Genomic DNA, 282,758 nt, shown 5'->3' with positions numbered 1-282,758 from the left:
GACTTAATTTTAGATGGAGACATGAAAATAGGTGGGGTTTTAGAACTCAGTTTTGAGGGGCTCAATTTCAGTATTATAAAAAGGCAGCTCAGGCCGGCGCCGCGGCTCACTAGGCTAATCCTCCGCCTAGCGGCGCTGGCACACCGGGTTCTAGTCCCGGTCGGGTGCCGGATTCTGTCCCGGTTGCCCCTCTTCCAGGCCAGCTCTCTGCTGTGGCCAGGGAGTGCAGTGGAGGATGGCCCAGGTGCTTGGGCCCTGCACCCCATGGGAGACCAGGAAAAGCCCCTGGCTCCTGGCTCCTGCCATCGGATCAGCGCGGTGCGCTGGCCGCAGCGCGCCGGCCGCGGTGGTCATTGGAGGGTGAACCAACGGCAAAGGAAGACCTTTCTCTCTGTCTCTCTCTCTCACTGTCCACTCTGCCTGTTAAAAAATAAATAAAAAAATAAAAAGGCAGCTCAGAGACAGAGAAGGATGGCAAGGAGAAGAGCAAGCTGGGGAATAGTCAAGGGAACAAGAGCGAGCAGAAGGCACCGAGAAACAACTCAAAATCTTCCAATTTGGAAACTGAGACAGTTGTGAATTTGTCTGCCTAAGAGAGGCAATAGTAGATTCATTATTAGTGGTCTCCCAATTTAAATATATTTCCCTTTCAAATTATTGAGTTTTTAAAGCTTTTACTAGTTGAGCCTGCAAATAAACTAATTCTGAGGTCTCAAAAAGAGCCCCAAGTGAATCCAGAAAGTTTCAAGTCACCATAACTAATTTTAATCCATCCTGCCTGATAGAAATCTACAAGAGGGCCTATAAGTTTTAACCATAAAAGGGCATGCATCCCACCCAGAGCACAGGTCTTCACCTGATACAAGGGCAAGTGTAGAGATTCCATCCACAGCTGCTTGCCTAGGAATGAATGCCATTAGAAAATGCTCACAATTGGGCTTTATCAACTGAGTGCTGAGTCTCAAGACACAGTCTTTTTTTAAAAGATTTATTTATTTATTTGAAAGTCAGAGTTACACAGAGAAAGAACAAGAGGCAGAGAGAGGGAGAGAAGTCTTCCATCAGCTGGATCACTCTCCACTTGGCCGCAATGGCCAGAGCTGCGCCAATCCAAAGCCAAGAGCCAAGAGCTTCTTCCATATCTCCCACGAAGGTGCAGGGGTCCAAGGACTTGGGCCATCTTCCACTGCTTTCCCAGGTCATTGCAGAGAGCTGGATCGGAAGTGGAGCAGCCAGGACTCGAACCAGTGTCCATACAGGGTGCCGGCACTGCAGGCGGCGGCTTTACCTGCTATGCCACAGCACTGGCCCCAAGACACAGTCGTGGTCCTTGCTGTCTGCGCCAGTTTGGAGGAGGGATGATAAAGGTAGCCGTTTTTGGCCACTCAGACTAGGACTAGGCTGGGTTATACCGAACTCTCATAAATAACAGGGTGATACAAATTCTCAGGGTGCCACTTTGAGACAGGCAAAATACACACTGAAATCTGTCCATTGCAGTACAGTTATCTGGCCAATGAAGGTGCAAGTCTAGAGATTTTATCTGTGACCACTGGGCTGAGATAAAGGCTTTTGGGCTTTATCCGGTGCTGGGTCACACAGAAGAGAACCTGTCCCTGAGTTCCCTAAGATCTCTCTTCTAACCCCCTCCTCAGTGACTGAAGTATTGCTTTGCTTTCCGCTGGATGTTGAGAGAGGTATAGCTCTCTACTATGGAGGATCCAAATACTCAGCCTGCGTAGACCTGTGGCAGAGTTGGCCCCATCCAACTCTGGATTATATCACTGGGGGTCTGGCACTGGGATTCAAGCCCAAGGACTAGACTTAATTCCTCCTCACTCCTCCATGCTGCACTACTGAAATCTGAAAGAGGGCTCACATGGGCCATTCTTTCTTTTCTGTTTTTTTTTTTCTTTTTCTGTTTTTGAAAATTTTGCCCATCTATTTTCCTTTTTTTTATTTTGCAAAAAAAGAAATCTATTTGAAAGGTAGGGAAATGGAGATCTATCTGCTGGTTCACTCCCCAAATGGCTGCACGGCCAGGCCTAGGCCAGGCTGAAGCTGGGAGCTAGGGACTCAATCCAGGTCTGTCATATGAGTGGCAGGGACCCAACTACTTCAACCATCATCTGCTCCCCACCTCCCCCCAGAGTGCACCTCAGCAGGAAGCTAGAATCAAAAGTGGAGCCAAGACCTGAACCCAGGCACTCTCATGTGGTATGTGGGTATCCTAACTACAAGGCCAAACAGCCACTCTTACTTTTTAGTTTCACATAGCCCCATTTGTCAGCTTTTTAAATTTTGTTGTCTGTGCTTTTGGGGTGTCTGTCAGTATCCAAAGACTACATGGGTAACTTCCGGTGGCGTCTGTGGCCAACCTTCTCCAAGAGGTCATCCTAGCTTTTCCCAGGGCCAAGAGTCGGGGTGGGGGGACAGAGCAGAGCGTCTGCTTCTCAGGGTCTCAGTGGGCTGAGCATCAAGGAACAAGTGCTCAACTGCTTCTTGGGTTCACAGGAGGGTAGAACGACCACCAGCTGTCTGCCGGGGGCTCAGCGGGCAGAGCCACTCTAGGAAGGCTGGTTGGCTGCTTCCTAGTGCTCTGAGGGGGTAGCTGGGGCTCCTTACCTGCTTCCCTAAGTCTCTCCCCCCCCTTCTCCATCTCTCTCAAATATGTAAAAAGAACTAGAGTAAAAACAATATTGATGGTCACAGGATGTAGTGCTGGCAGCGACTGATGAGTAACTTTTGCTGGCTTGGGTGCAACAGGGAGTAGGGGACGGCGGTCAGCTGATACGGAAGGAAGTTTTGGTGAATCACATATAAATGGTAGCGAAGCCTAAATTCTGGGGTGAGTGTGCGCTGTGCTTTCATGGGTCTCTTTATGAGGCAAAGTATGTGAAGATTTCCATAAAGGCCGAACAAGTAACGTACTTTATACATTACGGATGTCGGGATTCAGAACTGGGATGAATGAATTCCAGAAAGTAGATTACCCAGATATGTGGAAACCAGGATTGAGAAACAGAACCTCGAAAAGCTAATTAGCAGCAAAATTCAGAGGGAAACATGAGAGAGACTGCCTCAGGAGAGACCTCTGATCTGAAAGAGCAAACAGGTAAAGCCACGAGACAGCCGTCTTCACTTCAGAAGATCCCGAGTAGATTACGTTCACACACAGCACTGAAGTTAAAGATTCCTGAGGAACTAAAACCTCGGCGTGTTGATGACCACGATATAACCACCAGGAAAAAAGAGTGAGTGTTTTATCTTTTATCTTCCTGCCGAGAATAATGTACATTCCAATACAGACGATTATGCAAATTGCAAAAAAAAAAAAAAAAAAAAAAACAAACTTGAGGAAACACAGAAAATAAGGAGAATGTGATTAGCAAGTTGTGACTGGCAGGAATAAAATAGTCCTGGAATGGAAGGTGCGGCACTCAGCTGCTCTATAAAACTGAAAGACCAGAATGGGGCTGGCACTGTGGCATAGCAGGTAAAGCCACTGCCTGTGGTGCCAGCATCCTGTATGGGTACCAGTTTGAGTCCTCGCTGCTCCACTTCCAATCCAGCTCCCTGCTCATGTGCCTGGGAAGGCCACAGAGGATGGCCCAAGTGCTTAGGCCATTTAGGGAGTAAACCACCAGATAAAAGATCCCTCTGTGTGTGTGTGTGTGTGTGTGTGTAAACTTTTCCATTCAAGTAAATAATCTTAAAAAAAAAAAGAAAAAGACCGCAGTGTGCTGATCTCAGAGTACATATCCTGGGATGATTTGTGTGACTCAGAGCTGAGGAGGATTCCTTTATGACTGAACCATCTTCATTATGATTTCCTGGCAAAAAAATTCTATAACTTGTTTAGTGCCAGCAATTATGTGGTGGGTTCTCTTCAGCAGAACATAAAAGCATAGATATAAGTAATACAGTGCATTGAGTACGGCAAATGCATTCACCCATGTAACCAACAAGCCCAATCAAGAAGAAAACATTTGCCTCACATCTGCATGTTTCTTCAGCTTTCCTCCCAGTCTGGTAAGTTTTCAAACCCCATCCGTCATTCCAAAGGCAGCCTATATTATCATTTTTAGTCGCCAAAGATTGTTTTCCCCGTTCTAGAACTTCACATAAATGGTCATACTATCTGGACTTTGTTAACTGGCTGGTTTTTGCTTAACAAATTGAGAAACATTTACATTATTACATGTATCACAGATTGTTTCTTTTTTATTGCAGTAGTATTACACTATATGAACATACGACAATATTTTTATTATCTTGATATATACTTGAATTGTTTCTATTTTTTGTTATTATAGCTAAAGCTATTATGAAAAATTTTTTAAAAATTTTAAAATTAGTCATAGTTTCACACAGAGAGAAGGAAAGGCAGAGAGAAAGAGAGGTCTTCCATCTGCTGGTTCACTCCCCAATTGGCCACAATGGCTGGAGCTGCGCCAATCTGCAGCCAGGAGCCAGGAGCTTCCTCGGGGTCTCCCATGTGGGTGCAGGGGCCCAAGGACTTGGGCCATCTTCCACTGCTTTCCCAGGCCATAGCAGAGAGCTGGATAAGAAGTGGAATAGCTGGACTCCAACCAGTGCCCAAATGGGATGCTGGCACTGCAGGCGGCGGCCTTACCTGCTATGCCACAGCGCCAGCCCATAAAAATTTGTCTAAGAGACTTTGTGCTTATACGTTTTCATTTCCTTTGTGGAAATGCCCAGGAATGAAATTACTAGGAAATTAACTTTCAAATAAATGATCAAAGATATTTTTTTTAAAGATTCATTTATTTTATTTGAAAGTCAGAGTTACACATTGAGAGGAGAGGCAGAGAGAGAGAGAGGTCTCCCATCCGCTGGTTCACTACCCAGTTGGCCGCAGTAGCTGGAGCTGTGCTGATCCGAAGCCAGGAGCCAGGAGCTTCTTCCTGGTCTCCCACGAGGGTGCAGGAGCCCAAGGACTTGGGCCATCTTCTATTGCTTTCTCAGGCCATAGCTGAGAGCTCGATCAGAAGTGAAATAGCTGGGACTTGAACCGGTGGCCACATGGAATGCCGGCACTGCAGGTGGTGGCTTTATCTCCTATGCCACAGCGCTGGCCCCCAAAGATTTTTCCAAAATGAATATGCCAACTTATATTCTTATTATAAAAACATACATACTCCAATGCCTCCATATATTCACAATATTTAGTATTGTTGATCTTCAGTTTAGCCATTCTAATGGTTGTACAATTATTTCTTCATTGTCAATTTAATTTCCTAACTGTCTTTTCACCATCAGGTAAATGACATTAAACAACTTTTCTTATTATTATTGGCCATTGGTTATATATATTATGAACATTTTTCCTAATTATGGATTACATTTTTATTTTTCACTTTTAATGGGCAAAAGCTTGTAATTTTAAAATTCATTTCTTTTTTTTATGATCAACTTTTTTGTATACTAAGATCTTTTTCAACCCCAAAGTCAAAGATGTTCTACATTTTGTTTTAAGAGATTTAAAATTTTAGCATTTGCATTTATAATATAAAGTAGGGGTCAAGGTTAATTTTTGTCTTACAGCCTGATACAGTTGTGCCAACACCATTGTTTGTAAATGATATCTTTTCTCCAATAGATTCCTATCAAGTCATTTTCTAAAATTTAAAATTCAGGTCCTCAGCTTCATCTACCACCCGATGCCTCACTCCTTTATTGCATAGACATTTCAAGTACTCAAGAGCTATAGGTAGCTTCTGACTGCCACAAAAGCACAGATATCAAACATTTTCAACATCACAGAAAATTCTGTGGACAGTACTTCTGTATGTCTTATGGACTAATATTTTTGATTCTGTAAAAAATAATGTGGCCAGTGCCGCGGCTCAATAGGCTAATCCTCCACCTGCAGCGCTGGCACACCAGGTTCTAGTCCCGGTCAGGGCACCAGATTCTGTCCCGGTTGCTCCTCTTCCAGTCCAGCTCTCTGCTGTGGCCAGGGAGTGCAGTGAGGGATGGCCCAAGTGCTGGCTTCAGATCAGTGCGGTGCGCCGGCCGCAGTGGCCATTGGAGGGGGAACCAACAGCAAAAGGAAGACCTTTCTCTCTGTCTCTCTCTCTCACTGTCCACTCTGCCTGTCAAAAATAAAAATAAAAATAAATAATGTAAACCAAATGACCATTAAGAACAGATATGTTTAAAAAAATCAACCATTGAGTTTATTAGTCTGTTTTCTATTACTATAAAAAATACTCATATGAGGCAGGCTACTTTATAAAGGAGAGAGGTTTATTTTGACTCACAATTCTATAGATATAAGGTCCAGGGGCCTTTTTGCTAAACTGGCACATGGCATCATCACATGGCAGGAGATATGAGCACTGTGCTTGTGTGGTTTCTCTCCCTCTAATTATAAACTCACAAGCAGTCAATTATGCTGCCTCCACCCTAATGGCCTTTTCTAATGTAATCACTTCCCAAAGACCACACCTCTAAATACGTAGTCAGATTAGATTTTTAACCCTCTCAATACCTCATAACAGGGACTAAATGTGAATACAAGAGGCTTGGGGGACACTCCAGCTGTTTTTATCCCTGGCGAATAAGAGGTTATCCTTTAATAGAGTTTCAGTTTTGATAGAGTTCTGGAGATGGGTGGTGGTAATGGTTACAATACAGTGTGATTCTTCGAATCCTATGTAATTTATATCATTCAATTCTCAACGTTATGAAATGTTACCCTCAATTTACAAAGAATGGAACATTTTCAGAAAGAGTTCGTAATGGTAAATCGGGGCCTCTCCTCTGGACTTCAAAGCTCTTGCTCTTAACCATCAAATCCAGGGGAATTAAAGCTTTCTAGTTGTTAGAAAAAGCAGCCGACGACGGAAAGCTCGCGATATTACATAAACTACTACTCCCAACATGCAAAGCGGCTTCCGCCAGTCACTCTCTTCACTGGGGACTGGAAGGCCCCAGCATGCCTCGAGGCGCGAAAAGGAACCTGGGACCGGTAGTTCGCCTGACGACTACTGGTTTCGCCAGCGCGGCAGTGGCGGCTCTGGGCTCCAGCCAGCAGGTCCGGTGAGGGCAAGCTGAGTCAGAGAAAGGGCGCGGAAGTTGAAGAGGGTGAGTCAGGCACTGTCTACGCGATAAAGGGACGAGGCGCCGGGCGGTAGGGCTGACTTAGAGCGGCCCGTGCGGCCGTCTGTTCCGGGACGCTGCTGTCCTAGCGTCAGCGAGGGAAGGGTGAGGAGGAGCCTGAGCCGCGTCCCTGCAGCCGTTCTCGCCCTCACGCTCCGCCGCCATCTCCACCATGCAGTCCCGGGAAGACGCTCCGCGTTCTCGCCGCCTCGCCAGTCCCCGCGGCGGGAGGCGGCCCAAGAGGATTTCCAAACCCTCGGTTTCAGCCTTTTACACAGGTCCAGAGGAGTTAAAGGACTCGGCCCATTCTGCAGCCATGCTGGCACAGCTCAAGTCGTTCTATGACGCGCGGCTGCTGTGTGATGTGACCATCGAGGTGGTGACGCCTGGCAGCGGGCCTGGCACGGGCCGCCTGTTCCCCTGCAACCGCAACGTGCTGGCCGCCGCGTGCCCCTACTTCAAGAGCATGTTCACGGGCGGCATGTACGAGAGCCAGCAGGCCAGTGTGACCATGCACGACGTGGACGCCGAGTCCTTCGAGGTCCTGGTGGATTACTGCTACACGGGCCGTGTGTCCCTGAGCGAGGCCAACGTGCAGCGCCTGTACGCCGCCTCTGACATGCTGCAGCTCGAGTACGTGCGGGAAGCCTGCGCCTCCTTCTTAGCCCGCCGCCTTGATCTGGCCAACTGCACGGCCATCCTCAAGTTCGCCGATGCTTTTGGCCACCGCAAGCTGCGATCTCAGGCCCAGTCCTATATAGCTCACAACTTCAAGCAGCTCAGTCGGATGAGTTCGGTTCGGGAGGAGTCTCTGGCCGACCTGACGCTGGCCCAGCTGCTGGCCATCCTGCGCCTGGATAGCCTGGACATAGAGAGTGAGCTGACGGTGTGCCACGTGGCCCTGCAGTGGTTGGAAGCTGCGCCCAAAGAGCGGGGCCCCAGTGCTGCAGAAGTCTTCAAGTGTGTCCGCTGGACGCTCTTCACTGAAGACGACCAGGACTACCTGGAAGGGCTGCTGGCCAAGCCCATTGTGAGGAAGTACTGCCTGGACGTTATTGAAGGGGCCCTGCAGATGCGCTACGGAGACATGTTGTACAAGTCGCTGGTGCCGGTGCCAAACAGCAGCACCAGCAGCAGTAGCAGCAGCAGCTCTGTTGTCTCTGCAGGAGAAAATCCACCCCAGAGGCTGGGTATGTGTGCCAAGGAGATGGTGATCTTCTTTGGACATCCCAGAGATCCCTTTCTTTGCTACGATCCGTACTCAGGGGACATTTACACAATGCCTTCACCTTTAACCACCTTGGCTCACACTAAGACTATAACCTCCTCTGCTGTCTGTGTCTCTCCAGACCATGACATCTATCTAGCTGCCCAGCCCAGGAAGGACCTCTGGGTGTACAAACCAGCCCAAAATAGTTGGCAGCAACTTGCAGACCGCTTGCTGTGTCGTGAAGGCATGGATGTGGCATATCTCAATGGCTACATTTACATTTTGGGTGGGCGAGACCCTGTCACTGGAGTCAAGTTGAAGGAAGTGGAATGCTACAGTGTTCAGAGGAACCAGTGGGCCCTGGTAGCTCCCGTGCCCCATTCCTTCTATTCCTTTGAACTAATAGTGGTTCAGAACTATCTTTATGCTGTCAACAGTAAGCGCATGCTCTGCTATGATCCTAGCCACAATATGTGGCTGAACTGTGCTTCTCTTAAGCGCAGTGACTTTCAGGAAGCATGTGTCTTCAACGATGAGATCTATTGTATCTGTGACATACCAGTTATGAAGGTCTACAACCCAGCCAGGGGAGAATGGAGGCGGATCAGTAATATCCCCTTGGACTCAGAGACCCACAACTACCAGATTGTCAATCATGACCAAAAGCTGCTGCTCATTACTTCTACCACCCCTCAGTGGAAGAAGAACCGGGTGACTGTGTATGAATATGATACAAGGGAAGACCAGTGGATTAATATAGGTACTATGTTAGGTCTTTTGCAGTTTGACTCTGGCTTTATTTGCCTCTGTGCTCGTGTTTACCCTTCCTGCCTTGAACCTGGTCAGAGTTTCATCACTGAGGAAGATGATGCCCGAAGTGAGTCTAGCACTGAATGGGACTTAGATGGATTCAGTGAGCTGGACTCTGAGTCAGGAAGTTCAAGTTCTTTTTCTGATGATGAAGTGTGGGTGCAGGTAGCACCTCAGCGAAGTGCACAGGATCAGCAGGGTTCCTTGTAAATATTTTGAAGTGCTAAGATGTTTCTCCTGCTTTGTGGAATGTATCTTAACAAGATCCTTTCCTAAAAAAAAAAATTGACTAGAACCACAAATTTGATTTAGAAAGGGTAATATTTTGAAATACTAATGTAATATTTTAAAATGTAAACAGTCCATAAATCAGCCTGCTTAATAATTTACTCTGCTAAAAGTCCAGATTAAAATATGCAAAAAGATCTAATTGATTAGTACCCTTTGTGACTTTTGTTCATTATTCAAATATACATTGTGCAAATGAGTTTTTTTGATTAGTATATTTTCAGTATCAGTTTACTCAATTTTTAAATTGTTTATTGTTACAAGAAATTTAGTTTTTTAATTTATTTAATAGTAAATCAGACTAGGAGTTACTGGTAGGGTTTTGAAGGTATATACATTCCTTCAGAATAATGAAAGCAGATTTCCAAAAGTTTATTCTAGTCAATTTCTTGTAAGTTAAAGGTAGTTTGTTAAAATTTTGATTGGGTTTCTTCCCTTCTGCAAGGAAAAAAAAAATGAATATGTAAAGTTTTACCGAATAGTGGTTTCATTTTGGTTATATGTAGAATGGCTTTACAAGTTCATAGAAAGCTTTAAAAATCAGGATTTCACTGTTTTAAAAGATTTGCTTTTTTATTTTGGAATTTAAAATGCTTATTTGCTAAATGTGACCATATCTAATTAAAAAATGCATTCTAGTGTCACCAAAATACTCTTCTAAACTGGCCCCCTACCCCTGAAAAGAAAATTTTGTTTTGTAAATTCCTACTGTTGATCTGTACCTGATACATGCCTCATTGAGTCGGAGGAACAGTCCTTTTTCACTGGAAATACAATTGGGTAATGTAAATTTTTATCTGTTGGTCATGCCTTGTCTTAAAAAAGTTTATTTGCTTTCTTTATATAGTTTTGATGTTTCTCTTCAGTAGGAAACAATTTATTCTTTACTGTTTTGTGAGGTAATATTGGTTTTGAAAATATGTATAAGCTAAAAACAGTATTTTATTGATATTAGTGGTCATTGTGTCTATCATCTTTAAAATTAAGTGCCAGCAAAGACCTTCAAACTTTAAGATGTATATAGAACTGTTTTCTGTAGTATTGAAATATTGTCAGTTTTGTAAGTCATGTATATGTTCTTGATTATCAGCTTGAAGGTATTTTTGTATTAAAAGTTGACAGTTAAAGAACTTAAGTGGATGTGGCATTTGGGGCCAATAGTGAAAGTATGTTTCCTCTCAAATATTTCCCTAAGCTGTAGTATACATGGTTATTTTATTATGGCATTTGTATGTGTTTTGTGTTTCTCTGTGAACTATACTCTAGTCTTTGATTCTGTCACCATATGATAGGGGAAGTCCAGAAATAGAGACTAAGTCGCACAAAACTGACACTGTTAAATATGAGAAAATATAGGTGCTTACCTTTTGAAGCTTTATTAATACACGTTTATCAGAATACATGTACACACTAAATGGTGTACATATGCTATACAGATGTTTATGATGTATAAATTTTTCTATAACTGCTTAAAATTATCTTCCTGAATCTTTGTTAAATAACATGCTAATTCTTCATCTGTGTTTATTCTCTATAGACAGAATTTTGATACCCTGTCAGAGGGCTGAGGAGTGTGACTGGGATGGGGAACTGAATTTTGGAATAAAAAACAGGCAGAAAGAAAAGGATAAGACAGATACACACACATACACAGACACCCAAACACAGAATGCTTGCTTAGCCATTTTGATTGGCCATTTTAAGAATCTACAAGACATTCCTGTTTAACATTTCTACCAAAATAAGACCTTCCCTAGCATTTCATGTTCCTTCAAAAAGGTTAACATGCTTTTAGTGGCCTATGGCTAAAGTTTGTTCCATTTGATATCAGGGACGTTGTGAGTACTGCTCTTAACATAGAAAACTATTTGTCAATAATGTTACTTTTCGGCCAGCTTTTTCTTCATCAACATCTTGTTAATAGCTTTTTGTTCTGTAAGGTTGAACCATAGCAATGCTTATTTCAATGAGATTATCCCTCTGAAGAATTAAGGTGTGCAACTCATGTAAAAAACGCAAATTCTCCAATTTGTCATTCTTAATCTTTCAGTTAAAGCCTAGGCTAAATAATAGTAATATCTTGCTTTATAATAAGGTTTTCTTGGAAAGAATTTTGGTTCTGTAATTATATTTGTGAAATAGGGAGTAGATGTGAACCATTATTTTCTAAAATGATTTGTACATGGTTAGTTACAAATAAAATTGATAACTAGAACCCAGGCTTCCTGACTTTCTAATTCTGTGGTTTTGCTAAATGTGTAAAACCCTTGCTTCATAATGAATGACACAAGTAGCAGTGTTGAAATCCCTTCATGACAAGCAGATACCTGCATCTCAGGTTTCAGTTAATCTGTGTGCCTCTGTGTGCCTTTTATCAAATGCTCAATATAATGTTTTTTAAGATTTATTTATTTGAAAGGCAGAGGTAGAAGGAGAGAGCGAGCGAGCCAGCGAGCTTTGATCTGCTGGGTCACTCCTCCAGTGGCTGCAAAGGCTAGGGGTAGACTAAGCTGAAGCCAGGAGCCAGGAGCTTCATCTGTGTCTCCCACATGCACGCAGGGGCCCAAGTACTTGGGCCATCATCCACTGCTCTTCCAGGTGCATTAGCAGGGAGCTAGATCAGAAATGGAGCAGCCAGGACTTGAATGGGCACCCATATGGGATGCCAGCACTGTAGGCGGAGGCTTAACCTTCTACACCACAGCACTGGCCCCTATCAAATGCCCAGTATAATTTAATTTGCAGGAATACCATTTGTAACAGTTAAAATCACCTCCATTGTCTTTTACACTTGATCTTAGCCAAAAGGCTAAGCAATCCCCTTATCTTATATCTGTGTGGCAGTAGTCTGAAAAGCTGAAAACCTAAGTTATTTCAAACACTTCAAATGACAACGTAGCATAGGATTTTCCAATGGATAAAACAGAAGGCAGTGTTAAAAGGGAAGACTATGCTAAACAACTTGTGTAAATTTGGCTTTAGGATTAAAGTTATAATAGTTCCCTTCTATTGCCTCTAGTTAAGCAGTTTTTTTTTTCTTTTTTCTGTTTTGGTATCTGGATGTTAATTGAAAATATGAAAGTTTGTAACCCATTCCCCAGGAGAATGCACATACTAATATTTTCATAATTGAAGGGTATAGTGATACTTCTGAAGTTCATCCACAGAACACCTCTACAAATAGGAGTCCATTTTTTTTCAAGAGACACATATTTCAGATGTTGTAGGAGGAAGGGGCAATATTATGTCATTCGTAAAACAGAGCTAAAAATATACATTGGCTGAATGAGATGTGAAAATTAATGAATACTTCAGAACACAGGCAAAGTTAACATTTCTGATAATCAAATTCACTCATGATGATTAATATTTAACAAAATGTAAGTGGCTTAAAGGAAGTACTCAAATGAACTAATGTATATGAAAGCTTGAACGTCATACAATGTAAGTGGTGTGATTATTGTCCAAGTAGGCTGTGTATATGTTAGGCCTTAAAACAAAATGTAGGGCTGCTCTAGCATAGTAGGTCACTGCTTGCAGTGCCGGCATCCCATATGGACTCTGGTTTGAGTCCTGGATGCTCCACTTCTGATCCTGCTCCCTGCTGATGGCCTGGGAGATGGCTCAAGTGCTTGGGCCCCTGCACCTACTTGAGAGACCTGAAGAAGTTATTGGCTCCAGCCAGTTGCCGCCATTTGGGGAGTGAAATAGCAAATAGAAGTCCTGTCTGTCTCTCATTTTCTTTCTCTGTAACTAAGCTTCTCAAGTAAATGGATAAATTAAAAAAAAAAAAAAAAAAAAAAGAGGGAAATTTATGATTCAGATGTCTCAAACTGCTGACATCACTGCTGTTTATTAGAAATGTCTAAATAGGCCGGCGCCGCAGCTCACTAGGCTAATCCTCCGCCTTACAGCGCCGGCACACCGGGTTCTAGTTCCGGTCGGGGCGCCAGATTCTGTCCCGGTTGCCCCTCTTCCAGGCCAGCTCTCTGCTGTGGCCCAGGAGTGCAGTGGAGGATGGCCCAAGTGCTTGGGCCCTGCACCCCATGGGAGACCAGGAGAAGCACCTGACTCCTGCCATCGGATCAGCGCGGTGCACCGGCTGCAGCGCGCCGGCGGCAGCGGCCATTGGAGGTGAACCAACGGCAAAGGGAAGACCTTTCTCTCTGTCTCTCTCTCTCACTGTTCACTCTGCCTGTCAAAAAAAAAAAAAAAAAAAAGTCTAAGTAGCAAAAAAGCCAGGAGCCAGTAGCCTCTTCTGGTCTCCCACGTGGGTGCAGGGACCCAAGGACTTGGGCCATGTTCTGCTTTCCCAAGCCATAGCAAAGAGCTGGATTAGAAGAGGGGCAGCGGGGACTCGAACCGGCACCCATATGGGAGGCCAGGGCATTAACCCGCTGTGCCACAGCACAGGCCCCCAAATGGTTCTTTTCAAGTCTTGACTTAAAATCTGTGTTTACCGTTGCTGCTAGGAATATCTCTTGAGGCTTGTTATCTGCCTTTTTATGTTTCTTAACCTAGAAATCATCCTAAAATTTCTTAGATGTTTTTGTATCATTGTGGCCATGACTATTAGCACTGCTATTTTTTTCTTGGTCATTTGGTATTGAATATTAAGATGTGATGCTACATGTTACTTGATTTGCATTTAAGGAAAACCAGCAACTTTATGACATAATAATCTTTTCATTTTTAAAACAAAAGCCAAGATTGTTATATATGAGTTGCTTGTCTTATTGGTGGGAAGAATTCGGTACTCAAATAGAACATTAAAACTTTTTTAGGTATAAGTATAAACTAATGTAAATTATCCATTTTTTTTTATTTCTTGCCCTCCACATTGTGTACTTTTATTCTTAAAATTCTTAAAGTCTAGAGATTTAATGTTCTGTGTATAGTGTGTTTGTAATTACCATGATGGCTAAAACTGTCAAATGACCATGGATAATTACTGATGTGTCCTGTGTGTGATGCCCAGGACCGGAAGTGCAAGAAAAACTTACCTCTGCTGATAGGTGGAGTCATTAGTGTTTGGGCCCCTGCCACCACAAGGTGGTTAAGTTCTTGTCTTCAGGCCTGGCCTAGCCCTGTTTGTTGTGGCCATCTGGGGAGTGAACCAGCACATGGAAAGATCTCTTTCTCTCTGACTTTCAAATAAGTAAATCTTTATAAAAAAACAAAAAAAACTATTTTGTTGGGAGTAAGGCATTGATGTTCTTCTTTCCATGTAAAATACCCAATCTCTCCCTGTATACCTGTTTAAAAACCTCAACAACACCTTTTTCATCTTTATAATTAGCTTTAAAAATATTTGTTATAGCAAATATGATCAAATAATATATTATGAGGCAAAATTATTTATGGAATATGCAACTAAAAATCTCAAGAGAACTGATAAGTTATTTTTAGAACCATTGAAAGGGTTAATTGTACACATAACTGGAGTGGACATTTGACCTAGCAGTTAAGACACTGGTTAGGATGGCCACATCTCACACTGGGTTCAAGTCTCAGTTGATTTCAGTTTCTTGGTAGTGCAGATCCTGGGAGTCAGCAGTAGTAAGGGTTCCTGTCATCCAAGTGGGAGACCTGGATTGAATTCTCAGTCCCCAGTTTGTGAGCATTTGAAGAGTGAACCAGTGTGACAGTATTCTCTCTCCCCACCACCTTTTTTTATTTAAAGATTTTATTTATTTATTTGACAGGCAGTGTTAGAGTGAGAAAGAGAGAGACAAAAAGAAAGGTCTTCCTTCTGTTGGTTCACTCCCCAAATGGCCAAAACGGCCAGAGCTGTGCCAATCCGAAGCCAGGAACCAGGTGCCCCCTCCTGGTCTACTACGTGGGTGCAGGGGCCCAAGCACTTGGGCCATCCTCCACTGCACTCCTGGGCCACAGCAGAGAGCTGGACTGGAAGAGGAGCAACCGGGACTAGAACTGGTACCCATATGGGATGCCGGTGCTGCAGGCGGAGGATTAACCCTCTGCACCACGGTGCCAGCCCCTCTCCCTCTCTTAAATGATTTTTAATTAAAAATATATACAGATCATTTAGAAAAATTAACAATAAAAAAGATATGTTCACAGAAATTACCAAATATTAGAGTGTCAGATAGTCAAGAAGTTTTATGCCCTCTCCTTGACAGTGGACTATTTTGTCACCAGGTTTATTTCATCAGCATCCTTTTCTCATTTTAATTCTGTGAAGTCAACATGGCCCAAGGTTCAGAGCAGGTGCATATCATTCCCTCTCTATCTGAGAACTGGGGAGGATGTCATCTCTTTCCAGTGGAACCTACTTACTATTTCTACTGCTGCCTGCAAAGAATTTAAGCTGCTTTGGAAGCACCATCCATTAATCAGGAATATGTTTTTAGGGATGAACGATTTGCTAATTCTGGGGAAAACTAGCAAATAGAACTGGCTCCCTTCAAGGCATCCTGATCCAGTCTCAATGTCTTCAGGGTATTTTTTGTGCAAAGAAGATATCATGGGACAATGCTTTCCCTAATTTTATCCATCAGCTAGATCAACCTCTAATCTGTAATCCATCTCTAAAGTTTTATCATTTAAATAATATTATATAAATGAATCATACAGTATTTAATCTTTTGAGATCACTTTTTCACTTAACATAGTTCTCTTGAGATTTATCCAAGTTATTCTCTCAGTAGACATCTGAATGGTGCAGTAACAATCTCCCCCAAAAACCTACTCCCTTGTGAAAGCAATGAGGATACTAGGAAAAACTATCAAAATAAACTTATTAAAAGTATGGAGATTTGGAGTTAGAACTGTGGCACAGTGGGTTAAAGCCCTGGCCTCAGCTCTCTGCTGTGGCCAGGGAGTGCAGTGGAGAATGGCCCAAGTACTTGGGCCCTGCACCCCATGGGAGATAAGGATAAGTACCTGGCTCCTGCCATTGGATCAGCGCGGTGCGCCGACCGCAGCGCGCCGGCCGCGGCGGCCATTGGAGGGTGAACCAACGACAAAAGGAAGACCTTTCTCTCTGTCTCTCTGACTGTCCACTCTGCATGTCAATAAATAAATAAATAAATAAATAAATAAAGCCCTGGCCTGCAGTGCCGGCATCCCATATGGGTGCCTGGCTTTAAGTCCCGGCTGTTCTACTTCTGATCCAGCTCCCTGCTAATGTGCCTGGGAAAGCAGCAGAGGATGGCCCAAGAAGACCCAGAAGCTGCTGCTGGCTTTGGATCAGCCCAGCTCCAGCAGTTGCAGGTATTTGGGGAGTGAACTAGTGGGTGGAAGACCTCTCTCTCTCTCTCTCTCTCTATCTGAATGTGTGTGTTTGTGTGTCTATAAAGTATGAAGGTTAAATAAAGGCAACATTCCAAAGAGAGTTTAAGAAAAAAACTAAATAGAAAAATTCATGGTGTTTGAGAAGCAGAAACACACAAAGAGAGATACAATTCAGGGCTCTTATCCACTGGTTCGCTCCTCAGATGTCCACAACTTGTGGGGGAGGGGAGAATGTGGAGGGAAGGTGAAGTCAGGAGAGGGAAGTCCATCCAGATCTCCCATGTGGGTAGCATGAACCCAATTACTTAAGCCATTACTATTGCCTCTCAGTGTCTGCAATAGCAGGAACCTGGATGATAAACTCAGGTATTGCAGTATGACATGTGCACAACTTTTTTTTTTTTTTTTTTTTTTTTTTTTTTGACAGGCAGAGTGGACAATGAGAAAGAGTCAGAGAGAGGTCTTCTTTTTCCGTTGGTTCATCCCCCAATGGCCGCTGCGGCCAGTGCACCACACTGATCCGAAGCCAGAAGCCAGGTGCTTCTCCTGGTTTCCCATGCGGGTGCAGGGCCCAAGGACTTGGGCCATCCTCCACTGCACTCCTGGGCCACAGCAGAGAGCTGGCCTGGAAGAGGGGCAACCGGGACAGAATCCGGCGCCCCGACCAGGACTAGAACCCGGTGTGTCTGCGCCACAGAGTGAGCCACTGCGCCGGCCAGACATGTGCACATCTTAACTGGCATCTTAACTTCTTGGCCAAACACCCAGGCCTGCCTTATGGTGTTTTAACTTGTTCTAATCGAATACACCATTCCTCACAGCTGTTGTGAAACTCAATATATGTGAAACTCAACAACTTCACATATATTCTAACTGTAATAAGCAGCAGTGTAGCAGGCACTACAGTAAATAGTGGATTTGGAGCTCCTTAAATGCCCCATCCTCAGAAAACTGTAACTAGTTGACTTGACAGTTTATTGAAAATCTCCATTATCAAGATTTTTCTCTTTTGGAATATATCTGTGCAATTTGATAGACATGACATTTATTTTAAAATATTTAGAGAAAATAAATTAGACAATACAAATTTAACTCTTTTTTTTCAGCTCCTAAACTTTATTTTAAAAACATTAACCTTCAACTTTTTGAGTCTTTGGGGTCAAATCCCAGCTCTGCTTCTGATTCAGCTTCCTACTAATATGCACCTTGGGAAGCAGCAGATGATAGCTCAAGTGCTAACCTTCCACATTTTGAAAGGGAGAAAACTAGGCCCTTGTCACCCATCTAATATAGTTAGCTGATTCAATTTCTGTCTTAATTTATTTCTTTCAAGTATGTTTTTATTTCAAATTGACACATAAAACAACGTATTTATGGGGTACAGGTAGCATTTCCATATATACATATGTATTATGCAATGATCATAAATGGTAACTGAATATCATATCAGATATTTATTGCTTTTGTGTGCAGAACATTCACAATCTTCTCTACTAGTTAGTTTGAAATATCCAATTAATTGTTGCTATAGCTATGCTACTGCATTATAGAAAATTAGAAGTTATTCCTCCTAACTGCATCCCTGTACTCATTAAGCATCTTCTGTCAATCCCTCCCCACACCCTTCACAGACTCTAGTAACCAATATTCTATTCCACCTCTTTGAAATCAACTTTTTTAGCTTCCACATAATAAGTGAAAGCATGCAATATTTGTCTTTCTTTGCCTGACTTATTTCACTTAACATAATGTCCTCCAGTTCTATCATTGTTGCCGAAAATGGCAGAATTTCATTCTTTTAATGGCTGAATAACATTCCATTGCAAAATTAAAGTTTTGTGCTTCAAATAATATCACTAACAAACTAAAAGGACAATCCACACAATGGAAGAAAACACTTACAAATCATATTTCTTATAAGAGACTTGAACCTAAAATATGTTAAGAACTAATATAATTCAGGCCGGCGCCATGGCTCACTTGGCTAATCCTCCTCCTGCGGCGCCGGCACCCCGGGTTCTAGTCCTGGTTGGGGCACCGGATTCTGTCCCGTTCACTCCTCTTCCAGTCCAGCTCTCCGCTGTGGCCCGGGAGTGCAGTGGAGGATGGCCCAAGTGCTTGGGCCCTGCACCCGCATGGGAGACCAGGAGAGGCACCTGGCTCCTTGCTACAGATTGGCACAGTGCACCAGCCGTAGCGGCCATTTGGGGGGGTGAACCAACAGAAAAGGAAGACCTTTCTCTCTGTCTTTCTCACTGTCCACTCTGCCTGTCCAAAAAAAAAAAAAAAAAAAAAAAAAGAACTAATATAATCCAACAATAAAAGATAATCCAACTGAAAAATGGAGAAAGGATCAGAACAGACCCTTCTTCAAGATGCACAAATGGCCACCAAAGTACATGAAAATATGCTCAATATACTAGAGAAATACAAATCAAAACTACATCAAGTTGGATGGCTTTAATAAAAAAAGCAATCAAACAAAAAAGAGGAAGTAAGAAGCGTTGGCAAAGTTGTGGGAAATCTGAAATCTTCATATCTGCTGGTATAATTAAAGTCAAATGGCTCAACTGCTGTGGAAAATGGTTTGCAGTCCTTCTAGAAGTTAAAGTTGCCATATAACTCAGCAATTCCATTCCTGGGTATATACCCCCCAAAATTGAAAACATATGTCCAGAGAAAACTGGTACACAAATGAATCACCATGATTCATCCTAACAAAACATTTTAAAAAAGGAGGCTGGTGCATGGGCCCCTGCCATCCAAGAGGGGGACCTAGAAGAAGTTCCTGGCTCCTGGCATCCACCTGGACAAGTTCTAGCTGTTGCAGCCATTTGGGTAATGAACCAGTGAATGGAAGATCTCTCTCACTCTCTCTCTAACTCTGCCTTCCAAATAAATAAATCCATCTTAAAAAAAATTAAAACAAAGCCAAATTCTGAGAGAATGCATTGCAGTGCAGCAGATTAAATGGCCACTTGGGATACCTGGGAGGCAGCAGATGATGACCCAGGTACTTGGGTCCTGCCACCCATGTGAGACCCAGACTGAATTCCTGGTTCCTGATTTTGGCCTGACCTAGTCCTAGCTATTGCAGGCACTTGGGAAGTGAATCACCAAAGGGAAGATCTCTCTTCCTCTGTCTCTCTTTCTCTCTCAATCACTGTGAGTGAAATTTTTAATAAAATTAATATACATACAATCTACTATATAAAAAGAGCCAAATGCCATCAATGGTAAACAGATGAACAAAAGGTCAGTATCAATGAAATGGAATTTTATTTGGTTATAAAAAGGAATAGAGTTCTGATAAATATTATAACATGGATGAAATTACCCAGCACAGGCAAATCCATAGAGACAATGAGTAGATCCGTGGTGATCTAGGGCTGTGTTATTGGGGGTGGGTAGGGAGGCAAATGTATGGAGAATTAAATGAAAATGAGGAATGATGGCTATCAGGTGTGGGGTTTCTTTTGGAGGTGATGAAAATATTTTGAAATTTGTAGGGGTGAGCAGTTGGCCTGGTGGTTAGGAAGCTGGTTGAGACACCTCGTATCCCATACTGGTGTACTTGAGTTAATGTCCTAGGTCTGGCTCCCAATTTCAGCTTCCTGTTGATGCAGAGTAGTTTGATGCTTGAGTAATTTGGCACCTGCCACCTACATGGGAGACCTGGGGACTGGGTTCCCAGGTCCTGGCTTTGGCCAGGAGATAAATTTGTCTGACTGTCTCTGTCTTTCTCTCTCTCTTTCTGCCTTTCAAATAAAATAATTCTAAGGGGGAAGTCCTAGGATTTAAATATATTAAACTTGCCCAGCAAAAAATAATTTTTCACATAGAAGTTATTTTTTCCTCTAAATTATTTATATTAATAAAGACTGTAAGGCCTACTCTTCATTCCTTTAGTTTCCTAAGCTCACATAGCCTTAAAGGCATGAGTGCTTCTCTGAGTCCTGTATTGAAGCAGTCCTCCTCTGCTATTCCAGCTTCGGCGCTCATTGCCTTCTCCCCTGTACAGCCTCCCTCGCATGTTGAAACTTGCCACTTATCAAGATACTTTATTCTTTATGGTCTGTTTGCTCCACTACAAGGCATGCATGGGAGGACCATGTCTACAATTTTCACCAGTTTCTAGCATACTGCCAGTATCTTTAGAAGAAATACATGGACATATTTAGTGCTTGTTTTAATTTATGCAACAAATCCAACTGGAGTAACTAATGGTTTAGTGAGTGCTTCAGCTTTGAGGGAAAGCCATTATTACACTTTGTTGTTGTTGTTATGACAACCTACCAGGCTCCAAGAGCTACAAGTTAATTCTAGGAGCTTATTTTCCCAGAAGACCAGATAGCATTTTCCATTAAGATTCCATTATGATGCCATTGCAAATCACATTTCTCATACTGTAGAGAGCATTGAGAGATTTTTCCCTTTACCTTTTATGAAGATGGCAGCAAATTATAATGGCAACAAATCTTTCCAAACCAGAAAAGGCCAGGAAAAATAAAACTGAACAAGCATATGTGCCACACGTCTCTACTCCCAACACATTCATATTTCCTCAAATTTTCCACTTTTCACAAGCAACAGTGAAATCAATTGGGTTGGCTGTCCAAGTTGTTGGGGATGTTTTGCTACAAAACAAAGAGCTGTGAAGAGCTCTATTATAGTCTAAATGTTTCTTCTTTTTCTCCTCATTGCCTGGTACTTAAGCTTTATGTTAAATTAGCAAATGCTAACGGTCTTACAAAAACTGAGACTTGCTGAAAAGGTCCAGTATGAGGAAATTCCCCACCCCTCCCCACTTCTTACCCCCTTGAGTCATTATAGAAAACTTATTATTGGCCGGCGCTGCGGCTCACTAGGCTAATCCTCCGCCTGTGGCGCCAGCACACCGGGTTCTAGTCCAGTCGGGGCGCCGGATTCTGTCCCGGTTGCCCCTCTTCCAGGCCAGCTCTCTGCTGTGGCCCGGGAGTGCAGTGGAGGATGGCCCAAGTGCTTGGACCTGCACCCCATGGGAGACCAGGAGAAGCACCTGGCTCCTGCCTTCGGATCAGCGCGGTGCACCGGCTGCAGCTCGCTGGCCGCGGCGGCCATTGAAGGGTGAACCAACGGCAAAGGAAGACCTTTCTCTCTGTCTCTCTCTCTCACTGTCCACTCTGCCTGTCAAAAAAATAAAAAAAATATATATTTGGAGTCTTTTGGTGCCTTTCTTCTAGTTATTCATAAAATATATATTGGCTTGTTGTGAACTATAGTCATCCGGCTGTGCTGCAGAACACAGAATTTATTCCTTGTATTTAACAGTATTCTGCTACCCATTATTCAGTCTCCCTCTACTCCTACCACCCTTCCCAACTTCTAGTTATAACTAGTCTACATCTGAATTTACCTTTTTTCTAGCTTTTACATATGAAAGAGAACTGGTATTCATCTACTTCACTTAACATAATGTCCTCCAGATCTATCTATTTAACTAAAAATTATGCTATTTCATTCTGTTTCTCATGGCTTATTAGTCTTTTAAGTAAGCACTGAATGCTATACCACACTAAGTCAGATATTGAAACTTTGACACACCTAAACCTAGTTATCTGCCGTTGTTACAAATTGAAGCTGGCCAGTGAAATGAAAGGTTTGCTGTGGGAAGATCAGGTGTCCAGTCACATAGATCTTACGATTGCTTAGTAGAGTTACCAAATTACAGATGAAGTTCTTTGCTTTAGAAGTTTAGATATTCAGTTATTCCTGAGCCTTGATGTGGTTGGGTCTGGGTACTTAATCAGATTGATCAACCATAATCAAATGTTCCCAATACCATAGTACTGATACATTAACTTACAGTTCAAAAATATAACTTTCAAGAAGTGGACACTTAGCTTAGCTATTAAGACATCCACCCTACATCACAGTAAAAAGGTTCAATTCTGGGCTGTGGCTCCTGACTCCAACTTCTTGTTAATGCAGACCCTGGAAGGCAGCAGTGATGGTTTAAGTAGCTGAACTCTTGCCACCTACGTGGGAGAACTGGATTGAGTACCCAGCTCCTGGCTTTGGCCCCCCCTAACCGTTGCAGGTGTTTAGGGAGTGAACCAGCAGATGGGAGCTTGTGCTCTGTCTGCCTCTCTGCCTCTAAAATAGTTAAAATTTTAAGAAAGAAAGGAAAGAAAGAACTTTCACATAGATTAGAGAGGTGCTATTTTTCCCTGGCCAGCATATATTCCTATGAACCAATATTGATGAGAGATAAATTACTGTCAGAAGGTTGCTGGTGGACATGGACTCAGAGGTCGTAGAACAAGTTGAATGAACTTAATAACCGCTGTTAAAGTGGTGTGAAAGGCAAGTGCATTTGTCTTTTATTTTAAGGTTAGATCCAAATGGACAATTTCTCTGGATAGTGCTGGATCTAAATGCCCATGACAGCATGGCCAAGTCTTTCCTATGCTTCTGTGCTGAACCTCCTCCTCCTCACCTCTAGATGCTAAAACTTTCTTTTACCGTTTTTTTTTTTTTCCAATGCATTATTTCTGTGGCTGCTTCAGTTATTCAATCAGGTTAATCATGAGGTTGTGGAGTGGGACTGATTGTGTCACTTTCAGGTTACATATCTGCTCCATTTATATTTAGTTGCTTTATAATTTAATTCCTTGAAGATCATCACATATATCCCAATTTCCAATTTTATATATGTATGGGAAAGGGGGCAACGTGTGTCTCTGAACTTCACGTACCAGCTTTGGCAGGCTCGTCTTGGTTCCTTTTTTGTTGATTTCCTTTGGGTCACAGAGACAAAAGTAGAAATAGTAAAGCAAATGTTCCAAGTATGTTCCAAGTGAGGAAATGGGCTACTGGGAAGAGCACGTGGGCTCCTGTAAGGGCAGAACATCTAAGTATCCTTTAAGGAAGGAGCCAGTCAGTCAAGAGAGAGTACTTGCAACCTTTCTTCCCGGCTTTGGGCTTTTATTCCTGAAGTATGAGGGGCATTAATGGGTGATGTGATGGACATGCTCACTTATGACTGGCATTTGTGATTGACATCTGGGAGTTGCATACCTTTGGGCTAGAATTTTCTAGTTTGCTTAAGCTCCCTTTAAAAAAAAAACACATATTTATTTTTATTTGAAAGTCAGAGTTACAGAGAGAGAAGAGTGAGAGAGAAGAGAAATACAGCCAGAGCTGTGGCGTAGAGGGTAAAGCCTCCAACTGCAGTGCAGCATCCCATATGGGCACTGGTTCTAATCCCGGCTGCTCCACTTCTGATCCAGCTCTCTGCTGTGGCCTAGGAAAGCAGTAGAAGATGGCCCAAGTCCTTGGGCCCCTGTACCCACTTGGGAGACCTGGAAGAAGCTCCTGGCTCCAGATCGGCATGGCTCCAGCCGTTGTGGTCATCTGGGGAGTGAACCAGTGGGTGGAAGACCTCTCTCTCTGCCTCTGCCTCTCTGTAACTCTGCCTTTCAAATAAATAAATAAATCTTTAAAACAGGCAGAGAGAGAGAGAGAGAGAGAGAGAGAATCTTCCATGTTCTGGTTCACTCACCAGATAGCTGCAACAGCTAAGGCTGGGCCAAGCCTAAACCAGCAGCCAGGAGCTTCATCCAAGTCTCCCATGTATGTGGCTTTTCCCAGGCCATTATAAGGGATCTGAATCAGAAGTGGAGCAGCCGGGACACAAACCAGTGCCGCAGGTGGCAGCTTTACCTTCTACACCACAACACTGGCCCTTGTGCTCCCATTTTATTAGGATACTTTAACCACAAGTTTAACTGCAAAGTGGGTAGTCTGGTAGGTTCAGCAGATAGCAGGGTCCCTGGTCCCTTCCCCTGGATGAGGGTTTTGTGGGCCCTCCCCAGTCACTCATGCCTAACTATCTACCTGACAGTAGTACTATATTTTAACCTGTCATTAGACTATCATTAACTTCTATCTGAGATGTGGTTGCTTAAGAATTTTTCATTTTAGGGGCTGGCGCTTTGGCATAGTGGGTAAAGCCATCACCTGCAGTGCCAGCATCCCATATGGGTGCTGGGCCAAGTCCCAGCTGCTCCACTTCTGATCCAGCTCTCTGCTGTGGTCTGGGAAACCAGTGGAAGATGGCCCAAATCCTTGGGCCCCTGTACTCGCATGGAAGACCTGGAAGAAGCTCCTGGCTCCTGGCTTCAGATCGGCACAGCTCCAGCTGTTGCAGCCAGTTGGGGAGTGAACCAGCAGATGGAAGACCTTGCTCTCTCTCTCTCTGCCTCTCCTTCTCTCTCTGTGTAACTCTGACTTTCAAATAAATAAATAAAATCTTTTAAAAAAAGACTAAGAATTTTTCATTTAAAAAATGGCAACATGAGAGGGCAAAGGTAAATATATCTTTTATACATTGAACATAACCTCTATATGATATTACATATTGCTTTCCAGATTTCAGTTCAGTGTTGCCCAAATCTCTTAAGTTTCAAATGATGATTTTTCATTTTTGAAAAAAAAAAAGCTCAAAGTGATAGATAAGGTGATTTGCATAAAGTAAATAATTCAGTAGAGAATTCTGTCCTGTTAATCTCATTGGAATTTATAAGTACTGAAAGATTCATTATTCTGTTACTTTTAATTTAAAGAAGAAATTCTAATACACACTGTTGGTGAAAAGTGTAATGCAAAATTGTTCTTTGTGTAGAAATGGAATAACTGGAAAAACTGAAACAAATGTATCTTCAGATATCTTTTCATTTCTCAAATGAAATAATGCTAGCACATAATACAATGTTTGCCATGAATTAGATGATTGATAAATATGTCTTTTTTTTTTTTTTTTTGACAGGCAGAGTGGACAGTGAGAGAGAGAGACAGAGAGAAAGGTCTTCCTTTACTGTTGGTTCACCCTCCAATGGCTGCTGCGGCCGGCACATCACACTGATCCAAAGGCAGGAGCCAGGTGCTTCTCCTGGTCTCCCATGGGGTGCAGGGCCCAAGGTCTTGGGCCATCCTCCACTGCACTCCCGGGCCACAGCAGAGAGCTGGACTAGAAGAGAGGCAACGGGGACAGAATTCAGCGTCCCGACTGAGACTAGAACCTTGTATGCCGGCGCCGCAGGCGGAGGATTAGCCTATTAAGCCGCGGCGCCGGCCAGATAAATATGTCTTTTAATATTATAGATAAAATGTCCAACAACCATACAAATTATCAGTCACACTAAGAAGGTCACCACTTGCATGAAAAAGACAATTGACTGATTCCAACAAAGATGGATGTTGAAATTAATCTCAAAAGGACTTTAAAACAGCCATCATAAAAATATTTCAAAGCCTATAATAAATACCTTTAAACAACTGTGGGGAGCAATTCGGACTAGACTGAGTTACTGGAATTAAGACTTATTCTATGCATCTGCTCTCCCACAATATGGCGCTGGGAGAGAAGAAAACAGCTTTTACACAGCTGCCTCCAGTTCAACCAATAAACTGTAGGACTTGCTCCTGATTGGAGAGCAGCGTACTCGGCGTGTGGGCAGCCGAGTTAGGATTGGCGGAGGAGGACTATAAAGGAGGAGAGAGACGGCATGCACCAGGAACATCTAAGGGGAACATCTAAGGGGAACACCTGTGCAGCCCCCGAGAGAGCCGGCCGGCGGTGTGCCGCTCCCCCGCGGAAGTGGGGAATGTGGCAGGGGGAACCACCCTTCCACGGAGGTGGAAGGGACAGTAGCCAACCCGGGAAGAACCAGCAGCAAACCCGGGGAGGGCCGAGCAGACGAAAGAACAGCGCAGGGTCCTGTGTCGTTCCTCCACGAAGAGGGGGAGCGACATAATGGTGCCGTGACTCGGATAGGAAACCTAGGACGGATAGGAAACTTAGGAGGGAAGAAACGGGAAGAAGTGGGAAAATACCGGAGAGAGAGACTAGCAAAGAGCCTAGGTGCCGAAAGAAGCTATTGAAAGCCTAGGCATAGACTTGGATATGGACTGTGGGAAAGAAGTTAGGATTGAAAGCGAAAGTGAAAGCTTTCATAGACTCGGATGCGGACTATGGCGGGGAAGCTAGGAGATTGAAAGCGAAAGTGAAACCTGGAGGAGGCTTGGACTCGGATACGGACTGTGGGGAGAAGCCAGGAGAAATGAGAGGAATATTGTTGGAAGAAAACTTAAGGAAACATACCGGGTAGAGAAAAATGTTAGGGAGGATGAAGCCGCGAGTGCAGGCCGAGGCGGAGACATAAGCCACCTTGGAATTCTTCAAGTCACCCTGGGGAGCAAGAGGCAAAGATCTGGAACCAGAGGCAGAGATGTGGGCCGCCAGGATTAGCCAGGTTAGTCCGGGGAACTTGGACTGAATGCCGGTGGTGGCGGAAACATTCGCGGAAGCCGCCTTGTGCAGAGAGAGCACGGGGCGTGAATAGATAGGGAACGCGGGGCTGGCGCGAGGCCGTGGTGCGGGCGCGAAGTGCGTGGAGACCGCGGAGCGTGCGCGCAGAGCCGGGAACCCGCCGGCGGGGCGAGGCGCCGGGAAGCCGCGCAGAGCCGTGAAGCTGCCGCGGGGCGAGGTGCCGAGAAGCAGCCTTGGGGCGAGCGCCGCCGGGAAGCCGCAGGGATAAGAGAAACAGAAGTTTAGAAGTAAAATGAGAGAAATAGGAATGCTGGAAGATAGAAGTAAAATGGGAGAAATAGGAATGCTGGAAGATAGAAGTAAAATGGGAGAAATAGGAATGCCCGGAGATAGAGAAATAGAGACATAGAAAGGCCTCCCCACAACATGGCAATGAGAGAGCTTGGATTCGGTCTGCCTGATTAGTGAGGCGATGAGCACCTGCGGGCGGCTAGCAGCTTATGCGCCGCAGGTCACCGAAAACAGGCACGTTATCAACACCAATAAGTTTCCCCACAATATGGCGCTGAGAAGGCTTGGATTCGGTTTGCCTGATTGTTAGGGCTTGTAAGCCCCTGCAGGCAGAGCAGAGCATGCGCTGCAGGGCACCGAACACAGGCACGCATCAGCGCCTAAAAACCTCCTCACAACATGGTGAAGAGAGGACCCGGATTCGGTTTGCCTGATTGATAGGACTTGTAAGAACCTGTGGCAACTCTAGCAAGCAGAGCAGAGTGTGTGCCGCGGGACACCGAAGACAGGCACGTATCAATGCCAAAAAATAAAAAGAAAGGGGGATCTGTGGGGAGCAACTCGGACTAAGACTGTTACTGGAATTAAGACTTATTCTATGCATCTGCTCTCCCACAATATGGCGCTGAGAAGGGAGTAACAGCTTCTACGCAGCTGCCTCCAGTTCAACCAATAAACTGTAGGACCTGCTCCTGATTGGAGGAGAGCAGCGTACTCGGCGTGTGGGTAGCAGAGTTGGGATTGGTGGAAGAGGACTATAAAGGAGGAGAGAGACGGCATGCACCAGGAACATCTAAGGGAAACATCTAGCTGAAGGAACACCTGTGCAGCCCCCGAGAAGAGCCGGCCGGCGGTGTGCGCTCCCCTGCGGAAGTGGGGAATGTGGCCAGGGGGAACTGCCCTTCCACGGAGGTGGAAGGGATAGTAGCCAACCCGGGAAGAACCAGCAGCAAACCTGGGGAGGGCCGAGCAGACGAAAGAACAGCGCAGGGTCCTGTGTCGTTCCTCCACGAAGAGGGGGAGCGACAACAACTGAAAAAATAGAAAAGCTCAGCACAGAAATTAAATTTATTAAAAAGAACTAATTGAAAATTATAAAACTGAAAAATAAAAAAAAAAAATAAAGCAACTTGCATAGTAGAGCGGACATAACACAGGATAGTGTCAGTGTCCATTAGGAAATATTAGTAGCATTCACCCAGTCACAACAATAGATGGGAAAATACACTGAGGAAAAATGAACAGAATCTCAGGGATCTGTGGGAAAATAACAAAATAGACAACATTTGTAGCATCCAAATCTCACACGAATGGAGTTAAGAGTGCAACACTGAAAGAGTATTCACAAAAATAATTGTTGAAAACTTCCCAAATTTGTTGAAAGATGCAAACCTACAGATGCAAGAATCTGAGAAAATCTTAAAACAGGTTAAAAACAAAGAAATCTACTCAAACACATATCAAAATTAAATTTCTGAAAAACTAAGTGCAAATTTCATAAATTAAACTTCTTAAAACAAAGAAAGAATGTTGAAAGCAGCCAGACAAAAATTGACAAAGTAGCTCACAGTGGTAGGGTGGACAATACCACTGTGCGTGACAATAGATTTCTAATCAGAAACTGCAGAGACCAAAAGGAAATGAGAAAGAATTTTTAAATGCTGAAAGAAAAGGACTCTTAACTGCAAAGTCCACATCTAGCAGAACTATTTTCTAGTGGAATAAAGCAGATTCTCAGATGAATGAAAAATAAAAGAATATGTTGTGAGCAAACCGATCTTTAAATATGGGTTAAAGTAGTTCCTGAAACAGAAAGCAAATTATAAAATATCTTGGAGGATCAGGAAGATAATTAGGCATGAGTGACTGGAGAGAGCCCACAAAACCCTTATCCTCGGGAGGGACCTGGGACCCATCCAAGACTATCAATGGGTATGGTTAGGTATTTAAGCAAGGATATCAGAATGCTTACATACTGAAAATTAGTAGTCTCTTTTTAAGCACTCTTTTAACTGCTATAAGATTTTTATTAGATGTCAGAGTTGATTGTCAGTTTTTTCCAATAAAAAAGTTGAAACAGTGGGAATGGGAAGAACTAATTCTTGGGTCTTCCTACCCTAACATTTCCATAATGTTACTCTTGAAATTTTATTTTTAAAATTCATGAATGGATATTGGAATTTGTCAAAAGCTTTTTCTGCATCAGTTGATACTGAACTTTAACACATACCCTCAAGACCAGCTGTTTGCTCAAGAAAGACATGACACAACCCTAGGCTTGTACCTCTGGCTGATCTTTGAGCTCCATATAAGCAGGAGGTAAAGGAAAAGGCACAGCCGGAGGCTGTTTGGCTTGGTGTTGAAGTGGGCTAGCTAATCCTCAACTTACAATGGTTCAGGTCTTTTTTTTTTTTTTACTTTATGATGATATGAGAATATACCCATATAACCATTCAGTTTGTTCACTTTCAGTACTTCAGTATTCAACAAATCATATAAGTTATTTAATACTTCATTATAAAATAGGCTTTGTGTTAGATAATTTTGTCTAAAATAGGCTAGTGTTCCAAGAGCTTTTAAGGTAGACTAGGACAACCTATGAAGTTCAGTAAATTAAATGCATTAAACACATTTTTAACATGATATTTTAAACTACAATGGAGTTCTTGTAAATCAAGGAGCATCTATATTCACCCCCTCAGAGTCCATCTGCAAGACAGGTTTTTGTGTTTTGTTTTTTCATTTCTTTGGTTCCAGGCATTAAAGAAGTCTGTCAGGCTACACGGTTGACATGATAAAAGAGAGACTCAAGTAAGCATGCATGACAAGGAATGCAGTCCTTGAGAAAAATAGTTCAGAAAGCTCACTAAAGAAGATACCTATAGGCTTCAATAAATAACAAGAAACAGCCGGCGCCGCGGCTCACTAGGCTAATCCTCCGCCTAGCGGCGCCAGCACACCGGGTTCTAGTCCCGGTTGAGGCACCGGATTCTGTCCCGGTTGCCCCTCTTCCAGGCCAGCTCTCTGCTGTGGCCAGGGAGTGCAGTGGAGGATGGCCCAGGTGCTTGGGCCCTGCACCCCATGGGAGACCAGGAAAAGCACCTGGCTCCTGGCTCCTGCCATTGGATCAGCGCGGTGCGCCAGCCGCAGCGCGCCGGCCGCGGCGGCCATTGGAGGGTGAACCAACAGCAAAGGAAGACCTTTCTCTCTGTCTCTCTCTCTCTCTCTCACTGTCCACTCTGCCTGTCAGAAAAAATAAATAAAAAAAAAAATAACAAGAAACAAATCATAGGTTGGGGGAAGTCAGTTTTCCAGAGTTATGACGTTATAATATCCAAAATGTTAAATTTTCAAGAAAAAATGATGACATACAAAGAAATAAGTATGGTCAATCATTAAAAGTACTGTCATAGGTCATCCCTGAGGATTTTAAATCAACAGTCTTAAATATTCTGAAAGAATTAAAGGAAACCAGCTATGACACTGGAGTCCCATGTGGGCACCAGCTAGAGTCCTGGCTGCCTTACTTCAGATCTAGTTCCCTGCTGGTGTGCCTGGGAGGACAATGGAAGATGGCCCAAGTCCATGGGCTCCTGCACACATGTGGGAGACCCAGATGGTGCTCCTGACTCTGGCCTGGCTCAGCCCTGGCTGTTGCAGCCATTTGTGAAATGAACCAGTGAATGGAAGATCTCCCTCCCTCTCCCTCTCTGTCTCCCTCTTTCTCTCTCTCTCTAACTCTGCCTTTCAAATAAATAAAACAAATCTTTAATAAAAATGAAACTATAAGGCCGGCGCCGTGGCTCACTAGGCTAATCCTCCACCTAGCGGCGCCGGCACACCGGGTTCTAGTCCCGGTCGGGGCGCCGGATTCTGTCCCGGTTGCCCCTCTTCCAGGCCAGCCCTCTGCTGTGGCCAGGGAGTGCAGTGGAGGATGGCCCAGGTGCTTGGGCCCTGCACCCCATGGGAGACCAGGAAAAGCACCTGGCTCCTGGCTCCTGCCATCGGATCAGCGTGGTGCGCCGGCCGCAGCGCGCCGGCCACGGCGGCCATTGGAGGGTGAACCAACGGCAAAGGAAGACCTTTCTCTCTGTCTCTCTCTCTCACTATCCACTCTGCCTGTCAAAAAAAAAAAAAAAAAAATGAAACTATAGGCCGGCGCCGCGGCTCACTAGGCTAATCCTCCACCTAGCGGCGCCGGCACACCGGGTTCTAGTCCCGGTCGGGGCACCGGATTCTGTCCCGGTTGCCCCTCTTCCAGGCCAGCCCTCTGCTGTGGCCAGGGAGTGCAGTGGAGGATGGCCCAGGTGCTTGGGCCCTGCACCCCATGGGAGACCAGGAAAAGCACCTGGCTCCTGGCTCCTGCCATCGGATCAGCGCGGTGCGCCGGCCGCAACGTGCCGGCCGCGGCGGCCATTGGAGGGTGAACCAACGGCAAAAAAGGAAGACCTTTCTCTCTGTCTCTCTCTCTCACTGTCCTCTCTGCCTGTCAAAAAAAAAAAAATGAAACTATAGATAAAAGTTCAAAGGAAATCAGGAAAATAATATATAACTAAATTAGAATATCAATAAATATTACATTATAAAATGGAATGAAATAAAAATTCTCCAGCTGAAAAGCACAATGAGAGGCTTTCGATAGCAGGTTTGAGAAGGCAGAAGAAAAAATTCAGCAAACTTAAAGATGAGAATTTTGAAATTATCCATTCTGAGGAACAGAAAGAAAAAATAATAAGGAAAAAAATTAATGAGCCTAAGAGACCTCAGGGATACGATAAATCATACTAACATTCTTTTTGTAGTCCAAGAAGGAGACAAAAAAAAGAGAAAAGGGCAGAAAGAATATTTGAAATAATAATGGCCAGAAATTTCTCAATATTGATGAAGTATATGAATCTATAAGAATTTCAGGACAAACTTGAAAAGACTCACACTGAGACAAAGAATCAAACTATTGAAAACTAGACAAAATGAATCTTCAAAGTAACAAGACAGAAGAAACTCATCACCTAAAAGGAATACTCAATATTAACTAACAGTCCATTTGTAACTAGGAGCATTAACAGAGACATTAGGATAAATGCCTTCAAAGAGAAAAAAACCCTGTCAACTAAGAATTCCATGTCTTCATTTGAAAAATTCTTCTGTCGAAAATCAAAGAGAAATTAAGACATTCCAAGATAAACAAAAAGTGAAGGAGTTTGTCACTCTTCAACAAGAAATGTTAATGACAGTACTTCAGTGTGAAATGACGAGATAGTAAACAACTTGAAGCTACATGATGAAAGCAAGAACTCTGGTATAGGTAGTTACAGAGGCAAATAGAAAAGTCAATATTATTTGAACTTTTATTATTATTATTTGGTGTTCTGTGTATAAAGTTAATTGAAAATGGATCTTAGTGGAGAATAGGACTGGGAATGGGAGAGATAGGAGGAGGGGTGGGAAGGCGGGTATGATGGGAAAAATCACTATATTCCTAAAGTTGTACTCATGAAATGCACGAAGTTTGCATTCCTTAAATAAAGGTTTCTTTTGGAGGAAAAAAAGAACAATCACCATTAGTATACTTTTGTTTTGTAAATTCTCATATTGTCTCCTGTGTTATTTAAAACAATATAAATTATGTTAAAGGACACACAATGTATAAAGATGTGATTTGTGACAATAATGACATAAAGGGGGAACAGAGACATAAAGGAACAGATTTTCTGTATGCTTCTAAAATTAAGTTTATACCAATTCAAACTGGATTGATATACATTTAAATTATTAGTTGTAATAACCTAGATAACAACAAAAACTTTTAAAATACAGAAAAGAAAATGAGGGAATCAGAAGGTACACTGACAAACAAACAAGCACACACAAAATAAAGTTGTGAGGAACTAAAAGAATATGAAACTTGTAGAAAACAAAAGCAAAATAACAGAAGTGTGTCGCTCCCCCTCTTCGTGGAGGAACGACACAGGACCCTGCGCTGTTCTTTTGTCTGCTCGGCCCTCCCCGGGTTTGCTGCTGGTCCTTCCCGGGTTGGCTGCCGATCCTTCCACCTCCGTGGAAGAGCGGCTCCCCCTGCCACTTTCCCCACTTCCGCGGGGGAGTGGCACACCGCCGGCCGGCTCTCTCGGGGGCTGCTCAGATGTTATCTGGATGTTCCCCTTAGATGTTCCTGGTGCATGTTGTCTCTCTCCTCCTTTATAGTCCTCTTCCACCAATCCCAACTCTGCTACCCACACGCCGAGTACGCTGCTCTCCTCCAATCAGGAGCAGGATCAGCTCCTGCAGGTTATTGGTCGAACTGGAGGCAGCTGTGTAGAAGCTGTTTCCTCCTCTCCCAGCGCCATATTGTGGGAGAGCAGATGCATAGAATAAGTCTTAATTCCAGTAACTTAGTCTAGTCCGAGTTGCTCCCCACAAAGTGCTTCTTTACCAGCAATACTTTTAAATATAAATGGGTTAAACTCACCATTGAAAGGTAAGTATTGGCAGGGGCCTGCACTGTGGTACAGTGGGTTAAGCCTCTGCCTGTGATGGTGGCATCCCAAATGGACACAGGCTCAAGTCCTGGATGCTCTGCATCCTATCCAGTTCCCTGCTGATAGGTCTGTGAAGGCAGTAGAAAATGGCACAAGTACTCGGACCCCTGCCCATGCACATGGACAATCTGGATGGAGTTTCAGGCTCCTAGCTTCAGCTTGGTCCAGCCTTGGTCCAGCCTAGCCCCAGCTGTTGTGGTCATTTGGGGAATGAACCAGCTGGTGGAAGATTTCCCTTGTTCCCTCTCTCTGTCTCTCCCTCTCTCTTTCCCTGTAATTCTACCTTTCAAATAAATACATAAATCTTGTTTTAAAAAAAGAATAAGGGGCCAGCGCTGTGGCTCAATAGGCTAATCCTCCGCCTTGCGGCGCCAGCACACCGGGTTCTAGTCTTAATTTCTCTTTGATTTTCGACAGAAGAATTTTTCAAATGAAGACATGGAATTCTTAGTTGACAGGGTTTTTTTCTCTTTTTTATAGTGGATTTATAGTGGATTTATAGTGGATTCTGTCCCGGTTGCCCCTCTTCCAGGCCAGCTCTCTGCTATGGCCTGGGAGTGCAGTGGAGGATGGCTCAAGTGCTTGGGCCCTGCACCCCATGGGAGACCAGGAGAAGCACCTGGCTACTGCCTTCGGATCAGCGCGGTGCGCCGGCCACGGCGGCCATTGGAGGGTGAACCAACGGCAAAAGGAAGACCTTTCTCTCTGTCTCTCTCTCTCTCACTATCCACTCTGCCTGTCAAAAAAAAAAAAAAAAAAAAAAAGAATAAGGATTGAATGTATTAAAAAAAAAAACATCAACTACATACTATATATGAGACTTGTTTTGTGTCCAGATATAAATATATTTTTTGTTTTCAAAGTAAGTGAAATGCTGGGAAAAGATACTATATGCAAACAGCAACAAAAGAAGAGCTGGGTTGGCTGTGCTTTTAGACATAATGAACTTTAAATAAAAAATGACTGAAGGAGAAAATGAAGAAATTATAGTATACTGATAAAAGGATCAATTCAATGAAAGATACAGTAATTAGCAAAATACATGTACCAAATAGCAAAAGTCCATGACATATGAAGAAAACCTTCATAGAAGTAAAGGGAGAAATTGTTCCAGTAACCATCAGAAACTTCAACAACCCAATTCCAATAATAAATATCTAAATAAATCAATATGTGAATGTAGGACTTGAATAACACCATAAATCAATTAAACCTAGCAGGCATATATAGAACGCTTCATCATCAGAGAGTATGTATTGTTCTGAAGTACACATGGAACACATCACAAAATGACTATCTATCTATCTATCTATATATATATTTAAAGACTTATTTATTCGAAAGTCGGAGATACACAGAGAGAGGAGAAGCAGAGAGAGAGAGAGAAGTTTTCCACCCACAGGTTCACTCCCCAATTGGCTGCAATGGCTAGAGCTGCACCCATCCAAAGCCAGGAGCCAGGATCTTCCTCTGGGACTCCCACGTGGGTGAAGGGACCCAAGAACTTGGGCCATCTTCTACTGCTTTCCCAGGCCATAGCAGAGAGCTGGATCAGAAGTGGAGCAGTTGGGACTTGAACCAGTGCCCATATGGGTTGCCGGCACTGCAGGCGGTGGCTTTAGCCACTATGTCACAGTGACGGCCCCTATCAATATATTTTAAAATACTGAAATCATAGAAAGTATCTTCTCTAACTGCAATTTTAAAAAGGCTAGAAATCAATGAATGGAAACTGGTAAATTCATAAGTATGTGGAAATCAACACCCTCTTGAACAACCAATAGGTCAAATAAAAGACCAACAAAGGAAATTTGAAAGTACTTTATCACAAATTAAAAGTAAAACATTAACATAGCAAAGAGTTAGGGGATGTAGCAAAAGCAATAGTCAGAGAGAAATTTATAGTTGCCTATATTTAAAAAGGAGAAATACTATATATCAATAACATTACTTTCTTTACGGAACTAGGTGATAAAAGTAAACTAATCCAAAACTAGAAGAAAATAATAAAAGTTAGAGTGACAATAAAATAAAATGGGGAGTAGAAAAAAGTAGAATTTCAAAAATCAAAAGTTGGTTCTTCAAAAGATCAAGAAAAATGATAAACCTTTAGCTACACTGTGTAAGTCAGGATTCTCTAGAGAAATGGAATCAATAGGATTTCTGTGTGTGTGTGTGTGTGAGTGTGTGTGTGTGTATACACACATAGGATTTTTATTATGGGAATTGGCTCTTGAGATTAGGAAGGACAAGAAGTCCCATGATACGCTGTCTGCAGGATGGAGGTCCAGCAAAGTCAGTGACGTAATTCAGTCTGATTCCAGAAGTCTGAGAACTAGTGGAGCCAAGAGTGTAACTTTCAGTCTGAACCCTTGAGAACCCAGAGTTCTGATGTCTACGTGCAGGAAAAGAAGGAAATCACAACTCTAGAAAACAGAAAAAAATCACTCTTCCTTTGTGCTGTATTCAGGCTCTCCTTGGATTGGATAATGCCTGCCCACGATGATGAAGGTAGATCTTCTTTATTCAGTCTACTAGTCTTAGTACAGTTGCTAATCTCTTGAGGAAACTGTACCTTAGACACACCCAGAGATAAGGTATTACCAACTATCTGGGAATTCCTTAACACAGTTAAGTTGACACACAATATTAACCATCACAAATAAGAAGACATAATAATTCAACAGGAAATGAAAGTGGAGAAATTACTACTGGTTTTATGGAAATAAAAAGAATTAAGACAATAATATTGGGGCCTGTGCTGTTGCATAGCTGGTAAAGCCACCGCCTTCAGTGCCAGCATCCCATATAGCCACCAGTTCGAGTCCCGGCTGCTCTACTTACGATCAGGCTCTCTGCTATGGCCTGGGAAAGCAGTGGAAGATGGCCCAAGTTTTGGGCCCCCTGCACCCATGTGGAAAGAGCTGGAGGAGGCTCCTGGTTCCTGGCTTCAGATCAGTGCAGCTCTAGCCATTGCGGCCAATTGGGGAGTGAATTAGCAGATGGAAGACCTTGCTCTCTCTCTCTCTGCCTCTCCTTCTTTCTCTGTGTAACTCTGCCTTTCAAATAAATAAATAAATATTTTTTAAAAAAGTATGAACTAAACAAGTGAAAAACTGCCATGAGAAAATCATACTGAACTCAATAAAATTAACTTTTTAAAAAAGACAATAATGTTAACTATTATACACCAGTCCATTAGAACCTAAATGTGATGGACAAATTCCTAAAAACACAGAAGTTACCTCTCTAACTAAAGAAGAAATAGATGAGCAGAACAGACCTATATCAAGTAATCAGATTAAATTTATAATTTAAAAAACTGACAATGAAAACTCTAGGACTACATGGTTTCAATGGTGAATTATATGAAATATTTACAGAATTGGGCCAGTGCTGTGGCTCATGAGTTATGCCACTGCCTGCAATGCCAGGATCCCATTTTAGAGCACCAGTTTGAATTCTGCTGTCCCACTCCTGGTCAAGCTCCCTGCTAATGTGCCTGGGAAAGCAGCAGAAGATATAAGAGCACTTGGGCCCGGCCACTGACATGGAAGGCCTGGATGGAGTTGCTTCTCCTCTCTCTGTGTACCTCCGACTTTCAAATAAATACGTCTTTAAAAAATATATATATAGATAGATAGATAGATAGTCATTTTGTGATGTGTCCCATGTGTACTTCAGAACAATACATACTCTCTGATGATGAAGTGTTCTGTATATGCCTGTTAGCATATATATAAGTTGTTAGCTTAGCCCTGGCTGTTGTGGCCATATGGGAAGTTGAAGCAGTGTATGACAGACAGCACCCCCTTCTGTCTCTATCACTCTTTCAAATAAATAAAATCAACCTTAAAAAAAAAGAATTAACAATCATCTTAAACTCTTCCAAGCAATGTAAAAGGAAAGAATACTTCCTGAGAGAATACTTCCTAACTGATTCTATGAAGCCACCATTACCCTGAAATCATGGCTCAAGTCACTATAAAAAAAACTACCACTCAATTCCCTTAAGAATATAGATGGAAGAATCCTCTACAATATACTAGCAAACTGAATCAAACAGCATATTATATATTATGCCCATGTGGATGTATCCTAGAATTCTAAGAGTGACTCATCATTTGAGAATCAACGTAATACACCACATTAATAGAACAAAGAAGGACAAAATTTAAGATCATCTCAATTGTTGCAAAAAAAAAATTGACAGAAGGTATTTGGCCCAGTGATTACGATGCCAGCTAAGATACCCATGTCCCACACTGAAGTGCTTGAGTTCAGTTTTTCACTCTAGTTCCAATTCCAGTTTCCCACCAATGCAGACCCTGGAAGGCAGCAGTGATGGCTCAAGTAATTGGACTCCTGTGACCCACATGCAAGACCTGGATTACGTTCCCAGATCCTGACTGGGTACTTGGCCCAAGTCCTTTGTTCTTGGTGGGCATTTGGGGAGTGAACTAGCAGACAGGAGGGCTTTCTCTATATGCATGTGTATCTATCTATGTCTGTCTGTCTCTCAAATTTTTACAATTTGTCAAAATCCAATGCCTTTTTATGATTAAAAAACTTAATAAACTAGTAGTAAAATGTCTTCAATATGACTAAATACATTTATGAAAATATAATAGCTAACATTATAATGTATTTTGAAAGACAGAAAACCTTCCTCATAAGATCAGGGAAAAGATAAAGATGCCCTCTAATATTGACCATTACTATTCAAGATTGTACTAGAAGTTCTGGCCTAGAGAAAATAGGTAAGAAAAAAAAATCCACATTGGAAAAGAAAAATTAAAATATTTCTATTTACAGGTTAAGTGATCATACATTTAGAATCCCTAAGAATTTACAAAAACTACTATAACAAATAAATTGAGAAGAGTTGCAGGGTACAAGACTGGCATACAAAAAAGTGTTTCTAAACACTTCAGAATGAAGAATCCAAAAAGAAAATTAAGATTTCATTGGCAGAAATAAATTTAACCAAAGAATTGAAAGAACTATACAATGAAAACCATGAAACTTTACTAAAAGAAATTAAAGAGTACTTACTTAAATGAAAAGACATCCCACGTTTATGGCAAGCAAATTTTAAATTATTAAAATGGCAGTACTACCCTAAATTCTCTCTAGACTCAATGCAATCCCTATAAAAATTTTCATTTGCCACTTACTTTAGAAGTAGAAAATCCAAAATTTTAAATAAATATGGAATTATATGGAGGCTGAATGGCCAATCTTGAAAAAGAAAAACAAAGGTGGAAGACCGATACTTCCCAATTTCAAAAATTTTTTTAAAGGTTTATTTATTTATTTGAAAGTCAGAGTTACACAGAGAGAGAAGCAGAGAGAGAGAGAGGTCTTCCATCTGATGGTTCACTCCCCAGTTGGCTGCAACGGCTGTAGCTGTGCCAATCCGAAGCCAGGAGCTTCTTCTGGATCTTCCACGTGGGTGCAAGGACCTAAGGACTTGGGCCATCTTCTACTGCTTTCCCAGGCCATAGCAGAGAGCTGGATCAGAAGTGGAGCAGCCAGGTCTCGAACCAGCCCCTATGGGATGCTGGCGCTTCAGGCCAGGGCGTTAACCCACTGCGCCACAGTGCTGGCCCGTCAATTTCAAAATTTAATACAAAGCTATAGTAGTCAAAGCAGTGTGAAATGACATAAAGACAGATATATTGACCGGCTGAAAAGAATTGAGAATCATGAAGCAAATCTATATATCAGTTGGAAACTGACTTTCAAAAGGATGCAAAGACCTTCCAATGATGAAAGAAAAATCTCTTTAGTAAAAGATGCAACAACAAATTGGATATACAAGAAATAGAATGGAGGTAGAGCCCTTTTTCACATCACATACAAACATTAAGTTGTAATTGGCCAGTGATCTAAATATATCAATTCAAATTATAAAATTCTTAAAGGAAAACAAGAGTGAATCTGCATAACTTTGAATTTGGCAATGGGTTCTTAGACAAGCTATCAAAAGCACAGCAAAAAAATAGATAAATTGAATTTTATAAAATTAAAAAAATTTGTTTACAAAGGGACATTCTCAAGAAAGGGAAAAGACAACAGAATTGTAGAAAATATTTGCAAATCTGGCGTTGCTGTGGCTCACTTGGCTAACCTCCACCTGCAGCACCGGCATCCCATATGGGTGCCAGGTTCTAGTTCGGGTTGCTCCTCTTCCAGTCCAGCTCTCTGCTGTGGCCCAGAAGGGCAGTGGAGGATGGCCCAAGTCCTTGGGCCCCTGCACTCGCATGGGAGACCAGGAGGAAGCACCTGGCTCCTGGCTTCGGACCAGTGCAGCGCCGGCCGTAGTGGTCATTTGGGGAATGAACCAACGGAAGGAAGACCTTTCTCTCTGTCTCTCTCTCTCACTGTCTATAACTCTACCTGTCAAATAAATTAAAAAAAAAAAAAAAGAAAATATTTGCAAATCAGGTATTTTATCAAGACCCAGTACCCAGAATATAAAAATCATTCTTGGGGCCGTAGTTGTAGCAAAGCAGGTAAAGCTGCTAACTGCGACAGATTTGTGTCCCAGTTGCTCCACTTCTGATCCAGCTCTCTGCTAATAACCTGGGAAAGCGGCAGAAGATGGCTCTAGTGTTTGGGCCCCTGCCAACCAAATGAGAGACCCTGATGAAGCTCCTGGCTCCTGGCTTTAGAAAACTGGCCATTGCAGCCATTTGGAGAGTTTACCAGTGGATGGAAGATATCTCTCTCTCTCTTTCTGTAACTCTTTCAAATAAATCTTTTTAAAAAACAGTTCTTACAACTCAACAACAAAAAAGACAAACAGCCCAATTTCTTTCTTTTTTTTTTTTGACAGGCAGAGTGGACAGTGAGAGAGAGACAGAGAGAAAGGAGACAGCCCAATTTCAAAGTGGGCACAGGACTTGGACAGACATTTTTCCAAAGATTATAGACAGATGGACAATAAGAAGCACATGAATAGATGGTGAATATCATTAGTCACTGGGGAGATGCAAATTGAAACCACACTGAGATACTGCTTCCCATTCACTGGTGTTGGAAATGGCTTGAGTATGTCCCCTAAGTGTTCATGTATTAGAAACTTGGTCTCCAGTGTGGTGATGCCAGAGGTGGAGTTTTATGTGTGTTCTTCTGGGGAACTGATTTAATATTTGCAAGATCACATTGTTATTAAAGAGCGCTTCCCCTTTCCCCAGCTTCCAGCAGTATATGTTATCTCTTTCAAGACGCCATCCACCATGATGTGATACGACGTATGGGCATGATGATGGGGAAAAGGGTCTTGGCAGAGCTGTTACTAGTCCATCTGGACTTCCAACCTTCAAAACTATGGGCTACATAAACCTCTTTGCTGTATAAGTTCCTCAGGTATTTCATAACAGAAATAGAAAAAAATAATAAACCTACAAAGAATGAGTGTAACTGGCTACTTTTTTTTTTTAAAGTACAATACAGGAATAACAAGTGTTGGTGAGGATACAGAAAAATTCCCACATTGCCAGTAGGAATATGAGATGGTTTAGCCTCTAAGAGAAAACAGTTTGTTTATTCCTCTATAAATTACATATATAATTACCATAAGACTCAGCCACTTCACTCCTGGGTATATAAGAGGCTCATTCAAAAATTGGAATTAAAAGATTAGTTGGCATTACTGCAAAAGAATCCAAATCTCTCCATGAGGGGCTTTCAAAAAGTTAATGGAAAATGAGTACTATGAAAAAACTATACAGATTTCAAAATTTTTTTGTACCAAAATTAACTTGTCTTTTAATTCCATTTTCCACAAACCTTTTGAAGTACCCATGTATCCCAAAAATGCTTGTACATGAGTGTTCATGGAAGCCCTGTTTGTAAGAGTACCAAAGTCAAAACATTCCAAATGTCCATCAATGGATGAGTGGATAAACAATATGTGTCTATGTGTCTTATGTATTTACTGGAATAACATGTGTTATTTTATGTTTTGTGAAATTCACCCCAAGTTTTTTAAAATGAAAAGAAAAAAATGAAAGAAATTATCAGCAAACTAGGAATTTTGTCAATTGGATCAATTTGATACCACACATTTACCTAAAAATCCTATAGCTAGCTTCAGGCCTAATGATGACTTAATATTTATACCTGCTGATCATAAACAAAGCAGGGATAGTCTCTTTACCATCTTATGCAACATAGAATTCTTTTTTTTTTTTTTTTTTTGACAGGCAGAGTGGACAGTGAGAGACAGAGAGACAGAGAGAAAGGTCTTCCTTTGCCGTTGGTTCACCCTCCAATGGCCGCCACGGCTGGCGCACTGCAGCCGGTGCACCACGCTGATCCGAAGGCAGGAGTCAGGTGCTTCTCCTGGTCTTCCATGGGGTGCAGGGCCCAAGCACTTGGGCCATCCTCCACTGCCTTCCCAGGCCACAGCAGAGAGCTGGCCTGGAAGAGGGGCAACCGGGACAGAATCCGGTGCCCCGACCGGGACTAGAACCTGGTGTGCCGGAGCTGTTAAGTGGAGGATTAGCCTATTGAGCTGCGGCGCCGGCCCTTCAACATAGAATTCTAACCACTACTAACAAATTTTTTTTTGACAGGCAGAGTGGACAGTGAGAGAGAGAGAGAGACAGAGAGAAAGGTCTTCCTTTGCCGTTGGTTCACCCTCCAATGGCCACTGTGGCCAGTGCGCTGCGGCCGGTGCACCGCGCTGATCCGAAACCAGGAGCCAGGTGCTTCTCCTGGTCTCCCATGGGGTGCAGGGCCCAAGCACTTGGGCCATCCTCCACTGCACTCCCGGGCCACAGCAGAGAGCTGGCCTGGAAGAGGGGCAACCGGGACAGAATCTGGCGCCCTGACCAGGACTAGAACCCGGTGTGCCGGTGCCGCAAGATGGAGGATTAGCCTAGTGAGCTGCGGCGCTGGCCACTAACAAATTTTTTTAAAGATTTATTTATTTATTTGAAAGGCAAAGTTACAGAGAGGCAGAGACAGAGACAGAGAGACCTTCTATCGTTTCACTCCCCAAATGGCTGCAATGGCTGGAGCTGGGCTGATCTGAAGCCAGGAGCCAGGAGCTTCTTCCAGGTCTCCCATGTGGGTGCAGGGGCCAAAGAACTTGGACCATCTTCTGCTGCTTTCCCAGGCCATAGCAGAGAGTTGGATAACTGGAGCGGCCAGGACTTGAACTGGTCTCTATGTGGGATGCTGGCACATATATATTTATTTATTTATTTTTCTTATTTATTTGAAATGCAGTGTTAGAGAGAGAGAGAGAGAGAGAGAGAGAGGATCTTCCATCTAGTGGTTCACTCCCGAAATGGCCACAGTAGCCAGGCTGGGCCAGGCCAAAGCCAGGAGGCAGGAGCTTCATCTGGGTCTCACATGTGGGTGTAGTGGTCCAAGGACCTGCGCTATTCTCTGCTGCATCAGCAGGGAGGTGGGTTGAAAGTGGAGTAGCCAGTACATAAACCAGCACTCACATGGGGTTCAGGCATCCCAGACAGCAGCTTAACCCATTATACCACAATGCTGGCCCCCAGTGTATTAACAATGGACATAGAGAATGAAAATGAAAACCACAACACAGTTCACAATCACCCCAAAGAAAATGCAATACTTACGTAAACAACAAAACATTTAAAGTTTGTATGCTAGAAATTACAAAATAATGGTGAAAGGAATTTAAAAAGGCCAAAATAAATGCACATTATTCAGAGATATAATAGTCAACAAATAATGATGTCAATTGTCCCTAAAATGATCTATAATTTTAATGTAATTTCTATCAAAATCTCAGCAAGATATCTTTGTAGGCAGAAACAAGTTTATAATAAAATTTATATGAATAACCACATGCATTAAAATAGCAAAAACATCTTTTTTTCTTTAAGATTTGTCTTATTTATTTGAAAGACAGAGTCAGAGAGAGGTAGAGAGAAAAAGAAGTCTTCCATTTGCTGGTTCACTCCCCAAATGGCTGCAGTGGCTGGAGCTGACCCAATCTGAATCCAGGAGCCAGAAGCTTCCTCCGGGTCTCCTACATGGGTGCAGGGACCCAAGGACTTAGGTCATCTCCAGCTGCCTTCCCAGGAACACTAGCAGGAAGCTGGATCGGAAGTGGAGCAGCCGGCTTCCAACCGGCGCCCACACAGGATGCTGGCACTGTAGGCTGGGGCTTCAACCCTCTGTGCCACAGTGCTGGCCCCATGAAAACAATCTTAATAAAGAAGAATAAAGTGGGAGGGATTGCTCTGTCTCACTTTGAGGCCTATTACATTGCTATAGTAATCAAGAGAATGATATTGGCAAATAGAAAGACAGATAGTCACATGCACCAGACTATCTAAAAGATCATTATAAATAAAAATAAAGTAGGAGGAATTGCTCTGATTTTGAGGTCTATTACATTGCTGTGGTAATAAAGAGTGTGGTATTGGCCAAAAGATAGACACATCCATAAGTGGAACAGAACAGAGACCCACAGAATAGAAATACATCCACAGGCAACATGTGCCACTGGTTTTTGATAAAATGCTGAAGGCTACTGAATGGAAGAGCAATGATATTTTCATCAACTTGTACTGGAAGAAGCAGATATCTGTAGAGAATAAAATGAACCTTGATGTAACCCTCATGTGATATATAAGAACTAATTTTCAAAATTCATGGACTTAAATATAAAATGTAAAACTATAATAACTTTAGAAAAATGGGTGAAAATCTTCAGAATCCAGAGCTAGGGAAATGATTCTTGGACTTTGGGCCAAAAGCACAAGCCAAAAACCAAAAAATTTGATAAATTTGACCTCATCAAAATTAAAATCTTTATTCTGTGAAAGTTCAGATTAAGAGTAAAAAGAGAAGCTATAGAAAGGGTAAATAATTTGGAAGTTAAATATCTGACAAAGCACTAATATCTAGAGTCTGAGGACAGTTCAAAAGCTTTGTGAAGGGCTGGCGCTGTGGAGTAGCGGGTAAAGCCACCGCTTACAGTACCGGCATCCCATATGGGCGCCAGTTCGAGTCCCCGCAGCTCCACTTCTGATCCAGCCCCTGGCTTTTTCATAATACATTTTTTCACGTTCTTTTTGAGGAACTCTTTTTGCATTTAATTATATCATGTGGTAAAATCTTGGCTATCACAGAAATGTATATAATAAGGTAATGTCCTTAATCACTGATAGGCACAGATTCTTGTTTAAAATCTTTGCAAGTTGATTTTTTAAAAATATTTTATTTATTTCACAGAGTTACAGTGAGAGAGAGACAGAGAGAAAGGTCTTCCTTCCATTGGTTCACTCTCCAAATGGCCACAATGGCCAGAGCTACACCAATCCGAAGCCAGGAGCCAGGTGCTTCTTCCTGGTCTCCCAAGTGGATACAGGGCCCAAGCACTTGGGCCATCTTCTACTGCTTTCCCGGGCCACAGTAGAGAGCTGGACTGGAAGAGGAGCAACCGGGACTAGAACTGGCGCCCATATGGGATGCTGGGGCCGCAGGCGGAGGATTAACCTAGTGCGCCATGGCACCGGCCTGGCAAGTTGATTTTATGTTTAAACACATTGTTATTTTTGATTCTGCTTTGTAGGAAATGGTGTGACAATGACACATTTCTCCTTTCCAGACAGTTGATAAGTTCGGCTTCAGCTTTGGTGGTTTTGTTTCTGTTTCTAAAAGATTTATTTATGTATTTTTATTTGAAAAGCAGAGTGACAGAGATCTTCCATCCACTGGTTCACTCCCCAAATACCCACAACAGCCAGGATTTGGCCAGGCCAAAACTAGGAGCCAGGACCTCCATCCAGGTCTCTCATGTGGTTGGCAAGGGACTCAAGTACCTGCTGCCATTCCACGGAGCACATTAACAGGAAACTGGATTGGAAGCTGAGATGCACTGAAACGTAGGTACCCCAATAAGGGGTGCAGGTGTTCCAAGGTGCAACTTAATCTCCTGGGCCACAACACTGTCCCCTTGGTGTTTTCAAGTCAAAAAGCAAGTTTTCCGCACGGCAATCAATTCATACTGAAGTACCAGATATTCTACTCAAAGCCAAGGACATTCCTGAACTTCACTTTTGTAAGTACAGTTAAATACACACAAGAAGACTTCAAAATATTTCATGGAAAAATGGAATTTTAAAAAGTAAGTTTAGGGGTCAGTGCTGTGGCATAGCAGGTAAAGCCGCCACCTGTAGTGCCGGCATCCCATGTGGGCACCGGTTTGAGTCCCGTCTGCTCCACTTCCGATCCAGCTCTCTTCTGTGGCCTGGGAAGGCAGCAGATGGCTCAAGTCCTTGGGCCCCTGACGCCATGTGGGAGACCCAGAGGAAGTTCCTAGCTCCTGGCTTCGGATCTGCACAGTTCTAGCCATTGTGGAGGATTAGCCAAATGAGCAAATCTCTGGGGACCAGCACCGTGGCGCACTAGGTTAATCTTCTGCCTGCGGTGCCAGCATCCCATATGGGCACCGGTTTCTAGTCCCGGTTGCTCCTCTTCCAGTCCAGCTCTCTGCTGTAGCCGGGGAAGGCAGTAGAGGATGGCCCGAGTGCTTGGGCACCTGCACCCGCATGGGAGACCAGGAAGAAGCACCTGGCTCCTGGCTTCAGATCGGCGTTGCTCCAGCCATAGAGGACATTTGGGGGGTAAACCAACGGAAGGATGACCTTTCTCTCTGTCTTTCTCCCTCACTTTCTAACTCTAGCTGTCAAAAAAAAAAAAAAAATTAAGTTTATTTTGGTGCACATTCACAGTTTTTTCATAAAGTTCATTTTCCATGAACTTTTCAAAGACCCCTTGTCTAAAAAGAATTTTCCAAACTGAAATTTAAAAAAAAATCCAGTTAGAATTGGGCAAAGCACATGAAGAGACATTCACCAATGTTGATATATAGGTGGCATAAAAAAACATGAAACATTAAATATCATAAGACATTAGGGGAATGTAAATAGATACCACTATGCATCTATTGGAATGGCTAAAATATAGTGATCATAATGTCGTTTGTCCAGGAAGTGTAGAAACTGGACCACTCATACACTGCTGGTGGGGAATTTAAAGTGGCGCAGTAACTCTGAAAAAAATTGTTTGGCGTTTTCTTATAAAGCTAAATGTGCAATTACCATGATTCAACAATTATACTTTTGACAATTTATTCAAAAGAAATTAAAATTTATGTTCACATAAATATGAACTTTTTGTCCATAATTGCTGAGAACTGGAACTTTTCCAGATGCCTTTAACAGTTGGTACTCATTCCTTGTTGGTCTCTGGTCTTTATAAACAAAATTATTTTAAGAGTATTGCTCAATCCATTTCTCACCCCGTGTGCTGGACTGCAACCATCCCTCCACCTAACTCTTTTTCCTGCCTCACCAAATGGGAATGAAGCTGCAGCTTCTTGTGAAAAGGACACCAGGCAGGAGGAACTTTGGCAGAGAAGGGCTTGTTGATGGAAATGTTCTTGGGGAGATTGCTATATTTCAACCACACAGCCATGATCTGATACTTTTCTGGTGTTCTGTTGACACCATGCAGCACACAAAGGTCTCTTCTATTTAAAGCAACAGTCCCAGGGAGATTATCTGTACTCCATGCAGTATTCTTGGAAGACACAAAGAGCTAGGCTGATACTACAGCTGAAAGTTAAGTGGCCACATAAACAATGTATTCATGTGATAGTCACATTGTAATGAAACACTGAATGACATATATGACTATTATATATGTATATGTACCTAATTACAGGGCACCTGACTATTTAAAAAAATGTTAATGGAATTAAAGGGAAACATAGACTCCACTACAGTAGTAATGGGGACTTCAATAATCAACTTTCAGCAATGGACAGATCAACCAGACAGAAAATCAGCAAGGAAACAACAGAGTTAATTGCCACTGTAGACCAAATGGACCTATTGGATAGCTACAGGACTTTTTATCATACAAATGCACAATACACATTATTCTCACCAGTGCATGGGAACTTTCTCTAGGATAGACCACATGCTAGGCCATTAAGCAAGCCTCAGCAAATAGAAAAAAACTGAAATGATCCCATGCATCTTCTCTGGCCACAATGGGATGATGCCAGAAATCAACATCTCAGGAATCTCTAGGACATATGTAAACACATGGAGACTGAACAGCATGCTCCTGAATGAACAGCGAGTCACTGAAAAAATCAAGAGAAATCAAAACATTTGTGGAAATGAATGAAGATGACAACGTATCAAGGGATATAGCAAAAGCAGTGTTAAGAGGAAAGTTTATAGCAATTGGAGCCTACATCAAGAAATTGGAAAGGTACCATATAAATGAGCTATCAATGGATCTCAAGGACATAGAAAAACAACAGCAAACCAAACCTGAAACTAGTAGGAGAAAGGAAATAATTAAAATTAGAGGATAAACAAAGTTGAAACCAAAAAAACTATACAAAAGATCAGCAGGTTTTATGAAAAAAAAAATAAACAAAATAGAAACACCATTGGCCCAACTGACCAAAAAAAAAAAGGAGAGAGAAGATTCAAATTGATAAATTTAGAGATGAAAAAGAAAATGTAACAGACACCATAGAAATAAAGAAATCATCAGAAATTACAACAAAGAGCTGTATGCCAACAAACCAGCAAACTTAGAAGAAATGGATAGATTCCTAGACACACACAACCCACCTAAATTGAGCCATGAAGACATAGAAAATCTAAGCAGATCCATAACCAAGATGGAAATTCAATCAGTAATAAAGACCTTCCCAACAAAGAAAAACCCAGGACTTGATGGCTTGACTGCCAAATTCTATCAGACATTTAAAGAAGAACTAACTCCAATTCTTCTCAAACTATTTAAAACAATTGAAAGGCAGGAAATCCTTCCAAGTACTTTCTCTGAAGCTGGCATCACCTTAATTCCTCAACCTAAAAAAGATACAACAGAGAAGGAGGACTACAGACCAATTTCCCTGATGAACATAGATGTAAAAATCATCAACAAAATACTATCCAATTGATTCCAACAACCCTCAGAAAGGTCATTCACCTGGACCAAGGCGGGATTTATCCCAGGTAAGCAGAGATGATTCAACATTTGCAAATCAATCAATGCGATACATCAACAGACTGAAGAACAAAAACCATATGATTATCTCAATAGATGCAGAGAAAGCATTTGATAAAATACAACACCCTTTAATGATGAAAACTTCAAGCAAATTTAGTATAGAAGGAACATTCCTCAACACAATCAAGGCAATTTATGACAAACACACGGCCAGTGTCCTACTGAATGAAGAAAAGCTGGAAGCATTCCCATCGAGATCCGAAACCATAAAAGGATGCCCACCCTCACCACTGCTATTCAATATAGTCCTGGAAGTTTTAGCCAGAGCCATTAGGCAAGAAAAAATAAATCAAAGGGATGCAAATTAGGAAGGAGGAAGTCAAGCTATCCCTATTTGCAGATGACTTGATTCTATATAAAGAGGATCCAAAAGACTCCACTAAGAGACTATTTGAACTGATAGAAGAGTTTGGTAAAATGGCAGGATATAAAATCAATGCTCAAAATCAATAGCCTTTGTATACACAGACAATGCCATGGTTGAGAAAGAACTTCTAAGATCAACCTCATTCACAATAGCTACAAAAAAATAAAATACCTTGGAATAAATGTAACCAAGGATGTCAATGATCTCCATGATGAGAATTATAAAACATTAAAGAAATAGAAGAAGACATAAAAAATGGAAAAATCTTCCATGTTCGTGGATTGGAAGAATCAGTATAATAAAAATGTCCATACTACCAAAAGCAATTCACAGATTCAATGCAATACCAATCAAAATACCAAGGACATTCTTCTCAGATACAGTAAAAATAGTACTGAAATTCATATGGAAACACAGGAGACCCTGAATGGTAAAGCAATCTTACACAACAAAAATAAAGCTAGAGACATCACAATACCAGATTTCAAGACATACTGTAGGGCAATTATAATCAGAACAGCCTAGTACTGGTACAAAAGCAGATGAATAGATCAATGGAGCAGAATAGAAACACCAGAAATCAACCCACACATCTACAACAAACTTATCTTTGATAAAGTAGCTAAAATAGATCCCTGGAGCAAGGACAGGCTCTTCAACAAATGGTGCAGTGAAAACTCCACATGCAGAAGTATGAAGCAAGACTTACAGCTTACATAAAAATCTACTCAAAATGGATTACAAACCTAAATCTACAACCTAATACTATCAAATTATTAGAGAACATTGAGGAAACCCTGGAAGATATTGGCATAGGCAAAGAGTTCTTGGAAAAGACCCCATAGGCACAGGCAATCAAAGCCAAAATTCACAAATGGGATTACATCAAATTAAGAAGCTTCTGTACTGCAAAAGAAACACTCAACAAAGTTAAGAGGCTATTGACAGAATGAGAGAAATTATTTGCAAACTATGCAACTGATAAAGGATTAAAAACAGAATACATAAAAAATCAAGAAAGTTATAATTATGAATTGTATGAGGTTTGTATTCCTTAAATAAAAGGTTTTGGGGGGGAAAGAATTGTATCTACAAATCACAGTTAATCTGTTAAAAACTATTTTTTAAAAAGTTTCTTAAATAGAATTTTTATCTTTAGAGTAGGAAAGCAAAAGGAATTCTGCATGTTGTTGAGGAAGTGTTTTCCTGAGAAGCAGATATGTTGGCATTTCATGAGCCATTTGGTTTCTTTTAGTTGTGGCGCTATGGCCATTGGTATGAACTTGGATTCTGAGAATAGTTAATTCCTTGGATAGCTATAAAGCCTTAAATAGGTTAGTAACTTGGGTTACATTCTTAAAGTTATCTCTGTAGCTGTCATGAATTCTGTTTGCTTTCACAGCATATCAAAATCACATACAACTCCAAAAGTAAACTGACTGTTTTTGTAAATATTAGCACTCTTATTCTGCGCTCCATTAAAAGCTTAGATGAGAGCTAACGTTCAGTCACTTCAGCTGACTTAAGTGCAGATAGAGAAGTCAATTTACCATGTTATTAAAAATCTACAACTCCCCATATACACCCCTGAGGTGTATATGTTTCTATATATAGAAAAGGTAATACCAGGGCTAGAGCTGTGGCACACTGGGCTAAGCCTCCGCCTGTGGTGCTGGCATCCCATATGGGTGCCAGTTCTATTTGCGGCTGCTCCTCTTCCAATCCAGCTCCCTATTATGGCCTGGGAAAGCAGTAGAAGATGGCCCAAGTCCTTGGGCCCCTGCACCCACATGGGAGACCTGGAAGAAGCTCCTGGCTCCTGGCTTCAGATTGGCACAGCTCGACTGTTGTGGCCAATTGGGGAATGAACCAGTAGATAGAAGCTCTCTCTCTCTCCTTCTCTCTCTCTCTCTCTCTCTCTCTCTCCCTCTCCTCTCCTTCTCTCTCTGTGTAACTCTGACTTTCAAATAAAATAAATAAGTCTTTTTTTAAAAAAAAAAAAAGCTATTGCTTCACTTCTAGAAACAGCCATCCTCTCCTAGTAAGACTCAGATTTCTCTTTTGGTCTCAGGGAAAGAGAAACTGGTGATGTCATTAATGTATTTTAGGCATAAGGTCTTTTCTTCAAGAGAGCTATGTCCTAGATAATGCACAAAAGTATATGTAAAAACATAGAAAAGATCAGTAGTTACCACTGGTTGAGGAAGGGAAAGAGTGAGGCAGAAATGGGTGCAGAATAGGGCACTTTTAGGGCAGTGCAACTATTCTGCATGGCATAACACACAACACATAATACACCAAAACCTAGACCTGTACACACAGAATGAACTCTTATGTGAACTAGAGACTTTAATATTAATGTATCTGTATTTTCACCACTTTAAAACAAATGCCTATCTGAGATGTCAATAACTGGGGAAAACTGTCAGGACAACTCCTATACTTTTGATTAATTTTGCTCACAACTAAAATTGATCTAAAAATAAAAATCTATTAATTAAAAAACAAAACAAAAACCAGATTGGGCGTTGTGGCCTGTGGGTAAAGCTGCCGCCTGCAGTGCCAGCATGTGGAAGACCAGGATGAATCTCCTGGCTCCCCTGCACCCATTTGGGGAGTGAACCAGAAGATGGCAGATTTCTCCCTCTCAGTAATTCTTACTTTCAAATTAGTCAGAATTTGAAAGACAGAGTTATGGAGAGAGGTAGAGACAGATGAAGAGAGAGGTCTTTCATCCACTGGTTCACTCCCCAAATGACTGCAACAGCTGGAGCTGAGCCAGTCCTAAGCCAGGAGCCAAGAGCTTCTCCCATGTGGGTGCAGGGGGCCAAGGCCTTGGGCCATCTTCTGCTGCTTTCCCAGCCATAGCAGAGAGCTGGATGGAAGTGGAGCAGCCAAGACTCCAGCAGGTGCTCATTTGTGATGCTGGTGCTGCCGGTCAGAGCTTTAATCTGCTGCGCTGCAGCACAGGCCCCAAACAAATAAATCTTGAAACACACACACACACACACACACACACACAGAAAAGGCTCTCTAAAGAAACCTTTTTTTCCCCCATTACAGGCTCATGATTTCAAATTGGCTGCGGTTCATCTTCCATAAACGCTAGAAGGCTAACATTTAGTACGTACAGTATTATTTTGCAGCCCAACAAATATTTATTAAAAGCGTCCTATAGCCAAAGCAATGCAACTGAATTAGTATTCACACAATCCTATCAAATAATGTTATTCATAATTCCAAAAGAAAACACAGTTTGAAGAAAGAAATCAAAGACATACTAGTATCAGCCGACTAATCTGCATTCCATACTCAACTTTTGAAACCATATCAAACCGAAGAGAATTGGTGCTTTCTCCCAATCGGGCGCTTTCTTCCATCATCTGGCAAAGCAAGCAACAGAGGAGAATGCTCGCCGTCCATCGCTCCCTACATGCAGAGCGCCTTCTGTCAGTCTCAGCACAGGAGAGTGGGAGGGGCGCCCGGCATGCCTCGAGGCGCGAAAGGCAACCTGGGAGCGGTAGTTGCCCTGGACGCCTGCCAGTAGCACACGCAGTCGCAGCTCCGGACTCCGGTCAGCCAGTCTTGTGAGGGTTAGCTGAGGCAGGGCGGGGAGGAAAGGGCGCGAAAGTTAGAGGGTACAGTGGGGCGGGGTAAAGGGCGCCAAAGTTAGAGGGCGAGTCAGGCGGTGGTACGCGATAAGGCACAAGGCAGCGCGGCCCGGAGCTGACTTGGTAGGTGGACCCCTACCTCAGTCTCTTCGGAGACGCAGTTGTCCTAGCGTCTGTGAAGGAAGGGTGAGGAGGAGCCTGAGCCGCGTCCCTGCAGCCTCTTTTTCTTCAGATCTCCGCCTCCATCTCCGCTATGGAGTCCCGGGAAGACGCTCCACGTTCTCGCCGCCTCGCCAGCTCCCGTAGTGAGAGTCAGCCCAAAACATTTCACGAGCGCACAATTTCAGCCTTTTACACGGGTCCAGAGGAGTTAAAGGACTCGGCCCATTCTGCAGCCATGCTGGCACAGCTCAAGTCGTTCTATGACGCGCGGCTGCTGTGTGATGTGACCATCGAGGTGGTGACGCCTGGCAGCGGGCCTGGCACGGGCCGCCTGTTCCCCTGCAACCGCAACGTGCTGGCCGCCGCGTGCCCCTACTTCAAGAGCATGTTCACGGGCGGCATGTACGAGAGCCAGCAGGCCAGTGTGACCATGCACGGCGTGGACGCCGAGTCCTTCGAGGTCCTGGTGGATTACTGCTACACGGGCCGTGTGTCCCTGAGCGAGGCCAACGTGCAGCGCCTGTACGCCGCCTCTGACATGCTGCAGCTCGAGTACGTGCGGGAAGCCTGCGCCTCCTTCTTAGCCCGCCGCCTTGATCTGGCCAACTGCACGGCCATCCTCAAGTTCGCCGATGCTTTTGGCCACCGCAAGCTGCGATCTCAGGCCCAGTCCTATATAGCTCACAACTTCAAGCAGCTCAGTCGGATGAGTTCGGTTCGGGAGGAGTCTCTGGCCGACCTGACGCTGGCCCAGCTGCTGGCCATCCTGCGCCTGGATAGCCTGGACATAGAGAGTGAGCTGACGGTGTGCCACGTGGCCCTGCAGTGGTTGGAAGCTGCGCCCAAAGAGCGGGGCCCCAGTGCTGCAGAAGTCTTCAAGTGTGTCCGCTGGACGCTCTTCACTGAAGACGACCAGGACTACCTGGAAGGGCTGCTGGCCAAGCCCATTGTGAGGAAGTACTGCCTGGACGTTATTGAAGGGGCCCTGCAGATGCGCTACGGAGACATGTTGTACAAGTCACTGGTGCCAGTGCCAAACAGCAGCACCAGCAGTAGCAGCAGCAGCAGCTCTGTTGTCTCTGCAGGAGAAAATCCACCCCAGAGGCTGGGTATGTGTGCCAAGGAGATGGTGATCTTCTTTGGACATCCCAGAGATCCCTTTATCTGTTGTGATCCGTATACTGGGGATATTTACAAAGTGCCTTCGCCTTTGACCTCCCTTGCTGTTACTGGAGTTGTCATCACTTTCGCTGTCTGTGTCTCTCCAGACCATGATATCTATCTAGCTGCCCAGCCCACTAAAGAATTCTGGGTGTACAAACCAGCCCAAAATAGTTGGCAGCAACTTGCAGACCCCTTGCTGTGTCGTGAGAGCATGAAGATAGCATATCTTGATGACTATGTTTACATTTTGGGTGGGCGAGACCCTGCTACTGGAGTGAAATGGAAGAAAGTGGAATGCTACAGTGTTCAGAGGGACCGGTGGGTGTTTGTGGCTTCACTGCCTCATTTTATGTCCTTTAACCTACTGGTAATTCAGAACTATCTCTATGTCCTCAACAGTAAGCACATGTACTATTATGACCCTAGCCACAATATGTGGCTGAAGTGTCTTTTTCTTAAGCACGGTAGCTTACGTGGAGCATGCGTCTTCAATGATGAGATCTGTTGTATCTGTGATCTACCCAACATGAAGGTCTACAACCCTGTCAGAGCGCAGTGGAGACAGATTAATAATATTCCCTTGGTGGTTGAGACCAACAACTACAAGATTATCAACTATGCCAAAAATTGTTGCTTATCACCTCACACGCCCCAAAATGGGAAATAAACCGAGTGACTGTGTATGAGTATGATAGTACAGAAGACTGATGGATAAATATAGGCACTCCGTTAGGCCTCTTGCAGTTCGACTCTTACTTTTTGTGCCTCTCAGCTCGTGTTTATCCTTGTTGCCTTGAATTAGGTCAGAGCTTCCTCACTGAAGAGGATATACCAAGTGACTATAGTACTGATTAGAACTTAGGTGAATTCAGTGAGGTGAGCTCTGAATCCAGTAGTTTAAGTTCAATGTCTAATGATAATTATTGGGTTCCAGTAACACTTGATTGCAATATGCAAGATTAGCAGGATTTGTTGTAATGAAATTGAAGCACCAGGTGTTTTTACTGCTGTGCAGAGTATCCTAAAGAGAAAGCCTTTTCACTGGGGAAGGGAGGAGTTATATTACCTGAAGGTTTAGTTTAGAAAAGGGTTATGCTTGAAATAGTATAATTTAACGTTTGAAAATTTTAGCACTCATAGGAATCATACTGTTTAGTAATGTACTCTGCCAAGAATCCAGTGTTGTTTTCATTGTTTATTAATGGTTGTATTTCATTACAGTAATTTATTGTAATAAACTTTACACTGTTTTGTGCCATAAGGACTGTAACTTTTAAATTTTAGTTTTTATAATAGAAACATGATTGGATAGAAATTGCTAAGACTGTTTTGAAAAGAGTACATTTTCCTTTAGTACAATGTATAGATTTCCAAAATGTTAAACTATATAGTAGGTGTTTACAAAATGTGTTCTAACTGAAATACATTTGGCTTGGTTTTAGTTTTCTCCTCAACTATGACTAGGAAGGTGGATTTTATATATTAGAATTACTGATTTCATTTGATAATTTACATAATGACTGAAAGTCAAACAGTAACAAAAACAACTGTTTCAAAAGATTTTTCACTTTTAGATTATAAAATGTAAAAGAATTTGCAAAGTGACCAATTTTCATCTAAAGAAATTCTAGTACTGTCACAAATCTACAAACTTTACAAGCAAAAATAACTTGCTTATAGTTTTATCTTTTTATGCGAACCTGATACATGTATCATTCCATCAGGAATAATTCTTTTTTTTTACGGTACATGATTGTATACAAAATTTATATCTGCTTTCTTAAGAAGTTTGTTATTCCTAAAATATTTTAGCTGTACAATTTTGGTGTTCATCATAGAGGATTCTTCAGCAGGATGTGATAATTCTTTACTGTTTTATGAAGTTATAGTGGTTTTGAAAATATGTATAAGCTAAATAGTATTTTATTGAGATCAGTAGTTACTCTTTCAACTGTGAAATCAAGTGTCAAAGACCTTTAAAACTTTAAGCTGGCCAGCACCGCTGCTCACTAGGCTAATCTTCCACCTTGCGGCACCGGCACACCAGGTTCTAGTCCCAGTCGGGGGCGCCGGATTCTGTCCCGGTTGCCCCTCTTCCAGGCCAGCTCTCTGCTGTGGCCCGGGAAGGCAGTGGAGGATGGCCCAAGTGCTTGGGCCCTGCACCCCATGGGAGACCAGGATAAGCACCTGGCTCCTGGCTTCAGATCAGTGTGGTACACCAGCTGCAGCGGCCATTGGAAGGTGAACCAACGGCAAAGGAAGACCTTTCTCTCTGTCTCTCTCTCACTGTCCACTCTGCCTGTCAAAAAAAAAAAAAAAAAAAAAAAAAAAACACACACACACACACACACACAAAACACAAAACACAAAAAACCGAACACTTTAAGCTGTATATAGAACTTTTTTGTAGAGCTCTGAAATTTTGTCAATTTTTTTAAGTGACCAAATGTTCTTGATTATCAGTTTGAAGGTATTTTTGTATTAAAAATTAACAGTTGAGAGTTGAAGGATATTAAGTGGAAAATGGCATTAGGGCCAATAGTTTATTTCTTGTAAAATGTTTCCCTAGTAGTGGTACACATGGCTATTTTGTTGTGGCATTTGGACATGGTTTGTGTTTCTCTGTGAACCATGCTCCACTGTTTGTTTTTCTGTCACCATAATATAAGGAAATATCTAGAAATAGAGACTAAATTCCACAAAAGTGACATTTTGAAATATAGGTGTTTTCTTTTTGAGCATTGGATACTTATGTAATGGTTTTCGTGTTATATATAAACGACAAATAACCAGATGCATATGATGTATACATTTTTTTCTATACCTACTGAGAATCATCTTCGTGTACGTTCAATAACATGCTAATTTGTATCAATGTTTATTCTCTAGTTAATGAATATTAGCCATTCACAATAAAGCACAGGAATATGGGGAATATGAAGATGGAAAAGAGGAGACACAAAAGGATTAAAACCAAAAAATAATGTTTTCTTTGTCATTTCAATTGGCCTTTCGAAAAGTCTACAAGACAGGCCTGTTTAGCATTATTTTTAGTGAAGTAAAATTCCTGCCTTGTCACTGTGTGTCCCTCTATAATAACAAATGTGCTGTATCCACCTAAAGCTGCATTTTGTTCCATTTGACTGCAGTGCAATTACAAAGCTATTCTCAATATTGTTCATTTTTGGCCAAGTTTTTCTTCACCATTAACTTGTTGCTGAAAGCTTTTTGTTCTGTAAGGTTGAAACTTGAACAATGCTTATCTCAACCAGGTTATCCATTTACAGAATAAAATTACACAGTTGATGTGTAAAAGACAAATGCTGCAGTGTGTCATTCTTAACCTTTGAGTTGAAGTCTAGGCTAAATAGAAGTGTCTTAGTTTACAATGAGATTTTTCTTGGGAAGAAATTTTTCTTATGTCTTTTTAAATTTGAAAGAGCTACAAAGAGAAGGGAAGAAGCAGAGCTTCCATCTGCTGTTTCATTCCTCAAATAGTTGCAGGTCTGGGCCAGGCCAAAGCCAGGAGCCAGGAACTCCATCTGCATCTCCCCTGTGGGTAGCAGGGTCCCAAGTGCTTGGTCAGTCTTCTGCCTTCCTAGGCTCATCAGCAGGAAGCTAGATTGGAAGCAGACTCAAACTGGCAATATGATTTGGGATGCCAGCATTACAATTAGTGGCCCTAATATTTTGGTTTTGTCATCTAAGGTAGTAGTTATTAACCTTAATTTTGTACATATGTGATTTGTACAGGTTGGTTATTAATAAAACTGATAAACCTCAGGCTTCCTTTTTTTTTTTTTTAAACCCCAAGAGACAGAGAGCTCTGATCCATTTGCACTCACTGTCTGAATATGTGCCAGGACTCAAACAGGCTGAAACTGGCCAAGGTCAGCATTGGCAAGAAGCTGACTCTGGGATCCAGAGTCAGGCACTTCAATATGGGACAGAGACATACTAAATGACATCCTAACCACTAGGCCAAATGCTCACCCCTGCTTCCTGATTTTTAAATTCAGTGGTTCTGCTAAATGTATGTAACCCTTGCTTATGCAATGAGTCACACAACTAGTAATGTTGAAATATCTCCTTGATAAGAATTCTCTGAATTTTCCAATTAATTAGCACATCTTTATAAAAATGTTTGATACAATGTCATTTGCAGTACTCCCATTTGAAAAATTTGGATCACCTTCATTCCTTCATTATCTTTTTTTTTTTTTAAGATTTTATTTATCTGAGAGGTAGAGTTACAGACAGTGAGAGGGAGACAGAAAATTCTACCCACTGGTTCACTCCCTAAATGGCTGCAACGGCTGTAGCTGAGCCAATCTGAAGCCAGGAGCTGGGAGCTTTCTCCTTGTCCCCAATGTGGCGCCTGGGCCATCCTCCACTGCTTTCCCTGGCCATAGCAGAGAGCTGGATTGGAAGAGGAGCAGCCGTAATGAGAACTTATGCCCACATGGGATGCCGACGCCACAGGTGGAGGGTTAACCTACTGTTCCACAGTGCCATCCCTCATTATTATTTTTTAAAAAGATTTATTTTATTTATTTGAAAGAGTGACAGAGAGGTAGAGACAGAGAGAGAGATCTTCCATCTGTTGGTTCACTCCCCAGATGGCCGTAATGGCCGGAGCTGCGCCGATCCGAAGGCAGGAGCCAGGAACTTCCTCCAGGTCTGCCATGTGGGTGCAGGGGCCCAAGGACTTGGGCCATCTTCTACTGCTTTCCCAGGCCATAGTAGAGAGCTGGATCCGAAGTGGAGTAGCCGGGACTTGAACCAGCGCCCGTATGGGATGTTGGTGCTTCAGGCCAGGGTGTTAACCCACTGTGCCACAGCGCCGGCCCCCCTCATTATCTTTTTAATATAGATTTCTGTAGTCTGAAATTCTCTAAAAGCCTATATTGAAATAAAAAAAAAATGACATTACTGTTTCCAGAAGGATACAATAGTAAAATAATGTACCTAGCAACTTGTCTGAATATGTGGATTAAAGATGGAAATTAAGTCATAAAGCTCTTTTCCATTATTTTTAATTAAACAAGGATTTTAGATTTTTTGTTCCTGTATCTTATTTTTTAAAAGGATTTATTTATTTGAAAGGCAAGGTGGGCCGGTGCCACGGCTCAATAGGCTAATCCTCCGCCTTGCGGCACTGGCACACCGGGTTCTAGTCCTGGTCGGGGCGCCGGATTCTGTCCCGGTTGCCCCCTTCCAGGCCAGCTCTCTGCTGTAGCCCGGGAGTGCAGTGGAGGATGGCCCAAGTGCTTGGGCCCTGTACCCCATGGGAGACCAGGAGAAGCACCTGGCTCCTGGCTTCGGATCAGTGTGGTGACAGAGATCTTCCCATCTGCTGGTTCACTCCCTAAATGGCCACAAGGGCCAGGGCAGAGCCAGGCTGAAGTCAGGAGCCTGGAACTGCATCTGGGTCTCCCATATGGGTGACAGGGGCCCAGGTAGTTGGGCCATTATTCGCTGCTTTCCCAGACTTATTAGTAGGACATTGAATCAGAAGCAGAGCAGCTAGGGCCCAAACTGGCACTCTGATATGATATGTGGGCACCCCAAGTGGTGGCTTACCTCACTGCATCATAACACCCACCTCTTCATTGGTTTTGATTGAATAAAGCTACAGGCTAAATGTCCACCACATGTCTACTGTCTCTTTATATATCATGAGCCAGAGTCTTCTCTTGGAATGTTCCAACTCCGTGAGTGAAAGAAAAGAGCCCTAAGAAATGGCTGTGTAACAGGACATTCAATGGCAGTTATCGCTTAGACAACAAATATGTGGCAGGTATGTGGCACTACTTGGGATGCTCACATCCCATATGGGAGTACCTAGTTCCTCCCCCAGTCCAACTTTCTGCTGATGTGCACCCTGGAGAACAACAGATAATGGCTCAAGTACTTGGGTCCCTGCTGTCCTCATGGGAAACCTGGATTGAGTCATGAGCTCCTGGCTTCAGTCTATCCCAGCCATGCTTTGCCTTTCAAGTAAAATGAGAATAAAGTGTTTCTGTTAAAAAGAGATACCAAAATTACAGGTTAATGGTGAAACTAGAAGTTTCTCAGGACAAAGTAGGCTATTTGACAACACTCTAGTATTTTTGTTCCAGATTTTTTTAAAAGACTTTTTAAATTTATTTTTAAATTTATTTTATTTGAAAGGCAGAAAGAGAGAGCTTCCATCCGCTGGGTCACTCTCCAAAGCCTGCAATATCCACGGCTGGGCCTGGCTGAAACCAAGTTCTTGGAACTCCTTTTAGACCTTCCACATGGATGACAGCAATGCAAGTACTTGAACCATCATCCATTGCCTCCCAGAATCTGTGTTAGTAGGAAGCTGGATCAAAGAGCAGAGAAGCCAGGACCCCAGTCAGGCACTCTGACATGGGATGCAGGAATTCCTAGCAGTGACTTAAATGATATGCCAAATTCCCACTCTCTGAAATATCTTTAGAGTCCTGTATGGATATAATATACTTAACATCCCCATGTTGAAACTCAGACCGTTAGCTCTATTAACCTGTTTTCTTGCCTATTTCTTATACCAGCTTCAGCTTATTCAGTTTTGTTGATATATACATATAGTATCATTTTCTTGTGCTTCTGAAAATTTGAAAACACCTGTAAGAGAATACTTTGAATTATTTCTTCCATCACCTATGTGATAAAACCTTTACCATTATAATTTTCATCATAAATATCCATCCTCATTTAAAAACACAATCCTTATTTTCATATAGAAACCTAACTGCTACAAACAAGTAGAAAGCAATACTTTAGTTAGTAGTTGTTTTCCTTACCTACAATAAGACTCTTTTCTCTATTTCATTTCTCATAAACCCTCCATAAGCTTTTAGACAAGACTTTTGATGGATGCTGTAACCAATTTTTCTCTCTATTTTTTTTTTTTTTACAGGCAGAGTGGACAGTGAGAGAGAGAGAGACAGAGAGAAAGGTCTTCCTTTGCCGTTGGTTCACCCTCCAATGGCCGCCGCGGTGGAGGATTAGCCTATTGAGCCGTGGCGCCGGCTCACTCTCTATATGTTTTATACATACTGCTTATTCAGTATCATGATCCCATTGCTTTATATCTGGCAGGGCCCTTCTCACATGCTGGAAGGACTCAGTTTGTTGATTGATTTTCTCCTTCTTATGCTTTAGCTGCACTAAAAGCTACACTCTGTCATTGCAGGGACCTTATCTTTCTTTTTGAAAGCTCTTAACATAGCACCAAATCCAGCATCTGTGCTTAATGAATATTTGTTCAAATGAAGAAATTTGTTTGGTGGGGCCAGTGCTGTGGTGTAGTAGGTTAAGCATCTGCCTGCAGCACCGGCATCTCATCTGAATCCTGGCTGCTCCACTTCCAATCCAACTCCTTGCTGATGGCCTGGGAACACAGTAGAAGATGGCCCAAGTGCTTGGGCCCCTGCACCCACGTGGGAGACCTGTAAGAGGCTCCTGGCTCCTAACTTTGGATTGGTTCAGCTCTGGCCATTGTGGCCATTCCATTCCAGCAGATGAAAGGCCTCTCTCTTTCCCTGTGTAACTCTGCCTCTCAAATAAATAAATCTTAAAAAACAAACAAACAAAACCCAGAAATGTGTTTGGTGTTTGTTTACCTTAATAAGACAAACACCTTCACTTAAACCTCTCATCATTTTTGTCAATTTTCCAGATTTGAGGAGGAGCTATTATTAAATGGTTTGGTCTGTTTGTTACAGCAACCCACTGGCCTCCAGGACAGTTCTTTCCTCTGTACATGTCATATCACACAGCCAAATACACACAGGTCTTCAATTGTGGAGTAATGATGTTTCTAAATTTTGTAAACATAGTGGAGAACTACAAAGGGAGGCCGGTGCCGTGGCTCAATAGGCTAATCCTCCACCTTGCAGCGCCGGCACACCGGGTTCTAATCCCAGTCGGGGCGCCGGATTCTGTCCCGGTTGCTCCTCTTCCAGGCCAGCTTTCTGCTGTGGCCAGGGAGTGCAGTGGAGGATGGCCCAAGTGCTTGGGCCCTGCACCCCATGGGAGACCAGGAGAAGTACCTGGCTCCTGCCATCAGATCAGTGCGGTGCGCCGGCAGCAGCGCGCTGGCCGCGGCGGCCATTGGAGGGTGAACCAACGGCAAAAGGAAGACCTTTCTCTCTGTCTCTCTCACTGTCCACTCTGCCTGTCAAAAATAAATAAATAAATAAATAGGGAGTTTTTAAAGGTAACCACTGCAAAACATATTTTGAAGAGCCCTGGTACAGCCCAAATATTCCCTTTTTTTTCTCCCCTTTGCTTGTCGCTTAAATTTGCAAATAATAATATGCTCATAAAAACCGACATTTGCTCTAAGACAAATGCAAAGTGAGTTCCATTTATATTTTAGGGGTAAGAACTCAAAGGGTTTTATTAAACTGGGTTAGGTCTTCATAGAGCAGTCACTGTGAAACAGGATTCAGCCATTTAATCAGCCATGAACGTAGTTTTGTAATGCTAGATTCCCTAAGAGGAATTAGGTATATGATGCTGCTATTTTCTCTTCTGTAGGTTTTGGTCATACATACTAAGGAAATTCGGGCTTCATCCATATTCAATACTCCCTTGTAAATGTTCCCATAATCTTATGTGAAATAAGTCATATTGTAATTAGCTTACCTCTTGGGCTTTTTTGGCATTATAAAAGCAGCACTCTACAAACACATTTAGCCCTCTGTAATAATACACATTGGGGTGCTCTCTGGTAGCTTTGGGATCCTCAGGAGAGAAGGCCCAAACTTCTGGAATGGAGAGTCCCTACCCCCACTTCAGAGAATGAAAAGCCTTTGTCAAGGTCCCCGCGGGTGCCTAAAGGTCAACCAATGAGGATCAGACCTGCCTCCACCTTTAACCCCCACGCTCTGTATCTACAAAAGGAGCCCTCCCAACCTCTGACACACGACTTCCCGGGCCCCTGCTCTGCTGGGACCAGTAAACCTCGCTGGACACCTTGCACTCTCAAGGGGACAAAGTGAAAGATAAAAAGTTTGTATACCTTAAAGAAAAGGTTTCCGGGTTAAAAAAAAAATAAAGGGGGCAGCATACAACATGATGGTGAGATTGCAAATCTTAGTATCAGTACCCCTGGGATATTTTTATTTCTGTAATTCTAAGAACTTCATTTTAGTCTTCTAGAAAAGTCCATTTTTATAATTCCTTTAAATAAGCACTGAATATCAAACTGGGTTGATATCAAATCTTTGAGACAGCCAGACCTATATTACTGCTCATTATTTAAAAATCAAGATGCCCAATGAAATGGAAGGTTTACCAGGTAAGACCAGTTGCCCAGACACACAGATCTTGCAAAGACTACTTGTCAGAGAGTCACCATATTCAAGGTCTAGCTCTCTTCTTCAGAAGTCTGGATCTTCAATGATTACTATATCCCTTAATGTGAATGGGTTTGAGGACTGAATCATATTAACTAAACCACCAAGAGTCAAGTATATAAAAGCCATATTATTAATGCATTGACAATTACAATTATTTTCCGACTAAGGGGATATACGTATTCTCTGATCATCATGTATTCTTGTCCAATCTTCATGAGAGATAAAATTTCACATTTTCTATTTTAAAACTGATTACAAAGATGCAATAATGAAGACATTGTGGTGTTGGCATAAGGAGACATATATAGAACTGAAAATCCAGAAATAAACTCAGATCCACAGATAATTGATTTTACAAGAGTGCCATTTCTCTCTATGAGATGGAATAGTCTCCTCATAGTTGGTGCTGGATCACTTCTTGGCTTTTTGGCCAGGATCAAGTGTAGATGGTGCTGGGATAACTGGCGTTCACATGCTAACGAAGAAAGTTGGACACTAATTTTTTAAAAAGGGGAAAAAGCTTAATTAGATGTTTCTTCCAAGAAATAAAAATGACCAACAAGCATATGAGAAGCCCAATATCATTAGTCAACAGGGACATGCAAATCAAAACCACAATGAAGTATCACTTCAAACCTTCTAGGATGGCAACAATTAAAAAAGTGGATGTAATGATGAGGAACTGGAACTCTCATATGCTTGTTGATGGGAATGTAAATTGTGCAGCCAAGCCAATGTGGGAGTTTGGCAGTTCCTCTAAATGCTAAATATAAAATTACTACAACAACAGTAATTCCAAATAAGTATATATGCATAAGAAAAAACAGGAAGTCACTTACTTTCAATCCAATGTCCAGTGATGCAAATCATAATCAACAAAAGGTAGAAATGACTCACTGCCCATTGATGGGTGAATTACTCAAGAAAATGTGTTATTTACGTACAAGGAAATGTAGGTATTGCTAGAAGAAATTGTAGGTTTGGTTCCAGACCACCACAATATGACAAATACTCTAAGAGAACAAGTGACACATTTTTTATTTCCCAGGGCATGTAAAAGTCATGTTTATACTCTGTTGTAGTCTATTAAGGGTGCAATAACATGTCTAAAAAAATATGCCTTTATTGAAAAGTACATTATTTGGCCGGTGCTATGGTGCAGCGAGTTAACACCCTGGCATGAAGTGCTGGCATCCCATATGGGTGTCGGTTCGAGTCCCGGCTGCTCCACTTCCAATCCAGCTCTCTGCTGTGGCCCGGGAAAGCAGTCTTTTGGCCCCTGCTACCACGTGGGAGACCCAGAGGAAGCTCCTGCTCCTGATCGGCGCAGCTCCAGCTGTTGTAGCCAACTGGGGAGTGAACCATTGGACGGAAGAGCTCTCTCTCTCTCTCTCTGCCTCTCCTCTCTCTGTGTAACTCTGACTTTCAAATAAATAAATAAATCTTTAAAAAATACATTGTCACTAAAAAATGCTTAATGATACTCACTTTGCAAGTGGCAGGTCTTGCCTTGATGATGATGGCTGACTGACCAAGATAGTGATTGCTGGGACCAGTGTTGTGGTATAGTAGGTAAAGCTGCCATCTATGATGCTGACATCCCATATGGGCACCAGTTTGAATTTCAACTGCTCCACTTCCAATCCGGCTCCTTGCTAATGAACCTGAGAAAGCAGTGGAAGATGGTCCAAATCCTTAGGTCCCTGCACCCACATGGGAGACATGGAAGAAACTCCTGGTTGCTGGCTTTGGTCTAGCCTCAGACCTGGCCATAATAGCAATCTGAGGAACAAACCAGTGGATGGAAGATCTCTCTGCCTCTCTTCCTTCCACTTTCAAATAAATAAATCTTTTTTTTTTTTTTTTTTTGTCAGGCAGAGTTAGACAGTGAGAGAGAGACAGAGAGAAAGGTCTTCCTTTGCCGTTGGTTCACCTCCCAAATGGCCGCTGCAGCAGGCGTGCTGTGCTGATCTGAAGCCAGGAGCCAGGTTCTTCCTCCTGGTCTCCTGTGGGGTGCAGGGCCCAAGCACTTGGGCCATCCTCCACTGCCTTCCCCGGCCACAGCAGAGAGCTGGCCTGGAAGAGGGGCAACCGGGACAGAATCCAGCACCCCGACCGGGGCTAGAACCTGGGGTGCTGGCGCCTCAGGCGGAGGATTAGCCAAGTGAGCCGAGGCACCGGCCTCAAATAAATAAATCTTAAAAATAAACAAGGCCGGTGCCGCGGCTCAACAGGCTAATCCTCCGCCTGAGGCGCCAGCACCCCAGGTTCTAGCCCCGGTCGGGGTGCTGGATTCTGTCCCGGTTGCCCCTCTTCCAGGCCAGCTCTCTGCTGTGGCCAGGGAGTGCAGTGGAGGATGGCCCAAGTGCTTTGGCCCTGCACCCCACGGGAGACCATGAGGAAGCACCTGGCTCCTGCCTTCGGATCAGCGTGGTGTGCCGGCCACAGCGCACCGGCCGCGGCGCCCATTGGAGGGTGAACCCTCGGCAAAGGAAGACCTTTCTCTCTGTCTCTCTCTCTCACTGTCCACTCTGTAAAAAAACAAAACAAAAAAACCAAAAAAAAAAAACAAAAACAAAAAAAAAGGTTGGCCCTAGGAGAGACTCTCTCTTTTTGGTCTCCAAGCTTAACATGTCAAAACTAAAAAGCGAAACAAACAAACAAACAAAAAAACAAAGAAATATACTGGCCGGCGCCGCAGCTCAACAGGCTAATCCTCCACCTTGCGGCGCTGGCACACCGGGTTCTAGCCCCGGTTGGGGCGCCGGATTCTGTCCCGGTTGCTCCTCTTCCAGGCCAGCCCTCTGCTGTGGCCGGGGAAAGCAGTGGAGGATGGCCCAAGTGCTTGGGCCCTGCACCCCATGGGAGACCAGGAGAAGCACCTGGCTCCTGCCTTTGGATCAGTGCGGTGTGCCGGCTGCGGCGGCCATTGGAGGGTGAACCAACGGCAAAAGGAAGACCTTTCTCTCTGTCTCTCTCTCACTGTCCACTCTGCCTGTCAAAAATTAAAAAAATATATATATACTTTCACTAGCCATAAATAAGAGTACCAATTATTGTACATCTTCACCAGTGTTATCAAATTATTTAACCTTTGTTAACCTGATAAGTGAAAGATGACATCTGTACGACAAATAACACGTGCTTGTGGTGTGTTGGGTGCTGTTCTGTAGGCTGGGACACAACAGAGCTCTTGCCTTCAGGGAGTTTACATTGCAAGGACTGTGTGGGGCCATGTGGAGAAAAAGGAAGACCTTCCTCTCTGTCTCTCTCTCTCACTGTCCACTCTGCCCGTCAAATAAATAAATAAATAAATAAAAATTAAAAAAAGAAAAGAAAGACATAAAAGAACTGAGTCAAGGAAAAGAGATACAGAGAGCTGCAAAGAATTAATGTCAGAAAGATAGCAATTATTACCAACTCAATAGCTGTAGGACAAAACAAAGTGTTTTGGGGACACAGCAGAGAGAACCTAGAAAAATGTTATTTAAAATAATGAATATATGAACTATGAACATATTGAAAAAGAAAAGTACTTTGAGGATATTTGCTCTACAGAAGCCAGAATGATGAAAACACAATTAAATCAGTGTGGTACCTGCATACTAATAGACACCCAGAAACAAGCTCTACTTCATACGATGTGCCTACATGTGAGCAAGTATGATACTATTTAACTAGTATGGTTTTAAAATACTATCTGGTAGGGTTGTTTCCCCAAGTATACTTCTCTAACATGATAAAATCTGCATTAAAAAACAAACCCTACTTTGGCCACTGGATTATACTTCTTTGAATAGGACTTTATCCAGAGAGTGTACTTCATGAAACCAGGAGTCATAAAGGTTAGCTACATACACCCACAGAGTTAAGAAATGAAGGGAAAAAACCCATAGCAGTCATGGCAGGGAAGGGGAAGGTTCAGAGATTACTGGAACTAAAGAAAACTTTTCTCCATTATTTGGATTTTTATATTTTTAGGAATAATACTTTTGTAATGTTCTCATACATACACACACACACAGATAAAAAATTAAGAGTGAGTCATGGGGCCGGTGCTGTGGCACAGCAGGTTAATGCCCTGGCCTGAAGCACTGGCATCCTATATGGGTGTCGGTTCTAGTCCCAGCTGCTCCTCTTCCGATCCAGTTCTCTGCTATGGCCTGGGATAGCAGTGGAGGATGGCCCAAGTCCTTGGGCCCCTGCACCTGCATGGGAGACCTGGAGGAAGCTCCTGGCTTCGGATCGGTGCAGCTCTGGCCATGTGGACATCTGGGGAGTGAACTAGTGGATGGAAGACCTCTCTCTCTGTCTCTACCTCTCTGTAACTCTTTGAAATAAAAATAAAAAATAATAAAAAAAATTAGAATGAGTCTTAAGCCTAGTGCTTAAGCTGCCAGTTGTGATTCCTCTATCTTGTATTGGACTGTTTGGGTTTCAGTTCTGGCTTTGCTCCTGATTCATTTTCTGCTAATGCGCATCCTGGGAGGTAGCAGGTGATGCTCAAGTAAGTGGGTACCTGCCATCCATGTGGGAGACCAGGATTGATTTCTTGGCTCTTGGCTTCAGCCTGGCTCAGCCCTAGCTGTTGTGGGCACTTCAGGAATGAATCAGTGGGTAAGTGAAATCTCTCAAATAACACAGAATTTTTTAAAATGATAAAATGGAAAGGTTGGATTGGTGCTTAAAGAGCGCCTTTCAAATAAAATAAATCCTGACTATTTTGGTGTGAAAAATTTTGCATGCATTTTCTTTCACAATATACATTTTCAATTAACTTTTTGAAGACGCATTGTATGCGAACAAATTTCAAATTTTTTCACCAAGTTTTAATTCCACTTACATAAATGTTTTGAAAATTCCCTTCTAATAGTGGAAAAGAGCTTATTAAATACTTCTGAAAAAATCCAGGTAATTTAAAAATCTGTTACGTACTTTTTTTTTTGGAAGATTTATTTGAAGTCAGAGTTGGCGGGGGGGAGGTGGGGTGGAGAATCTTCCATCCACTTCACTCCCCAGATTTATTTACTTATTTGAAAGGCAGAGTTACAGAGAGACAGAATCACAGAGCGAGCGAGCAAGAGAGGTTTTCCATCTGCTGGCTCACCCTCCAGATGGCTGCAAAAGCTACAGCTGCAGCTATCTGAAGCCAGGAGCCAGGGGCTTCTTCTGGTCTCCCACACGGGTGCAGGGGTCCAAGGACTTGGGCCATCTTCTTCTTCTTTTTTTTTTTTTTTTAAGGTTTTTATTTATTTGAAAGTCAGAGTTACATAGAGAGGAGAAGTAGAGAGAGAGAGAGGTCTTCCATCTTGTCGCTCCCCGTCTTCGTGGGGGAACGACACAGGACCCTGCGCTGTTCTTTCGTCTGCTCGGCCCTCCCTGGGTTTGCTGCTGGTTCTTCCTGGGTTGGCTGCCATCCCTTCCACCTCTGTGGAAGGGCGGTTCCCCCTGGCCACTTTCCCCACTTCCGCAGGGGAGCGGCACACCGCCGGCCGGCTCTCTCGGGGGCTGCTCAGGTGTTCCTTCAGATGTTCCCCTTAGATGTTCCTGGTGCATGTTGTCTCTCTCCTCCTTTATAGTCCTCCTCCGCCAATCCCAACTCGGCTGCCCACACGCCGAGTACGCTGCTCTCCTCCAATCAGGAGCAGGATCAGCTCCTGGAGGTCATCACTCAAGTTAGCAAGAGGCAGCTGCGTAGAAGCTGTTTTCTCCTCTCCCAGCGCCATATTGTGGGAGAGCAGATGCATAGAATAAGTCTTAATTCCAGTAACTCAGTCCAGTCCGAGTTGCTCCCCACACATCTGATGGTTCACTCCCCAATTGACCGCAATGGCCAGAGCTGTACTGATCTGAAGCCAGGAGCTTCTTCCAGGTCTCACACGTGGGTGCAGGGGCCCAAGGACTTGGGCCATCTTCTAATGCTTTCCCAGGCCATAGCAGAGAGCTGGATCGGAAGTGGAGCAGCTGGGACTAGAACCGGCGCCCATATAGGATGCCGCGCTCCAGGCCAGGGCATTAACCCACTGCACCACAGCGCTGGCCGCTGAGCCATCTTCTTCTGCTTTCCCAGGCCGTAGTAGACAGCTGGATCAGATGTGGAGGAGCAGGGACTCAAATTGGCACACATATGGGATGCCGGCGCTGCGGACAGCTTTACCGGCTACACCACAGCACTGGCCCCATGAATAAACCTTAAAAACAAAAAGTCTTCAGGGGTTGGTGCTGTGACACAGTGAGTTAAGGCTCCACTTGGGCTAGTGGCACCCCATTCCAGTGGGCCAGTTAGGATCCTGGCCACCCATGTGGGAATCCAGGATGGAGTTTCTAGCTCCTGGCTTTGACCTGGCCCAGATCTGTTAGAGTCATTAATATTACTCTTCTCTGCCTTTCAAATAAATCTTTCAAAGAAGTCTTCAGTTGTATATTTTATAGTAGCTAGATGCAAGTATAGAATTATTCCATTTATAGTCTGTGCTGATTTGGTTATGGTTTGCGTGTGGTCCCCAAAGACTTATATGCTGGTAATTTGGTTCCCAGTGTGTTAGCTCTGGTGGAAATCTTCAAGAGGTGGGAGTCACAGCCCTTAGAAGGCATTCATGCTGGCCTTGTGGTTAGTTCTCACAAAAATGCATTTTCACAAAGTGAGACCACCCCAAGTGCCTGGCATCTTCTGTACACAGCTAGTTCCCTTTCAATTTTTCTGCCATATTATGATATAGCCAGGGGATCCTTGCTATGTTCTTGAACTAAGGTATTTTTTATAGCAACACAAAATAGAGTAAGGCAGTCTATTATCATCTTTTCCAACAGAGGAAAGTCAAGCACCAAAATGCATAGAAAGATGACAAAGGCAAAATCAAGAATTATGATACTTCAGGGGTGCAGCGGGTTGGTATCCCACATGGGCGCCGTTCAAATCCTGGCTGCTCCCCCTCCAATCCAGCTCTCTGCTATGGCCTGGGGAAAGCAGAAGATGGTCCAAGTCCTTAGGCCCCTTACCACGTAGGATACCCCAAAGAAGCTCCTGGCTCCTGGCTTTGGATCGGCTCAGCCCCGGATGTTATGGCCATTTGGGAAGTGAAACAGTGGAAGGAAGACCTGCCTCTCTCTCTGCCTCTCAAATAAATAAATAAATCTAAAAAAAAAAAAAAAACACACAAAAAACAAAAAACGAATTATAAAGCTATTTCAGGGACCAGCACTGTGGTATAGGGGGTTAAGTCACCACTTGCAACACTGGGGACACATATAAGAGTGCCTGTGCCTCATTCTAGATCAGCTCCCTACTAATGTGCTTGAGCCCCTGCACTCATGTGGAAGGCCCAGACAGAATTCTGGGCTTCTGGCTTCAGCCTGGATGAACCCTGGCTCCTGCAGCCATTTGGAGAGTGAACCAGCTGATAGAAGATCTGTCAGTCTACCTTTCAAATAAATAAATCTTTAAAAATATATTGTGAAATACTTCTTCATGATAGAGGAGAAAGTCTAGACTTCAACATTCATGAAATACTCAGATAAACAGACTGAATAAATACAAAGACAACTCGGCCGGCACCGTGGCTCAATAGGCTAATCCTCCGCCTTGTGGCGCCGGCTCCCGGGGTTCTAGTCCCGGTCGGGGCGCCGGATTCTGTCCCGGTTGCCTCTCTTCCAGGCCAGCTCTCTGCTGTGGCCCGGGAAGGCAGTGGAGGATGGCCTAAGTGCTTGGGCCCTGCACCCCATGGGAGACCAGGAGAAGCACCTGGCTCCTGCCTTTGGATCAGTGTGCTGTGCCGGCTGCAGCGCGCCGGCCGCGCCGGCCATTGGAGGGTGAACCAACGGCAAAGGAAGACCTTTCTCTCTGTCTCTCTATCCACTCTGCCTGTCAAAAACAAACAAACAAACAAACAAAAGACAACTCTCTAAATACTAGCTTACCAATGCTAAACTAAGTTGAATGTGATTGGTATTAGAAAGAAGAAAAACAGAACTTACTCTTTAATGAAGTGTTTAATAAGCTACCATTTTCTTACATGTACACTAGTATCTTATAAAGACAAATATTCACTGCCAAAAGTTAAATACTGTACAATTTATGAAAAATATAATTTTAAGAACTTGCAAATGGATTAAATAAGTCCATTTTTAAAGAAATTTAACCAGAAAATGGAAAAATTCCTAATCTAAGTGAACTCTATTTTCTAGGACACATACTCTTGAAGAAGAGGGACATGTTTCTTTAATCTTTATAGCTCCAGGTTCCTAAGATAATGGTTGGCCCAAAGCAAAAATGCTTAAGCAACATTTATTGTTTTGAACTGAATTGGGGCTAATTTTCATTCCTACTTTTGGTGCAGGTTTCACCAAATATTAAGAATTGATTTGGAGTACCTGAGCTGCTCCTACTTACCGGCCTTTTTTACCTTAAATTGAGTAAGGTAAGATGATATGCAAATACTTTCCACATTAGTCTTCTGACAGGATCCTCAGAATCAGCCACTGTCTGAATTTTCTTTTATGTGGTCTGATTCTTGTTTCTTGGATAACAGTTAATATTAGTATGCAAAGTAATGCATTTTCAATGAAAGGTAAATATGTGCATATGAGTAAGAATGAAATAAAGCCTTGCTTCCATGTTTTAAATAAGATACATAGCATCTTAAATTATGATATAATTATCAATTTTTAGACACTGAACATAATACACTGTATTACAATACAATGTGGTAGGCTCCATTTTAGGAACAAAGATAAGTTTCTCTTAAAAAAAAGATTTATTTTAATTCACATAAAATACATTTAGAATAAATCTAAATTTTTAGCATCAAAATAGTCAGAAACACATACAGAGAATCTCTAAGATGTATTGTCTCCATTCTGTCCAAAAAGTGTACGTAAGAAGTTCTTTTACAATTACTGATCATCACCTCGTTGCCTTAAATTTCTAGATTTTCCATTTTCAATTCTTCTCTTTTTGAAAACGGGGGCGACACCGTCTGCAACAACTCCAAGAGAAGTGACGGTTTTTTCTTTAAATACCACTTTTGATTCCCCACCATCACCTTCTGAAGTTGATATATACTCATTTTCAGTGCTTGGAAGTTCCAAATCTACCTCCTCACTGGAAGAGAAAGTTAAAATTAAACCATTATTTGACAGATTATGTTTTCATATAACCTATGAATCCACCAAAGCCCCAAGTTCACTTTTCTAATGATAATAATAGTGAGAAGTTAGAAGTTGGTCATTTTGGAGCACAAAACTATCCTGAAACGCTGATTTTACACAGTATTTAACATAATAAGGAATTACCAAAGTGGACATGTGTCATGAAAAGTGTCATCTACTCCTATTTCTGTGGCACAAAAGATGATGCATCATCTTTGAAAATGCTGTGCTTGACACTCATATATGATAAGCAGCACAAGGATAATGAAATAGATCCCTTTCTCACATTCTGTTAATATTCTAAGTATTTATCTGGAGAAAGAACAAAAACGGAGAACTTTAAGAAAAGTTAGAAGAAAATTACAAAAATAAAAGTAGAAATGAAGAAACAAACTTAAAAAATGAAAGTAAATTTAAAAAGTAATTTAAAAAAGACAAATTCAAGCATTGGTTCATGAGAAAAAAATCCATTAGAAAATATCATTAAAAAGAAAAAAGTGAGATTTCACCAAAACTTGTGGAAAGTGTAAATTTACAAAAGTTTACTTATGATACTAATAGTTATACTGAATGTCTAACTATGTGCCAGATACTGCAGTAGGTACTTAGAGCAGAAATATTCTCTTTTTAATTTTGGTTCTAATGTTTCATTAGCCTTGAACTCCACTGAGGTCTCCTAAGTGGGTAGCAGGGGCCCAAGCACTCCGGCCATCTTCTGCTCCTTTCCTAGATGTATTAGCAGGGAACTGTATTGGAAGTGGAGTAGCAGGTACTCAAACCAGTACCCATATGGGGTGTCAGCATTGCAGGAGGAGGTTTAATCCACTTTGCTACAACCAGACCCTCATTCCCCTTCTAGCCCTAGAACTCCCGCTGGTATTTTTTTCCTTTGGGTAATACTTTTCCTCTCTTTGTAGTCCCGAGTTTTTTAAAAATTTTATTTAATTGAAAGACGGAGTTACAGAGAGAGGTAGAGACAGACAGAGGTCTTACATCCACTGGTTCACTATCCAAATGGTTGCAACAGCCAGAGCTGAGCCAATCAGAAGCCAAGAATCAGGAGACTCCTCCAGGTCTCTCACATGAGTGCAAGGGTACAAGGACTTGGGCCATCCTCTGCTGCTTTTCCAGGTGCATCATATGATATGGCACCCGTATGAGATGCTGGTGCTGCAAGCTGGGGCTTTAACCTGCTGTGCCACAGAGCCAGTCCCTGCAGTCCTGAGTTTTTTTTTTTTTTTTAAAGATGCATTTATTTATTTGAAAGTCAGAGTTATACAGAGAGAGGAGAGGCAGAGAGAGGGAGAGGGGGAGGGGGAGAGAGGGAGGGGGAGAGGGGGAGAGAGGGAGAGAGGGAGGGGGGAGAGGGAGAGAGGGAGGGGGGAAAGGGAGAGAGGGAGAGAGGGAGGGGGGAGAGGGAGAGAGGGAGGGGGGAAAGGGAGAGAGGGAGGGGAGAGGGGGGGAGAGGGAGAGAGGGAGGGGGGAGAGGGAGAGAGGGAGGGGGGAAAGGGAGAGAGGGAGGGGAGAGGGGGAGAGAGGCAGAGGGGGAGAGGGGGAGAGGGGGAGAGGGAGGGGGAGAGGGGGAGAGGGAGGGGGAGAGGGGGAGAGAGGGAGGGGGGAGAGGGAGAGAGGGAGGGGGAGAGGGGGAGAGAGAGGTCTTCCATCTGCTGGTTCACTCCCCAATTGGCTGTAACAGGCGAAGCTGTGCCAATCCAAAGCCAGGAGCTTCTTCTGGGTCTCCCATGCGGGTGTAGGGGCCTAAGGACTTTGCCAAATTAGGATATAATTAAAAGCTCATAATTAACACTGGGGAAGTCCAACAGGATGGAGACTTTCAGATACTGCAGATGGAGTATATAAATTGTTATGCTCTTTCTACAAAATCACTGGGCTCTGTGCATCAAGATTTAAAAATGCTCATAACCTTTAGACAGGCATTTTATTTGCAGAAATAGTCAGAAATGTACACAGAGAAACATATCCATATAATAAAGTTTGTTAAGAAAAAATGATGTAAATATCCAATAAAAAAGGGATGGCTGAGTATAATCAAGTACATCTGAATGATGAAATATAAATCAATGAAAATGTTTATAAATTTATCTTAATTTTCAAGAATTTACTAAGTAATGCTTATTTTTTTAGGGCTGGCATTGTGGTATAGCAGGTAAAGCCACTATCTTCAGTGCCAGCATCCCATATGGGTGCCGGTTCGTGTCCAAGCTGCTCCACTTCTGATCCAGCTCTCTGCTATGGCCTGGGAAAGCAGTGGAAGATGGCCAAGTCCTTGGGCCCTTGCACCCGTGTGGGAGACCAAGAAGAAGAAGCTCCTGGCTCCTGGCTGGGGATGGGCGCAGCTCTGGCCATTGTGGCCAATTAGGGAGTGAACTAGTGGACAGAAGACCTCTCTCTCTCCCTCTCTCTGCCTCTGCCTCTCTGTAACTCTTTTTTTTTTTTTTTTTTTGACAGGCAGAGTGGACAGTGAGAGAGAGAGAGAGAGACAGAGAGAAAGGTCCTCCTTTGCCGTTGGTTCACCCTCCAATGGCCGCCGCGGCCAGCGCGCTGCAGCTGGCGTGTAACTCTGTCTTATAAATAAATAAGTAAATCTAAAAAAAAAGTAATGCTTATTTTTAAGTGAGGAGGCTCTAGTAAGAAATTAGGCTACTCTACTTATGAAGTTAGACGTAATATTACATATTAAACTGACTGATTAGGTTAAAAGTGAACAGGAATGACTTTACAGTACATTCATTAAAAGATAACAAATTACTATTGATAAGTTTAGTGCAGGAGATGTTGGCATAGAACAATCATATTCCTATCTTAAGTCATTTAAGAAATCACTTAGATGTCAGTGCTGCGACACAGCAAGTTAAGTCACTACCTAAAATGCTGGTATCCCATATGAGTGCCAGTTTGACCTGTGTCTGCTCTGCTTCTGATCCAGTGGGTTGCTAATGTGCCTGGGAAGACAGCAGAAGATGGCCCAAGTGTCTGGGCCCCTCTTATACATGTGGGAGGCTGGCTTTGGCTTGGTCCAGCCCCAGTTGTTGTGGCCATTTGGGGATTCAACTAATGGATGGAAGGTCTCTCTCCTTTTCTCTGTCTCTCCCACTAATTCAGTCTTTCAAATGAAAATAAATCTTTAAAAAAAAAATCACTTCAGGGCTGATGTAGGGGGCAGTTTATTTTTGTAACCTCAATATACAATCAATATGGTTGTAATAATATCTGACATTCTGTGGTTATATATTTCCTAGTATTTCATTAAGAAATATACCAAGCTAGTCTCACGGAACCATAGGTTAAGCCCTCCACTGTGATACCAGCAGCCTATAATGGTAAGCCTGTTCAAGCCCTGGCTGCCCCACTTCCAATCCAGCATTCTGCTGGTGCACCTGGGCAGGCCGCAGGAGATGGCCCAAGTGCTTGGGTTCCTGCTACCCATGTAGGAAACCCAAATGGAGTTCCTGGCTTCCAGCTGCAGCCTGGACCAGTCGGGGCCATTGTGGCTATTTGGAGAGTAAACCAGAGGCTGGAAGGGGCTCCCAACCCCAGTCTCAACCTCTGTCACTCTGCCTTTCAAATAAATAACATAAATCTAAAAAAAACCCACAAAACAATAAAAAAAAAAAAAAAAAAAAAACCTGGGGAGGGGGTACAGTGTTGTGGTATAGCACCTATAAAGCTGCTGCCTAAGATGTGGGCATCCCATATGGGTGCCAGTTCGAGTCTTGGCTGCTCCACTTCTGATCCAGCTCCATGCTAATGTGCTTGAGAAAGCAGTGAAAGATGGCCCAAGTGCTTGGGCCCCAGCACCCACATGGGAGACCTGGAAGAAGCTCCTGGCTTCAGCCTGGCCCAGCCTCAACCCCAGCCCCTGTAGCCATCTGGGAAGTGAACAGCAGATGGAAGACCTCTGTCTCTCCTTCTCTCTCTCTGTAACTCTACCATTCTCTTACATTTAAAACTATTTAATTAGGAAAAATAAAAAACACTCCTGAAATGAAAGAAATGAGAAAAATAGTATGGAAGTTCTTCAAATAATTAAAAATAGAATTATATAATTCAGCAACCCTACTATTGGTATATTTGAAGGAAATGAAATCAATATGTCATAGAGACCTCTACACTCCCAGATCTGTTGCTAGTTAAGACATGAAAATGTGGGGGGCTGTCGCTCCCCCTCTTCGTGGAGGAGCAACACAGGACCCTGCGCTGTTCTTTCGTCTGCTCGGCCCTCCCCGGGTTTGCTGCTGGTTCTTCCCGGGTTGGCTACTATCCCTTCCACCTCCGTGGAAGGGCAGTTCCCCCTGGCCGCATTCCCCACTTCCGCAGGGGAGCGGCACACCGCCGGCCGGCTCTTCTCGGGGGCTGCACGGGTTCCCTTAGATGTTCCCCATAGACGTTCCTGGTGCATGCCGTCTCTCTCCTCCTTTATAGTCCTCCTCTGCCAATCCCAACTCGGCTGCCCACACGCCGAGTACGCTGCTCTCCTCCAATCAGGAGCAGGTCCTGCTGTTTATTGGTTGAACTGGAGGCAGCTGGGTAGAAGCTGTTTTCTCCTCTCCCAGCGCCATATTGTGGGAGAGCAGATGCATAGAATAAGTCTTAATTCCAGTAACTCAGTCTAGTCCGGGCTGCTCCCCACAGAGGAGAGCAGATGCATAGAATAAGTCTTAATTCCAGTAACTTAGTCTAGTCCGAGCTGCTCCCCACAGGGGGCCGGCGCTGTGGTGCAGCAGGTTAAAGCACTGGCCTGAGGTGCCGGCTCCTCTTCCAATCCAGCTCTCTGCTATGGCCTGGGAAAGCAGTAGAGGATGGCCCAAGTCCTTGGGCCCCTGCACCCATGTGGGAGAACTGGAGGAAGCTCCTGGCTCCTGGATTCGGTTTGGTGCAGCTCCAGCCTTTGTGGCCATATGGGGAGTGGGTCAGCAGATGGAAGACCTCTCTCTCTCTCTCTACCTCTCTCTGTAACTCTTTCAAATAAATAAAATAAATCTTTAAAAAAATAGATATGAAAATGTGGCATAAATACACAACAGAATACTGTACACTGAATGATAAAATCCTGTCATTTGTGACAACAAGGAGGACCTTTAGATTTAAGAGAAATAAGCCAGGCATAGAAAGACAAGTACCACACAATCTCACTCACATGTAGAATCTAAAAAAGTTGATCATTAACAGTTGAAACTAGTTGAAAACAGTTGAAAAAAGGTTACCAGAGGCTGGGAAGAGTAGGGAAAAGGGGAGATGGGTAGAGGTTTGTCAGCTGGTACAACATTATAGTTAGGAAATTAAGTTATGATGTTCTATCATATATTAGCATAACCTAGTTAATAATGCATTATGTATTTTAAAATAGCTAGAAGAGAGGTTTTTGAATGTTTTCCCTAGAAATGAAAAATATTTAAAGCAATGGGTATGCTAAATAGCCAGATTTGATCACTACACAGTATTTGAGGGTGCTTCAAAAGATTCATGGGAAAATAGAACTAAAAGGTAAGTTTGGGTGCAAAAGTTTTAAAATTCATACCAAGTTGTTTTTTTTTTTTTTTTTAATTTGACTGGTAGAGTTATAGACAGTGAAAGAGAGACAGAGAGAAAAGTCTTCCTTCTGTTGGTTCACTCCCCAATTGGCTGCTACTGCCTGCACTGCGCCGATCCGAAGCCAGGAGCCGGGTGCTTCCTCTTGGTCTCCCATGTGGGTCTGGGGACCCAAGGACTTGGGCCATCCTCCGCTGCCCTCCCAGGCCACAGCAGAGAGCTGGACTGGAAGAGGAGCAACCGGGACTAGAACCCGGGGTGCCAGCGCTGCAGGTGGAGGATTAGCCAAGTGAGCCATGGCGCCGGCCCCATACCTAGTTTTTAAATAATCTGCATTTTATGAGCTTTTTGAAGACCCCATGTTTGTATGAATTCAAACACTGCACCAGGAGCCAATGCAATGGCGCAGCAGATTAAGTCCCCACCTGGAGCACCAGTATCCTCAACAGGATGCCAGTTTGAGTCCTGGATGCTCCATTTCCTGATCCATTCACTCTCTGGTAATGGTCTGGGAAAGCAGTACAAGATGGCCCAAGTGCTTGGACCCCTGCATCCATGTGGGAGACTTGGAAGCAGCTCCTGGCTTCAGATTGGCCCCAATCTGGCTGTTGTGGCCATTTGGTGAGTATACCAGCTGAGGGAAGCTCTCTTTCTGTCTCTCCCTCTCTGCCTGTAACTCTGCCCCTCAAATAAATAAACAGATCATTTTTTTAAAAAAAGATTTATTCTATTTATTTGAAAGGCAGAGTTACAGAGAGAGAGAGGTCTTCCATCTGCTGGTTCACTCCCCAGATGGCCGCAACGGCCAGAGCTGCGCCAATCCGAAGCCAGGAGGCAGGAGCTTCCTCCAGGTCTCCCACATGAGTGCAGGGGCCCAAGGACTTGGGCCATCTTCTACTGCTTTCCCAGGCCATAGCAGAGAGCTGGATCAGAAGAGGAGCAGCCAGGACTAGAACCGGCGCCCATATGGGATGCCGGCACTTCAGGCCAGGGTGTTAACCCACTGCGGCACAGCGCTGGCCCCATAAACAGATCTTTAAAAAAAACTGCACCTCATAAATATGTACATTATACATCAATCAAAAATAATAGTAAAAAGTAAAGAAATGAGCTATACTTTTAATGAACACAACATCTTTGAAATTTATAGAAATGCTGGGATGTCAAATACTTGTTGTAATAATGATGGGATTAAAATTTAGGTACTTACTTAGACTTGACTTCTTGTTTAATTTCTTGCCATTCTCCATAAGGATTTGGTTTTTTATGTACTTTGGGTTTTTCTTCATTTGGAACTGATGAATTTTGTTTTGGTATGTTTTTTTCTTTCTGTGTTTCTGGTTTAGTTCCTTCATTCTTTTTATTTTTTTCCTGAGGTGTAAAAGTCTTTTTATTTTTTTCCTGAGATATAAAAGATGTAAAGCAAAATTAGCAGGAAAAAAAAAAACAAAATTTCTTTAGGTTTTTAAAAAGTCTTCTTATAGATTTATAAATAATAATATATGAACTCAATAATTTAATTTGCACCTAACACAATAAACTGACAGAAGAACTTTAATGCTTGACTAGTTTATTGTTGTGTAAAATGTTTAATGCACCATTATGTAACTGATCTCATGAATGTCATGAGTTCTACGATTAAGGACTTATCAATAGGCTGTTTTTATTCTTCCCTTTCTTCTGCTTTCTTACCTTAGAGATCCAATAGTGACCACCCTTTTTACTATATCCTCTCTGAATTAATACCATGTTAGAGCAACTCATTCTTAGAAAATAATTTTGATTTAATTTGAATGAGAAAACTGAAGGTAAAAAGTATGACTCTTTTAATTTCCTCCCTCATACCAACTCATTTATAATCACATCTTTTTATAGAAAACAAAACATTTATCTTCTTATGTGAGTTTATTTCTTGTTCAAAACCAACCTGTTTATTTTTTGTTGGTATTTCCTATCTCCTCTGAAGTTCTTCTCAATGACTACCAGCAAAATCTCTCATGATTAAGTCAGTATCAAACCACCATCCTATCATCCCTTTCATCTCAGTTCTACCACTGAGAACTGTACAGAAACTTCTAGTAGGGCATCAAGGAATTCTGAAGTGCCAAATCCAATGGACTTAATTTGTTTTTTCCTTTTCTATACCTAATTAATCCATGATGCTCTCCATTCATTTGGCTTCTGGGACATTAGATTCTTCTCTCTGCATACTTTTCTTTTTAAAACAGATTTATTTATTTATTTGAAAGGCAGAGTGACAGAGGGAGAGGGAGAGATCCTCCTTTGTCTGGTTCACTCCTCAAACGGCCACAACTGCTAGGGATGGGCCAGGCCAAAGTCAGGAGCCCAAACCCCATCTAGATATCCCATAAATAAAGAAACAGCATTCAAGAAATAATTTTTAAAGTACCCACTATGTGCTAGGTACTATGTGCAGGGGCCCAAGTACTTGGGCAATCTTCCATTGGTTTTCCAGGTACATTAGCAGGGAGCTGGATCAGAAGCAGAGAAGCTGGGACTCAGGCTCTCTGAGCACTTCAATATGGGATGCAGATGTTGCGAGCTGCAGCTTAACCCACTGTGCCCCAACATCAGTCCCTCTCTGCATAGTCTTCTAACCATTCTTCCTCATTCTGCCTTGTGAGGGCTTCTTTGTCTGACTGCTACTTAGGTGTTTAATGTTTCTCAGGGCTTTTCAAAGTCATTTTCCAAAGTTATATCACCTTTTCAAAATTTAAACTTTTATCAGTATACTGATGATACTAAATTACTATTTCTAGCCTAGACATGCAGATTGGCCTGTTCAGACAGCTCTTTGAATGTTACAAAGGCCTCTCAAACTGAGGTCCAATATAAACTCAGCATCTTGTGCCCAAATGGATATAAGTAAGTGGTACATCTGTTTTGCAATTGCCAAAATACAATAGTCCCCCTTTATCCTAGGGAGGTAACATTCCAAGACTCCCAACAGATGCTTGAAACTGCAGATAGTACTGAACCCAAATGTTTACTCACAGATACATACCTATAGAAAAGTTTAATTTATAAATTAGGCACAATTAGAGATTAACAACTAATATTATAATAGAACAATTATAATGATATGCTGTTAAAAAGAGTTTCCATCACATTATCCATAAAGTGACACACAATTTAAAACAAATTATATACTTCTGGAATTTTCTATTTAATATTTTAGGACTGTGGTTGACTGCAGGTAACTGAAGTTGCAGAGTGAAACTGCAGATATAAGGAAATTATTGTGTATGTCTTGGCTGTATTTCTGTCTCATACCAGATGTATGAAGAGGTTTGCAGATCTTTTTATAAATAAACTTTTGTGAAGAATAAATAAGTCAAGAGCTTACCTTAAACTTTATTTTTAGCTTTGGTCTTTCTGTAGAGATGACTTCTTTTGCTTCCTGTTCCCCTTCAGAACCACTATGCGAATCTAATGATTTTGATTCTTCTAGGGCACCAAGTGACTTTTCATTGACTTTATCAGAAAGCACATTACCAGTGTGTGGAATGAAATCATCAGGTTTCTCCCATTTAGATTCTGCTCAATACATTTTAATAGTCATGTTGTTTAGTCACCAAATCTATTCAAAAACCATTCCAATATAACACTTCCCATCTCTTAAAACTGGCAATACTGCATCTACTTCACACTACCATCTAATCAAGAAGACATGTGGGGAGCAATCCGGACTAGACTAAGTTACTCGAATTAAGACTTATTCTATGCATCTGCTCTCCCACAATATGGCGCTGGGAGAGAAGTAAACAGCTTCCGCACAGCTGCCTCCAGTTCAACCAATTAACTGTAGGACTTGCTCCTGATTGGAGAGCAGCGTACTCGGCGTGTGGGCAGCCGAGTTGGGATTGGCGGAGGAGGACTATAAAGGAGGAGAGAGACGGCATGCATCGGGAACATCTAAGGGAACCCGTGCAGCCCCCGAGAGAACCGGCCGGCGGTGTGCCGCTCCCCTGCGGAAGTGGGGAATGTGGCCAGGGGGAACTGCCCTTCCACGGAGGTGGAAGGGATAGTAGCCAACCCGGGAAGAACCAGCAGCAAACCCGGGGAGGGCCGAGCAGACGAAAGAACAGCGCAGGGTCCTGTGTTGCTCCTCCACGAAGAAGGGGAGCGACATAATGGTGCCGTGACTCGGATAGGAAACTTAGGACGAATATGAAACTTAGGAGGGAAGAAATGACTCGGATAGGAAACCTAGGACGGATAGGAAACTTAGGAGGGAAGAAACGGGAAGAAGCAGGAAAATACCAGAGAGAGAGACTAGCAAACAGCCTAGGGAAAAGCCGGACGAAAAGGGTGCCGGAAGAAGCTGTTGAAAGCCTAGGCATAGACTCGGATACGGACTACGGGGGGAAGCTGGGAGAAATCTCTAAGGTCGAAAGCGAAAGTGAAAGCTAGAACAAACAGGCTTGGACGCGGACTGTGGGGAGAGGCCAGGAGAAATGAGGGAGGAACATCGTTGGAGGAAAGCTTGGGGAAACATACCAGGTAGAGAAAAATGTTAGGGAAATTGAAGCCGCGGGGGGCAGGCCAAGGCGGAAACGAAAGCCACTTTGGGGTTCCCAAGTTAGCCCGGGAATAGGGGGCGAAAAGTTGAAACCAGAAGCTGAGACGTAAGCCAGATTGGGATCCGTCTGATTAGCCCGGGGAGCAAAGGACGGGAAGCCAAATCGTGGGGCGGAGACGTACGCTGGGTTGAATTCGCCAGGCTAGCCCGGGGAACTTGGATTGAATGCTAGTGGTGGAGACGCAAGCTACGCTGTGTTACTCGCGGAAGCCGCCGCGTGCAGAGAGAGCACGGGGCGTGAATAGATAGGGAACGCTGGCGTAGGCCGTGGTTCAGACGCGAAAGGGTTAAGCGTGGAGACCGCCGAGCGCGCGAAGCCGAGCCGCGCAAAGCCGGGAAGCTGCGCAGATGAGAGAGGCGCGCAGGCTGAAGCGGCGAGGTGCCGGGAAGCTGCGGGGATAAGAGAAACAGAAGTTTGGAAGTGAAGTAAAAGAGAAATGGGAATGCTGGAAGACAGAAGTGAAATGGGAGAGGTAGGAATGCCCGGAGATAGAGAAATAGAGAAAAATAAGGCCTCCCCTCAACATGCCAATTAGAAGGCTTGGATTCGGTCTGCCCGATTAGTGAGGCGATGAGCACCTGGGCGGCTAGCCGCAGGTCACCGAAGACAGGCACGAATTAACATCAGTAAAGCTTCCCCACAATGCAACAATTAGGAGGCTTGGATTCGGTCTGCCTGATTTAAGGCGGTAAGCGCCAGCAAAGCTCGACCAGAGTATGAGCTGCAGGTCACCGAAGATAGGCACGAACCAACACTAATAAGTCTCCCCCACAATAAGGCAATGAGAAGGCTTGGATTCGGTTTGCCTGATAGGTCTTGTAAGTCCCCTGCAGGCAGAGCAGAGCATGCGCTGCAGGGCACCGAACACAGGCACGCATCAGCGCCTAAAAACCTCCTCACAACATGGCGAAGAGAGGACCCGGATTCGGTTTTCCTGATTGATAGGACTTGTAAGAGCCTGTGGCAACTCTAGCAAGTAGAGCAGAGTGTGTGCCGCGGGACACCGAAGACAGGCGCGTATCAACGCTAAAAAATAAAAAGAAAGGGGGATCTGTGGGGAGCAATCCGGACTAGACTAAGTTACTCGAATTAAGACTTATTCTATGCATCTGCTCTCCCACAATATGGCGCTGGGAGAGAAGTAAACAGCTTCCGCACAGCTGCCTCCAGTTCAACCAATTAACTGTAGGACTTGCTCCTGATTGGAGAGCAGCGTACTCGGCGTGTGGGCAGCCGAGTTGGGATTGGCGGAGGAGGACTATAAAGGAGGAGAGAGACGGCATGCATCGGGAACATCTATGGGGAACATCTAAGGGAACCCGTGCAGCCCCCGAGAGAACCGGCCGGCGGTGTGCCGCTCCCCTGCGGAAGTGGGGAATGTGGCCAGGGGGAACTGCCCTTCCACGGAGGTGGAAGGGATAGTAGCCAACCCGGGAAGAACCAGCAGCAAACCCGGGGAGGGCCGAGCAGACGAAAGAACAGCGCAGGGTCCTGTGTTGCTCCTCCACGAAGAAGGGGAGCGACAAAGACACAATAAAATTCCCAATCCTCTTGCTTCTTAAATCTTTCAGAAACTTATTTCCCACAACCTAGATTTATCATATGCATAAATTACAACTCCAGAGATCTAAGAACTTGGTGATACTTACATCAGCTTGACACCAATTTCAGGAAATATAACGAGAGTGAACATACTTGATAGTTCTTAAAATTTACTTACAAAAAAGATTTACTGGAATTTTCACAAAATAAAATTAGATTGTGAAAATCTGAATGAGTACAATTTGTCGTTTTTATAGTTGAAAAAAAAAAACCACATCCAACTGATTGAATTGTACTGCCATCTAGTGGTTCATTATACTTTTAGTAAAATAACCGCATATCTAATTATCTTTCAGTTATTCTCTATTTTTAGTTTAATAAAAGGGAGATAGGCTATATAATTTACTGTCCAGCTAGAACAGTTTTAACAGTGAAAGCTGTTGCTACTAATTACACTGGCCCAGTTATAAACTGAAATTATTCAGGGAAAATCAGTATGTATAGCCCTTTATTAATATATAGGATATGTTCTAACATAAATGAAAAACATTACCTTTCCATGTCTATATTTCCCGCAAATAATAAAACTTTCCCATAAATAATGAAACAGCATTCAAGAAATAATTTTTAAAGCACCCACTATGTGCTAGGTACTGTTCTGGGAGCTTTATAAAGACACCTGACCCTCATGACCCCAGAGAGAATACACATGATCTATTTTTTGGCTGAACAGCTATTAGGCTGTTATTAGTTCACGATCATGCACCAGAAAAGGGAAAAGTTGTGTATTGAGCTTAGATTTTCCTAACTACAAAGCTGTATTATATAACACTATGTTATTTATCTCTATAAATATTTAAAATTTTAATTTTACTAGGATAGAAACACTATAATTGGGCAGACTAGGCATCAACTTGGAGGTTAAAAGAGCCTTTTCCTCCTAAGAGATTTAATGCAGGCAGGAACTAGATGCAGCAGATAAAATGCTACTTGGGATGCCTGCAACCCATGCCATGGTGCCTAGATTTGAGTCCCAGTTCTGCTTTGGATTCCAGCTTCCTGCTCATGTGTACACTGGGAGGCAGCAGGTAACGGCCCAGATATACTTGGACCCCTGCCACCCTTATGGGAGACAGAACTGAGTTCTGAGCTCTTGGCTTCAACCTGGCACAGCACCAGCAACTGCTGGCATCTGGGAAGTGATCAGTGGATAAAAAAAATCTCTCTCCAGCCGGCGCCGTGGCTCAATAGGCTAATCCTCCACCTTGCGGCGCCGGCACACCGGGTTCTAGTCCCGGTTGGGGCGCCGGATTCTGTCCCGGTTGCCCCTCTTCCAGGCCAGCTCTCTGCTATGGCCAGGGAGTGCAGTGGAGGATGGCCCAGGTGCTTGGGCCCTGCACCCCATGGGAGACCAGGAAAAGCACCTGGCTCCTGGCTCCTGCCAGGATCAGCGCGGTGCGCCGGCTGCAGAGGTGGCCATTGGAGGGTGAACCAGCGGCAAAGGAAGACCTTTCTCTCTCTGTCTCTCTCTCTCACTGTCCACTCTGCCTGTCCAAAAAAAAAAAAAAAAAAAAAAAAAAAAAAAAAAAAAATCTCTCTCTTTCCCTCTGCCTTTCAAATAGAATGAAAAACATTTAAAAAAAAAAAAAAAAAGCCTCTCCCAAAGTTACATTATTATATAGCCATTCTGGTAAATTTGCCTATAGTAGAAACCGGTTTTATGAAATTACATACAATATTAACTTGTACACTTTAGGTAATCATTAATTACACACACTTTATGAAGATTTTTCTAAGTGAAATATTAAATTAGTAAAATTGAAATTTGATAATTTCAGCCACTGCTAACAGCTACAGGCTCTTTTTTTTTTTTTTTTTTTTTTTTTTTTTAAGAGTTATTTATTTGAAAGGCAAAGTTACAGAGAGGCCTCCATCTGAATCCAGGTGCTTCTTGCAAGTCTCCCACGGGGGTACAGGGGCCCAAGTTCTTGGGCCATCTTCTACTCCTTTCCCAGACCACAGCAGAGAGCTGGATCGGAAGTAGAACGGCCAGGACTTGAAACAGCTTTACCTGCTATGCCCTGCAGGCTTTTTTTCAAAAAGGAAGAGTCAAGTTGAACTAGGTGATTGTAAGATACCTTCCAAGGAAATAATCACTAAAATAATCATGATAAAAACCAGTAATGTTAAAGTCAAAATGATTAAAGTTAAATGACTTTTTAATTTGTGAAAACAACACCAACTATAAATAACATTAATGTGTAGCATAATTTATTATAGAAATCGTTTTGCTTTTCCACTGTATTAATGTATGTAAACTATGAAAACTAATACACGTTTGCTACAGAACTGTTAATCATATCTGAAATTTCCATGTTCAGATGATTCATTAGTAAGCTAATCAGTTTCAGCTAAAATTTTAGATAGTTAAGATAATCAAAGGTAACACTTACCTCCTGTTTCTGTATTATAATAATAGTTATAACCATCTTCACTTAAACCTTCTACCCAAATGGTCTTCCCTCCTGTCTAATGAGAAGAAAAAAAAAACCAGCATAAACTGAAGATAACAAGCATAACTGAGTAACTAAGCAGAGTCAGCTACCCTTCCCTTTCCACTTGACACCTGGGAATTAGGGGTGATGATATGGCTAGGAAGCTTGGTTTCTTCTAATCATGCACCAAGTTTCAAGGAGAGAATTTCTCACCTCTGAAAGCCAGGAAAAATTCTTTCCACATGAACAAGGACATGCGAATGGGAGTTTTTGGATAGATATCACCTTTCCACCTCCACCCTGCCTTCTAATGAAAGGATTACAGAAAGAAAGGGACAAAGTTGGCAGGGAAGACGATTATTTGGAAGTAACTTTGTTTAAAAAACTCTAAAACCATCCCAGAAGCCAATCAATTTAAATAAAGCAAAACAAAACAAAACACTACAAATATGCTTCAGTTACCTTTTTTATGTTTCCTTGAAATCCTTCAGGTTTCTCCCACTGAGATGCTTAAAGCAAAATATATTGCATTTGTAAAATCTTTTTGATTAAAAAAATTTTTTCAAAGACAGTCATTGTGTACAAAATACTATATCGTTTAAAACACAACTGAAAAATAACAAAGAAACAATATACATCTCAATAGTACTCTGCAGAGAATACATGTGAGTGCCCTAAGTATCAGATATCAGTAGAACTTCCAAAGGAATTATTAGAGGTAAGTAAGACTGGCTGCCCTTAAAAGACTTCCCAGACTTTAGGCTGGTGAGTTCTGAAGGAAGGAGATGGCTTTTAGACATTCCTGTCCAAGAGACAGTGAGATATGGAACAGATAATGACTCAGAAAAGAAACAAGATGAAGTATGGAGGAATTAAAAACAAGTATTGCTGGGGCTGGTGCTGTGGTGCAGTGGGTTAATTGCCCTGGCCTGAAGCGCCGGCATCCCATATGGGCGCCAGTGCTAGTGCCGGCTGCTCCTCTTCCAATCATAGCTCTCTGCTATGGCCTGGGATAGCAGAAGATGGTCCAAGTCCTTGGGCCCCTGCACCTGCATGGGAGACCCGGAAGAAGCTCCTGGCTTTGGATCGGCACAGTCGTTGCCAACTGGGGAGTGAACCAGCAGATGAAGACCTCTCTCTCTATCTCTACTTCTCTCTAACTCTGTCTTCCAAGTAAATAAAATAAATCTTTAAAAAAAATATTACTGACACAAAGATGGTGAAGAAAGCAAACAATAAGCCCCAGATGGGAGAAAATAAATTAATAGTTTCTAAATAAATTTGAGGAAGATTTCTAATCCCTAGGATATAACCACTGATCTTCACTGCCAGCTACAATATGCACTTCAGTTAATGGCTGAGTGGAAACTCTGATACTATTTTTTTTTCTTTTTTTAAAATTTATTTATTTATTTGAAAAATAGAGCTACACAGAGACAAGGAGAGGCAGAGAAGTCTTCCATCCACTAGTTTACTCCCCAGTTGGCAACAGCTGGAGCTGTGCCGATCCGAAGCCAGAAGCCAGGAGCTTCCTCTGGGTCTCCCAGGCGGGTGCTGGGACCCAAGCACTTGGGCCACCTTCTTCTGCTTTCCCAGGCCATAGAAGAGGGCCAGATCGGAAGTGGAGCAGCCAGGACTTGAATCGGTGCCCATGTGGGATGCCAATACCGCAGGCAGCGGCTTTACCTGCTACACCACAGCACCGGCCAGAACTCTGATACTATTTCTAAAGATCTTAATTACAATAATTACAATGTTGTCAGTCCAAAGTTTTCTTCATGATTAACTCTGACTCTCCTACCTTCCCAATTATTCTTAACTTTTTTCTAGCTTTTCATTTTCTTTCATTTTTATTTTTTAAAAAATATTTACTGGGGCCATCATCGTGGCATAAAAGATGCCTGCAGTGCCAGCATCCCATATGGGTGCTGGTTCCAGTCCTGGCTGCTCCACTGCTGATCCAGCTCCCTGCTAATGGCCTAGGAAAGCAGTAGAGGACAGCCCAAGTGTTTGGGCATCTGCTACCTAGGTGGGAGACCTGTGGATATAATAATTTCAAGGATTCTCTACCATTTGTGAAGTACATTTGAAAAACCTTTAATGTTTTATTTTCATATAGTTCATATAGTATATGACAATAAGCTATACCTTATTTGTAATGAATTATTAAGACTTTGACTAAGCATAATAATGAATCACTATGAGAAGGCTATCTTTTTATAGGACACATAATTTTTATGACAAAAATGAAAGTTATCGTCTTTAATTGTTTAAATGTTGCAACATTTAAAAAAAAATCTTAACACAAAATAAACTTCTATTCTGTTAGTAGAATTATTCCCTACTATTTATAAGCCTCAATGACTTACCCCCTGTGATAAGATTGTAATAATAATGGTAACCCTCAGATGTTACACCTTCTACCCATCTTCCCTTTGAAGGATCTTTTTTCTTCTTCTTTTTTTCTTTCTGTTGATTTGATGCAGGGGCGGGTGGGGCAGTGCTCGTTACCGGGGATACACTTGGCTCTGAAATTTCTAGAGAAGAAAAGAGACAAGGGTGAAGCAGCAAAGGTAACTTTATTATTACTATTATTTCTGCTGGCATAAAATATTAATAATGTTGGGGGCGGGCACCGTGGCATAGCAGGTAAAGCCGTTGCCTGGAGCACCAGCAACCCATATGGGCACCGGTTTGAGTCCCAGCTGCTCCAGTTCTGATCCAGTTCTCTGCTATGGCATGGGAAAGTAGCAGAAGATGGCCCAAGTGCTTGGGCTCCTGCACTCCCATGAGAGACCCGAAAGAAGCTCCTGGCTCCTGGCTTCTGATTGGCCCAGCTCTGAGGTTTACAGCCATTTGGGGAGTGAACCAGCAGCTGGAAGACTTTCTCTCTCTCTTTCTCTCTGCCTCTGCCTCTAACTCTGCCTTTCAAATAAAGAAAGAAATCTTTAAAAAAATTAATAACGTTATTCTCATCAAAAGCCTGACAAATTCTTTGGGGAAGCTGACACATTATTATTATTTGCAAAAATAAGCATGGAAGAATAAACAGAAAAATTTAAAAAAGGTGATAAGGGGAACTTAGTTCTACCAAGGATTAAAAGTTAATATAAAATTACGGTTAAAACACTGAGCTGGGTAGAACTGATGCAGGAATAACAAACACATGCCTAAGTCCAGATACACAGCCTACTGCAGAATCCCCGTGTTTTTTTCTTTTTTTAATTTTTGTTTTTTAAGATTTATTTATTTGAAAGGCAGAGTTACAGAGAGCCAGAGGCAGAGAGAGGGAGGAGTCTTCCATCTGCTGGTTCACTCACCAAATGGCTGCAATGGCCAGAGCTGCGCTGATGCGAGGCTGAGAGCCTAGAGCTTCTTCCGTTTCTGCCACAAGGTACAGGGGCCCAAGGACTTGGGCCATCTGCCACTGCTTTCCCAGCTCACAGCAGAGAGCCAGGACTTGAACTGGTGCCCATCTGGGATGCTGGTACTGCATGCAGTGGTTTTACGTACTACACCACAGCACCGGCCCCCTGAGTGTTTTTTTTTTAGAGGGAAAAAGATCCTTGAACAAAAGGGATTATAACTGGTTAATTATTCAGAAAAAAGGTAATTAAATATCATTCCCTGCTTCTTCCCCATTTCTTTTCTTTCTTGTTTTTTTTTTTTTTTTTTTAATTTTGACAGGCAGAGTTAGACAGTGAGAAGGAGAGACAGAGAAAAAGGAAAGGTCTTCCTTCTGTTGGTTCACCCCCCAAAATGGCTGCTACAGCCAGGCGCTGCACCGATCTGAAGCCAGGAGCCAGGTGCCTCTTCCTGGTCTCCCATGCAAGTGCAGGGCCCAAGCACTTGGGCCATCCTTCACTGCCCTCCCGGGCCACAGCAGAGAGCTGGACCAGAAGAGGAGCAACCAGGACTAGAACCCGGCACCCAGATGGGATGCCGGTGCCGCAGGCGGAGGATTAGCCATGTGAGCCATGGCATCGGCCCCTTCCCCATTTCTTTACACAAATATAAATACAAGATCAAAAACAGCTATAAAAAGGACAAAGTGAAACAATGTTTAATTTAAGTACATAAGAATTTAAATCTTCTGTATAGAAAAAAAAAATACCAGCTCCTGCAGTATTCTTTTTAGTAGTAGAAAAGCTCTAAGCAATTCACTTTAATGAGGAAGAGGTTAAATTGAGTTATGCTTTATAGACAAAATAATGATGGTTCCCCATTCCTAGACACTTGTTATGGGTGGTCACTGTAACAAGCAAATTATTCCAGCATGTTACCTAATTTTAGCAAAAATCTGAAGTTATTGGTGCCAGCTTTGTGGCATAGCAGGTTATGCCGCTGCCTTAATGCCAGCATCCCTTATGGGTACTGTTTGTGTCCAGGCTGCTCCATTTCCAATCCAGCTCCTTGCTAATGTGCCTGGGAAAGCAGATTGATGGCCCAAGTGCCTGAGCCCCTGTACCCATGTGGGAGGCCTAGAAGAAGCTCCTGGCTCCTGGCTTTGGCCTGCTGAGATCACCCGGGGAATGAACTTGCAGTTGGAGGTATCGCTTTCTCTCTAACTCTGCCTTTCAAATAAATAAATAAATATATTTTTAAAAAAACTAAGATCATAAAACCAGTGAGAGGCAATTCTATTTGACCTCAGAGTCTGTGTTCCTAACCACTCTGAAGCCACTAAAAATAATGTATATTCTTAATTATTTAAAAGAAAAGATTTAGCTGACGTATCACTGAGGGGGGGGAAAAAACTATCCCTGGATAGACGATAGCACAAAAAATAAAATAAAAAAAAAAATCATGAATTCTAGGGGCCGGCGCTATGACATAGTGGATAAAGCTGCCACCTGCAGTGCCGGCATCCATATGGATGCCAGTTTGAGCACCCCCGCCTTCTCTCTGACTCTACCTCTGCCTCTAACTTTGCCTTTCAAATACATAAATAAATCTTTAAAAAAAAGTTCTAAAGATTTCTGAAAAAACTTAATGGTATTGAGGTTTTTTTTTGTTTTTTGTTTTTTAAGATTTATTTATTTGAGAGGCAGAGTTACAACAGAGGGAGAGACAGAGAGAGAAGTCTTCTATCCCTGGTTTACTCCCCAAATGGTTACAATGTCCAGAGCTGGGCTGATCTGAAGTCAGGAGCCAGAAACTTTTTCTGAGTCTTCCACAAGGGTGCAGGTGCCCAAACACTTGGCTCATTTCCTGGGCCATTTAGCAGAGAGCTAGATTGGAAAATGAGCAGCCAGGACAGGAACCGGTGCACATATGAGATGCTGGCGCTATAGGGGGATGGTTAACCTTACTACACCACTGGCCCAGTTATTGAGTTTTTAAAAGGTCTATTCTTTGTACTGCATTGCTTCACTTTTAAAGAAATACATATTCTGGGGACTAGGGGCTGGCTCTGTGGCACAGCAGGTTAAAGCCCTGGTCTGAAGCACCAGCATACCATATGGGTGCCGGTTCTAGTCCTGGCTGCTCCTCTTCCAATCCAGCTTTCTGCTACGGCCCAAGTCCTTGGCCTCTGCATCCATGTGGGAGACCTGGAAGAAGCTCTTGGCTTCAGATTGGTGCAGCTCCAGCCACTGCGCCCATCTGGGGAGTGAACCAGTGGATGGAAGACCTCTCTCTGTCTCGACCTCTCTCTGTAACTCTGTCTTTCAAATAAAAAAAAAAAATATATATATATATATATATTATATACACATTCTGTTCTGGAGAACAATGCTATGAAAAATATTCAACATTAAAATTCATTTATATATAAAATGCTAATATTTATTTGCTCAAAGGGTAATAAAATGGAATTTCTTAATCCATATAATTGATGAGATGAATTTTGAACCATTCTTTAATTCTCCAGAGTATTTGTATTTTTTTCTTCTCAAAATGAACAATATGGCTTCAACTTCATGGAACCAAACATCTTTCTTTCCCCCTTTTGACTACCACTGTCTAAAATACTATTTTAAAAGTCTGGCTATAACTATACTTTTTTCGTAAAGGCAATGTCAATTATCCTGCTATTCTGTTCTAAAACTTTAACTGAAAGCTTCTAGGGCATTTAGCTTAGTGGTTAAGATGCCTACATCCAAAATCGGAATGTCTGGATTCCTTATCTGCCTCTGCTCCAGACTCCAGCCTCCTGCTAATTCACACCTTGGGAGGTGGGTAGTGGTGATGACTCAAGTGACTGGGTCCCTGCTACCCCTGTGGGGATACCTGGATTGAGTTCCCAGATCCCAGCTTTGGCCCCAGTCAGATGCCACTGCAGGCATTCAGGCAGTGAACCAATGGATGGCAGCTTGCTCTATCTGTACAGCTCTCTTCCTCTTTCATTAAGATAATAATAATACCACTCCATCTTTACTTTTGCAAATGCTATGCAACATCACCAACTGAGATCTGCTAACTGCCCGGATTAAGGAGAACGGATGTGACATGGAAGAAATGTTCACAGAAGCTTCCTATTTTAAAGTCCAAATTCGGGCCGGCGCTGCGGCTTACTGGGCTAATCCTCCGCCTTGCAGCGCTGGCACATCGGGTTCTAGTCCCGGTCGGGGCACCGGATTCTGTCCCAGTTGCCCCTCTTCCAGGCCAGCTCTCTGCTGTGGCCCGGGAGTGCAGTGGAGGATGGCCCAAGTGCTTGGGCCCTGCACCCTCATGGGAGACCAGGAGAAGCACCTGGCTTCTGCCTTCGGATCAGCGTGGTGCGCTAGCCCCAGTGTGCCAGCCATGGCGGCCATTGGCGAGTGAACCAACGGCAAAGGAAGACCTTTCTCTCTGTCTCTCTCTCTATCCACTCTGCCTGTCAAAAAAAAAAAAAAAAAAAAAAAGTCCAAATTCAATTACAAGATACATTCAAGTTAAATAATGCCTTTTATCTAGAACTTTGTTATCTTCAGATCTTCAAAATATCTGCCTTCCAGATATAAAATCAGTTTACTTGTCCACAAAAGTTCACTTCACTATATATTCAACCATGTAAATAAACATGATTCATGCAATATTTACTTCCTCACAAATAGTGTCTTTTAGCCACATAACTGGAATACCTAAAAAACTTAAGGTATCTTTGAAATTAACCACTCAGGTAGGACAGAGCTAGGAGGACTAGATAACCAAAAAGGTAATATGGTGGCTGCGAATGAGGATAGTAACACAAAAGTGTGTGAGCAAAATCCGATACTCTAAATAGGGCTATAACGCATAATCAAAGCGCTGAGAGTATACTCTGAGTGTAAAACTTTATGGAAACAATAAAAGGTCACTTAGCATGATCTTTGATGTTACTTTTAAAACATACAGTTGGCTTTTTTACCTGACTCCAAGCCAAGTCTTTTCAAATCCTCCTGGTATGCTTTCAGAGCAGCTGCCTCCATCGCAGCAAACTCTTTTGATGCCTTTTCTTCTTCTTTTGCCTTATCCAGGCTTTTCTGTTTAATCTATGTAAGATACACACAAAATTGAAAGTGAGATAAAGGACTGCTTTTCCATAGAAAAATTGGCAAAGAAAAATCTAAATTACCTCACTGATCCTCTTTGCCACATTTTCCTTATGATTCTTCCCTCTTTCATGAAATTCAACACTCTTGGAAATAAAAAAAGAGAAAATGAACAAATAAAGTTTATAGTAATACAGTAAATATAGGAATAAAATATAAGAACGCAGAAATGAAAATTCTTGGCAGAAGAGATAAAAAGTGATTAATATTAATGCAAACTGATCCTTTTTCTCAAATGATGCTAGAGAACTGAACCACATTATTTGTTATCATGTCCTTTGACTATGTTTCCTTTGGTTCTTAAAATAAACTATGATGGCCACACCAATGGAGAAAAATACAAGGTACCCTTGATGACTAATGTAGTGGATATGATTGTAATGAAGACTCAAAGAAGACATGAGGCCAAAAGTGGAGTGGAAAAAAAATCTTAACACCTCTACTGAAACCAGTAAGTCCCTAGAATTTCAGTTCATCATATTAAGTTAGAAACAGAGAAAACAATGGTCTTAGAGCCTTCTTCCTCAGAACTGGAAAAAAGTAAGCATTTAAAAATTCCTCATAAATTCTAAACAAACACGTGTACACAAGGTGGTAATGGTGTGAAATGTACAACTCCTGTAGAGGACAATTTGGTGATATCTATTACAAATTTACAAAAGTACAAAATTACACATACACTGACCCTCTGACCCAACATTTCTGAGAAATTATTCCATAGATAAACCTGCATGTGTAGTAGAAAATGATGTTATATACAGGTAATTCATTGCAGTACTGTTTGAGCTAACAATCCAAGTGTCCTACAGAGGACTAGATAAACAAACTATGGTACATTCCCATATGCTGCTGTAATAGGAGCAAAGAAGCTCCCTCTAAGATGGAAAGAGTTTCATGAAACACAATTCAACTTTTAAAAATCAAGATATAGAACAGCATGTATAGTTTGTTACCTTTAACATGTGCTGGACTAAAGAACCTATGCATGCAAACAGAAAAAAAATGGAAGGCTTGAAAGAAAATGAAAAGAATGCTAACCTAGGGAGAGTAATGGTAACTGGATGGATGGACAAGGATAGATAAGTGAACAATATTGTCTATTTAGACAACCAGAAGTGTTTCCTAAATTACAAGTGTCTAGTTGCATGCAGTAAGAAATTTCTGGTAAGCACTGCAAAATAAGTTCTGTCAATCAAAACTTATATGATGCATTAACTGGGCTGTTCTAAAATAGTGCTATGAATTCCTCTTTAAAGTATAACTTTCCAAAGCAAATAATCATCTTCTATCTTTCATATACTGGGTTTCCCAAAGTTGATTATACCACACAAAGAATGCTAAAGGAGCATTCAAAATTAAACTTTCCTTCTAATTAAAGGTTTAACCAACAAGTATTAGCAATTCAAGGGGATAAAAACAGACTACAGTGGAAGGGATTATTTGCTCTAGGTAATCATAAAATTCATTTTACTGCCTGGATACCTCAAAGGAAGGCACTGTGAGCAATGTGTGTGATTTTAAAAATTTACGACATTTATTTACAAGGATGGTCTAAGTTAAACAAGATAGTTAAGAACTTCAGCAACATTCAAAAACGCCAAAACAAATCTCATAAACAATAATAAATAAAAATCTATTATGAAATACAGCATTGCTAAAGCTGTGACTACTATTCTTTCATATTTCTAACTCTGCAAATAAGAATATGAATATGTATTTCACAGATATCCTAGTGTTTATGTAGTATGTATAAAATACTATGACAAGCATGAGATGGAAAAAAAATCAATGATGTGCTTTTGCTTTGTGTTAAATGTTGGATCTAGATCCATATTTAGACGGTAACAGTAATAATGTATTTAACAGAAACGTTATTTTTAATTTCACAACAGTTGAGATTTCAAATTTAAGTTGTGCATCAAATATTTTTAGAGTGGGAAACATACAAGAAAAACTAACATTATGTTGTTTTTATGTTTTAAAGGTTTCCCACTTTTATTTTTCTTCGTATATGACAATATTACAAACATCATCATCATGTGTTTCATAAAGATGGATAAGATTATCTGCTTCAAACAGAAATAATTTGGCTTTACAATCAAGTTTAGATTAATGAAAAGAATGCTCATAACTTTCACACGGGATGATAAGACAACAAAAATCTTTTGATATCTTTAGGAATCAAGAACAATGAATAGGAAAGTGCTTCGTAAACTCTAAACTTTGATCAAAAGCAACATTTCACATATATACAATATTACTCAAATCTCTTGAGGGTGAAATTATCATACAGGCCTATTGTCTGCTATCCAGCACTTGCAGTAATCACAGAACTTCTTTGGTTGTGACTTCCAGTAGTCTGCCCTGCAAAAGGAAAAACAAGTCGTAGCTGATTTGAAATTTAAAAAGGTCAAATTCTGCAAGCTTTATGTCTCTTTAGAGTATCCTATATAAGCCCTGCAACTGAATCTTGTGATACAATTTTCCGTTTTATTATTTATCTAGATGAAGTAGTCAACTGAAATTCTGTTCACAGTACACTAGAAAATGCATGCACTGGATTTAAAACTCCTTCAATAATAAAAAAGCTTTAAAACTTAAATTCCAGGTTTGTTACTATCATCGGTATGAGTAAACAGGAACATCTTGGAGAAAAAAAATATTTATCCTAAAACTACTAGTCGAACAGTACTCTCTATTTTGTGCGGTTGTGTGGGTGCAGTCTGTTAATGTTTGCTTAGTATATGCTAAGTTGATCTTCTGTATATAAAGGTAAGTGAAATGAAACTTGATGAAGAGTGGGATGGGAGAGGGAGTGGGAGATGGGAGGGCTGCCGGTGGGAGGGAGGTTGGGGGGGAAGCCACAACAATGCAAAAGTTGCACTTTGTAAATTCACATTTATTAAGTAAAAAAAATATTTATCCTTTCTGTTCCTCTCTTTTTTTTGGGGGGAGGGGGTGGGTCGCTGTAAGGGAGGCCTGCAGAAACTCTCTATATAGAGTCTGCCTCAAATCCAGTTGTTTCCATCTTAAGGACTAAGCATGAAACTACCCTGGAGAAGGCTCCGACACTGCCAGTTAATACATTTTGTTCTCGCGCCTCAGGGCCAGAGAGCTGGAAAAGCCAAGGTCCCTAAGGAGGCAGACAAGAAGTCCTGACGCTAGGAAGGCCGGCCGCTTCCAGAGGGCGGCGGAGGCAAAGCTTCACGACATGCTAGGGTTCAAGTGCCCCCCAAAGGGCGGCCGCGACCCCCGCCGCCGCAGCCGGACGCCCCAAGGCGTCGCACCCCCAGCGGCCTCGCGGCCCACAGTCCGGGCCGCACGCCCCCTGGGCAGCACGGCTACCCCGCCCCGAGCAGCAGCCCCGCAGGTCTGGGGCCGGTCCCGAGCGAGTTAAGAGCGCGCTGTCACGCCCCCGGCCGAAGGGCGGGAGAGGGCGGCGGCGGCGGGGCGGGGGAGCCCCGCGGGAGACAGGGCCTCCCAGAGAAACAACGCCCCGTTGTTCAGGGCCTGAGAGCCAACTCACATGACTGCGCCCGCCGCTCCGCGCGTCGCCCCAGCTCCGACTCACACTCGCGCTCTTCCAGGCGGGGGCGAGTCGGGCCCCGGCCCGCCGCGAGGCCCACCCGAGCTTCCCTCCCGGCTAGGACACCTCCCTTCTCTCCCGGGACCGGCGTTCCACGGTTCCCAACTACGGGTGCCCGCACGACTCAATCCGCGATCGAAGTCGCCTGCTCTTCCCCTCCCCCTACAGGGGCGGTACTCCCGGCTCCGGAGAGGTGGGGTCTGTATAAAGGGGCTGAGGTCACCCAGAAGGGGCGAAAGCGCGACGGGACCTGAGCCGAAGGACAGGCCTCTCAAGCCTCAGGTCCCCGAGCCACCCCGCTTTCTTTCGCTCCTCCTCTGAGACCCAGACTCTCCACCCTCCTTCTAGGCTCGCTGGCTCGTGGCCAAGGAGCTCGCGCCTCGCCTCCGCCCCGCACGCAAACAGCTGTTCCCAGAGACGTCGCCGCCCTCAACTTGGCCAACTAGCCCGCACGCACTTTGACCAGCGGAGCAACCCGGACTTGCGGGCTAGGGGCTGTTGGCAGAGTTAGGAAAGAAAGGTGAAACCGCTGGTAGTGGGACCGCGAGTGGCTTGGGCTTCGTTCGCCTTAGAACTTTCCCGTGGCGGCAGAAAGCCCCGCCCCTCCCCCGCGACGCCCGCGCGCTCCGGGCGGCTCGTTCCTGCGCGTGGGCAGCGGCTGCCGCGGCGCGAGTGGCGCAGAGGCGGCGGCGGCGGCGGCGGCGGCAGCGACGGCGGCCGTGAGCGTAGAGGCAGCGGCGGCGCTTACGCTTGTCAGGTGGGTTACGGTGGTTCCCTCATCAGCACTTCCCATATGGTCTAGCGGTTAGGATTCCTGGTTTTCACCCAGGCGGCCCGGGTTCGACTCCCGGTATGGGAATGTAGAATTTTTTTTTTTCCCTTTGGTTTTTCTTTTGAGAAGCTGTTTGGGAAACTGACTTATTTTACTTTGAATGGCTGTTTTCCTGTCCCGTGTGTAGATGAATTTGTGTTAGTTGCGCCGGGAGCTGAGCTACTACTCTGGGGGGCAGCGCGGGTCCTTGGAGGAACGAGTGCACTTGGGGTCCCTCTCCCGCCTCGGGCTCTTGAGGCTGCTAGATCCGAAGGGAGTTTCGCTTTCTCCGGGGCTGCTCCGCCGGCCCCGGGTCGCCGTATTTTTCCAGACGCCCGGGAGGTGATGATTAACCTCGGCCCCGCGTTATCTCCTCCCGGCGCCCCCTCGGCCCACACCCTGCTCGGCCGCCCCCTTCCGATCGGTCCCGGGACGCGCGGGGCGTGTTCGTCCCCTACCCCGGGAGTCCCCGAGCAGCCCGCGCCCTCGCTGGGAGCGCTCGGTGTCATCCGTGGGCTCCGTGTGGACGAGAGCCCCTCCCGACCACGGTGCGCCTCCCGCGGCTCCCGCGCACCGGGCACCCCCGCCGGCCGCGTGCGTGCCCGCGGCACCCCGTGCCGGGCCTGCCGAGTCCCTGGACTTGACACCGGGCGCTGGGCACAGGCTCAGAAGTGCCCCCGCCCCTAGAGAAGGCCTTGGGGGAAGGGAGGCTGTTCAATGTTTTTCCCTCTCCCCTTGAGAAACACTCGATGAGCTGCGGGGAAGGCAAATACCTCTGTGATGAGACGTCTTTAAGGAAGAAAATGGACTTTCCAAAGGGGCCAACGTTTTGAGCGCCGCTAATTAAAAAATCCTGGTGTGGAGGTGGGGCTTGCAAGAGAAAATTGGCCGGAGACTGGGGAGGGGATGTTACAACAAAGTTGCACTGTGTTTTTAAATATAGAAGCCCTGTGTTTATTACAAAGACTGGGCAGCTGTGTCAGCAGCGTGAGCCGTAAATGAAACAAAAGCGTTATCTTAAATGCAGTTGAAATTAGAAAAATAGGGTCAGCTATAATGTTTAGTCTGTCGGGCCCCTGGGGACAAATGAAGAAGGAAAAAGTGACTCTTGCGGATGGGCTTCTGAGCGGTGCCATTATTAAGAGCAGAAGTTTCAGTGGTTAGTATGTGTTCCGACTGTTTTGTAGATTTAACTGCGTAATAGGTTTGAAGATCGTCCGTGAATGCGATTTGTGTAATGAGAAATTAATTACTATTTTAAATGCTGTTGATGCAAACATTCGAGCCCTTAACACGCCAGGCACTGCCATCTGCTTTTGAAGTTAACTGATGTTGGGTTCTTCACGTTAGTGGGTAGTGCATAGAATACTGGAAGGAATCATATCTTGAGACTGGTGATTAGCTGTGTGACCTTGTGCAGATCTTTCACCTTCTCTGCCCTCTGGCTTTAGGAAGAGCTACAATTCTTGATAAGGTATTACAGACCTCAGAGTGGCTAGAATCGTTGGGCAAATCATGGAAAGTAATGAAAGTGTAAAAGTTTCATTTCAATAAGGAGCAGCACTATGTTACTAGGAAGAACAAGTTACTGAAGTATTAGATTGAAAGGGAAGACGTCTCTGCCTTTATTGTCTCCACAGAGGTCTTAACTTTTGACCTTGTGTTTTGTAATCACCTAGTATTATACTGTCCCAAATGGTGCTAAAATGGGTGCTATATTAAACTCTGCATCCAGTAATTACAAATGGTGGTAGGGTATGGGTAAACTGATCATCTAATCGTTTACCAAGTAGAATATGGTAGGACAGTGTCTGCTAGTGGTTAGCGCTCCTGGAGTACAGAGATGATGGTTTTGCTCTGGACCTTGAAGAACTGGTTGGATTTCTCTTGTTGGGGAATGTGAATCACAAATCTGAAGTGGGGGGGGGGTACAAGTGCGGGAGGCTGGTGAGCATTCTGGTTTGGCAGGAGCACTGGGCGCCTGGAGGATCAGCTGGGGAAAGTAGGAAGGACTTTTAACTTGGTAAGTTTTGACTAGGTAACAGGGACCTTTTATATTACTAGGGTTTTAAAAACACTTTTTTCCCTGTTTGAAAAACCCAAGTATAGAAGATGTGAAAAAATGTTGTTTTAAAAGACTCAAACAATGTAGAAATATATTCTGTGCCCATAGATTTTATGTTTAGGAGTTAAATGTTCACTTTTAATGAATAGAATGGAGAAAAACAGTTAGTTAATTGGAATTCAGTTTATAAGAATGAGGTCTAGGTTTAAATTATGAGAATGATCTGTAACTGTATTCTTACTGGCTTCTTTTACTGAAAATTTTGTTATATTGTAATACAGTGCTGCTCATTACTCTCAGTAAGATATACTTGTGTTCCTAACATGGGGGAAGACTAGGTCATAAATTTGTGAGGATTCAAACACACACACACACACACACACTTTCGCCTTGTCACCAAAACAACATTGGAAGTCATGTTTTTGGTGCTTTCTTGGACCACGGAGTAGTGATTAGTCGAATTAAATATATTTACCTTTTTAATATTTGCTAGGTGTAATCAGAGATATGTGAAAACTCAGTAAATGTTAGTAGAGATGAACACCTGTGTTAATTTAAATGATTGTGGTATTTTGAGCTAAAATCTATACTTTACCAAGGTCCTTGAGGCTCAATGTTATGTGGGCCTCTTCTTGCTTCATCTCCTACCCATTCTGTTTATTATACTTTAGGGACACTGGCTTCCTTTTGTGCACTTTGAATATGCCAGGCTTACTCCTGTTTTAGAGTTTTATTCCTTGCTGTTTCATCTACCTGTTCTATTCCCCTTCCAACTTTTAACATCTCGAGTCTTTACTGACCACCCAAGCTGAAAACTCTGTCTTTGGTTACTTTCTGGTTATTTTACCCAATTTTTTCATTTCCTTACTCTCTGAAATTACCCTGTTTGTTTTTATTTCTTGTCATGTTATATTAGAATGTAAGTTCCATGAAGATAAGGATATTCTACAAGGATACCTCAAAAGAGTTTGTAGAAAAATGGAATTTTAATGGAAATGTAAGTTTATTTTGGTACAGAAATTTTGGAATTCATACATAATGTGCATTTTCTGTGAACTTTTTAGTGACTCCTTCCTGTAATGGGATTGTTCTTGTTGTATGGGGTTCAAACAATAGTGAAGAAATTGGACCCTTATATGTAGCTGGTAGAAATGTTGAATGGTACAGTTGCTTTTGGAAAACAGTTTGGAAGTTCCTACCATATGACCAACATTTCCATTGCTAAGTATATACCTAGGAGAAATGAAAATATGGACCTGCACCAAAATTTGTATACAAATTTTTATAGCAGCGTTGTTCATAGGCAAAATCTGGAAACAACCAAATTTCTATCGATTCGTAACTGAATAAATAAAATGTGGTTTTTCTGTTAATGGACTATTATTTGGCAATAAAAATAAATGAAATACTGAAATACACTACAATGTGGATGAAACTCAGGAACATTACCTTAAGTGAAAGAAGCTGAGCATAAAAGACCACGTTTATATGAGATGTCCAAAACAGGTAAATCTTTGCATTTTGGGTTAAGCTAAGTAACTTAGAAAAAGGGCTTTCTGGTAATGATTGTTTGATGAAGTTAATTTGGTGGTAGTGTGCAATATGAGGATGGTAAAGATGATATCTGTAGTGTCCATTCCCACCTTTCCAGTCCTATTCCAGCTCTCTATTCTCCCTATGTTAGACTTTGACCATGGTCAAGTGTCTTTTGCAGTATATTAAAAGCTTGATAGCTTTCCTTGTGTTTAGTGTCTGCCTAAATAGGGTGATGGCAGCAGAACAAAAAGGAACGGTCAGGTGTAAGAAGTTCATTGAAGTAAAAATTTTAGATGTCAGCAAGTAAACCTAAAAAAACAAAATAGAGAAATCTGAATTTTTTTGAGAGAACAGGTAATTTTTGGTTTTCAGTTTGGTCAGACAGTAAGTTTGTTGCCACATGTATGTGTAAGTGTGTATAGTTTTTGGAACACTGTAATTGTGCATTGAATCCAGGAACAAAATTAAGACTGTGAGACTGCCACCCTGTGGACAATATAATTAAAATCCTCCAGAATTAGAGTAATGCTTTATTCTTTTGCAATTTATTATTTTAGAACTGGCTATAGTTCTTCTTGTAGGTGTATGTGGTTGTGTTCATTAAATAAAAAGCTTGGAATTAGTTTGTTCTCTGAGCTCTTAGGCTTTTAAATAGAATCTAACGTACAATCAGTAGCTTAAAAATGTTATGTAGAAACTTAGGAGTGCATTTTAAATGGTATCTTTCTTTGCTCCAGAAATATTATATAAAAGCGTTTGTTTTTTAAAAAATATTGTAGCATGTAAGCCTATTGTGAAATATTTTTTCCCATTGTACTGATCTTTTCATCTTGTTTTATGATAAGTATGGTATTGTCCTTGAGAGTTAAATTTCTTGAAGTATGTGAAAACTGCCTCTTTTTTGGCTAAGCAAAAAAATTTTTAAAAAAGATTTATTTATTTACCTGAAAGAGGGAAAGAGATCAATCTTCCATCTCTGGTTTACTCCCCAAATGGCTGCAACACCCAAGGTGGAGCCAGGCCAAAGCCAAGAGCCAGGGGCTTCTTGTGGGTCTCTCACATGGGTATAGAGGCCCAAGCACCTGGGCCATCATCTGCTGCTTTCCCAGGCCACCACAGGAAGCTGTGTTGGACGTAGAGCAGCCGGCGTCACAGGCTGAAGTGTCACCCATAAAACACGGTGGTAGCCCCTGAATATGGATTATTATCCTCATTTTTTGTCTGTGTGTGGAATTGGTTGTAGTTATTAAAAATTCTCCCAGGAGCCAGCGCTGTGGTGTAGCGGCTGCCTGTAGTACTGGCATCCCACATGGGTGCCGGTTCAAGTTCAAGTCCCGGCTGTTCTGCTTTTTTTTTTTTTTCAAGATTTATTTATTTATTTGAAAGTCAGAATTACAGAGAGAGAGAGAGAGAAAGAGAAAGAGAGTGGTCTTCCATCCGCTGGTTCACTCCACAATTGTCTACAGTTGCCCGAGCTGTGCTGATCCAAAGCCAGGAGCCAGGAGCCTCCTCTGTGTCTTCCCATGCAGGTGCAGGGGCCCAAGGACTTGGGCCTTCTTCCACTGCTTTCTCAGGCCATTAGCAGAGAGCTGGATTGGAAATGGAGGAGCTGGGTCTTGAACCGCAGCCCATTTGAGATGCAGGTTGCGGCTTAACCTGCTACCTCACAGCACCGGCCCTTGCTTCACTTCTGATGGAGCTCTCTGCTATGACCTGGAAAAGCAGTAGAAGATGAAGCAAGTCCTTGGGTCCCTGCACTTATGTGGGAAACCCAGAAGAAGCTCCTGGCTCCTGGCTTTGGATCAGCCCAGCTCGGGCAACTGTAGACAATTGTGGAGTGAACCAGCGGATGGAAGACCACTCTCTTTCTCTTTCTCTCCATTTGGGGAGTGAACCAGTGGGTGGAAGACTGTCTCTCTCTCTCTGCCTCTGCCCCTGCCCCTGCCTCTGCCTCTCTGTAACTCTGCATTTCAAATAAATACATAAATCTTTAAAAAAATTCTCCATGCTTTGATGAATTGTGTTCATGTAAAATATGTTTGGATTATGCTATGTGTTACTTATATATAGCACATTCTGCTCATGAATTAAACAGTGGTAAAATAACCTAAATCAAAATGATTCTGAAAGACTTATTTACTGTCTGCAACTCAGGAAATGGTTCAGTCTTGGCTTCTACAAAATAAAATTTTCCAAGTAGATGAGCTGTTTACAGCCTATAGTGTCATAAATGGAGTACATACTTGAATTTCCTGAGGTGTCAGGAGGGGTGGGGCTGCTACTATTTAGTGCTTAAAATTTCTGTCACCAATAAAGCAGAAGTGGGTGAAAGTGTCAGTTGTGCGTTCTTTAAGAACTGTGATATCCAAGCAGAGGAGGGCGATGGAATTGAATCCCTAGCCTCTACGCTACCTGATATTTTAGGGACCTCACCTTTTGATGATAGAGTAATTGTCAAATATAATGTCAGTTATTTAAAATATTTAAGTATTTCTCTGAGTTTTTCTAAAAACTATACTATGATACATACATAATAATAAACTGTATGTGCTTGATTTTATCTAACTTTTTCAGAGTAAATATATGAGACTATGGGTGACTTTCCAGAAATATATTTTGCTATGGGTATATTTTATATTCTGCGTCAACATATAGTGTGTAATTATAACAGGTACACAGATGAAAATACAAATGTTTATACAGATTCACAAGGTTCACTGTCAGATAACTTGAGAAAAATAACTTTCAAAATGCTTGATGGGCCGGTGCCGCGGCTCAATAGGCTAATCCTCCAACTGCAGCACCGGCATACCGGGTTCTAGTCCCGGTCAGGGCGCCGGATTCTGTCCCAGTTGCCCCTCTTTCAAGCCAGCTCTCTGCTGTGGCCCGGGAGTACAGTGGAGGATGGCCCAAGTGCTTGGGCCCTGCACCCCATGGGAGACCAGGAGAAGCACCTTGCTCCTGCCTTCGGATCGTGGCCATTGGAGGGTGAACCAACGGCAAAAGGAAGACCTTTCTTTCTCTCTCTCTCTCTCTCTCTCTCTCTCTCTCTCTCTCTCACTATCTACTCTGCCTGTCAAAATAAAATAAAATAAAAATTAAAAAAAATGCTTGATGATCTGTTCTTTCCTAGGTGTTGTACATGAAGAGCAAATAAGGTTAGAGGTATATTTGTGCTTTGTAAAATCGTTGACTGGTTTTGCTATCCTTTTTTTTTTTTTAAGATTTATTTATTTATTTGAAAGTCAGAGTTACACAGAGAGAGGAGAGGCAGAGAGAGAGAGAGAGGTCTTCCATCCGATGGTTCACTCCCCAATTGGCCGCAATGGCTGGAGCTGCGCCAATCCGAAGCCAGGAGCCTGGAGCTTCTTCACCGTCTTCCACGTGGGTGCAGGGGCCTGAGGACTTGGGCCATCTTCCACTGCTATCCTGGGCCATAGCAGAGAGCTGGACAGGAAGTGGAGCAGCCAGGTCTCGAACTGGCACCCATATGGGATGCCAGCGCTTTAAGCCAGGGTGTTAACCCACTGCGCCACAGCACTGGGCCACAGTGCCGGCCCGCTATCAATCCTTTCTAAAACTAAATAACATTGGATTCATACAAAGAAAATTTTTAGTTTAACATTTAACCTATACTTAAGAAACTATTATCACACAGTATCTATGTTTTCATGCTACAATGGTGACAATTTTACGATTAATGATAATGTTCCCTTTTACTTTTCCCACCTGGACTCATTTTCACAAATGTAAATTATAAGGTATTTTGTTATTTGAGAAGTAATTCTCTCTCTCTCTCTTTCTCTAAGATTATTTGAAAGGCACAGAGAGTAGCAAAGAGAGAGAGAGAGAGGTCTTCCATTTGCTGGTTCACTCTCCAAATGGCTGTAACAACCAGAGCTGGGCTGATGGGAATCCAGGAGCCTGGAGCTTCTTCCAAGTCTTGCACATGGGTGCAGGGAATCTCTGCTGCTTTCCCAGGCACAATAGCAGGGAGCTGGATCAGAAGTAGAGCAGCTGGGACTCGAACTGGAGCCCATATGGGATGCTGGCGCTGTAGATGGAGGCTGTACCACAGCACCAGCCCCTGAAGAGTAATTATTTTTTTAAACAGAAAGCTTTTATTAATAAATACAAATTGCATAAGTTCAACTTTTGGATTATAGAGGTTCTTCCCCCCCATACCCGCCCTCCCACTCCTAAACTGTCCCACCTCCTGCTCCCTCTCCCATCCCATTATTCAAGATTCATTTTAATTATCTTTATATACTCTAACATTATTTAGACAGGGCCATAATCAAAGTGGAAATTCTCTCCTCCCTTCAAAGAAAGATACCTCCTTCTTTGATGGCCCTGAAGAGTAATTCTAACATAGACTATTTGAACTTTGATAAAACAGTAACAACTGTTTGATAAGTTGTGTGACTGTGAATTTTAATAGACCTTTTAATTTTTGAATGCAAACTATTCACTGCTAAAATCCCTTGATTTAAAACTTTATTATTTTATTTTATATCCCACTTATCCTAGTGACTTCTAGATCCAGAGAGTCCTTTTAAATTATCCTAAATTATTTTTAGTTTAACCTTTCAATTTAGTTACAATCTCTTCTGGATTCAGGATTTGGAGACCAGGATACAATTTTGATTTAGCATCTGTTGATACATTGCTTCCTGTGAAGCCTTGTATCTGTTTCCAGGTTTAATCAGATGTTTGCTTCAACCTTCCAACTTTGTGATGACATTTGTTTGACCCCAGCTCTTCTAACGTACATTTTTTTTTTTTTAATTTGACAGGTAGAGTTATAGACAATGAGAGAGAGAGACAGAGAGAAAGGTTTTCCTTCCGTTGGTTCACTCCCCAAATGGCCACTAAGGCCGGCGCTGCGCCAATCCAAAGCCAGGAGCCAGGTGATTCTTCCTGGTCTCCCGTGCAGGTGCAGGGGGCCCAACACTTGGGCCATCCTCCACTGCCCTCCTGGGCCACAGCAGAGAGCTGGACTGTAAGAGGAGCAACCAGGACTAGAACCCGGCGCCCATAAAGGATGCCAGCGCCGCAGGCGGAGGATTAACCAAGTGAGGCTCAGCACCGGCCCCCTAACACATGTTTGTCACAAATAGCGACCATGACAAAGGACACAGAAGACCCTGTTAGCTAGGAAGGGGGAGCTCTGCCAATGAATCATCCACTGAATAGGGCAGGTACTGACCAACTTTGGAAAGCTGAAGCAGAAAGAAAGGATGTGACAGGAAAGGTACCATCACAGGAAAGTTGATAGAGGAAAGTGTTCAGCAAGTAGGTGCCGGGTGGGAGTGAAGGGGAGTATCCTGATGGGAGACAAAAAGTAGGCTTCAGGATTTAGAACTCTTAAGCAGGCAGGAGGCCTCAGCACATTTCAGACTTGAGTGGCCATGCCTTTTTCTTTATTCTCCCTTGTATTTATGCCATTTCACATGAACTCCAATTTTGCTGTCCCTTAACATTCTGTTTTGGAAGACCGGTCCTTTTTTTTTTTTTTTTTTTTTGCATTGTCAATTCTCGAATGGCTTTTGTTAGTTCTGGAGCATATTTATAGAGGCTTTTTACCGTGAGTTTATAGGAAAAAGTATGTAAAATTTCTATAAAAGCAAATTTATCACTTCACACTCTTTTTTCCTTAAATATTTATTTATTTATTTATTTATTTGAAAGGCAGAGAGGGAGAGGCAGATGCATCCTGTGAACCATCCTGTGGTTCACTCCCCAAATGGCTGCACAGCCAAGGCTGGGCCATGCTGAAGCTAGGAGCCAGGAACTTCATCTGGATCCCCTGTGTGGGTGCAGGGGACCAAGTACATAGGCCTTTGCCACTTTCCCAACTGTATTAACAGGGAGCTGGATTGGAAAAAGAGCAGCCTGGACTCGAACTGTTGCCCATATGGAATGCCAGTATATACAGTCCCCTCACCTCACTCTTCTAAGATGGCTACTCTTAGGAAAAAAAAAAAAAAACAGAAAATAACAAGTGTTGGTGAGGATGTGGAGATGTTGAAACCCTCATGCACAGTTGGAAGGATGTAAAAATGGTACAGCTGCTATGGAAGACTGTTAGTTTCCCAAAAAATTAGAAATAGAGCTACCATATATGAGGATTCTTCATAAAGTTCTTAGACAGGAGCTAGCATTTATTTTGGCACAGAACAGTTTTGAAGTCCACACATAATCCTTTCAGAATGGTCATTTTCCAACAACTTTTTGAAGATCTCTCATAATCTAGTAGTTCCACTTATGAGTGCATACTCAAAGGAATTGAAAGTGGGGTCTCAAATAGATTTGTGCACTCACTCACACTCATAGATTATTGTGGCGAAAAAATGGAAGCAACCCAAGTGTTTCCATCAATGGACAGATTGATTAATAAAACAGTCTATGTACATAACAGTGGAATATTATTTAACTTTAAGGAAAGAAATTCAGACAAATTTAACAACATAGATGAACCTTAAGGGTATCAAGTCAAGTGAAATGAACCAGTCACAAAAAGATAGATTCAGCTTATATGAGGTCCCTAGAAAAGTTAGATTCAAAGAGACAGAAAGTAAAATTAATGTTGCCAGGACCTTGGGGATAGGTGACAGCGAGTAGTTGTTTAATGGATACAGTTTCAGTTTGGGGATAGGTGAGAAGGAGTAGTTGTATAATGGATACAATTTCAGTTCTGCAGATTTGTTGCATAAAAATGTGTACTTAATGTTATGGAATTACACACTTAAGATCGTACATTTTATGTATATTTTAACTCAAAAAAATTGAAAAGCAAATTTGAAGTTGTGTCTGCACAGAAATTATTTCTGAATGCAAATCCCTCTGTAACGAGATGAAGTTACTACTTTTGCCAGTATTTGAGTATTAGGTATTGAAGATCTGACAGTGAAAAAAATATACAAGATCTTCATGAAGTTCACAGTTTAGCTGGGAGATAGACATTGATTGAACTATTAGAAATTATGCCGAAGTGTTTTATGTACAGTGGGTGCATTCCTAACCAGAAGATGGGAAGGACAGGATTGAGAAGCTTTCCCTGGGGAAATGACATTTAAATAGAGACCTGAATAAGTAAGCCTTGAGAGATGAAAGGGGTGGGCAGATGGGAAGGGAGAGGAAGAGGAAGGGGGGAGAGGAAGAGGAAGGGAGAGGAAGCCTCCGGGGGAGGCTCCTGGCTTCCTATCGGTACAGCTCTACAGCTCTGGCCGTTGTGGCCATTTGGGGAGTGAACCATCGGATGGAAGACCTCTCTCTCTCTCTCTCTGCCTCTGCCTCTGCCTCTGCCTCTGCCTCTCTCTGCGCCTCTCCTCTCTCTGTGTAACTCTGACTTTCAAATAAATTGTAAAATCCTTTTAAAATCAAATAAATTTTTAAATCCCTTTCCTGTGCAGCAGGAAAGGGATACTTGGAAAGTGGAAACTTTGGAGGGCTGTAATGTAGAAAGTAAGATGTGATGGGAGATGAGACTGCCAGGTATCATCATATAAAGGTATGATAAGGATTTTAATTTTTGTTTTTAAGCAGAGTGGGCATATATTCATGGGTTTAAAACTAGGGAGTATGGAGTTATAGAGAGAGAAGAGAAAACAAGAGACAGAGAAATCTTCCATCCGCTGGTTCACTCCCCAAATGGCCACAGTGGCTGGAGCTGGACTGGTTGGAAGCCAGGAACCAGGAGCTTCCTCTGTGTCTCCTTTGTGGGTGCAGGGGCCCAAGGACTTGGGCCATCCTTCCCTGCTTTCCCAGGTGCACTAGAAGGAACTGGATTAGAAGTACCTGGATTTGAGCCCTGGCTCCACTCCTGATTCTAGTTTCCTGCTAAAGTGCTTTCTGCTAATATTTACCCTGGGAGGCAGCAGGTGATGGCCGTGCCACCTAAATTGGAGACTTGGATTGAGGTCTTAGCTCTGGCCTTTGGCGAGTGGATCAGTGGATGGGACTCTCTTTACCTCTCTACCTCCCTTCCTTCCCCTACTCCCCTTTCTCCCTCCATTCCTTTCAAATAATGTAAACCATAAAAATCTTAGTAAGTAAAGTGCTGATAATTTTTAGTTCATTATTTCTGATATTGGAATGTAGATCATGAAAGTGTAAGTTGATTGTGCACTTACATGTACTTTTTTTTGTAACTTGGATATTTCACATATGTTTTGGATATTTTTCCCTTATTTATACCATTTTGTTTAGCTAATTATTTTTGGCAACTGAATAATAGTGCATTCCCTACAATGGAACATAGTTTCTGTAACATCTTACTTATATAATAGTGTTTCCTTATTTATGTAATAGTTTTTTTACTGTTTTAAAGGGTGTTGCACTGAATATCTATCTACATCTTTGCTATGTTTTTATGTTGTTAGAATAAATTCCTAGGACTGAAACTGCTGAGTTAAAGATAAATATACTTTAAGGCCTTTTGATTATGAAAGATAACTTTTAAGTCTTGTGAGCTAAATTTGAGAACATTGTTTCCCCTACAACCTCTTTAATCATTAGAATCTTTGCTAATTTCATAGATGAAAATGGTATTGTTTTTCTGTTCTGAAATTTTAGGAATAAACTTTTTTTGTGTTTAGCTGCATTTGGCTACATTTCTTTTGTGAACTGCCTATTCATTACCTGTGCCTGTATTTCTTTTGGAGTAGTTGGTTCAATTAATAGTGGTTTTCTCCCCCCCCGCCAATTCTGTGTTTTGTTCTGAAAGTTTTTATGTGCACAGCAGAGGTGAAATTTTATGATGAGCATGCATATATACACCACTTAGCTTTTGCCACTAATATTTTATGATACTTTATCATCTTTTTTATTCTAGTTAAATTGTAGATGTTAGTATTTCAGCCTAAATATTTGAGCATATCTTTGACTAGTGATTCAGTATTTCAGTTTTTTTTTTTTCAAGATAAAATTTATTTGAAACTAAATACATGAATCTTTTTTACCTTACACATTTTATTTTGGGGCCGGCGCCGTGGCTCACTTGGCTAATCCTCCGCCTGCAGCGCCAGCATCCCATATGGGCACCTGGTTCTAGTCCTGGCTGCTCCTCTTCTAGTCCAGCTCTCTGCTGTGGCCCAGTGGGCAGTGGAAGATGGCCCAAGTGCTTGGGCGCCTGCACCAGAATGGGAGACCAGGAGGGAGTACCTGGCTCCTGGCTTCGGATGGGCGTAACTCCACCCGTAGTGGCCATTTGCAGGGTGAACCAACGGAAGGAAGACCTTTCTCTCTGTCTCTCTATCTCACTGTCTAACTCTATCTGTCAAATAAATTTTTTAAAAAATATTTTATTTTAAAACATAGAATTGGATGTTTATTGGCCAATCTTTTGATGAAAGCTCAAAGGACATTTTCTTTGAGAATGTACCAATTGTTGCAGTTCTGTATGTGTTTTCTTTCTTACATATCTACAAAAGATTGCCTGTGATTTTTGGTTTTCATTTTAAGTGGATTAAAAACTTTATTTAATATAAAGAATTTGAGTTTTGACAAATGTGTTTGCTGCACCAGTTTTCTACAGTTAAGTAAAGGAGTTAGCCATGTGGCTATTTAACAGAAAAGCTTCCAGAGCAGTGAGAACAACCTGTGCAAAGACCTAAGGCAGAAGACTGCTTGATGTGTTCGTGGAACAGCAGTGACAGGTCAGAGTGACTAGAAGAGAGGGGACAAACAGGAATTAGTAAGAGATAACAATCACAGAGGTGAGGACCAGGGTAAGATCTTGCAGTTCTGTTAAGCAATTATAAAGACATTTATTTTGCATGTAAAAGAGCTGTGGGAGTTTTGAAGCACAGGAGTTGCTGATTTAAATAGGTTACCTCTGGATGCTATTTTGAAATCTAGTTAAAGGAGGAGAGAGGGATAGAACCAGGAAGGCTGTTTAAAGTAATGCAGTGGTACAAGTAGGTAAGAGATGACTGTGGTTTAGAGCACACTACTAGCAATGAAGATGATTGGTTACGGGGTTCTGTATATGACTTGACAATTGAATCAATATATTTTAAAGATTTATTTTGAAAAATCATGTATTTATGGTGTGCAACATGATGTTTTAAAATATATATACATATTGTGTATTTACTTAAATCTAGCTAATTAATAAGACATTACCTCACATTGTTAATATTTTTAAAAATATTTATTTATTTTGAAAGTTATAAATGTGTGGTATGTGTGTGGAGAGAGAGAGAGAGAGAGAGAGAGAGAGAGAGAGAGAAACAGATGGAGATCTTCTATTCACTGGTTCACTCCCTAGATAGCTGTAGTGGCCAACACTGGGCCAGACCAAAGCCAGGAGCTTTATCCTGGTCTCTCACGTTGGTGGCAGGGGCTCAAACATTTGGGCCATCTTCTGCTGCTTTCCCAGAACATTAGCAGAGAGCTGGATCAGAAATGGAGTAGCTGGAAAGCGAACCGGCATTCATGTGGGATGGTGGTGTTGTAGGCTGTGGCTTTACCAGCTCTGCCACAACACTGACCCCTAATTACCATTTTAAAGGATTTTTTAGAAGATTATTTATTTGAAAGGCAGAGAATGAGAGAGAAGAGGTCTCTTCCATCCGTAGGTTTGCTTCCCTAATGGCTGTAATAGCCAGGGCTGGACCAGGTTGGAACAGGGAGCCAGGAACTCTATCTGGATCTCCTACATGGATGGCAGCAACTCACGTACTGGAGCCATCAACTGCTGCCTTCCCAGGCACATTAACAGGAACTGAATCAGAAGTGGACTAGGCCGGCGCCGCGGCTCACTAGGCTAATCCTCCACCTTGCGGTGCTGGCACAGCGGGTTCTAGTCCCGGTCAGGGCACCGGATTCTGTCCCGGTTGCCCCTCTTCCAGGCCAGCTCTCTGCTGTGGCCAGTGGAGGATGGCCCAAGTGCTTGGGCCCTGCACCCCATGGGAGACCAGGAGAAGCACCTGGCTCCTGCCATCGGATCAGCACAGTGCATCGGCCACGGCAGCCATTGGAGGGTAAACCAACGGCAAAGGAAGACCTTTCTGTCTCTCTCTCTCACTGTCCACTCTGCCTGTCAAAAAAAAAAAAAAAAAAAAAAAAAAAGAAGAAGTGAACTAGGCAGGACTCCAACCAGCACCAGCACTCTGATATGAGATGCAAGTATCCAAGTGGCAAACTAATTCACTGTGCTACAATACCTGCTCCAATAGTTAGTGTTATTTGGTGAGACTATAAACCGGGGCTGATGATAGCGGGTAAAGCTACCGCCTGCGATGCTGGCATCCCATATGGGCACCGGTTCAAGTCCCAGCTGCTACACTTCCAATCCAGTTCTCTGCTATGGCCTGGGAGAACAGTAGAGGATGATTCAAGTCTTTGGGCCCTTTCACCCGCATAGGAGACCTGGATAAAGCTCCTGGCTCCTGGCTTTGGATCGGCCCAACTTCAGCCTTCCATCCATTTATGGAGTGAACCAGTGGATGGAAGACTTCTCTGTCTCTCTCTGCCTCTGCCTCTCTGTAACTCTGCCTTTCAAATAAATAAATCTTTTTTTAAAAAAACAAATAATATTTACCATCCATCCTTTTTTCGCTTTTCAAAAATAGAACATTCCTCTCTCTCTCTTATTCCCACTCTTATTTTTAACAGGAATCAATTTTCAATTGGGATTTAAACACCTAAGAATACTTGTGTTAAGTAAAGAGTTCAACCAATGGTATTAAGTAGAAAAAGAAAATACTAAAAAGGGGGGCCATTGCTATGGTGCAGAGGGTTAACACCCTGGCCTGAAGCACCAGCATCCTATATGCATGCCAGTTCAAGTCCCAGCTGCTCCACTTCCGATCCAGCTCTCTGCTATGGCCTGGGAAAGCAATAGAATATGGCCCAAGTCCTTGGGCCCCTGCACCTGTGTGGGAGACCCGGAGGAAGCTCCTGGCTCCTGGCTTCAGATGGGCAAAGCTCCGACCGTTGCGGCCAGTTGGGGAGTGAACCAGCACCTGGAAGACCTCTCTCTCCGCCTCTCTTCTCTCTGTGTAACTCTGACTTTCAAATCTTTTTTTTTTTTTTTTTTTTTTTTTGCAGGCGGAATTAGACAGTGAGAGAGAGACAGAGAGAGAAAGGTTGTCCTTCCGTTGGTTCACACCCCAAATGACTGCTAGATCTCTGTGAGTGAGATCCCGGTGGAAAGAAGGGGCCATCAAAGAAGGAGGTATCTTTCTCTGAAGGGAGGAGAGAACTTCCACTTTGATTATGGCTTTGTCTAAATAATGTCAGAGTTGGTAGACTCAAGAGGCTTCCATAGTCTTGGCAGCTCATGACAAGAGCCTTGAGTGATCACTGACATCAATTGTTAAATCAACAACAGGAGTCACTGTACACTTGCTCCCCATATAGGACCTCTGTCCTTAATGTGTTGTCTACTATGAGAATTAACGGTAAAACTAGTCTTCAAACAGTACTTTATATGTTGTGTGTGTGGGGGGGGGTTCAAACTTTTGAAATCTTTACTTAGTATAGAGTTGATCTTCTGTATATAAAGATAATTAAAACAAATCTTAATGAGAATGGGATGGGAGAGGAAGTAGGAGGTGGAATGGGAGGGCAGGAATGGAGAGAAGAACCGCTGTAATCCAAAAGTTGTTCTTATGAAATTTATATTAAATAAAAGTTTTCTATAAAAAATAAAAATATAACATTAACTATAGTCACCATATGGGTATATGACAGAAAACCATCAGTCAAGGCTTTTGGTCCACGATTAATGGCAAAGGCTGTGGGCAGAGTAGGTTTTGTTTTGGAGGGAAGATCAGAAATTAAGGTTTGGATATGTTAAATTTGAGAAGACAGCTGGACATTTGATAAAACATGGAGTTCAGGAGCAAGACATGGAGATAGAAATTAAATTAAAATACTTAGCATATTATATGTCCATAAGAAATACTTCTTGCAATTTCTGCTGCCTCTGCTACTGTCTCTGCAGCCTCAGAACCTGCTTTCTTTGCAGGTCTCCACCACCTCTGCCTCTGTTTCCTTCACTTCTGCCACGTCTGCCACACCTTTGTTGCATATTTAGCATCCCCCACAGGTCTTGGGTGCAAGCGTGGAGGCGGTGGGGGGGGAATGGGTGTTTTATGGGTGGCGGCAGAGCAGGCCTGGGCCTCTGCTGGGGCAGCAAGTGATTTTGGGGAGGAAGGGAAGATGGGGAGTGGCGAGAGCATCGGCCTTTCACCCCATCCTTGCTGCTTCCTGGAGACCCGCAGCTCATCGCTCTCATCGTGGACCAGCTCAAGAGCTGGGGTCTGTGGCCCACGTGGTCACCAAGTCAGCCTCCCAAAACCTGAGTGCATAATTTTGTGTCAAGCCACCTGGGTAAGAGTGGAATCCTACGATGAACGAGAACCAGTTGTGAAAGCCGACTGTGGTATTTGGTCAGGGATGTTGGAAGCTGGAGTAGACAGTATTATTTCTCAGCTAGTGGGTCCAAAACTGAGCCACATCTTCAGACCCCAGACTGAATGGACAATTCAGGAGTTCCTGGCGGCCCAGAAGAAAGAAGCCGAGCCAGCACCCCCTGCAGAGCCTGAAAGCCAGGAGCCTGCAGCTCTATCCCAGGATGCCTCCCGAGAATGTGCCTGACACCTTTGGAAAGCTCCATTTAGTTACGGTGAAGGAGTAGATTCAGTTGTATAAGAGAACAACTTCAAAATGAAGATGGGCCACAGTCATCACTGGTCTCAGTATTTCAGCCTTGGCTATGGAGCAGTGTCTGGAATTGAACAGGGAGTTGTTTGGCAGTGGGGAAGTTGACTGTGTGTTCCCCTGCATTGTGCTGCCATTGACCAGGCTTTATAAGGGCCTGACATTGGTAGACAACCCAGAGATAAAAACAAACAAACAAAAAAACACACTGCAACAACATCGGTCGCCCTGAAGCAAACTCCTACTTGAATGTGGAGACTGCAGATGGCTTTTAGGGTACATGCCCTGGGATGTAAGCTGTAGTGAATAAAGATCACCAGTCCCAAAGATGATTTCAAAGCATAATGGCAGTAGCTGGGAGTAGGTATTTGGCAGTGCTTTCTTGGTATGGTTTGAGTTGCAGAGTTGCAGACTAGAATACACAAGCCATTAGCATCAGATGGCTTTAAAGTTATTGTGACTTTCTTGTATGTGAATCTTCTAACCAGTTTCCTTTGCCTTGTACAAGATGACAACATGGAACCCTAGAATGTGGAAGCTCAGCTGTAGATGAGAAAACAGTTGCAAGCTCCCTGCCCAGGGCATCTTCCTGTCCTGCAAGGGCTAGTGAGTCTCATATGGCTCTATCTTATTCTTGTATTTGTGTTTTTTAGAAAACTGAATGATCAATTAGTGGCACAAGTTTTATAATGAAATCATTTACTGCTTTTTAAAAAAGAAAATGTTTTCTAAAATGGTTGTAAATCTAAAACACTTTCAGGTTTTGGCCGGCGCCGTGGCTCACTAGGCTAATCCTCTGCCTGTGGCGCCGGCACACCGGGTTCTAGTCCCGGTCGGGGCGCCGAATTCTGTCCTGGTTGCTCCTCTTCCAGGCCAGCTCTCTGCTGTGGCCCTGGAGTGCAGTGGAGAATGGCCCAAGTCCTTGGGCCCTGCACCTGCATGGGAGACCAAGAGAAGCACCTGGCTCCTGGCGTCCTGCGCACCAGCTGCAGGGGCCACTGTGGGGTGAACCAATGGAAAAGTAAGACCTTTCTCTCTGTCTCTCTCTCTCTCACTGTCCACTCTGCTGTCAAAAATAAGTAAATAAATAAATAAATAAATAAATAAAACACTTTCAGGTTTTAAAGTTCATTTGGCCAGTGATATGACTTCAAGTATAGAAGAGCAACAGAGTTCAGTTGTAGCTAGAACGTTTACTTTTTCCTTATAGTCCATCATGCACTCAGAAAAGGCATTGAATGTTCATCTATATGGCGTTAAGAAAGTTGAATAAATAAAGCCTATAGACTAAATCTCTTAAGTTAAATATTCCTTTTAATTGGAACTTTTACCAGCTTCTTCCTAATTAGGAAAAGAGGCTGTGTAAGTAAAGGCCTGAAAAGGATAGAAGACCAAAGCATAAAGGAAAGGGCTGCTTTTGAATAATCAGTTCTAATCTATTGGGAATATTTGGGTTTTTTTGTTTGTTTATTTGCTTTTTTGTTCTCCCACTCTGTGTCAATGTCTCTTTCTAATTTTAAAGTGTGTCTTATAGTCCATTAATTTAATGGGATGTTGAGATGTAAACACTGGATAAAATCCATAAACTCCTCTTATCAAGTGCAGAGTTTTAGTGCTGTGGTCTTGATCCCCAAACAGGACCAGCATGACTAATCTGTTCATAGAATTGGTCTAAGTCAGAAAAGTGACAAAGGACATTGGCTTTTTGTGTCATTTGGACCTATATAGAAACAACCTGAGAATAGTTTGGATTGTGTAGAAGAGAAAATTTTAAAAAAAGGTTTATCATTGAGCCAATATTTAGTTCAGCTTCCAAATGTTTCATTCAGCAGATATTTATTAAACAACTATTATGAGTCAGGAGTGCCGTCAGGCTGAAATAACCAACGAGGCATGTAAACACATGATACAGAATATAATGTTCTGCCCCTATTTCAGTAGAGGAGGCAGGGAGAAGTGTGCTTTGCACATTGAAGCAGTGCATACATGTATTTGTGAAGGAGCAAACAATGTGATTCATGCATTAGATCATTTACAAAATACTGTGGAGAGTACAAGGGAGGAAATGACTAGTTCTTCCATTTAATGACATACTGAGGAGAGAAAGACTGGCAGGAGATTCATTGGGTGGGGAAGGCCTGAAAAGGTAGAGTGAAAATAACCTGGCCTGCTCTGAACTGGCTACAAGTTCAGCAGAGCTGTATTGCAGTACAGCTGATGACGTGGATACCCAAAGGTGAGGCTCTAATTAGGTGGACCAAAGTGAGGATGAAAACGTATTTTGTATTGGAATTTATTCGTGGGTACTGGTAAGCCAGTGATGGGTTTTGTTTTTGTTCATTTTAGTTGAAATATTAAGGAAAAATTAGTGGGATTTTTTTTAAATACATTATTCTCAGTGCCAGCATTGTAGTGCAGCAGATTAAGCTGCTGCCCGGGATGCCCACATCCCATATCTGAGTGTTGGTTCAGGTTGAGTCCCAGATGCTCTGCTTCTCATCCAGCTCCCTGCTAGCGTGCCTGGAAAGGTGGCAGAAGATGACCCAAGTATCTGGGCCCCTGCCACCCACGTGGGAGACCAAGATGGAGTTTCTGGCTCCTGGCTTTGGCCTGCCTAATCCTAGCTGTAGGAGCCATTTGAGGAGTAAACCAGTGGATTGAAGAACTCTGTCTCCCTGTCCCCCTCTCTCTGTTACTCTGCCTTTCAAATAAGTTTAACAAATTTTTTAAAATAAATGAATCTTGAATTGAATTTTTTTTTCAAAATTGAAAGCTTTTGAGCCGGCGCCGTGGCTCAATAGGCTAATCCTCCACCTTGCGGCGCCGGCACACCGGGTTCTAGTCCCGGTTGGGGCGCCGGATTCTGTCCCGGTTGCCCCTCTTCCAGGCCAGCTCTCTGCTATGGCCAGGGAGTGCAGTGGAGGATGGCCCAGGTGCTTGGGCCCTGCACCCCATGGGAGACCAGGAAAAAGCACCTGGCTCCTGGCTCCTGCCAGGATCAGCGCTGTGCGCCGGCTGCAGCGGCGGCCATTGGAGGGTGAACCAACGGCAAAGGAAGACCTTTCTCTCTCTGTCTCTCTCTCTCACTGTCCACTCTGCCTGTCAAAAAAAAAAAAAAAAAAAAAAAAAAAAAAAAAAAATTGAAAGCTTTTTATTGAACATTTTCACATCATCATGAAGGCAAACCATTCTGAGTCAGACAGTCTGTACACTGACTTGAGATAGACATACCACCTTAAATCCCTAAAGGTTGTGTGTGCCTTGAGATGAGAAGCAGAAACAGTCATCGGGCTCTTTAGTTTGAAGCCTTCTGTACTTCCCAGAGGATTCTGCTTTACCAAACCAGCTCCTAAGGAAACGCCCAATATAATGACAATGAATACAGCCTTTCCCATTTCTTCCTCTTGAGGCAAGTTTCTTTTTTTTTTTTTTTTTTTTTTTTTTTTTTTTGACAGGCAGAGTGGACAGTGAGAGAGAGAGACAGAGAGAGAAAGGTCTTCCTTTGCCGTTGGTTCACCCTCCAATGGCCGCCGCTGCAGCCGGCGCACAGCGCTGATCCTGGCAGGAGCCAGGAGCCAGGTGCTTTTTCCTGGTCTCCCATGGGGTGCAGGGCCCAAGCACCTGGGCCATCCTCCACTGCACTCCCTGGCCATAGCAGAGAGCTGGCCTGGAAGAGGGGCAACCGGGACAGAATCCGGCGCCCCAACCGGGACTAGAACCCGGTGTGCCGGCGCCGCAAGGTGGAGGATTAGCCTATTGAGCCACGGCGCCGGCTTTTTTTTTTTTTTTTTTTTAACAGGCAGAGTGGACAGTGAGAGAGAGAGACAGAGAGAAAGGTCTTCCTTTGCCGTTGGTTCACCCTCCAATGGCCGCCGCGGCCAGCGCGCTGCGGCCGGCGCACCGCGCTGATCCGATGCCAGGAGCCAGGTGCTTTTCCTGGTCTCCCATGGGGTGCAGGGCCCAAGCACCTGGGCCATCCTCCACTGCACTCCCTGGCCACAGCAGAGGGCTGGCCTGGAAGAGGGGCAACCGGGACAGAATCCGGCGCCCCGACCGGGACTAGAACCCGGTGTGCCGGCGCCGCTAGGCGGAGGATTAGCCTAGTGAGCCGCGGCGCCGGCCTGAGGCAAGTTTCTGAGTTACTGTTAAGGTCACAGCGTTTTTCTCTGTAGGGGCAGAGGAAAATATTGATTGAATTTTATGAGTTCTGTACCTTGGAAATAAGCATGGCTGATAAGTCATAGAACTTGATAGCATCTGTTTTATCCCTTTCAGATGACATATGATTTTAATACAGGTTAAAACTATTTTAATGTTAGTCCTCGACCTGCAGCGCCGGCACACTGGGTTCTAGTCCCGGTCAGGGCACCAGATTCTGTCTCGGTTGCTCCTCTTCCAGTCCAGCTCTCTGCTGTGGCCCGGGAGTGCAGTGGAAGATGGCCCAAGTCCTTGGGCCCTGCACCCACATAGGAGACCAGGAGAAGCACCTGGCTCCCGGCTTCGGATCAGTGCAGTGTGCTGGTGTATCAGCCACAGCGGCCGTTGAGGGGTGAACCAACGGAAAAAAGGAAGACCTTTTTCTCTCTCTCTCTCTCTCACTGTCCACTCTGCCTGTCCAAAAAAAATTTTTTTTAATGAAAATATACATGATGCTTTCAGTTTGTTTTTGAAATAGAAATAATGTATTTTTGCTTTATGAAGTTATTTCAGACTTTTCTAAAAGATTCTCATGTTTTTTAAAGATATTTTGAAATCATTTTATGGTCACAGATGAGTTTCACAAATAGTACAGAGAGGTTTTACATATATTTTTTAAAGATTTATTTATTTATTTGAAAGGAAGAATTACACAGAAAGAGAAGGAGAGAGAGAGAGAGAGAGGCCTTTCATCCCCCAGTTCACTCCTCAGTTGGCTGCAGTTCAGTCCCCACTCCTGAAGCCTGGAGCCAGGAGCTTCTTCCGGGTCTCCTGCATGGGTACAGGGGCCCAAAGACTTGGGGCATCCTCTACTCTTTTCCCAGGCCATAGCAGAGAATTGGATCGGAAGTGGAGCAGCCAGGACTTGAACTGGCACCTATGTGGGTTGTTGGTACTGCAGGCGGTGGCTTTATCTGCTATGCCACAGTGCCAGCCCCAGGTTTTATACATTCTTTAACCAGCTTCTATTAATGTTAACATTTTACATAATCATAGTACCGTGACCAAAACTAAGAAACTAACATTGGTATAGTACTGTTAACTAAACTGGAGGCTTTATATTACAATGTCCCTAACTTTTCCACTGGTATCCTTCTTCTGTAAAAGAATACAATCTAGTATATACCACACTGCCGTTAGTTGATGTATTTCTTACTTCCCTCAAATCTATTACATTCGCTTGTCCTTTTTGACCTTGACAGTCTTGGATAATACTATTTTGTAGAATTTCCCTTAGTTTGATTTTCTTAGGTTTTCCCATGGACTGGAGTATTGGGCTTTGGGGCTCTTAGGTTTTAAAATTTTATTTTTCAAATTAGAAAGTAAAATTGAATTTTGGTGTTCTATGAATTTTACACATGCATAGTGTGTATAACTGCCTGCATAATCAGGATAAGAAAATTCTCAGAACTCCTTCATGTGCTCTGTATTCATACTGTGTCCCTAACTCATACTCTTAGCAGCTACTGATCTGTTTTCTATCAATATAGTTTTGTCACTTTAATGTAAAAATGGAATAATTCTGTAACCTTTTGGTGCAGGCTTAGTTCACCTAAAATGCTTTTCTGCGTCATCCAAGTTGTATTAGCCATCGTTCATTTTTATTGCTGAGTATGGATGTAAGTCCTACGTATTTGCCCCATTTTTGGTTAAGTATTTGAGAACACTCTATTTGTTTTGGCACCATCACAAGCAATATAATGACTTATTTTGTGAATAGGGACTATCATTGTTCCTTTTACAAAAGTAAAAACAGGCTTTGAGTTTAAGTAGCCCTGCGTTGTACAACTAGTTAATAGAATTGGGACTCAGACCTGGGTCACCCACTCCAAACCCCATGCTATTAAGAGTTAGGCTACTTGACTAGTTGCTAATGTTAGTTTCTTCATTTCTGTATTTTGACTAGCAGTGTAAAAAACAGAAGTTGACAAAGTTTTTGTTTCTTTAATGTACCCTAAAATTTCCCTTTGTTTCTGTTTATATTTGGTTCCTCTTTTATTAAAGAGCAAACATAATTGTAGCAGGTGATTCTTTTTATGTCTCTGGATTTTAATTATAGGGGCTAAAGGTTCTGTGATTCAGACCTAAAGGAGAAAGGCCACATTCAGTCCACAAGTAATTATAAATTAATATTAAATGCATCTGTTTATAGGAACGAAAGCATAACATTTTTACTGACACATAATTGTACATATAAATGAGGTGTACAGTATGCTGTTTCAATACATATATACATTGTATAATGGTCAGATTAGGGTAATTAGCATATTTGTCTCTTTAAGCATTTATCATTTCCTTGTGTTAGGAACATTCAGTCAACTTTAGTAGCTATTTTGAAATATACAGTTGTCAACTATAGTCATCCTGCCGTTGTATGGAGTATTAGTAGTTTTTCCTCCTATCCAGTTGCATTCCTAGACACATTACCTGTCCTCTCTCCATGTGCCCCTTCCTTCCCAGCCTCTTGTAACCCGTATTCTATTTTCCACTTGCCATGAGATTAACTTTTCGCTTCCACATCATTTTTTTTTCTTTTAAGAATCCTGTGACAGAATCTTTAATTTGTCTTACAGATAAATAATAAATATCAAAGAAAAAGAGACACATAGTTGAAATCAGGCCAAAATAGTAGGCTTGACTTCTGTCATATTTTCTTAAATTTTACTCATGACAAAGGTAGTTTTTTTTTTTTAAGAAAATAAGAATTTTGGCATGTTTAATAAAAGTGACCCTTTCTGAACTTGAGCTAAAAGCTGCTTTGCTGGCTATATCCTACTGTTATCAATAAAAGAATGTTTATAGGATATTAGTTTTTTAACCATTTATTGGTAAACTGTAATAAACATTATGGTATTTTTGAGTTATTTTAAATAAAATGAGATATTATTCTGAATGGTAATTTTGTGTTTTACTTTGAATGAATTAAATAAAAATTTGATGAGGATATTTCTTTTATAAACATAACCTTCATGCGATTGTTTTCAGTTCTGCAAACACTATTCTGAGGACTTGGAGAGGCTGTCAGAGTGGATCTTCAAAATTAGCAGATGTGTAGGCTATCCCAATATTTTATAGAAAGGCAACAGAAATCCTATAATGGCATGCAATAATTTGTCTGCTGTTAACAGTTGGTTGTAGAAGCTGCATGAAGTAGTCAAGTAACTTACCTGCCCTCAAGTAACTTGCTAGTTTTCTAGAATAGAGACAGACTTGTACAGAATTGTTGCAACACAGACTGGAATGTTCTAGGCAGTAGGAAAGGTAGTTTTTCTTAAATAAGTCCCCTTTCCCTCCCACCCAGCCCCCAAAAGGAACTCCCCAGTCAAAAAACTTTTCTCTTGACCCCTTCACACACACAAAAATTACTTTCTATCTTTAGTTTCTCATGTCTCCTTCTTGTTTAAACTTTCTCTGATCAGGCTTTAAAAACAAAAACAAAAACAAAAACAAAAAACCTTTCACCACACCATGAAAATCAAGTGACCTCCATGTTGCTGAATTTAATTGCCATTTTTCCCTCAGATCTCACCATAACACCACCTGTGCTTTGTTTTATGCCCACATTTCTGAGTACCCCTTTTAGCTACCATTTTCATTCTGCCTCGTCTTTCCTACCTCTAAGTGATGGAGTGTCCTTAGAGTCATATCATTGTTCACTTTTTGAATCTATAGCCTTGGTGTCATATACAAGTTAATACCATAAGTATATTAACTCTCAAATTTAATGTCTGTCACCCAAATTTAATATCTCTGAACCCTGGGCTTCAGGACTATGTATTCAACTCCAAGACAATATATCCAATTTAATATCTCTGTTTAATAACTGTTAATCATCTGGAACTTAATGTTTTCACGTTTATCATTCTTAAGTGTATTTGATAGAGGTTGATTCTATGAATCATATTAAAGGCTCATGCTTATAAGGTGCTTATGCCCAGTACTGTATTAAGCACTTCATATGCATGAAATAAATCTTTTTTAAAGCTGTGTTTATTTATTTGAAAGGCAGAGATACAGAGAGAGGAGAGAGAGACAGATCAATCTCCCATTCTTTGGTTCACTCCCCAAATGGCCTCAACAGCCAGGGCTGGGCCAGGCCAAAGCCAGGAGCCAGGAGCTTCTTCTGGGTCTCCCACATGTGTGCAAGGGCCCAAATACTTGGGCTAGCTTCTGTTGCTTTCCCAAGTGCATTAGCAGAGAGCTGGATTGGAAGCGGAGCAACCAGGAATCAAATTGGCGCCAGTATGGGATGCTGGCACTGCTAGCAGAGGCTTAGCCTTCTACACCACAGCTCCGGCCCTGATATAAATCTCTTTAAAATTAGATTTACTGAGGTGTAATTTATCCAATATAGTTTGATAGATTTAGTTTTAGAGCTCTGTGAATCATAGCATGTACTAGTCATGTAACCAGCATGCGTCTAATTCTCAAGGTATGCATTATCAAGAAGCTGGAATCAGAAGCAGAGCCAGAACACAAACCCACGCATTACAATATGTTTGGTCTTCCCAAGCAGTGTCTTAACTGCTATGCTAAACGTTCTTACCACCCCACAAACCCTGTACATTTTAAGTTACACTTATCGACTCTGTCACTTGTTAATTTTTTTAAAGATTTTATTTTTATTTATTTGAGAGGTAGAGTTACAGACAGAGGAACAGAGAGAGGTCTTCCTTCCGTTGGTTCACTTCCCAAATGGCCGCAACTGCCGGAGCTGTGCCGATCCGAAGCCAGGAGCTTATTCCCAGTCTTTCAAGCAGGTGCAGGGGCCCAAGGACTTGGGCCATCTTCCACTGCTTTCCCAGGTCACAGCAGAGAGCTGGATGGGAAGAGGAGCAGCTGGGACTAGAAATGGTGCCCATATGGGATGCTGGCGCTGTAGGTGAAGGATTAACCTGCGCCACCCCTACTTGTTTATTCTGACATCCTTTTCCTATTGCCCTCTCTCACCCTGTATAATTTCTCATAAGGTAAAAAGATAATCAAATGTTTAGGCATTCATGGGTGTTGTCCAAAATTAAGTTTCAGTTGCGGGAAACAGCTTGGGGGGCTTTCCAGTGAACAGTGGTTGTGCAGAGGTCTTTGTTTCTTGGTGTTTGGTTTCTGAATAAATGAGGTGACATAAGCTAAATATGACATGTTATAATAGAAAAAGTTGCTGGTTTTTTCTTCATTATTTTTCTTTGTTTATCACTTGTTAAGCCATAGAGAAATTTCAGAAAAAAGAACAACTAAGCAATGTTCAATGGGAAGAATAAATAGACACTCACTGGGCAGAAAGTCAGTTATAACCATTAGGTTTTGTAGCAGTTTGTAAAGTTTCTGAGTCAGTGAAAATTTATGCTCTCATCTGTGCTTCTGGTAAAGGAGAATAATTACTCCGGGGAAGTTATGAGGGAAAAAAACTTTGCTGAATTCTGTTTACTTTTTGAAAAAATATTAGGACAAGTCTATCAAGTTGTTACTCATCATTTCAAGCAATTTTGAAAGAATTTAATATTTTGAAGCTCTTTTGATTAATTTAAGCTTTCAGAGAATAATTTAATAAACACCAGCCCAGGGAAGCAGTTATAGTAAGGTTTAGTGGCTTGGGAACCTTGTCAGATGTGTGATGATTTGGAGAGCAGGGTTTCACTGGCCACAGTTGTTGACCTCTTAGCCTGGTCATGTGCCATGCAGGAGCTGTAGCAGGGTGTTTGGCATTTTGGAGGCCTGCAGTACAAATGGAAAATTTTCTTCAAAAGGTAAAATAATGGCTATCATTTGAAGTGGTAGAGATGTGAACTATGATTGTATTGACAGTGTTTTAAAAGAGTTTTATCAAGCTTGCAGAATCCTTTTCTTAGATTGGACTTTCTGACACTGATCAGTGTCTGTCTTTTTAAAACTTGATCATACTTATTTTTCACTGAACTTTGGATTTTCAAGTGGATTTTTATCTGTTTGGTGAGTTTATGTATCCACATCTAGTATGCAGTTTGCTAGCTTTTCCAGATTACATAGCAATATATTCCTTTCATATAAGGGTTAATGAGTAGCCAGATTAGATTCACCAGTCCATTGTTACATTAAAAGTTTGCTGTTTCTCCTCCCCTCTCATACTTTTTTGCCTTTCATTCTTTTATTTACTTGATATAACATGACTTTTAAAAACTGACATTTTATTCTTTAAAACAACATCTGGTGTTTAATTTTGCTTCCACATAGATTGTTGTTTTTACTTTATTGTTATATTTAAATTATGGCAATTAACATGAGTTTAATCAAGGTAGATCTTGCTCCTTGGAAGTACCTCCCTTTTTTTTCTATACCTTTCCCTCGTTTTTACCTGTAGATTTGCATGTTTGACCTAGCAGAATAATTGGGTCCACAGCAACATGGGCGTGCCTCCCTTAGATACACTTAGTTTCATGTATGACTCATAAGCCGAAGCACAGACACCACTTCCCCAATCTACAGGAGCCATTTTAACAGCTTAAAACTTGCCGGATTGCTTTTTAATTTCAAGCCCAAAGGACTGTATCTAAAGAGAAAGAATGTTTGAAGGTAACTTGCTGTGATTTTGTGTTTGCTTCTGGCTGTTTCTTGAGCAGATAAAGGGAGAGTGGTTCTTACCTGTGGAAGAATATGGCTGAATGTATTCTTTAACTCTGATAAAATGTGTGTAGTCAGTCACATGCCTGGTTGCATTTAAGTGCTAGGGGGGAAACAAAGCATTCAAATTCTGGAAAGTTTTGGATCTCCTTGTTGAAAAAATTTTTTAACATTTTTTGCGATTAGTGTATTTTTTTCTGTGTGATGTAAGAATAAAAGGGATTTTTCTTTTTTATGTACTACAGAGCAAGCTAAGTCTAATTTTAATTTAAAAGATTGAGTTGTATTTGTGGGGGTAGCTGTGAAGTTGTAATTAACTAAACTTATGTATGATGTATGTCAGAAAATATTCAGGTACAGTAGCTTTGTTATTTTAGCTAGGTTAAAGTTTTGGGACAACTCAGGCAAACATAAGTAGTGTTCATTGACCATTCTATCCCTTTATTTTCTTTTTTGTAAGTTAATGAAATTGAGTTAACATAGTTTATTTTACAAGCTAATTAGAAGTTTAAGTAAAATGAATGGTCATTTTGATAACAAGTAAAAGTGGATGTTAAGGAGGAAGAAAGACTAGAATGATTCACTTACTAATGGAAAAAACAGGTTTATAATTCATGCTGTAAACTTGTTCTGAGTAACAGTCTTAGAAGCAAAGCTGTCTTTAAGGAGAAATGTAGTATTTCAATTTTATAAAAGTATTGGCCTTCCATCTATATCCTACTGTTCTTAAAATTTGCTTGTTTTGAATTTAAAAAGCTTAAAACTTTGTAAATGGAAAGATTGCTCATCTAAAATATTTGTTATCATTGAAATTGTGAGACTTTGGCTGGCATGTGTACATTCTGTTGTGCCTTGAAGTTCTAGGTACTAAGGAGTGCCATAGTGTTTTTCTTCTGAGACATTTATGAAACTAAAATTCGAACAGAAATAAAATTTAAATATGCATTGACTAAATCGAGTGAAGTTTTTCAAAATAAAATTTGTCAACTTATTTGTTGACCAAAACAATATTTGGTTCTTTGAGAATTCCCTCTTACTAACTTTGTAAGTGACTGAAGTCCTATCAGATGAAAGAGAAGGTAGAGAGGCAGTTAACTATTTCCTTTTTGAAAAGATTGTTGAGATGAACACATCTCAGCTTTGAGGTCTTACAAGAAAGGCACAGCAGACATTTTACCAATTCAGCTCTGAGCCATTTGCTATCATCTTTGTTTGCATATTGCTAGTTTAGTCAGCATTTGAGTACGCAAAGGCTGTATTTACATCTAGTGTGTTCTGTGTGAAAAATCTAATGAAACAATTTTTTATTTTTATTTTTTAAAGACCACTGATCCATAAGAGAAGGGTCAAGAGGCACAGAAATAAGCAAATAATTAAAAATTTTATTAATTAAAGAGCACAGAGGAATTTGGTTTCTTACAATTGGGAAGCTGGTGCTGTGTAAATGAAATAGAAATGTCATATATATCCATTTCTTATGTGATAAAGAGTAAGGTGAGGCTTCAAACAGAAGAGTGAAAGGGGGGAAAAAAAGGGAAATAACACAAGATCAGAAAGTCTGATTCAGTAGTCCTCTCCCCACTTTTTCCTTCCACATATTGACTGTAAGTTAAACTATCATCAGAAGCAAACTTAAAGAACTTTAGCCCGAGAGACAATGAAGATTGTCCAGCTGCCTCACTTTTATAGAAGTGAAGACACAGCGGCCAAGGAGGTCCTGTGACTCGCTCAAGATCGTGAGGTCCTTAACGTTGGGGCTTCCAGTCTGGAGCTGCTCCTGCGAGACCATGCTGACAAATGATGCTTTGTTAGAAATGGTCTCTGTTTCCTTAGGAGTAAATAAAACCTTAATTAAGTTGTTTCGTGATAATTTAGGTCAAGGGTGGGGGCTGTGCAGCCCATGGGCTGTATAAGGCCCACAAAATCATTTGTTCTGGCCTTGCCATGGCAACTGCAGGCGGGACTCAAAATTCATTTGAAGTTGGTAATTTTGTGTGGCCTGTGAATGATGCTATAAATGTCCAAATGGGCCTTGGCAGGAAAAAAAAAAAAAAGGTTCCCCACACCTGATTAGGTGACAAGATACAAACAAATGAGTTAACCAGTGATTTTGAAAGTTTGTTCCATACCATTTCCTTTTTCATTAAAAAAAGATGCACTGGTTTAATTTCTGTAATAGCTTTCTCACTGCTAGAATTTTTTGATAGTTGAAGTATTATTTATGACAATGCTTATTTAAGATGCTCCTCAGGGCCAGTGCCGTGGCTTACTTGGTTAATCCTCTGCGTGAGGCGCTGGCATCCCATATGGGTGCCGGGTTCTGGTCCCGGTTGCTCCTCTTCCAGTCCAGCTCTCTGCTGTGGTCCAGGAAGGCAGTTGGAGGATGGCCCAAGTGCTTGGGCCCCTGCACCCGCGTGGGAGACCAGGAAGAAGTACCTGGCTCCTGGCTTTGGATTGGCACAGCGTTGGCCATAGCGGCCATTTTGGGGGTGAACCATCGGAAGGAAGACCTTTCTCTCTGTCTCTCTCTCTCACTGTCTATAACTCTACCTGTCAAAAAAAGAAGAAAAAAAAAAGATGCTCCTGGACTCATTCAAGGAAATGAAAATTGAATTTGAACCCCTGTATACAAAGGCAGGTTTCCACTTTATTTCATGTTCTTTTAGAAGGGCCAATAGTATTTAATAGGGTACCTTATTCTACTAAAGTAAGAGTGTGTGTGTGTGTGTGTGTGTGTGTAAAACTTTGCACATGAGTTTTAAAAATCTAGAAGTCTCTAAGCTCCTTTTTTAAAAAAAAAAAATTTATTTATTTGAAAGGCAGACTTACAGAGAAGCAGAGACAGAGAAAGAAGTCTTCCATCCGCTGGTTCACTCCCAAAAGGGCCACAATGACCGGAGCTGGGCTGATCCGAAGCCAGGAGCCAGGAACTTCATCTGGTTTTCCCATTTGGGTGCAGGGGCTGCTTTCCCAGACCATAGCAGAGAGCTGGATCAGAAGTGGAGCAGCCGGGACTTGAACCGGCACTCACGTGGGATGCTGGCATTGCTGGCAACGGCTTTACCCACTGTGCCACAGTGCCAGCCCCCTCTAAGCTCTTTACTAATAACTTAAATTTGACTTTTACCTAATTAGTAATTTCATTTCATTTAACTTTATCATACCCTCTTCTCCTCCCTTTGAGAGCTTGCTGCACAAGGTGTTTTTAGAATCTAATGGGGAATGCAAAGTCTTTGTCTATTAAGTTTTTGATGTATTTCATTGGAGTGGTTGGAAATTTTAAATATATATTTGTTCTGTAGGTCTGAAATTTGGATTTTTAAAAATTATTTTGTTTGTGATTTTTGAATCTTCTAAATTTTTGAGTGGGGGTAACTCAGTTCATGACTGGAACCTCCACAGTGTGGCCATCATTGTCCTAAGCAACAAACAGCACAAAGGCTGGGAACCTGAGCTCTGTCCTCACGTATTTAAATTCTCATTGGGAAAACAGGATAAAATAAGTGAATAAGTGAAGACTGGAATAAATCGCTGACTAGTTAAATTCGGGTTCATATTGTATAGGTGAAAGAGGACTGAAACTTAAAATAGCCAGGAAAGTTTATCTTGTGGGGATTATGAGTATTGAAGGACAGTATTTACTTAGATTCAGAAGAATGTCTTCACCAATAAAAAAAGAATACAAGCTCTTTGAGACCAGAAATGTTTTATCCTATATCTCTGTGTTTTTCAACCTTTGACAAAGTACCAAACACATTTGAGTAGGCAGGTATTATTTGCTGCATTAAAGCCTTGGCTACACTTAACGCTCTCTCATGTGACAAATTCAATTGGCTGGGTCCTGCTAAAGTTAGGGGTGGCAAATCTTTAAAAGCCACTTGGTCCTCAGTTCAACCTGAGTCTGATGTCTGCACGTTGAAGCCATTCAAAGCAAAACTTAACACCTACCTGATTTACCTGTAAAGCAGTGGTTGTCCAACTTTAGTATAGCAAAGAATCACCACCTGGCTTCAAGCCAGAGAGTCTGAGTTCATTAGGCCTAGGGTTTGGTTTATCAGTCAGCATTTTTACTGTGTTCCCCAGCTGATTGTGATGCAAGTGCTTATAGGCTGTATTTTCAGAAAGAATTTTCAAGTTTAAGTCTCTGAAGAGTGATTAATTAGTTTAGCATTTTATATTTGTAATTTTTAAAAAAGACTTATTTGAAAGGCAAAGTTAACATAGTCGGAAAGGGAGAGAGAGAGAGAGTGAAAGAGAATCAATCTTTCATCCACTGGTTCACTCCCTAGTTGGCTGCCGCAGCCAGGAATGGGCCAGACTGAAGCCAAGAACTTCTTCCAGGTGTCCCATGTGGGTGTAGGAGCCCAAAGACTTGGGCCATCTTCCACTGCCTTCTCAGGTGCATTAACAGGGAGCTGGATTGAAAGTGGAGCAGCCTGTGTTGGTACGTGATGTTGGGGTCACAGATGTTGGTTTTGCTTGATATGCTACAAAGCCAGCCCCTGTTCAGAATTTGGATTTTTTTTTAAAGATTTATTTATTTATTTGAAAGAGTTACACACAGAGAGGAGAAGCAGAGAGACAGAAGGGTCTTCCATCCTCTGGTTTACTCTGCAATTGGCTGCAACTGCCAGAGCTGCGTGGATACAAAGCCAGGAGCCAGAAGCTTCTTCTGGACCTCACACACAGGTGCAAAGGGGCCCAAGGACTTGTGTCATCTTCCACTGCTTTCCCAGGCCATAGCAGAGAGCTGAATCGGAAGTGGAGCAGCGGGGACCTGAACTGGCACCTATAAGCACCTATAAGCCACTGCAGGTGGTGGCTTTACCTGCTACGCCACAGCGCCAGCCCCATAATGTTTGAATTTTAAGCCGCTATGATACTTTGAAGTTCACAGTATCTTGTAAGAAAGGAATTTATTTAAGATACTTTGTTGTCACTGTCAGAGCCTCTTTTGCTTCCTCTCCCTCTCCTAGTTATCCTTTTTTTCTGTTGCCATTTTTTGCTGTGCTGTATGCCTTTCAATTATGTAGTTTTCTCTCTTTATTTTTTTTAATTCTCACTCCCCCCACCGCACCCCATTGCCATATTGACAATGCTATATAACTTAAACTAATTTTTTCAATATAATTAGCTTATTCGTTGTCTCTCTGACCTCTTCCAAGGTTAGTTTTTTTAAGTTTATTTGGTGCTTCTTGGATTCTCTTATCCTTGGGGCTCTAGGAAAGCCATTTCCTTATTGATTTAGGATGGCACTTAAAGTGTTTTGAAAACCATCTCTCTCTTTCTCTCTCTCTCATTAAAGATTTAAAGATTTATTTCTTTACTTGAGAGGCAGAGTTACAGACAGAGAGAGGAGGAGAGACAGAGAAGTCTTCCATCCACTGGTTCACTCCCCAAATGACCACAATGACTCCTGAGCTAGGAGCCTCTTCCAGGTCTCCCACATTGGTGCAAGGGCCCAAGCACTTGGACCATCTTCCACTGCTTTCCCAGGCCATTAGCAGTGAGCTGGATTGAAAGTGTAGCAGCCTTGGGACCTGGGCTAGCGCCCATGGGAAATGCCGGCACCACAGGCAGATGGTTAACTTACTAAGCCACAATGCAGGCCTCTGAAAATCCTTCTCTCTCAAGAAATATATTATTACGGTTTATGATTGCTTGACTCTGGGATGAAATAAATTTTTTAACAATGCGATACTTTGATATGATTTGAGGCTTTTTAGACATTTGACTATATCACTGATTGAATATTTGTAGGCTTTGCCCAACATTATATACCATTTAAGGGGACATAGTTAGGTGTTCACTGGGAGTAAGAGTCCCATTAGCAGAATTGTTTGAAAATAAATTGCTTCTATCTGTTGGCCAGAATATTTTGTTCCTTTAGGATCTGTTTCATGTAAATGATAGAAAATAACTTAATAACATTACTGGATCAATTAAAATGATTAGGGCAGTTTTCTACTAACTGGGCAATCTCTTCTGTTAGTATGGAGAAAATTGTTGTTCTTTGTGAAATGCACTGTATACTATAGTAAAAGTGGCTGTTGACCTAAATTACAGATGTCTTCATTGTTCTATGCAACCATGCCTCCTCTTAGAAAAACACACTATTTGTTTTACTGGCAGAGAGAGAGAGAAAAATTAGGCAGCTGATCTTTGAGCATACAAATTTCTGTGCAAGAAATGTCTTGATTTCTTCTTTTTTTTTAATATTTATTTTTATTTATTTGAGAAAGTTACAGAGAGAGAGAGAGGTCTTCCATCTGCTGGTTCACCCCCCAAATGGCTGCAATGACTAGAGCTGGACCCATCTGAAGCCAGGAGCTTCTTCCAAGTCTCCTACATGGGTGCAGGGACCCAAGCATTTGGGCCATCTTCACTGCTTTCCCAGACCATAGGAGGGAGCTGGCTTGGAAGAGGAGCATCCAGGACTCAAAGTGGTGCTCATATGGGATGCCAGCACTGCAGGCCGGGCTTTGACCCACTGTGCTACAGCACAGGCCCCTTGATTCCTTCTCTTTCGTGTACAAATATCTGAATTAACACTATCTTCATCCTTTTTTTTTTTTTTTAACTTTTCTTTACTTTCTGTTGTAAGAATTCATAACTCTTCCTTCATTTACCCTTTAGTATTCAATAGTAGAATATCTGCTCTTTATCCCCTTTATCTTGCAGTCTGATATTGATTGCTAACATCAAAAAGCAAAATGCAACTATAAACAAAATGAATGCCTTCTATACTTTGTGTGAATAGTAGTTTAATCATTTTTATATTAAAGATTATCAAGGTGATATACATACAATCTTTAAAATCTAATGGAATAAGAAAGGACATTGTATTGTGGTTAAGCTGCTGCTTGGGACATCCACATCCTGTATCAGGGTGCCTGTTTGAGTCCTGACCTTTTTTTTTTTTTTTTCTTTTAAAGATTTATGTATTTGAAAGGCATAGTTACAGAGAGGGAGAGTCTTCCACAATGGCTGGGGCTGTGCCAAGCTGAAGCCATAAGCCTGGAACTCCATCCAGTCTCCCACATGTGTACAGGGGCCCAAGGACTTGGGACATCCTCAGCTGCTTTACCAGCCACATTAGCAGGGAGCAGCCAGGACTTGAACTGGCTGGTGCCTACACAGGATGCTGGCATTGCAAACAACACCAGCCCCAACCACTCTGCTTTGATACAGCTTCCTATTCACCTAGCATACAGCAGATGATGGCCCAAGTACTGGATTCTTGTCACCCACATGGGAGACTCAGTTGGAGTTCCTGGCTCCTGGCTCTTGGCTTTGGTGTTGCCCATCCCAGCTTTGGCTGTTGTGGGCATTTGGGGTGTGAACTAGTAGATGGAAGCTCTCTTTGACTTTGTCTTCTCCCTCTCTGTTGCCTTCCCTTTCACATAAAATAAATTCTTAATAACTAAAAAAAAAAAAACCTTAATAACTAAAAAAGAAAAACTAACAGAAGAGTATATAAGAAAAAAGTCTTCCTCCTACCCACTTTACTCTCAGTCCTGCTGCTCAGAAGCAAACACATTTTAGAAAAAAATTTTGGGGGCTGGTGCTGCAGTATAGTGGGCTCAGCCTCTGCCTGGGGTGCTGGCATCCCATATGGGTGCTGGTTCTAGTCCCAGCTGCTCCTCTTCTGATCCAGCTCTCTGCTATGGCCTGCCTGGGAAAGCAGTAGAAAATAGCCTGAGTCATTGGGCCCCTGCACCTGCGTTGGAGATTCAGAAGCGGCTCCTGGCTTCTGACTGGCCCACCTCCGGCCTTTGTTGCCATTTGGGGAAGGAACTAGCTGATGAAAGACCTTTCTCTCTGTCTCTTCCTCTCTCTGCCTGTAACTCTATTTCTCAAATAAAAAAATAATAATAAAATCTTTTTTAAAAAGTAGGTCATCTCCTTTAAAATAAGTTTTTGTTTTTCATTTATATTTTCTTGGGCTCTGTCCTTGTCCTATCTTTTACCCTACTAAGGTACTTCAAAAAGTTCATAGAAAATGGATCTAAAGGATAAGTTTAGGAGGTAATTGATTAAGTTTAAGAGTGTGTTTACTGCCGGCGCCGCGGCTCACTAAGCTAATCCTCCACCTTGCGGCGCCGGCACACCGGGTTCTAGTCCCGGTCGGGGCGCCGGGTTCTGTCCCGGTTGCCCCTCTTCCAGGCCAGCTCTCTGCTGTGGCCAGGGAGTGCAGTGGAGGATGGCCCAAGTGCTTGGGCCCTGCACCCCATGGGAGACCAGGAGAAGTACCTGGCTCCTGGCTTCGAATCAGCGCGGTGCGCCGGCCGCAGCACGCCGGCCGCACTGGCCATTGGAGGGTGAACCAACGGCAAAGGAAGACCTTTCTCTCTGTCTCTCTCTCTCACTGTCCACTTTGCCTGTCAAAAAAAAAAAAAAAAAAAAAGAAAAAAAAAAAGTGTGTGTTTAGCCTGTGTTCCACATTGGAGCACTTTAATTTGATCCGCAGCTCCAGTTCCTGACTCCAACTTTCTTGAGAAGCAGCATTGGCTTAAGTAATTGGTTCTTGCCATCCATGTGAGAGACCCGGATAGAATTCTGACCCCTGCCCAGCTGTGGGCCACTTCTGGTATTTTGGGAGTTAACTAGTGAATAGGAGCTTGCTCACTGTGTCTCTGTACCTCTCAAGTGAACCAATAAAAATGTTACAAAAAAGTTTGTTTTGGTACTAACAATTAAAAAATTCAGTTTTTTCATAATATGTATGCATGGATTTCAAAACATTTGCACCAAAATAAACTTATGAACTTGCTGACATACCTTCATATTGGAAGGTCTTCAAGGTAGTATGTACCCATGTAACTTTACACGATGTATTATCTATATATGATAGATACTAACTCAAAGTGATCATTGTGCTTGTACAAAATTGTATACCATGGTTTTGAAAATCTGAATGTAATTAAGTAAATTTGGCTATTTTCCAGATTTAAAAACGTCCTATAGACAGTGAAACTATAAAATATAATAGTAAAATTTAAAATGAAGTTGACTTAATGACTTAAATTTATGCTTATTTATTTATTCATTTATTTATTCAAGAGGCAGTGAGAAAGTAAGAGACAGAGAACAGAGAACCATCTGCTGGTTCACTCCCTGAATGCCAACAAATGCTTGGAACTGGGTGGGGCCAGGCTGAAGTCCAGGAACAGGGCACTCAATCCATTTTTTCCACATGAATAACAGGGAGTCAACCACTTGACCAAACACCTGTTGCCTCCCAGAGGCTACATTGTCAGGAAGTTGTAATCAGCAGCTGGAGCTAGATACTGAATTCAGACAGTCCAGCATGGGACACAGGCTTCTCAGTTATTGGGCCCAGCACCCACCTGCAATGAATCTTCCTTCCTCCCTCCCTCCCTCCCTCCCTTCCTTTTTACAGGCAGAGTGAACAGTGTGTGAGAGAGAGAGAGAGAGACAGAGAGACAGAGACAGAGAGAAAGGTCTTCCTTTGCCGTTGGTTCACCCTCCAATGGCCACCACGGCCGGTGCGCTGCGGCCGGTACATCGCGCTGATCCGAAGCCAGGAGCCAGGTGCCTCTCCCTGTCTCCCATGTGGGTGCAGGGCCCAAGCACTTGGGCCATCCTCCACTGCACTCCCTGGCCATAGCAGAGAGCTGGCCTGGAAGAGGGGCAACTGGGACAGAATCTGGCACCCCGACCAGGGCTAGAACCCTGTGTGCCGTTACCGCAAGGTAGAGGATCAGCCTAGTGAGCCGCGGCGCCAGCCTAAATCTTATTTCTTATAACAACATACTAAATATTAAGTTTTATAATGAGGAAATTCATTATCCTTAATTTGTTTGAAATAATGCATGTAGGTGAATATATAAAATATATACAATGTAAATAAAATTATAAAGTGTTCACTCATGTCACAATAACCTAGATTAGCAAATAAAGTACACTGCTTTAGAAGTGCCCTCCCACATGTTCATGTTTATTTCTCCTTAAAAATTATTACTATCCTGAATTAAGGGATAATCTTTCCTTTATAGTTTTACCCCTTAGAACTTCAAGTAAATGGAATCATACCACATATATTTTGTTGGGATTTTCTTCTTTCATTTGACATTTTTTAAATTAATTAATTTGAAAGGCAGGGTTACAGAGAGACAGGGAAGGAAGGAGAGAGACAGAGACAGAGAGAGAGAGAGAGAGCTTCCATCCACAGTTCACTGCCAGATGGCTGCATTGGCTGGGGCTGGGCTAGGCTGAAGCCAGGAGCTTCAGGAGCGCCTTTCAGGTCTCCCCATGGGTGCAGGGGTCTAAGAATTTGGGCCATCTTCCAGTTTTCCCAGGCATGGTTCACAGGGAGCTGGATCTGAACTGAAGGGGCAAGGACTCAAAACTGGTGCCCAAATGAGGTGCCACTGCTGCACTACTGCAGGCAGCAATTTAATCCACTGTGCCGCAGCACTGGCCCCTTTCAGTCCACGCTTTAAGATCTATTTTTGTTAATTTTCATTGCAATATAGTATTCTGTTGTTTGTCTTTGCCAGAGTTTATTTATTCTCTCTTGTTAATGGCATTAGATTATATCCTTATGGAAACATTGTTGCACAGGGTTCCTGGAACCTAGGTGCCATAGTTGTGTAGGGCAGTATCTTCGCATTGAAGTATGTGAACTCTGCAGAGTATGAGAATAGGTAAAATAACTTAAGAAAACAAGTAGTTTTATTCTTCATCAAGGACATAGTTAAGTGAAGCTGCTTTTTAAAAATGTGAGTGCCCAGTGCTAAAGAATACAACTAGTGTTGGGGTTTGTGGCTCCTCCCTGATGCATTTAAGGTACTGTTGGTTTCATCCGTCTTTGCTTTTGGGTCTCCAGTGCAAATGTCAACACTGTGAAAAAAGCTTAATACCTTAATGTCAGTATGAAGATAATTTTAATCTCGTGATTCCCCTGAAAGGGTTTCTGGATCATGTGGGTCTGGAGTTAAAGTTTGAGAATCAGTATAATAGTGCAATGTTGGAAATAATCCGAATGTCCAGTAATTAGGGATTGGTCAGATAAATGATGATATATTAATGTAACCATATGACAGAAATATTATCAGAGTTTGTATTAAATATGACTATAGATTATACAGGTTTGTTTGAATTTTCAGTACATCTCTGAGTTGAAGGAAAGTGAAAGTGTTGTTTCTGAACCTCAACATCTCCAGTTAGTAGAAGGAGTTGGCAATGGTCTCAATAATTTTTAAGATTATTTTTTATTTATTTGAAAGGCAGAGTTACAGAGAGGCAGAGAGAGGGAGAGGGAGAGGGAGAGAGAGAGAGAGAGAGAGAGAGAGAGAGAGAGAGAGAGAGAGTGTCTTCTATCGTTGGTTCACTCCCTAAATGGCTGCAATGGCTGGAGTTGCGCTGATCCAAAGTCAGGAGCCAGGAGCTTCTTCCAGGTCTCCACAGAGGTGCAGGAGCCCAGGGACTTGGGTCATCTTTTCCTGCTTTCCCAGGCCATAGCAGAGAGCTGGATTGAAAGTGGAGCAGCCGGGACTTGGACTGGCATCCATATAGGATGCTGGCACTGGAGGCGGTGGCTTTACCCACAATGCCACAGCGCCGGCCCCTCAATAATTTTTATAAACTATGTAGAAATAGGTGCAACATGCCTTTAAGTTAATTTTGAGTTGTAATTGAGTATACTCTTTCTTCATTAGGCATTTTATGATTTTTCTCATTGTTTTATCCCTAATTGAAAGAACTTTGAGTTGCTGTAAGTTTATTATTTAGCATAAGACTGAATTAAAGATTAAGTTTTAAGCAGGTTGGAAAAGAATGTTGGGTTTAGACCTTCAGGCTTCCTGTGAAGATTTTCACATTTGGTGTTTCTAAAGTGCATTATCTATACTCTGCAGAAAGGAAGAACAATTTTTGTGAAATACGTCATTGAAGATAGGCTGTTTCATTTTTTCTGAGTATTTATGTTATAATGGTAATCTATAATTGTGAGTTGTCTTTAGTGAGGTATAATGTTTCTCTAAGCGCTAAATTCTAGAGAATGCTCAATTGCTTGAAATTTCTTTCTGAGTAACCATTGTGTTTATTCACAATTTTATATCTTAAATGTGCTGAAGTATACTGGAAGAATACATACATATATATATGTATATACTGTTTATGTAAAATTTTAAAGTGTAATATACAAAACATACATATGAATATGTTAAAATATAAAGAAAAATAATATGAAGATTTTACATTGAAATTAGGATAATTAATAGAATTAATGGCACGTGTTTGAGGGCAACTTAAAACAATTTATGTTTAGAAATAAGATGTATGGGGGGCCGGCGCCGCGGCTCACTAGGCTAATCCTTCGCCTTGCGGCGCCAGCACACTGAGTTCTAGTCCCGGTCAGGGCGCCGGATTCTGTCCCGGTTGCCCCTCTTCCAGGCCAGCTCTCTGCTGTGGCCAGGGAGTGCAGTGGAGGATGGCCCAAGAGCTTGGGCCCTGCACTTGCATGGGAGACCAGGAGAAGTACCTGACTCCTGCCAACGCATCAGCGCGGTGCGCCGGCTGCAGCGCGCCGGCCGTGGCGGCCATTGGAGGGTGAACCAACGGCAAAGGAAGACCTTTCTCTCTGTCTCTCTCTCTCACTGTCCACTCTGCCTGTCCAAAAAAAAAAAAAAAAAAAATGATGTATGGGGCTGGTGTTGTAGCTCAGCAGGTCTAGAGCCACAGCCTGCAGTGCCGGCATCTCACGTGAGCACCAGTTCCAGTCCTGCTACTCTACTTCAGGTCCCTGTTAATGTGCTTGGAAAGGCAGTGGAGGATGGGCCAAGTGCTTGGGCCCCTGCCTCCCATGTGGGAAACCTGGAAGATCTCTCTCTGTATCTCTGCATTTCAGTATTCTGATAGCTCAGGAAGAGAAAGTTCTGTGTGACTTAAGAGTCAAGCCAGACTTTAGCTTGACATAACTGGAGGTAGTTCACAGCTTAAAAAAAAAGAAAAAGAAATATGTAAGCCATTTTATTCAAAATGTTTTTATGGTGTGATCATTCTGAGATGGACATTATATTGATCATTTGATCAGTGGATCAGAAACAAATCTGTACATTATTATAAGATAATTTATAGCGTAGTGGTCTCGGGAGTAAAGTGAACGAAATATACAATATTCATCTGGCTTGGTGGAACAGAACAATTACACACCATTGATAGATAGGGTGTGATTGTTGGGTGGGTGGTAGACAGTAGATTCTCTGCAGCTACTCTGAGACCTTCTGACTATTTACCATTATTCCACCAAGCATTAAGCCAGAAGCTGAAGGTAAAGTATAAGGAAATGGGTTGTTTCTCTTCCTCTGGGGTTCAAGAAAGACTTACTCCTTATATCCCTAGATATTGGGAATAATTGTCCAGTACATTTATAAATAAGAGCAGAAATATACCAGAGATGTGCTTAGAAGGCACTAATAACTCTTAGGTTCTCAAAAAGAATGAGGTAGATCCTTCCATTTGAAACATGCTGGGTATAAATGAAATTATTTTTCATGAACCAGAGTGGGTGGGTGTGTGGAAAAGGACTGGGTCCCTGGGTCTGTGGGCCGTGGTGCTGGACCAGGTGGGATGAGAGGCCTGGAGATGGGGACCATGAAGAAGTACAATGCACATTTCCTGCTGGGACAGATCAAGAAGATAATGAGACAGATGAGGAGATGAGGAAGGCGGCCGTGGGCCTGTCAGCATCTCGCTGGCACTTGAGCTCCCTGCCAGGTAACCCCATCCTGACATGCCAAGACCATGACCACATCCCACTTGAAGCAGTACGCTGAGCAGGAGCAACAGTTAGACTGGAGGGACCTGGTGACATGGGTGCTTGACGTGCAGAATGAGGGGAAGGACAACCACATGGATGTGGCCCTCCTTGTAGGAGGTCGGGAACCATGCTGCAGCATTGGGAGAGTGGCCATGTGGGAAGTAAAGGCAAAGACGAGAAGATGTCTGGGAAAGACTCGGCAGGAAGGCGAGTCTGAGGATACAGATATTGATGGGGGAGAGGAGATACTGCAGCCTCCTCCCCAGGCCAGCTACCTCTCTGTCCACTTTCAGAGTCCTCCAACCCCTTCATGCCTTTTTTTTTTTAATATAGTTTTTTTTTTTTTTTGAAAGATTTATTTATTTGAAGGAGTTACAGAGAGAAGTAGAGGCAGAGACAGAGCAGAGCGGTCCTCCATCTGCTATTTCACTCCCCAGTTGGCTGCAATGGACGAGACTGAGCCAGTCTAAAGACAGGAGCCAGGAGCTTCTTCCAGGTCTCCCACGTGAGTGCAGCGACCCAAGGACTTGGGCCATCCTCTGCTGCTTTCCCAGGCGTGTTAAGGAGCTGGATTGGAAGTGGAGCAGCTAGGATTTGAACCCGCACCCATTTGGGGTTCTAGCACTGCAAGCCAGGGCTTTTACCCGCTGTGCTACAACACCGGCCCCCTCTTCATGCTTTTTGCCTGTGCTCTGCCTTTGTCCATGCTGCCCTTGGGCCCCTCGGCACCTCGTGTGAAGGTGAAGAGGACGAGAACTCCTAGCACCCTCTGCTCCAAGGCTGTGCTCCCTTTTAGTTGGTTTTAGTTGTTTTGGGGGGAGAGAGAAGATGGAGCTGTTCTTATATTTATTTAAAAAAAAGCAGGGGGAAATATTTTTCTTTCAAAGCCACTCATTTAAGAAATTTTACTTTAATAGGGCCAGTGTTGTGGCATAGTGGGTAAAGCTGCTGCCTATGGCACTGGCATCCCATATGGGTGCTAGTGTGTGTCCTGGCTGTTCCATTTCTGATGCAACTCCTGCTAATGGCCTGGGAAAAGCAACAGAAGATGATCCAAGTGTTTGGGCCCCTGCCACCCATGTGGGAGACCCAGATGAAGCTCCTGGCTTCAGTTTGACTCAGCCCTCGCTGTTGCAGCCATATGGGGTGTAAGCCAGCAGATGGAAGATCTCCCTTTCTCTGATTTCCAAATAAATAAAAAAAGAAATACTACTTTAGGAGCACAAAGTTGCCTATCAAGTGTATATTAAGTTCTGTTTTAGGAAAGAGAGGTGACCTGAAACTCCAGTGGACTTGTGGGCAGTAAAATACTTAGATCATTTTGGGCATTGACCTTGAGTACAGTAGCAATAAAGCCTGGTGAAATTGTACTTGGAGTAGCTTGTATTTAGAGTTTACATAAGAGTTGACCAATCTGAATAGCTTCATTTGCCCAAGTTTATATAGAATATGAGGCATATGAGTGGTGATAAAAAGGTCATTTTTTTTTTTTTTTTTGACAGGCAGAGTGGACAGTGAGAGAGAGAGACAGAGAGAGAAAGGTCTTCCTTTGCCGTTGGTTCACCCTCCAATGGCCGCCGCTGCAGCCGGCGCACCGCGCTGATCCTGGCAGGAGCCAGGAGCCAGGTGCTTTTCCTGGTCTCCCATGGGGTGCAGGGCCCAAGCACCTGGGCCATCCTCCACTGCACTCCCTGGCCATAGCAGAGAGCTGGCCTGGAAGAGGGGCAACCGGGACAGAATCCGGCGCCCCAACCGGGACTAGAACCCGGTGTGCCGGCGCCGCAAGGTGGAGGATTAGCCTATTGAGCCACGGCGCCGGCTCAAAAAGGTCATTTTTAAAGATTATTTTATTCAGAGGTAACCAGGTATGAAAAGTCTCCAAGTTACAGTTAACTGGAAATTTGTTAAAAATGGTTTGAAGCAGGCAGGTTGCACTTGTTGAGAATAGAGTTGTATTTGGTTTATATATAGTGGAGAGTTGAATGTATATAACAATAGCATAAGTCAACATTTTGGATACACCAGGAAGTAAGCAAAGAAGTAGTGTGTGTGTGTGTGTGTGTGTGTGTGTGTGTGTGTGTATGGAGGTGGCACAAATTATCATTTGTGAAAATGGCTTTACAAGAAGCCATGGTAAAAATAACCAGAACAAAGAGATGAGTTAACAATTCCGCTTTGTTGAGAATGAATTACTTGAAGGCTGTGTGTGTGTGTGTGTGTGTGTTTGTGTGTGTTACTGTTTGCCATTTTTGATAGATACAGGAAGGAATGGGGAGAGAGTCGGAGTCATATATCAAAGATGTCAGGTGGTACTCATGTAGCCAGTTGGGTAAAATAATTTGAAGGCATGTTCTATTGTTTAGACACGATTATTTACTCAGTCATTGTGGTTTTCTCAATCTTAAATTTGTGTGCCATTTACTCCTAAGAATACTTCAGAACCTACAATAATGAGTTTTTGGGACATATTGAGTCTTAGATCCAAATACCAAAGTACTGTTTTATTGGCCCTGTTTTCATGAATACTCCTCACCATTCCTATGTGTGTTTCTGGAACGCACTTTGATATATTTTCACATAAACTATTGGAGTATTTATAAAACAAGACATAAAGATGTAGCAGAGAAGACAGGAAATACTTGACGCTTGTGTGCTCTATCTTATTCTCTGCTTCCTGTCAGTTAAACCGCGGTGAGAGGAACAGAGACACAGATGTACAATTGCAGCTTTAATTTCCCATCGGGGAGGAGGCCAGTTAAGTATGAAGCTTGTTTCCTTAAACTTTTTTCACTTGTTGATTCTAGGGATCTTGTAGGCTTGTTTTGTATTATATGGCTTTTATGTGTTTCCTGTTTGATAATAGGACCTGGAAGGAAAATATACTTTTACATATTTAAAAGGTGTTTACTTTCATGACAGTTTTACAGGTCACAAATTTGTGTGTTAGGTATAAATTAACTATGAAAAGGTAAACTAATATTTTGATTTTGAAATTTCAGTGTCTAAGCACTTATTTTTATATATTGCTATATCAGGCTGCTTTAAAACTTTAAAAGCATTTTCTGGTTAACTAAGTAAATAATTCTTAGGCACAACTTTAAGATGATAGAGGAAATGAAAGGTCGCAGAATTCGATTTATCCAAGAAAAGACAATTAGTAAATGACAGAACTAGGACTTGAATAGCAGATCTTCTGATGATGGATCCTGTCCCATGTTAAGGAAACCTTTGTTTCCATTAAGTTTCTGTTCTGTTGTTCAGTGATTAAACTTTTAGGATTACCTTTGTTCTTTCCACATGGAATGCTCCTCTTCACCTCATCTTTTCTCTACTTGGAAAAAAATACTTGCTACTTATTCTCCAAAGAAAGCCCACACGCCACTTCCTTGTGTGTGTGTGTGTGTGTGTGTGTGTGTTTCTTTTTGGTTCTCACATATTTATGCATTTCTATTTCCTCACCACTTGATACACTTATTTATTTACATCGTTTTGTGGTTATATTTTTCTTTATACAATGCACTATCAGGACAAAGATCCTATCTTATTTAACGGGCATATGATAAATTTCATAAGTACTTGTTGGGAGGAATACATGCAAGGCATTTCTTCATTCTGAAATCTGCTAATGGATTAAACAGCTGTAAAGTGGCTTTTCTACAGGTTGTCTTCATAATTTATTAGTAAGAAATAATTTTATTGGAAAGCTTCTTTCCTGCTTCAGTCTTCCTTCTCCAATTGTGTCCTGTTTATGAAAATCGAGTGTCTTGGTGAAGTTATTAGTGTCTCTGTCTTAATTAAAGTGATGATTGTATATTGAGCCTCTGAAAATAGCTTAGTAATCTTAGGCCACTGAGTATCACAAAACTTTTATTTTTTGGCTTTATCTGGAAAAAGTGTCTATTCTTCATTATATGCCCAATTTCTCAACTGAATAGAAGGAATAATTTGCTGAACTACCTGTTTGTTCCCCCTGTATTATTTTCTGTTGTCTCTAAGTCTGATGTGCCCCAGTAACTATTTTTTTTGCTTGTAGATTGCAGTGTTATTGTTGACAGGAAAAGACTTTTTGGAAAATAGTACTTTAGCTGAGATCTACCTATTCTAGGAATGAGTTACACTGTATGTATTAACAGTTTTTCAGCTGAAAATTAATATAGGTTACTACATTTAAAAAAAATTTTAGCCAGCACCGTGGCTCACTAGGCTAATCTTCTGCCTTGCGGCGCTGGCATACCGGGTTCTAGACCCGGTAGGGGCGCCGGATTCTGTCCTGGTTGCCCCTCTTCCAGGCCAGCTCTCTGCTGTGGCCAGGGAGTGCAGTGGAGGATGGCCCAAGTCCTTGGGCCCTGCACTCCATGGGAGACCAGGAGAAGTACCTGACTCCTGCCATCGGATCAGCGCGGTGCGCCGGCCGCAGTGGCCATTGGAGGGTGAACCAATGGAAAAGGAAAACCTTTCTCTCTGTCTCTCTCTCTCACTGTCTACTCTGCCTGTCAAAAAAAATTTTTTTAATGATCCTAAAAATTTCACTCAAACCTAGGGATTCAGATCTGTTTTTTAAAAATTGAAGGAAAATTTATGAAGCCAAATATTTTTAATAAAGGAGTTTCATAAGAATCAATCTAATAGTTCTTTTATGTATTAAACCTTGATTTAGTGGGGCCAGTGCTGTGGTGCAGCAGGTGAAGCTGCCCTTCTTCAGATCCAACTCCATGCTAATGTGCCTGGGAAAGCAGCACATGATGGCTCAAGTGCTTGAGCCCCTGCTTCCCACTTGGGAGATACAAGTGGAATTCCTGGCTCCTGGCTTTGGCCTAGCCTGATCCAGTTCTGGACCTTGGACTTATTTGGGGAATGAAGTGAAATGGAAGGTGTGTGTCCCTCCCCCCTCCCCTGCCACCTAAGTTTTCAAACAAATAAACTTGAAAAAAAGAAAAAGCGAGCAAACTTTTTTAAAAAATAATTATTTTATTTATTTGAAAGACAGTTTTACAGAGAGAGAGAGAGAGAGGGGTCTTCCATCTGCTGGTCTACTCCCCAAATGACCACAACAGCCAGAGCTGAGCTGATCTAAAGCCAGGAGCCAGAAGCTTCTTCCAGGTCTCACATGCGAGTGCAGGGGCCCAAGGACTTGGGCCATCTTCTACTGCTTTCCCAGGCCATAGCCAAGAGCTGTATCAGAAGAGGAGCAGCCGAGACTCGAACCGGCGCCCATATGGTATTATGCCGATGCTGCAGGCTGGGGCTTTAACCTGCTGTACTTGATTTGGGTTATACAGATAGAAAACAGCTTAAAGAGTTGTTGAGTGTCCTTTTCCATATTGGACCTTTCTTTTTTATGCCATTTGTTGGTAGAGTTGGTGTATATTTGTGTTTGAATCAGAAAATGCATGTATGTTGCTTTGATAGTGAAGCCTAGTTTAACATCATTTGGTTCTGGGAAGCTAGTGCATCATGTGAAATTCCATAAAATGCAAATACAAACATATGAGAACACATCTTTTAATATTTTAATGAAGAATTTTAGTAAGATAATTTTTTAAACTTTTATTTATTTGAAAAGTTGAAAGGCAAAGAAGTCTCATCCACTGGCTTACTCTCAAAATCCTCGTAATAACTGGCTGGGCTGGCCCAAACCAGGAGCCAGGAACTCAGTCTGGGTTTCTCATGTAGGTGGCAGGGACTCAACTACTTGAACCATCACTTGTGCCTCCAAGAGTGTGAGTTAGCAGGAAGATGGAATTGGAAATGGAGCTGGGACTTGAACTCAAGCACTCTAATATGAGATGTAGGCATCTCAAGGGCTATCCTAAGCACTGTGCCAGATGCATGTACCAGAGATACCCACATACCATATTGGAGCACCTGGGTTCGAGTTCCTACTCTGCTTCCAGTTCCAACTTCCTGGCCATGTCATGAAGGCTCAAATCTTGTGTTTCTGCAATCCATATTGGAGACATCAATAAAGTTTCTGGCTCCTAATTTGGGCCTGCCCCAGCCCTGACTGTTGCAAGCATTGGGGATGAACTAGTGGATGGGAGATCTCTGTGTGTTTTTCTGCCTTTCAAATAAAATAAATAAGTGATTTAAGAAAAATAATATGTCCTTTGATCATGTGGCCTAATTTGGTTTTAAGCACACAGTGTACTCTTAGAATCCTTTTAAATTGGATTCATTAATAAAGAACATATAGAAAAATGTGTTGTGTCTTTTCCTTTCAAATAGCTTAACAGATAATATTTATAATTACTAACTTGAGAGAGTGAACTTGGTACTCAATTTTGTTACAACACATATTGTGATTTGCATTTGTTTTAGTTGATACATTATGATAGTTTGTAGGGAAGGTTTTAGACATTTGTCCCTTTCCTGCCCTCCATTTAGCCCACCAGCGTCTGGCAGATAGTTCCCTAATGAGTGCTTATTGGAAAAAAGAATATATATACAGTAATAGTACCATAAGGACCAACTAATATATAGGAAAAGACAGTATATGCAGAAAGAATTTCTCCTTCCCTGAGATATTTGTAAAGAGGATGCTGTTTATTCAAAACATAATACTAAATGACAGAGTATAGTTATCTCATGCAACCTGTTCATATAATTCAAAATTTCCTTGGTACCCAAATGAGTTTGTGTTCAGTTGAATACCTTATACAAAGGATTGTGTATAATGAGTCATATCTTTTTGAAAGTCTAGTTTTCTTCCTTTCACCCTCCTCTTAAGCAAAGAACAAAAACATGAAGTAAATTGATTTTTTTATTTGTTTTAAAGAATGTTGCCACACCCTCAGCAATTTCATTGTCGAGAATACTGAGGAGTGCAGCGTACAGTTTGGTGAGCAGAACTATCAGTTTAGCTAGCAGTCAAGATGTGGAATGTTTAAGTTGTGCTCATCAAATTTGGATAGTAGTTGCCAGATCTCACCTATGTAACTTGCAGTGGGTTTTGTAATCATAGGGACCACGCTCTGTTGTTGCAACCAAATTTGAAAACTTCCAGGAACTTTGCATTTCTTCACAAATCAAATGAAAATTCTACGTGACTTTCAAGGCTGTCCATAAATTAGTTTTGCTTTGCTTATTTAAGCACACTTTCTGTTATTTCCCATTGGGAATTAGTAGCTCTTGTCAAGCCATTAACAACTTGTATCTCCAAAGTTTAATTTATTTCTTGAAAGGTAGAGAGACAGGGAGGGGAAGAGAGAGGGGCGGAGGAGAGAGGGAGGTAGGGAGGGAGGGGAAAATCTCATTTGCTGGTTCACTCCCCAGATGGCCGCCAACAGCTAGGCCAGGAACCAGGAATTCCATCAGGGTCTCCCATGTTGATGGCAGGAACCCAAGTACTGGGGCCATCATCTGCTGCCTCCCAGGTGCATTAATAGGAAGCTGGATCGGAAGAGGAGTAACTGGGACTTGAACAAGGCATGCCAGCAGGTTACTTATAGTATGCAGGTGTCTCAAGCAGAGGATGATTCTGCCAGGCTACAGTGCCCGCCCATGCATTCTCTGCATCTTTTGTGTCTCAGCATTTACACACACTATACTTGCTATCTTTTCCTTTTCCTGTTGTCTTTCCAAGTCCTGTCTTTCTTTAAGGTTCAGTTTAGATCCTACTTTGGGAAGTATTTCCTTGACCTTTTTGACCATCTCCTTTTGAAATGATACAATACTGAACAGCTTTAGTAGCAATTAATGAAATACTGTCATGTGGCATTGAGTTGTCTCTCTCTCTCTTTTTTTTTTTTTAAATTAATTTATTTGACAGGTAGAGTTACATACAGAGAGAGAGAGAGAGAGAGAGAGAGACAAAGAGAAAGAAAAGTCTTCCATCCGATGGTTCACCCCCCACAAGGCTGCAACTGATCTGAAGCCAGGAGCCCGGTGCCTCTTCCTGGTCTCCCATGCGGGTGCAGGGGCCCAAGCACTTGGGCCATCCTCCACTGCTTTCCCAGGCCACAGCAGAGAGCTGGACTGGAAGAGGGGCAACCGGGACTAGAACCTTGTGCCCATATGGGATGCCAGTGCCTCAGGCGGAGGATTAACCTATGTGCCACGGCACTGGCCCAAGTTGTCTCTCTTGGTCTTCCGAACTAGATGTAAGCTTCCTGGGTACAAGAGCCATGCATTAACTCTGTATTTTCCACAATGCTGAGCTTAAGGAATGTTCCATAAATATTCATCAACTTTTACCAGTCAATCAGTAGTAGTAGAGTAGATGTCCCCGAAGAACAGATCATTTGATTAGCTGTCTATACATCAAACAAGCATAATAAAACTATTTCCTATTAAAAAAAACCTAATACCAAGATTATCGTTGCACTTAACTAAACAGTAACTTGAAAGGAATCATATGATTTAAACTTGATTGAGAAATTAGTTTATGTAAGATGGAAGGTCTGGAAGGCCTAAATTTTAACTTCTGTATATGTCATAAATGTATTACTTAGAAATGTTGTTTAAAGTTTTCTTCTATATAGGATTAAACAGTAGGCGTATAGAAAGTCATGTGCAGCTTATAAATATTAACTATCTATTTCTGTTAGAATACTAAGCTCATGCTTTTCCTTTTTTTTTTTTTTTTTTTTTCATCTTATGGTTTTGCTATTTGTTGTTTTGCTTTCATTGAGTTAAGAAGCTTTGGTGAGTCCCAGGCAGTGAAGAGGATGGTTGTAGGAAGAATTGTTTTAAGCATCTTGACATAAATATCAAAATTGTTTGATTATATCCAAACTTACTTAACTTTTTTTAATTATTATTTAAAGAAGAAGGGGGTGTGATGCTGAGGCACAGTGTGTTGAACCGCTGCGTGCAGCACTGGTATCCCATATGGGCAGTGGTTCCAATCTCGGCTCCTCCACTTCCAATCCAGCTCCCTGCTTGTGTGCCTGGGAAAGCAGCAGAGAATGGCATAAATGCTTGGGCTCCTGCACCCACGTGGGAGACCTCAAGGAAGCTCCTGGCTTTGGCCTGGCCCAGCACTGGCCATTGGGGCCATTTAGGGAGTGGACCAGCAGATGGAAGATTCATTCTCTCTCTGTCTCTGTCTGTCTCTAATTCTGACTTATAAATAAATAGATGTCTTTTTTTTTTTTTTTTTTAAAGGGAGTGCACTATGAAATGAGTAGATAATTAAGAGCCTTCTCCTGCATAGGGAATAGAATTTAGGGCACAAGAGATGTAAAGTCTTTCCAACTTGTTGAGAACTTGGGAAAAGATGGAGATATTTGATTTTCCTGCAGTATATATTTTTTAAGTCTGATTGTACCATGACTGGGAAGATGATACTAAAATAAAATGTCACAGGAACTGTGATTCTAATCAAGAGAAAATATGTGGAAAGTTCTAGATTGAGCTTGATGGTGGGCACCGAAAGCCTGGCAAAGGATAGTATTACTAAGTTTTTGGTGCGATCTATCAGGGCAGGGAAGACTTTGGCTTTAATAGTGGGGTAGCAGGAGATGAGGAAACTGTAAAATGCAGAAATGCTGAAACATCTGTTTTTGAGATGATGGTGAAGTATAGTAAAATTATGACAGAGGTGTGTTGTTTTTTAAGGCACTTTTAGTTTCATAGAAAAATTGAGAGGAAGGTACAGAGACTTTCCATATATGCTCTCTCTACAGATTTCTTAACCTCCCCCATTATCAACAAATGTGCCAGGGTGGTGCATTTACTACAGTTGGTGAATGTACACTGACACATCATCATCCGCAAAGCCCATAGTTTACGTTAGAATTTGCTTGTGGTAATGTCCATTTAAATGGATTTGGACAAATGTCAGTAATGTGCATTTAAGTTTCTTCCTTGTCTGTGATTTGGTAACTCATTTGTTTTTAGAGCTGAATGCTACTTTATTGTGTGAATGTAAAGGACATACTGGTTGCTTCCAGGTTTTGGCAGTTATAAATAAAGTTGCTATAAATACCTATGTCCAGGTTTTTGTGTAGATGTAGTTTTCACTTCCTTTGGGTAAATGCGAAAGAGTATGACTGGTGTATCATATAGTAAGGGTATGAATAATTTTTAAGAAATACCCAAACTGTTTTCCTAAGAGTCTATACTGTTTTGCATATCCAGCAGCAGTAAATGACAGTTTCTGTTGCCCAGCATCCTTACCAGCATTGAGTGTTTTGGATTTTGGTCGTTACAATAGGTGTGTAGTGTCATTTTAATTTGCCTTTCCCTCAGCTCATGACAAGAGCCTCGGGTGATCACTGACATCATAAATAAGAGTGTCAATTGTTAAATCAACAACAGGAGTCACTGTGCACTTGCTCCCCATGTAGGACCTCGGTCCTTAATGTGTTGTACTATGAGAAATAACAGTAAAACTAGTCTTCAAACAGTACTTTATACTTTGTGTGTCTGTGTGGGTGCAAACTGTTGAAATCTTTACTTAGTATAGAGTTGATCTTTTGTATATAAAGATAATTAAAAATGAATCTTAATGAAGAATGGGATGGGTGAGGGAGTAGGAGATGGGATCGTTTGGGGGTGGGAGGGTGGTTATAGGGGGAAGAACCGCTATAATCCAAAAGTTGTACTTATGAAATTTATATTTATTAAATAAAAGTTTTTTATAAAAAATTAATTTGCCTTTCCTGATGACGTGAGCATCTTTTCATGTACCTCCTATGCATCTTAATAAGCTTACCTGTCTTCTTTAGTGAGGTATATGTTAAGGTCTTTGGCCCATTTTTTAACAGAGTTCTTGGCTTATTCAATTTTAAGAAGTCTTAGAACATTTTGTCTAATAGTGCTTTATCAGTTGTGTCTTCTGCAAATACTTTTTTCCAGTCTGAGACTTGTCTTCTCATTCTCTTGACATTATCTTTCATAGAGCAGGCATTTTTTACTTTAATGAAGCCCAACTTATCAATTCTTTCTTTCAAAAGGATCCTGCCTTTGATGTAGCTAAAAAGTCATCACTGAATTCATGGATCATCTAGATTTTTCTGTGTTTCACGAGTTTTATGGTTTTGCATTTTACATTTAGCCCTGTGATCCATTTTGAATTATATTTGCAAAGGGTGCAAGATCTGAATCTAGACTGATATTTTTGCATGTGAATGTTTACTTGTTCCAGCACAATTTGTTAAAAGAACTATCTTCTCTCCATTGTATTGCCTTTGTTACTTTGTCAAATGTCCATTAACTGTATTTATGTGGGTCTGTTTTTGGACTGCTAATTTTGCTCCATTTATCTACTTTTTTTTTTTTATCAGAACTTCATTGTATTGACTACTGTAGCTTAGAGGTGTACTTTTAAGCTTGATTCATGGAATATTCCTGTTCACTTTTCCAGTATAGGTAATTGAATATCCTGTCTCACAAATCTGACTACAGTCTTCTCATACTGTTACCATGTCATGACTGTGTTAATGGAAGCCACCGATTTGTGCTATGTGGAGAAGTTAGTCATATTTTCATTTTTGGTGAATGGCTGCTACTCCAGGCTGAGGAGCCCCTGGATGGGAGATAGAATGGAGGTAATGAGGAAATGAATACAGGAAGCAGCCATCAGCTAATAATGTCGTCTATGGCTAGAAAGCAGAGTACTTGATAGTTAAATTTTGCTTTTAGCTAATGGCGTTTCTCTTTTTAAGAGTGGAACTTCTTATGACTGTGGAATTTCTACTAAAAGAGGGTTATGCAATGAGAGAATTAGAGGCGGGTGTTAGGCATGTAGTAAAATCTTCTGGAGTAACTTTTAAACAGATCTGCTTAATGGCTGCCTTAGTGAAACACTGTTATGGTTGTGAATCTGCTGTATTCTACAGAGTGGCAGGCAACCATTGTGCTAGAGCATATATAGATTTTTTTTCTAAGAAGGTGAAAATCTTAACTAGAGGAATAAACAGCCATAGAAATGAAAAAGAATTTCCTTGCAAGTTAATTCTTGTTTGTGTAGAGAGAAATTCTTTAGCTGCCCAAACAGGTTTTACTGATAAGGACAGTTTAGCATGTTTGTGTTCCCTGGCCAGGTGTTTATTGTCAGAGTTAAGATTTTGGGTACTAGAAGAAAGAAAGTCTTTCAATGAGTTTTTAAAGTATACTTTAAAAACATCAGTTAGTGACATTTTGCTAAATGCAACTTTCAGCCTTTTCCAAAAAGAAAAGAAGTTTAAACTTTTTTTCATGACCAAGGTTAAAACATTGTATGTGATTATTGTTGGTTATTTTCTTTTCGTTTTAAATTCTGTTATTTTCAGAACATGCTCAGGAAAAGGGGTTAATCCTGAGTCCACAGGTATGGACAGGTCTAGGTATGTGATCTGTTTGGCTGTTTTGCAAGGTGCTATAAATGCTGTCTGAGTGTAATCTAATGCCAGGTAGGCCCCAGTGGCCAATGATGGAAAGTGGAGAACTATGTGAAAGAACTGGAATTTCAGGTCTGGGTAGTGAGTAATTGCAGTCTGCCTGAGAGTCCTGGAACTGTTCATCTGAGTGTCAGCAAAAAGGCAAAGGCATAGAGAAGTCAGGCTGTTTGGTTTGATCAGACTGATTTTTTTCTTTTTCTAATTAGCATGGTTGAAGCTAAGGTAAGCTTGTCAGGTTGCCAAGACTTGCTTCAGCTTTCCATAGGTCGCAAGAAGCCTGACAGAGACTTTCTTAATAAAAAAAAAAAAAAAAAAAAAATCAGCTTTTGATTTATTTACATCAAAGTTACTTTTGATAAAATTCTGGGTACTTTACTCCCATCTTCCCTCTTTCCCTCATTAAAGAAAGAGTAATATAAAAGAGATACTGCCCCCAGTTAAAGATTACCTAATCTAGGTTAAAGAATGCCCAATTTAAGTAGCTGTGTAGAATAGCTATTTAAGAAATACTGGTGGTAATACACTGTGTTACCTAGATGGATTCCAAAAGTATATTTTAAAACTTTTTGGGTGTAGATAAGAGTGTGTAGAAATAATTTTTTAAAATTAGAAATTTTAAAATGTAGAAATTCCTTTTTAAATTAAATCATGAGAATGCTGATTGCAATGAGGAATGATGTTTGCCTTGTGATATTTTGTCTTTTCCATCTATATTGTATATATAGTATATGATTTAGGGAGATGTATAATGTGATTTATTTCAGAATTAGTTCCTGTTTCTCCCTTACTCTGCAGGATTTGAGAGAATATTACACCTGTTTGGGGAAGTCCAAATTTGGTTATTTGACTAACTACATTTTGGTATCTGTCTTGTTTTTTCCTTATTTCACTTTTTGATGATAGCAATAATAACTACATTTAAACTAAAAAGAAATGTGTAACTAAATATCTACTTCAAAATATTTTAATAACTTATTAAGTTGTGATAACCTTACAAAAAGACTTATAAAACTTTCTTTTTCATCTTTGAGGCTGGGTGATGCTATAAAGCAAGATGATATGATATGGTAGACTTTGGGAAGAGAACAGTGATAGTGAAACCTTAGAGATTTAAAGCAATAATAGAAAAATCTGCAGTCTACTTTACAGTGAATGTGTTATCCTAGGTAGGTAATCCTTTGGTCTTTTTCAGCTCTAAAATCCTGTGATTCCATACTTTTTAAAAATATTGTAAAATGTTTTTGAAAATTAGAGAGAGTGGTTTTAGACAGTAGAAAAAAGCTCCCATCCACTAATTCACTCCCCAAATACCTGCAGCAACCCCTGGCTGGGGCCAAATCCAGAAAGCCAAGAACCCAAATACGTGAGTGACCCCCTCTGCCTCTCAGGGTCCGCATTACACAGGAAGCTGGATTGTGGAGCAGAGCGGAATTCCAGCACAGGAAGTGGGCACCCCACCTGCCATCTTTACTGCGAGGCCAGAGCCCAGCTCTGATTCTGTGCTTTCTAGACTAAGAATGGGCAGGCCCTTGGAAGATTTTGCATAGTTTATTTGATACCAGTAGACTTTTGCTTCTGTCTGGAGCTCATCTAGAGCATGCTGCCAAATGAGGAAACAGATGAAAAGGATTAACCATGTTCTACCACGTAAAAATTTCATGGTTTATGTATTTATTGCTTATTTTTCATTTATAAACTTTATAGCTTCTCTGTCTTCTGTTTTGTTTATTTTCTACTATATTTATTCTAATAGCTTTTCTAAATATATACTTTTCTTATAATAGTTCTGTCTGTATGTTGAAAAGAACCTTTTATTAGGTTACCATTTCATGTCAGATACTTTCTGTTCAGGTGCTTGGTGTACTAGAATTCCAATTATTTAGATATTGCCACCATGCCAACATGGATATATACAGAAGCACACATACTGTCTGATTTATTAAAGTTAGAGTAGCCCTTCAGCTGACCCTGCTTGATTTCATCTTTGCACCATAGTCGTCTAATCTAAAAACTTGATGCGCATTTCCCTTTATTTATCAATTTTCATTATAATGAGTTGGTACCATAGTAACTTCCAAAGGAGAGCAATGACTTTCTAAAAATGAGTTAATGAGTTTTTGTATCCTTGTGTCTAAAAACCCTTTTGAAGGAATCTTAAGCTTACATTAAATAGGGGCTGACATAGTGGCATACTGGGTAAAGCCATCGCCTGGGATGCCAGCGTCCCATATGGGCACTGGTTCATGTCCTGGCTGTTCCACTTCTGATCCAGCCTCCTACTAATGGCCTGGAAGAAGCAGCAGAGGATGGCCGAAGTGTTTGGGCCCTTGCTACCCATGTGGGAGACCCAGATGAAGCTTCTGGCTTTGGCTTGGCTCAGCCTTAGCTGTTGCAGCCATCTGGGGAGTGAGTCAGCAGATAGAGGATATTTTGGTGTCTCACCCTCTCTCTTAATTCTGACTTCAAATAAATAAATCTTTAAAGCAAAGTTTACATTAAATAATGGATTAATTTTGACTGCTTTTGACTTTCAAATTTTTGTAGTGCCTGAAATATTTTTATTTATTTATTTATTATTTTTTGACAGGCAGAGTGGACAGTAAGAGAGAGAGACAGAGAGAAAGGTCTTCCTTTGCCACTGGTTCACCCTCCAATGGCTGCCGCGGCCGGCGCCGCGGCCGGCAGCGGCGCCGGCACTGCGGCCGGCACTGCGGCCGGTGCACCGCGCTGATCCGATGGTAGGAGCCAGGTACTTATCCTGGTCTCTCATGGGGTGCAGGGCCCAAGTGCTTCGGCCATCCTCCACTGCACTCCCTGGCCACAGCAGAGAGCTGGCCTGGAAGAGGGGCAACCGAGACAGAATCCGGCGCCCCTACCGGGACTAGAACCCCGTGTGCCGGCGCCGCAAGGCGGAGGATTAGCCTAGTGAGCCGCGGGGCCGGCCTGAAATATTTTATAGTAAAGAAATTAACCTTTTATATTGATTGCGTCAGCCAGTAATATAACTGAGGGTTTTGTATATGCAGTTGGTAAAGTCATTTTTGTTTAGAACAGGGGCATAATGGAACTTTGTTAAGAGAAGCTTACCAGGCAGAGTGAAGTCCTAGGCTTGAAGCAACTGCATTTATCTTTTTTTTTTTTTTTTTTTTTTTTAGATTTATATATTTATTTGGAAGGCAGATTTAGAGAGAAAGGTCTTCTGTTCGCTGAGAGAAAGTTCTTCCGTTCGCTGGTTCACTCCCCAAATGGCCACAACAGCCGGAGCTGCCTGCAGCACAGGCATCCCATATGGGCGTGGGTTGGATTCCAGGCACTTCCAATCCAGCTTCCAGCTAGTGCACCTGGGAAAGCAGCAGAGGATGGCCCAGGTGCTTGGGCTGTTGCAACACCATGGGAGACCAGAATATGCTTCTGGCTCCAGGCTTCAACCTGGCCCAGCCTGGGCTGTTGCAGCCATTTGTAGAGTAAACCAGCGGGTGAAAGACCTTTCTCTCTGCCTCTGACACTCTGCTTTTCAAATAAATAAAATAAATCTTTTTTAAAAAATATGTTTTACATAAAAATATTTATTTATTTGGAAGTCAGGGTGACAGAGAAAGAGGAGGAAACCGAGAGACTTCTATCAGCTGAAACTGGCTGGGCCAGGCTGCAGCCAGGAGCCTGATACTCCATAGTGGTCACCAACATGGGTGACGGGCCCAGGTATTTGAGCCATCTTCCACTGCACTCCCAGGCGCATTAGTAAGGAGCTGGATAGGAAGCACAGCAGCTGGGACTCAAATTGATGCTCTGATATGGGACACCAGCATTGCATGTGGTGACATAGCCCACCAGACCACAACCTTGGCCCTTAAACAATATATTTATTAGAACTATTAATAAGGAACAGTGTGGTGTTTTTTTCTTAATTTAATGATGACTAAATTTAAATTTTAAATGTACTAAGGACCTTAACAATTTTGGTGGGGTAGAGCAGAAATCTTTTTTTCTTTTTTAGAAATACATTATTTCTGACCTTTTAAAAAAAAGATTTATTTTATTTATTTGAAAGGCAGAGTTAGAGAAAAGAGAAATCTTCCATCTACTGGTTCACTACCCAAATGGCTACAACATTCAGGGCTGAGCCTGGCTGAAGCCAGGAGCCTGGAACTTCATCCTGATCTCCCATGGGGGTGCCAGGGGCCCAGGAACTTGGGCCATCTTCTGCTGTTTTCCCAGGCACATTAGCAGGCAGTTGGATGGGAAGTGGAGTAGTTGGGACTCGAACCGACAGCCATATGGAATGCCAGCATCTCAGGCAGTGGCTTTACCTCCTATGCCACAGCACTGGCTATTTTTCAAATTTTGAAAGATTAAAGCACAATAACAGTGTGCAAGTGTTAATAAGATAAAGTACATGATTGAAATGGAAAAGAAAGTGAAACTTAACTTTTTAGGTAGGTATATTAGTAGTATGCTGTTACTTTGTACTTACCAACAAATAGATTTTTAGACTAGCCTTTTGAGACCTAACGTTTTACAGAGAACTTCTGTATCAGGCAACATTCCTTTATTCTGGTTTTTTTTTTTTTTTTTTTGGCTGTGGTTTTTCAAATTTATGATCATAGTTTCCTCCTTTATCAGAATACTTCAGTCATTCATCTGAAAAATATATGTGGGGAATAGCTAGAATACCAAATAGATATTTAAAGCAATGTCTAATCATAGATATTTAAACTAATATTTTCATATAATGTTTATTTATTATGACTTAGGGCATACAACACAGGTTTGATAGGATCAAAAAATATTTTAGACAATGGTTACTTCCTCAGAAGTCGTGTTGCTCTAATTATCTTGGTGTCTGGAACACTCTCTTGCAAAAATAGGCAGTCAAACATTTATTCATTTGGATTTAGGGGACAGAGTTTTCAGCGTGTCATAGTAACAGTGTTAAATTGCTGTAGAATTCAGTGATATGTTTTTTAAAGGGAGCAATCTTAACTATGGGTTGAGGCATTCCAGTTGGGAAGCTTTGTGAAAGAGATGGGACCTGAGTTGAACCTTGAAAAATGGAGAGGTTGTTCCAATCATGGGAAGTAATAGAAATTAAGAAGGGAGTCGAAAATGAAGGTTGAATGGTGGAACATGGAAAATGAGGCCTCTACTATAAAGGAATTGGATTGGGTGGTAATTTAAGGAAGAAGATCATGTAAGTAGCCTTTGTCTAAGGCTAAATATAGCTTACGTTCATATGTTTAACTGTGATTAGGTTGAAACATTTTTTCTTCTAGATATGGTACCCATCAAAACTCAGAAAACTAACAGAATGTACTAAAAATACTTTTCCAATGTTTGAGTTGAACTTATTAAGAGGAGTTGGGCAAGTGGCAGTGGAAACTGCTGAGTTGGAATTAGGTTTAGTGAGTAAAAATATCATCTAAATTTTTTCTTAATCTTTATTTTGATTTCTAGTTGGGGAAATTACAGTGATCTGTGGTGACCCCTAGGCTTGGAATACACAGGTTATTGGCTTTACTGAAATTAGGAAATCAGGCATATGATTTGGCCAGCACAAACTAGCTGGACTTTAGTTTTCAGGGAAACTGATGGACTGTGTCACTTTAATTGGTGAATTTGTCCCTTTAAAGCTATTGGGAAATTAACAGCCATCCTTTCCTTGGAGTCAACTTCTTTCTTTCTCTTTCTCTTGGATTTTTATATTAAATTTGTGTTCTTTCAAAGAACTTGGTATTATTTAATGTGATCATTTTATATATTTGCCTCTTCATGTTGCATTTCTGTCCATAACCATTTGATGAAATATTTAATAAAAAAAATTGTAATAAACACCTAAGTTAAAATTTTCTCGTACTGCTGCTTGTAGTGGTAACATTTAAAAAAACAGGCACGTATCTTTGGCAGGCATTTTTAAAGCATTTCTCCCTCTGCTGTGAAATTATTTTCCCTCTGAAGTTGCGTTTCTGTTTTTCTACTATTGTAAACTGCAGTTCTTTGCATGTTCTAATTTGCCATGACGTGGTCAAGTGCCGTTTCCTTCCTGTTGCTTGCAAGCCTGTGCTAGAGATAAGGATACATTTCAGTGCATTAAAAAAGAAGCCACTGAAGACAGACTTAAGCATGGTAACTCTTAAAGCTTTCTACTTAACAGAAACAATAGAAAGGGTGGGCTTTTAGTTTTTGATTATTTAAAAAATCCTTTAAAATAGTACTTACTAAACCTTAGATTTATTACAATTTGAATTCTGGTATATATTAGGCCTAACAGGGATGGTGTCTCTTTCTGTCAAAAACAAAAATATATATTATGAGGTTACTTTGATGGTAGACTGCAGGGTTAGTGGAAAGAAGGAAATAGTATGTGCTTTATTATACCTATAAACCTCATTATTATTGCTGGATTTTTTCCTACTTTTTGTTTTAAATTATGTGGTACTTTTAACTGTTTAGCTGGAGAAAGGAAGAGAAAGGGCTCATTTTTAGTAATAAAAGGGTAATCTTACTGTAGCAGGAGTAAAGTATTCAAAGAAAATATAACTTAAAAATGTTCATAAGTCATGTTGATTTTATTTTAAAAGATTAAGAAAAATCTGCTTTGGACATACAATGCTCTGTATTAATTGTTACATTCTAAATGAGTAATTGGGTTTTCATAACTAACTTCAAACTTTTTTTTTCAGGCCAAGACGCTTGAGAGAACAAAATTTTCAGCAGCGTTGTCTCAGTTTGAGTAGAATATCGACAAACCAAGAGAATTTGAAGCACCTTTCCTGAAGTAAACCTATGTACAGAGTTCCTTCACAGCCTTAGTTTAGTTGAAGATTTTACCCAAATTGGTCCCTGCACTCTGCTGCCTGATAATTGAACCTGCTCGGAACTTTTCTCATGTGGATCTAAGGGGAATGCTTTATTATGGCTGCTGTTGTCCAACAGAACGACCTAGTATTTGAATTTGCTAGTAACGTCATGGAGGATGAACAACAGGTAGGAAATCTTAAGAGTGGATTTTAATAAATTCATGATTTTTCCATTTGTATCAGAAAAGTAGTTTAAAAGACAGTAAGAGAAACTATTAAAGTCAAAATTTAGAAATTAAATATTTGGAAGTAATGTGGTCTTATGTTTTAAGTACCAATTAATTCATTAAGTATAAATCTTATTCTTGGCTTCGATAACAAGGTAATAATACTTTGAGAATTCAACTTGTTTTCCTGTAAAATAAGATTTTTATAGTAAATTCTTAATTATTTCAGTCTACTTTTGAAAAATCTTAGAGAATATTCTAACTTTTAATGTTTGAGATTTGTTAATGTTTACAATTATGGGGGGCTGTTTCTTTAATCAGATAAAACAAAGTTGGTGGTGCTGTGTTCATACATCAATTCAATCCAAAGCATGTGACTCCGAGGAAGTTACTTAACTTCTCTAGATCTAGATTTCCTCATCTGTAGAATGAGGTGATTGAACTAAACAGCTTCTAAATTGGCTTTCATAATCTTAATCTAAACTGACTTGGTAAACGTGCAAATTTCTACTACTTTCCAGCTGTGAAGATGACCCAAGAGATATTGATGAAAGGATATTGGATTAGTTTTGGTGTCCCCCGCCAGAAAAGTGCTAGACGGAAAAGCTAGGGGTTTTTGGGACTGTACAATTGACTTCATTTTAAACAGGTTATGTAGGTAATGTCATTAGACTGAGAGGAATAGTGTGTTGAAAAGACAATATAAGAGGACAAATACTTTGAGAACTAGAGGTTTAAAATATGCCAAATAAAGTTGATTATATATTGAAATAAGCCTAATTTTAAAATACCAATTACATATGATGCTTTTATTCTGGAAACACAGTAACTACAGATAATAAGACAGATTGTTACTTTTGGCAGGGTGTTACAGTTTCTTAGTTGTTTGTGTTGTCTGTTGAAATGACAGAATAAAAAGTTTGTAAATAAACCTACATAAATGGAAAATTTGGATGAGGTGGCTTTAAAATCAGAATGAACTTTGATGAGGGGAAAAAAGTTTGAGGGAGAGGATTTCTTGATCTCTTCAAAAAATACAGTGATAATGGCTTTCATTGGGAGACAATAGAGAATATTTTAGGAGGAGAAAGTGTTTTGATTTTGTTTTAAGATAGGATGTTTATGTATCTACTGAGGTTTGAAAACAGTGTGTTTACTATGCAGCCCTCTTAGATGAAAGAACCTAAGATAGAAGCCAGGCTTGATGTGGTGAGGTTTGATCTCGGGATGTGGTAGCAGCACATAGAGCTCTCAGCCACTTGTTTGTATGCTGTGTTGGAGCTGCTCTGACATACTTGTGACCATGAGAAATGCATTTTACATTATAGGACCCTATTCATACATGTGTCTACGGAACCTTTTTAAGCTTTGTGAAACAATACTAGGCACTGTGCGGGGTGCACTTAGTTTACTTTGGAGAATTTATTTATATCTTTGGAAGGGGAGTGAATACTCTTAGCTTAATAACATATTTATGTGTATTTTCTTAAGTTTTAAATTTTTCTCTTTAGAGCAAATCTTTACTAGTTTTATGCAGCTGCTATAAGTAATTTATAAATATTAACCAAAAGAGGTGAATACTAATAACCCTGTTTTACAATGAGGAAATTGAGACACAGAGGTCAGATGACTTGCCCCAAATAACACAGCCTCTAAATAGTGGAGCCACAACTTGAACCTAAGGAGTTTGATTCTCACTAATGGTGTTTTATACATTTGTAATAGTATGTGACAATCTTAGGTATGATAGTCAGTGTCAAAATGTTTCAAACTATTGGCCAGATTGAGAGTTCTTCAATTTATTACTATGATCTTAGTAAACTTAACTGTTTCACATAGAAGTAAATTCTGTAGTGTCATTCTTATTTGCATCTTATCAAACCTATGGCTCTACCTCCATATTTGCTTGTAATTTGCTTTTAATATAAAAATAGTAACTTGCCATTTGTAAACTATACCACATAACACAAAGATTAAATAATGAAAATTTCTCATTACCCTTACTCTTTTATCCTGTTCTCCTCCCTAAAAGGAAGTAGTACTGTTTGGTATGTAAATTTTTGGAGTCTAAGCAAATGAACATAAATAAATTGTTTTTAAGATACAAATGAAATTATGCTAAACCTTTTTGTGATTTGTTTTCATATAATATAAATATTTGTGTATATATGTTGGCTCTATATCATTTCTTTTCCTACACAATGAATGGCCAGTCACCATTATTTCACCAGTCTCTGATTGTGGCTATTACCAGTATTTGGTATTTCATAACCATGCAGTGAACATCATTGTTTGGGGAGGCAGAGGCAGTAGGCTTCTGTAGTGGCAGAAGTGGTACTGAAGTCAGAATCCCTGAGTTGGGTCCCAAGTCTGCTGCTTACTATATCACCTTGGGCAAGCTGCTTAACCTCACCATACTTTGCTTTTCTCATATATAAAATGTAGATGAGAATTATAGATGTAATTTGTAGTATTGTTATAAAGATTAAATGAGTTTATAAAGCTCTTAGAACTATGCCTATCACATAACAAATATTTGCTGAGCACTGTCATTTTGCCATCATATCTCTGTGTATATGAAATAGTGTATATACATTTGTGTGATTATATCTGTGGTATTATTAAAATGGAATTATTAACTTTGTTGACATGTAAACATAAAACATTATTTGTTTACCTAATTTATTTATTTAAAAGGAGAAGAGACAGAAAATTGACAGAGATCTCCCATTCTTTTGTTTTCCAAATGCCCACAGTAGTACAGGCGGGGCCAGGCTGAAATCAGGAGTGGTTCTCCCACATGGGTGCAAGGGACCTGGCTGTTTGAATCAACAGGTGCTGGGTTAACTAGAAGTTGGAATAGAAAGCTGAATAGACTTGAATCAGTCACTCAAATAGGGATTGTGAGTATCCCTAAGCTGCATCTTAAATGTTATGCCAAATGCTGGCTTTTTCATTGCTTGACTACTAAATAGTGAGGTAGTTTGTTTGTAAATTTTATTTATTGTTAATTTGAGTTTTCTGTGAATTACATATTATATCCTTTGCCCAGTTAGGGAGTTCTTTGTATGTTATATTTGATATTACATTAGAATCATTGCCTTCTAACTATTCTACAATTAGTGATTAATTCTCCTCTTGGAACACATGATGGCAAATATTTTCTCTCAATTGGATACTCTCTTTTAGCAATATATTCTGTGCCTTATAGAAATTTCATATTTTCAATAAAATTTATTAACATTATAAATTTTGGATACTTTTCTTCTGCTTAAGAAAGGTTTCCTCACTTTTTAAATTATTAAATATTCTTCATATTTCCTTCTGTGCTTCATATGTTTACCTTTTCAGTCCATCTGAAGTTTATTTCTGTATGTTGTGAGATATCTTGATCTGATGTCTCCCTCATCCCCACAAAGGGTGGTCTTCAATACTTATTGAATGGTTTATGTTTTCCACATGAAAATTGTCACTGTTGTTGTATACTAACTAGTATATTTTGTCTCATTGAACTGTCTTTATACTCTGCCAACATCACATTGTCTTCATTAATATCGCATCATAGATTTGGTATAGGGTTTTGAATGAATTTTATTTATTTTTAAATTAAATATACTTTTTAAAAAAGATTTTATTTGAAAAACAGAGTGGTAGAGGGAGGGACAGAGATCTTTTATCTGCTAGTTCACTCCTCAGATGGCTTAATAGCTGGGACTGGGCCAAGCCAAAGCCAAGAGCCAGGAACTCCAGCCCAGTCTCCCACATCGGTGGCAGGCACTCAAGTACTTGAGCCATCATCTGCTGTTTCCCAGCCACATTAGCAGGAAGCTACATTGGAAGTAGTCAGTATCCCATACTGGTGAACCATACTTAACCTTTCCACACCACTGTACTTCCAAAACCAGAAACAACTGTTCATGGAGTCATTTTTCTGACAGTACTGAGGAACTGCCTTATGGTACATGTTTAGTGAAAGCAACCGCAATTAATTATTTTTTTATTTGACAGACAGTGAGAGAGAGAGAGAGAATAAATAAATAAATCTTAAAAAAAAAAAGAAAATGAGAGTGTATGTTGTGAAAGAGAAAATTTACATAAAAGTACAGGTCACATAGACCTCCTCTTTTTCTTCTTTTTTTAAAAAAGATTTATTTATTCAAAAGGCAGAGTTACAGAGAAAGAGGGAGAGACAGACAGATCTTTCATCTACTCTTCCTTCCGTTGGTTCATCCCCCTAAATGGCCGCCACGGCCGGCGCTGCGCCGATCTGAAGCCAGGAGCCAGGAGTAAATTTTTAAAATTTGTTTTAAAATTGCGAGTAGATAAAATTATTAAATGATAATGTTCACATTTATTAAATCTGATTGGTACACACATGAGTGCTTACATTTTTCTCTACTCTGTTTTACATTAGAATTGTTTTTCAAAAAAAATCCAAGAGAATTAACAGTTGCGTTGTTTTCCTATATTTTAGAAGACCTCTTCAAGCTACAGAGGGCAGTTTAATTTTTTTTTTTAATGTATTAAATGTTTGAGAGGCAGAAAGAGACAAACCCACTGGTTTACCCACTGGTTTACTCCCCACATCCCTGCAATGTCTAGGGCTGAGCCAGGACAGAGCAGGAGACTGGGAGCTGAACTGAAGGCTTCCACATGGGGCTAGGAGGCAGAGACTTAACTACTTGAACCATCACTTGCTTACTGCCAGGGTGTGCATTACTGGTGCATTGGTACCATCAGTGGAGCCAAGATTGAAACCCAAGTGTTTTGATATGGTACACCAGTATCTCCATGAGCTTCCTAATTCCTATGCCATGCACCCACTCCCACAGGGAATTTTGATGCAGTTGCATTTTTTTTTTCTTTTTTTGGACAGGGAAAGTTAGACAGTGAAAGAGAGACATAGAAAGGTTTTCCTGCTGTTAGTTCACCCCCCCAAATGGCCACTACGGCCAGCATGCTGCGCAGATCCAAAGCCAGGAGCCAGGTGCTTCCTCCTGGTCTCCCATGTGGGTGCAGGGCCCAAGCACTTGGGCCATCCTCCACTGCCTTCCCTGGGCCACAGCAGAGAGCTGATTGGAAGAGGAGCAATAGGGACAGAATCCGGTGCCCCGACCAGGACTAGAACCTGTGGTACCGGAGCCGCAGGCAGAGGATTAGCCAAATGAGCTGCAGTGCTGGCTGATGCAGTTGCATTTTGAAAATGAGAATGTGGGGGTCGGCACTGTGGCATATTGGGTAAGGCCGCTGCCTGCAGTGCCAGCATCCCATGTGAGCGCTGGTTCAAGTTCCAGCTGCTCCTCTTCTGATCCAGCTCTCTGCTATGGCCTGGGAAAGCAGTAGAAGATGGCCCAAGTCCTTGGGCGCCTGCACACGTGTGGGAGACCTGGAGTCCTTGGCCCCTGCATACACATGGGAGACCTGGAAGAAGCTCCAGGCTCCTGGTTTCAGATCAGCCCAGCTCTGGCATTTGTGGCCGTTTGGGGGGTGAACTAGTGGATGGAAGACGCCCCCCAACCCCGCCTCTCTGTAACTCTGCCTTTCCAATAAATAAATAAATCTTAAAAAAAAAAAAAAAGGAAAATGAGAGTGTATGTTGTGAAAGAGAAAATGTACATAAAAGTACAGGTCACACAGACCTCCCCTTTTTCTTCTTTTTTTAAAAAAAGATTTATTTATTCAAAAGGCAGAGTTACAGAGAAAGAGGGAGAGACAGACAGATCTTTCATCTACTGATTTATTCCTTAAATAACCACAATGGCCAGGACTGGGCCAAGCCCAAGCCAGGAGCTCCATCAAAGTCTTGGGCCATCTTCTGCTTCTTTCCCAGGCACATTAGCGGAAGCTGCTTCGGAAGTAGAGCAGCTGGGACTCAAATTGGAGCTCATAAGGGATGTTGATGTGGCATAGTGTCATAATCCACTGCACTACAGTGCTGGACCCAAATCTCCCATTTTTCATCTGGAATAGCAAGAATCTGTTAGGTTAGAGTAAGTATACTTCATGAGACAGGATAGAAGAAATTGATAGTGTTCTGTGTGCCATGAGTGATGTGGAAGGATGTTACTAACCTAAACTTTGACACAATGGGTCATCTTTTTTTTTTTTTTTTCCTCTCCTCATAAAAGGACAGGTTCTACCTGTTTTAGTTGCTTTCTTTTTCGAATCTTGGCAGATAAGACTTATCAAATTCATCAAAAGCTTGGGGGCAGGTGTTTGGCCTAGTGGTTAGGATCCAGCTTCCCGCTAGTGCACACTGTGGGAGACAGCAGAAGATGACTTAAGTGGTTGGGTCCCCACCACCCGTGTGGGCAACGTAGATTGAGCACCCAGCGTCATCTCAACCCAACTCCAGCCATTGAAGTCATTGGAGGAGTCAAACAGTGGATAGATTTCTCTCTGCCTATCCTTCCCTCTCTCTGCTTCTTCAAATGAAAATAAATAAATATTTTTAAAGCCTGACTATTTGCAAAATTAATATACAGTGGTTGTTTCTTTTCTGTACATTTGGGAAAGTCTTCACCAAAAGATTTATACCATAGAGTCTTTCACTGACAAGCCTCATTGCCTTTCAGGAGAGTGTGACTTTGCATAAGGCTTGGGGCTTCCTGCAAGTCAAGTGAAGAGACTACTCTGGTCCAGCATTTGGCCTGGCTCATTTCCCTGCCAACTATTGGCATCTAGGAGGCTGATGGTCATTATGAAAGAGGAGTCAATGAGAGGAGTAGGAACTTAATAACTTTTTTAAAATAAAATCTAAAATCTTTTTTAACTGTCTCCCAGCCATCACAGAGTCCCTATAAAAACATCCTAATAATGAAGATATAGATGGGATCCAGGATCATTCAGTGGTGAATTTTAGTAGATTGTTTCCACTGAGGATTTTGTCCTGTGCACTGTGCTATATACTTTTCAAAGAATATCCTGTTTAATTTTTACAGCAATCTTTTGAGATAGGTACTCTAATTTTCACTTTAAAGAAGAGTTAAGTGAGGCTCTGGGAAGGGAAGCGATTTTTCTGAAATTACATAGCTAAGTGATGAAGCTGGCAGTTGTAATATAGCCTATGCCTTCAACTATGAATAATGCTAGCCATGTGTAATAGCTATTTTTAAATGATGAAAAAAGCTTTAAATGTGGAAAAATTACTACTTTTGCATTTATGATGTTAACAAAACAGTGTTATTCATTCTAATTAATTTAATATAATTATATGTAGACTACTCTTATTATGTATATATCTTTTTTATATTTTTTTTTGACAGGCAGAGTTAGACAGTGAGAGAGAGAGACAGAGAGACAGGTCTTCCTTTTTCCATTGGTTCATCCCCCAAGTGGCTGCTACAGCCGGCGTGCTGTGCCGATCTGAAGCCAGGAGCCAGGTGCTTCCTCCTGGTCTCCCATGTGGGTGCAGGGCCCAAGGATCTGGGACATCCTCCACTGCCCTTCTGGACCACAGCAGAGAGCTGGACCACAGCAGAGAGCTGGACTGGAAGAGGAGCAACCGGGACAGAATCCAGCACCCTAACCGGGACGAGAACCCAGGGAGCTAGCGCCGCAGGTGGAGGATTAACCTAGTGAGCTGTGGCGCCAGCCTATGTGTATATCCTTTTTTTTTTTTTTTTTTTTTTTGCAGGCAGAGTGGACAGTGAGAGAGAGAGAGAGAGAGAGACAGAGAGAAAGGTCTTCCTTTTTTTTTTTTTTTTTTTTTTTTGCCATTGGTTCACACTCCAATGGCCGGTGCGCTGTGGCCGGTGCATCACGCTGATCCGAAGCCAGGAGCCTGGTGCTTCTCCTGGTCTCCCATGGGGTGCAGGGCCCAAGCACTTGGGCCATCCTCCACTGCACTCCCGGGCTATAGCAGAGAGCTGGCCTGGAAGAGGGGCAGCCGGGACAGAATCTGGCACCCCGACTGGGACTAGAACCCGGTGTGCCGGTGCTGCAAGGCGGAGGATTAGCCTATTGAGCCGCGGCGCTGGCCCTATGTATATATCTTTTTAAAAAAGCTTTATTGTGACATAATTCACAGACTATATAACTCACCTGTTTAAAGTACACAGTTCAGTGGTTCTAAGTCTGTACACAAAGATTGTGTCCATTATCATCTATTTGAGAATGTTTTGCCTCTTTTTATTCTGTTCTATGTACATATAAGATTCTTATTAAAATCCTTCATTTGAAGCAAAAATTGACCTTTAATTTGTGTAAATAAGGTAAACATTTAAGCCTGGTTGAAATTTACTACACCCTATTTCTGTAACTGACTTGTCATATAGAACCTCACACACACATATAAGCCATCCATACTGAACTTTTCAAGTGAGCACTCCCATAAGAAAAAGACTAAAGAAGGGCAGTTGTCTTGAAAGAGCTATGCTGGGATTAGACTTTGTTTAAACAACTCCTCAGGGATTTTCAATGGAATTTCAAATGTTATCTTGGGGAAGTCTGAGGGAAAGACCATTTAATTAGACTTGCATTTTGATGGCACTGATCAACAAGGAAGCCAGGTTTCTTCAGAAATACTCACGTCTGCTAGAGCCGACAGAAGTACAACAAATTTGTATCTATATGTATATTTTTAAAGCCAAGCTTTAAGATGAAACTTTGAGTGTGACTGCAGTTTATTTGCAGGATCGTGAATTTGTTGTCTGTGGTGGTGGTTAAGCTGACGACCCTGGAGTCACAATGCCTGGATTCAGATCTTGGTTCTGCCTCCTCTCGGCTGGTTGTCTAGAAATGTCAACAAACTAGCATAGTGTTGTTGTGGCAATTAAGTGGTGTAAGCCATATGAAGTACATACATAAAGTATATATAAAGTGGCAACTTTAATCATCATCATTACCGCATTATCAGTACCATTTTATTTTATAGTTTATTACTTTGAAAAACTCAAAGATAGACTAAAGAACACTTTTTACCTAGCACTGTAGTGTAGTCAGTTTCTTTTTAGTTGGAAGCACTTTGTTAATTACCAGAGACTTCAATTATTTTCCTCCTGTATTAAGCCATATAACATAATACTTACCTGTTTAGTGATATTTATAGCGTGTATAATATAATCCTTAAAAGCTAGAATATTGAGGAAAGAAAGTCACTGGGAGTTGAGGAGGCTAATAGAGACATGTGTCTACATTCTCTGCCCTACTGTTGCTCTGGATGTTAACTTTTCTGCCAAGAAAACATTTTGTGATTGACTTACTGAGTACTGTGTAAAGCTAATACTGCTTAACATTTTGTATAGCCCTTTGTAGGTTACAGAGTCTTCTCTGCATACACATTGTTTCCCACAAGCTACCCTGTGATAGATAGTATTCTATCAATTTTCTGTAGTATAATGTTTTTTTTTTTAAGATTTATTTTACTTGAAAGAGTTATACAGAGAGAGAGAGGCAGAGAGAGAGGGGAAGGTCTTCCATCCGCTGGTTCACTCCCTAAGTGGCCACAATGGCTGGAGGTGGCCTGACCCAAAGTCAGGAGCCAGGAGCTTCTTCCAGGTCTCCCACGCGGGTGCAGGGGCTCAAGAGCTTGGTCCTTCTTCTACTGCTTTCCTAGGCCATAGCAGAGAGTTGGATAGGAAGTGGAGCAGCTGGGACTCGAACCAGCGCCCATATAGGATGCCAGCTCTGCAGGTGGCGGCTTTACCTGCTATACCACAGCGTCGGCCCCTAATGTTATCTTTTTTAAAAAAAGTAATTTAGTGGCCAGGGAGTGCAGTGGAGGATGGCCCAGGTGCTTGGGCCCTGCACCCCATGGGAGACCAGGAAAAGCACCTGGCTCCTGGCTCCTGCCATCGGATCAGCGCGGTGCGCCGGCCGCAGCACGCCGGCCGTGGCGGCCATTGGAGGGTGAACCAACGGCAAAGGAAGACCTTTCTCTCTGTCTCTCTCTCTCACTGTCCACTCTGCCTGTCAAAAAAATAAAAAAAATAAAAAAAAAAAAAAAGTAATTTAATCCTTGCAGCAGTTCTTTTTTTTTTTTTTTTTTTTTTTAAGATTTGTTTTAGGCCGGCGTCATGGCTCGCTAGGCTAATTCTCTGCCTTGCGGTGCCGGCACACCGGATTCTGTCCCGGTTGCCCCTCTTCCAGGCCAGCTCTCTGCTGTGGCCCGAGAGTGCAGTGGAGGATGGCCCAAGTGCTTGGGTCCTGCACCCCATGGGAGACCAGGAGAAGCACCTGGCTCCTGCCATGGGATCAGTGCGCTGCGCCTGCTGCAGCGCACCATCTGCGGCGGCCATTGGAGGGTGAACCAACGGCAAAGGAAGACCTTTCTCTCTGTCTCTCTCTCTCACTGTCCACTCTGTCCAAAAAAAAAAAAAAAAAAAAAAAAAAAAGATTTGTTTTATTTATTTGAAAGATAGAGTTATAGAGAAGTAGAGACAGAGAGAGAGAGAAGTCTTCCATCCACTGGTTCACTCAGAAGCCAAGACCAGGAGCTTCATCCGGGTCTCCAACATAGGTGCAGGAGCCCAACCACTTGGGCCATCTTCCACTGGTTTCCCAGGCTGTTACAGGTAACTGAATCAGAAGTGAAGCAGCTGGGACTTGAACTGGCTCCCATATGGGATGCTGGCACTGTAGGCTGAAGCTTTAACCCAATGTACCACAGAACCGCCCCCAGCATAATGTTATCTTGAGTGGCCTATATTAGAACCTTTCACTTTTGATAGACTTGGAGGCGGGGTTACCAAGGCACCCAGAGTAATCACTCTCCAAAATAACAGATTAGTGTCTGGATTCCAGTTCTAATTTACTAGCACTTTTTTTTTTTTAAGGATCCAAATTTGATATTTTAAGCATGATTTTTCTTGTTGTTTTCTTCCTTTCTATTTGAATGGAGCAGGGGGAGAGAAAGATCTCTCATCTGCTGGTTCACCCTCCAGATGCCTACAACAGCTAGGGCTGAGTAAGGCCAAAGCCAGGATCTTAGGACCCAACTACTTTAGGCATCGTTGGCTGAACCTTAGCAAGTTGTTTTTTTATCATCTATTTATTTATTTGCGAGGCAAAATTACAGAGAGAAGTCTTCTATCCGCTGGTTCACTCCCCAAATGGACGCAACAGCTGGAGCTGAGCCAATCCGAAGCCAGGAGCTTCTTCTGGGTCTCCTAAGTGGGTACAGGGGTCCATGGACTTTGGGCCATCTCCTGCTGCTTTCCCAGGCCATTAGCAGGGATACTGGATGAGAAGTCGAACAGCTGGGACTTAAGCTGGCGTCCATATGGGATGTTGGGCTGCAGGTGGAGGCTTAACCTACTACACCACAGCACTGGCCCTACCACTATTCTTACAGAGTATCTACTAGAGGATAATTTGCTTTATTGGATGTTTGTTGATTTCCTTGTGAATTTTCTTTGAGTGAATACATGGAACTATTTTTAAGTTTTTGGAGTACAAGTAACTTAGAATGGGTATCTTTCATGAAGTGAAAATGCATTTGTAACCATGAAGGAAACTGAGGAAATTGCCATGGAACAATTCCCACATGCATAACACTGGTAGCCCAAATAGTTCCATGGTTATTTAAGATTTAATGAATTGTTTAAATAGTTCAGTTTAGAGCAAGTTTCCTAATTCATTTTTACAAAGTGAACACAAAATAGATACTAAAATTTGGCAAAATGTGCATATATACCTATGGGTCATATCAAGATAAGTATTTTGTTGTAGTATAATAAGAGGGAATATTTATTATCTCTTCCCTGTGCCAGGACCTCTATGTGATATGTGTTTTCTTTTTCATATTCACAATAATTTTGTTGATAACTGTTAATACAATAACTCATTATCTCCACTTTACAAATAAGGAAAACCCTTATAGTGAAGAATCTCAGAGAGAGGTTATATGAAAGAGTCGTTGTTGCCTGGAAAGGAATGAGTATAAAGTGACAACACCTGCATGGACTTGGATCTGACTCAAGGGACACCAAATTCTTTACATTTATTCTAGGATGTAAGAGATAAAAGCAACCACACATGAAAAAGAGAATCTGGAAAAATATTAAGTAAATTATTTTTATAGTAATTTATACCTAGAATAAATAGGATTATTACTTTCTCACAAATACATTTATGTATTAAATTTTTAAAAACTAGGTTCACATACTGTATTTTTAATTGATGTTTTTAAGGTAGACTAACATATTAGGTAGTGTGTACTACAAACTAGGTAAACTTTTCTGTCTGGTTGTTAAAATTGCTTTTTATTTTCTTTTAAAGTTAAGAATAAAGAGCTTGAGCTAATCAACAGAAATATTCTCATGTGCAGATAATGAAGCTGTGTTAGTGGCAAATTTCTCCAAGTATTCAGAGAATTTGGCTGTGAAAAATGCTTCACAGAAAACTTTGTGCTGGACCTTGGAGATCTATTGCACAATCCAGCTTATTTTATATAAAACTTCTGTTAAGAAAAGAGGCACGGATGGGTGCCTCTTCACACAGAGCACCAAAAATGTTAGGAAGAGAGGTGCAGAATAGAGAGGAGGCAGTATACGAATCTGGAGTCAGACCAGATTTATTCAGAGAATAATTGTTAGAGGTGGTTCACCAGCTGCCAGTGTGCACATTGATGGAACATGTTGCAGAAGGCCCTGACCCTAGGGGCCCGGCCTTTTTATATTTTAGGAGGGCTAGGGATGGGGGTAGGGGTAGGAGGCAGCAGCAGAGGCCGATTCCTAGAACTGGTCTTTCAGGTGGACCTGTGGGGCCTTGGGAACCTGGGAAAGAATGCAGGGTGTAAAGGCAATAGAGTGTGAGGCCCAATTGAGATTCAAGGGCAAGGAATAAATTCCAGTGTTTATCTATCTTTTGGGCAATGATTGAGAATGGCTAAGGCTTATGTCTTTGTTCTATCAGCTTCAATTCCTGAAATCATTTAAAATGTGCTTTTGAAATTGGTAACAGTGGTAGCCATTGGGGAGGGGCACTAAATGGAAAAGGAGCAGTAATGCTTTACATTCTTTTTTTAAAAAACTTTATCCGAAAGTCAGAGTTACACAGAGAGAGGAGAGGCAGAGAGAGAGGTCTTCCATCCCTTGGTTCACTCTCCAAATTGCTGCAATGGCCCGAGCTGCACCATCCAAAGCCAGGAGCCCGGGGCTTCTTCTGGGTCTCCCACACAGGTGCAGGAGCCCAAGGACTTGGGCCATCTTCTGCTGCTTTCCCAGGCCATAGCAGAGAGCTTGATCAGAAGTGGAGTAGCTGGGACTCGAACTGGCACCCATATGGGATGCTGGCACTGCAGGCGGTGGCTTTAGCTGCTATGCCACAGCGCTGGCCCCTACACTCTTGTAATACAAATATATTCCAATACTAATTTATTTCCAAAAATAATTTATAAAAATGTACTTTGGAAACTTGTTTTAAAGAATTTCAATTTTCATTTTGTTCACCAGTCACCCTGATTTTGTGTGTGTGTGTGTGTTTGTATCCATCTAGATATACTGTGTCTAGAGATTTACTATAATTTTATCATGATTTACATGAAATAATGAAGCAATACCATCCTAGTATTTATTTGGATTCCCCTCCCCCAACTTCTCCCATCTCTGTGGCAGAACAATGATTAGAACTGAAACTAAAGAAAAGTAAGGTGAAGTCATTTTGAAGTTTTTTTTTCTATCAGGTGGGCCTCTGCTTTTTAAACTTTTTATTGAAGTACAGCATAAATACAAAAATATGCACAGGCTTTAAGTGTACACTTTGATAAACATTCAGAGTGAGCACACTTATAGATCACCTTTTGTTTTTATTTGAAGGAAGGGTTGCTGCTAAGTATAGATGATTAGATTTGTTCACCAATCTAATTGGGAGAGGGGGAGGGGAGGGGAAGGGAGAGGGAGAGGGGTCTTCCATCCACTGGTTCACTCCCCAATTGGCCGCCAATTTGAAGCCAGGGGCCAGGAGCTTCCTCCCGGTCACCTATGCCAGCACAGGGGCCCAAGGACTTGGGCCATCTTCTATTGCTTTCCCAGACCATAGCAGAGAGCTGGATCGGAAGTGTAGCAGCCTGGACTTGAACCTGCACCCATATGGGATGCCAGCACTGCAGGTGGTGGCTTTACCCATTATACCACAGCGCCGCCTCTAATAAATAAATATTTTAAACCCCCCCCCCAAAAAAAAACCTAAAACCATGTCTTTTCAATGTAAGTTTATACTGTCAACTTGTAAGAGTATATCTAGCTAAATCAAATAATGAAAGACTTTTAACAGGATATCTTGACTACTTACTCTATGCCATCCAGTTTAACAGGTGACTTATTTACATGTTATTTAATTCTTAGAAAAACTCTAGGGGGTGGGCTCTGTGGTGCAGCGGGTTAAAGTCCTGGCCTGAGGCGCTGGCATCCCATATGGGTGCTGGTCCCAGTCCCGGCTGTTCCTCTTCCTATCCAGCTCTCTGCTATGACCTGGGATAGCAGTAGAAGATGCCCAAGTCCTTGGGCCCCTGTGAAACCTGGAAGAAGCTCCTGGTTCCTGGCTTCGGATTGGTGCAGCTCTGGCCATTGTGGCCATCTGGGGAGTGAACCAGCATATGGAAGACCTCTTTCTCTGTCTCTACCTCTCTGTCTGTAACTCTACCTCTCAAATAAATAAAATACATATTTAATTAAAAAAAAGAAAAACTTTAGAAGATATTACTGTTTTAGGTAGATGCAAAAACTGAAATCTAGAAAGGCTGGATATTTGCCTTAATCTAAATCATAAGACATGGTGGGACCAGGTCTTAAAATAAGAACTTGAAAATGGCTAACCCTGCTTTGATAGTGTGTGTATAGTGCAGTGCCCTCATGGTAAAGTGTCAGATGTGGCCATGATAGAGTGAAGTGCTGGATTTTTGGTTTTGTGCTTTTGTTTTTTTAAATCAAAGGCAAGGAAATAATTCAGGAATGTCAGAAGTCCTCAAAGCAGTGTTTTGTTAGGATGAGGCTTTGGGGCTGCAATCTGATTTGAAGACAGTGCACAGGAACTTGTCTCAAAGATGTGTTTTCATAGTGAGTACACTAAATTTAGACTTTCTGTGTTTATTGGAGAGAATTGGTGTTGGGGAGCTATTGAAGACTCTAGGGAGAGAAAGGCGCCAGAACACTGTTTGTATTGCCTTGTCTTTGCACAAGGGTATGGTATGAACTGCTTCGAAATTGTGTTTTACACCTGTTCTTAAAAAGGACCATTGCACTGGGAATTTTAAAAAGGTAAGTTCTAAACCTCCTTTGTTTGTTTCAGGAAAACAGTTAATAGTTTAAAATGAAATAAGATGTTGCATAGAAGAGTTTAGTAGGATGTTTCACAATCATCATTTAACAGATTGAGTTCTGCTGTTAAGAGAAGCTTGGCACACAAGTTATGTGAAAGCTACTAAGCTTTTTTGTATCCAGAGACCTGTAGAATTAGCTTTTACTTATTAGAGTTGTAATAATGATCCATAGTATCTTAAATATCCACCTAGGACTTTTGGTTTGTGGTATATTGAGGGAACAAGCAAACCTGTTTCAGAGAGTAACATTGTTTAGGTCACTTTCCTTCTCTTTTTGTCTTGATGGTATTGCCACATATGTGATCAGCAACAAAAACTGGAAGCTATATGGCCAACAGTGTTGCCATTTGGGGAACTGTCTCTCCTTCTATTATTGCTGTTAAAAAGTTTCTTTCAATACTTGTCCTAAATTCCCCTAGTAAAGGAAAATTAGCATATGCATTTTTCACGCTGGAGCTATTAAGAACTTTGATAAAGTTACTGAACAAATGAAAATTAGTTTATCTTGACAAGTTTAATTTGCTACTGGAAATTCAGAGTTTGAAAACTGGTTTAATTGCGAGGAGTCCTTTCCTATTTAATAACCCAGATTGTGTTTTACTTTCCCAAAAAGAAAAGGAAAAATAATCTGCAAGTGCTGAACAGGAAAGTTTTCATATAACTGTCTGGTCACTAATATCCCAGGTAATGGCATGAATAATTAAAGTTGACTCAGTTAAAGAATACAGTTTTGAATGTTGTAATTTTTTTTAGAACAGTAATTCTGAACCCTGGATGCACTAGGTAATGATCCCTGAAGGCACTCTGCAGGCCAGAAAGAACTGGTTGTCTCCACAAAAAGCTTGCAGATTGGTGAATCCCTGGAAAAGATAATATTGAAAGTCATGCCTCCATTTTCTTTCCTATTCTGTTTTTTTTAAACAGAGCTAAGTAAATATGCCAACAAAACAAAGCTCAGGTTGAAGGCTGATTTTTTTTATTGCACGCAGAGTTAGACAGTGAGAGAGAGAGACAGAGAGAAAGGTCTTCCTTCCATTGGTTCACCCCACAAATGGCCGCTACGGCTGACGCTGTGCCCAAAGCCAGGAGCCGGGTACTTCCTCCTGGTCTCCCATGCAGGTGCAGGGCCCAAGCACTTGGGCCATCCTCCACTGCCTTCCTGGGCCACAGCAGAGAGCTGGCCTGGAAGAAGAGCAACCGGGACAGACTCCGGCACCCCAACCAGGACTAGAACCTGGGGTGCCGGTGCTGCAGGCGGAGGATTAGCCTAATGAGCCGCGGCACCGGCCTGAAGGCTGACTATAATGATGTATAGGTAAGGAGCACTGGAGTCAGTTCAAGCTAGGGTTCTACCACTTGCTAAACAGATGTATTATGCTGAATTAATTGTTCCTCAGTTCTAGGACTCTTTGTGGCCACCAGAATCTGTGGATGCTCAAGTTCCTGATATTAAATGTTGCAGTGTTTAAATGTAACATATGCATATCCTTTAAATCACCTCCAGATTCCTTACTATAACTAATATAGTGTAAACAGGTCTTATACTATATTGTTAAGAGGGAAAAATCTGTGCACATTTAGTTTAGACAAGTTTTTCTGAATATTTTTGACTTGCAGTTGAATTGTTGGATATGGAGAGCCCACTATAGAAGGATACTTTTAAAACTGTGTAGGGAAATGACCTAAAAGGTACTGCATGTTTTCCATGAACATTTGAATGACCTCATGCTTCCCTTCTCCTTGCCTCCATTTTCTCATGTAGAAAGTAGAGTCCAGTATATTTTCCTCATAGGGTTTTGTGGTGTTAGAGTGGTAATACTTGTAAAACAGTGGGCAAAAATGCTTGGCATGTTAATTATGTTTGCTAATAATAGTAGACAGGACAGCAGCTACATGGCCATTGGGCATCCTGCTCTCTTCCTGTTTAGTGTATAAAATGAATAAGCTCATGTTGTAATGTTATGAGCATGAGCATGAAAATACCTGAAGTTAAAATACATCTTAATTAAACAAAACCTGGTAGTGCCCTTAGGATCAGCTGGTGCTCTTCCTTCATTTATAGGTGAGGATATTAACATAACAGAATCAGGGTTGAAGAAGACCCTAGGCCTCAGGTTCACAGATTTCTTTTGTACTAAATCACAGAACCATGTGTTCCTTTCATTCTTAAACTTCTGCTTCAAAGGAAACTTGTGTGTGTTTAAAATTTTAATAGCTTAATGTTAAATTCTTAAAATTGAAGTTAAAAGGATCCTTTAAAGCAAATTGGAATATGTTTTATTATATACAGACTTTCTGTGTTTGGGAACAGAGACTGGTAAGAATGTTTGCCTTTGGGGAGGGAACTGGAGTAGAAGTGGAGTTGGTTATTGTGATATTTGGCAAGGTATACAATACCTATAAATACCTGTAAATGCCAGAGAATGGAGTGATCAACTATTTCAACCCAATTATAGGTAAGTAGAACAGGACAAGGAAAAAAGTAGGAATCAATATTTGTAGTTATTTGAAACTTGGACTACATAGATTCAGATGAAGTTTTGGAGAATCCCTTGTAATATCCACATTTCTTTAACTTTTATTTAATAAATATAAATTTCCAAAGTACAGCTTTTGGATTATAGCAGCTTTTTCTCCCCATAATCTCCCTCCTACCTGCAACCATCCCATCTCCCATCTCCCACTCCCTCTCCCATCCCATTCTTCATCAAGATTTCAAATATCTTTACATACAGAAGATCAACTTAGTATATACTAGGTAAAGATTTCAACAGTTTGCACCCACACAGAAACACAAAGTATAAAGTACTGTTTGAGTACTAGTTATACCGCTAATTCACATAGTACAACACATGAAGGACAGAGATCCTACATGGGGAGTAAGTGCATAGTGACTCCTGTCGTTGATTGAACAATTGCCACTCTTATTTATGACGTTAGTAATCACCCAAGGCTCTTGACATGAGCTGCCAGATCTATAGAAGCCTCTTGAGTTCACCAACTCCGATCTTATTTAGACAAGGCCATAGTCAAAGTGGAAGTTCTCTCCTCCCTTCAGAGAAAGGTACCTCCTTCTTTGATGGCCTGTTCTTTCCACTGGGATCTCACTCAGTATCCACATTCTGACTACTGTCTGCCCAGGTTGCAGGAGCCAAATGGATTGGGGTAGGTAGGCATATTTTTGTTTCATTTGTGTGAAGGCTTTTGTGAATCATATCTGACCCATCTCTGTCTCTGACTTAGTAGGTAACCTTGTTAAGTTTCCTAACCCAATTCTTCATCTGTTAATGGATGGAATGATGTCTGCTCTTACCTTGTAGATAGGGTTATTGCAGCATAAAATGAAATCGTGAAAATGTTTCCAATTTTGTGCTTAGCTGTGTTAGAAGACAGAAGCTTAACTTGAGGAAAATAAAAAGTTTTAGCAAGCACAGCTTCATACTAGGTTGGATTACTTGTGCATTAATCATTTCTCTTAAAGGGAAGAAGGAAGGTCAAAAGGTCTCTGATTGGATATGTTGTATTCCATCGTCTTCTTTTTCTGTGTGTGCATGTGTGTTTTATAATATAATTTTTGAACTTCCTAGTTTTTGTTTTAAAACTTACTTTATAATTCAAAGAGCCAGCTACTTCTGGTTAACTTCCTGTTTTCTGAAACAGGAAGAAGCATTTTGAAATAAAACGATCCAAATGTGTTTTGGGTTATTATTTGTAAATTTCAAAGCATGACATCTTGAAGAAAAGGATAGATCTGTGTAGGACCTGATACATATTTAATTTAGATAATTCTTATGGTGGGAGTAATATCTATAATCTCAACGTGCAGTTCTGCAAACATGAATTTTAAAAGATTGAGGCTGCTGAGTTATAATGAAACCATACATAATTTCAATATAGAATTAACTAAGGAAAATAGCAAAGTATCTGACATTACCTATGAGCAAGAACTTTTTTTTTAATATTTAAGAAGATGATACTTTATGGGTGAAATGTTTATGTAAGAACCAAAATGTCTGCATAGTCTTGAGGTATCTTCCTATAATATAATTATTAGTTACAAAGGGAAAAATTGTAACTTTACAGCTGAAGAGATCTGATGGACACTACCTTAACTAAGTGATCAAAATTAATAACCCCAGCTATAGGACATACAGATTTTTTTTTAAGGTTTTATTTGTTTACTTGAAAGTCAGAGTTACAGAGAGGCAGGCAGAGACAGAGAGAAAAAGAGAGGTCTTCCATCTGTTGGTTCACTCCCCAGATGGCTGCAACAGCTGGAGCTGCGCAGATTCAAAGCCAGGAGCTTCTTCCGGGTCTCCCACGTGGGTGCAGGGACCCAAGGACTTGGGCCATCTTCTACTGCTTTCCTAGGCCACAGCAGAGAGCTGGATCCGTCGGGACTCGAACTGGTGCCCATATGGGATGCCAGCACGGCAGGTGGCAGCTTTCCCTGCTATGCCACAGGGCCCTGACAAATACATATTTTAAAAGCTATGACATACTGTATTTGTATATACTTTTTTTGGTATTCGCGCCAAAAATGAAAATAATTGAATGATTGAGGAGAGGAGATACCATACAAACCCAGGTTGAGAACATTCTACAAAATAAATGCTCTATACTCTGCAAAACTGTCAAGATTGTGAAAGACAAAGGCTGAAGAACTGTTCCAGGTTAAAGGAAAAAAAATATTTCAGGTTAAAGGACTTGTTATTAAGGAACAGGCAGGATATTTATTAAATTAAACCTATGATGCTACATTGACTCCTGAACCAAAAAAATTTTTGTTCATTTTTTTTTATAAAGGATATCAGCAACAAATTGATTATATTATAGCGTTGCGCTTCAAAAAGTTCATGGATAATAGAATTAAAAGATAAATTTATTTGGGTGTCAAAAATTTATGAAACGTGTATATGAGGAGCCTTCAAAAAATTTGTTTATGGAAAATACATATTATGAAAAAAGTGTGCATAGACTTCAAGTTATTGTTGCACCAAAGTAAACTAACCTTTTAATACCTTTTTCTTTCCATTGTTTTTTTTCCATTGTTAATTTATTTGAAAGGCATAGTTGCAGAGAGGCAGAGAGCAATATCTTCCATCTGCTGGTTCACTCCTCAAATGGCCACAACAGCTGGAGCTGGGCCGATCTGAAGCCAGGAGCCAGGAGCTTCCTCTGGGTCCCCTACATGTGTGCAGGGGCCCAAGGACTTGGGCCATCTTCTGCTGCTTTCCCAGGCCATAGTAGAGAACTGATCAGAAGTGGAGCAGCTGGGTCTTGAACTGGCGCCCATAGGTGATACCGGCACTACAGACGGCAGCTTTAACCTACCACGCTACGCCACAGGGCACCCCTTAATTCCTTTTTCTCAACAAACTTTTTGAAGTACCCTTATACTCATGTTACTTTCTGGTTTCGATAATTGTGCTGTATTTATATAAGATATTCTTATATGAGCATTTAGGAAATAAATTACTGGAATGTTCAAGGTTAAAGGAGCGAAATCTCTACCACTTTCAAACAAATTAGAAAATGATATAGGAAGAGAATAATAAATATAAGTGTGCTTCATAAAGTTCATGGAAAAATGGAGTTAAAATATATTTGGTACAAAAAGTTTTGAAATTCATGGGTTTTTTTCATAATATGCATTGCCTATGAACATTTTGAAATATTCTTGGAGTTAAAAAAAAGAAATATTCTTGGAGTTGTGATTAAATGCTGGAATTTGAGGAATATAGAGGAAGGTTGTATGGGAATTATTTGTGCTGTGTTTGCAACTTTTCTAAATCTGGAATTGTTTCAAAATTGAAAGTTAAAGAGGTACGAGCTTAATGAGGTTTGTCCCTAAGTGATTTCTGAGTGGATTGCTGGAAACTATCTGGGTCAATTCCTCATCTGTAAAACAAGGTGGACGTACTAGATTAAACTTTAAGGCTTCCTTAGTTCCAAAATTCCATGATTTCATAACTAGACATTAACAGTAATAATGTGTACTGTTAATAGCTATGATTGAAGAGAACAATAAAGAAAATGAAAGTTAATTTTCCTGTTTGAGTCAAAAGCTGTTGTTAAAATCAAGCCTCTATGTCAAGTGATGGTGTATTTATTAAGCTCACAGGAACTATTTTTTGGTTCATGCCAAACTTTTTTTTTTGACAGGCAGAGTTAGAAAGAGAGAGAGAGAGAGAAAGGTCTTCCTTTTCTGTTGGTTCACCCCCTGCAAATGGCCGCTACGGCCTGCGCACTGTGCCAATCCGAAGCCAGGAGCCAGGTGCTTCCTCCTGGTCTCCCATGCAGGTGCAGGGCCCAAGCACTTGGGCCATCTTCCACTGCCCTTCCAGGCCACAGCAGAGAGCTGGACTGGAAGAGGAGCAACCGGGACAGAATCCAGCGCCCCAACCGGGACTAGAACCTGGGGTGCCGGCGCCGCAGGCGGAGGATTAACCAAGTAAGCCGCGGCGCCAGCCCATGCCAAACTTTTGAGATTTTACTTAATTGTATTTTATATTTGCATATCACTTCTTGGTTCATGCTTATGCATTGATATATTATAAGGCTTTTAAATTTAATGTCGTTTAAAAACTATAGATCATTTATAGGTTTCCCAATGAAACTTGGGTAGTAAGACCCAAGAATAATGGAAATTTAGATGACCTTAATGGAAAGATATTCTCTGCAGCCCCAAAAATGTAGAAGATCAAGTGGCTTATGAAGTAAAAGCTAAATTGATGACCAGCATGAAATATTTTTGGATTATATTTGTAACAAAAATGAAACTTTTAAGCATTTGTTTTCTCTCACCTCTCTTTCTCTACCCTTTCCAGCTTGGTGATCCAGCGATTTTTCCTGCAGTAATTGTGGAACATGTTCCTGGGGCGGATATTCTCAATAGTTACGCTGGTCTGGCCTGTGTGGAAGAGCCCAATGACATGATTACTGAGAGCTCCCTGGACGTCGCTGAGGAGGAAATCATTGATGATGACGACGACGACATCACCCTTACAGGTGTGTGTGTTTTCAGCAGACCTTGCTGCGGCACTGTTTGGGACACTGTATCAGTCCTGAGGTTTTGGGGGTGTAAAATGTCCCTAACTTTTTTTTGAGAAATTTCATTACCTATAGAAGCTAGATTCTTGCTGAGAGGAGACAACATTTTCTGAGTCATTTGCTGTGTTTCATTCTGCCGTCTTACTTCCCCTTTGTTCTTTCCTAAGTATGTTGAGATGAACATGACTGAAATAGGAGATGTGTGAGAGGAACCAAAACTACTCAGTTCACCAAATCTTTGTTTATATACCTGGCTCTGTATTCCTGAGAACAAAATGAGATTGGTTGTAGGGGAAGAGATAGGAATGCTCTTTGCTTACTACTGCCACAAGATCAAAATAGTAGACCATGACCCACATGTACGGTAAGAGTCCTGAGATTTATAGATTTCTCTTTTGTTCATGTAGAACACGCAAGATTTTTTGTTAAAGATTTTATTTATTTATTTGAGAGGTAGAGCCACAGAGAGGGAGAGACAGAGAGACAGATCTTCCGTCCGCTGGTTTACTCCCCAGATGGCCGCAATAGCCAGAGCCAAGCCTGCGCTAAGCTGATCCAAAGCCAGGAGCCAGGAGCTTCTTCTGGGTCCCCTGCAGGTGCAGAGGCCCAAGCACCTGGGCCATGCTCTATTGCTTTCCCAGGCCATAGCAGAGAGGTGGCACGGAAGAGAAGCAGCCAGGACACGAACCGGCAACCATATGGGATGCTGGAGCCCCAGGCGGAGGTTTAGCCCAATACACCACAGTGCTGGCCCTCAAGCAAGATATTTTGAACTTCAAGAGTAGACTATGTAAATTTGAGGTAGTGGTACTTACATTTTTGTCATTTTTAGAGATCTGTATATTGTACTTTTATATATTTACATGTATATTTTTCTTGGCCAGTAATGTTGGATATATTGAGAAAAATATTTGAAAGTAAATACTTGTATTTTTATTCTTAAAATAAGCTTCCTAGAAATAGGCATAATGGGTGGATCGCTAGATCAAGGTGGCAAGTATTGTGGCTCCTAGTGTCAGCTTTATCTTAGCACTGACCACAGTGTGTGTAATATGTAATATGTATTTAGTAAAGTTTCTTGTGTCAACTTAAGCTACCAAATACTAAAAGTTTTGAAGTTAGAGAAACTGGAACAGAGTGGTATTAGTGAAAGAATGTCAGTTGGACTATTCAAAATGAATATTAAGACTAGATGCATAGTCTGATCTATGTAAGAAGTTAAGAAATACTGTCTGTTGCAACAAACTGGACACAACTGGAGACCATTATGCTTAGTGAAATAAGCCAGAGACCAGAAGATGCATATCATGTGTTTTCTCTGTGTTGTGGCTAATATATAGAGTTCAAAAAGAAAAAAAAACTGATGTATAGGAGTGAAATTGACATATTATGATTTTTTTTTTTTTTGACAGGCAGAGTGGACAGTGAGTGAGAGAGACAGAGAGAAAGGTCTTCCTTTGCCGTTGGTTCACCCTCCAATGGCCGGTGCACTGCAGCCAGCGCACCGCGCTGATCCAAAGGCAGGAGCCAGGTACTTTTCCTGGTCTCCCATGGGGTGCAGGGCCCAAGTACTTGGGCCATCCTCCACTGCACTCCCTGGCCACAGCAGAGAGCTGGCCTGGAAGAGGGGCAACCAGGACAGAATCCGGCGCCCCGACCGGGACTAGAACCCGGTGTGCCGGCGCCGCAAGGCGGAGGATTAGCCTGGTGAGCCGTGGCGCCGGCCGACATATTATGATTTGATTATTGTATATAACCCTTGGCTATATTCCTATGGAACAGTGATCTTTTTACTTGTTGATCACTACATTTAGTAGAATATTAAGCCTGTGATTATAAAGTAAATTGAAAGTTTGTTATTGGAAAAATTTTTTTAATGGAAGGAGGAGGGAAAGAAATAGCCTTATGTTCTTAGATATTGTACCTTTGAAATACATGAAATGTATTCTCCTTATATTAAGAAAAATTTTAAGGTAATAGTGACATTTTAAATGAGAAAACAAAGGAAGAATGACTGGATATTCATTTTGTAGGGGAGAGAAAAGAAAGATTTTTATACCTTGGTGATGTTTCATAATGTCAACTTATATCACAAATATATGAAAAAAATATGATGACAAAACCATTAAAAATAATACTTCAGGGATGGGCATTTTGTCTGTTGGTTAAGATGCTGCTTGGCAGGGGTTGGCACTGTGGCATAGCTGGTTAAGCCATGGCCTGCAGCGCCAGCATCCCATGTGGGTTCTGGTTCAAGTACCAGGTGCTCCACTTCGGATCCAGTTCCCTGCTAGTGCACCTGGGAAAGTAGCAGAAGATGGCCCAAGTCCCTGGGCCCCTTTACCCATGTGGGAGAGCTGGAAGAAGCTCCTGGATTCAGCCTGACACAACCCTGGCTGTTTGGGGAGTAAGCCAGCAGATAGATGATATCTCTCCCCACCTCTTGCCCCCTTCTTTCTCTGTACCTCTGCCTTTCAAATAAGTAAATAAATCTTTAAAAAAAAAATCAGAGTGTCTAGGTTCAAGTCTTGGCTCTGCTCCCAATCCCAGCTTCCTACTACTATGCAGAATAGGAAGCAGCAGGTGATAACTCAAATTTTTGGGTCCCTGCCACCCATGCGGAAGACTTGGACTGAATTGCTGGCTTGAGCCTGTCTCAGACCTGCCTATAGGAGGCATTTTGGCAAGTAAACTTAGTGGATAGGAGCTCAGTGTCTGTCTGTCTCTGTATCTGCCTCAAAATAAATAAATAAAATATCTAAAAGTAACAAAGAGGATCTGGCATTGTGGCAGCAGGTTAAGCTGCTGACTGTGATGCCAGCATCTCAAATGAGCTCTGGTGTGAGTCCTGACTGCTCCACTGTAATTTTATGAAAACAAAACAAAGCAAAAAACACGAGTAAGTGATCCACTGTGTCCAAGGACAGGTTAGTAGCATCTTTACAGCTTCCTGCTTTCTGTATCACTAACGGCACACAGAACACTATCAGTTCATCCCTTCTATCCTGTTTCATAAGGTATACTTTGTTCTAACATAATCTTACCATTCCAGATGAAAAATGGGAGGTTTGGGGCTCGTGTTGTGGTGCAGTTTAAGTTGCCGCCTGCAATGCTGGCTTCCTATATAAGCTCCGGTTCAATTCCCACTTGCTCCACTTCTCGTCCCGCTCCTTACTAATGGGACTGGGAAAGCAATGAAAGATGGCCCAAGTGCTTGGGCCCTTGCCAGCCATGTGGGAGACCTGGATGAAGTTTCAGGCTCCTGTCTTTGGCCTGGCCCAGCCCTAGCCATTGTGGCCATTTGTGGAGTAAACCAGCAGATAGAAGATTTCTCTCTCTCTCTCTCTCTCTCTCTCTCTTTAACTCTTCTTTTCAAATAAATAAATAAATAAATATTGAAAAAAGGAACAAAGGGTTTTCCAAGCATAAACATAAGAAAAGTGTAAAAGGAAATAAGAATTGGTAACAAATACTGGAAATTTGTTCAGTCCAAAAAAGCAATACAAGGATACTTAAGTTTATTTGGTATAAAATGTGTTTGAAGTCTGTGCATAGTTTGTTTCATAATATTCATTGTCCATCTGAAGATCTCTGTGTAATTGAAATAAAAAAGGCAAGTAACAAATGGGTTATGCTATTTACAGCCTATGTGGTTGATAAATAATTAATGTCCTTAATATATAGAGAGCTGTTACAAATTAGTAACAACCTGAAGTGGGCAAAGAATTTGAATAGTTTCGTCAAATAAGTGAAAAAATATAAATGGCCAGTAAGTATGAGTTACTTTCCTTAATAAACAAATGTGATGTGAATAAAAATCAATTTATTTCTTGCCCATCATTTAGAAAAGATGATGAGATTATAAAAATGATAACTGTGACACTGAATTAGAGTTAAATGGATAAAAATAATACTGAATTTTTGTGATTCCCAACCAAAAAAAAATCTGTGCTTGGTTATGTTTCCTGGTGATGCTCACAGGTACTCAAAGACATATAAAAATAGAGAGTAGAAGCAGGATAAAGAATTATGATTTCTATTTATATATTTGGGAAAACTGGGAGCTCATGATAAAGGCTAGCTATAGCTGGAGGAAGATAAAAAAGGTTGACCTGGGCAGGGAGGAGGGGTGTGGCCTTGTGGGATAGCTGGCAAAGCCACCTGCAATACGGGCATCCCACTGGGTGCAGGTTCATGTCCCGGCTGCTCCGCTATGTAACTAGCTCCCTGCTAATGGCTTGGAAAAAGCAGTGGAAGATAGCCCAACTTCTTGGGCCCCTGTACCCCTATGGGAGACCTGGGTGAAGCTCCTGGCTCAGCCCTGGCTGTTGCTTTATTTGGAGAGTGAACTAGTGAGTGGGAGATTTGGCTCTCCTTGTTTCTCCCTCTCTGTAACTCTGACTTTCAAAATAAATAAATAAATCTTTAAAAAAATTGACTTGGGATTGAATAAAATTTTAGTTATCTGTAATAGTAAATGTAATAATGATAATCAAAATAATGACTCAGTTATTGAGTGCTTACTATATATTAAATTCAGATAGTTTTTAAATTAAAAAGTTTTAATTTTGAATTGTTCTTAAATTTATAGAAAGTTATAAAAGTAGTAGAAAAGAGTTCTCTTCCATTCTTCACCCTGCTTCCACTAATATCTTCTGTATGTTTATCAAGAACAGGACGCTAGCATTGATTAGATTATTATGTGCTAAGCCTAGATCTTAATTCTGTTTCAGCAGTTTCAAACTGATACTCTTTTTCTGTTCCAGGATGCTATCCAGAATCACATATCCTTTAGTTATTTGTTTTTAGCCTCTTCCAGTCTCTAACAGTTCCTTTGTCTTTCCTCAAGTCTCACAATAAAAAAGGAAAGCTCCAGTTACAGAAGTTAAATTATTTGCCCAAAGTCTTAGAGTTCTCATTGATAACATTGGGTTATAACACCCAATATTTGTGCTGTTTTCTATTTTTAACAAAGTGGGTTTTTCAGGAATTCAAAAAGTTCATGAAAAGATGGGATGAAAAGTTCTATTTTGGTGCAGAAAATTTTGAAACCCATAATTTTTTTTTTTTTTTTGACAGGCAGAGTGGACAGTGAGAGAGAGAGACAGAGAGAAAGGTCTTCCTTGCCGTTGGTTCACCCTCCAATGGCCGCCACGGCCGGCACGCTGTGGCTGGTGCACCACGCTGATACGAAGGCAGGAGCCAGGTGCTTCTCCTGGTCTCCCATGGGGTGCAGGGCCCAAGTACGTGGGCCATCCTCCACTGCACTCCTGGGCCACAGCAGAGAGCTGGCCTGGAAGAGGGGCAACCGGGACAGAATCCGGCGCCCCAACCAGGACTAGAACCCGGTGTGCCAGCGCCGCAAGGTGGAGGATTAGCCTGGTGAGCCGTGGTACCAGCCTGAAACCCATAATTTTTTATACTACATATCTTCCATGAACATTTTGAAGACCTCTCATGTAATCACATTTTTGTTCAGTGTAAACCAGTGAGACTTTTTTGTGTGTGTGTGTGTGTGTGTGAATCTAGACTTGCTTCTCCCTTGTAAGTAAAGAAATCAGATTAGTAAGATTAGAAATTTGTATTTGTTGCTCTCTGGGGTCTTTGTGTTTTGTTTAACAGTGTGACTACCACCATATGGGTTATCTGTTTTGAAGGTAGCAGGGTTTTTGCAGTGAATTCTGATGTAACTGGAAGTCTTAGGGATATGCTGCACTCCTGATAGGTTGGGAACCAATATCTCTGCTGAAGGGGCATTTATCCCTGTGCTTAGTCATCAGGGGAAACACTGGTCCTCAGAAAAAAAATAGAGACTAAGAAAGCAGATATATTGGATCTTTAGGAGAAGGAATTGTGTCTTTTTTTCAGTGCTTCACTGTCTTGGTTTTAGACTTGAAGACAGCAAATGATGAAGTACAGATAAGCTCCTTACTAGAAAACAGACCTGGTGTGGAATGAGTCATATCTTGGAAACCAGATTTCCTATTGTCATGTTCCCCCTTCTCCCCTTCTTATCTCCCAACTCAAGCCTTTACTGAACACAGCCATCCTTGTATGAGCAGTTGTCATGAGAAAGGAAAGAACCTTACAGATGTCCTTGTCCTGGGAGGGGTGGTGGTGATGGTAGTGGTGAACTGTGCCATTGAGAAACTCCTGGGGAAGTAAGAGATAGGTAAGAACAGTTTCATTCTTAGGAATGTTAGATGATACTTCAGATGATCTATGAGGATGCTTCATGAAGTTTGTGGAAAATGTGTATTATCAAAAAAAGCAATGTATAGATCTCAAAATATTTTGCATGAAAATGTGTTAATTCCGTTTTCCATAAGCTTTTTAAAGTGACTTTGTATTCATTTACTGGGGCTGCCATAGCAAAATACCACGTTCTGGGTATTGTATCCAAACAAGAGAAATTTATTTTCTCACACTTTTGGAAGCTAGAATTCTGAGATCAAGGTGTTGGTGACGGATTTAGTTTCTCCTGAGGCCTATTTCCTGGGCTTGTAGATGACTCTTCTTTCTGTGTACCGGTCTGTGACCTAATTTCTGCCTAGAGGAATACCAGTTATGCTGGATTAGGGACTACCCTAATGACTTTGTGTTAACTTGATTGTTTCTTTAAAGACCCTGCCTCCAAATAGAATCATATTCTGAGGTATTGAGGACTTGGCATTTTTTTTAAAAGATTTATTTATTTGAAAGAGTGACAGAAGGAAAAAGAGACAGACAGACGGACTGACAAAGAAATATAGAACTCTTTCATTTACTGATTTACTCCTCAAATGGCTACAACATCTGGGGTTTTACCAGGCCAAAGCTAGGATCCAGAAACTCCATCCAGGTCTGCCATGGGGTGGCAGAAACTTAGGTGTTTGAACCATTGTCTGCTGCTTCCCAGGCACATTTGGAAGGAGCTAAATTGAAGTGGAGTAGCCAAGACTTGAACTAGCATTCCATGGGGTGACAGCCCACTTTGCAACAACACCCACCCTGAAGGTTAACTTATTTTAATGATAGGCACAAAATGTTGCAGTTTATTCCATCTTTTTGATTGCAGGTATTATAGTTCAGCCCTGGTTATTAAGACAAATAAAGCAAATACCCTTTTTTTCTGCCATTTTTTGGGTTGGAAGCTGGCAATGGCAAATCTGCAATTTAGGTTCCTTCTCATGACCACTCCAAGTATCCCATTTGCTTTCTTCCTTCTTTCCTTCTCCCTCGTTAATTCTTTCCTCCCTCCCTCCCTCCCTCCCTCCCTCCCTCCCTCCCTCCCTCCCTCCCTCCCTTCCTTCCTTCCATCTTCCCTCTCCCCACCCCTCCCCTCCTCTCTCCTCCCCTCCCCTTCCCTCTCTTCTCCCCTCCCTTCCCTTCCTCCCCTCCCCTCCTCTCCCCTCCCCTCCTCTCCCCTCCCCTCCTCTCCCCTCTTCTTCTCTCCTTGTCAGAGTTACAGAGAGACAGAGGTAGAGAAAGACAGATCTTCCATCTACTGGTTCACTTCCTAGATGGCTACAACAGCCAGGGCTGGGCCAGTCTGAAGCCAGGAGCTTCATCTAGGCCTTCCACATGGGTGGCAGGGGTCCAAACACTTGGACAGTCTTTTGTTGCTTTCCCCAGGCCATTAGCCTGGATTGGAAGTGAAGCTATCGGGACATCTCCTATGGAACCAGCGTCCATAGGGGATCCCAGTGTCCCAGGCTGTGGCTTTACCCATTATACCACAACTCCGGCCTCAAGTATCTCAATGTGCTGATTTCTGAGATACACTGAAATGGTGATCACTGCAACATTCTTAAAGATTTCACCTCTTAACCTGACACCTTTTGCTAAGGCAGGGTACTGTCTATTAAAAGCTAACCCAGTGGCTGGCATTGTGGCATAGCTGGTAAGCCACTGCCTGCAGTGCTGGCATCCCATATGGTTTGAGTCCCGGCTGCTCCACTTCCGATCCAGCTCTCTGCTAGGCCTGGGAAAGCAATGGAAGATGGCCCAACTCCTTGGGTTTCTGCACCCGTGTGGGAGACCTGGAAGAAGCTCCTGGCTCCTGGCCATTGTGGCCAATTGGAGAGTGAACCAGCAGATGGAAGACCTCTCTCTCTCTTTCTCTGCCTCTCCTCTCTCTTTGTAGCTCTGACTTTCAAATAAATAAGTAAATGTTAAAAAAAAAAAAAAAACACTAACCCAGGTCCCATCAGCAATCTCAACTGTTAATATATAAAAATAAAACTGTGCTCCTAAGCGTTGATTCAAACCATTGTACTCAGATCCTGTGTCAGAATATTGGGTCGCTAAGACAAACAGAGATCCTGGCCAATGGCTTTGATGAAGAATGATCCCAGGACAATGTATATAATATCCTTTGCAGCAGAAATCAAGAAGTCAGGCAATCCTGATCTGCCTGACTAGTTTAGCATTATTTACTTACAGAGTATGTTTAAAGCTCATCCTAGATCAGGTATTGCACCCATAATCCCAAGAAATTGTTCAATTTTAGCACAATGAGTTCCTGCTAGAGCAAGTAAGAAATCATCTCTCAAAGCAAAGAGTGATGGTTTATCATCTTCGACAAGTGAGGAAAACATCAGGAGGAGGAAACAGCAACTACTTCCTAAACTCCCCATCGAATCCAATGGCTATCTTCATAGTCTCGGTTGAAAAACTCCATAGTTTTCAATTTACTAATTTGGAGAATACAATTTCAAGGTGTCTGTCAATGTCAAGAAGAATTCTCAGGCCAGTGCCGCGGCTCACTAGGCTAATCCTCTGCCTGCGGTGCTGGCACCCTGGGTTCTAGTCCTGGTTGGGGCGCTGGTTCTGTCCCGGTTGCCCCTCTTCCAGTCCAGCTCTCTGCTGTGGCCCGGGAAGGCAGTGGAGGGTGGCCCAAGTGCTTGGAGGGACCCGCATGGGAGACCAGGAGGAAGTACCTGGCTTCTGGCTTCGGATCGGCGCTGGCTGTGGTGGCCACTTGAGGGGTGAACCAACGGAAGGAAGACCTTTCTCTTTGTCTTTCTCTCTCACTGTCTAACTCTGCCTGTCCAAATATATATATATGTATATATATAAAGAAGAGTTCTCAGACTTTTCTTTGCCATGGCCAGTAAACTCCAATCCTTCAGTAGGACTCTCTCCTTAATTGCTTTCTGAGCATGCTGCTGGTAATGCTTGAAGAGTTTAACGCCCGATCCTTAGAGCTGTCCCTCTTGCAGAACCTCTCAGCAAACCAGTAACTGAAGCACAGGTTGTACTCACACTTCGTACCTGCACATGCCTTTCTGATCCTGTTCATGGCAGTGGCTGCTAGGGCTGCAGCAGCAGGCAGATCAGAATTTAACATACAAATTTTTGGAGGGCCTAGTCCAACCCCTAACAAATGATATGAAAGAAGTACTTATCATGTTTTTAAGATCTGATAATAGCATTGAGTTAGACTCTTCATCTTTTATATGCACATGTTAAAATATTTAGAGATAAAAGAAGACTTAGGGATAGTGGGTAGGACATGGTTCAAAGAAGATTGACCACTTTTTGGTAATGATTGAAACTGAGAATGAAGGTCTGGCATTGCAGTGCAGCTGGTTAAGCTGCTGCCTGTGACACCTCCACTTCTGATCCAGCTTCCTACTAATGCTCCAGGGAAAGCAGCAAAAGATGGTCCAAGTACATGGACCCCTGCCCCCATATGGGAGACCTGGATAAAGCTCCTGACTTTGGGCTGTTGCAGCCATTTGGAGTGATCTCTTTTCTCTCTCTCTCTCTCTCTCTCCCTCTCCCTCTCTCCCTCCCTCCCTCCCCCTCTCATTCTGCCTTTCAAATAAATAAATAAATAAATAAATCTTTTTTTAAAAGTTGATTACTAGAAAATACCTAAAAAGATCAACCCAGTCATTTTATAGTATAGAGTCTAGAGAAACAAAATAACTTGCCCAGTGACATAAGTGATTTAGTGACACAGCTGGGATTTCTGTCATTCTAGTATGCTTTCCACTGTAGTATAATGCCCATCTTATTTATTTTTAAAAATATAAAAATTATCAGAGAAATGACTACTTTCAGAATGTGAGCTGTGTTTTACTTATCATTTTACTTACTTGTATTGTGAAAAGTCTTTTTATTTTCTTTTTAATAAAGAATACAGTTAATTTATTAATTGTATGTTGATACAAATTTTGTATGTTGACTATATATATATGTCTGTATACACACACATACATACTCTCCAATACTAAGTGACGTATCCTGGCTTAAGAGATGAGCACAATGAATTTCAGAGCAAGAGATGTCTTACAGCTAATTCTGTTTTTTCTTTAATGTATTATAGTTGAAGCTTCTTGTCATAATGGGGATGAAACAATTGAAACTATTGAGGCTGCTGAGGCACTCCTAAATATGGATTCTCCTGGCCCTATGCTGGATGAAAAACGAATAAGTAAGTAGTTAACGATTGTTCTTGTTTTGCAGAGTTATTCTTGCCATCTCTCTCTGTTAGTAAATATAAAAAGACCAGAGACCATATTTTAGATTTTAAGGTATAGTACTCGTAAAGGAACATTTGTTAGAGTGTTCAGTTAAAGACTTTTAATTTAAGGGATGAATACTTCAGGAATAAAAAAATATTAGTTATCAAATAGTAGGTTTTGCAGGTTTGCTGTCTAAATAAGATCATGGGTGAAAGTATCAGTGTGTTTAGGTCCTAATCTCTTGTTTAGTTCTCTCTGTAGATACTTATCAATAAATAAACAAAAACACCATTGGAAATTTCATTAATACTTCATGACCTAAAATTCACTGCCACATCATTGATCTGCTTTTAAATCCATGTTCTCCTTTAATTTTAAAGATAGTTACTTATGGTCTTTATTTTTTGCTTTTGCAATTATTTACCTGAGAGTGACAGCAAAATGTTCTGGAAGCAGTGAGTACTCTAGTTGGTGACATCTGAGACAGTACTCTAGTGGAGGAAGTGTCTTGACTTGGATTGTAAATTACAAGCTTTTAATAGGTAGAGGAGACAGGAAAGGGCATTCAAACTAGAGGGAACATGTTGAGCCCGAGACACAAATGTCTCAAAAAGATGAAATAGTTGAGCAAAGAAATGTTTTTGTTCAGCTGAAGTGGAAGCTTCCTGGTGGATGGGAGATGAGATGGAAAGACAGGCTTGGTTTAGATTATGAAAGCTTTGAAAAACTTGGTTTGGAGTTTTTGGCTTGTTTTTATCCCTGGTAATCTATGGGAAGATGTGTGGATTTTATTGTTAAGATTTTCAGGTGTAAGGTTTTTGTATAAAGGAATATTATGAACAGATCAGACACAGGACTCAGAGCAGCAGTACGAAGAACGAGAGGAGATAGACAAGTTAGACTGGAGCTAGAAAGTAAATAAGAAAGATAATGAAATAGTCCTCTCCAGTCTGGACTGATTTAGGTACTTGATTTAGGGCAGAAGAAATAAAAGCAAGGAGTTGATTTCAAGATTTTATTTCTACTTTAGTCTTCATAGAAACAGGAACTTATTTCATGAAATTATTTTGGTTTGTAATGCACCATAGATTATAATTAGTTGATCTTATTTCCCCTAGATAATAATATATTTAGTTCATCTGAAGATGACATTGTTGTTGCCCCAGTCACCCATGTATCCGTCACATTAGATGGGATTCCTGAAGTGATGGAAACTCAGCAGGTGCATGAGACATATGCAGACTCACCAGGAGCCTCATCACCAGAACAACCTAAGAGAAAGAAAGGTGGGTAGTTTATCTGTTTAGGGCATACAGTCAAACCTTGATGTTGTAATCTAATATCATATTTTTTCAAGGATCAGTTTTTTAAGATTTATTTTATTCATTTGAATGGCAAAGTTAGAGAGGGAGAGAGAGATCTTTCATTCCCTGCTTTACTCCCCAAAAGGTTACAACGGCCAGGGCTGGGCCAGACTAAAGGCAGGAGCCAGGAGCTTCTTCTGGGTCTCCCACGGGTATGCAGGGGCTCAAGCACTTGGGCCATCTTCTGCTGCTTTCTCTGCTTATCAGGGAGCTTGATCAGAAGTGGAGCAGCTGGGATTGGGACCAGCACCCATTTGGGATGCAGGCATCACAGGTGGTGGGTTTACCCACTATGCCACAATGCCAACCCCATTAAGGATCAATTCTACACCAGTTAAAATGTATTTAAGAAAAAAATTGAGGGTACAACACATACATTAAGAGGCAGTTTTTCATATTAGAGTCATTCTTTTAAAATGCTTATTTTCAGCTACTTGAAAGGCAGAGCAACAGAGTGAGAAAAAGAGATCTTCCATTCACTGGTTCACTACCCAAGTACCCACAAAGGCAGGGCTGGGCAGGCCAAAGCCAGGAGTCAATAACTCCATCCAGGTCTTCTATATGGGTAGCAGGGGCCCATGTACTTCAGCTGTCTTCTGCTGCTTCCCAGGATGTATTGGCTGGAAACAAAGTAGCTGTGACCTGAACGGGCGCTCCCATATGGGATGTTGAAGGCATCTGAAGTGTAGACTTCACCCACTGCACCACAACACCTACAAAGAATGATTTTATCTATTTGAAATATTTGGTATATCTCACAGGAAACAAGTTAAAAAACAAAAACAAAAACAAAAACAAAAAAAACAAAAAAAACAAACAAAAAAAAACTAGGCCCAGAAAGAACTTAGGGGTAAGGGCAGATGAGCTCCCTCCCAAAAGGCATAGTTTGAAAGTCACCAGTCTGTGCCAGTGATTCTAATGGAAGATTTCAATGAATTAAAAGTTAACAGGTAGGAAATTGAAGAGGAAAATGTTGCAGTGTGTTGCCTGGGAATTTTTAAGTTTCCACAAATTTTCATTGTATTGATGATTCTGTTCCTGCTTGTTTGATATTTTGAGTTTAGTCCTTGTTCATTACAGCACCAACCACCAGTAACCTAAGTTTACATGAAAGTAAGAGAAATTCCAAGAGTCAAAAATGAAGAAGAAAGTGAAAATAGTGTGAGCCGACCTTGCAGCAGCTCTGAAGGGTTGAGAAGGATTTGCTAACAAATTGTTGCCCATGAAGAGGCAAAAGTGGAGGTCTTAGACTTATTTAAGATGGTTTATTGGGTAGAGATCACAGCATCTAACTGGAACCCTTGAAGTACTATAATTTCAAGGGTGAAAAATTCTACCAGTTGACACAGACAGATGTACTGGAAGTTTGTATTTCTCAGCAAGGGTTCTGAGTAGAGAAACTAATTCTTCCTTTGAGAATTCAGTAATCCTAGACTTCAACATTTGAGGAATTCCTAGCCAAGAAATTAGCATAAGAATAGTCCAAGGGTAATAATGACTTTGGTGCAACAGGTACAAGCTTTTGGTTTTTTTTTTTGTTGTTGTTGGACAGGCAGAGTGGACAGTGAGAGAAGGAGAGGGAGACAGAGAGAAAGGTCGAGAAAGGTCTTCCTTTTCTGTTGGTTCAACCCCCAGTGGCCGCTGTGACTGGCGCGCTGTGGCTGGTGCACCACGCTAATCCGAAAGCAGGAGCCAGGTGCTTCTCCTGGTCTCCCATGTGGGTGCAGGGCCCAAGCACTTGGGCCATCCTCCACTGCCTTCCCGGGCCAGAGAGCTGGACTGGAAGAGGGGCAACCGGGACAGAATCCGGTGCCCTGAACAGGACTAGAATCCTGGGTGCTGGCGCCGCAGGCAGAGGATTAGCCTGTTGAGCCGCGGCACTGGCCATGGTACAAGCTCTTGTAAAACTACGCTGGTGATTTATATATTCACCTAGGCTGCATGGAGTTTCCTCAGATAAAGTGCTATTGAAGGTTTCACAGAATAAATGAGGATACTTCCTGACTGAGAAGCAGCAGACATAGAAAACCCTAGGATTAGCTCTCTAAGAATTGAATAGAATTATGTGTTAGAAACTGAATGTAATTACAGTTTTTAAAGCAAAAGAATAAAAACATGGTCAAAGAGTAAGATTATTAAAAAAGACTGGGGGAACTTCCTTTCTTGGTAAGGATGTAATAACAGAACATGGATTTATCTTCTTACCTGAAACTACTAAGAACTCAGACAAAATATATGAAACAATGATATTAAAGAAATTAGACATCAGTCAACAGAGGCCAGCAATCCCTAAGAGACCAGAAACAAATGAGTTGAGCCCTACAGTTGCCTCATTTTACTCCATGAAGAAAACAATTTTGGGGAAAAATTTTGTCAGTTTCATAAAAATTTTTAATGTATAAATAGCATATGACCCAGCCATTCTGCTGTTAAATATTTACCCAAAAGAAATGAAACCATATGTTCATGGAAAAACATGTACACAAATAATCTTAGCAACATTATTTGCAATTACCTCAAACTGGAAATAATCTAAATGCCCATCAGCTGCTGATTGAGTAAATGTGTGGTATATTGGTAGAATAAAATACTACTCAGTAGCAATAAAATGGAACATACTATATAAAAGACTAACATCCTTTTTAATTGTGACATTGTTACGATAAAGAACGGCATCTCATATGGTCAGTGTTTTGTGTCCCAACTACTCTACTTCCCATCCAGCTCTCTGCTAATGGCCTGGGAAAGTAGTGGAAGATGGTCCCAGTGCTTGGGCCTCTGCACTGACATGGGAGACCTGGAAGAAGCTCCTGGCTCCTGCCTTCAGATCAGCTGGGAGTGAACCAGCTAATGGAAGACCTCTCTGTCTCTCCCTCTCTCTGTAACTCTGCCTCTCAAATAAATAATCTGAGAGAGAGAGAGAGAGAGGGAAAGAAGAGAAGAGAACTTACAGAAATGAAAAATGAAATGGAAAAAATAATACATGGGTTGAACAGCAGATTAGTCACTGTTTAAGAATTAATGAAGTCGGGGCCGGTGTTATGGCAGGTAAAGCTGCTGCCTGCAGAGCCGGCATCCTATATAAGCGCTTTGATTGGCTCAGCTCCAGCTTGGCTCAGCTTCAGCCATTGCGGCCATCTGGGTAGTGAACCAGTGGAGGCAGGACTCGATCCCAGGCACTTTGGTATAGGATGTGGGTATCCCAAGTGGTGACCTAACTCACTGCACCTCAATACCAGCTCCCTCTATTTTCTAAAGATTTACTAACTTATTTGAAAGGCAGAGTGAGGAGAAAAGAGATATTTTATCTGCTGGTTCATTCCCCAAGTGACTGATAACCTGGGTTGGGCTAGGCTGAAACCAGGAGCCCAAAATTCCACTTAGGTCTACCATATAGGCATCAAGGACCCAAGCACTTGGGCCATCATCTATCACCTTTTTAGGCACATTAGCAGGAAGCTGGATCAGAAGTGGGTTAGGTGGGACTCAAATTGGCACTCTGATATGGGTTGTAGGCATACCAAGAGGCAGCTTAATCCACTATGCCATAACACCCTTCCTCCCATTTAAAAAAAAATGTTTGCCAAGCTTAGGATACATCCGAGGAATGTCTTTTGACCTTTTTTTCTTTTCTCCTTACCCTCATTTACTCAAATGACTTCAAATATGTTTTCCTGTTCTGTTTTAGAGAATGGATTTTAACCAAGCTTGTGATTTTCAGCTCTAGATGTCTGTGTTTTAACCCAGAATTTACACTTCTGGTCCAGTCCATAAAATCAGCTTCAAGAATGTTTGGATAGGAAGCAGTAAATTAGAGAATGAAGTCTGTTCAAATTGCACTGTCATCTCAACTAAACACAGGCAACAGTACTACAAAGCCATGGTTCCAGATAACTGGCAAAAGATTACAAAACAAGGCTTCAAAAATAGTTAATTGACTCAGACTAAGGCTATTGGGTAGGCTTATTTAGTGATGGATAACCATTATGCTTGCATTCTGTATTAGTCAGTTTTATGTTTTTACAATAAAACACCTGAGAGAACTGAATTTATAGAGAAAAGGTTTATGTAGCTCACAGGTTCAGAAGCTCAGAGTCCAACATCTCGTGGTGGTGATGGAGGCATTCATTTGGCTTCTGATGAATGCAGTGAATGGCGATATAGTGGGGGAGAGCACTTGTTAGAGCCAGTGATTACATCTTGACCAGGGGTGGGGAGCTGGAAAGAGAGAAAGACACCAAGGCCCCACAGCCTCGTTGAAGGCATACTCCAGTAGCCTAAGGACTTCTCACTAGGCCTCATCTCCTAAAAGTTCCACTACTTCCCCCAGCACCACTTTGGGGACCAAGCCTTTAATACATAGGTCTTTAGGGAACCTTTAGCATCCAAACCATAACATTGGGAATTGAAAAAGATATAGAAAAATGAGATGTTTAAAAATACACAATAAAGGTCCAGCGCCATGGCATAGTGGGCTAAGCCTCCACCTGCGGCACCAGAATCCCATATTGGGGTTGGCTCAAGTCCTGGCTGTTCCTCTTCTGATCCAGCTCTCTGCTATGGCCCAGGAAAGAAGTACAAGATGGCCCAAGTGCTTGGGCCCCCCCCACACACGTGGGAGACTGGGAAGAAGCTCCTAGCTCCTGGCTTTGGATTGGCTCAGCTCTAGAGGCCATTGGGGCCATCTAGGGAGTGAACCAGTGGATGGCAGATCTTTCTCTCTGTCTCTCCTTCTCTCTCTAAGTCTACCTCTCAAATAAATAAAATCTTTAAAAAAATACCCAAGAACGTAAAAGTTACGTAGCTTACCAAGATTATATCTCACATATTTTCTATACCTGTAGAACTTAGGGGAGTTTCTGATATTTAAGAACTAACTGTATGCAGAAGTGTATTTAATCAAAAGGCTAAAAATCCATTTATTGTACTATAACAAGCTTATTTGAGAAGTCTTGAAAAACGTTCACGGAAAGTTCCTGTTAGGAAAATACTGCATGGATTTCAGAATTTTTTGCACCAAAGGAAACTTGAAATAATTTGTTACAATGTGTCTGAACAATATCTACTTTGAGGTACTAAGAAAGGTAAGACATCTGTTTGAAGAGACCGCTGTTAATGAGCAATGTGTATTCTGCTAGTATTGAAGCAGGAACAAACATTAAATTTATGGTAAGCGTGGAAGGGAGAATGGTGAAATCATCCATCTTTATGAGGCCTTTATAAGGAGAAAATCTTAAAGAAATTTATAAATTGGTAATTCATTAAAAAGGATGAAGAAAATCTCAAAAGAAATTATAAATTGATAACTCATTATTAAAAAAGTATGAGGGGTTGATGCTGTGGCACAGTGGGTAAAGCTGCCGCCTTCAGTGCCAGCATCCCATATGGGCGCTGGTTCGAATCCCAGCTGTTCCACTTCCAGTCCATCTCTCTGCTATGGCCTGGGAAAGCAGTAGAAGATGGTCCAAGTCCTTGGGTCCCTGTACCCGCATGGGAGACCCGGAGGAAGCTCCTGGCTCCTGGCTTCGGATCGGCACAGCTCCAACCATTGCGGCCGCTTGGGGAGTGAACCAGCAGATAGAAGACTCTCTCTCTCTAACTGTGCCTTTCAAATAAATAATTTATTTTAAAAAACAAGGATGATATGAAGTTGAAGTTGTGAAGCTCAAAACTGCAGACCATCCATGTCAATTTGTGAGGAAAAAATTAACCTTGTTCATACCCTAATTGAAGAGGACTGGTGATTAACAGCAGAAATGATAGCCACCATGATGGGATTCTCAATTGGCCTGGCTTATTATACACCTCTGACAGATTAGAACAGACTTTCTGCTGCATGGTACCAAAAGTTGTGCCCAGAGGAGCCACAGATAAGAACAGAGCTTTCAATAGAAATTTTCATTGCGTGGCATCAAGATACTGACGCATTTCTTCAAAGAACTGTAACAGATGAAACATGGCTTTACCACTGTGAACCGGAACACAAAGCGCAATCAGAGCAGTCGCTACCATGGTGGAGGTTGCCCAGTCAAAGAAAGGCAGCTGGCCAAGAGCAAATGTCATGGCAACAGTTTTATGGGATGCTCTGAGCAAAAATCTGCTTACAGACTTTGTGGGGGAGTCAGACATTACCATCTGCTTATTCTGAGAGTTGGTTTTGTAGAGAAAGCTGAAGCTTTAGCAGAAAAGTATCTGGGAAAGCTTTCCCCTGAGGTTTTCTCACCGCCAGGACAGTGTTCATGGCCATTGCTCTGAATAAACAGGGGACATAATTTTTTGATCATTTCAATGGAGAACAACATCTGAGACATCTACATTCCTGATCTGGCTTCTTCTGACTTTTTGTTTACTAATTGTAAATCTTCAGTTATGGGGCTGGTGTTGGGACATAACACTGGCATCCAGTATGGGTGGCAGTTCAAGTCCTGGCTGTTCTACTTCAGATCTGGCTCCCTGCTAATCTGCCTGGGAAAGCAGAGGAAGATGGCCCAAGTGCTTGGATCCCTGCCACTCACATGTGAGATCCAGAGGCAGCTCCTGGCTCCTGGCCATGGCCTGGTCCAGCCCTGGCCATTGTGGCCATTTGAGGAGTGAATCAAGGGATGGAAAATCTATCTATCCCTCTCTGACTCTGTAATTCACTCTGTAATCTACTATGCTTTCAAATAATAAATACATCTTTTTGGAAAATTAGAAATCTTCAGTTAATAATGTGAAAAAGACTTCATTGATACAAATTAAGTTCCCAGCACTTTCTGGTATAATTGCTTATAAAGTGTTTTCAGTTTGCTGGAGCTTGTGTTGAAAAATAAAGTTTGTATTTTTTATTTTTATTTTTAAATTCCATTTTCCATTCATTTTTTTGAAGTCTTCTCATATAACTAGTAGGCAGACTTACGTCCTCATTTTATAAATAGCAGGAGTGTTCTCCAGAATGTTAAGAAAGCACTGTCAGTATGGTTACCTCAGAAATAAGTTAAAGGACCAGCATTGTGGCATAGTGTATTAAGATGCTACCTGTGGCCGGCGCCGCGGCTCACTAGGCTAATCCTCCACCTGCGGTGCCAGCACACCAGGTTCTAGTCCAGGTCAGGGTGCCAGATTCTGTCCCGGTTGCCCCTCTTCCAGGCCAGCTCTCTGCTATGGCCCAGGAGTGCAGTGGAGGATGGCCAAGGTCCTTGGGCCCTGTACCCGCATGGGAGACCAGGAGAGACACCTGGCTCCTGGCTTCAGATCAGTGCGATGAGCCGGCCGCAGCGTGCCAGCCGCGGCGGCCATTGGAGGGTGAACCAATGGCAAAAAAAAAGGAAGACCTTTCTCTCTGTCTCTCTCTCTCACTGTCCAAAAAAAAAAAAAAAAAAAAAAGCTACCTGCAACACTGGCAATCCCATATGACCATTGGTTCGAGTCCTGGCTGCTGCACTTGTGATCCAGCTCCCCGCTAATGGCCTAGGAAAAGCAGTGGAAGATGGCCCAAGTGCTTGGGCCTGTACACCTATGTGGGAGATCCAGAAGAGTCTCCTGGCTCCTGGTTTCAGCCTGGCCTGGCCCCAGCTTTTGTAGCCATCTGGGCTGTTGTAGCCATCTGGGGAGTGAACCAGCAGTTGGGAGATCTTTCTTCTGTCTCTCCCTCTCACTGTGTGACTCTTTTAAACAAATAAATGCAACTTTAAAAAAAAGTATAGTTAACTTCATTTTTATAGGTGAGCTAAAATATTTCTTATATAAGAGGGTTTGTGAGCTGACCTACGTGGTGTTAGTTTTTTATTGGAATTATTTTTCTGTCAGCAAACAGCATTATGAGACCTGTATATAAATCATTTGACAGTTAAATTTTTGGACAAGTTATAAAATAGTTAAATGGTCCAATCTCTTTCACTTTAGAGGCCAAATACTTATGCACAGCTGTTCTGATTTCAGGGAGGAAAACTAAACCACAACGACCAGATTCCCCAACCACTACACCAAATATATCTGTGAAGAAGAAAAACAAAGATGGGAAGGGTAAGTACGACCATAATCCCCAACACTTTGCAAGTCAAATGGTGTTCATATTGCTGTATAGTATTTTCATATTGTTAAGTGGAAACCACCTGCTTTCTTGGTATAGTACATTAAAATGGAACTTATTGCTGCCACCTGCTTCTAAGATATGATTGTCAGTGCCTGCTAATAAAGTAAGTCAAGAAATCTATTTCAGTAATTTTCATTTACCCTTCAAAATAATTCATTTTTTGATTTATTAATGGGCTCTTGGACAAATTCAGCCAGATTAGATTTTCAGTTCATAGATTTTTTTTTTTTTTCTTTTTTGAAAGGCAGAAAGACAGAGTGCTCCCATCTGCTGTTTATTCCCCTAATGCCCCCAACAGCAGGGACTGGGCCAAGGCTGAAGCTAGGAGGTCGGAATACAGTCCACATGTCCCATGTGAGTGGCGGGAACCCAGTTGTTTGAACTGTCATCTCCTGCCTCTCAGGGTACACATTACCAGAAAACTGGAGGGTGGGCACCGAACCCAGGCTCTCCAATATGCAGTGCAAGTATCTTAGCTGCTAGGCCAAATGCCTGCCTTTCACTGAGACTTTATTATGTTATCTTGAAGTTCTAGGATTTTTATAACTGTTGCTCAAATACAAATAAAACTGTTCTGGCTGATATGCTGGCTCTACTATAAGGAAGAGAACTATTGAAAGGTTCTGTAAATCTCTTTCATGTTTCCTCTTTGTGATAGCTCTTAAAGATGCAGAAAAAATTACCTCAGAGTGCTTTCTTCCTGAATTATCACAAACTTAAATGATAAGATAGCTCTGTCTGGACATGTTATGTGGTAATAAAAAAAAAAGATCATTGTTAAGATCTTAGACTCTAAAAATGATAACTATTATATCACCAGAATTAACTGAGTTATGTAATATTTTTGTATAAATATAGATGGATTTATTATAAGATTATCAATTCTGTTTTATTGTGCTCTTTTAAATGAGAATTTGGTCATTTCAATAGAAATTATTTTTATTTTAGGAAACACAATTTATCTTTGGGAGTTTTTACTGGCCCTGCTCCAGGACAAAGCTACCTGTCCTAAATACATTAAATGGACCCAAAGAGAAAAAGGCATTTTTAAATTGGTAGATTCTAAGGCAGTATCCAGGTTGTGGGGGAAGCACAAAAACAAACCTGATATGAATTATGAGACCATGGGAAGAGCACTCAGGTATGTGAAGTTTTTCTAGTTTATCATGTTAAGAATGTCATTTCATAAATACTGAAAAAAAATGGATAACTTTTTAAACAGTAAAAAATTAAGCAAATGGTGAATTTATTTATTGAACTGCCAAAATTGAAATATTATTGAAATTAGTATGCATTTAAATTGAAATGTTATTTTTTTAAAGACCTGGAGTTATTTTTTATTTTTATGGTTGATTTATTTATTTGAAAAGCAGACTTACAGAGAGAGGGAGAGACAGGGAGAGATATCGTCCATTGGCTGGTTCACTCCCCAAATGGCTGCAATGGCCAAGACTGGGCCAGGCCGAAGCTTAGAACCTGGAACTCCATCCTGGTCTCCCACATAGGCGGCAGGGGGCCAACCACTCTAGCCATCTTTTACTGCTTTACCAGGCACATTAGTAGGGAGCTTGATCAGGAGTGGAGCAACTGGGATTCAAATTGGCACCCAAATAGGATGCCAGTGTCACAGGTGTCAGCTTTATCCACTGTGCCACAAAGCCTGTCCTTGAAATCATACTCTTTTTTTTTTTTTAAGAGTTATTTTTATTTGAAAAGCAGAGTTACGGAGAGAAAGGGGGAGAGACACAAAGAGAGATCTTCCTTCTGCTGGTTTGCTCCCCAGATGGCTGAAACAGCCAGGGCTAGGCCAGACTGAAGCCAGGAGGCAGGAGCCAGGAGCTTCTTGCAGATCTCCCACATGGGTGCAGGGGCCCAAGCACTTGGGCCATCTTCCACTACTTTCCCCAGGTCATTAGCAGAGAGCTGTATTCGAAGCCATATGAGATGTCAGCGTTGTGTATGTTGCGGCTTTATATATCATGTCTCAGTGCCTGCCTCAAAGGCTCATGTGTTTTGACCCATTAAATTCAGCATGAAGTACAAATGGTGGTAATGCAAGAACTTAAAAGGAGGATATATATTTAAGTGAATCTGAGATGTGATATTTATTAATAGTGGAATAAGTTAAAGCTTTAAGAGTAATGATGGTTATAAAGTGTTTGTAATTCGGCAGTCTTAAACTAGTTCTAGTTTTTTAACTTTTTAGATTCTTGTTTCATTAAAATCAGTGATTAAATTTGGATCACTTCATTATTTACTCCTATACAAAAAACTGAATCAAATTTAACAGATAGGAATGTTACAGGAAGCTATGGAGGTGATACAATTTCTTGAAGTTTGTAGGAGGTTTTATTATTATTTTTTTTTAATCTTAGCAAGTTAGTAGAAGAGTAGAGGAAGGAAGAAAAGTGAAGGGCTAGAATAATCCATATACTACAGTTTCCTAATTAAAATTGCTTTTAGATTTAGTTGGCAATTTAGATTTAGTTGTAAGGACTTTATTCTGTACATAAATGTATGGATATCTTATATAAAATAACTTCCTCATTTACAGGTCTTACTTGACTCCAACTTTATAAAGTTTTGTTATGATTAGTAAAATTTGATATTGTTGAGTATTATTTGTTTTATTAAAAATATTTATGATATTATCTGCTTTGAATAGGTACTATTACCAAAGGGGTATTCTGGCAAAAGTGGAAGGCCAGCGCTTGGTGTATCAGTTTAAAGAAATGCCGAAAGATCTTATCTATATAGATGATGAGGATCCAAGTTCCAGCATAGAGGCTTCAGATCCTTCACTGTCTTCAACAACCACTTCAAGTCGGAATCAAGCAAGCCGATCAAGAGTATCTTCAAGTCCAGGGGTAAAAGGAGGAGCCACTACAGTTCTAAAACCTGGGAATTCTAAAGCTACAAAACCCAAAGATTCCACGGAAGTTGCACAGCCGTCAGAAGTTTTGAGGACAGTGCAGCCCTCACAGTCTCCATATCCCACCCAGCTCTTCCGGACTGTTCACGTAGTACAGCCAGTACAAGCTGTCTCAGAAGGAGAAGGCACCATAACCAGTAGCATGCAGGATGAAACATTAAATTCTTCTGTTCAGAGTATTAGGTGAGAAGACAAAAGCTACAAATACATATCACTGTATAATGATGTTTCTAATCAAAGCAGTAAGTGGGTGAAACAGGCAGGCATTGTGATGTAGTGTGTTAAGCTACCACTTGGGACACCTGTGTCCATACTGGAGTGCCTAGTTTTGAGTCCTGGCAACTCTTGGGCTTCCCTCCAATTATCTTCCTGCTAATGCACCTGCAAGGCAGTGAATGCTAGCCCAAGCCCTTGGGGTCCTGTTACTCCTACGGATGATCCAGATGGAGTTCATATCTGCTGGCTTCAGCTTGGCCTATCTCTGGCTGTTGCAGGCATTTGGGGAGTGAACCAACAGATGAAAACTTTGTCACTCTGCCCTTTACCAAACAAACAAAAATTCTGAAAAATTTCTGATGAATTATAAATTACCAAAATCATAGCAGTTGATTACAAGCAGCTTCAGAGATTTTTTAAAAGTAGCTAACTGGGGCTGGCGCTGTGGTGTAGCAGGTAAAGCAGCTGCCTACAGTGCTGGCATCCCATATGAGCACCGGTTCAAGTCCTGGCTGCTCCACTTCCGGTCCAGCTCTCTGCTATGGCCTGGGAAGGCAGTACAGGATGGCCCAAGTCCTTGGGCCCCTGCACCCACGTGGGAGACCCGGAGGAAGCTCCTGGCTTCGGATTGGCACAGCTCCGGCTGTTGTGGCCATCTGGGCAGTGAAAACAGTGGATGGAAGACTTTTCTCTCTCTCTGCCTCTCCTTCTCTGTGTAGCTCTGACTTTCAAATAAATAAATAAATCTTTTAAAAAAAATAGCTAACCATAATGTAACCTATGTTATATAAAATAACCAGACACAACTGATGAGTTAATCATTAAGAAAAATAATTTAAAATTTCTGTAGATGGAAAAGGCTTCACGTTTTATTTCTTTTTCACATTTTTATCCCTGAATTTTTTTTATTAAAATTACTTTCAAGAATTTATTAGTATATTTACAGCATAGCTATTTTAACTAAGTCTACATATTTTTTGATATGGCAGTCTAGCACAAGGAAAGGACATCTTTTTTTAATTTGAACAAAGCCATTGAAGTCTTAGTGGTAGTAATGAGCAATATGGAAAATTTTCAAGTACATTATTGCTTGTACCACACCTCAGAGAAGGAAAGAGACAGATGAGAGTTGTGTGTATGAAAGAGTTGTATCTACCCATAATTTACGGTTATAAGAGTAAACATCTGTTTTTAGCTCAAGTTCTTCAGGACGTACATTTTAACGGGCAGACACATAAGCTCTGCATTCAGATGGCTTCTTATTTTTTTTACCAACCTTTTTTTTTTCCTATGTAAAGTGGAGATAGTATATGTATAGGATTGCAAGGCTGTACATGTTTATAGATGCAGTCTGTGCTAACTGTATGCCAAGTACTGTTTTGTCTGTATGTACGTGAATGTAAACTTTTGGCATGGGAATCCCTTAGAGCTTTTTAATTTAAAAATGATGTTTTTGAGGCTGTGAAAATGGTGATTATTCTGATTTGATCATTATACAGTAGGTATGCATATTGAATTATCATACTGTGCTCCACAAATATATACAAATCCTATGTACCACTAGACATGTTTTTCTTTTTTTTTTGTTTGTTTGTTTGTTTGACAGGCAGAGTGGACAGTGAGGGAGAGAGACAGAGAGAAAGGTCTTCCTTTGCCGTTGGTTCACCCTCCAATGGCTGCCGTGGCCGGCACACCGCGCTGATCTGAAGCTAGGAGCCAGGTGTCTCTCCTGGTCTCCCATGCAGGTGCAGGGCCTAAGGACTTGGGCCATCCTCCACTGCACTCCCGGGCCATAGCAGAGAGCTGGCCTGGAAGAGGGGCAACCGGGACAGAATCCGGCACCCCGACCAGGACTAGAACCCGGTGTACCAGCGCCGCAGGTAGAGGATTAGCCTATTGAGCCGCGGCGCTGGCTGACATGTTTTTCAAAGCATGGTTTCTTTTTTCTTTTTTCTTTCTTTCCTTTTTTTTTTTTTTTTTACAGGCAGAGTGGACAGTGAGAGAGAGAGAGACAGAGAGAAAGGTCTTCCTTTGCCGTTGGTTCACCCTCCAATGGCTGGCGCGGCCGGTGCGCTGTGGCTGGCGCACCGCACTGATCCAAAGGCAGGAATCAGGTGCTTCTCCTGGTCTCCCATGGGGTGCAGGGCCCAAGCACTTGGGCCATCCTCCACTGCACTCCTGAGCCATAGCAGAGAGCTGGCCTGGAAGAGGGGCAACCGGGACAGAATCCGGTGCCCCGACTGGGACTAGAACCTGGTGTGCCAGCGCCGCTAGGCGAGGGATTAGCTTATTGAGCCGCAGCCCCAGCTCAAAGCATGGTTTCTAACTCTAGGGTTGGGCATCATACCCAAACTCATATTCTACCCAAGTTACCATGATTCATATGGGCAGTATGAAAGGGGGGGCACAGAGTATTTTGAAGAATTTCCTGGGGGCTGGCGCTTTGGCTCAGCAGGTTAAAGCTGTGGCCTGCAGCATGGCATCCCATATGGACACATGTTTGAGTCCTAGCTGCTCCACGTCCAATCCAGCTCCCTGCTAATGCGCCTGGGAGGGTGGTTGGGCTCCTGAACCCATGTGGTAGATGAGGAAGCAGCTCCTGACTCCTGGCTTTGGCCTGGTGCAGCCCCAGTTGTTGTAGCCATTTGGGGAGTAAACCAGTAGATGGAAGACCTCTCTCTGTGTCTCTCCCTCTCACTGTCTGTAATTCTGCCTTCAAATAAATAAATAAATAAATAAATCTTAAAAGAAAAAAAAAAAAACCAAGAAGCTCCTGTATTCCAAAGTAATTCTGTTTACTACCAACTCATTCCTGCTTGCTCAATAACATGACTAATCTGGACCTTTATTTCTATTACCCTGCCCACCTATTAAATCTGTTACCTTAGATTCTCTTCTACCTCTGTCGTTTGAGAGAGGTGTTAGTATACAGCTGTTGGCTGATGCTCACAATGGTCACTTGGGTGGCATCTGAATTTGGGAGTCAGTGTCCTACTTGCATGGTATGATTTAGTTATCCTGTGCCTTCCCACATCCTTTGAGTTGCTCTGGGTCTTCATCTTTCCACCTAGCCCATCTTCTCCAGAATTTTATTTCCTCATATGTGTCAGACCATGTAACTGTAATTTGGTAAAATATAGCTTTAGTAATAATGATCAGTGGGTTTATGGGGACAAATCCAGTTGCTAGCCATCTGAAGTAGTAATCAAGTGCCTTTCATAAAATAACTTCACAGAGTTCAGAGAAACAATTGAAATTCAGATGCTGAGTTTTTGTTTGTTTGTTTGTTTTTAAGATTTTATTTGAGAGGTAGAGTTATAGACAGAAGGAGAGAGAGAGAGAGAGAGGTCTTCCATCTGCTGGTTCACCCCCCAGATGGCCACAATGGCTGGAATTGGGCCTATCTGAGCTGATCCAAAGCCAGAAGCCAGGAGCTTCTTCGGGGTCTCCCGTGTGGGCGCAGGGACAAAAGCACTTGGACCATCTTCCACTGCTTTGCCAGGCTATAAGCAGAGAGCTGTACTGGAAGAGGGGCAGCCAGGACACACACTGGTGCCCTTATAGGATGCTGGCACCACAAGCAGAGGCCTAGCCCACCACTCCACAGCACTAGTCCCCAGATGCTGAGTTTTCAGCTGTTTGTTTTAAACATTGTTGTGGCTGGACTAGTCCCCAGATGCTGAGTTTTCAGCTGTTTGTTTTAAACATTGTTGTGGCTGGCACTGTGGCATAGCAAGTTAAGCTGCCATTTTAGCACTAGCATCCCATATGGGCACCAGTTCCAGTGCTGGCTGCTCCATTTTCAATCTAGCTTTATGCTAATGTGCCTGGGAAAGCAGCAGAAGATGGCCCAATTGCTGAGGCCCCTGCACTCAACGTGGAAGACCCCAGTGAAGCTCCTGGCTTTGGCCTGGCCTAGCTCTGGCTGCTGCAGCCATTTAGGTAGTGAACCAATGGATGGAAGATCTCCCTCCCTCTCATTCTGATTTTCAAATAAATATTTTTTAAAAATTTATTTTAAGATTTATTTATTTGAAAAGCAAAGTGAGAACGCTAACTTCCATCCGCTGGTTTACTCCCCAAATGTTTGCAATGGCCAGGGCTAGACCAGGCTAAACCCAGGAGCTTAGAGCTCCAGCTTGTTCATCCATATGGGTAGTAGGGGTCCACGTACTTGGGCCATCTGCTTCTGCTTTCCCAATCACATTAACAGGGAGCTGGATCAGAAGCAGAGCAGCTGGGACTCCATCTGATGCATGATATGGGATATTGCTGTTGCAAGAGGTGGCTTAATGCACTGCATGATAATACTGGCCACTGTTTTATATTAACAGTGGTTATGTCTATAAATTTAACAACTGTAAGGTTTTTTTAAAAAAGATTTTCTTGAAAGGCAGAGAGAGGGGGATACAGAAAAAGATACTCTGTTTGCTGGTTTATTCCTTTAATGACCTGAACAACTGGGCCTGGTCCAGGCTGAAGCCAGGAGCCTGGAGTTTCATTTAGGTCTCCCACATGGGTGTCAGGGACCCAAGACTTGAGTCATCCTCTACCACTTCCCCAGGCACATTAGCAGGTAGCTGGATTGGAAGCAAAGCAGCTGGGAATCAAATGGTGCCTGGTATGGGATGTCAGCATTGCAGGCAGCCGGTTTGCCCACTGTACCACAATGCCAGCACCACAGCTGAGAGCCTTTTAGATTGACTCACATCATTTTTGTGCCTTTTTTCTTCAAAAATGGGATTAACAACTTTACAAACTGAATTTTTACATTAAAGCATTTGATATCAAATTGTAGCCTTGACTAAGATTTGTGAAAATTATTTGAACCTATAAATCTGCTAGAACATACTTCGATTTGTTTTAGCCAAAGCTTGGCCTTTTTTGCCAGCCTAAGAACCTTTATGAGTTAATTAATCTTGACTTGCTTTATGTAAATATGATACAAATTGTGGAACATTAAAATTTTTTTACCCTTAATATTAAAATAAAAGTGAATTACACAGATTTGCTTTAAATTTCCTAATTTACTTTCAGGCAGCCATTCATAACCTTGATAAACATTTTGATATCTTCCCTTACCAACAAAATTTGTACCCCATTTGTGTTAATGGGGTATCATGCATAGACTTTTTTTCATAGAACTCACCTGATGGTGTTAATGGCCTGAGAGTTTTATGGATATCTGTGTATATACAGTGTTTAATACAGTCTAGCACAATGGTGGTTATGCTGTGTTGCAAAGAGGAAAGGTGGCAGTAGAGCTGTATAATTCATATTGTCAGAATAACTTACCAAGTATTCAAGTTTTAGATGATACGGAATGTACTAATTGTCTCACTTTTATTTCACAATCACAATAGGACAATACAGGCTCCAACACAAGTTCCAGTAGTTGTTTCTCCTGGGAATCAACAGCTGCATACGGTAACACTCCAGACAGTGCCACTCACAACGGTTATTGCCAGCACAGATCCATCAGCAGGTGCTGGATCTCAGAAGTTTATTTTACAAGCCATTCCATCATCACAGCCCATGACAGTACTGAAAGAAAATGTCATGCTACAGTCACAGAAGTCAGGCTCTCCTCCTTCAATTGTGTTTAGCCCTGCCCACGTCCAGCAGGTTCTCACTAGCAATGTTCAGTCCATTTGCAATGGAACCGTCAGTATGGCTTCATCTCCATCCTTCAGTGCTACTACACCTGTAGTGACCTTTTCTCCTCGAAGTTCACAACTGGTTGCTCATCCACCTGGCACTGTAATCACTTCAGTGATAAAAGCTCAAGAAACAAAAACTCTTAATCAAGAAGTAGACAGAAAAGAGGCTGAAGATCATTTGAAAGAAGACACTGAGAAAACTGAACAACAGCCACAGCCTTATGTGATGGTGGTATCCAGTTCCAATGGATTTACCTCTCAGGTAGCTATGAAACAAAATGAACTACTGGAACCCAACTCTTTTTAATGAATATGCCAAAGGAATTATTGGTAGTTGGTTTTTAATTCAACTCATTATCAGCTGTATGCAAACAATCTGATTGATTCTAAGATAAATGCTACAGAGGTTCTTAATTTTGTAACTGTTAAAAAAATTGAGTTAATTTTGACTTTGTTAGATGAGGGAGGAAAACCCAAGTGTTTCTCTTTGTTCTCCGAATGTTTCAGGATTCAGTTGTGAAGGAACAGACATTTTATACTATGAAGACATTCTTTTGAGATTTTTTTTCAGTTATAAGTATTTTTAAAGTTTCTTTTCTAATTTTACATTGTATTAGGTTTTCTGATTCTTTTGTAAATATAGTGCTTATGTGTAAGGCAAAAGGAAATTTATATAGGAATTATTTTCATTCCACTTAAGTCTTGACTCTTTGAAATGCCAGAAACCTATTTTATGCTTTGTTAAAATTATGATGCCATTTAGATTTTTAGTTAGCTACACTGTATATTGAGCTATGAATACCTAAAATAACATTAAAAATTGAAGTGTGCCCAGGATATGGCTGTGAGCCTGTTTTAAAATCAGGACAGTGTAAATGCATCAGCCTAAGAATGGCTTTCCCACTAACTAGCTGTGCAACACTGGGCAGCCACTTGATTTTTTGAGGCTTTTGATTGTCTCATAAAAGGAAGCACTGGACTAAACCAAATGATCTCCAATTTCCCTTCTAGTTCTAAACTTTATGATTCTAACACCTACTTTTTAAAGTTATGTCCACCAAAACATTATCAGGTTATTTCCTAATATAAATATAACTAAAATATTACAGAAAAATAAGCTGTCCTGCAAAATTCATTCTATTATTATGAGTAAGATCTTCCATAACTTCTTCCTAATTACTTTAACTCTTTAGGCCACTATGCATTGTGGTCCAATAGGAAACATGTTGCTGAGTGCTGAATGACATACTGCTAATTTGAGAGTCAAGGCTTTCTTAAGGGCCAATAAAGCAACTTGAGCCTTGTGCTAAACTGGCTGAGTAGCCAGTTGTTATAAAAGCACAATTGCTTTATATTTTGGATCATTTTTACTGGGGGTGAATGGGGAAGGGAAACTGCATACAAAGGTAACATACGTATATATCCAAGTTTCTGGAATTAAATTTTTTAATTGCTTTTTCAGCTGTAAATAATGTACATTTCATGTCACAGGAAAAATTTTTTCTGCAAATTTTCTAGTATAGCAAAGAAAAATTTTTGTAGATGAAAAATCATTGTTTGTTTAGAGGTCTAATGTTATATGTTTCATATTACAGAGTGAATTTGTATGTAAACAAAAATTTAAATTTTGGAATCCTCTAAACGTTTTTTGTATCCTTAATTGGTTTATTATTAAATAAATCATGTAGAAATTCTTAATATTTTTGTTTTAAAGTAAATGTTTCTTAAGTGTACAGAGACTGTTGCTAGTATTTACAGTGTCACTGTTTATATAACAAAAGCTATTAGACTTGCAGATCGTCATCCTCTCACTTTCTATTTTACTAAGACACATGGGCACTTACTGAACATTACACCATGTATTATTATTTTCTTCATCCATTTTTCTTCTGCTGTAACAGAATACCACAGACTAATTTATAAAGAAAAGAAACTTACTTGCTCATAGTTCTGAAGGCCAGGAAGTTCCATATCCAGACACCAGTAGGTTCTGGAGAGTTTTATAATTTTTACTACAATATGGTGCCTTGAACATCACATTTGACAGTAAAACTGCCATAAGAGTTTAGCAGGGGAAATGAGAATCTTCTCAATAAAAGGCCTGAATCAACTGGACGTCTAAACTGAGGGTTGGGGGTGAGGATGAACCTTTATCCCTAACTCTTACCTTTCAGAAAAATTAATTTGAGATAGATTGTAGTCTTAAATGTGAAATGTAAAACAATAAAGCTTCTAGAAGAAATAGTGTTTTGAACATCAAAAAGTTTTGTAGAAATGGAATTAAAAGATAAGTTTATTTTGGAGCAAAAAGATTTTGAAATCCATGCATCTGAAGGTTCTTTAAACAGTTCATGGAATACTCCTGTGAAAAAACAATGCATGAATTTTTAAAAAAAGTAAATTTCCACCAAAATATGCATATATTTTACGTTTCATTTTTCCTTGAATATTTTTAAGTACCCTTGTATATTACACAAAAAACATTGATCGTCCATAAAAGACTGATAAGTTGAGGCCGGCGCCGTGGCTCAATAGGCTAATCCTCCACCTTGCGGCGCCGGCACACCGGGTTCTAGTCCCGGTTGGGGCGCCGGATTCTGTCCCGGTTGCCCCTCTTCCAGGCCAGCTCTCTGCTATGGCCAGGGAGTGCAGTGGAGGATGGCCCAAGTGCTTGGGCCCTGCACCCCATGGGAGACCAGGAAAAGCACCTGGATCCTGGCTCCTGCCATCGGATCAGCGCGGTGCGCCGGCTGCAGCGGCGGCCATTGGAGGGTGAACCAACGGCAAAAGGAAGACCTTTCTCTCTCTGTCTCTCTCACTGTCCACTCTGCCTGTCAAAAATAAAAAAAAATAAAAAAAAAAAGACTGATAAGTTGGACATTAAAACATATTAACACAGACAATGACAGGCAACTGGGAGAAGATATCTGCAATAAACATCTGACAACTCTTGGCCATATAAAAAAATACTGTAAGCTGAAAACTAACAACCTGAACAGTTCTCATCTTTTCAGCTTTAGTCTTTTCAGGTATGAGTCCTAGTATCTGCAAAGAACTCTTAGAAGTACTTTAAACTTATTATATCCAAAGAAAACTCTATGTCCAAATGAAATGCTCCATCTTCCTTCACAAATCTGCTTCTCCTTTTGTAACAGTATCTTTCACCAGTTACCCAAACTATAAACTTGGCTTTTCAAAGAGTTTTTTTTAAAAGATGTATTTATTTATTTATTACAGAGAGGCAGAGAGAGAGATTTTCTATCTGCTGGTTCACTCCCCAAATGGCCACAACAGCTGGAGCTGTGCCAATGTGAGGCCAGGAAACTATAGAGTTTCTTCTGGCTTTCCCACATGGGTGCAGGGGCCCAAGCACTTTGGCCATCTTCTACTGCTTTCCCAGGCCACAGCAGAGAGGTGGAGAAGCCAGGACTCGAACCAGTGCCCACAGGGTATACTGGCACTGCAGGTGGCGGATTTACCCACTCTGCCACAGCACTGGCCCCCAAAGAGCTTTTAAAAGACAGGAAGATGGAAGGAGACAGGGCTCCCACCTGCAGTTCACTCCCCAAATGGCTTTAAGGTCTAACATAGCGTCAAAGCTGGGCCTGGAGAACTTAATCCACGTCTCAGTGGGTAGCAGGAACCAAAGCACTGCATGCATCACGGGCTGCCTCCCGGAGTCTGCATTAGTCAGTAGGAATCTGGAGACAGGACCCCGACCCATTATGGAACGCAGATACTCAGCCCATGGGGATTCAGGACTCTTAAGTCAGCATCTCAACTATAGGCCAAAATATCAGGCCCCTGCAATCCTTTCCGTTGACCAGGAAGCCCAGAATTTTACTTCAGATATCCTGTAACGGGACCCTCCTCTCCATCCCTAAAATGTCACCACCTATCTCAGATTTATTTATTTGACCCATGTTTCAAGTTACCTCCCAACAACTTTCCTCTTTAATCTTCCACGATGAGAGTGATAACACCTAAAACATGCAAATCTGGCGGAATTCCCTTTCGTAATTAAAAATCTTAACAACACTCAAGCAGTTGAGTATACCGCAAGCAGCCCTTTATGACCTAGCACTTAACCTACCTCTCCAGCCCTATGGTTTTTTTTTTTTAACGTGAATTTAAGCTCTAGAAACTTGGGAGCTCACTAGGTTTTCAAACACATCCTATTTTCTGTCTGAATTGCCTTTCCACATCGTTCATCAACTAATCGGAGGCACGGCTCGAGTATGACATCTTTCAGGAAGCCATCTCCACATCTCATATTCAGTTAAGTGCTCCCTCTTAGACGCATCAGATTTAGTGTAAGCTCCTTGAGGACATTAACATCTTTAAATCCTGGGGATTGGTGCGAGTTTAGATAGAGCACTGACACTAAAGCTCAGTTCTGTATCTTGACTGACAGAGCCACTCACTTTCAGCCCTTCCTGCTCCTCCTGGACACCCACCCGTCCCGTGGAGCTCGATGGAAACTTCAGGAACAAGTCTGCATACGTCAAAGTGTGGGTCGCGGGGGCTGGGGGTAATGGCGCTGCTGTCTATGGGAGCAAACAGCAGAAGCCACACAAGTTCAGGTCACTTTCCCTTCAGTGGCTTGTAGGAAAGGTCCCCGCCCACCTCCCGCCCGCCTTGGTCTGGGAAACTCACTAGAAAGCAAGCCTGCGCTGTGGGGCTCTAGGGAATGTACACTGGCAAACTGGCATCAGTGCATCTACCCGGGAACCAGAAGCTTCTCTTCCCTCTAGGCCCTGTAAGGGCTGTACGACTTCCGGCGAGTCCCGGCGCGTTAGCGTCTCATCGCAACGATCGCGGGAATCAAAGCAACATCCGGGACTTTGCTCCCGGAAACGATCGCGCAAGCCTCGAATGACGTTAAGGGTCACGAAAGGCTTGGTTGCCTAAGGCAGCCATTATGAGAGTGTAGCTTACTATGACTTGTTCACGGGCAGCAAAAGCCTCCCTCCCAACTCCAATCGGCACACATTCCTGAGGGGCAACAGTACGTCATAAAATGGTTTTGACCTAGTGCTCCTGAAGACTGTTGGAGCGCATGCGCAACGCACGCGATGGACGAGACGGCGGACTGGACAATTGAGGCCTCCGTAGGCAGGGCTGTGAGGGGCGGGACTGTGAGAGCTGGTCACGGGACCGCGGGTCAGGCCCGCAGAATGGGTCCTCCACCTTCCCAGCCAGCCCTGCGCTGCTTGTCGCCTCCCCTCCCCTAGCTGCACGCTGCGTGGCTGCTCGTTGGCTACTTAGGACGGAAGCTCGGTTGGTGTTTCTCCAGAAGTTTCCCCCTTGGGCGGCGGCGGAGCGGTAGCCGCGGTAGCAGCAGCAACGACTATCAGGGATGGCGGCGGCTGCAGGAGGACCTGCAGCAGCCCAGAGGTGCGTGGCGTTTCGTTTTATTTTTTTTTTCCTCCCTTTACTATGTATTTAATATCCTTGCCTTGGTTAGTGAGCCCTGCTTAAGTCGTTCTTTTCCTAGCAGGGTTGCCCAGACCTTCCCAGATGCGGTGATCGACGAGGACCCCCAGGCGGCGTTAGAGGTGAGGGATCCCGTTTCTGCCTTCTCCGTTCTCCTGAGGGGAATGGGACTGCGTCGGGTTCTGGCTGACCCCGCCTCTTCCTAGCGCTACCTTCCCGGGATCGGGGCTGCTGCTTTTACTGTGTCTCAGCCCCTTGTGTTGGGATCCTTGGTCCCACAGTGGACCCCTCGCATCCCTGTTCTTGCCCTTCGCGCTCCCAGACGCCCCCATTCCCACAGCTTCTTCCGAACACAACCTGTGTTTTACTTCGTGGGAGCAAGAGAAGTGAAATCTGGACTTGGTATTAGTTGATTTAGTTTCCTATTTGATACTCATCCTTGCTGTTCTGTACCGGGCCCTATGGTAAGGGTCCGTGAACGGAACAAAAACCTTTAACTCGTGCCCTTGAAACTTTCCAGATGTCTTATCACTGTTGATTATTCACTCGTTTGTTGATTCATCAAAAAATTTTTTTAGAGTTGGTTGTGTGCAAGGCACGGATTGCTATGGGTTAAAGTCTTACCTTATGTATTTAAGAAAGCACGTTGTGTTTTTGTGCAGTTGGAAGAGGCGTTATATAGCTGAAAAGGGATATGAAAGAGTGGGAGTTAATAATAGAGAGAACCTGAGCTGAGGTGCCATGGGTCACAAAATTTAGCCGGGACGTTTCTTTTAAGCACAGGAGAGGAAATTGTTACATTGTTACTCTTGAACATAACAATTTGAGGCTAGAGAATCGTTTTCCCAACTGTGACTTCTAAAAGAACTTTGCCGCTAAGTACCAGAGTCTTTCCCCGGAGTTGAAACTTGACCCAGACCTGAAGCATCAAAGGAATGAGCTTGGAAGCTCTAGGGGAAGGAACGTTCTAGGCAGAAAGAAGAGCCTGTGATAGGAATAAGTTGGTCTATTCCAGGAGGCAAATAGACCAATCTGATTATAGTGGGATGAAAGAAGAAGAGGTAAGGTGGGACTGGAAACCAGGGCCAGATCAGGCAATGGTTTTTTTTTTTTTTGCATCCACGATAGTAATAATGTTACTGGAAGCTTGGAGAATTTTTTTTCCCATAATTTCTTATGTTAGCTTATTTTCTGAATATACATTTGTGATAGTCCTGTTAGGCCCATTGCTTTCTTTACAAATCCAGGCTATATAAAAGTTGCCTTTAAAAGATACAGGCCGGCGCCGCGGCTCACTAGGCTAATCCTCCGCCTTGCGGCGCCGGCACACCGGGTTCTAGTCCTGGTCGGGGTGCCGGATTCTGTCCCGGTTGCTCCTCTTCCAGTCCAGCTCTCTGCTATGGCCTGGGAGTGCTGTGGAGGATGGCCCAAGTGCTTGGGCCCTGCACCCTCATGAGAGACCAGGAGAAGCTCCTGGCTTCGGATCAGTGCCGTGCGCTGGCCGCAGTGGCCATTGGAGGGTGAACCAACGGCAAAGGAAGACCTTTCTGTCTGTCTCTCTCACTGTCCACTCTGCCTGTCAAAAAAAAAAATAATAATTACATAATGAATTCCATTGTCACATTACATCTTTCTTTAGCTTTTAAAGTTTTTGTTGATGTATGATATCTGTAGATAACAGGTCTTAATAACTTGATGAATTTTTACATGTATACACTACCTAGATCAAGAGAGAGAACCTCTCCATCCATAGAGCTCCTTCCCTCACTCTCCAGTTGACTCCTTGTCAGACTTCCATCACCATCAGTTAGTTTTACTTGTTCTTGCATTCATAAACAGAATCCTACAGTAGGTGCTTTGTTGAATGTAGGTCCTTCCCTTTTGATTTGGTCACTGTGTGAATACATATCCATTTTGTGTGAAGCGGTAGTTCTTTTTTCATTGCTGTGTACATAGCATAATTTATCCTAGAAATAAATGTATAGGTCATTTCTAGTTACTAATATGAATTAAGCCACTATGAATACTCATGTGAGGATACGGATTTTGGTGAATATTAGCATTTCCTTCTCTCGATTGTATATACCTGAGAGTAGAATGGTATAGGGTAAGATTTATTTATTTTTTTAAAAATTTATTTTATTTATTTGAAAGAGTTACAGAGAAGTAGAGCCAGAAAGAGAGATAGGTCTTCCATCTACTGGTTCACTCCCCAAATGACTGAAATGGCTAGAGCTGAGCTGGTCCAGGAGCCAGGAGCTTCTTCCAGATCTCCCACACTGTTGCAGGGGCCCAAGGACTTGGGTCATCTTCCACTGCTTTCCCAGGCCATAGCAGAGAGCTGGATCAGAAGTGAAGCAGCCAGGACTCAAACCGGTGCCCATATGGGGTGCTTGCACTGCAGGCAAGGGCTTTAACCCACTGTGCCACCATGCTGGCCCCTAGGGTAAGTTTTAGTAGCTTGCTTCTTTATGTGTGAGTCTTGGACCAGCAGTATCAGCATGTTTTGGAAACTCATTAGAAATATAAATTATTACTTAACATTTTTACAACTTGTGTAGTCCAGTACTTCCTACTACTCTTTTTATGATGTTTGGAAGAAAACTGAGATCCAGTGTAATTCCAGTAATGTGTCCTAGAGATAATATATTCAGCCACTTAGAACCAGATTAGGAGACTTAGGACACAGATATCCTTTTTGTGCTGTAAACCAGTGGTCCTCAAAAGTATGATTTCTAGGTGCTGGTGCTGTGGTGCACCAGGTTAAAGCCACGGCCTACAGCTCCAGCATCCTATATGGGCACTTGTTCAAGTTCCGGCTGCTCCACTGCTGATCCAGCTCCCTGCTAATGTGCCTGGGAAAGCAGTGGAAGATGGCCCAAGTCCTTGGGGAGCACCCAAGGGCTGCACCCATGTGGGAGACGTAGAAGTGTTCTTGGCTCCTGGCTTTGGCCTGACCCAGTTCCAGTTGTTGTGGCTGTTTGGGGAGTGAACCAGCAGATGGAAGATCTCTGTCTCTCCTTTTTCTTCTGTAACTCTGTATTTCAAATAAATAATCTTAAAAAACCAAAAAAGTATGGTTTCCAGACCAGCTATAGCATCAGCTTGTTAGGAGTGTAAATTCTTGGAGCTGGCATCCACCACTGCTCTGCTTGCAGTCCAGCTCCATGCTAACACATACCTGGAAAATCAGTGGAAGATGGCCTGAGTCCTTAGGCCTCTGCTGCCATGTCAGAGATGAGTTCTGGGCCCCTGGTTTACTGTGGCTATTTGGGGAATGAACCAGCAGATGGAAGATGTCTATCTGTCTCTCCCTCTGTCTCTGTAATGTTGTCTTTCAAATAAATAGATAAAATTGTTTTGTTTTGTTTTGTTTTTTTAAATATAAATTTTTAGGTCCCACCACAGACCTGAAATCAAAAACTGTGGAGCTGGAGGATCATGATAAAAACCAGCTGTATTGTGAGAAATGCTCTCTCTCTTTTTTTTTTTTTTTTTTTTTTTTTTTTTTTTAGGATTTATTTATTTATTCAAACAGCAGAGTTACAGAGGCAGAGAGAGAGAGAGAGAGAGAGAGATGTCTTCCATTCACTGGTTCACTCCCCAGGTGGCCACAACAGCCAGGGCTGCACTGATCTGAAGCCAGGAGCTTCTTCCTGGTCCCCCATGTGGTGCAGCGGCCCAAGGATCTGGGCCATCTTCTGCTTTCCCAGGCCATAGCAGAGAGCTGGAACTGAAGTGGAGTAGCCGGGACTCGAACTGGTGCCCATATGGGATGCTGGCACTGCAGGTGGCAGCTTTACCCACTATGACTCAGCGCCGGCCCTGGAAATGCTCTTAAATCTTGAGATGAACACCTTGTGAAGATGAACAAATAAATGTAACCTGTCAAATAATTGTTAATCAGTAGGGCGGGAACCTTGATGTTTGAATGTACATTTATTTCCGGCTCAATTTTCCCAAGGGCTACAATTAACAGTAGTCATTTGCAATTCAGATCACTTACCATCATGTGGGTTAAAATATATGTATCTTATATAAGATCATGCAGTCAGAAAAAAAGGAGAATTATATCAGATAAGCTATTTCACATTTTCGTTTATTCTGCAAGCACTGGACATTAGTGGTGAGTGCTCTACTGGGAACTAGGACTCAGTATGAAAAGGCTGCTGTGAGGGAATTTGCAGTCTTAGGCAAGTCAGCAGACATTTACTGTGATGGAGTTATATATAAAGTAAACTAAGACCATAGCAGAATAGAGGTGGAGTAGGGGAGGTAAATTTACAGAGCAGTTTACAATTCAGTGGGGGAGAGAAAACTGGATTTTGAGGCTATTTTTAGGCCCAGTGGTCATGGTGGTTAGGAACCCAGGCTGTGGAGACAGGAACTCTTGGGCCCAGGTCCTGGTTACATGATAAATAACCTCAATAAAGTTGCTATCATCACACTAGATCAGATAACACCAACTGTAAAATACGATCAAACAGAATCTCCCTGAAGGGGTTATTGCTAACATAAGTGAGGTACTGTGTATTACATGCTTAGTACACTGCCTGACACTCTGGAGTCCTTATGTCCCTATAGCCTCTGTATTGTCTTGGAGTCAGTACAAGTTGTTCAGTAGTGTTAGAACATAAAACAGGAGGAGGCAAGTGGTAGGAGATAAAGGCTAAACAGTACAGAGAGACCAGGCCATCAAAGTCATTAATTGCAGCAGAGGGTTTTAAGTTGTATCAGGTAGTCATGGAAATCACTGAAGAATGGAGGAAGGAGGGGCTGGCATTGTGGCTTGGCAGGAAAGCTGCCACCTGTAATACTGGCATCCTATAGGGGTGCCTGTTTGTGTCCTAGCTGTTCCACTTCTAATCTAGTTCGCTGCTGATGTCCTGGGGAAAGTAGTGGAAGATGACCCAAGTGTTTGGTCCCCTGCAACCCACAGAGGAACCCATATGAAGATCTTGACTTTGGCCTGGTTCAGGCTTGGCCATTGCAGCTGTCTGGGGATCATCAGTAAACGAGATAGATGAAATCCCTGCAGTCTTGATGCTTACATTCAGGCTTAATTTAGATTTACACAGAAAAACTGTCTTCTCCAAGTGTCATTTCAGCTGAAATGTAAAGAGATAAGCATTTCTAAGTAAAACAGGAGACAAATCAAGAATGAGTACAATTTAGGCAAAAGAAACAGCAAGTCCAGCGGTAGCGGGATTGAGCTCAATACATTCAAGCAGAAAGAAAAACAGTGGGGCTTGACTTTAGAGGGGAAAGAAACAACATGATTACCTCACCAGACTCTCTCTGTCTTGCAGGCAGAGTTTGGACCTTAAGTGTGATACAGAGTTACAGAATGTTTTCTTTAGGAGAGAAACATAGTCCAAGCTACATTTAAAAAATGTCATTCTGGTTTTTGTATGACAAACACATTATAACAGCAGGATTAGAAACAGACTTCTTAGAAAATGTATGCGGTGAGTTCAGGCAATGGGTGGGACAGGCGACGAAAGGAAGTGTGAGCTGGAGTATATTAGAAACAGAGGGCTTGGCAGTGGGCTGAAAATGGAGGGTAAGAAGCCAGGATGACTGAGGGATTGGGGCTTGCCTAGATTTGTGTCTGGCACTCAGCAAAGGCCAAATGAAAGTTACTGATGTCTCTCCTTGCAGACTTTTCTCTGCCTTTTCTATATTCTCTACTTTGCCATCATTTTTTTTTTTTTTTGCCATAAACTGTAAAAATAGCTACCTCTCTAGTTGCATTCTTCTCAAAGTCACAAATAACCACTTGCTATCACAGCCAGCTGACTCCTGTCTGACTTGATCTTGCTGTGGCTCCTGAATAGTAACGAGACCTTTCAGTATACCATTCTGTCAGCCTCTTAAAAACTAACGTTTCCCTAGAACCCAGTACTTAGGATTTATTCCCTTGTAGCATCATTCTTCACCCCTCTAAGTATCCAGGATTTCACAACATATTAAGGTACACCATTGTATCAAATCTGTGCTGAACTTAGGCAGTGGTCTTGAACAACTACCACATGTAACTAGTTTTCTGTAGACATCACGTGCAATGTGCCAGGGACACGTACTCAAAATGTAAAACCATCACCTCTGGGGCAGGCAGAACCTAGCAGTTAAATCACTCATTGGGACGTCTTTGTCCCTTACCTGAGCACTTAAGTTCAAGGCACAGCTGTGGCTTCTGACTGCAGCCTCCTGCAGAGTAGTGGTGAAGGCTCAAGTTGCTGGGTTCCTGCCTCCCTTTTGGGACATCTGGGTTAGAGTGCCTGGCCCAGACCCTGCTCAGTTGTTGCAGCCTTGAGGGAGTGAGCATGAGGATGAGAGCTCGCTCAAATAAAAATTTAAAACTTAACAAAGCCAACTTCTCTCCTGAAGCCTGCTTCTTATCCTGAACACAATCATTTATTAGTGAATGATACCAACTTCTATATTCTCCAAGCCAAGACCACAGGAAATATACCTTAGTCCAGTGAATTTTATGTCATTTCCCCTCAATGCCCTCAGCTAGTTCCCTAGATTTTTTTTTTTTTTTTAAGATTTATTTATGTATTTGAAAGTCAGAGTTACACAGAGAGAGGACAGACAGAGAGAAGAGGTCTTCCATCTAATGGTTCACTCCCGAATTGGCCGCAGTGGCCTGAGCTGATCCGGAGCCAGGAGCCAGGAGCTTCCTCCAGGTCTCCCACGCGGGTGCAGGGGCCCAAGGACTTGGGCCATCTTCTACTGCTTTCCCAGGCCATAGCAGAGAGCTGGATTGGAAGTGGAGCAGCCAGGGCTCAAACAGGTGCCCATATGGGATGCCGGTGCTTCAGGCCAGGGCATTAACCCACTGCACCACAGCGCTGGCCCCCCAGATTTCAACATTCACCTTTCACTTGGTATATCCTCCAGTTATCCACTATTTCTTGTGTCTCCTCCAATTCATACCTACTATGCTTTTACAGTTTTTATAATTTAGATCATCTTATTTCCTTCCTCCAAATCCTTTTTTATCCCACCCCTCACCCAAAAGAAAAGATTTATTTATTTATTTGAAAGGCAGAGTTACAGAGAGGGTGAGACAGAGGGAGAGAGGTCTTTCATCCTCTGATTCACTCCCAACATGGCTGCAATAGCCAGAGGTGGGCCAGACTGAAGCCAGGAGCTTCTTCTGGGTCTCCTATGTGGGTATAGGGGCCCAAGCACTTAAGCCATGCTTTGCTGCTTTCCCAGGCACGTTAGCGGGGAGCTGGGTCAGAAGTGGAGCAGCAGAGGCTTGAGCTCATATTGGATCCTGCACTGCCGGCCTCAACTCTACCTTCTGTACCACAGTGCCGACCCTGGGATAGTGTGATACTAATGACAGTGGTTTTGGGAATTCTACTGAGATTGGTAAATGTGTAATGGTATTAGTTATACATGGTTATTTGGGGTAGGTTTGTTTGTTTTCTTCCAGCAGTGCTAGATAGTTAATGGAAGAAGAGTTGATAGTCTGGCTGGCACCGCAGCTCACAAGGCTAATCCTCCGCCTTGCGGTGCCGGCACACCGGGTTCTGGTCCTGGTCGGGGCGCCGGTTCTGTCCCAGTTGCCCCTCTTCCAGGCCAGCTCTCTGCTGTGGCCAGGGAGTGCAGTGGAGGATGGCCCAAGTGCTTGGGCCCTGCACCCCGTGGGAGACCAGGATAAGTACCTGGCTCCTGCCATCAGATAGGCACGGTGCACCGGCTGCAGCGCGCCGGCCGTGGCGGCCATTGGAGGGTGAACCAGCGGCAAAGGAAGACCTTTCTCTCTCTCTCTCTCACTGTCCACTCTGCCTGTCAAAAAAATAAAAAATAGATAAAAAAAATAATAAAAAAAATAAAATCTACTTCGGAGTCAGACAGACCTGGATTTAAATCCTCTCTGGTACAGTCTTGTCATTAACCAGGAAGCATGTAAGTGAATGCTCTATGCAGAGCTAGGGGGAGAGCATTCTCTTCAGAGCGAGTAGCAGATGCAGAGTGTTGGAGTGTTGGAGGAACTGTGCAGACACGAGAACATGTGTGGCTAGAATGGAGGAGCAAAGGGGAGAGGAATAAGAAATCAGGACAGAGAGTAGAGAGGATTATGTAGAGAGGCCATGTTCAAAGGAGTTGGGCTTTTGCTCCAAGTCAGCAGGAAAGGTATTGGAGAGTTGTGCAAAGACAAAGAAACCAGGTCTGATGAACATTGCTGCTTGGATCAGGGCAGTGGGTTAATGTGGTGACATGTCATTGGGATTTTAGGTATATTTTGGTTCCCTGATATACATTGCTTTGTGAGACTCACTACTGGCTTACATGTGGGGCTATTGAAATACTGTAACCTAAGAAAACCAACCAAATCCCTAAGGAGTATAGGCAGAGTTAAAGTGTTCTTTTGGTCTGCACTTTTTGGTCACACTAATTGTGTGAATTCTTGCATCATTATTGTTCTAGCAGCTACTTATGTAGGATGACTTCCCAGGCCAGTGAAAATTTTAATCTCTCTGGTGTTAACTCGTCTATTGATAATAGATATGAAATTGTATCTGGGCTTTGAACAGGATGTTGTAGTCTGTTGGGGTTGTTTGCCACTGACAGAAAATAGAGGAGGGGGCCACCTCTGTGGCATAGTGGGTGAAATAGCCACCTGCAGTGCTGGCATCCCTTCAAGTTTTGACTGCTCTTCTTCCGATCCAGATCTCTGCTACAGCCTGGGAAAGCAGTAGAGGATAGTCCAAGTTCTTGGGCCCCTGCACCCACATGGGAGACCTGGAGGAGGCTCCTGGCTCCTGGCTTTAGATAGTCTCAGCTCCAGCTGTGCAGCCATTTGGAGAGTGACCCATTGGATGGAAGACCTCTCTCTCTCTCTCTCTCTCTGCCTCTTCCTCTCTCTAATTCTGCCTTTCAAATAAATAAATAAATCTTAAAAAAAGAAAACATAGGAGGCCCAGGTAAGCTTGATCGCGTATTTATTGAGCTTGAGATTTAACTACCAGTTATTTTTTATTGGATAGCTTCACATTTTCCAAGCTTAAATCCTACATGATCTTTGAGTCTTCTCCAAATAAGGAGAAAATTTGTGTGGGTCAATATATGTCAACTAAACTTTTCAGAGTAGATGAGATAGTGATTATCATTTATTTTTTTTTTTTTTTTTTTTTTTTTTTTTTTTTTTTGACAGGCAGAGTGGACAGTGAGAGAGAGAGACAGAGAGAGAAAGGTCTTCCTTTGCCGTTGGTTCACCCTCCAATGGCCGCCGCTGCAGCCGGCGCACCGCGCTGATCCTGGCAGGAGCCAGGAGCCAGGTGCTTTTCCTGGTCTCCCATGGGGTGCAGGGCCCAAGCACCTGGGCCATCCTCCACTGCACTCCCTGGCCATAGCAGAGAGCTGGCCTGGAAGAGGGGCAACCGGGACAGAATCCGGCGCCCCAACCGGGACTAGAACCCGGTGTGCCGGCGCCGCAAGGTGGAGGATTAGCCTATTGAGCCACGGCGCCGGCTGTGATTATCATTTATTGAGTTCTTATTGTGGGCTAGGAATTGCTGAGTGCTTGGCATAGGTGTTACATTAGGTAGTATGCTTTTGGATGGGCGGAGGAGAAAGGAAGATAGCAATCTTAAAAGGAAAAGCTCTGGGGGCCGGCACCGTGGCACAGTAGGTTAATCCTCATCCTGCAGCACCAGCATCCCATATGGGCACCGGTTCGAGCCCTGGCTGCTCCACTTCCAATCTGGCTTTCTGCTATGGCCTGGGAAAGCAGTAAAAAATGGCCCAAGTTCTTGGGCCCCTGCACCCGCGTGGGAGACCTGGAGGAAGCTCCTGGCTCCTGGCTTCAGATTGGCATAGTTGCGGCCATTTGGGAAGTGAACCAATGGAAAGACCTTTCTCTCTCTCTCCCTCTCATTGTCTGTAACTCTATCTCTCAAATAAATAAATAAAATCTTAAAAAAAAAAAAAAAAAAAGGATAAGTTCTGAACTTGTTTCCCTGTTATCTTTCCTCCAAATAACTTACAGTAAGTTCTTTGATTAAAAATCTTACTTTAATTGGAATTCAGTGGCTTTTTAAAAAACGTGTACTGATACTCAACATGTTTGTATTTGTAGGAGCTGACGAAGGCTTTGGAACAGAAACCAGATGATGCACAGTATTACTGTCAAAGAGCTTATTGTTATATTCTTCTTGGGAATTACTGTGGTAACTTCTTAGAGTATTTTTATAAGTTACTTACAAATGCTGTATGGTGCAAAATGAATCAAGTAAAATAGATACTATCTTTGAGGATAATTTTCTTTCCAACAACGTGATGTAGTTGAAGTATCACAGACATTATGTCAAATAATGCTCATTTAAATTTTGTGGATATCTTCCTTCAGAGTGAATAATTGATAGGTTTTATAGTTAACTGAATACACTAATAAAGAGCATCACATTTAGTATTTCACAGAATATTTGTTGTATGCATTTGTTATTTAAGAATACATTTCTCTATTGTGTAACTTAAAAATTATTCTAATTGAGAAGTAGATGGGAAAAATCCAATGAAAATAAACTCCTAATGAAAATGGGAGATTAGCATGGTGACACAGAGCTTTTACTCATTGACTGAAGAGTTGTAAGAATGAACTCTTGGCCGGCGCCGTGGCTCATTTGGTTAATCCTCCACCTGCGGCGCCGGTACCCCGGGTTCTAGTCCCGGTTGCTCCTCTTCCAGTCCAGCTCTCTGCTGTGGCCCGGGAAGGCAGTGGAGGATGGCCCAGGTGCTTGGGCCCTGCACCTGCATGGGAGACAAGGAGGAAGCACCTGGCTCCTGGCTTCGGATCGGCGTAGCTCCGACCGTAGCGGCCATTTTTGGGGTGAACCAATGGAAGGAAGACCTTTCTCTCTGTATCTCTCTCTCACTGTCTAACTCTGCCTGTCCCCCAAAAAAGAACTCTTAAAATACCAGGCCAAAAGGGGAGGTATGAGGATAGTATTTATTTGAATTACATATGGATTTGCATTTCCTAATTTAAAACATTTAGCCTTTCACCAGCCTGAAAACTTAAAAAACCTAAGATGGATTCAAATTTTGTATTAGTGTTTGTTAGGGTCTGTAAATAAATGGCTTAAAAACCCATCTTTTTATATACAGATGCTGTTGCTGATGCAAAGAAATCGCTGAAACTCAATCCAAATAATTCCACTGCTCTGCTGAGAAAAGGGTATGTGATAACTACTCCTTTGTTTGCCTTAGACTAGATAGTAAGTGTTTAATTTGTTGAATGAATTAGTTGTAAGCTCTGTATCAATAGTAAAATTATATACATTTCATAGCTGAGACATTCAATTTTAAATATAGCTTACAGTTCTGTTACATTACCTGCAGTATGTGACAGAAGATGTATAATGTGTTTTAAAAGAGTGATGAATAAACTACAAGGTATAGATGGATCTGATTTCACATCTCTTTCTTATCTTTTGGAATTTACTATATTTATTTGACTAGAGGGCATCCTGTTTCACAACTAAGCTTAATGGACTATAGTTAACACTATGAAAGCTCTGAATTTGTATTACCTGTATCTGGTAAACCCAATTTGTTTCTTTTGATAAGTGTGACTTGATTCTCTAAGAAAGAAACTCTTTTGGCCGGCGCCGCGGCTCATAGGCTAATCCTCTGCCTTGCGGCGCCGGCACACCGGGTTCTAGTCCCAGTCGGGGTGCCGGATTCTGTCCCGGTTGCGCCTCTTCCAGGCCAGCTCTCTGCTGTGGCCCGGGAGTGCAGTGGAGGATGGCCCAAGTGCTTGGGCCCTGCACCCCATGGGAGACCAGGAGAAGTACCTGGCTCCTGCCATCGGATCAGCGTGGTGCGCTGGCCGCAGCGCGCCGGCCGCGGCGGCCATTGGAGGGTGAACCAACGGCAAAGGAAGACCTTTCTCTCTCTCTCTCTCACTGTCCACTCTGCCTGTCCAAAAGAAAAAAAAAAACTCTTTTGATTCCTTTGTCTAATTATGTTTTAGAATGAGTAAGTATATGCAATTAAACACCTTCTGAAATAAATTCCAGATGTGAATATTGGTGGGAATTGTACTGGGTATTACAGTATTATAGAGGATATCTTGGCTCATTAGCATATATTTAAAATAAATTATTTCAGCAGTACAGAAAACCAAGATTTATTCTTAAAGAGGGCCATTTTCCATGATCTTGTGTGTTAATTTGTTTTTCACACACTGATGCAGGATATGTGAATACCATGAGAAAAACTATGCTGCTGCTCTGGAAGCGTTTACAGAAGGACAGAAGTTAGATAGTAAGTATACACTTCGACTTGAACTTCAGTCATTCTTCATCCTAAATGCCATACTGTAATTGTGAGTTAATTGTAGAAACTCAGCACCTATTTTTTCCTCTTAGTGACATTTCATGTTGATTGCAGAATTTGAATTCACTTACATTGATTAAATTGGCCTTTAGCATTTAAATCACAGACAGACTTTACCATTAGAAGCCTAAAGCTATATAAAAACCTAATGTACTCTCCCTTCTTAGTCTGGCTTTATTTTTTTCTAATGGAGAAATGAAAATTTAATTGGCTTCTTTGTTCAGAAGTTTGTTCATCTTAAAAGTTAGACTGTGGAAATGGAAATCTTACAGCAGTCTTTTATAGAGAAGTAAACATGTAAGTTTGGTCATATTATGAATACAAAAGAAATAAGGGGCTGGTGCTGTGGCACAGCGGGTAAAGCCGCCACCTGCAGTGCCGGCATCCCATATGGGCACCGGTTGAGTCCCAGCTGCTTCACTTCCGATCCAGTTCTCTGCTATGGCCTGGGAAAGCAGTAGAAGATGGCCCAAGTCCTTGGGCCCTTGTGCCCGCGTGGGGTACCCAGAAGAAGCTGCTGGCTCAGATTGGCGCAGCTCTGGCTGTTGTGGTCATTTGGGGAGTGAACCATCGGATGGAAGACCTCTCTCTCTACTTCTCCTTTCCTTCTCTCTCTATGTAACTCTGTCACATAAATCAATAAATCTTTTTTTTTTTTTTTTAAATGCAGATAGGAACATGAGGGGTCTTCAGAAAGTTCATGGAAAATACATACTACAAAAAATGTGAATGTATTTCAGTGTTTTTCTTGTAGCAAAATAAACTCAGATTTCTTTTTTTTTCCTTAAAGATTTTTTATTTTTATTTATTTGAAAGACAGAGTTACAGAGAGAGGTAGAGACAGAGAGAGAGGTCTTCCATCCGCTGGTTCACTCCCCAGATGGCCGCAACGGCCGGAGCTGCGCCAATCCAAAGCCAGGAGCCAGGCGCTTCCTCCGGGTCTCCCACATGGGGACAGGGGGTGGAGGACTTGGACCATCTTCTACTGGTATCCCAGGGCATAGCAGAGAGCTGGATCGGAAGAGGAGCAGCCAGGAATAGAACTGGCACTCATATGGGATCCTGGCACTTCAGGCCAGGGCTTTAACGTGCTGCACGACAGTGCCAGCCCCTCAGATTTATTTCTATGTATCAAAGACACCATTTGCTGGTTCACTTCCCAAATTCATATAATAGTCAAGGCTGGGCCAGGCTGAAGCTAGGAGCTGAGAACTCAGTGGGTGACAAGGACCCAACCACTTGAGCCATCATCTCCTGCCTCTCAGGGTGCACAGGAAGCTGGAATGAGGAGTGGAGCCAGGAGTCACATCCAGGCACTCTGATACGGGATGCAGGCATCTCAAGCAGCAACTTAACTGCTACATCAAGTGCTCAGCCTATATAAACACTTTTTTCCAGATGAATAAATTAATGTATTTGAAATACAGAATTATACACACACACATCTGCTGGTTCACTCTCTAGATAGCTGCAATGGCCAGGGCTGGGCCAGGCTGAAGCCAGGAGCCTGGAACTCTATCTGGGTCTCCCACATGGGCGGCAGAGGCCTAGCTATGTGGGTCATCTTCTACTGCTTTCCCAGGCACATTTATGGGGAGCTAGATTGGAAGTGGGAACAGTGGGTTGTAACATAGACTGCAGCTTAACTCGCCGTGCCACAACACCAGCCCCAAACTTGTCTTTCTGTTCCTTTTTTTTTTTTTTTAAAGCTTTATTTATTTGAGAGGTAGAGTTAGAGAGACGGAAACATTTTCCATCCACTGCTTCATTCCCCAAATGGCCACAGCGGCTGGAGTTGGGCTAATCTGAAGCCAAGAGCCTCTTCTGGGTCTCCCACATGGCTGCAGGGGCCCAAGCACTTGGACCACCATCTATTGCTTTCCCAGGCCACGGCAGAGAGCTGGAACAGAAGAGGAGCAGCTGGAACTGGAACTGGCATCCATTGGGGATGCTGGCGCTGCAGGCAATGCTTAGCCTACTATGCCACAGCACCAGCCCCTCTGTTCCCTTTTTGCAAAAACTTTCAAATACCTTTCTATGTAACTATCTTAATAGTCTCTTGTCCTGTAACTTTATAGATGTGACAAGAGTTTATAAAGTGTGAAGATGCTTCTTGGTGTTTGTAGGAAAGACGTGGCAACAAGGAAAGCTACTGAGAATAGTAAACTGAGTAGGTAGCTGCACTGAATGGCAAGTTGGGACCAGGAGAGACTCTTGGACCTCTACCCAGCTGCCATTTTTGAGGACTCCAGCTCACCCTAAATAATGGCATATTGGGTAACTGATTCTGGTCTCTTGAATATGAGAGAAAAACTCCTTTAAGAGTGGGAGGGTGGGAGGAAATGATTATTTGTATCTGAGAAATGTTGACTGCAGTTTTTTTTGATGAATAACTAAAAAACCTCTGGTAGATTTAAAGCTATAACAGTATGGTATGATAACCATTGTTAGGATGTGTATTTCTGTTTTGTTGAGTGCTGAATCCTCGGTGCCTAGAATAGCATCTTGGGACATAGTAGACTTCAGTAAGTGTTTGTTGATTGAATATGTTAGATTATACAGATGAGTAGTGTTATAGTCAGATCTATCTTTCTAGGTGCAGATGCTAATTTCATGGTCTGGATTAAAAGGTGTCAAGAAGCTCAGAATGGTAAGTATGTTTTGTAAGTTTCCCATGGTATTTCAGTGGAAAAAGAAGTGAACATTTGAAGCTTTTTGGTTCAGACAAACTTGTTTTTAACTGTAATTTTAATAGCCCATGTACACTTGGATACATATGTATATATACAGTTTGTTTTATTGCTTAGTTTCATAAGTGGGAAGGGAGAGTTGAAAGAATTTATTTTGTAATAGTATCATGGTATTACTAATAAGAAATTACTAGTAATGTAAAATGATACCAGAATTCACTGTAAAGCCAGCTTGCTTTCTGTGAGTTGTTTAATGAGTACGTCTATGGCATAGAAATTATGTGTGTGTCTTTGCCTATAAATTCATTGTCTGAAAATGTTTGCTTTTTCTGTTTTAATAGGTTCAGAATCTGAAGTGGTAAGTCTAAAGTTTTTCATGTTTTTACTTAATTATTTGAAATTCCAAATATATTTGAGACAAGACTCAGAATGAGCTATTTCTAGGTTCAGTGTTAATCAATTCCACTTAAACATTACATTCTTTAGTAACTGAAATAAAGTTTTGGTGAAATACAGATGTTTATAATCATGAAAATAATTGGGTTGTTTTGATTAAATTAGTCTGTAGTTGATTTGGTGTGTTTTAGTTTTGTTAGGGTGATTATTGTCCTTTCATTACTAAAAAGTCATCACATTTCTTAGAATAAACAGTTGAAATTATTTATAAGGCTTTTTATGGTAGACTAAGACAACAAAGGATAAGTAAAATTGAAAATATTTGTATCTGGTTTAGTGTTAGATTGTTGTTTTTACTTTCAGTCTTTTCAGTTACCAGAAATACTGGAGTTGAGAAATTGTGATGTTATTTTTTAATGAATTTAAGCTTTTAACAGTAAATTTTGGCTAATAGTATATAAACAGCTTTTAGCACCAATGAACATTCATGTTATGGTGAAGCCATGAGTGGGGAAAGATACTAGGAAGCCACCACAGAAATACTACTTTACAGGTTTCAGAACAGTGTTTGATGTCATTGTTAAGCCCGAAAACTAAGCTCCTCTGAAAGTCTTTTATTTTAGAAGTGTTTTTAAATTAAAGCTAATAAAATTTTAAAAATACAGAACATGCTAATTTTTTGTGTAAAGACTAGTATTGCTTAACAATTATGGGTACCATGCTTTATCTTTGAAGAAAGTCTTTATGAAGTTATTCCATAAAAAAATAACTATTTAGCTAGGTAAATTAATGGTACATTTTAAATATAAAATTGCTAAACTAACTTGGAAAAAATCTTTCTTTTTCACCTTGTCAAAATCAGTCTGCATCCCAGCGGACTCAGTCAAAAATCAAGTAAGTGTTTCATAAAATGATGTATTTAAATATTTATAAAGGGGGAAAAACTGTAGTTAATGGTAAATAAGTCCTTACCATATGACTTCAAGTGTGTCTTAGTTGTAAAATTGTGTTACAGCCTTATGAAAAACTAATTTTAAGGCTGTTTTCTGATTGTATTATTGTTTATACTTAGTTAAAGTTGTGTCATCTGACTCCATATTACATTACCATTCCATATATTAAGAATCTCTTGGCTTTGACTATGACCTTGTCTAAACAAGATAAGAGTCGGAGAACTCAAGGGGCTTCCATAGCCTTGGAAACTCATGACTGGTGCATAGGGAGATTACTGATGCCATAAACAGGAGTGTCAATTTGTATAGTCAACAACAGGAGTCACTGTGCACTTACTCCTCATGTAGGATCTCTGTCCTTAATGTGCTGTACATTGAGGCTTAATGCTATAACGAGTACTCAAACAGTATATTTCACTTTGTGTTTCTATGGGGGTGCAAACTGTTGAAATCTTTACTTAATGTATACTAAACTGATCTTCTGTTAAAAAAAAAAAAAGAAGAAATTAGCAATTCCCAACTTGACTCTCACTGGGATTAAACATGACAATAGGTCTGATCTGATTTCATCATCATTTAAAAGATCATCTATTATTTTTCACTTTATGTTTCTGTGTGGGAGCAAACTGTTGAAATCTTTACTTAATGTATGCTAAACTGATCTTCTGTATATAAAGAGAATCGAAAATGAATCCTCATGTGAATGGAAGGGGAGAGGGAATGGGAAAGGGGAGGGTTGCAGGTGGGAGGGATGTTATGGGGGGGGAAGCCATTGTAATCCATAAGCCGTACTTTGGAAATTTATATTCATTAAATAAAAGTTTAAAAAAAAAAAAGAATCTCTTGGAATTAGATTGATGGTATTAAATACAGATAATTAAATTTGTAGTAGGCTTAATAGAATACTAACTTGTCCTGCCTTTTATATTTGGGTAAATTTTTCATAGGAACATTCTGCATGAGTTGAAAGTTAATATTGCCAGGGGCAACAGTTACAATAATGAATAAGCAACTAGTGAGTCTTGGACTCTATTTATTAGCCATGTGTACAACTTGTATTCTTAGAACTGTATCAGAAAGAAACACAAAGCATTGATCTGGAGCTTTGCATCCTAACTGAATTTTAGAGGCAAACTGTGAGACTCCTAAAATTCATTTCTTTAATCAAGTTGCTTTTTGACATAATTACCTAAACTTGCTTAGAAATGTTAACAGTTCATTTATGTTCTTTCTGGAGAGGTACCAGATGAAACTCCCAAGTTCCTAGTAGACAAGGAATTTTGGCAGCAGCAAGTATAGGGTACATAAAATCAACTAATAATTACAGTGTTTGAAGCATAAAATAATCTAATATTTGATTTAACAAATACCGGTATGAGGGCACTATGCTTGATCCTAGGAATATTGTAGTGACAAAATAAATAGCTCTACCCTCAGGGAGCTTATTTCCTACATTTTTAGAGCTTTCAGTGTTAATTGCACACAGTTGAAATCTTTAGACACACTGATCTTCCTGGGTACCTTGAGATTAAAGAAAGGTATTGTATGTAATGTGCCTGGTGCAATAATTTACACCTTATTTTAAATTTTAGTTCTCTTGCTTCTGTTCCCTATGCTCAGGGTTATTTGCTGCCAGCTTCTGTTAAGAGAGCTTGGAGTGTTGACTCAAATTCACTGGGTCCATTGTACCTCAGTTGGCTTACTGCTTCACTTTCTGAGCTTTGGTTTTTGCATCTGTAAAATAGGGATAGAGTTGCTTACTTCATGTTAGTGTTAGGTTGATGTGAGTGTAAAACTCTTATTGGTGGTGCCTAATAAAACTGTTAGATATAAGCCAGAATCCAGAAAATCATGTAAGTATTTAATTCCACTGGTAAGGTTTGGGCAGCTTCTAGCTTACTATTTTTTTCCATTAGTGTGGATAATAGACAATTTGTTTAAATTGTTTTTGTGAATGAATAGCTGCTTTGGGCATCATTTACTTTACTGTTTTCCTTCTATTAGTATAGAACAGATAATAGAAAATTAGTTAACATCAAATTGTTTTCTGTGAATCAGCAGCTGTTTTGCCATTTTGTTCCTCAAGGTGGAGCTCTTGTTGTTTATCAGATTAGTTTATTTTGATAAACAACTTGGAAAATTAGAAGTGCTGTTTTAAGTTTCTTTTTCTTTTTTTTTTTTTAAATAGGTATGACTGGTATCAAACAGAATCTCAAGTAATCATTACACTTATGATCAAGAATGTTCAGAAGAATGATGTAAATGTGGAATTTTCAGAAAAAGAGGTCATTAGTTTTTGAATCATTTTTTATATTGAGATTAAATACTGTTGTTTGGAATATTGCAGAATAACCTATAGTACTTTATCAAATATATGCCATTTCTTCCTGAGATAATGTAGAAATTGAATAAAATCTGAAGTATTGCTTTTAAGCTTGAATCATTTAAAGTTTTGGGATTAGATTATATTGTAGGTTAAGGCTAGATGTTCATTTTTTTTTCTATAGATTCAGAATTCAAAACAGAACTTGGTTGACATAGTAAGATATATGATTTGGTTACACTTATGTGGTATACTCTCATGTAAAGTTTTAAAATAATCTGTGATACTAAATTTCTGTGATTTATTGAGTTCATTTTAACCTTCATTATATAAATTTATAAAATATGATAATTTTGTGTTCATTAGTTGTCTGCTGTAGTGAAACTTCCTTCTGGAGAGGATTACAATTTAAAATTGAGACTTCTTCATCCTATAATTCCAGAACAGAGTACCTTTAAAGTACTTTCAACAAAGGTAAGGCAATTGAAAAGGATTGTCACTGGTAATGTTTTTAAAATAAAAGTACTGCGGTGAACTAATTGCCCATGAGATTATAAATTTGTATATCCTTTTAGTCACTTATCTCTAAAAGGGACAGAAAAGAGTGATAATTTTTGATTACCAGGGTTTTTACTCCCCAGATTTTAGTACAGTGGAATATAAAAGACAAGATGGGGCAGGCATTGTGGTGTAGTGGGTTAAGCTGCTACGTGGGATGCTGATTTGAGTACTGGTTAGTTCCTTTCCAGTCCTCTGCCCTGATAATGCATCCTGGGAGGCGGACAGTGATACTGGGAAACCCATTTGAGTTCCAGGCTCCTGGCATCATCCTGGCCCAGCCCTGGCTGTTGTAGGACATTTAAAGAGTGAACTACCAGACAGAAGATCAATCTCAATCTCTCCCTTTCTCTCTTCTCTCTCTCTGTCTCTGTCTCTTTCTCAGGGTTGCTGTGCCTATTAAGTAGATGAAAAATAAGTAAACAAACAAACAAAAAAAGCTCATACAGCAGTTGGTGTGTGTGAGCGATACATATTAATACGTTTCAATGAAGAAGTGTTTCTAAAGATAATAACGAGTTCAGTGCCTCTTTTGAACCTATCAGTTTGGTCTGTTGTACAGATACTCTTCTCCTCCAACCTCAATTTAAAATAGAAACTGTAGATTTGCTTCTTTATTTATATCTTTTTTAAAGATTGTACTTATTTATTTGAGAAGCAGAGTTACAGAGAGAGATTTTCTATCCACTGGTTCACTCCCCAAATGGCTGCAACGGCTGGAGCTGGGCTGATCCAAAGCCAGGAGCTTCCTCTGGGTTTCCCACATGGATGCAGGGGCCCAAGCACTTGGTCCATCCTCCACTGCTTTCCCAGACCATAACCAGAGAGCTGGATCACCTGAGGAGCACCTGAGACAAGAACTGGCATATGGGATGCCGGTATCACAGGCTGAGAGTTAGCCTACTATGCTACAGCGCCAGCCCCTAGTTTTATTGTTTAGTTTAAAGACTTAGAGGAAGAGATCAGAGAGGTATTCTGTCAGCTGGTTCACTTCCCCAAATGGCCGCAATGGCTGGAGCTGGGCCAGTTGAAGCCAGGAGCTTCTTCTGGGTCTCCCACATGGGTGCAGGGACCCAAGGACTTGGGCCGTCTGCTGCTTCCCCAGGCCTTTAGCAGAGAGCTGGAATGGAAGTGATGCAGCCAGCACATGAACTGGTGCCTGAATAGTATATTGACGCCACAGGAGGAGGCTTAACCAATTAAGCCACAGCGCCAGCCCCAGTTTAGCTAAATTTTAAATTTTACTATATTCTGAGGGAATAATGAGAATTTAAATTACAGTTTGAGTTTCTAATTTTTAGATTCCTTTAGATTAAAAAATATGTATACAGGTAATATTTAGGGAAAATTTTAAATATCGCTAAAGATCTTAATAGTAGTAAATTTAGTAGGAAAAATATTGACTGAAACAAAAAATCTGACTCTAATTCTATACACTATGAATTTGCTTTTATCACAAAATGATTACAGGAGTGAATTTTTATCATCTGTAAAATGAGGAATATGGAATAAATGAAGCTCTGAGATCCTTTCAGGTGTGGTATTGTATGAAGGTTCATGATAGATAAGTTAATGGGAATGAATGATGTAGGTGAACTTTTTCTATTACTATGCCTTTTTTTTATATACAAGTCCTGCAATGTACTGTTATTAACTATTATATTCTAAGGATATGTGACTTTTATCATGAAATAGGATCAGGTTTTCTTCTCCTGTCCCATTACCCACCTCCCAGTTTCATGTAGAAGGGTTAAGTGGGCTGGCAAAGAGAAAAGGACAGTTGCATGGGCTTGGCACAGGAAACGCAAAGTTAAGAAGTGTAATTAAATGTAATTAAAATGGAGTTGCCCTTTTAAAAATGTATTTGAAGATAAGTAAAATAAATAAAAGATGGCTCATTATGAGGAAGACACGGGGAAACAACAGCTTGGGACAATAGCAGTTGAGAAAAGATGTGAAATCTTACCAGGATCTGAGTCTGTCATAGGCCCTATCCAAACAGTATAAAATTTGTTTGATAAAAGAATTTTGAGGGGCCGGTGTTGTGATGCATCAAGTTAAAACCCCAGCCTGCAGCACCAGCAACCCATATGGGCTTCTCCACTTCCAATCCAGCTCCCTGCTAATGCACGTAGGAAGGCAGCGGAGGATGGCCCAAATCCTTGGGCTCCTGCATCCATGTTGGAGACCTGGAAGAAGCTCCTGGCTTTTTATCTGCCCAGCTCTGGCCACTGCAGCCATCTGGGGAGTGAACCAGCAGATGGGAGACCTCGCTCTCTCTCTGTCTCTGCCTCTCTCAGTAACTCTGTCTTTCAAATAAATAAATCTTTTAAAAAAAGAAAAAAGAATTTTGAGTAATCAAGCACAAAGCTCTAGGTAGATTGAGAGGGAGATGGGTCAGAAAATGGATTTTCTTATTTTTGTGTACATTTCTTATTAAGACATTGTTAATGTATGTCCCCTTCAGTTTATTAATGTAAATAGATAAATGACCTGAAAACTTGTATTTCAGATTTTTTAAAAAGTTCATTTGTATTTCAAATAGTGAATAAGTTTTAATATAAATACCTATATTTCATGCTGTATTTTTATTTGCTAAATTTGGCAACTTTTGCTGTGTAATGCACGTGGGAGGTGCTCAATATTTGTTTAGTGAAAGAATCTAAATTGGGTTCTGATATTAATTCTATGAAGTAGACAGTAAGCTATTTTTACTAGTTTTACAGGTAGAAAAGAGCTGAGTTCTTGGATTTCCCCAAGATCATATTGTTAGTAAAATTTTATGAACATGCATACTAAATGAATTTTCATTTCTGATTGCCAACCAAAACTAGTGCTTCTTTGTCTAGGTTTTTCTAAAGGTGTATTCTAAAGGATGATTATTTTTCTTGTCATGACTCTGGAATATCCCTATTTTGTATCTATATATTTCTGTCTATACATACATACACACATATATATTTTTATTTTTGATCAACTACTAATCTTCAAACTATTTTTTGGGAAACAAATTAAAAAATTATTTTAATAATTTAATTAAAAGAATTACAGAGAGGGAGAGTGAGATACTGATCCTTATCTTCCATCTGCTGGTTCACTCCCCAAATGGCTTCAGTGGCCAGGATAGGACCAGGCCAGAGCCAGAGCCAGGAGCCTCCAGCCTCCTCCAGGCCAGGTCTCCCACAGGGGTGGCAAGTGCCCAAGCACCTGGACTATTCTCCACTGTTTTCCCAGGGCATTGTTAGCAGGGAGCTTGACCAGAATGGAAGTAGTCAGCACCTGAACCAACACCCACTACACTGCAATGCAGGTCCCAGAATTTTTCTTAATTGTAGCTTAAGGAAACTAAATGAAGAAACCTTTGAATCCTTTCCTTTTTTATACAGCAGAGGGAGACAAAATAGCAAAATATCTGAGTTACTGAGGCTTATTTAACTATGGCATTAAGAGGGAAATAATTTGCTTTTAATATATTCAGATGTCTTGAATGTGTTTCAGATATTCATGTCTTGAATCTGAGTGGATTTAGAGAAGGATGTATTTTGCTTAGGAGATTTACTTAAAATTAGAGTTTCCATAAAATCTATTTAGAGGGCTGTTTCTTTACTTTTTAAAAATATTTATTTATTTATTTACATATTTGAAAGATAGTGTGCCAGTGGGGATAGGGCAAGATCTTCCAAATGCCTGTAATACCTGAAGTGGGCCAGGCTGAAGCCAGGAGCCAGGAACTCTGTTGTGGTCTCCCATGTGGTTGGCAGGGTTCCAAATACTTGGGTCATCCTCTGCTGCCTCCCAGGTACATTACCAGGAAACTGGATCTGAAGCCGAGGCAGGACTTGATGCCAGGCACTTCAGTATGGTGTATGGGCATCCTGAGTGGTGCCATAATTGACTGTACCGCAACACCTGTCCATTTCTTTGCTTTTCAGAGTCCTAATTTCTTTTCTACCTTCAAAATTAAATGAATATTACGTATTACTATATAGCCATTAGTTGAGTAGTATTAATTTGAGTGAAACATAATTTGCCCTAAAAATATGAAAATGTGTGACCCTTAAATTAATGAAAATAGCATCTCTTAATATTCCATAATATAGTATGTTCTTCCAAGTCAAAATTCTTGCTTTTAAAATAACTGATAGCTGCTTCTACCTTTTATTGAATACCAAGTTTTTGTTTCAGCCTGATCGCCCTTTTTTTTTTTTTTTAATGATTGATTGATTGATTTGAAAGGCAGAGTTGAACACATATGGAGGGAGAGACAGATATGCCATCCTTTGAATCTTCCTTTTACTCTCCTAATGGCTACAACAGCTGGAGCTGGGCTGAGCTGAAGCTAGGGGCCAGGAATTTTTGCTTGTCTCACATATGGGTGCAGAGGCTCAAAAACTTGGACCATCCTCCTCTGCCTTCCTAGGCACGTTAGCAGAGAGCTGAATCAGAAGTGGTTCAGGCTGGCGCCGCGGCTCACTAGGCTAATCCTCCGCCTTGCGGCGCCGGCACACCGGGTTCTAGTCCTGGTCGGGGCACCGGATTCTGTCCCGGTTGCCCCTCTTCCAGGCCAGCTCTCTGCTGTGGCCAGGGAGTGCAGTGGAGGATGGCCCAAGTGCTTGGGCCCTGCACCCCATGGGAGACCAGGAGAAGCACCTGGTTCCTGCTTTGGGATCAGTGCGGTGCGCCGGCCGCGGCAGCAATTGGAGGGTGAACCAATGGCAAAGGAAGACCTTTCTCTCTGTCTCTCTCTCTCACTGTCCACTCTGCCTGTAAAAAAAAGAAGTGGTTCAGCCAGACCATGAACCCTTGCCGATATAGGATGCTAGTATCCTAGGCAGCACTTTCACCTGCTGTCATGACACCGGCCCCAATTATTTTTTTTAAACTAAGAAACACCACTTTTGTTTCATCTTCATTTTATGACAATATTCCGTTTGCAGAGTCTCAGGATTATGACTTCAATGGCAGCTACATAGTAAAGATTAATATTATAGCTTTTAAGAATGAGAATTGTTAGTCCGTTAGAGTAAATTTATCCTTGTGGAAATGTTCTTGCATTCCTATTTTTAATCAGAATGATTTTTTTGTATTAACACAATATAAAACATGAAAACCTAGAATCGTGCACTTGAACAGGTTCCCAGGTGTTGTTACTTAGGTGCTGGGTCATAATTGAAGTAGCCGGTACTCAAACCATCATTCTAGTACAGGATGTGAGTATCTCAAGTGGCAACTTAATTTTCTGTGCCATAATACATAATGTAGTAGAGTTTTCCCATGTTATTGTATTTTAAGATTTTTTTTCTTTTGAAAAGAGAGTGACAGAAGAAGAGACAGAAAGATTCCCATCTGCTTGTTTCTTCCCCAGATAGCCCAAACGCTTGTGGCTAATTATGCTGAAACCAGGAGGCTGAACTCCCATCAGGGTCTTCCACATGGGTGGCAGGGACCCAAGTACTTGGGCCATCTTCTGCAACTTTCCCTGGCCCATTAGCAAAGAGCTGGATTGGAAGTGCAACAACCAGTTCTTGAACTGGCACTCTGATGTGGATTGCTGTCATTGCAGGTGTAGCTTAACTTCCTGTACCACAACACCAGCCCCTCCCATGTTGTTTTGACCTGTGGGAAACTACAGTAATGAATTATTAGAACTACGTTACATGCCAGGCATTGTGCTGTATATTATTAGCTCATGTGATTCTCATAAATTGCCGCATGGTACAGGTATTTTTATACCCAGGTTATAGGTAGAAAAAACCCACAAATGTTAAAAGTGGTTTTTCAGCTGACTATAATGATGTTGGAAATACTGATATATATTGTTATTTGCCAGACATGATGCTATGTTCTTCTTATACATGGTGTCTTTTAGTCCTTGTAAGAACTGTAAATGAATTAAGATTTATTATTCATGCTTTGTAGGAGAAACAGAGATTCACTGAAATTGAATTACCTGCTTGTGGTCATACAGCTAAGTCCAACAAATGGCACATATTTGTGACTCTTCCTAATTACACAACTGATGACTTGTCTTGTTCTCCTGCTTATTTCTAAAAAAATATGTAAAAATTCTAACTGAAAAAGGTATTTCCAGCAAGGTAGTCCATCTGTTGGCTCTCTTATCTGATGTTAAAATAAGGAGAGTAGCCTCCTGTTGTAGGATGTTTCTATTAAGTGAGATATTAATAAGTGAAGCACCTAGCATGCAGGACATTTCATAAGTGCTCAACAAATATTATTATTGTTATTTTATCCTAATTAGGTTTTTATACAGTCTATACAAGCAATAAATATGTATCTGAACATATTATAGAAAATTTGAAAAAGTTTAGAGCTGAAAAAATGACTCAGACTCATCATTGATAACTTTCTGACATACTGCCTTCTGGATAGCTAGGTATTTTCCAATACATAGATCTGTCACTATGTATGACATTTATTGGAAGTTTATTTGTGCAGGCTTGGCAAACCTTTTTCCTGCCAACGGCCATATGGATATTTATAACATCATTTGCAAGCCAAACAAAATTATCACCTTAAAAAATTAGCCTGTGTAGCTTTGCTGAATTTTGAATCTTGCCTGCTGGTGCCTTTGCAAAGGGCTGTACCAAATGATTTTGTGGGCCATGTATGGCCCCAGGCTGGATATTTCCCACCCATGGTTTATGGTTTCTCTGTAAATCTGAAATTCATTTCAGTGAAAAAATCAATAAATTCTCTGTTATGCAGAAGAAACCTTGGTGGGACGTGGTAGTGTGTGGGGAGCAACTCGGACTAGACTAAGTTACTGGAGTTGAGACTTGTTCTATGCGTCTGCTCTCCCACAATATGGTGCTGAAAGGGAGTAAACAACTTCTACGCAGCTGCCTCTCGCCAACTTGACTGATGAGCTGCAGGAGCTGATCCTGCTCCTGATTGGAGGAGAGCAGCGTGCTCGGCGTGTGGGTGGCAGAATTGGGATTGGTGGAAGAGGACTATAAAGGAGGAGAGAGACAACATGCACCAGGAACATCCGGATAACATCTGAGCAGCCCCCGAGAGAGCCGGTCGGCGGTGTGCCGCTCCCCCGTGGAAGTGGGGAAAGTAGCAGGGGGAGCCGCCCCTCCACGAAGGTGGAGGGATTGGCAGCCAACCCGGGAAGGACCAGCAGCAAACCCGGGAAGGGCCGAGCAGACAAAAGAAGAGCGCAGGGTTTAGTGTCGTTCCTCCGTGAAGAGGGGGAGCGACAGTAGTGTGTGCAATGTTGAAAACTGATCATCCAGCAAGAAGAGATTTTTACTCGAATACTGCCTTGGGATATTATGGCGTCTTGAAAAGACCTCCTGGTGATATTAGAGCAACATTCAAGGAAACTACCAAAGTTTTCAGTTAACTTTTTTTAAAAAAAGATTTATTTATTTGTTTGAAAGGCAGATTAACAGAGAGGCAGAGAGAGAGGTCTTCCATCCACTGGTTCACTCCCCAAATGGTCGCAACAGCCAAAGCTGCACTGATCTGAAGCCAGGAGCTTAGAGCTTCTTTTGGTTCTCCCACGTGGGTGTGGGACTCAAGGACTTGGGCCATCTTCTGCTGCCTTTCTGGGCACATTAACAGGGAGCTGGCTCGAAAGTAGAGCAGCCAGGACTAGAACTGGTGCCCATATGGGATGCTGGCACCCTGGTGGTGGCTCTACCCACTACACAGTGCTGGCCCCTTCTGTTAACTTTTGAAGTTTTTTTTTGTCTGTTTTATTTTTTTAGGTTAATTTTATTTATTTGAAAGGCTGAGTTAAAAAGAGGTACAGACAGACAGGTCTTCCATCTGCTGGTTTACTCCCCCAAATGGCTGCAACAACTGGGGCTGGGCCAGGCTGAAGCCAGGAGCCAGGAGCTTCTTCTGGGTTTCTCATACGGGTACAGTGGCCCAAGCACTTGGAACATCCTCTGCTGCTTTCCCAGGCCATAACAGAGAGCTGGATCAGAAGAGGAGCAGTTGGGACTCGAACCAGTGCCCATATGGGATTCCTCACCTGCTGTGCCACAGTACCAGCCCCTAAGGTTTTTTCTTTTTTAACTTCAGTGAAAATGGAATGACTTTTTAATGATTATAATAAGACTTGAGGCCAGCGCCACAGCTCACTAGGCTAATCCTCCGCCTTGTGGCGCTGGCACACTGGATTCTAGTCCCGGTCAGGGCGCCGAATTCTGTCCCGGTTGGCCCTTTTCCAGGCCAGCTCTCTGCTGTGGCCCGGGAGTGCAGTGGAGGATGGCCCAGGTGCTTGGGCCCTGCACCCCACGGGAGACCAGGATAAGTACCTGGCTCCTGCCTTGGGATCAGCGTGGTGCGCCGGCCACGGCGGCCATTGGAGGGTGAACCAACGGCAAAGGAAGATCTTTCTCTCTGTCTCTCTCTCTGACTGTCCACTCTGCCTGTCAAAAACAAAAACAAAAAACAAACAAACAAAAAAAACTCTGAAATTGGACTTGAGGTAATTCTAGAAAGATCTGCCAGAATCATCAAGACTGAACACTTTCATTTTTAAAAGTATGTATAAGCATCAAAAGTAGGGTAGAAATAAAAGCAAATTCATAGAAAATTAGTCCTGGACCAAGTATAATTTCAAGGTCAGGACAACTTATTTCATTTGAAACAGGCTGTTCCAAATAAGAGCTTTGACTTTAGCTTTATAAAGGCCTCTCTTATGGTACAGCACAATTACTTTGGTTATAGTGGCTTCCCTTACATGTGAATACTAGTTGGTCTTGATGTGAAACAGGGAACTTTATAAAGCATGCATAGTGCAAGAACATGAAGTGTGACTATAAGACACTCTGTGGCTGAGTTTAGTGTCATGATATGTACACTGTGTATCCTCATTTGCAGATGCATTGGGAATTAGAGGAGCAAGATGAATTTTAAATTCTAAGGTGATCTTAATGGCCCTTTTACTACTGTGTCATTGCCATATACTGGATTTCTGCCTCCTTTTGGTAAAGATCCCAGCCATGACAACCAAAAATAACACTATTTTTTATCAATATTTTCACTGAATACTGTGAATGAAAAAATATTAATGGCATTTTTACTTTCTAAAAAGTAATTGTTCATTTTAGAGGATTTGAGAAGTTCTTATACTAAAAAATGTAAAATTCTAATTCAATTTTTAATTTAAATTCTTTGCATAATGTTTGTTATTGTGTTTAATGTTTGCACTGAAAATGCTGATTTTTGCAAGACAAAAATGGAGGTGAAAGCATTATTTGTAAGCAAGACAAAAAGTAGGTGTAAGTGCTATGTGTTAGAGGTAAGGGAACATTCTAGGGGATCAGTTTTGATTAGAAACTAGAAGATGCTGGGGTGGGCATTTTGTGCAAAGTTAAATCATCCTTTGGGATGCCATATCCTATGTGAGTGCCCGGTTTAGGAATCTCCAGTCCTCAAATGTACATCCTAGAAGACAGCAGATGTTGGCTTGGGTCCCTGACACCAGTGTGGAAGACCCAGATTGAGTTCCAGGCTCCTGGCTTCAGCCTGGCCCAGCCCCAGCCTTTTGGGTGCCTTTGGGGAATGAATTAGCAGATGAAAGATCTCTGTCTCTTTGCCTTTCAAATAAAGTGAAAATAAAGTTTTAAAAGTAAAAAATGTTATTAGAGTGGTGTTAACTTTTCATTTAAGTAAACTTAAGAAAGCACTCAGACACTCTTTGTAGTCTATCTTCTTATCTCTTTTTCTGTCTGTATTTTTCATGGGTTTTCTGTCATACCTCAGAGCTCCTGTTTTAGTCATTTCCTTCTGCTACCCATGTGGGAGGTCTGAAAGAAACTCCTGGTTTTTGGCTTTGGCCTGGTCAGTTCTTGCCATTGCTGCCATTTAGGAGATGAGCCAGTAGATGGAAGATGTATTTTTCTGTCTCTCCCTCTCTGTGTAACTGTTAGCTTCATATAAATAAATAAACCTTTAAAAACAAAAGTTACTTCTAGATGATGTGTATCTGATGATGTATATGAAACAAATATTGTGTTTAGGTCAGCGCTGCGGCTCACTAGGCTAATCCGCCGCCTGTGGCGCCGGCACCCCGGGTTCTAGTCCTGTTTGGGGAGCTGGATTCTGTCCCGGTTGCCCCTCTTCCAGTCCAGCTCTCTGCTGTGGCCCGGGAGTGCAGTGGAGGATGGCCCAAGTGTTTGGGCCCCCGCACCCGCATGGGAGACCAGGAAGAAGCACCTGGCTCCTGCTTCGGATCGGCGCAGTGCGCCAGCCGCAGCAGCCGTTTGGGGGGTGAACCAACGGAAAAAAGGAAGACCTTTCTCTCTCTCTCTCTAACTCTGCTTGTCAAAAAAAAAATAAAAATAAAAAAATTGTGTTTAGACCTGTGTCCCATGTCCAGAATAATCCCATTGTATATATGCAAACATTCCAAAATTAAATACTGAAAAATCTGAAACACTTCTTGTCCCAAGCATTTCAGGTAAGAGATACTTGATGCAGTTAATTTTTGAAAGAATTGAAAAAGAGTACATTAGTGGTGTTTTACACAGTTGAATAAATTTCTCCACTAAAAAACAGGTTAATGCATATGTGAATACAGTAATTATTTTGGAAAACCATCTTTCCTGGTGTCATCATTGATAATTTGAGCTGTTGTGAAGGCTTGCGCTGTACAGGGTGATGTTCAGTGCCACCCGTGGTCTGAACTCCATAGATGGCAGTGCAGTGCTTCCCTTTACACCAGTTGTGACAACAGTGTTTCCAGACATTGCCAGATGTTCCCTGGGTGGCAGAGTTATCCATCATTGAGAGAGATGCTTTAGAAAGTAGGGTCTGGGGGAGATAAAACTAAATTTCTAGACTCTTCATTGTAGCTAATATAAAATGTATGTTGTGTATGAAAGGGTGACTTAAGTAGAGAAATGTTTTATAGTTCTTCAAATTTAGTCTTGTGTAATTTAAAGAAACTCAAAGGCACTATCTTACAAAAATTTTGTGTGGTTTAATTTTTTAAATTCTATATATTTTACGTTGAATAATGGATTTTTTTGTTGTTTCTTCCAGATTGAAATTAAAATGAAAAAGCCAGAGGCTGTGAGATGGGAAAAGCTAGAGGGACAAGGAGATATGCCTAAACCAAAACAGTTCATAGCAGGTTTGTGTTCTGGCCTTTAATGAGCTTTAAACTTATACTATACTGTATTTTATAGTTGACGTTAAATAGTAATGAGCATTCTTTCTACTTTCTTTCTTTATGTTCCCGTGATAAGGTTGCTTTGTAATGGATACAAAGTAAATAGCCTTTCTTATAAAGGTTCTAACTTCTTAAATTCTTAAGAATAGGAATGAATGGCAGCAAAATCCCAGAGGGAGCTGGGATTTATTATTCACTGTGTCAGTTTTATGACATTAGTTGAAGGTTATTTTTGTGTGTTAGCCTTTCCTGTTGGGTTTGAATTAATTTACTCTGCTGATATATTTCCTGTTCCTTTATTCCTTTCTGTTACTTCTTTTGATATTGTGACTATAATTTCTTGGAATTTCAGAGCTTTACAGAATAAAGTATCTGGCCCATTTCACTGTATTGCTGATTTAGAAATGGACACAAAACAGGTAATGGAGTGCCTAAGAAAAGCCTAGAAGAGTAGAAAACTAGGATTGATAATTGAACCCTTCAAGGGCTTGGCAACTTTGCGTCGAGGTCAGTTCTAAGCAATCAGCACATAAGCATTTGTTTAGTGGAATGACTAATCAACAGGATACTCTTAGAACTACGACATACCATTGCACATTACAGTTACAGTTTCGTTAATGAATGGAGAGAAATTTCTTTTTGGTTTACTACAGCTAATGCTAATTTGATGACTGAAAGAAGCTAATATTGTGTCTCAGCTACTCTTGGATTTTGACTGCTTTCTTCTGTAACAGAAGACACTTTTGCTTATGACACCTTTTAGAAAACAGTGAGTTATTCAACAGGTCATTTATGTTTAGTTAATTTAGAAATAATTTTAGATTCAAAGAGGTTGTAAAAGTAGGAGACTTCCCATGTACCCTTCACTTGATTTGCCTGATGATAATGTCTTAGCTGGGCTGTAGTATAATTAGCAAAGCTAGGAAATTGATACAGATAATTTTTAATATATATATTTTAAAAAGTAATAGACATAAAACTTGTGCATATTGATGGGGTACCATGTGATACTCCATTACATGTATACATATGTAATGTCCAGCCAAGCTAAATATATTTATCCTTTCAAGCATTAACATTTGTAATGAAAATACCCAAAATGATTGTCTTGTAGTTTTTTTTTAAACAGAGAAACATACAGTAAGATAACATTATCTATCTTTACCTTACCGTTGCGATAGAACCATAGTACTTCTTGGACCTGTCTAACTATAACCTAGTACCCATCAATTAATCTTTCCCAGTTCTATCTCCTCTCCCTCTCCAGTCTCTGGTAACCGTGATTGCATTTTTTTTTTTTTTTTTTTTACTCTATATAGTTAACGTCATGTGATATTTATCTTTCTCTATTTGGCTTATTTCACTTAATGTAATTATATTCAGTGCCATCCTTGCTGTTGCAAATGACAGGGTTTCACCTTTTTTATGGCTAAGTAAAACTCTGGCATGTATTTATTTATCACATTTTCTTTATCCAGTTATCAGTTAATGGACATTTATGTTGTTTCTGTTTTGGAGTTCTTGTGAATACTGCTGCCAAAGACATAGGAGTACTCATGTCCCTCAATAAATGATGGATTTTATTTCCCTTGGATATATACTCAGGAGTGGGATTGATAAGTCATATCAGATGGTAGTTCCATTTTTAGTGTTTGGGAAAGCCTCACACAATTTTCTACAATGGTTGTGCTCTAGCTGGGACCTCTAGTGTGGTGTTGAATAAAAGTGAAGAAGGTGGGCCCACATCCTTGTCTTTCAGATTTTAAGAAAGAAAGCCTTCAGTTTATTCTCCATTCAATATGATGTTTGCTGTTGGGTTGTTATCTATATATGTGGCCTTTATTATGTTGAGCTATGTTGCTTTTACACATAATTGGATTAGAGTTTTATCATGAAGTGATGTTGAAATTTATCTGATGCCTTTTGTGCATCATTTGAAATGATCTTGTGATTTTGCTTATTTTGATGATGTGGTTTATGTGGTGTATCACTGTTACTGACTTGCCTGTTGAACCATCCCTTGCATTCTTGGAATGAATCTCACTTCATCATGATGATTGATCTCTTTTAATTTTATTTTTATTTTTTGACAGGCAGAGTGGACAGTAAGAGAGAGAGACAGAGAGAAAGGTCTTCTTTTTCCGTTGGTTCACCCTCCAATGGCCGCAGCGGCCGGTGCACCGCGCTGATCTGAAGGCAGGAGCCAGGTGCTTCCTCCTGGTCTCCCATGGGGTGCAGGGCCCAAGGACTTGGGCCATCCTCCACTGCACTCTCGGGCCACAGCAGAGAGCTGGACAGGAAAAGGAGCGACCGATACAGAATCTGGCGCCCCAACCGGGACTAGAACCCGGAATACTGGCGCCGCAGGCGGAGGATTAGCCTATTGAGCCGCGGCGCCGGCCAAAATCTTTTTAACGTACTGTTGGAATTGATTTACTAGTATTTTGTTGAAGATCTTTGCATCTGTTCATTAAGGATATTAGTGTGTGGCGCTTTTTGTTGTTCTTTGTTTGGGTTTGATAGCGACTTAATGCTGGCCCCTTAGAATGAATTTGAAAAAATTCCTTCCTCATCTATTTTTTTATTTTTTTATTTTTTAATTTTTTTTTAATTTTTTTTTTTATTTTTTGACAGGCAGAGTGGACAGTGAGAGAGAGAGACAGAGAGAAAGGTCTTCCTTTGCCGTTGGTTCACCCTCCAATGGCCGCTGTGGCCGGCGCACCGCGCTGATCCGGTGGCAGGAGCCAGGAGCCAGGTGCTTTTCCTGGTCTCCCATGGGGTGCAGGGCCCAAGCACCTGGGCCATCCTCCACTGCACTCCCTGGCCACAGCAGAGAGCTGGCCTGGAAGAGGGGCAACCGGGACAGAATCCGGCGCCCCGACCGGGACTAGAACCCGGTGTGTCGGCACCGCTAGGTGGAGGATTAGCCTAGTGAGCCGCGGCGCCGGCCTCTCATCTATTTTTTTTTTTTTTTTTTTTTTTTTTTTTTTTTTTTTTTACAGGCAGAGTGGACAGTGAGAGAGAGACAGACAGAGAGAAAGGTCTTCCTTTGCCGTTGGTTCACCCTCCAATGGCCGCCGCGGCTGGTGCGCTGCGGCCGGCGCACCGCGCTGATCCGATGGCAGGAGCCAGGAGCCAGGTGCTTTTCCTGGTCTCCCATGGGGTGCAGGGCCCAAGCACCTGGGCCATCCTCCACTGCACTCCCTGGCCACAGCAGAGAGCTGGCCTGGAAGAGGGGCAACCGGGACAGAATCCGGCGCCCCGACCGGGACTAGAACCCGGTGTGCCGGCGCCGCTAGGTGGAGGATTAGCCTAGTGAGCCGCAGCGCCGGCCCTCTCATCTATTTTTAAAAATAATTTAAATGTTTGGTAGAGTTAAGTAGCAAAGCTATCTGGTATTGAGTTTTTATTTGATGGGAGTTTTTTTTTTTAAAGATTTTATTTATTTATTTGAAAGTCAGAGTTGGAGGAGAGGAAGGGAAGGAGGGAGGGAGGGAGAGAGAAAGGGAGAGGGGAGAGGGAGGGAGGGAAAGAGGGAGGGAGGGAGGGAGGTCTTCCATCTGCTGGTCCACTCCCCAATTGGCTGCAGCAGCCAGAGCTGTGCCCATCAGGAGCCAGGAGCTTCCTCCGGGTCTCCTCTGTACCACACAGGTATAGGGGCCCAAGGATTTGGGCCATCTTTTACTGCTTTCCCAGGTTATAGCAGAGAGCTGGATAGAAAGTGGAGCAGCTGGGACTGTAACCGGCACCCATATGGGATGCCAGCACTTCAGGCCAGGGCGTTAACCTGCTGTGCCACAGCGCTGGCCCCATAATGGGAGATTTTTTATTACTGATACAATCTTGCTACTTATTATTGCAGTGTTTAGGAATTCTGTGTCTGGATTTGATATTTGTCCAAGAATTTGTCCGTTTCTTCTAGGTTATTAAATTAGCTGCCTTGGAATTGTTTGTAGAAGTCTCTTAACCATCTTTTGTTTTTCTGTGGTGTCAATGGTAATGTTTCCTTTTTATCTCTAAATCTGTGTATTTTTTTTAAAGAGTTATTTATTTGAGAGGCAGAGTTAACAGACAGGGAGAGACAGAGAGGTCTTCCTTCTGCTAGTTTACTCCTCAGATGGCTGCAATGGCCAGAGCCAAGCCTGAGTTAAGCTGATCTGAAGCCAGGAGCCAGGAGCTTCTTCTGGGTCTCCCATACATGTGTGGGGGGACCCAAGCACTTGGGCCATCTTCTGCTTTCCCAGGCCATAGCAGAGAGCTGGTTAGGAAGTGGAGCAGCCGGGACTCGAAACAGCGCCTGTATGGGATGCTGGCACTGCAGGCAGTGGCTTTACCTGCTATACCATGGTGCTGGCTGTGTGAATCTGTTTCTCCCACATTTTGAATTTTTGCTGTTACATTTAACTTTGCGTATTTCCTATCTCAACATTTTGGTGTATTGATTTTTGACTTATTAAGTCTTCACAGTAAAGATAAATAAATTACATACCATGTTTACTGTATTAGAGCATTTTGAATTTGCTGGTATAGTTACTATTACCAGTGATTTTTCTACCTTCTTATTTTTTTTTCATATTAATGCCCCTTCCTTTTGGTATGAAGAATTCTCTTTTAATATTTCTTGTAGCATAGTTTTGGTAGTGATAAATTCTCTCAGCTTTTATTGTCTGGGAGTGTCTTTCTCTCTCCCTCATATCTGCAGGATGGCTTTGCTGGATATAGTATTCCTAGGTGGCAATTTTTTTTTTCCTTCAGTACTTTAAAAATCTCATCCCATTTCTCCCTGGCCTGTGAGAAGTGTACAGTCATGCAAATTGGGGACCTCTTTATGTGCTATTTGCTTCTTTACTCTTGCAGTTTGGAGAATCCTCTGTTGATTGTTAACCTTGGAGCTGCATGTCTTAGGGTAGGTTTATTTTGGTTGGATCTATTTGGTGACCTTTGACCTTCTTGTACCTTGATAATTGTATCTTTCTCTAGGTTTGGAAAGTTTTTCTCTCTCTCTTTTTTTTTTTTTTTTTTTTTTTGACAGGCAGAGTTAGAGAGAAAGGTCTTCCTTTTTTCCGTTGGTTCACCCCTCAAATGACTGCTATGGCTGGCGCGCTGCACTGATCCGAAGCCAGGAGCCAGGCGCTTCCTCCTGGTCTCCCATGCAGGTGTAGGGCGCAAGCACTTGGGCCATCCTCCACTGCCTTCCCCGGGCCACAGTAGAGAGCTAGCTGGACTGCAAGAGGAGCAACCGGGACAGAATCTGTGCCCCAACCAGGACTAGAACCCGGGGTGCCGGCGCCTCAGGCGGAGGATTAGCCTTGTGAGCGGCAGCGCCGGCCAAGTTTATCTCTTTCAATATGCTTTGTACCCCTTCTGTGTTCACAGACAGAACCTCCAGACTAGCCTGGCATAAGGCAGACACCTGCACTCCAGTAGGTGGGACTCATTTTGGCATGTGCCACTGTCAGTCTTTGGTGGGCCGAGAGAGTAACCCCAGATTCTGTGGGGCTCAGGGACTATAGGACCCAGGTGTGACCAGCCAGGGGCCGATCTGGGCAGGACTACCTTTATCTCCTCCTCCAACCTTGAGCAGACAGCCAAAGACCAAGGTATTGTGTCTTAGAAATCAGTGCTGTGCTGGTAAAGCCCAAAGCTGGACAGATTCTAATGGTTTCCAACCCCAGGCCAGCGCCTGTAGATGGAGTCTATGTATTTGCTCCATTATTGGACAAAGACCTGTACTTGTTTCGGTGTGTAGCAATACCAGCCTCTCCTTGCTGGTGTACCCTCCTTAGGATTGCATGGTATCTGGTGACTCTAAGAACCAGGGGTGCCCACCTAAGGCCTGTCTGAATAGTTATATTCCACTCCTCCTAAAACCTTGGGCAGACACCAGGAATCACTTGACTATTTTGGAACTCAGTGACAAGCTGATAAAACCCACCACTGAGCAGATTATAATGGTCCCTGTCCCCAGGCAATAACTACAGATAGAGTCTCTGGCCCTGTTTCAGTACCCAGCGGAGTTCTGTGGTCTTGGCTAACCAGTTTTCTAACCCAGCCAGTATCATCAATGGCTAACAGGTGCAACCTAGAGTAGTGAACCCACCTTGGCAGCAGAACAGACTACTTAGAAAAAGCCAGATTACTAAAACGTATCCTTCAATACAGACAATGTCGTACTCCAATAGGCATCAGGAATTTTCAGGGAACCATGATTCTCCTTAACAGCAAAATAAGGTGTCAGAAACCAACCACCTAGGAATTAAATTCTCCAAATGCTCAGATGAAGATGTCAAAACAGCTGTTTTAAGAAAACTCAACAAAATCCAAGAGAACACACAAAATAATGATTTAATGCTCTGACAGAGATTTAATAGATGGAAGTAATTAGACAAAAGCAAGAAATCCTTCAACAGAAAAATACTAAGTGAAATAAAAAAATGTGAAAAAAGCATCAATAAACAGAACAGAAGAGATACATGTTATTTGAAAATACACAGTTCGAGGAGAAAAAATAATCAAGAGAAGTAAGCATATGGGAAATATGATATAGCATGAAAAGATCAAGTATTTGAGAAACTGGGAATCCTAAGGACTTGGAGAATGCCGAGAATGCCAAAGGGGTACAAAGCATATTGAAAGAGATAAACTTGGCCGGCGCTGCCGCTCACAAGGCTAATCTTCCGCCTGAGGCGCTGGCACCCCGGGTTCTAGTCCTGGTTGGGGCACAGATTCTGTCCCGGTTGCTCCTCTTGCAGTCCAGCTAGCTCTCTACTGTGGCCCGGGGAAGGCAGTGGAGGATGGCCCAAGTGCTTGCTCCCTACACCTGCTTGAGACCTGGCATCTCAGATGGCAGATCCAGCTGCGGGTCCCAGTGTGTGCGCCCAAGATCTCTCTCTGGCCCCCATGGGGCTGGAGTTTTGCTTTATGTGGGTAGTTGGTACAAGAGTGGCAGGGCTATGGCATCTGGCTGTGGCAGTTCCCAATATTCATTCTACTAGTACAGGCCTGGATATAGGGGCAGGTGGCTTCAGTCTGAATGAATGTTTTTGCAGGGGGCCTGATACTGGGATTCAATTTGCTCTCTCTCTCCCAAACCAGAGGTGTCAACAGGTTGAACTCCTTGGAGTTGGGGGAGGGGTACAGCAGACAACTCTACTTGCTTTCTTCAGAAACTTAAGATTATAACATGCTGGAGTATTGTGACCTCTCACCTGACTTTGATAGCTCCTGTGAAGGCAAGTTGGTGGTGTGTATATACCTAGTCACATCAGTGTGTCTGCAGGAGGAGGACCCTTTTACTCAGCCAACGTCTTGGCTCTTTGGCTCTAGATAATTTTTAAGGAGTGAAATAGTTCCAGATGGTACTTTAGGTATTTAATTATCATTTTTGCTTTATACTTTATTTGAAAGGCTAGTAAAGATGTTACATGCTTCTTTTAGGACTAACTCCCAGAGATTCTCAGGCTTAGGTTTATATATAACTCAAAGCATTTTTTAAAAAGTCACTTCATGTAATATCTCATTCAGTCCCAACTACAACTTTATAAAGCAAGCAGTCAAATAGTATTCCTTTTATTTTACTAGCCCAGAAAACATAAGCAGCTTGCTCAAGATCACCCCAACAGTTTTCATTGTCTAAGACTAAAATCTAGGTTTTCACAATCTGTCTGATTTTTCTGGAATACTGCTTCTTGAGTCATTTCTAATAAGGGGACCAGTCTCTGCTTAGGTGAGTACATTTGCAACTATTTAGCAATGTTTGCAGTTTGTGAATGAGCAAGGAAGCTACTTCACTCACCTCTAGTAGTCAGCCACCATGGGCACAGGGTCTTTACCATTTTGTTACAGTTTTTTTTTTAAGCAAGCATCTTAGATTTTTAAGATGCTATTCCTCCTGTCCTGTTATATTTTCGTAAGGAATTAATATGCTTGTCAGGTTTCTTGGGTACTGCAAGCTGGAGACTGTAGATAAGGGCAAATCACTTAACCTATCTGGGCTGGCTTTCTTATCTGTAAAATGGAGATTAAAACCTCTATTCCCAACATTTCTATAAGTCAGTGTTAGGATTAATTAAATCCATGTTTCCCAGGCTCTTAACATATTTTGGCATACAGTTTTTTTTTTTTTGTTTTTTGTTTTTTTTTTTTTTGGCTACTACTTAAAATGTACAAAGATGGAATTTCTATTCGAGAAATAGTGATAGGATTTTCAAAACAATATACTTTACTGAATAAAATTGGGCAGTGTTGGATTGTTTTATGTTGCTTTAATGAAGAATGGCTAGGGAGAAAGTTGGGTTACAGGTAGAGAGAAAGGATGAAGGAACAGAATAGTGTTTTAGAACTTTCCAATGTAGTTTGAAGAAAGCAAGTTTATAGAGGGGCAGTTTTGGAGGAGGAATATTTTTGTACTGATGGAAATTAAGAGTCTGGTGTTTTATTTAAAGCTCTGTAGTTGTATTGTCCAATACAGTAACTGCCAAATGGACCTGTTGTGTACCTGTAGCTGTATTGAAGCATGCTGTAAGTGTAAAGTATATACAAGAATTTGAAGATTTAGTGTGACAAAAATAATATAAAAATCTCAAGATTTTTCTGTTGATTTCATGTTGAAATGATAACTTTTTTTAAATCAAAAATATATTTATTTGAAACCAGAGTTAAAGAGAGAGGGAGAGACGGAGAGATCTTCATCTGCTGGTTTACTCTGCAAATGACCACAACTGCTAGGGATGGGCCAGGATGAAGCCAGGAACCAGGAACTCTATCCTAGTTTTCCACATGGGTAGCAGGGACCCAAGGACTTGGGCTATCTTCTGCTGCCTCCCAGGCACATCAGCTGGGAGCTGGATTGGGAGTAGTACAGCTGGGACTCCAACTGGCACCCATATGGGATGCTAGTGTCACAGGAGGTAGCTTAACTTGTACCACAATGTTGGCCCTGAAGTACTATATATATTTTTTTTAAAGATTTCTTTATTTATTTGAGAGGCAGAGTTAGAGAGGGAGAGAGAGAGAGGTCTTCCATCCACTGGTTCTCCCTAAATGGCTGCAGTGTCTGGAGCTGAGCTGGTCCAAAATCAGTAACCAGGAGCTTCTTCCAGTTCTCCCATGTGGGTGAAGGGGCCCAAGCACTTGGGCCATCTTCCTCTGCCTTCCCAGGCCATTAGCAGGGAGCTGGATTGGAAGAAGAGCAGGTGGAACACGAACCATTGCCCATAACGGATGCCAGCACCCCAGAGGAGGCTTAATAAACCTACTATGCCACAGTGCTGGCCCCTAGAAATACTAATTTTGATGTATTGCATTAAATAAAAAACATTAATGCATTTCACCTAATTCTTAATTACTAAGCATCTAAAATTTTCTACATTGTATGTGGCCTACATTTTTGGCCACTGTTATATTTTCATGAGACAGTGAATAGAGCTGCTGTTAATAGCAGTTACTTTTTAATTATTTGTATGTAAAATTTATGTGTGGTGTGGGCATTGAGCCTCTGGATCGTCAAGTGTAGTATTTTCAGCATTGAGAAATTCCTTATTTTTGTCTCCTCTTGAAGTAATCTTAACAACTGTATTTTTATATGGGAAAATGATGGAGTCTTAATTTGGCTGTTGAATGGCATCAGTGATAATATTTTTAATTTTATTTCTAATCTGAAGGATATGTAAGTACCTCAGAAAAAGCCACATATTTAACATTAAAATATTATGTATAAGAGAGTTCTTAAACATCTTTTTATAAGAATAAGGCTTGAGGCTGGCGCTGTGGTGTAGCGGGTAAAGCCACCGCCTGCAGTGTGGCATCCCATGTGGGCACTGGTTCGAGTCCTGGCTGCTCCACTTCTAATCTAGCTCTCTGCTATGGTCTGGGAAAACAGTAGAAGATGGCTTAAGTCTTTAGGCCACTGTACCTGTGTGGGAGACCTGGAGGAAGCTCCTGGCTCTTGGCTTCGGATCACTCCAGCTCCGGGCATTGCAGCTGGGGAGTGAACCATCGGATGGAAGACCTCTGTCTCTCTACCTCTGCTTCTCTGTAACTCTGCCTTTGAAATAAATAAATAAATCTTTAAAAAAAACAAAACAAAACAAAACAATGAGACTTGTTAGTATTGTTTCTACTGGGGCCAGTGCTGTGGCATAGAGGGTTAAGCCTCCTGCTGTGCTGGTATCCTATGTGGGCATCATTTTGAGTTCCGGCAGTTCCACTTCCAATCCAGCTCCCTACTAATGTGCCTGGCTAAGCAGCAGAAGATGGCCCAAGTGCTTGAGTCCCTGCGTCCATGTGGGAGATCTGGAAGAAGGTCCTGGCTCCTGGTTCTTGCCTGGCCCAATGCCGGCCATTGCAGCCATTTGGGGAATAGACCAGCCAGATGGAAGATCTCTCTCTCTCTCTCTCTCTTTCCTTCTCTCTCCATATCTATGCCTTTCAAATAAATAGATAAATCCTTTTTTAAAAAAGAATTGTATTACCATTGTAACTTTTCTGTAAGTTCAAAATTTCCTATATCCTTTCCTAGTTTTTCCTATTATTAACATGAAAAATGCTTTTAATATAATTTTGTATAGTGTGCCAAAAGTTTACACTTATTGAGTTACTTTACTCAAAAGAAATTCCCAGATTTTGCATTATGCTAACTGATTCAGTGTGTAGAATGTAAATCTGGTTATTGATCTATATATCAAAAAGACATTTATTGCAAACATGAATTTCAGAGCCCTAAACTATTTCTGAGATACTGTGTATACCATGAACACAAAGTTTACATACCTAATTTGACATAATCAAAAACATTTTGATTAATCATTTCTGCCTTTTTTACTTTGTAGATGTAAAGAACCTATATCCATCATCATCTCATTATACAAGAAATTGGGATAAATTGGTTGGTGAGATCAAAGAAGAAGAAAAGAATGAGAAGTTGGAGGGAGATGCAGCTTTAAATAAATTATTTCAGCAGATTTATTCAGATGGTTCTGATGAAGTGAAACGTGCCATGAACAAATCATTTGTAAGAACATAGCCCTTTTTTTTTCTTTAAATGTTACAGGAGTAAATTTTAGGCATTTTAAAGGAAAGGCTGAGGTATTTGAGACCAAATTCGTGTGTTTTAGCTGGGATCCTTTTTAAATGGGCTTTGTCTGAACATTTCTTTTTGCTCTAAACTTTGAGTAATTCTTGAGGAAGTTGGAAACTTGTGAAAGAGATGGAAAACAAGTAGTTTAATTTCAAATATTTTTTCTCAATGGGTTAGAGCTTGGAAGGCCAAGAAATACCAGTGTAAGCAGTAATGGATAGGCGTTTTCTTAGATTTATCATAGTAGCTCAATGAGCTTCATTCCATTACCTTCTAGAATCATTTGGTCTGAATGTTGGAGATGAAGAATTTAGTAAGGAAGCTAGTAGAAGATACACATTAACTCATAGGATTCATAATTTATTTTAAAAATTTATGCTTTTTGCCAGAGCAGCTTGAATTAGGCCTCAAGTTCAGAGATTTCTATTGATAATTTATTATTGTAGAACTGTGGATTTTTGTTTTTAAGTTGTAATCATTAGTCTTTTACTAGTAACTCTAGAAATGTCAGTCTTTGAAGTCATTCATACTTAAAGGTGGAAATTTAAATTTAACATTTAATAATTTAATAGCAAATGTGTTTGATTGAGGCTCAGGTATTACATATTTGAATATGTGGTTTCTGGCTTTATTTTGAGGTAGTTATAAGTTCATATGCTGTTAGGAATATTATGGTGAGAGAGAAATTGTCTTGACCCTTTATGCAGTTTCCTCCACTGCAAATAGCTTACAAAAACTACAGTGTATTATCACAACCACGATGCTGATTGTTAAGACACAGAACATTTCCATGGATTTCAAGGATCCCTCTTGTTGCTGTTCTATAATCATTACTTCTCTCCTACCCCTCCTTTGTCCCTGGCAGCCATTAACTTAGCAGATGTTTGTCAGATACGTAGTTTGCAAGTATGTTCTGTCTCAGTCTGTAGTTTTCAATTTCTTAATAGTGTCTTTCATAGAGTCAGAGTATTTAATTTTGATCAAGTCCAATTTATCAGTTTTTCCTGGATCATTCTTTTGATGTTAAATCTAAGAATGTCTTCCCTATTCTAGTTCTTAAAGATTTTATCTCCCTCCACCACCTTACAACTTATTTTTTTAAATACAAGTTGTAAGGGCAAGCAGGTTAAGTGGCAGTTTGGGATTTGCACATTTCTCATTGGAGTGCCTGGGATCAGTCCCACCTCCGCTTCCAAACCAGCTTCCTACTAATGTACCCTGAAGGCAGCAGGTGATGGATCAAGTACTTTGGTCCCTGGCACTCATATGGGAGACCAGATGGAGTTCTAACTGCTGGCTTCATCCTAGCCTAACCCTGACCTGTTGCGGGCATTTGAGAAGTGAACCAGTGGATGGAAGATCTTTCTTTCTCTGTCTTTCTTTCTGTCTATCAAATATGTAAGTTTTTTTTTTTTTTTAAATAAAAGTTGTATAGTTTGTTTAAATTGAACCGTCCCCTACGTATATTCTATTGTCACAATACCTTTTGTTGAAAAGGCTATTTTTTTCATTGCTTTCGCACCTTTCTCAAAAATCATTTGAATATATTCCTGTGAATCTGTTTCTGAGTTCTCCATTTTTTTTTATTGATCTACCTGTGTATTCCTTTATTTATTTATTTATTTGAAAGTCAGAGTTACACAGAGAGAGGAGAGACAGAGAGGTCCTCCATCCGGTGGCTCGCTCCTCAATTGGCCGCAATGGCTGGAGCTGCACTGATCTGAAGTCAGGACACAGGAGCTTCGTCTAGGTCTCCCACGTGGGTGCAGGGGCCCAAGGACTTGGGCCATCTTCCACTGCTTTCCCAGGCCGTAGCAGAGAGCTGGATAGAAAGTGGAGCAGCTCGGTCTTAAACCAGCGCCTATATGGGATGCCGGCGTTTCAGGCCAGGGCATTAACCCGCTGCACCACAGTGTGTATTCCTTTGTAATACCAGACTTGACTGTAGCTATGTAAGTCTGAAGTTAGGCAGATTCATTTCTCATTACTTTATTCTCAATATTCAAAATTGCTTTTAGGTATTGTATTTGTTTTTCCAGATAAATTTTTGGGTAAATCTGTAGAAAAACATCCTGCTTAGGAATTTGATAGAAATTGCATTAACTGTGTCAATTTCAGATGGCCATCTTAACTGTATTCATTCTTCCTATTCATTTAAATCCTTTTTGATTCCTTTCATCAACATTGTATAGTTTTCAGCATGGAAGTCCTATATACCTTTTTTGTGTTTATACCTAGGTATTTAATTGCTTTATTGAGTGATTGTGAGTGGTGTTATATATTTAATTTTAGTGTTCATGTGTTTGTTGCTAGTATCCAGAAATACAGTTAATTTATGTTTATCTTACATTCTATGACCTTTCTGAACTTACTTATTATTTCTAGAACTTTGGAAGGGGATTATTAGTGGTTTTCTATGTGAACAATCATGTTATCTTCAAATAAGGACAAAAATGCCTTTATTGACTATGTTTGTGTATTTCATGCTAGAACATTGCACTGTGTTGTATAAGAGTGGTAAGAGAACATCCTTACATTGCTTCCTTTCATAAGGGAAAAGCGTTCATTCTTCCATTGTTTTTAAATACTCTGTCAGATTTGGAAGTTTTGCTCTGAGTTTTATGTTTTTATTAGTTAGCAATGGATGTTGACTTTAGTTGTATGCTTTCTGTGTCAGTTGGTATGATTATGTACTTTTCCAGCCTGTTAACATGGTGATTTTATATGATAAACGTGATTAGTTTTAAAGTATCGAGCCAACTTTGTATAAACTCTGTTTTGTCATAGTGATTCTTTTTATATGTTATTTCTAAGTTCTGTTGTGTTAAGTATTTTGGTATTTTGGTGTCAATATTCATGAAGGATACTGGTTTGTAATTTTCTTTTTTGTACTGCCTTTGTCTAGTTTGACATCAGAGTAATGCTAACTTCCTAAAAAGAATTAGGAAGTGTTCCATTCTCTTCTGTTATTTTGGAGGAGATTGTGATGTAGTGTTAATTTACTTTTTAAACATTTGGTAGAATTCAGTGAAATAATATGGGCCTAAAGATTATATGGGGACATTTAAAATTATTAAATTAGGTACCCAGACAACTTGTAGGATTTTTCTGATTATCTGCCTCATTGTGTGAGACTTCAGTTGTTTGTGGTTTTTTTCTAGAAAATGATCTGTTTTCTGTTAAAGAATTTATTGTTTTTAGTGCAGATGGTCCTCTGTACCCAAGGGTTCAGTATCTTCAGGTCAACTAACCACAGGTCTGAAATATTTGGGGGAAAAAATTCATACTTACTAAACATATACATACTTTATTTTCTTGTCATTATTTCCTAAATAATGCAGCATAGCAATTTATAGAGTATTAACCTAAAGAAGGAAGGAAGGAGAGAAGAAGGGATGGAGGGAAAAGAAAAGAAAAAGATTGACACAGAGGTTAATGAAAATACTATTTATTTGAGAAGCAAGAGTTGCAATTTTGATACACTGGATCAGGGCAGCCCTGAGTAATATTCCATAAGGCAAATAAGGAAGGGTTTTTTTTTTTTTAATTTTTTTTTTTTTTTTTTTTTTTGACAGGCAGAGTGGACAGTGAGAGAGAGAGACAGAGAGAGAAAGGTCTTCCTTTGCCGTTGGTTCACCCTCCAATGGCCGCCGCTGCAGCCGGCGCACCGCGCTGATCCGATGGCAGGAGCCAGGAGCCAGGTGCTTTTCCTGGTCTCCCATGGGGTGCAGGGCCCAAGCACCTGGGTCATCCTCCACTGCACTCCCTGGCCATAGCAGAGAGCTGGCCTGGAAGAGGGGCAACCGGGACAGAATCCGGTGCCCCGACCGGGACTAGAACCCGGTGTGCCGGCGCCACAAGGTGGAAGGGTTTTTAAAGTGGGGAATTTCCACAGTGTTTTTCAAAGGCAATTAATTGTCTCAACAAAAATTCTTTTTTTAAAAAAAAGATTTATTTATTTATCTGAAAGTCAGAGTTAGAGAAGGAGAGGCAGAGAAGAGAGAGAGGTCTTCCATCTGATGGTTCACTCCCCAATGCTGCAACGGCCGGAGCTGCGCTGATCCGGATCCAGGAGCTTCCTCCAGGTCTCCCACGTGGGTGCAGGGGCCCAAGGACTTGGGCCATCTTCCACTGCTTTCCCAGGCCATAGCAGAGAGCTGGATTGGAAGTGGAGCAGCCGGGACTCGAACCAGCATCCACATGGGATGCCGGCACTGCAGGTGGAGGCTTTATCCACTACACCACAGCACCGGCCCCGAGTGAGATCTCTTGAGATATCTTGATCCTATTTTAGAAAGCCTTTATCCTTAGTTACTTCATTTTCTTTCACAGTAGCGTTGTATTTTATGAGGTATTATAAGTAATCTAGGATTAAAAAGGAAGGAAAGTCCAATATGGGAAGCAGTCCATACAGCAGACTCCTAGAATGACAATCGCTGTAAATAACACTCTGACCTCAGAATCAACCCTTCAGGCTTCCAGGTGTGGCTGAAAGGCCTGTGAGAGCATTTCAGGCATGGAAAGCCAAGACTCGGTGACAGAAAAATATCCTACACGGACGATCTCCGTGAGACTTCATTGGATGAAAAAGGTCATCAAAGAAGGATGTACTCTTCTCTGAAGGGAAGAGAGAACATCCGCTTTGCTTATGGCCATGTCCAAATACTGATGGAGTCTATGGTCACAATGGCTTCCATAGGCTTGGCAGCCCATGGCAAGAGCCTCGGGTGATCACTGATTTCATAAATAAGAGTGTTAATTGTTAAAAGAACAACGGCCGGCGCTGCGGCTCACTAGGCTAATCCTCCGCCTAGCGGCGCCGGCACACCGGGTTCCAGTCCCGGTCGGGGCGCCGGATTCTGTCCCGGTTGCCCCTCTTCCAGGCCAGCCCTCTGCTGTGGCCAGGGAGTGCAGTGGAGGATGGCCCAGGTGCTTGGGCCCTGCACCCCATGGGAGACCAGGAAAAGCACCTGGCTCCTGGCTCCTGCCATCGGATCAGCGCGGTGCGCCGGCCGCAGCACGCCGGCCACGGCAGCCATTGGAGGGTGAACCAACGGCAAAGGAAGACCTTTCTCTCTGTCTGTCTCTCTCTCACTGTCCACTCTGCCTGTCAAAAAGAAAAAAAAAATTGTTAAAAGAACAACAGAAGTCACTGTGCACTTACTCCCCAGGTAGGACCTCTGTCCCTAATAAGTTGTACTATGAGAACTGACTGCAAATTTTGTTGCCAAACTGTACTCTATATGTTGTGTGGGTGGGTACAAACTGTTGAAATCTATGCTTCACATGGAGTTGGTCCTCTGTATATAAAATCAAACTAAAAATGAACCATAATGAAGAAGGAGATGGGAAAGGGAGAGGGAGGTGGGATGAGAGTTGGGGGGGAAGCTGGGTATGGGGGAAAGAACTGCCATATTCCTAAAGCTGTTTCTATGAAAAAATGCATCCATTAAATAAAAACTTTAAAAAAGTAAGTAATCTAGGTATGATTTAGGTATATGAGAGGATGTACATAGGTTATATCCAAATACTGCACTATTATATATAAGGAATTTTGAGTATCTCTGGATTTTGGCATGTGGAAGGAGCCAACCCTGGAGCTATTCCTGTGCAGTTGCCCTCATTATCTTATGATGTTTTGGAGTTCTGCAGTGATACTCCTTTTAATGGTAATTTGTATACTCTTTTTTCTCTTGGTGAACCTTGTATGAGGTTTGCAACCTTCTTGAAAATCAATTTTGTTTTCCCTATTTTTTATTCTAAATGTCATTTTCTTTATTTTTTCATTATGTTAATTTTATTTTGCTGTTCTTTAATTTTTTCTATGTTTTTCAAATATAAGCTTAGATTGATTTGACCTTTATTCTCTTCTGTATGTACATTCATGCTAAAAATGTCTCTTTCCACAGAATTTTAACTTTATCCTGCATATGTGGTATGTTATAGTTTCATTTTTATTAAGTTCAGTATCTTGATTTTTACTTAGAGATTTGCAGGTTATTTAGAAGTGTTGTTAGTTTCTCAGTGTTTGGAGATTTTTCTGGTCTGTTATCAGTTTCTAATTTTAAACCTTTATGGTTAGAAGCATGTTGTTTATGATTTAAGTCATATTAGTGTGCTAATATTGGTTTTTACTGCCCATGGTTTGGTCTGTGATCTGTGAGTGCTTAAATGTTCTCTGCTGTTGTTGTTAGGTATGTGTTCTATAAATGTCAGTTAGATCCTGTTGATTGATGACCCTGTTGAAGTCTTTTGTATTCTTGCTGGATTTCTTTTTGTTTGAATGATTATTTACAGAGGTTATCTTAACTATAATGATGAATTTGTCAGTATTTCCCTTTTCATTTTTGTTATGTGTGCTTTAATGTATTTTGTTGCTTGTTGCATAGGCATTTTACAAATGCTATATCCTTATGGTAGAGTGGTCTTTTGGTGTTTTTTTTTTTTTTTGGATATATTTATTTATTTGAAAGAGTGACTGAATCTTCTCTTCACTGGTTCACACCCCATAAGGGCACAGTGGGCCCAAACCAGGGGCCAGGAACTCTATTCAGGTCTCCCCTGTGGGTGCCAGGGGCCCAAGTACTTGGGCCACCTTCTGCTCTTTCCAGGGCCATAAGCTGGGAGTTGCATCAGAAGTGGAGCAGCTTTAATTTTCCCAGCATTCCAATATGGGGATGCTGGCATTGCAAACAATAGCTTAAACCCAGCATTACAATACTGGCCCCTAGATTGGCCTTTTTGTCATTATTTAATTCCATTTTCTTCGCTTTGGTATTAACATAGCCACTTCTATATTTTGATGATGTATCTTTTTTTTTTTTTTCTTAAGGGAAAGGGTTTATTGGGGAAAACCCAGCATACTGGAGGGAAGGAGCCAAGAGGGAAAAGGAGAGAGAAGGAGAGTGTAAGAGAGAGAGACAGAGGAGAGGAGCTAGCGAGGAGAGAAGAGAGATAAGAGGGGGAGAGGAGAGCAGAGAAGAGAGAGCGAGAGTTGTTGTGTTTTTTTGTTTGTTTTGTTTTGTTTTGTTTTGTTTTTAAGGATTCAGGTACTTATTTGAAAGTCAGAGTTAGAAAAGGGAAAGACAAGCAGATATCTGTCTGCTAGTTCACTCCCCAGATGGCCACAACAGCTGGGCTGGACCAGACTGAAAGCAGGAGCTGGGAGCTTTATCCATGTCTCCCATGGGTGGCAGGGGCCCAAGTATTTAAGCCAGTCTCTGCTGCTTTTCCCAGGCCTTTAGCAGGTTGCTAGATTGTAAGTGGAACAGCCGGGATACAAACCAGTGCCCATATGGGATGCCACTGTTGCAAGCAGCAGCTTTACCTACTATGCCACAATTCCAGCTCCTGTGTGATGTATCTTACTCCATCTTTCTATTTTCATTTTGAAAGAGACATGTAGACTGAGAGAGACACTGACAGAAAGATCTTTCATACACTAGCTCACTCTGCAAAGGAACTGAGAACTCAATCCAGATATCCATGTGGGTGAGAGGAACCTAATTGCTTGAGCCTTCATCAGCATCTTCCAGGGTCTGCATTAGCAGGAAATCAGATTCAGGAGACAGGAATCAGATTCCCAGGTATTCAGATCTGGGATGGGGACATCTTAACTACTAGGCTGATCACTTGGCCCTCATCCTTATACTTTCAACTTGCCTCTGTCATTATACTGATAATGAATTTCTTATGGAGAGCACATGTTGGGTCATTTTTTTTTTTTTAATCTGCCAATTTCTGTCTCTTCATTATCTATCTAGACTGTTTCCATTTAATGTAATTATTGACATACTAGCGCTTAAGGCTACCATCTTATTTTTTGTTTTCTACTCCCTGGTTTTCTTATTTCTGCCTTTCTGTTGGTTGTTTGAAAATTTTCAAGCATTTAAGGTGATTTATCTATGGTGTTTTTAAATTTCCATTCATCTATTTATTTGAAAAGCACATTGACAAGGAGAGAAGTGTTCTATCTGCTGGTTCACTCCCCAGATGGCTACAGCAGCAAGGGGGAGGCTGAAGCCAGGAGCCAGGAACTGCAGACTAGTCTCCTATGTGGATGGCAAAAGACATCTCCTGCCTTTCCAGGGGCATTAGCAGAAGCTGGGTTGGAAGCAGAGCAGCTGAGACTCAAAGTGGCACCCTGGTATGGGATGCAGGCATTACAAATAGAGACTTAACCCACTGTACCGCAAGGCCTGCCCCTTGTTTGGATAGCTTTTGAAATGGTTATTCCAGATGTTATCCTAGATACATTGTACTAGCTTCTCAGCATCTACTGGTGCTTTTACCAGTTGAAGTATAGAAATCATACCACGTTTTATATCCATCTCCTTATAACTCCCTTATTTATAATTGTCTTAAATATTTCCTCTACATAATAGTTAAAACCAAGGATAAAATTTTTACTTAGTTGTCATACATAACTTAGAAAAACTCAAAAGAAATGAAACCTTGTTATATTTAATGCAAATTTTTAGTTACCTTTTATCCTTTCTAATGTTCCAACATTCTGTTTCTTATTGTTTCTTCTCTGTTTAAGAATTTCCTTTAAGCATTCTTTTAGGGTAGGTCTGTTGGTGACATACTCTCTGTCTTGGTTAGGATTTCTTTGTGTTTATCCTGGTTAGGATTTGCTCAGCTTCTTGATTCTGTTAGTTTCTATCTCTCCAAATTTGGGAATTTTTCATCTGGTATTAAATTGAGTAGTATTTCCGACCCATCTTTGTCTTCTCTTTGCTGCACCGTGATGATGCAAATGTTGCATCTTGTTATAGTCCGCTATACCCCTAAGGATCTGTTCATTTCATGTCAGTCTGTTTTCTCTGCTGATCAGTAAGGTAATTTATATTGATCTGTCTTCAGCTCACTGTTTCTTTTCTCCATCCCCTCCTTTCTGTTGTTGCTCATCCACTGACTTTTCTTTCTTTTGCCTATGCAATACACTGACCTTTTTGTTGCAATTATTGTATTGCATTTCTAAATTCTAAAATGTTTGTTGATTGTATCTTCAGTTCTTTGGGGGACTTGTAAAATTTTTTCATTTAGATCAGTTTATAATTTCCTGCTGAAACATTTTTATCACAACTGCTTTAAAATCTTTAAAATTTTTTTTTCTTTTTGAGAGGCCTAGATTGCCTATCTGCTGATTTATTCTCCAGATGTCCACAACAGCCATGCTTGGGCCAGCTGAATATAGCAGTCAGGAACTCCATTCCAGTGTCTATGGATGGTAATAACCCAAGCACTTAAGCTCTCACCTGCTGCCTCCCAGGATATACATTAGCAGGAAGCTAAATCAAAAGGAGGTAGTTAGGACCGGAACCAGCACTCTGATGCGGGATGTGGATGTCCTGAGTAGCTACTTTACTTTTGAACATTGCCCCAACCTCCAAACCCCATGACTACTTTAAAGTATTTAACAGAAAATTTTTAAGATCTCGGTCATTTTTTTTTTTAATATTTAGTTTATTTATTTCAAAGAGTTACAGAGAGAGGTGAGACAGAGGTCCTCCATCTGCTGGTTCACTCCCCAGATGCCTGCAACAGCCAGAGCTGAGCCAATTAGAAGCCAGGAGCCAAGAGCCTCTTCTAGGTCCCCAACACAAGCGCAGGGGCCCAAGGACTTGGGCCATCTTGTACTGCTTTCCCAGGCCACAGCAGAGAGCTGGATCGAAGAGGAGCAACCAGGACTCGAACCAGCACACACATGGGATGCTGGTGCCCCGGGCCAGGTCTTTAACCTGCTGCACCACAGCGCCTGCCCCAAGATCTCTGTCATCTTGATATTGGCATCTATTGATTATTCTTTGTGCCCTCCACCTTCCAGTTTGAGATCTTTCTGATTCTTGCCGTTTTCCAGTAGTGACAAGTAATTTTTCAGTTGAATCCTGGATATTTTCATATTCTGTTCAAGAAATCTGGATCTTATTTAAACCTTACCCATTTTAGTTGGCCTTGTCTGATAATGTGTTGGTTGGGGAACGCAAGGCACTATGTCATTACTGCCTGGAGGACATAAAAGTTCAGGCATCCAACTTTGCTTCCATTGGCACTGAAACTGGGACAGTCTAAGCTCCCTGCTCAGCCCTTGCTGGTTGGGTGGGGCTTAGTGAGGTGCTTAGCTGTAGTAATTCATTGTCTACAAGTTTTCTGTCTTCCTAGACTCTCCTTTTCGTTCTTTTGGCCACAAAGAGCAGGCCTTTATTGAGGCTTTTTTGTTTACTGGTTTACTCACCTTGGTGTTTCCAGCTTCTTCAACTCCAAGGCTAGAATATATGAGGGCAAAGGAAAATCCAGGGGTTTAACTCCATGTCACTTTTTGTGTCCCACGATCTCTGGCAAATTTATCAACTTCCTTTGTTTTCTGGGTTTTTAGTTTGCTAGTGGAAAGAATAGGAAAAAAAAATATCTATTTGGTCTTCTCAGAAAGGAAAGTCATTCTCACTACTGACTGGGTGGACTGTAGTGTGCTGTACAAAAATACCAGTGTGTCAGACAAAAGAGCATTGCAGAGTATATGTCCACTGTATATAGAGAGCAAGTGAGCCAGGTATACCCCTAACACACCATCTCATCTGTGTGACAACACTGACCTGGAGCATTGCAGAGTATGTATCCACTGTATACAGAGAGCAAGTGAGCCAGGTATACCACTAACAAACATCTCCTCTGTGTGACAACACTGACCTGGAGCATTCCAGGGACGACTTCTGTTCTTGTGGGAAAACAGAAAAAATACAGTAGACTCTGTCCTCTGTAATTGGGACAAGACAATTTAGAACAATATAACTTGAGAGAAATGCTAAATTGATCTGGAGTCTGTCAGGAGAAAAAGGAGAATTAGTCATTAGTGAGTATGTTCAGGTTATAAATTGCATCTACTTCTTTCAGTTTTGTAACTGAAAAGTTCTGTTAGGTTCAGTGCATCACGCAAGCTTACCATGTTTAATTCAGTCATTCATTTGAAGCCTACCATGTGCCAGGCCTCTGTGCTTTGAACTAGAATATGAGTATATTCAGCCCTCTTAATCTACAAGTTCCACTTCTATGGATTCAGCCAACCAGAGATTGAAACTAGGAAAAAGAGAAAAAATGAAACTCAGTCTGTACTAAAAATTTTTTCCTTTCATTATTTCCCAAACAATATACAACATCTATTTATATAACATTGACATTGCATTTGGTATTATAACTAATCTAGAGATAATTTAAAGTATTTGGGAGTCTGTGTGTGAGATATTTGCTAATACTCCATTTTATATAAGGAACTTGAACATCTGCAGATTTTGGAACTTGAGTATCCACAGGGTTAGAGGGGTGGCAGTGGTCTTGGAACTGGTTCTCTACAGATGCCAAGAAGTGACTATATTAGTAAAATATATTCCCTTACTCTGAGGAGCTCTCAGATTTATTTGCAGGCAAGGGTGGGAGGCAGATATAAGAAGGCAAACCCTTAAATTACAACTGCATAGTAATAGGTGTTATGTTAATAGTAATTAGGTTCATACAGAAGAGTAGAAGATTAGTCTTGATTAGGGTCAAAGAAGACTGCGGAGAGATGGTGACATTTCATGTTGAGAGGATAACTAAAAATACAGAAAAGAAATGGGCTGGAGAGGAGATCTCATGCAGAGGAAAATGAGTAGGGGAGTATCACAGAGCACATAGGACATAGGGGTTCATTGAATTTCCAGTGTAACAGGGTATATAACTTCATACATTTGTCATGAACACAACTGGTTATAATAAACAGATAATAACAGTCATTTATTATGAGGTATTATGTGCTATATATAATTGTATATCCTATACTTCTTATGATCAGTAACACCGCAGGTTAGTTTACACCAGCATCATAAACATGAATAATTCCATGTGCTATGAAGTGGCAATGCCAACAGCTGTGGCATTACTGTTATGGGAATTTTGCAGCTTCGTTGTTGTTGTATGAAACCACTGTTGATACGGTTTAGATATGTTTTGTCCCTGCCAAGGGTTCATTCTTGATTCCAGGTGCGATGATAGGACCTTTAAGAGGTAAGGGCCTAATAGGAAGTTATTATTAAGTCATTGGGAGCAGTTACCCCAGAAGGAATTGATGGTAGTTCTTGTGAGACCCTCATTAGTTCTCAGGAGAGGATTTTATAAAAGAGCAAGTCTGTCCCTCCTCCTTCCTATCTAGCCTTGTCGCCTTCCTTTACACATTCACCTCATGATGCCACATAGCTCTCAATAGAGTTGGTATCTTGCTCTTTGGACTTTCAGTCTCCAGAAACTGTGAACTAAATAAGCCTCTCTCGTTATTGAAACAAAAATTTGATTAATTGACCTAAATGTTATTATGTGGTACCCTATAATATTTGTAATTGTGCTAGGTTGTGGTACATTCAATAAATGGTAAATAATCAGTTCTTCATTGAGATACTGTGTACATGCGTGTGTCTAACTTTTGACTTTGAAAACATTTTCAAGTAAACTTGAATGAGTTTTGCACAGAGGAAACATGAAGTTGAGTCCCTTTGAAGCTCCAACCAGCTAGCATAGAGTTTATTTATCTGGTGATTACTCTCTTACAGCAAAAAGAATTGTATCATTATTTGCAGGGTGGGGGGCAGTTTTATTTTAATTTGAAAGTTTTTCCACATATACCTCTGTGCTAATCAACAGAGGGAGAGATGGAGCCTTATATGACAGTGTATGTGAACTTGATGCTCCTACTTGACTACTAATAGTTTCCTTTTCAAATTTTGTGAAACTTAAATTCTCTCTGGACGAGATTAAATGAAAATAATGTTTTTAGTTTCTATTGAGCTATGTATAGTGTGTGTGTGATCTATTAGAGTTTATATTGAGCTGTTGATATATTTATAATGAACCTGTATTTGAGTCTGTATACTTAGAACATTTTTAGGAAAATGCTCTTGATCATTTTTGATATTATGGTCCTGGAGTTAATATCTTTTTTTTTTTCCCTTTTATTACAGATGGAGTCCGGTGGTACGGTTTTGAGTACCAACTGGTCTGATGTAGGTAAAAGAAAAGTTGAAATCAATCCTCCTGATGATATGGAATGGAAAAAGTACTAAATAAATTAACTTGACACCACTGTATTGCATACATTCACCTAATGCCCATTGTGTGTTGATACTGCATTCTTAAATTTTGAACACTGAGTATTTTTTTGAAAGATTATACCTCTTTACCTCTTTGTGCATTAGAATTTATTTCCCTTCAAGTGTTCTAAGAGTCTAATGAAGAAAGATCAAATTTTTATCACTTATGTCCTTAAGGATTTTAGATATGCTGAACTGAATGAAGTATCATTTGCTACTAGATAGATAGTTCTATTTAGTTGTGGGAGTGGAGAAATCTTCAATGGCATATCTCGGGTTATTGCCTTATTTTTGATGCAGTATTCTGTAATTTATTAGACCAGGCAACTTTGGATGAGCATAAAATTTTCAACTTCAGTGTTATATTGTGTTTGCTTTTAAATGAAGTTGTAAATATAATTTTTCTATGAAGAAGTTTGGTTTACTTACCTTTGTCTTTCAGTTTTTAATGAGAACCTTGAGAAATTATTTATCACAAGGAATTCTCGTTTATTATTTTTTTAATGGGAGGTATTTATAATTTGTAATTGCACTGAGATTTTGGTCCTTACCTCCCAAATTCTTGTATAAAATATGCTGCAAATTTAGTTGTGCTGATGTTAATCTGTGAAGCTGGGACAAAGAAAGATCTAGGAAAGCATAACTCCACTTTCTGCTGCTTTTGCTACAGCAGGATTCCAGTACTAGTGGGCTGGGTGTTGTGTTTTGTTTCTTTCTTGGAAAATCTCTGCTCACACATTTCTATGATTGTCTTGTTTTCAGTGGTTTATACTGGCTACTGTGAGAGTAAGTATGTATCCACATGGATACTTAAGAAAGTTTGCAGGAAAATTTAATTAAGAGATAAGTTTATTTTGACCCATGCCAGTTTTTTTCATAATGCCTGTTTTCCGTGAAAAACACTATGCATGAATTTCAAAATATTTGCAACAAAATGGACCTTTTAATTCCATCTTTCCACAAACTTTTTGAAGTACCCTCATTTATTACTTATACTGTGCCTAGAATATATAGATAACATAGGAAGAAACAAACTAAAAGACATGAACATTAACTCCAAAAATTAACATTCTTGAAGGGATTATGGAATGGTTGAATGCTCAACTAAGTATAATTTTGAGACAGAAAAAAAGTGGCCTGTGATTAAAATTATTTACAGCTTTAAGCTCTTGTAAATTATAGGCAGTGGGTGCCCTATGGATCTGACTTCTCTTTCTGGCCATAGTTTTCTCACCTTTGTGTCCCAGAAGTTGATCTCTGTTACATCATCACATTTTGTGATGAGGCACTACTGTGTACACAGAGCTGAGGGTAGGGTGCATGGGAAACAAGTTAGCTATTTTCAGCCTCCCAAAGAGTCCTTTGATCTGAGATACAGCGGAGTTCATAAGAAAAGTGGCAGTGGGCTGATGTTTTCTTAGTGCCCACACCTGTTGTTACAGCTTGTTTAAGCCTGCTGGGGTATTCACTTGTTCTTCTACCCACTTAGAGCTGAAAAGCTGCCTTTTTGATTCTTGAACACTGAAGGGAAAAGCGAAATTAAATTCTTGCTTGCATGGATTTCTGGAATATTCTCCAGAGGAAAACAAGATAGTGATTTTTGTATTCTCTGTGTTAAATGTTCTCAGAACCATTAATCCTGAGGAGGAGGAAGGCAGTTGCTTCAGAGGCAACAAGATGAGAGCAGACAACACTGGAGACAAGAATTCTTAGTTCTAGAACATTTCTGTCACTAGCTTTATAATCTTCATTAGGTCTTGGCCTTTGTATGTGTTTACTCCTTTATCTGTAAATCAGTAGGGTCTGAGAATTATAGTCCGCAAGTCTAAATAAGGAAATCTTTAGAAGTTATTATAATACTAGGGGTTTTTTTTCCAAGAAATTTCTAGTATTATTTTTGCTCGTACTTTAAAGGGTACATTATTTGGAGTATACTTACCTGTTGGCTAGATTTGCTTAGTGTTAGGGGATTCAAGGTTTTGCTGATGTAAATGGTGTTCCTAATATGCCTGATTAAAAGCATTAGAAAATTAAACCTGGTCTAAATATGTTAGATTTATAGGTCATGGAAATTTTGAAAAGTAGGCTAGACAGCTACCGAAAAGTGTCACTCTGAAGTACTGCTTCTATTTTGCCTTTCTAGATAATGTAAACATAGAAGCCTCCAGAAATTTAAGAAATTTGATTTTAATTAAGAGCCTCTCTTTTTTGGTAAATATTTTGTTTATTTATTTGAGAGGCAGAACTACAGACAGATGGGGGAGGGACAGAAAGGTCCTCCATCCATTGGTTCACTCCTCAAATGGCTGCAACAGCCTGGTGCTGGGCTGATCCTAAGCCAGGATCCAGGAGCCTCCTCTGGGTCTCCCATACGGGTGCAGGGCCCAAGCATTTGGGCCACCCTCCACTGCCCTCCCAGGCCTTTGCAGAGAGATGGAAAGAAGAGCAGCCGGGACACAAACCAGAGCCCTCCACAGGGGATGCAGGTGCCACAGGCGGAAGCCCAGCCCACCACGCCACAGGGTTGGCCCCAATTAAGAGTATTTTAACTTTGTTTTTATTCTCTATGTTAACATAGATGTTATTTGGTCTCACTTCTTTTTCATACTTCCATTTTTATTTATCAAATTTTGGTTCACTTAGTACTTTAATATTCAGAGTATACATTTTTTTGTGTTGGTGTTTCCTTTTTACGGTTTAGTCCTAAAATTACTTTTCCTCCCCTGTTAATTATATAGACTTCATCTGTTCTGATTTCTGTAACAATTTGGACCTTGATGACTTCCCAGAATTCTCTCACTGTCTTCAATGAATCTTTTATAATTTCCTGCCTTGTGTCTTTAATACCCATTCATAGTTGGTTACCAACTAACAAGTCCTATCTTCAGCATTGGCACTTACTGGTCACTTTTTAAAGATAATTTGGTTTCTTTGTCTTTAAATGAATTGTGGAGGGTTTGCATTAATTTTTTTAAATCATCTCATCTTTTAGATCTATTATGTACACTAATGGCAGGACAATGGAAAATATTGTACTGTCTTATCTAAATTTTTTGATGAATTTAAAATATTTAAAGTGTATATATTGCTCTGCTGTTATAAACAGATAAAGATGTTTAATTTAATTAAGTATTTCTTGACATCCTTTCTATTTTACCTTCCTTTTCTCCTTCCCCAGCTACCCACATATTAGGTTAGGAAATGGATCTCTGAGATACACACTGACACAGAGCAAAACTGCACATTAATTCACCATCAACTTGTTGCACTTTAATTCCTTTGGAATTTTCCCTGTCCATACTGGTATGCATTTCTTACTTGTAGCTATTACTGGTATTTCCAAAAATAGGAGATTTGAGTGGCAGCTTTCTGGTCATTTGCTTTTAAATTCTTAACCTTTCTTCTTATTAAATGTGACTCTTATGTCAACCAAAATCATATCCATTGCTAACCCATTAAGGCGAACAGTGGTAGCTAGTACTTCTTTATGGCCCAGGTGTGATTTATGGTTGCTCATTTAAGTAGTGATAGCATCTCATTATTACAGATCAGAAAAATGAAACTAAAATCCTTTCCCTAACGCACATCACTGGGAATGCGATGGAGCTGGAGTTTGAAAGTAGGTCTCCCCCCTTGCTTTTTGCCTCTACACTCTATGTGTAACTCTGACTTTCAAATAAATAAATCTTAAAAAAAAAAAAAAAAACTAGGCCTGTCAGACTCCAGCACCTGTTTTTGACGACCAGGCCTCTTCACGTGAATAGTTGAATGTGCAAGGAATAATGTTAATACTGAATCAGCTCTCTGAAAGTTAAGCGGAGAATGTGCAAGTTCAAAGAATTTTAACAGGAAAAGTATATTCCTAAAGATCAAAAATACTAACTCACTTTTTTTATTTTAAAGATTTATTTTATGTATTTGAAAGGTACAGTTACAGAGATCTTCCATCCATAAATGGCCACAATGGCCAGGCCTGGGCCAGGCCAAAGCCAAGAGCCAGGAGCCTCATCTGGATCTCCCACATGGCCTCAGGGGCCCAAGAACCTGGCCACCCTCCATTGTTCTGCCAGGAGTATCAGCAGGGAGCTGGATCTGAGTGGAGCAACTGGGACTGATATCCACCTGAGATGGTGGTGCCGCATGTGGCAGCCCAAACCGCTATGCCACAACAATGTCCCCTGCTGTCACTAAAGCATTATCTTTTTTTTTAAAAGATTTATTTATTTATTTATTTTGACAGGTAGAGTTACAGACATTAAGAGGAAGAGACAAGAGAGAAAGGTCTTCCCTCTGTTGGTTCACCCCACAAATGGCCTCTACGGCCGGCGCTGCGCCAATCTGAAGCCAGGAGCCAGGTGCTTCTCCTGGTCTCCCATGCAGGTGCAGGCACTCAAGCACTTGGGCCATGCTCCACTGCCTTCCCAGATCACAGCAGAGAGCCAGACTGGAGGAGGAGCAACCGGGACTAGAACCCGGCGCCCATATGAGATTTTGGCGCCACAGGCGGAGGATTAGCCAAGTGAGCCACGGCGCCGGCCCTAAAGCATTATCTTTTAACATCTGAATTTTGAATTAAGAAACACATCTGGCCCCCAAGGGTTTTGAATAAAGAATTATATTCCTGTGCATATAAGGTATTACAGATAATACCGGATGATGATTTTTTTTTAAGATTTATTTATTTGAAAGGCAGAAGCAGAGAGAGACTTCTTCCATCTGCTGGTTCACTCCCCAAATGGCCACAATGGGCAGGGCTGGGCTGATTAGGAGCCAGGACTCGAACTGGCATCCAGATGGGATGCTGGCAGTGCAGGCAGCAGCTTTACCCGCTATGCCACAGCGCACTGACCCCTAATATCAGATGATCTTATTCATTTAGGCTGGGAGATTGCATTCTAGAGAAGGCCATTTGCATCACTTGTTTGGTACTTGAAGATTTGAGGTTCTGTCTGAAAAAAGGATATTAGTTAAAAATGTTAGTATAATTTATAAGGTTTATGCTTTATTTTGAGAGGCAGCGAGAGATGGAGCTTCATCTGCTGGTTCAGTTCCCAAATGACCACAACACCTGCAGCTGGGCTGAGCCAAAATCAAGAGCCTGAAACTCAATCCAGGTCTCCTAGGTGGGTGACAGGAACCCAGTGACTTGAGGAGTCATTGCTGACTCCCAGGGTCTGCATTAGCCAGAAGTTGGAGTCAGGACCTAGAGCCAGGAAATCAAACCGAGGCACTGCCACATAGGCTTAAGTGTCTGTCCCTAAAATCTTATGCTTCTGAGAGCATGAGGGCTTCTAGAAAAGTCTTTAATGAATTTGAATGGGTAGTTAACTTTACTTAAACAGACAAATAGGTATTCTTAGCAAAACTTAAAGATCCAGTGGTGGCAGAAAATGCAAGCCATATGTAGTATATTAAGGGACTGCCTTTAGAATTGTGGTTTTAATTCCATTTTAATTTGGAATCTCAGTAAAACTAGGATTTGTCTTTTCTAAAAAAGTAAAATCACCATTTACAAACCACAAATTCTTATTCTCATCAGTGCAGTTGATAGATTTTTTTTTTCAAAACAAGAGTTAATCAGTCTTATTCTCTTATATGCAAAAAATCAGTTTGAAGTAAAGATAAGTGAATAGACACTACTGTGGACTCATTCTCAGGTTTGGGGTTCTCCAGTTCCTTCACTACCAGATTTTTCTAATCATCTATACCCTCAGATCACTTTTTCTGTGGTTTTAGTTAAAAGTAAACATTTTCGGGGCCATTGCGGTGGTATAGCAGGTAAAGCAGTGCCACCTGCAGTGCCAGCATCACATGTGGGCACTGGTTTGAGTCCCAGCTGCTCTACTTTTAATCCAGCTCTCTGCTATGGCCTGGGAAAGCAGTAGAAGATGGCTCAAGTCCTTGGGCCCCTGCACCTGTGCCCGCCTGGGAGCCCCGGAAGAAGTTCCTGGCTCCTGGCTTAAGATCAGCACAGCTCTGACCAATTAAAGCTCTGAGGCCAATTGAAGAGTGAACTAGCAGATCAAAGACACCTCTCTTTCTGCCTCTCCTTCTCACCGTGTAACCCTGCCTTTCAAATAAATAAATCTTTTTTATAAAAAAGTGAACATTTTCATAAGTTGGCTAGCTTAGTTTGGGGATATCTGCTTAGCAGCCATGGAATATGCTACGAAATTGAGTGCCTTTCCTTGGCTTTATTATTTTACTACTTGTTAGTTGCAGAATGATTTTTCCCCCTTCCTAATTTCTACTCAGTCACAATTGTTTTATAATGAAAAGGATACTCTTATGATTTAGGAATCTTAAAATCCAAGTTCTGATATTTTAATAATGTGTGTTTTGAAGATAAGTAACTTTATCCATCTGAACTATTTTCTCATCTATAACACGGCATGGTAATTGCCTCCCAGGACTGTGAGGATTCTTCTAAGTGTTTGATCCATATCTGTTACTTACAGTCCTTGTCCTCAACCCTCCTCCCTCCAATTCTGTTGAGTATTGGACTTCCTTCAAGAAAAGTAACATCTTGTTCTAGGACTTTCATTTCAACCCCAACCAAAGTTGTTAGCCTCATCTCTTGTCACTGTGTCGTTGTGAGCTCCACACAAGAGTTCTCTAGAGGTCAGCAGACTTTTTGTTTTACAGGTCCTATAATTTAGGCTTTGTAGGCCACATACAGACAATCTCTGTTGCATATTTTTCTGTTTTTAGTGTACAGACCTGAGCTCTGAGTATGCTCTGTATTTCTTTCCTCTGTCGTCCCCACCTGGGAATCTCCAGTCTAGTAATACGTCAAAATTCAGTTCATATTCCACCTTCGGGAAAACTAATGCTGCTCTGTTACTGACTCTGCAGAAACTGAATGGGCTTACTTTTCTGTTTTAAGAGACTGGGTTGGGGGGGGAGTCCTGATTAGGTGGTTCTTGTTTTTAATTGTCCTGATTATTTTTAAACCAAAAGGAAACTTACTTTTTGAGGAAGGAACTAAAGTTGGCTTTTTTTTTTTTCTTAACAATTTTTTTTGAAGATTTATTTATTTGAAAGGCAGATCTGGAGAGGGAGAAACAGAAGTCTTCCATCCGCTGGTTCACTCCCCAGATTCCATCCAAAGCCAGGAGCCATTAGCTTTCACTGGGTCTCCCTCATGGGTGCAGGGGTCCAAACACCCGGGCCATCCTCTGCTGACCTCGCAGGCTCATTAGCAGGGAGCTGGATAGGAAGAGGAGCGGCCAGGGCTTGAACCAGTGCTTTTATGGGATGCCGATGTTGCAGGCAGCAACTTGACCCGCTTTGTCTCAACTTCAGCCTCAAAGTTGGCTTTCTAACTAGGTTAGTCATCCTTTCAGAAGCAATGCTGAGTTCGAAGGCACAGCTTTACAAAGCCAGGCATGGGATAGATTTGGACATATGTGGAAATCTGGAAAGCATGAGTAAGCCCATTCATAAGCATACCAACTTCTGGAAACAAAAGTTTGAAGTGATCACTAGTATTTTTTTTCTGAAAAGCCCAAAGAAATTTTATTTTATTTATTTATTTTTTTTAAAGATTTATTTATTTATTTGAAAGAGTTACGCAGAGAGAAGGAGATGCAGAGAGAGAGGGAGGTGTTTTCCACCCATTGGTTCACTCCCCAGATGGCCGCAATGGCCAGAGCTACACTGATCCGAAGCAGGAGCCAGGAGCTTCTTCTTGATCTCCCACATGGGTGCAGGGGCCCAAGGCATTGGGCCATCTTCTGCTTTCCCAGGCCATAGCAGAGAGCTGGATCAGAAGTGGAGCAGCTGGGTCTTCAGCCGGTGCCCATATGGGATGCTGGTACCACAGGTGGTGGCTTTACCCGCTATGCCACAGTGCTGGCTCCAAGAAATTTTAAATACTGACTGCTAAAAGACCCTCGCTGGTGAATGCTGTATACTTTTTTTTAATTTTTAAATTTTTTTTAATTAAAAAAAATTTTTTTTTGACAGGCAGAGTGGACAGTGAGAGAGAGAGACAGAGAGAAAGGTCTTCCTTTTGCCGTTGGTTCACCCTCCGATGGCTACCGTGGCTGACATGCTGCGGCCGGCGCACCGTGCTGATCTGAAGCCAGGAGCCAGGTGCTTCTCCTGGTCTCCCATGTGGGTGCAGGGCCCAAGGACTTGGGCCATCCTGCACTGCACTCCTGGATAGCAGGGGGCTGGCCTGAAAGAGGGGCAACCGGGACAGAGTCCGGCACCCTGACCGCGACTAGAACCCGGTGTGCCGGCGCTGCAGGCGGAGGATTAGCCTAGTGAGGTAGCCTACTTTTTTTTTTTTTTTTTTTTAAATAGAGTATTACATACTCATTGAGGTCTGTGGTATCAAAAACTATGCTTTGGAAACATATTGTTCATCTCAGTTATTTAAAAGATTTTTTTAAACTTGAAAAAAAAAAACTATGCTTTTGTTTGAGCTTTTACTTTAATGTTGATGACAGAACAATGAGGTAAGTGAAAAATAACTTTGTTCATGATACACCCTTACATTCACTCATTCAGTTAGTGTTCATTGAGTGCCACATTTGAGCCAGGACAGTGTTCTAGAGTACTAGGTATACAGTGGCAAACTAAATTGTGTATTAAGTAATGGTAAGTGCTAAAGTGGGAAGAAAAAACCCGAGGAGAAGACAATAAGTGGTTGAAATTTTAAGGTAAAGAAGACCAAGTAAGTGAGTATACTCACTGAGAAGTGATATTTAACACAGACTTGAAAGAAATGAAGAGGGTAAGCAATGCAGATACCAAAGAAACCCATTCAAGCACAGAAATGCTGTGTATGTACTGAAGCGGGAGCGTGCCTGGTGTGTGCCTGTCGTGCTGAGGGACCTGTGCTGCTGGAGTGGAATGACCAGTGGGTGAGGATGACTGCTGAGTCAAAGGGGAGAGCTGGGGAAATAGAGAGCATGTAGGGCCTTGTGTTAATATTGGGACGATGGTAGCAGCTCGGGCCAGGTGTCTGAAACACTACTGTCCTCTGCTATAAAAATGTTATCAGTTGTGCTGCTTAAAATTTGTATTAAATGTACATGTGCTTAAGTAATACCACAAAGCTTACCATGAAAAGCATCAGTCTCCTACCCCTCTCATTGTCCCTCATCGGAAGCAACGGTTTAAAATTTCTGTGTTGTCCTATCTCAGTGCCGACCCCTTTCGTCTTTCCAGTGGTCTGAGATGCTCACTTGGTCGCCTTTCCTCCACTCTTCTCCTGTCTGTACTTTCATCTTCTGAAGCTCACCCTACAAGAGCTTCCCAAAAAAGCATCCAGGGGAGTATAACTGTGTGTGCAGTTGAGCTCTTATGTAAGTGAAATTATATTTTACCTTACAGTGAGTGATAGTTTGGTTATAGAATCTTAGGTTGAAAAGAATTTTCTGCTGCCATTTGTTAAAACCAAGTGTTGCTTTTAGGGAGTCCAATACCAGCTCTAGCGTACTTTTTGTCCTTGAGGGGTAGTACTTGTTTTATTCTTCTACTGTCACTTTATTGATGTTGGGGATGGGTGGAGAGTGGGTAACATGCGAAATCAATTTTTTACTTTAGAGTCCATATTTTTATTTTTTAAAAAAATGTGACAGCATCATGCAAGTTATTTTCTTCCAGTCAGTAAATTAATATAAATGTTAACACTCAGCTTTATTAGAATAAAACCACAGTTTACCTCATACATCTAACATGAGTTGAAGTGGTATTTTACACTGAATATACTGATGGTATCGATACAAGTTAATTTGAGTTATTGTATATTACTTTATGGGTATTTAGGAAACTCTCAGGTTGAATACTCACCTCATTTCCACCCTGTCTTCCTTGCACATTAAGTTACAGGCAGTATCACATTAGTGTAGTCTTTGTTTAGCAAAGCTATTTCTTATTGTGAAATGTAAGTACAGTTACAGCAGAATTAATACTGAAAGATTGGATTAAATAGATTGGTTGTAAGCAGGGACTTAGGTGTGGTATAGAATTTTATGTGTGATAGAACTGTTAAAATCAGCTCAGCAGAGCATGTTTTTATGGGCCATCTGTGAAGAATAGAGGTAGCTTTGGAACTTGTTATTTAACTTGTATTTGCATTCCATCCTCTGTCGCTATGAGAAAACAAAAATGAAACTCAGATTTTAGAGCTGGAATGGCTCTTAAATACTTCCAAATTATTTCATTTTACATACACATTTTTTTTTTCAGAGTTCTCTCATACAATTTTTCCTTCTTGAAAACAGATGGTTGTTGGTAGAATCATACTCAAACTCCCTTAAAACTTAACACTAATCTGCTGACCACCTGAAAGGTACTCAAAGAAATCAAGCAAATAAAAATAAAGCATTGGGCAGATAGTTCCTAAATTTATACAGGGTGGTGGTTATCAAACTTAATGGTGAATAACTCTCACCTGGTAAGCTTGTTTTGTACAGTGTAGGCCTTGTAAGTTTTGCTGCTGAGGTTTTTTAATTAGTAGGTTTGGGATAAAGCCCAGTAAGTATATTTTTAATGAACTGATGATTTTGAAGCTTATGACCTGGAGGATTACAGTTAGAACACTGATTGCAAACAGTAAAGGAGAGCGTAAAGAAGTGAGGTTAGCACTAATCACTTTTAATGCATTATTGCCAGTATATTTTAGGAAAGAGTAAAATCTACTTGGAGATTGGCTCTTTTTTGAAAGATTTGTTTCCCTTTTTACTAGAAATAAAAAGATGTGTAATGATTAGTTTGTTCCTCTGTTATTCGAAATTACCATCATTGTGATTAAGTTGTTGAATCCTTTTAACTGTGGCACTGCGCCAGGATCAAAAAAAAAAAAAAAAAAAAAAGTATGGCCAGCATCCCATATTGAATTCCTCATTTGAGTCCTGGATGTTCTGCTTCCGATCCAGCTCCCTGCTAGCATGCCTGGGAAAGCAGCAGAAAAAGACCCAAGTAATTGGGCCCCTCCCACCCATGTGGGAGACCTGGATGGAGTTCTGGGCTTCTGACTAGTGGCCTTTTGGGGAATGCGTGGATGGAAGCTCTTTCCCTCTCTGAGTCAAACATTTGAGTACCATTTGAGCAAGACTCCAGCTAATCAAGTAGTAAGATACTAGAATATTCTATTCATGGAGAGCCATGGCATTGTACTGATTGCTACTGAGTGAGGCAGATTATTTCTTAAGCAACTGGAATCTGACTATACATACATATTGAACGAATGCTAGAAATTACTGTGCTAGTTACATGGGATGTGCATTATGTCCCATGGTGATCTTTTTTACCAAATCATTTTACAGTCACCTCAGTAATTGGCAGGAATCTGGTTTTAATGGAAAAGAAACTACTTAGCTTTTAACAGTATTATGTCCTGCTAAGAGAAAGTTCATGCTTGACTAGGTTTTCCTGGTCATATTCATTATAAAAATATGGGTAATAGTTGAAGCTAACAAAGTGTAGAAAGTTCAGGAAAAGAAAATTGTTAGCAGTTAAACAATTCACACCTTAAAAAGAAGGCTGAAGGACAGGAAACCACAGAAATCATGTTTTTTGAAATAACTGCAAGGAAATTTGCAAACATAATGGTTTGTTTAAAAAAAAAAATAGGACCAGCACTGTGACACAGTGGGCA

General features: G+C 41.5%; 5 protein-coding genes, 1 long non-coding RNA gene, 1 other non-coding gene and 1 pseudogene across 20 annotated transcripts; 5 read left to right on the top strand and 3 right to left on the bottom strand.

The window, feature by feature from the left end:
* The first annotated feature begins 6,260 nt into the window (after positions 1-6,260).
* On the top strand, positions 6,261-11,651 carry KBTBD7 (kelch repeat and BTB domain containing 7). Its single transcript, XM_008260021.4, has one exon. It carries the CDS (start codon positions 7,301-7,303, stop codon positions 9,356-9,358), a length of 2,058 nt encoding a protein of 685 aa, XP_008258243.1. The 5' UTR covers positions 6,261-7,300; the 3' UTR covers positions 9,359-11,651.
* A 41,472-nt stretch (positions 11,652-53,123) lies between these two features.
* Positions 53,124-65,522, top strand: LOC100353774 (kelch repeat and BTB domain-containing protein 6-like). Its single transcript, XM_070048738.1, is given in 2 exon segments — positions 53,124-54,861; positions 54,864-65,522. Coding segments are annotated over 2 exon segments (2,034 nt in total). The 5' UTR covers positions 53,124-53,171; the 3' UTR covers positions 55,208-65,522.
* A 6,069-nt stretch (positions 65,523-71,591) lies between these two features.
* On the bottom strand, positions 71,592-98,434 carry WBP4 (WW domain binding protein 4). Its single transcript, XM_008260030.4, has 10 exons — positions 98,000-98,434; positions 96,765-96,837; positions 94,497-94,559; positions 94,290-94,413; positions 89,329-89,496; positions 87,422-87,468; positions 86,918-86,993; positions 81,686-81,876; positions 79,529-79,719; positions 71,592-72,721 (listed from the first exon to the last, which is right to left on the bottom strand). Coding segments are annotated over exons 1-10 (1,143 nt in total). The 5' UTR covers positions 98,002-98,434; the 3' UTR covers positions 71,592-72,513.
* A 243-nt stretch (positions 98,435-98,677) lies between these two features.
* ELF1 (E74 like ETS transcription factor 1) lies at positions 98,678-212,779 on the top strand. Of its 11 annotated transcripts, none has more exons than XM_017343507.3 (10): positions 98,681-98,816; positions 154,077-154,211; positions 159,726-160,029; positions 182,159-182,339; positions 192,697-192,804; positions 193,954-194,121; positions 202,084-202,203; positions 203,222-203,414; positions 204,939-205,388; positions 210,785-212,779. In XM_017343507.3, exons 3-10 carry the CDS (start codon positions 159,958-159,960, stop codon positions 211,386-211,388), a joined length of 1,896 nt encoding a protein of 631 aa, XP_017198996.2. In that variant the 5' UTR covers positions 98,681-98,816; positions 154,077-154,211; positions 159,726-159,957; the 3' UTR covers positions 211,389-212,779. The 11 variants fall into 11 exon arrangements, with proteins under 11 accessions (XP_069904842.1, XP_017198997.2, XP_017198996.2 ...); XM_008260026.4 differs by lacking the exon at positions 98,681-98,816 and adding an exon at positions 126,738-126,888 and having other exon boundaries at positions 202,120-202,203; XM_017343506.3 differs by lacking the exon at positions 98,681-98,816 and adding an exon at positions 126,738-126,888.
* TRNAE-UUC (transfer RNA glutamic acid (anticodon UUC)) lies at positions 98,847-98,918 on the top strand. The gene has a single exon. It is a non-coding gene; the product is annotated as a tRNA-Glu (tRNA).
* Positions 191,094-192,135, bottom strand: LOC138843786 (TP53-regulated inhibitor of apoptosis 1 pseudogene; annotated as a pseudogene).
* On the bottom strand, positions 194,142-215,873 carry LOC138843787 (uncharacterized). 3 transcript variants are annotated; one of them, XR_011378775.1, is made up of 3 exons: positions 215,738-215,873; positions 198,277-198,417; positions 194,142-194,912 (listed from the first exon to the last, which is right to left on the bottom strand). It is a non-coding gene; the product is annotated as an uncharacterized lncRNA (long non-coding RNA). The 3 variants fall into 3 exon arrangements; XR_011378774.1 differs by having other exon boundaries at positions 194,142-198,417; XR_011378776.1 differs by lacking the exons at positions 194,142-194,912; positions 198,277-198,417 and adding an exon at positions 212,452-213,443 and having other exon boundaries at positions 215,738-215,864.
* Positions 215,557-271,138, top strand: SUGT1 (SGT1 homolog, MIS12 kinetochore complex assembly cochaperone). Of its 2 annotated transcripts, XM_008260023.4 has the most exons (14): positions 215,557-215,574; positions 216,316-216,478; positions 216,579-216,639; positions 226,617-226,707; positions 227,645-227,714; positions 228,735-228,805; positions 231,474-231,527; positions 231,909-231,925; positions 232,826-232,857; positions 235,105-235,201; positions 235,606-235,713; positions 246,823-246,913; positions 257,782-257,963; positions 271,016-271,138. In XM_008260023.4, the coding sequence occupies exons 2-14, from the start codon at positions 216,441-216,443 to the stop codon at positions 271,115-271,117; spliced, it is 1,014 nt and encodes a 337-aa protein (XP_008258245.1). In that variant the 5' UTR covers positions 215,557-215,574; positions 216,316-216,440; the 3' UTR covers positions 271,118-271,138. The 2 variants fall into 2 exon arrangements, with proteins under 2 accessions (XP_008258245.1, XP_002713019.1); XM_002712973.5 differs by lacking the exon at positions 215,557-215,574 and having other exon boundaries at positions 216,186-216,478; positions 216,582-216,639.
* The last annotated feature ends 11,620 nt before the right edge of the window (positions 271,139-282,758 follow it).

This window comes from Oryctolagus cuniculus, chromosome 9 (assembly GCF_964237555.1).
Source record: "Oryctolagus cuniculus chromosome 9, mOryCun1.1, whole genome shotgun sequence".
In the NCBI taxonomy this organism is placed as follows: Eukaryota; Metazoa; Chordata; class Mammalia; order Lagomorpha; family Leporidae; genus Oryctolagus; species Oryctolagus cuniculus.
Note: the sequence above shows the minus strand (reverse complement) of the source record. Positions and strands in the feature narration are given on the sequence as shown.

What these genes read in the sequence shown, in the direction of transcription:
- WBP4 (XM_008260030.4), bottom strand. An exon ending in AAGACTTGGCTTGGAGTCAG is followed by an intron (nt 89,497 to 94,289) that starts GTAAAAAAGCCA and finishes TTTCTTCTCTAG; the next exon opens with AAATTTCAGAGCCAAGTGTA. An exon ending in TTACAATCTTATCACAGGGG is followed by an intron (nt 87,469 to 89,328) that starts GTAAGTCATTGA and finishes TTTTGCTTTAAG; the next exon opens with CATCTCAGTGGGAGAAACCT.
- ELF1 (XM_017343508.3), top strand. Translation starts at nt 159,958, where the DNA reads ATGGCTGCTGTTGTCCAACAGAACGACCTAGTATTTGAATTTGCTAGT. An exon ending in GAAAAACAAAGATGGGAAGG is followed by an intron (nt 202,204 to 203,221) that starts GTAAGTACGACC and finishes TTTTTATTTTAG; the next exon opens with GAAACACAATTTATCTTTGG. An exon ending in ACCATGGGAAGAGCACTCAG is followed by an intron (nt 203,415 to 204,938) that starts GTATGTGAAGTT and finishes TGCTTTGAATAG; the next exon opens with GTACTATTACCAAAGGGGTA.
- KBTBD7 (XM_008260021.4), top strand. Translation starts at nt 7,301, where the DNA reads ATGCAGTCCCGGGAAGACGCTCCGCGTTCTCGCCGCCTCGCCAGTCCC.
- SUGT1 (XM_008260023.4), top strand. Translation starts at nt 216,441, where the DNA reads ATGGCGGCGGCTGCAGGAGGACCTGCAGCAGCCCAGAG. An exon ending in TGGAATTTTCAGAAAAAGAG is followed by an intron (nt 235,202 to 235,605) that starts GTCATTAGTTTT and finishes TGTGTTCATTAG; the next exon opens with TTGTCTGCTGTAGTGAAACT. An exon ending in GTGCCATGAACAAATCATTT is followed by an intron (nt 257,964 to 271,015) that starts GTAAGAACATAG and finishes CTTTTATTACAG; the next exon opens with ATGGAGTCCGGTGGTACGGT.